General features: G+C 38.9%; 15 protein-coding genes, 2 long non-coding RNA genes and 2 pseudogenes across 23 annotated transcripts; 6 read left to right on the top strand and 13 right to left on the bottom strand.

Annotated features, from left to right (window-relative positions):
- Positions 1–673: 673 nt before the first annotated feature.
- LOC144639404 (uncharacterized) lies at positions 674–2,023 on the bottom strand. The gene is made up of 2 exons (XM_078498722.1): positions 1,960–2,023; positions 674–1,321 (listed from the first exon to the last, which is right to left on the bottom strand). Exon 2 carries the CDS (start codon positions 1,302–1,304, stop codon positions 801–803), a length of 504 nt encoding a protein of 167 aa, XP_078354848.1. The 5' UTR covers positions 1,305–1,321; positions 1,960–2,023; the 3' UTR covers positions 674–800.
- Positions 2,024–4,087: 2,064 nt separating this feature from the next.
- On the bottom strand, positions 4,088–5,483 carry LOC144639421 (uncharacterized). The gene is made up of 2 exons (XM_078498746.1): positions 5,366–5,483; positions 4,088–4,731 (listed from the first exon to the last, which is right to left on the bottom strand). The coding sequence occupies exon 2, from the start codon at positions 4,712–4,714 to the stop codon at positions 4,211–4,213; it is 504 nt and encodes a 167-aa protein (XP_078354872.1). The 5' UTR covers positions 4,715–4,731; positions 5,366–5,483; the 3' UTR covers positions 4,088–4,210.
- Positions 5,484–21,478: 15,995 nt separating this feature from the next.
- Positions 21,479–22,837, bottom strand: LOC144639428 (uncharacterized). The gene is made up of 2 exons (XM_078498756.1): positions 22,775–22,837; positions 21,479–22,137 (listed from the first exon to the last, which is right to left on the bottom strand). Exon 2 carries the CDS (start codon positions 22,118–22,120, stop codon positions 21,617–21,619), a length of 504 nt encoding a protein of 167 aa, XP_078354882.1. The 5' UTR covers positions 22,121–22,137; positions 22,775–22,837; the 3' UTR covers positions 21,479–21,616.
- A 1,655-nt stretch (positions 22,838–24,492) lies between these two features.
- On the bottom strand, positions 24,493–25,833 carry LOC144639396 (uncharacterized). Its single transcript, XM_078498710.1, has 2 exons — positions 25,774–25,833; positions 24,493–25,137 (listed from the first exon to the last, which is right to left on the bottom strand). Exon 2 carries the CDS (start codon positions 25,118–25,120, stop codon positions 24,617–24,619), a length of 504 nt encoding a protein of 167 aa, XP_078354836.1. The 5' UTR covers positions 25,121–25,137; positions 25,774–25,833; the 3' UTR covers positions 24,493–24,616.
- A 3,641-nt stretch (positions 25,834–29,474) lies between these two features.
- LOC144639425 (uncharacterized) lies at positions 29,475–31,100 on the bottom strand. Its single transcript, XM_078498752.1, has 2 exons — positions 30,748–31,100; positions 29,475–30,111 (listed from the first exon to the last, which is right to left on the bottom strand). The coding sequence occupies exon 2, from the start codon at positions 30,092–30,094 to the stop codon at positions 29,591–29,593; it is 504 nt and encodes a 167-aa protein (XP_078354878.1). The 5' UTR covers positions 30,095–30,111; positions 30,748–31,100; the 3' UTR covers positions 29,475–29,590.
- A 1,639-nt stretch (positions 31,101–32,739) lies between these two features.
- Positions 32,740–34,772, bottom strand: LOC144638583 (uncharacterized). The gene is made up of 2 exons (XM_078497774.1): positions 34,700–34,772; positions 32,740–33,356 (listed from the first exon to the last, which is right to left on the bottom strand). Exon 2 carries the CDS (start codon positions 33,337–33,339, stop codon positions 32,824–32,826), a length of 516 nt encoding a protein of 171 aa, XP_078353900.1. The 5' UTR covers positions 33,340–33,356; positions 34,700–34,772; the 3' UTR covers positions 32,740–32,823.
- Positions 34,773–36,653: 1,881 nt separating this feature from the next.
- LOC144638584 (uncharacterized) lies at positions 36,654–38,054 on the bottom strand. Its single transcript, XM_078497775.1, has 2 exons — positions 37,954–38,054; positions 36,654–37,312 (listed from the first exon to the last, which is right to left on the bottom strand). The coding sequence occupies exon 2, from the start codon at positions 37,293–37,295 to the stop codon at positions 36,792–36,794; it is 504 nt and encodes a 167-aa protein (XP_078353901.1). The 5' UTR covers positions 37,296–37,312; positions 37,954–38,054; the 3' UTR covers positions 36,654–36,791.
- Positions 38,055–63,339: 25,285 nt separating this feature from the next.
- Positions 63,340–67,017, bottom strand: LOC144639127 (uncharacterized; annotated as a pseudogene). The gene is made up of 2 exons (XR_013568063.1): positions 65,582–67,017; positions 63,340–64,383 (listed from the first exon to the last, which is right to left on the bottom strand). The product of XR_013568063.1 is annotated as an uncharacterized LOC144639127 (transcript).
- LOC144637967 (intraflagellar transport protein 25 homolog) lies at positions 66,992–72,790 on the top strand. The gene is made up of 5 exons (XM_078497054.1): positions 66,992–67,168; positions 68,263–68,369; positions 69,469–69,537; positions 70,645–70,688; positions 72,503–72,790. The coding sequence occupies exons 1-5, from the start codon at positions 67,077–67,079 to the stop codon at positions 72,605–72,607; spliced, it is 417 nt and encodes a 138-aa protein (XP_078353180.1). The 5' UTR covers positions 66,992–67,076; the 3' UTR covers positions 72,608–72,790.
- Positions 72,791–77,681: 4,891 nt separating this feature from the next.
- On the bottom strand, positions 77,682–285,333 carry LOC144637645 (HEAT repeat-containing protein 1-like). 3 transcript variants are annotated; one of them, XR_013567745.1, is made up of 46 exons: positions 284,470–285,333; positions 283,743–283,828; positions 282,113–282,349; positions 280,113–280,223; positions 279,549–279,702; positions 279,031–279,138; positions 278,205–278,303; positions 277,711–277,787; positions 277,290–277,510; positions 276,622–276,740; positions 275,414–275,611; positions 274,627–274,804; positions 274,298–274,350; positions 273,525–273,620; positions 272,478–272,661; positions 271,678–271,861; positions 270,737–270,917; positions 269,717–269,959; positions 268,677–268,808; positions 268,310–268,398; positions 267,925–268,071; positions 266,984–267,099; positions 266,253–266,374; positions 264,884–265,012; positions 264,008–264,250; positions 262,251–262,322; positions 261,291–261,351; positions 260,641–260,804; positions 260,349–260,389; positions 259,890–260,013; positions 252,674–252,817; positions 252,072–252,227; positions 251,259–251,309; positions 250,519–250,643; positions 248,825–248,924; positions 247,965–248,080; positions 246,602–246,686; positions 245,892–246,029; positions 245,294–245,398; positions 245,035–245,105; positions 244,450–244,547; positions 242,880–243,043; positions 242,238–242,396; positions 241,665–241,773; positions 240,703–241,556; positions 77,682–77,699 (listed from the first exon to the last, which is right to left on the bottom strand). XR_013567745.1 is itself a non-coding variant. In XM_078496704.1 (45 exons), exons 1-45 carry the CDS (start codon positions 285,325–285,327, stop codon positions 241,468–241,470), a joined length of 6,531 nt encoding a protein of 2,176 aa, XP_078352830.1. In that variant the 5' UTR covers positions 285,328–285,333; the 3' UTR covers positions 240,103–241,467. The 3 variants fall into 3 exon arrangements, 2 of the variants coding, with proteins under 2 accessions (XP_078352830.1, XP_078352829.1); XM_078496704.1 differs by lacking the exon at positions 77,682–77,699 and having other exon boundaries at positions 240,103–241,556; positions 252,072–252,221; XM_078496703.1 differs by lacking the exon at positions 77,682–77,699 and having other exon boundaries at positions 240,104–241,556.
- On the top strand, positions 87,454–88,851 carry LOC144639126 (adenosine receptor A1-like). The gene is made up of 2 exons (XM_078498375.1): positions 87,454–87,462; positions 87,712–88,851. The coding sequence occupies exons 1-2, from the start codon at positions 87,454–87,456 to the stop codon at positions 88,849–88,851; spliced, it is 1,149 nt and encodes a 382-aa protein (XP_078354501.1).
- LOC144637646 (endoplasmic reticulum metallopeptidase 1-like) lies at positions 93,691–107,396 on the bottom strand. 2 transcript variants are annotated; one of them, XM_078496705.1, is made up of 10 exons: positions 106,634–107,396; positions 104,858–105,031; positions 102,148–102,468; positions 101,474–101,715; positions 100,463–100,891; positions 99,599–99,745; positions 98,711–98,904; positions 97,718–97,833; positions 95,796–95,971; positions 93,691–94,788 (listed from the first exon to the last, which is right to left on the bottom strand). In XM_078496705.1, exons 1-10 carry the CDS (start codon positions 107,394–107,396, stop codon positions 94,612–94,614), a joined length of 2,739 nt encoding a protein of 912 aa, XP_078352831.1. In that variant the 3' UTR covers positions 93,691–94,611. The 2 variants fall into 2 exon arrangements, with proteins under 2 accessions (XP_078352831.1, XP_078352832.1); XM_078496706.1 differs by having other exon boundaries at positions 101,477–101,715.
- LOC144637644 (ubiquitin carboxyl-terminal hydrolase 24-like) lies at positions 107,496–174,329 on the top strand. The gene is made up of 64 exons (XM_078496702.1): positions 107,496–108,093; positions 111,101–111,168; positions 113,351–113,494; positions 113,728–113,871; positions 114,356–114,391; positions 115,085–115,153; positions 115,285–115,350; positions 119,364–119,438; positions 119,998–120,156; positions 120,272–120,386; positions 120,538–120,641; positions 121,206–121,313; positions 131,530–131,625; positions 132,765–133,010; positions 134,600–134,881; positions 136,000–136,111; positions 136,649–136,866; positions 137,543–137,596; positions 138,081–138,193; positions 139,484–139,550; positions 140,193–140,303; positions 140,624–140,722; positions 141,738–141,857; positions 142,965–142,991; positions 143,549–143,593; positions 144,666–144,751; positions 145,146–145,230; positions 146,197–146,319; positions 146,769–146,863; positions 147,441–147,536; positions 148,184–148,406; positions 148,874–149,098; positions 149,594–149,663; positions 149,802–149,872; positions 150,190–150,244; positions 150,589–150,691; positions 150,843–150,904; positions 151,717–151,809; positions 152,055–152,138; positions 152,477–152,588; positions 153,312–153,456; positions 154,924–155,043; positions 155,482–155,522; positions 156,033–156,159; positions 156,516–156,569; positions 156,863–156,945; positions 157,500–157,638; positions 158,028–158,147; positions 158,821–159,077; positions 160,305–160,444; positions 162,067–162,214; positions 162,916–163,075; positions 163,476–163,568; positions 164,428–164,531; positions 165,579–165,692; positions 166,482–166,581; positions 167,316–167,435; positions 168,041–168,124; positions 168,589–168,697; positions 170,466–170,584; positions 171,367–171,480; positions 171,625–171,690; positions 171,935–172,004; positions 172,959–174,329. Exons 1-64 carry the CDS (start codon positions 107,577–107,579, stop codon positions 173,336–173,338), a joined length of 7,785 nt encoding a protein of 2,594 aa, XP_078352828.1. The 5' UTR covers positions 107,496–107,576; the 3' UTR covers positions 173,339–174,329.
- On the bottom strand, positions 125,089–127,696 carry LOC144638964 (uncharacterized). Its single transcript, XM_078498240.1, has 4 exons — positions 127,477–127,696; positions 126,968–127,392; positions 126,035–126,151; positions 125,089–125,707 (listed from the first exon to the last, which is right to left on the bottom strand). The coding sequence occupies exons 1-4, from the start codon at positions 127,694–127,696 to the stop codon at positions 125,129–125,131; spliced, it is 1,341 nt and encodes a 446-aa protein (XP_078354366.1). The 3' UTR covers positions 125,089–125,128.
- On the bottom strand, positions 128,459–130,962 carry LOC144637923 (uncharacterized; annotated as a pseudogene).
- LOC144638590 (uncharacterized) lies at positions 177,038–185,170 on the top strand. 3 transcript variants are annotated; one of them, XR_013567971.1, is made up of 6 exons: positions 177,038–177,376; positions 177,463–177,524; positions 178,714–178,869; positions 179,456–179,566; positions 181,937–182,000; positions 185,040–185,170. It is a non-coding gene; the product is annotated as an uncharacterized LOC144638590 (long non-coding RNA). The 3 variants fall into 3 exon arrangements; XR_013567970.1 differs by having other exon boundaries at positions 177,463–177,540; XR_013567972.1 differs by having other exon boundaries at positions 177,293–177,353.
- Positions 186,642–203,833, bottom strand: LOC144637439 (FGGY carbohydrate kinase domain-containing protein-like). The gene is given in 18 exon segments (XM_078496500.1): positions 186,642–186,844; positions 187,430–187,554; positions 187,704–187,843; positions 189,300–190,410; positions 191,843–191,904; positions 192,791–192,885; positions 193,449–193,569; positions 194,097–194,171; positions 195,247–195,260; positions 195,263–195,402; positions 195,717–195,778; positions 196,675–196,782; positions 197,573–197,670; positions 198,760–198,888; positions 200,066–200,146; positions 201,243–201,304; positions 201,642–202,006; positions 203,288–203,833. Coding segments are annotated over 15 exon segments (1,674 nt in total). The 5' UTR covers positions 203,471–203,833; the 3' UTR covers positions 186,642–186,844; positions 187,430–187,554; positions 187,704–187,843; positions 189,300–190,331.
- LOC144637763 (cyclic GMP-AMP phosphodiesterase SMPDL3A-like) lies at positions 207,430–215,686 on the top strand. Its single transcript, XM_078496840.1, has 7 exons — positions 207,430–207,588; positions 209,063–209,545; positions 210,095–210,409; positions 211,257–211,428; positions 212,240–212,334; positions 212,850–213,059; positions 214,041–215,686. The coding sequence occupies exons 2-7, from the start codon at positions 209,068–209,070 to the stop codon at positions 214,310–214,312; spliced, it is 1,542 nt and encodes a 513-aa protein (XP_078352966.1). The 5' UTR covers positions 207,430–207,588; positions 209,063–209,067; the 3' UTR covers positions 214,313–215,686.
- LOC144637662 (uncharacterized) lies at positions 253,103–259,360 on the top strand. Its single transcript, XR_013567749.1, has 3 exons — positions 253,103–253,700; positions 257,351–257,398; positions 258,475–259,360. It is a non-coding gene; the product is annotated as an uncharacterized LOC144637662 (long non-coding RNA).
- Positions 285,334–286,857: the final 1,524 nt, after the last annotated feature.

Raw genomic sequence — 286,857 nt, 5'->3', positions numbered from 1 at the left:
TCATTCTCAAGCATATACACAGCCCAAAATTAGGACACATTTTTACGACTTTTTCACTTCTTCTATTTTCTTTTTTTGTTTATTTCTTAGTAATTTTTGTTGATTCTTTACCCTCTTTCTTTCAGCTGGAAAATAAATGTGTTTTTTTTATACCTAACCAATGGAATTTAAATTGAAACTCTATGATCAATGCATGTTAGAGTAATTTTTGTCACGAACGCTTGAGAGAAATTCCTGCATATTTCGACGTCATCTCTGGCAAAGTTTGATCGATAGTTTAATTTCAATATTTTAGGAATATTTAGAAAGAATTGTACTTCTATGCATCAGGTGCTGTTCAATTGCTTTCAAAATGGCTTTACTTTGTACGTTCGCCTTCAAACGCATCCAAACGACAGATTGCGGAGCTTTCGCTGCATGCGAGTGCTTAAATAGAGAAGCAAGCTTAAGTTTTTTGTGAAGGGAAAAAACTGCCTCGTACCCAGACGCGTCTCTCTTGTTTTGTGGGACATGGGCGCGCAAGGGAGTAGGGGAAGGTCTCGTCACCAGTAACTCGCGCTTCGCGCTCGCTTTGTTCTCGCTTTGTTGCAGCGAAAATCGAGGCGCCTGAGGAGGAGGCTGGGAAAAAAAATGCATTCGGAGACGACACTGAACTAACACAACTTTTTTCACCTCGAGTTCCTTTATTAATGCCTTCAAACAAGTAACTACAAAACTGTCCCCTCTACTGAAAATCACCATTTTATTTTACTGTTCGAGGTTTGCCGCTGCATCGGGTCAGCGTAGTGTTGGCTGCTGGTTTAAGCCACAAGACCATACACGTCTGCGCACGATGTACCAGCGTTGTTGCTCTCGGTGGATCCACGTAAATCCTCTCCATACCACAGACGCAGCTCGTCGCTAGCGGAGAAAGTGAACGATTGACAGAACTCGAGGACTGGCGAGTTGGAGGTGTAACCTGGCAGAAGGTACCATCCTTCATTGTCGATTGAAGGTGGAGCCAGTATGCTGTTTTGATGGTCTGTTAGGACGACACCAATGCTAGTACGATTACATCCCCAGTTGCTGTCACGGGCTTTAGTGGTATGTTGACAATTTACCGCACCTAAGCGGTGCACGAGCATCAGGGAGCTCACGGCGATGTTTGTCTTGACGGTAAACTTACCGAACTGGCTATCTCGGGTTCCGAAGCAAACTGGATACTCGTTGAGTTTCACCCAGTGTTTAGGACAGGTATTTGCTGAAGCTTCGTCGGACATCAGCACGGTGGCCATCAAGGACATCAAAAGGAATTTGAACAACATGATCACTTCGTTTTGATCTGAGACAGAAGAAAAATGAGAAGATTATAAGATATGATGTTATGGGGCTCCTCTTCGCTATTGCGCCTCAGAAATCGCGACGAACTTTGTCCTGCTGATGTTTAGCAATTGAATAGTCGAACATTAGTAGAAGGGCTTGTTTATACGAATATTTCTTTCTTTTTTTCCTCGCATTATGTATCTAGCTTACAGAAGGCGTCAAAGTTTTACACCGTTCCCTGTCCTACCCTTTTCTTAGTCCAACAAGCGGTTGTTAAATACACAGGCTGTGTCATCAAGATGAAACGAGTTCACAAAACGAATTGTATCACAAAACGAGGAGTCAGAGATTGCACGCAAAGGAGTACACGAAATTGCGCATCTTGACTACAGTAATGATTTATGATGTTTGACGCCTGTGGAATTTACGATCTTCAATAAGAGTCTCTATAAGGATTTCAATGTCGTTCATATGGACCGTCTTGAAGGAAAAAAATTGCAAAACAAAAATAAAAAATCAGTAGGAATTTTTGCCAGAAAAACGGACGGCTTTCAGTACTTACCCGGCTCGTGTATTTGCTTCGCATTATCCACGAAAAAGCGAGCTACTTTATAACTCTGCTGTTAACAATGCAAACTAGCTTCAAAAATGACTCACCGTAATGTGGGTTTCTTGTTTCTTGATCTTCAAGTCTAAGACTTCGTTACTGGTTAGCTCTCTGTGAAGAACTGAATGTAATCGGTGGCTTTTTGTGCTTTACTAAGGTTGTAATTAGAAACGCTAAGATATCAAATTGACATCTATCAAGTTGGAAAAATGACAGAAGAACCTGCAGACAGACCATGCCCCGTTGCGTTCATCTTGGGTGACGTGGCTTCTAAACATTAACGTTAATGTGAATTTTCGCCTAGTTAAAACACGGCAAACTTTCACTCGTTATGCCGTGAACTTTAACAAAAGTAAAAACAGTCAGAGAGAGTGTAATACTAACAATGAGTCTTCCGTTTTAGAACTCGTATCAGTAGGGCTAATGCTGAATACCAAAATAACGCTCAATTCTATGCCAATTGACAAAAGACGACAGAGGCTACGAAAAGGGATGACGAAACAGATTTGTTTTTTGTTAGGTAGGAAGGTGTTTGTTAAAGATCAGAATGCCTTTGTTAGCATTTGAGTTTAAAGAGTACAAAACGTGTCCATCGGGTGGGGTTCTATTAGCCAGCTATTGTGATTCAAGACAAATATTGATCCCCCAGGCTGCGTGGTCTTTCCACAGTCAGACTGTAAAGTGGATCGGATGACGACATTTCAGTCAAAGCAGAAGTTAGCTAACTGTTCAACGGCTTCTATGAGTTGGAAAACAGCTGCTTAAAGCCCTGCAAGTTTTGAAAAAAGATCACAATAGCTTTGTTGACATTTGAGTTAAAAGAGTACAAAACGTGACCGTCGGGTCGGGTTTTCTATTAGCCACTATTGTGTGATTCAGGACAAATATTGATCCCCCGCGTGCTCTTTTCACAGTCAGACTGTAAGTGGATCGGATGATGACATTTCAGCCAAAGCAGAAGTTAGCTAACTGTTCAACGGTTCTTTGAGTTGGAAAACAGCTGCTTAAAGCCAGTTTCAGGTTTCGACAAGTTGGCACTTCTAAGTATCTGTCGCCCAAAGACGTGCACGCTTAGCAATACATGTGTCTCTTTATGGGTACACGTAAACTTTGTTTTCGTCGCTGTTTTTTTTGCAAATCTTTTATTTTTTTAAGCATATCTTCGTTTTATGATTGAAACTGCGTTATAGTGTAGTCAGTGTAATGTTCAACAAAATATATATAAAACATGTCTTATAGCCAGTGAAGGATAAAAACTCAGGAGTCTTGCGATTCTGGATTTTGTAATTTTGATTACGTCACGTGAAAACCAAGAATTTTAAGGGGTACCTCAAGTAAAAAGTTTAGAATAGGGCAGAGGGGCCTGAAAGAGTAAACGGGAACTGGGATTTGGGCAGATTTTGACTGGAAAAATGCAGGAGGCCATGACTCGTGACAAAAGGAATTTATATATAAACTGAATTGCTAAAAATGCGGACTATCTGGCAGTTGCGAGTTAACTATCATTCTCAAGCATATACACAGCCCAAAATTAGGACACATTTTTACGACTTTTTCACTTCTTCTATTTTCTTATTTTGTTTATTTCTTAGTAATTTTTGTTGATTCTTTACCCTCTTTCTTTCAGCTGGAAAATAAATGTGTTTTTTTTATACCTAACCAATGGAATTTAAATCGAAACTCTATGATCAATGCATGTTAGAGTAATTTTTGTCACGAACGCTTGAGAGAAATTCCTGCATATTTCGACGTCATCTCTGGCAAAGTTTGATCGATAGTTTAATTTCAATATTTTAAGAATATTTAGAAAGAATTGTACTTCTATGCATCAGGTGCTGTTCAATTGCTTTCAAAATGGCTTTACTTTGTACGTTCGCCTTCAAACGCATCCAAACGACAGATTGCGGAGCTTTCGCTGCATGCGAGTGCTTAAATAGAGAAGCAAGCTTAAGTTTTTTGTGAAGGGAAAAAACTGCCTCGTACCCAGACGCGTCTCTCTTGTTTTGTGGGACATGGGCGCGCAAGGGAGTAGGGGAAGGTCTCGTCACCAGTAACTCGCGCTTCGCGCTCGCTTTGTTCTCGCTTTGTTGCAGCGAAAATCGAGGCGCCTGAGAAGGAGGCTGGGAAAAAAATGCATTCGGAGACGACACTGAACTAACACAGCTTTTTTCACCTCGAGTACCTTTATTAATGCCTTCAAACAAGTAACTACAAAACTGTCCCCTCTACTGAAAATCACCATTTTATTTTACTGTTCGAGGTTTGCCGCTGCATCGGGTCAGCGTAGTGTTGGCTGCGGGTTTAAGCCACAAGACCATACACGTCTGCGCACGATGTACCAGCGTTGTTGCTCTCGGTGGATCCACGTAAATCCTCTCCATACCACAGACGCAGCTCGTCGCTAGCGGAGAAAGTGAACGATTGACAGAACTCGAGGACTGGCGAGTTGGAGGTGTAACCTGGCAGAAGGTACCATCCTTCATTGTCGATTGAAGGTGGAGCCAGTATGCTGTTTTGATGGTCTGTTAGGACGGCACCAATGCTAGTACGATTACATCCCCAGTTGCTGTCACGGGCTTTAGTGGTATGTTGACAATTTACCGCACCTAAGCGGTGCACGAGCATCAGGGAGCTCACGGCGATGTTTGTCTTGACGGTAAACTTACCGAACTGGCTATCTCGGGTTCCGAAGCAAACTGGATACTCGTTGAGTTTCACCCAGTGTTTAGGACAGGTATTTGCTGAAGCTTCGTCGGACATCAGCACGGTGGCCATCAAGGACATCAAAAGGAATTTGAACAACATGATCACTTCGTTTTGATCTGAGACAGAAGAAAAATGAGAAGATTATAAGACACGATGTTATGGGGCTCCTCTTCGCTAATGCGCCTCAGAAATCGCGACGAACTTTGTCCTGCTGATGTTTAGCAATTGAATAGTCGAACATTAGTAGAAGGGCTTGTTTATACGAATATTTCTTTCTTTTTTCTCGCATTATGTATCTAGCTTACAGAAGGCGTCAAAGTTTTTTACCGTTGCCTGTCCTAGCCTTTTCTTAGTCCAACAAGCGGTTGTTAAATACACAGGCTGTGTCATCAAGATGAAACGAGTTCACAAAACGAATTGTATCACAAAACGAGGAGTCAGAGATTGCACACAAAGGAGTACACGAAATTGCGCATCTTGACTACAGTAATGATTTATGATTTATGAAGCCTGGGTAATTTACGATCTTCCTATTAGGATTTCAATTCCGTTTACTAATATGGACCGTCTTGAAGGAATAAAATTGCAAAAAAAAAAAAATAGAAAATCAGTACGGATTTTTGCCAGAAAAAACGGACGGCTTTCAGTACTTTCCCGGCTCATGTATTCGCTTCTCCTTATCCACGAAAAACGCGAGCAACTTTATTACTCTGCTGTTAAAAAGGCAAACTAGCTATAAGAATGACTCACCGTAATGTGGGTTTCTTGTCTCTTGATCTTCAAGTCTAAGACTTCGTTACTGGTTAGCTCTCTGTGAAGAACTGAATGTGATCAGTGGCTTTCTGTGCTTTGCTAAGGTTGTAATTCGAAACGCTAAGATATCAAATTGAGATCTATCAAGTTGGAAAAATGTCAAAAGAACTTGCAGACAGAGCATATCCCGTTGCATTCATCTTGGGTGACGTGGCTTCTAAACATTAACATTAATGTGAATTTTCGCCGAGTTAAAATAGGGCAAACTTTCACTTGTTGTGCCGTGAACTTCAACAAAAGTAAAAACAGTCAGAGAGAGTGTAATACTAACAATGAGTCGTCCGTTTTAGAACTCGTATAGGGCTAATGCTGAATACCAAAATAACGCTCAATTTTATGCCAATTTTAAAAACGAAGACGACAGAGGCTGCGAAAAGGGATGACGAAACAGATTTGTTATTTGTTACGTAGGAAGGTGTTTGTTAAAGATCAGAATGCCTTTGTTAGCATTTGAGTTTAAGAGTACAGAAGGTGTCCATCGGGTGGGGTTTTATTAGCCAGCTATTGTGATTCAAGACAAATATTGATCCCTCAGGCTGCGTGGTCTTTTCACAGTTAGACTGTAAAGTGGATCGGATGACGATATTTTAGTCAAAGCAAAAGTTAGCTAACTGTTCAACGGCTTCTATGAGTTGGAAAACAGCTGCTAAAAGCCAGTTTCAAGTTTCGACAAGTTGGCACTTCTAAGTATCTGTCGCCCAAAGACGTGCACGCTTAACAATACATGTGGCTCTCTATGGGTACACGTAAACTTTGTTTTCGTCGCATTTTTTGTGCAAATCTTCTATTTTTTTAAGCAGATCTTTGTTTTATGATTGAAACTGCGTGACAGTGTAGTCAGTGTAATTCACAGCCGAATAAATATCTCACCTCAGCAACAAAATACATAAATAACTGAAATTCATAACAAGCAAACAGTTGCTGAAACAATAAATAGGAAAATTATTGTTGCCGGCGTTGTTCTGTTTGTTCAGTGTTTATCTTTTACCTATAACATTTGTTTGCTTTTCAAGTTTACTCTTATACGACCCCACAGGCTTGAAGCTTTAAAAATCTTCGCTTCGATCTTGAGATCTGCCTTTTTTCGCGGTAATCGTTGCGTCTTTGTTCGGAAATACCCATAGAGGGGGATTCTACCATGCAAACACAGTTCGTAAGTTAGGACGATAAAACTAGTGAAAGTCGATAAAGGGACCTTGTTTAAAAGTCAGGTTGACGTGATGATCTACACACACAATTGACATCACAATCTTGCAAGTTTACATAAGAAGTCCTTAGCAGGCAGTCTGCTTGAATAGTTTTGTTTGTCGTTAAATTGAACAATACCCAGCAAGCAAAACCTTCTCCTAATTTATTGTGAATAAGTTTTTTTTTTATTTCGCCTCAAATCGATTGATAGGAAACAACAGAGATGGCTATTCACTTGGTAGAAAAAATGCGTCTGAACTGAAGGGTTTTTCTGTACTAAAAGCCGTGCTTCTGTAACTCGACTGAAAGACAGGACAAACACGACGTGTACATGTTGACGTAATGATGGCGCGAACAAACAGAATTTACATTTTGATAATCGAAATAAACGATTAATTTCTTTTTATTCTCACAGTGTTTTCTGAAAGATTTAGAGAACATTTTCTCCGTGTTTCTATGGAGTTGTAGAAACAATCTTCTGAAACTTATTAATAATTCATCAAGTTAAAACAAGGAAAATCATAACCGTGAAAGAGGTTTGGATACAATTAACTCAGCCTAGTCCCTTGGCGTTCTCGGCTCGGTCAACCCTGGACCCTATTGTGAGCCATGATGTCACCGAGAAAGACTCGTCGAGAACAGCGTTCTCTCGTGCGTCCCAGTCCCAGACTTCGCGCGGATTACAGGACAAAAGAGGGAACGCCTAAGGACTAGGCTGGGTCCAACTGAAATAAAAAGTTTAGAAAAGGGAAGAGGGGCCTGAAGGGGGTAAATGGGAACTGGGATTTGAGGAAATTTTGACTGAGAAAATGCAGGAGCCCATGACTCCTGACAAAAGACATTTAAAGATAAACTGAATTGCTAAAAATGCGGATTATCTGGCAGTTGCGAGTTTACTATCATTCTCAAGCATATACACAGCCCAAAATTAGGACACATTTTTACAACTTTTGACATGTTCTATTTTCTTTTTTTGTTTATTTCTTAGTAATTTTTGTTGATTCTTTACCCTCTTTCTTTCAGCTGGAAAATAAATGTTTTTTTTACCTAACCAATGGAATTTAAATTGAAACTCTATGATCAATGCATGTTAGAGTAATTTTTGTCACGAACGCTTGAGAGAAATTCTTGCATATTTTTACATCATCTCTGGCAAAATTTGATCGATAGTTTAATTTCAATATTTTAGGAATATTTAGAAAGAATTGTACTTCTATGCATCAGGTGCTGTTTAATTGCTTTCAAAATGGCTTTTCTTTGTAATTCACCTCCAAACGCATCCAAACGACAGATTGCAGAATTTTGCTGCATGCGAGTGCTTAAATAGAGAAGCAAGCTTAAGTTTTTGTGAAGGGAAAAATGTATTCAGAGACGACACTGAACTAACACAACTTTTTCACCTCGAGTACATTTATTAATGCCTTCAACAATCAAGTAACTACAAAACTGTCCCATCTACTGAAAATTACTATTTTATTGTACTGTGCGAGGTTTGCGGCTGCATCCGGTGAGCTTAGTGTTGGCTGCTGGTTTAAGCCACAAGACCATACACGTCTGTGCACGATGTACCAGCGTTGTCGAACTCGGTTTTGTTAGTTAAATCCTCTCCATACCACAGACGCAGCTCGTCGCTAGCGGAGAAAGAGAGAGATTCACAGAACTCGAGGACTGGCGAGTTGGAGGTGTAACCTGGCATATGGTAATACCCGTAACTGTCTATCGGGACTGAAGCTGCTGGAACCAGTCGCCCGTTTTTATGGTCTGTTAGGTGGACACTAATTCTGCCATCACCGCATCCTCAGTTGCTTTGAGCGGATAAAACAAAAGAACATCTTACCCACCCAGAGCGGTGCACCAGCATCAAGGAGCTCACGGTGATCCTGCTACTGATGGTAAAGGAACCGTATTGGTTACCTTTGGCTTCAAAGCAAACTGGATCATCGTTGAGCTTCACCCAGTGTTTAGGACAGGTATTTGCTGAAGCTTCGTCGAACAACAGCACGGTGGCCATCAAGGAAATGAGAAGGAACTTGAACAACATAATCACTTCGTTTTGATCTGAGACAGAAGAAAAATGAGAAGACTATAAGACATGATGTTATGGGGCTCCTCTCGCCGCGCCGAACGGGAGCTCCGCTATTGTGCCTCAGAAATCGTGACGAGGAACTTTGTCCTGCTGATGTTTGACAATTGAATAGTCGAACATTAGTAGAAGGCCTTGTATATAAGAATATTTCTTTCTTGTTCTCGCATTATTCGTTTTGTATTTTTATAGCTTATAGTTTAAGTATTTTGATAACATTGTAAAACCATTTGTAGCATGTTTCGTTATATAATGTTTTAAAAAGCGGTAAGTGTAAATTTGAAAATTGAAATTACAACCCATCAGCTGGACTCAAAAATCAAAATAAAAAAAAAATTGGTGGTACATGTATGAATATTTACTGAGTTTTTTCATGGGGAGGTTGCAATTCATAGCAACGTAACACCTTGAGTTTCCTATGCAAAATGTGTCAATCCGCAACCTTCCCCACGAAAACAAGAAATCCTTCGAGAACTGGTACCAGTTTAAAAGAAATTGGGATCAAAAAGCGGGATTAAAACTTGTTATTTATTGAACAAATATTTTATCAATGCTCTTGCTTTAGACCTTAACGATGGATGATCTGCGGCAAAAGCACCGTCAGAAACTTCACTTTCTCTTTTTAAACACATTAATTAACTATCAACAGTAACAATTGTAACCCTTAACTATCGACACTTGAGCCAACGCATTTTTTTTTTCCGATACCTGTGATAAAACTTTCTGTTTTTATCCACGTACGTGTGAAAAACGAGTAAACATTCATACTTAGAAAATCATAGAAAAACGGCCAAAGGGTAGGTAACTTCCCTGTTTCTCCCTTATCAAAGCATTATCCACTTTCTAAAAAGAATACAAAGAACTAAGGCTTTCAACAAACATTTCAGGTATTGTGATACAAAAGCTATTATCGACTCGGTATTTTTGGTATTTTATACTTTTGTAAAAATTTGTTGTGAAGAATGCGTCCACTTCCTCGTGTTTGGCATTGGTTTATACTTCGAGAGGTACTACATCAGGCAGCCGTTATATCCCCAGGCCCCGTGCGCTTATTTTCACCTCTCCCCATTGCCCCTTTTCCCAGCCCGTACGAAAAAAAGAGAGGCCTCTGCGGAGGAGAGAATCTTATAAACATGATAAAAGACGTTACTTACTGCACTGCACTTTTTCTTCACTTATGAACCTCTTCTGCGACAAGTCAGATATCCGTTAATAGTTGGTTCTCTGTTGAGAATGGGATACGATCTTAGACGTTCTCTCTTTTAAGGGGTCCTAATAAGCCAGTTAGAAAAACAAAAATGACAGCTGACAGTTAACAGTTGACAAATGAGCCATTTAGGTAAACTCAATCATTGAGCAGAGCTTTCTGGCGCCAGATTGTTGCCTAGAAACACCATATTTTAAGCGGCGTTTTTCCAGGGAAGGTAGATTTTTCTACATTTAAAAAGCCTAAAAACTATTTCTTGTCAGATAAATTATAGTTCACGATGCTTTAGATCAGTCTTAAGTTACAAAGAATAAAAAACGTGACGGAATGAAATATTTTAATGAGAAAAAAGAAAATTACTGACAGTTGACAGTCGTCAAATGAGTTATTAAGGTACGTGCGATCACTGAGCAGAAGTTGCTTGCGCCAGATCGTTGCCAAGAAACAGCGCATGCCTTGTGGCGTTTTTCTATCACTGAGCAGAAATGCCTAGAAAACTCACATGCCAAGCGGAGAGTTTTCTACATTAAAAAGCCTAAACATTATTACTTTAAGCAATAGACTGCTCTTTCTAAGAGTTTACTGGCGTAATTAAACCACGCGGGAAGATGGAAGAGAATTCAGGGACTGGACTAGGAGAAGAGAAGAAAAGCTTATAAATGACTAGCCGTTATGCGAGTGATTTGCATGCTTTAAGAGTGTTTTCCCAACATGCCAAATGGTTTTATTAAATAAATAAATACAGTCGAGTCCTTCGCTAACTCGAACCTCGCGCTAACTCGAACCTAGCCTGCGAACAGGCTCCCGAGTGGGGTTTTTACACGAGCGAAGCGAGCGGCGTACGCGAGCGAAGTGAGCGGAAGAGCGGGGCCTGAGGGGAAGTACGGGGGCGCCGCTCAGGCCCCGCTCTTCCGCTCGCTTCGCTCGCGTAAAACCCCGCTCTTCCGCTCGCTTCGCTCGCGTAAAAACCCCACTCGGGAGCCTGTTCGCAGGCTAACTCGAACCAAAATCTATTTTCCTGGATTTCCGTTCTACATGTACTGTAATTTTACCTCTGTAACTCGAATCTCCCGCTAACTCGAACCAACTTTCGTTTCCCTTCAGGTCATTTTCTATATAATTTTACCCTCAATAACTCCAACCATGTCGGTCAATACATGACAAGTCAAAACAAACAGCGTGCTGTAGTCCAAAACGTTGAAATTATTTGAAATAAAAACTTACACTAGTTAGAACGCCCCTCAAAACACGAACTGTGCCCCGCTTTTGACGTGCTATAGACGTTCAGTTCGTTTGTGGAGGCCCGGGTGTGGAGGTTGATATCGATTCTTCCAAATCCGACCTTAGAAAACTTTAAAGGGTTATCGCCAGCGCGAATTAACTGACTATTTCTCGAAAAGTCAGTCGCATAATCTATGAATCAGTAGCCTATAGCATTAGCGTTGTTCTCTTTGAAACCTGCAAAGTTCGCAGCTATTAAATTTGCTGTTTTACGTTACGTTCTGATGTATACCTGACAGTGATTTGGAAATATGTTGTTCCTTTCTCTTTCGGCTTATCTATTTACCAATTAAATTTGTTTATTTAAAATGCACACTGATCTACACTGTTCTATGAATAGAAAATCCATTTAAATCAGTAAACACCCTTTTCCCCCTTATTTCTGGTAATTTATTTTCAATTCCCGATAACTCGAACCATTTTCAATTTCCCTTGAAGGTTCGAGTTATCGGGAGTCAACTGTAAATCGACTTTGTTTAACGAGGGTTGCTCGTAACAGTTTTGCAACTGACAAACCTGTGGCCCTCGGATTCCCGATCGAATTGGAATTTAGAAGTGTTGGTTTTTGTGGAGGGAGGAAAACCGGACATCCAGGAGAAAAACCCTCGGAGCAAGGACGAGAACCAACAACAAACTCAACCCACATATAACACCATGTCCGGGAATCGAACCCGGGTCACATTGGTGGGAAGCGAGCGTTCTCACCACTGCGCTATCCCTGCTCCCCCTTACGCCAATAAAACTCCACTGAGTGGACAGTGCAGTCTATTGGTTTTTATAAAGAAATCTTGTTTAAATTTCAAGATCAACTACTTGCTTATTCTCAACACACTCATCGAATGACTCGGTCAGCCAATAAAAGTGGCTGAAAGAATAAGACACAGGTTCTGAGCTCCACGCTTAGTATTTTACTGATCAACACGACGAAAAGTTTTAAAAGGTAATAAGCTATAAAGGTCTTTTAGTGAGAAAACAGAATATACAAAATTGAAAATTTGAAAGCAAATGAAAGCAAAGGAAAATGGCAATCGATTAAAAGCAGAAAATTTGTTCAATGATTTAAAAGTACGTTCACGAAATCGGCCGGAGTCATACATCACGAGAGTAAATATGGACTGCACGGAAAGTTTGCAAGTTTACAAATTTCAAAGACTGGCGAAATTTGGAATAGAGGTTTATTCTAGAAATTCTGCTTTCGAAATTTATTCCGAATTTATAAACATAATGCCTGTATTTCTTCGTGGGTTATTTGCCGAATAACAGACTTAACATGTACAGAATTCAAGTGCGTGCGAGGACTCGGCGTTTATATAGAGTCTATAAAGTTTCTATTAAGCTTTTATCGCGTCCTGTTTGTAGTAGTTTTTCTCCTTACAAATAAGGTGTTCGAGTAGTAGAATGTTGAATGAGAACATATCAACGCTATCAATATCATGCCAGGCCAGTGAAAGCGAAAACTGTTTCTTGTGTTTGTTTTCGTTTTTTCCCCTCGAGGTCCTTTGCTCTATTTTAATTAACTACGGCGGGCGGGAAAATTCGTTGTAGTGACCTTATTTAGTTTGCATTTCGATCGTTTATGAGAACCATATCTTCTGTTTTCATCAACTGATAGGGCAAAATAAAACATTAAACTAATGCTAAGCAATTCTTCGTCCTTACGCGAAGTCGAGCGTAGTTACATATTAGGTTTTTGACCAGTCAGCACGCGCTCCGTATCTAAGTTATATTCAGATAAATTTTTGTTCACGATGCTTTACTGTAAGTCTTAAGTTACAAAGAAGAAAAAAACGTGAAGGTACGAAATATTTTAGTAAGGAAAGAGGATATTAAAAATTGAAAATTAGGAGCAACGCGGAATGAGCACGAAATTACTGACAGCTGACAGTCGTCAAATGAGATATTCAAGAACACTTCTTTGAGAAAGTGAATCAAACTTGGAAATAAATTATTGAAACACCCATTCATTTTTGGTGTGTAGGTAGGTTACCTTGGGGTATGAACAAAAACAAGCATATTTTGATTGATAGATCGATGCTTTAGATAAGTCTTAAGTTACAAAGAATAAAAAACGTGACGGAATGAAATATTTTAATGAGAAAATAGAAAATTACTGAGCAGAACTTGCTAGCGCCAGATCGTTGCCAAGAAACAGCGCATGCCTTGTGGCGTTTTTCTATCACTGAACAGAGCTTACTAGCGCTAGAAAAGAAATGCCTAGAAAACTCACATGCCAAGCAGAGAGTTTCTATATTAAAAAGCCTAAATATTATTACTTTAAGCAATAGACTGCACTTTCTAAGGGTTTACTGGCGTAATTAAACCACGCGGGAAGATGGAAGAGAATTCAGGGACTGGACTAGGAGAAGAGAAGAAAAGCTTATAAATGACTAGCCGTTATGCGAGTGATTTGCATGTTTTAAGAGTGTTTTCCCAACATCCCAAGTGGTTTTATTAAATAAATAAATACAGTCGACTCCTTCGCTAACTCGAATCTCGCGCTAACTCGAACCAAAATCTATTTTCCTGGATTTCCGTTCTACATTTACTGTAATTTTACCTCGGTAACTCGAATCTCCCGCTAACTCGAACCAACTTTCGTTTCCCTTCAGGTCATTTTCTATATAATTTTACCCTCAATAACTCGAACCATGTCGGTCAATACATGACAAGTCAAAACAAACAGTATCACTCACTCACTCATCCTCATCGAGCCCATGAGGACTCTTGAGGAAAACAAACAGTGTGCTGTAGTCCAAAACGTTGAAATTATTTGAAATAAAAACTTACACTAGTTAGAACGCCCCTCAAAACACGAACTGTGTCCCGCTTTTGACGTGCTACAGACGTTCAGTTCGTTTGTGGAGGCCCGGGTGTGGAGGTTGATACCGATTCTTCCAAATCCGACCTTAGAAAACTGAAAAGGGTTATCGCCAGCGCGAATTAACTGACTATTTCTCGAAAAGTAAGTCGCATAAACTATGAATCAGTAGCCTATAGCATTAGCGTTATTCTCTTTGAAACCTGCAAAGTTCGCATGGAAATGATTCTCAAATAGCGTGCGCCAATTGTTTGCTCATTACAAGTCACGAAATGAAACTGGTGATCAATATTCTTTGTTTGACGAAACTGAATACTAACTAAAAACAATAAATTGGTTGTTTAAAGAAATTCTTTTGAGAAAATGTGAAGATTCTGTTCATGATGGAAATCAGACTGAATATTCGGTCACTACAGATACAAATACATACAAACATCACCTTTATTTAAACCTCGGATTTCAAGATTAGCTACAAGAAGAAACTACATGACAAAGCTAATTTCTCGGAGAAAGAGCAGGAAAATAAATAAATAAACAAAATAATAATAATTTAAACAGATATTGGTTTAAGTCCAAGCTCACGTTTGCGGACACCCATAGGATGTTAAAAAATGTCCGTAGCCGACAAAGCCAGTGAAAATTTTTTAATCAAGTGATTTTATCAAACAGCAAAACATAACCTGCGAAGCAAATTGTAATATTCCCATGTACACGTGTAAAATTAAAGCGTCCCATTGATCAAGGGCTACCTTTGCTTGTAGTTGTCCTAATGTTTAATGAAATAATATGAAATCGGCAGCTAAAAATGGCATTAAAAGTGATGTGGAAGGCTGGTTACAAATATTTAGATTTGCTGGCTTCTGTAGAGCTTGCTTCTTCATACAGTCGAAGCTCTCGTAAGCGGACACCCTCGGGAAGCGAAAAAACTGTCCGTAACTAAAGCTTGCCGCTTACGAGAATGATTATTGTAAACCACAAGAGGCGAAGGGGATAGATTGCCGCTTACGGAAGATTGCCTAGCTAACAAGTGGTGTTTCAGTAACCGAACGTGGATGACGACAAAACAAACACTGGAATATGGTACTTTAACGACTGTAAAATCACTGTGACGAACGATGTAACGGCGATGTAAACTTGATTGGTTTTTGTGGAGGGAGGAAAACCGGAGATCCAGGAGAAAAACCTTCGGAGCAAGGACGAGAACCAACAACAAACTCAACCCACATATAACACCATGTCCGGGAATCGAACCCGGGCCACATTGGTGGGAAGTGAGCGTTCTCACCACTGCGCTATCCCTGCTCCCCCTTATGCCAATAAAACTCCACTGTGAGGAAAGTGCAGTCTATTTCTTTTATAAAGAAATTTTGTTTAAATTTCAAGATCAACTACTTGCTTATTCTCAACACACTCATCGAATGACTCGGTCAGCCAATAAAAGTGGCTGAAAGAATAAGACACAGGTTCAGCTCCCGCTTAGAATTTTACTGATCAACACGACGAAAATTTTTAAAAAGTAATAAGCTATAAAGGTCTTTTAGTGAGAAAACAGAATATACGAAATTGAAAATGTGAAAGCAAATGAAAGCAAACGAAAATGGCAATTGGTTAAAAGCAGAAAATTTGCGGTTCAATGATTTAAAAGTACGTTTCACGAAAAAATCGGCTGGAGTCATATATCACGAGAGTAAATATGGACTGCACGGAAAGTTTGCAAGTTTACAAATTTCAAAGACTGGCGAAATTTGGAATAGAGGTTTATTCTAGAAATTCTGCTTTCGAAATTTATTCCGAATTTATTAACTTAATGCCTGTATTTCTTCGTCGGTTATTTGCCGAATAACAGACTTAACATGTACAGAATTCAAGTGCGTGCGACTGGACTCGGCGTTTATATAGAGTCTATAAAGTTTCTATTAAGCTTTTATCGCGTCCTGTTTGTAGTAGTTTTTCTCCTTACAAATAAGGTTTTCGAGTAGTAGAATGTTGAATGAGAACATATCAACGCTATCAATATCATGCCAGGCCAGTGAAAGCGAAAACTGTTTCTTGTGTTTGTTTTCGTTTTTTCCCCTCAAGGTCCTTTGTTCTATTTTAATTAACGGCGGGCGGGAAAATTCGTTGTAATGACCTTATTTAGTTTGCATTTCGATCGTTTATGAGAACCATATCTTCTGTTTTCATCAACTGATAGGGCAAAATAAAACATTAAACTAATGCTAAGCAATTCTTCGTCCTTACGCGAAGTCGAGCGTAGTTACATATTAGGTTTTTGACCAGTCAGCACGCGCTCCGTATCGAAGTTATATTCAGATAAATATGTTTTTGTTCACGATGCTTTACTGTAAGTCTTAAGTTACAAAGAAGAAAAAACGTGAAGGTACGAAATATTTGAGTGAGAAAAGAGGATATTAGAAATTGAAAATTAGGAGCAACGCGGAATGAGCACGAAATCACTGACAGCTGACAGTCGTCAAATGAGCTATTAAGAACACTTCTTTGAGAAAGTGAATCAAACTTGGAAATAAATTATTGAAACACCCCTTCATTTTTGGTGTGTAGGTAGGTTACCTTGGGGGATGAACAAAAACAAGCATATTTTGATTGTAAGATCGATGCTTTAGATAAGTCTTAAGTTACAAAGAGTATAAAAACGTGACGGAATGAAATATTTTAATGAGAAAATAGAAAATTACTGAGCAGAACTTGCTAGCGCCAGATCGTTGCCAAGAAACAGCGCATGCCTTGTGGCGTTTTTCTATCACTGAGCAGAGCTTACTAGCGCTAGAAAAGAAGTGCCTAGAAAACTTACATGCCAAGCGGAGAGTTTTCTTACTTTACTTTAAGCCATAGACTGCACTTTCTAACGGGTTTACTGGCGTAATTAAACCACGCGGGAAGATGGAAGAGAATTCAGGGACTGGACTAGGAGAAGAGAAGAAAAGCTTATAAATGACTAGCCGTTATGCGAGTGATTTGCATGCTTTAAGAGTGTTTTCCCAACATCCCAAGTGGTTTTATTAAATAAATAAATAAATAAATAAATAAATAAATAAATAAATAAATAAATAAATAAATACAGTCGACTCCTTCGCTAACTCGAACCTCGCGCTAACTCGAACCAAAATCTATTTTCCTGGATTTCCGTTCTACATTTACTGTAATTTTACCTCGGTAACTCGAATCTCCCGCTAACTCGAACCAACTTTCGTTTCCCTTCAGGTCATTTTCTATATAATTTTACCTCAATAACTCGAACCATGTCGGTCAATACATGACAAGTCAAAACAAACAGTGTGCTGTAGTCCAAAACGTTGAAATTATTTGAAATAAAAACTTACGCTAGTTAGAACGCCCCTCAAAACACGAACTGTGTCCCGCTTTTGACGTGCTACAGACGTTCAGTTCGTTTGTGGAAGCCCGGGTGTGGAGGTTGATACCGATTCTTCCAAATCCGACCTTAGAAAACTTTAAAGGGTTATCGCCAGCGCGAATTAACTGACTATTTCTCGAAAAGTAAGTCGCATAAACTATGAATCAGTAGCCTATAGCATTAGCGTTGTTCTCTTTGAAACCTGCAAAGTTCGCAGCTATTAAATTTGCTGTTTTACGTTACGTTCTGATGTATACCTGACAGTGATTTGGAAATATGTTGTTCCTTTCTCTTTCGGCTTATCTATTCTCCAATTAAATTTGTTTATTTAAAATGTACACTGATCTACACTGTTCTATGAATAGAAAATCCATTTAAATCAGTAAACACCTTTTTTTGCCCTTATTTCCGGTAATTTATTTTCAATTCACGATAACTCGAACTCCCGATAACTCGAACCATTTTCAATTTCCCTTGAAGGTTCGAGTTATCGGGAGTCAACTGTAAATCGACTTTGTTTAACGAGGGTTGCTCGTAACAGTTTTGCAACTGACAAACCTGTGGCCCTCGGATTCCCGATCGAATTGGAATTTAGAAGTGTTGGTTTTTGTGGAGGGAGGAAAACCGGACATCCAGGAGAAAAACCCTCGGAGCAAGGACGAGAACCAACAACAAACTCAACCCACATATAACACCATGTCCGGGAATCGAACCCGGGCCACATTGGTGGGAAGTGAGCGTTCTCACCACTGCGCTATCCCTGCTCCCCCTTATGCCAATAAAACTCCACTGTGAGGACAGTGCAGTCTATTGCTTTTATAAAGAAATCTTGTTTAAATTTCAAGATCAACTACTTGCTTATTCTCAACACACTCATCGAATGACTCGGTCAGCCAATAAAAGTGGCTGAAAAAATAAGACACAGGTTCAGCTCCACGCTTAGAATTTTACTGATCAACACGACGAACATTTTTAAAAGGTAATAAGCTATAAAGGTCTTTTAGTGAGAAAACAGAATATACGAAATTGAAAATTTGAAAGCAAATGAAAGCAAATGAAAATGGCAATCGGTTAAAGGCAGAAAATTTGTTCAATGATTTAAAAGTACGTTCACGAAATCGGCCGGAGTCATTCATCACGAGAGTAAATATGGACTGCACGGAAAGTTTGCAAGTTTACAAATTTCAAAGACTGGCGAAATTTGGAATAGAGGTTTATTCTAGAAATTCTGCTTTCGAAATTTATTCCGAATTTATTAACTTAATGCCTGTATTTCTTCGTCGGTTATTTGCCGAATAACAGACTTAACATGTACAGAATTCAAGTCGGCGTGCGAGGACTCGGCGTTTATATAGAGTCTATAAAGTTTCTTCTCAGCTTTTATCGCGTCCTGTTTGTAGTAGTTTTTCTCCTTACAAATAAGGTTTTCGAGTAGTAGAATGTTGAATGAGAACATATCAACGCTATCAATATCATGCCAGGCCAGTGAAAGCGAAAACTGTTTCTTGTGTTTGTTTTCGTTTTTTCCCCTCGAGGTCCTTTGCTCTATTTTAATTAACTACGGCGGGCGGGAAAATTCGTTGTAATGACCTTATTTAGTTTGCATTTCGAACGTTTATGAGAACCATATCTTCTGTTTTCATCAACTGATAGGGCAAAATAAAACATTAAACTAATGCTAAGCAATTCTTCGTCCTTACGCGAAGTCGAGCGTAGTTACATATTAGGTTTTTGACCAGTTAGCACGTGCTCCGTATCGAAGTTATATTCAGATAAATTTTTGTTCACGATGCTTTACTGTAAGTCTTAAGTTACAAAGAAGAAAAAACGTGAAGGTACGAAATATTTGAGTGAGAAAAGAGGATATTAGAAACTGAAAATTAGGAGCAACGCGGAATGAGCACGAAATTACTGACAGCTGACAGTCGTCAAATGAGCTATTAAGAACACTTCTTTGAGAAAGTGAATCAAACTTGGAAATAAATTATTGAAACACCCCTTCATTTTTGGTGTGTAGGTAGGTTACCTTGGGGGATGAACAAAAACAAGCATATTTTGATTGATAGATCTATTGTTGCCATGGCAACCGCAGTTGGTCACGCACGCCTCAGGTTTATGTTTTGAGCTAAGAAATCACTCTCAAAATATAAAAATATACGAGTCTAGTTCTCTAATATGTGTAAACCAAATCAAACGAAATCCCAGCACAAAGTAGAGTCATTCTTCTAGTTTATAAAAATTACCGTAAAATTATTTTGCGATTTATGTACAAGGAAAAAACTGTCGCTTTATCATAGTGTCTGTCGGCCATTTTGACAAGTGGGAAAATCAAGCACAACCAATTTCGCAATTTCTCGCAAAGTGCTCAGTTTGTTGAAACCAAATTAGAACTGAGCAGAATTAAAACGGTTATTGTAGTTTCTAAATGTTATAAAATATTTTTTGGGAAAGTTATATTTTCGCGATGGGCGTTCAATACATACAAGGTAAATTACAAAAATTTGCAAGATATGCCATTTTGAGGGCCGCACTATTTGGCCTAAAATGGCGTAATAAAGATGAAGTCAACATTAAAGTATTTTCTTTCACCTGGTATTTTACTTAAATGTGATTAATACGGCTTTGGGCTCGCGAATTTGGTGAAATCTAAATTAATACAAAAGCCTACCTGGCAAGTTTAGGCAATTTCTTCAGGACGACTTGTCTCGAATTGTCGTGTGGGTTTCGCCTCCGCTCCCTCCATGTTCTTGACATCACAATCTTGCAAGTTTACATAGGAAGTCCTTAGCAGGCAGTCTGCTTGAATAGTTATGTTTGTCGTTAAATTGCACAATACCCAGCAAGCAAAACCTTCTCCTAATTAATTGTGAATAAGTGTTTTTTTAAATTTCGCCACAAATCGATTGATAGGAAACAACAGAGATGGCTATTCACTTGGTAGAAAAAATTCGTCTCAACTGAAGGGCTGTTCAGTGTACTAAAAGCCGTGCTTCTGTAACTCGACTGAAAGACAGGACAAACACCACGTGTGCATGTTGACGTATAAATGATGGCGCGAACAAACAGAATTTACATTTTGATAATCAAAATAAACGATTGATTTATTTTTGTTCTCACAGTGTTTTCTGAAAGATTTAGAGAACATTTTCTCCGTGTTTCTATGGAGTTGTAGAAACAATCTTCTGAAACTTATTAATAATTCATCAAGTTAAAACAAGAAAAATCATAACCGTGAAGGAGGTTTGGATACCCGGGTCTAATTAACTCAGCCTAGTCCCTTGGCGTTCTCGGCTCGGTCAACCCTGGACCCTATTGTGAGCCATGACGTCACCGAGAGAGACTCGTCGAGAACGGCGTTCTCTCGTGCGTTCTAGTCCCAGACTTCGCGCGGATTACAGGAAAAAAGAGAGAACGCCTAGGGACTAGGCTGGGTCCAACTGAAATAAAAAGTTTAGAAAAGGGAAGAGGGGCCTGAAGGGGGTAAATGGGAACTGGGATTTGAGGAAATTTTGACTGGGAAAATGCAGGAGCCCATGACTCCTGACAAAAGGCATATAAAGATAAACTGAATTGCTAAAAATGCGGATTATCTGGCAGTTGCGAGTTAACTATCATTCTCAAGCATATACACAGCCAAAAGTCAGGACACATTTTTACGACTCTTTCACATCTTCTATTTTCTTTCTTTGTTTATTTCTTAATTTTCGTTGATTCTTTACCCTCTTTCTCTTAGTTGCAAATGCTTTCTTTTTTACCTAACCAGTGCAATTTGAATTGAAACTCTATGATCAATGCATGTTAGAGTAATTTTTGTCACGAACGCTTGAGAGAAATTCCTGCATATTTCGACGTCATCTCTGGCAAAGTTTGATCGATAGTTTAATTTCAATATTTTGGGAATATTTACAAAGAATTGTACTTCTATGCATCAGGTGCTGTTGAATTGCTTTCAAAATGGCTTTACTTTGTAATTCGCCTCCAAACGCATCCAAACGACAGATTGCAGAGTTTTGCTGCATGCGAGTGCTTAAATAGAGAAGCAAGCTTAAGTTTTTGTGAAGGGAAAAATGTATTCGGAGACGACACTGAACTAACACAACTTTTTTTCACCTCGAGTACCTTTATTAATGCCTTCAAACAAGTAACTACAAAACTGTCCCCTCTACTGAAAATCACCATTTTATTTTACTGTTCGAGGTTTGCCGCTGCATCGGGTCAGCGTAGTGTTGGCTGCGGGTTTAAGCCACAAGACCATACACGTCTGCGCACGATGTACCAGCGTTGTTGCTCTCGGTGGATCCACGTAAATCCTCTCCATACCACAGACGCAGCTCGTCGCTAGCGGAGAAAGTGAACGATTGACAGAGCTCGAGGACTGGCGAGTTGGAGGTGTAACCTGGCAGAAGGTACCATCCTTCATTGTCGATTGAAGGTGGAGCCAGTATGCTGTTTTGATGGTCTGTTAGGACGACACCAATGCTAGTACGATTACATCCCCAGTTGCTGTCACGGGCTTTAGTGGTATGTTGACAATTTACCGCACCTAAGCGGTGCACGAGCATCAGGGAGCTCACGGCGATGTTTGTCTTGACGGTAAACTTACCGAACTGGCTATCTCGGGTTCCGAAGCAAACTGGATACTCGTTGAGTTTCACCCAGTGTTTAGGACAGGTATTTGCTGAAGCTTCGTCGGACATCAGCACGGTGGCCATCATGGAGATCAAAAGGAATTTGAACAACATGATCACTTCGTTTTGATCTGAGACAGAAGAAAAATGAGAAGATTATAAGACATGATGTTATGGGGCTCCTCTTCGCTATTACGCCTCAGAAATCGCGACGAACTTTGTCCTTCTGATGTTTAGCAATTGAATAGTCGAACATTAGTAGAAGGGCTTGTTTATACGAATATTTCTTTCTTTTTTCTCGCATTATGTATCTAGCTTACAGAAGGCGTCAAAGTTTTACACCGTTCCCTGTCCTTTCCTTTTTTTCAGTCCAACAAGCGGTTGTTAAATACACAGGCTGTGATATCAAGATGAAACAAGTTAAAAAAAACGAATTGTATCCCAGAACGAGGAGTAAGAGACGCACGCAAAGGAGTACACGAAATTGCGCATCTTGACTACAGTAATGATTTATGATGTTTGACGCCTGTGGAATTTACGATCTTCAATAAGAGTCTCTATAAGGATTTCTATGTCGTTTATATGGACCGTCTTGAAGGAATAAAATTGCGAAACAAAAATAGAAAATCAGTAGGAATTTTTGCCAGAAAAACGGACGGCTTTCAGTACTTACCCGGCTCGTGTATTCGCTTCGCATTATCCACGAAAAAGCGAGCTACTTTATTACTCTGCTGTTAAAAATGCAAACTAGCTTCAAAAATGACTCACCGTAATGTGGGTTTCTTGTTTCTTGATCTTCAAGTATAAGACTTCGTTACTGGTTAGCTCTCTGTGAAGAACTGAATGTGATCGGTGGCTTTTTGTGCTTTACTAAGGTTGTAATTAGAAACGCTAAGATATCAAATTGACATCTATCAAGTTGAAAAAATGACAGAAGAACCTGCAGACAGAGCATGCCCCGTTGCATTCATCTTGGGTAACGTGGCTTCTAAACATTAACGTTCATGTGAATTTTCGCCTAGTTAAAACAGAGCAAACTTTCACTTGTTATGCCGTGAACTTTAACAAAAGTAAAAACATTCAGAGAGAGTGTAATACTAACAATGAGTCGTCTGTTTTAGAACTCGTATAGGGCTAATGCTGAATACCAAAATAACGCTCAATTCTATGCCAATTTAAAACAAAAGACGACAGAGGCTACGAAAAGGGATGACGAAACAGATTTGTTTTTTGTTACGTAGGAAGGTGTTTGTTAAAGATCAGAATGCCTTTGTTAGCATTTGAGTTTAAAGAGTACAAAACGTGTCCATCGGGTGGGGTTTTATTAGCCAGCTATTGTGATTCAAGACAAATATTGATCCCTCAGGCTGCGTGGTCTTTTCACAGTCAGACTGTAAAGTGGATCGGATGACGACATTTCAGTCAAAGCAGAAGTTAGCTAACTGTTCAACGGCTTCTTTGAGTTAGAAAACAGCTGCTTAAAGCCAGTTTCAAGTTTCGAGAAGTTGGCACTTCTAAGTATCTGTCGCCCAAAGACGTGCACGCTTAACAATACATGTGTCTCTCTATGGGTACACGTAAACTTTGTTTTCGTCGCTGTTTTTTTGCAAATCTTTAATTTTTTTAAGCATATCTTCGTTTTATGATTGAAACTGCGTTACAGTGTAGTCAGTGTAATGTTCAACAAAATATATATCATCAAAAAAAATGTCTAATATCCAGTGAAGGATAAAAACTCAGGGTTCTTGCGATTTTGTAATTTTGATTACGTCACGTGAAAACCAAGAATTTTAAGGGGTACCTCAAGTAAAAAGTTTAGAATAGGGCAGAGGGGCCTGAAAGAGTAAACGGGAACTGGGATTTGGGCAGATTTTGACTGGGAAAATGCAGGAGGCCATGACTCCTGACAAAAGACATTTATATATAAACTGAATTGCTAAAAATGCGGACTATCTGGCAGTTGCGAGTTAACTATCATTCTCAGGCATATACACAGCCCAAAATTAGGACACATTTTTACGACTTTTACACACCTTCTATTTTCTTTTTTTGTTTATTTCTTAGTAATTTTTGTTGATTCCTTTCCCTCTTTCTTTCAGCTGGAAAATAAATGTGTTTTTTTTATACCAAACCAATGGAATTTAAATTGAAACTCTATGATCAATGCATGTTAGAGTAATTTTTGTCACGAACGCTTGAGAGAAATTCCTGCATATTTCGACGTCATCTCTGGCAAAGTTTGATCGATAGTTTAATTTCAATATTTTAGGAATATTTACAAAGAATTGTACTTCTATGCATCAGGTGCTGTTGAATTGCTTTCAAAATGGCTTTACTTTGTAATTCGCCTCCAAACGCATCCAAACGACAGATTGCAGAGTTTTGCTGCATGCGAGTGCTTAAATAGAGAAGCAAGCTTAAGTTTGTGTGAAGGGAAAAATGTATTCGGAGACGACACTGAACTAACACAACTTTTTTTCACCTCGAGTTCCTTTATTAATGCCTTCAAACAAGTAACTACAAAACTGTCCCCTCTACTGAAAATCACCATTTTATTTTACTGTTCGAGGTTTGCCGCTGCATCGGGTCAGCGTAGTGTTGGCTGCTGGTTTAAGCCACAAGACCATACACGTCTGCGCACGATGTACCAGCGTTGTTGCTCTCGGTGGATCCACGTAAATCCTCTCCATACCACAGACGCAGCTCGTCGCTAGCGGAGAAAGAGAACGATTGACAGAACTCGAGGACTGGCGAGTTGGAGGTGTAACCTGGCAGAAGGTACCATCCTTCATTGTCGATTGAAGGTGGAGCCAGTATGCTGTTTTGATGGTCTGTTAGGACGGCACCAATGCTAGTACGATTACATCCCCAGTTGCTGTCACGGGCTTTAGTGGTATGTTGACAATTTACCGCACCTAAGCGGTGCACGAGCATCAGGGAGCTCACGGCGATGTTTGTCTTGACGGTAAACTTACCGAACTGGCTATCTCGGGTTCCGAAGCAAACTGGATACTCGTTGAGTTTCACCCAGTGTTTAGGACAGGTATTTGCTGAAGCTTCGTCGGACATCAGCACGGTGGCCATCAAGGACATCAAAAGGAATTTGAACAACATGATCACTTCGTTTTGATCTGAGACAGAAGAAAAATGAGAAGATTATAAGACATGATGTTATGGGGCTCCTCTTCGCTATTGCGCCTCAGAAATCGCGACGAACTTTGTCCTGCTGATGTTTAGCAATTGAATAGTCGAACATTAGTAGAAGGGCTTGTTTATACGAATATTTCTTTCTTTTTTCTCGCATTATGTATCTAGCTTACAGAAGGCGTCAAAGTTTTACACCGTTCCCTGTCCTTTCCTTTTTTCAGTCCAACAAGCGGTTGTTAAATACACAGGCTGTGATATCAAGATGAAACAAGTTAAAAAAAACGAATTGTATCCCAGAACGAGGAGTAAGAGACGCACGCAAAGGAGTACACGAAATTGCGCATCTTGACTACAGTAATGATTTATGATGTTTGACGCCTGTGGAATTTACGATCTTCAATAAGAGTCTCTATAAGGATTTCTATGTCGTTTATATGGACCGTCTTGAAGGAATAAAATTGCGAAACAAAAATAGAAAATCAGTAGGAATTTTTGCCAGAAAAACGGACGGCTTTCAGTACTTACCCGGCTCGTGTATTCGCTTCGCATTATCCACGAAAAAGCGAGCTACTTTATTACTCTGCTGTTAAAAATGCAAACTAGCTTCAAAAATGACTCACCGTAATGTGGGTTTCTTGTTTCTTGATCTTCAAGTATAAGACTTCGTTACTGGTAAGCTCTCTGTGAAGAACTGAATGTGATCGGTGGCTTTTTGTGCTTTACTAAGGTTGTAATTAGAAACGCTAAGATATCAAATTGACATCTATCAAGTTGGAAAAATGACAGAAGAACCTGCAGACAGAGCATATCCCGTTGCATTCATCTTGGGTAACGTGGCTTCTAAACATTAACGTTCATGTGAATTTTCGCCTAGTTAAAACAGAGCAAACTTTCACTTGTTATGCCGTGAACTTTAACAAAAGTAAAAACAGTCAGAGAGAGTGTAATACTAACAATGAGTCTTCTGTTTTAGAACTCGTATAGGGTTAATGCTGAATACTAAAATAACGCTCAATTCTATGCCAATTTAAAACAAAAGACGACAGAGGCTGCGAAAAGGGATGACGAAACAGATTTGTTTTTTGTTACGTAGGAAGGTGTTTGTTAAAGATCAGAATGCCTTTGTTAGCATTTGAGTTTAAGAGTACAGAACGTGTTCATCGGGTGGGGTTTTATTAGCCAGCTATTGTGATTCAAGACAAATATTGATCCCTCAGGCTGCGTGGTCTTTTCACAGTCAGACTGTAAAGTGGATACGGTTACGATCGACATTTCTGTCAAAGCAGAAGTTAGCTAACTGTTCAACGGCTTCTGTGAGTTGGAAAACAGCTGCTTAATGCCGTGCAAGTTTTGAGAAAAAATCACAATGGATTTGTTCAGTGACATTTGAGTTTAAAGAGTACAAAACGTGACCGTCGGGTCGGGTTTTCTATTAGCCAGCTATTGTGATTCAAGACAAATATTGATCCCCCGCGTGGTCTTTTCACAGTCAGACTGTAAAGTGGATCGGATGACGACATTTTAGTTAAAGCAGAAATTAGCTAACTTTTCAACGGCTTCTATGAGTTGGAAAATAGCTGCTTAAAGCCAGTTTCAAGTTTCGAGAAGTTGGCACTTCTAAGTATCTGTCGCCCAAAGACGTGCACGCTTAACAATACATGTGGCTCTCTATGGGTACACGTAAACTTTGTTTTCGTCGCTTTTTTTGCAAATCTTTTATTTTTTTAAGCATATCTTCGTTTTATGATTTAAACTGCTTTACAGTGTAGTCAGTGTAATGTTCAACAAAATATATATTAAAAACATCTAATAGCCAGTGAAGGATAAAAGCTCAGGGGTCTTGCGATTCTGGATTTTGTAATTTTGATTACGTCACGTGAAAACCAAGAATTTTAAGGGGTACCTCAAGTAAAAAGTTTAGAATAGGGAAGAGGGGCCTGAAAGAGTAAACTGGAACTGGGATTTGGGCAGATTTTGACTGGGAAAATGTAGGAGGCCATGACTCCTGACAAAAGGCATTTATATAGAAACTGAATTGCTAAAAATGCGGAATATCTAGCAGTTGCGAGTTAACTATCATTCTCAAGCATATGCACAGTCCAAAATTAGGACACATTTTTACGACTTTTACACACCTTCCATTTTCTTTCTTTGTTTATTTCTTAATTTTGTTGATTCTTTACCCTCTTTCTTTCAGCTGAAAAATAAATGTGATTTTTTTATACTTAACCAATGGAATTTAAATTGAAACTCTATGATCAACGCATGTTAGAGTAATTGTTGTCACGAACGCTTGAGAGAAATTCCTGCATATTTCGACGTCATCTCTGGCAAAGTTTGATCGATAGTTTAATTTCAATATTTTGGGAATATTTAGAAAGAATTGTACTTCTATGCATCAGGTGCTGTTCAATTGCTTTCAAAATGGCTTTACTTTGTAATTCGCCTCCAAACGCATCCAAACGACAGATTGCAGAGTTTTGCTGCATGCGAGTGCTTAAATAGAGAAGCAAGCTTAAGTTTGTGTGAAGGGAAAAATGTATTCGGAGACGACACTGAACTAACACAACTTTTTTTCACCTCGAGTACCTTTTTTAATGCCTTCAAACAAGTAACTACAAAACTGTCCCCTCTACTGAAAATCACCATTTTATTTTACTGTTCGAGGTTTGCCGCTGCATCGGGTCAGCGTAGTGTTGGCTGCGGGTTTAAGCCACAAGACCATACACGTCTGCGCACGATGTGCCAGCGTTGTTGCTCTCGGTGGATCCACGTAAATCCTCTCCATACCACAGACGCAGCTCGTCGCTAGCGGAGAAAGAGAACGATTGACAGAACTCGAGGACTGGCGAGTTGGAGGTGTAACCTGGCAGAAGGTACCATCCTTCATTGTCGATTGAAGGTGGAGCCAGTATGCTGTTTTGATGGTCTGTTAGGACGGCACCAATGCTAGTACGATTACATCCCCAGTTGGTCGGGTGGGGTTTTATTAGCCAGCTATTGTGATTCAAGACAAATATTGATCCCTCAGGCTGCGTGGTCTTTTCACAGTCAGACTGTAAAGGGGATCGGATGACGACATTTCAGTCAAAGCAGAAGTTAGCTAACTGTTCAACGGCTTCTTTGAGTTGGAAAACAGCTGCTTAAAGCCAGTTTCAAGTTTCGAGAAGTTGGCTCTTCTAAGTATCTGTCGCCCAAAGACGTGCACGCTTAACAATACATGTGTCTCTCTATGGGTACACGTAAACTTTGTTTTCGTCGCTGTTTTTTTGCAAATCTTTTATTTTTTTAAGCATATCTTCGTTTTATGATTGAAACTGCTTTACAGTGTAGTCAGTGTAATGTTCAACAAAATATATATCATCAAAAGAAATGTCTAATATCCAGTGAAGGATAAAAACTCAGGGTTCTTGCGATTTTGTAATTTTGATTACGTCACGTGAAAACCAAGAATTTTAAGGGGTACCTCAAGTAAAAAGTTTAGAATAGGGCAGAGGGGCCTGAAAGAGTAAACGGGAACTGGGATTTGGGCAGATTTTGACTGGGAAAATGCAGGAGGCCATGACTCCTGACAAAAGACATTTACATATAAACTGAATTGCTAAAAATGCAGACTATCTGGCAGTTGCGAGTTAACTGTCATTCTCAAGCATATACACAGCCCAAAATTAGGACACATTTTTACGACTTTTTCACTTCTTCTATTTTTTTTTTGTTTATTTCTTAGTAATTTTTGTTGATTCTTTTCCCTCTTTCTTTCAGCTGGAAAATAAATGTGTTTTTTTTATACCTAACCATGGAATTTAAATTGAAACTCTATGATCAATGCATGTTAGAGTAATTTTTGTCACGAACGCTTGAGAGAAATTCCTGCATATTTCGACGTCATCTCTGGCAAAGTTTGATCGATAGTTTAATTTCAATATTTTAGGAATATTTAGAAAGAATTGTACTTCTATGCATCAGGTGCTGTTCAATTGCTTTCAAAATGGCTTTACTTTGTACGTTCGCCTTCAAACGCATCCAAACGACAGATTGCGGAGCTTTCGCTGCATGCGAGTGCTTAAATAGAGAAGCAAGCTTAAGTTTTTTGTGAAGGGAAAAAACTGCCTCGTACCCAGACGCGTCTCTCTTGTTTTGTGGGACATGGGCGCGCAAGGGAGTAGGGGAAGGTCTCGTCACCAGTAACTCGCGCTTCGCGTTCGCTTTGTTCTCGCTTTGTTGCAGCGAAAATCGAGGCGCCTGAGGGGGAGGCTGGTAAAAAAAAATGCATTCGGACACGACACTGAACTAACACAACTTTTTTCACCTCGAGTTCCTTTATTAATGCCTTCAAACAAGTAACTACAAAACTGTCCCCTCTACTGAAAATCACCATTTTATTTTACTGTTCGAGGTTTGCCGCTGCATCGGGTCGGCGTAGTGTTGGCTGCTGGTTTAAGCCACAAGACCATACACGTCTGCGCACGATGTACCAGCGTTGTTGCTCTCGGTGGATCCACGTAAATCCTCTCCATACCACAGACGCAGCTCGTCGCTAGCGGAGAAAGAGAACGATTGACAGAACTCGAGGACTGGCGAGTTGGAGGTGTAACCTGGCAGAAGGTACCATCCTTCATTGTCGATTGAAGGTGGAGCCAGTATGCTGTTTTGATGGTCTGTTAGGACGGCACCAATGCTAGTACGATTACATCCCCAGTTGCTGTCACGGGCTTTAGTGGTATGTTGACAATTTACCGCACCTAAGCGGTGCACGAGCATCAGGGAGCTCACGGCGATGTTTGTCTTGACGGTAAACTTACCGAACTGGCTATCTCGGGTTCCGAAGCAAACTGGATACTCGTTGAGTTTCACCCAGTGTTTAGGACAGGTATTTGCTGAAGCTTCGTCGGACATCAGCACGGTGGCCATCAAGGACATCAAAAGGAATTTGAACAACATGATCACTTCGTTTTGATCTGAGACAGAAGAAAAATGAGAAGATTATAAGACATGATGTTATGGGGCTCCTCTTCGCTATTGCGCCTCAGAAATCGCGACGAACTTTGTCCTTCTGATGTTTAGCAATTGAATAGTCGAACATTAGTAGAAGGGCTTGTTTATACGAATATTTCTTTCTTTTTTCTCGCATTATGTATCTAGCTTACAGAAGGCGTCAAAGTTTTACACCGTTCCCTGTCCTTTCCTTTTTTCAGTCCAACAAGCGGTTGTTAAATACACAGGCTGTGATATCAAGATGAAACAAGTTAAAAAAAACGAATTGTATCCCAGAACGAGGAGTAAGAGACGCACGCAAAGGAGTACACGAAATTGCGCATCTTGACTACGGTAATGATTTATGATGTTTGACGCCTGTGGAATTTACGATCTTCAATAAGAGTCTCTATAAGGATTTCTATGTCGTTTATATGGACCGTCTTGAAGGAATTAAATTGCGAAACAAAAATAGAAAATCAGTAGGAATTTTTGCCAGAAAAACGGACGGCTTTCATTACTTACCCGGCTCGTGTATTCGCTTCGCATAATCCACGAAAAAGCGAGCTACTTTGTTACTCTGCTGTTAAAAATGCAAAGTAGCTTCAAAAATGACTCACCGTAATGTGGGTTTCTTGTTTCTTGATCTTCAAGTCTAAGACTTCGTTACTGGTTAGCTCTCTGTGAAGAACTGAATGTGATCGGTGGCTTTTTGTGCTTTACTAAGGTTGTAATTAGAAACGCTAAGATATCAAATTGACATCTATCAAGTTGGAAAAATGTCAGAAGAACCTGCAGACAGAGCATATCCCGTTGCATTCATCTTGGGTGACGTGGCTTCTAAACATTAACGTTAATGTGAATTTTCGCCTAGTTAAAACAGGGCAAACTTTCACTTGTTGTGCCGTGAACTTCAACAAAAGTAAAAACAGTCAGAGAGAGTGTAATACTAACAATGAGTCTTCCGTTTTAGAACTCGTATAGGGCTAATGCTGAATACCAAAATAACGCTCAATTCTATGCCAATTTTAAAACAGAAGACGACAGAGGCTGCGAAAAGGGATGACGGAACAGATTTGTTTTTTGTTACGTAGGAAGGTGTTTGTTAAAGATCAGAATGCCTTTGTTAGCATTTGAGTTTAAGAGTACAGAACGTGTTCATCGGGTGGGGTTTTATTAGCCAGCTATTGTGATTCAAGACAAATATTGATCCCTCAGGCTGCGTGGTCTTTTCACAGTCAGACTGTAAAGTGGATACGGTTACGATCGACATTTCCGTCAAAGCAGAAGTTAGCTAACTGTTCAACGGCTTCTATGAGTTGGAAAACAGCTGCTTAATGCCGTGCAAGTTTTGAGAAAAAATCACAATGGATTTTTTCAGTGACATTTGAGTTTAAAGAGTACAAAACGTGACCGTCGGGTCGGGTTTTCTATTAGCCAGCTATTGTGATTCAAGACAAATATTGATCCCCCGCGTGGTCTTTTCACAGTCAGACTGTAAAGTGGATCGGATGACGACATTTTAGTCAAAGCAGAAATTAGCTAACTTTTCAACGGCTTCTATGAGTTGGAAAACAGCTGCTAAAAGCCAGTTTCAAGTTTCGAGAAGTTGGCACTTCTAAGTATCTGTCGCCCAAAGACGTGCACGCTTAACAATACATGTGGCTCTCTATGGGTACACGTAAACTTTGTTTTCGTCGCGTTTTTTTTGCAAATCTTTTATTTTTTTAAGCATATCTTCGTTTTATGATTGAAACTGCGTTACAGTGTAGTTAGTGTAATGTTCAACAAAATATATATCATCAAAAAAAATGTCTAATATCCAGTGAAGGATAAAAACTCAAAGTTCTTGCGATTTTGTAATTTTGATTACGTCACGTGAAATCCAAGAATTTTAAGGGGTACCTCAAGTAAAAAGTTTAGAATAGGGCAGAGGGGCCTGAAAGAGTAAACGGGAACTGGGATTTGGGCAGATTTTGACTGGGAAAATGCAGGAGGCCATGACTCCTGACAAAAGACATTTATATAGAAACTGAATTGCTAAAAATGCGGACTATCTGGCAGTTGCGAGTTAACTGTCATTCTCAAGCATATACACAGCCCAAAATTAGGACACATTTTTACGACTTTTTCACTTCTTCTATTTTCTTTTTTTGTTTATTTCTTAGTAATTTTTGTTGATTCTTTTCCCTCTTTCTTTCAGCTGGAAAATAAATGTGTTTTTTTATACCTAACCAATGGAATTTAAATTGAAACTGTATGATCAATGCGTGTTAGAGTAATTGTTCGTCACGAACGCTTGAGAGAAATTCCTGCATATTTCTACATCATCTCTGGCAAAATTTGATCGATAGTTTAATTTCAATATTTAGGCATATTTCCAAAGAATTGTACTTCTATGCATCAGGAGCTGTTCAATTGCTTTCAAAATGGCTTTACTTTGTACGTTCGCCTTCAAACGCATCCAAACGACAGATTGCGGAGCTTTCGCTGCATGCGAGTGCTTAAATAGAGAAGCAAGCTTAAGTTTGTGTGAAGGGAAAAATGTACTCTGAGACGACACTGAACTAACACAACTTTTTTCACCTCGAGTACTTTTATTAATGCCTTCAATCAAGTAACTACAAAACTGTCCCCTCTACTGAAAATCACCATTTTATTTTACTTTTCGAGGTTTGCGGCTGCATCGGATCAGCTTAGTATTTTTTAAGACCATACACGTCTGCGCACGATGTACCATAGTTGTCGTACTCGCCATTGTCAATTAAATCCTCTCCATACCACAGACGCAGCTCGTCGCTAGCGGAGAAAGAGAGAGATTGACAGAAGACGAGGACCGGTGAGTTGGAGGTGTAACCTTGCATAGTGTAAAAATATGTGTACTCGTCCTTCGGGACTGAAGTTGCTGGAACCAGTTGCATGTTGTTATGGTCTGTTAGGTGGACATTAATTCTGTCATCACCGCATCCCCACCTGCTATCATGGGATGGTGAAGCATCACACCTTATCGCAGCACCTAACCGGTGCACGAGCATCAAGGAGCTCACGGCGATGTTTGTACTGACTCTAAAGCTACCGTACCGGTTATCTTTGGCTCCAAAGCAAACTGGATCCTGGTTAAGCTTCACCCATTGAGAAACCCAGTCAGCCGAAGCTTCTTCGAACAATAGCACGGTGGCCATCATGGAGATGAAAAGGAACTTGAACAACATGATCACTTGGTTTTGATCTGAGACGGAAGAAAATTTACAGAACTATAAGACATGATGTCATGGGGCTCCTCTCGCGCGCGTTGAATGGGAGCTCCGCTATTATGTATTGTAGCACACCACCAAATTTTTTCCGATTCTGATTGGTTTTAATTGATCACGTGACGCGATAATGTTCATCTGCAAAGGGCGCTATCAGCCCTTATTAAAAACTTGCAATGGTATATTGCAATTCCTGCGTTTTGATTGGTTAACAGGCAATAATATATGAACTCATATACCATTGACCACAAGTATGGTAACCGAAACGCGTCAACGAAAACAGCTGAAGAGTTTAAATATTGCAATTCTTTGGGCGTTTTTAATAAAACAATTATTCCACTCGCGCTTGTTGGATATGAGATCGTTATATGCCCGCCCGTGAAATGTTTGGTAAAAAAGCGTGCCTGCAGACCAAAAAACCCAACCAAATTCACTGCATTTAGTGGGTTTCTTGTCTGGTTTTGTTTCGATTGTTAAATTTCGGTTTACAATTGAGTTTTTTATCCTGAAAAGTAAAAAATATTTCAAATGCTCGTTTTTGAATGGGCGCGCGGAAGAAAATTTAGTCAGGTGAACAATAAAAACGATAGAGTGTTTCTGACTTGGAACTATCGGTCTGATAGTTGCCCCTTGAAAATTTGATGTTCTTAAAACTAGCATAATAGGCCTCGAAGCTTCGCTTCTCGGGCTAATATTTGTTTTAAGAACATCAGTTTTCCGCGGGGCAACTATCAGCCGATAGTTCCTCGACAGAATAGTGCCCAGAAATCGTGACGAACTTTGTCCTGCTGATGTTTGGCAATTGAATATTCGAACATTAATAGAGGGCCTTTTTTATACGAATATTTCATCTTTTCTCGCATTATGTATCTAGCTTACAGAAGGCGTTCCCTGTCCTTTCCTTTTTTCAGTCCAACAAGCGGTTGTTAAATACACAGGCTGTGATATCAAGATGAAACAAGTTAAACAAAAAACGAATTGTAAAAACGAGGAGTAAGAGACTGCACGCAAAGGAGTACACAAAATTGCGCATCTTGACTACAGTAATGATTTATGATTTATGAAGCCTGAAAGCTAGCCTGAGGAATTTACGATCTTCAATAACAGTCTCTATAAGGATTTCTATGTCGTTTATATGGACCGTCTTGAAGGAATAAAATTGCGAAACAAAAATAGAAATTCAGTAGAAATTTTTACCAGAAAAACGGACGGATTTTAGTACTTTCCCGGCTCATGTATTCGCTTCGCATTATTCACGAAAAAGCGAGCTACTTTATTACTCTGCTGTTAAAAATGCAAAGTAGCTTCAAAAATGACTCACCGTAATGTGGGTTTCTTGTTTCTTGATCTTCAAGTCTAAGACTTCGTTACTGGTTAGCTCTCTGTGAAGAACTGAATGTGATCGGTGGCTTTTTGTGCTTTACTAAGGTTGTAATTAGAAACGCTAAGATATCAAATTGACATCTATCAAGTTGGAAAAATGTCAGAAGAACCTGCAGACAGAGCATGCCACGTTGCATTCATCTTGGGTGACGTGGCTTCTAAACATTAACGTTAATGTAAATTTTCGCCTAGCTAAAACAGAGCAAACTTCCACTTGTACGTTGTGCCGTGAACTTCAACAAAAGTAAAAACAGTCAGAGAGAGTGTAATACTAAAAATGAGTCTTCCGTTTTAGAACTCGTATAGGGCTAATGCTGAATACCAAAATAACGCTCAACTTTATGCCAATTTAAAACAAAAGACGACAGAGGCTACGAAAAGGGATGACGAAACAGATTTGTTTTTTGTTACGTAGGAAGGTATTTGTTAAAGATCAAAATGCCTTTGTTAGCATTTGAATTTAAAGAGTACAAAACGTGTCCATCGGGTGGGGTTTTATTAGCCAGCTATTGTGATTCAAGACAAATATTGATCCCTCAGGCTGCGTCGTCTTTTCACAGTCAGACTGTAAAGTGGATCGGATGACGACATTTCAGTCAAAGCAGAAGTTAGCTAACTGTTCAACGGCTTCTATGAGTTGGAAAACAGCTGCTTAATGCCGTGCAAGTTTTGAGAAAAAAATCACAATGGATTTGTTCAGTGACATTTGAGTTTAAAGAGTACAAAACGTGACCGTCGGGTCGGGTTTTCTATTAGCCAGCTATTGTGATTCAAGACAAATATTGATCCCCCGCGTGGTCTTTTCACAGTCAGACTGTAAAGTGGATCGGATGACGACATTTTAGTCAAAGCAGAAATTAGCTAACTTTTCAACGGCTTCCATGAGTTGGAAAACAGCTGCTTAAAGCCAGTTTCAAGTTTCGAGAAGTTGGCACTTCTAAGTATCTGTCGCCCAAAGACGTGCACGCTTAACAATACATGTGGCTCTCTATGGGTACACGTAAACTTTGTTTTCGTCGCTTTTTTTTGCAAATCTTTTATTGTTTTAAGCATATCTTCGTTTTATGATTTAAACTGCTTTACAGTGTAGTCAGTGTAATGTTCAACAAAATATATATCATCAAAAAAAATGTCTAATATCCAGTGAAGGATAAAAACTCAGGGTTCTTGCGATTTTGTAATTTTGATTACGTCACGTGAAAACCAAGAATTTTAAGGGGTACCTCAAGTAAAAAGTTTAGAATAGGGCAGAGGGGCCTGAAAGAGTAAACGGGAACTGGGATTTGGGCAGATTTTGACTGGGAAAATGCAGGAGGCCATGACTCCTGACAAAAGACATTTATATAGAAACTGAATTGCTAAAAATGCAGACTATCTGGCAGTTGCGAGTTAACTATCATTCTCAAGCATATACACAGTCCAAAATTAGGACACATTTTTACGACTTTTACACACCTTCCATTTTCTTTCTTTGTTTATTTCTTAATTTTTGTTGATTCTTTACCCTCTTTCTTTCAGCTGGAAAATAAATGTGTTTTTTTTATACTTAACCAATGGAATTTAAATTGAAACTCTATGATCAATGCATGTTAGAGTAATTTTTGTCACGAACGCTTGAGAGAAATTCCTGCATATTTCGACGTCATCTCTGGCAAAGTTTGATCGATAGTTTAATTTCAATATTTTGGGAATATTTAGAAAGAATTGTACTTCTATGCATCAGGTGCTGTTGAATTGCTTTCAAAATGGCTTTACTTTGTACGTTCGCCTCCAAACGCATCCAAACGACAGATTGCAGAGTTTTGCTGCATGCGAGTGCTTAAATAGAGAAGCAAGCTTAAGTTTGTGTGAAGGGAAAAATGTATTCGGAGACGACACTGAACTAACACAACTTTTTTTCACCTCGAGTACCTTTATTAATGCCTTCAAACAAGTAACTACAGAACTGTCCCCTCTACTGAAAATCACCGTTTTATTTTACTGTTCGAGGTTTGCCGCTGCATCGGGTCAGCGTAGTGTTGGCTGCTGGTTTAAGCCACAAGACCATACACGTCTGCGCACGATGTACCAGCGTTGTTGCTCTCGGTGGATCCACGTAAATCCTCTCCATACCACAGACGCAGCTCGTCGCTAGCGGAGAAAGAGAACGATTGACAGAACTCGAGGACTGGCGAGTTGGAGGTGTAACCTGGCAGAAGGTACCATCCTTCATTGTCGATTGAAGGTGGAGCCAGTATGCTGTTTTGATGGTCTGTTAGGACGACACCAATGCTAGTACGATTACATCCCCAGTTGCTGTCACGGGCTTTAGTGGTATGTTGACAATTTACCGCACCTAAGCGGTGCACGAGCATCAGGGAGCTCACGGCGATGTTTGTCTTGACGGTAAACTTACCGAACTGGCTATCTCGGGTTCCGAAGCAAACTGGATACTCGTTGAGTTTCACCCATTGATTAGGACAGGTATTTGCTGAAGCTTCGTCGGACATCAGCACGGTGGCCATCAAGGACATCAAAAGGAATTTGAACAACATGATCACTTCGTTTTGATCTGAGACAGAAGAAAAATGAGAAGATTATAAGACATGATGTTATGGGGCTCCTCTTCGCTATTGCGCCTCAGAAATCGCGACGAACTTTGTCCTGCTTATGTTTAGCAATTGAATAGTCGAACATTAGTAGAAGGGCTTGTTTATACGAATATTTCTTTCTTTTTTCTCGCATTTTGTATCTAGCTTACAGAAGGCGTCAAAGTTTTAGACCGTTGCCTGTCCTAGCCTTTTCTTAGTCCAACAAGCGGTTGTTAAATACACAGGCTGTGTCATCAAGATGAAACGAGTTCACAAAACGAATTGTATCACAAAACGAGGAGTCAGAGATTGCACACAAAGGAGTACACGAAATTGCGCATCTTGACTACAGTAATGATTTATGATTTATGAAGCCTGGGTAATTTACGATCTTCTATTAGGATTTCAATTCCGTTTACTAATATGGACCGTCTTGAAGGAATAAAATTGCCAAAAAAAAAATTGAAAATCAGTACGGATTTTTGCCAGAAAAAACGGACGGCTTTCAGTATTTTCCCGGCTCATGTATTCGCTTCTCATTATCCACGAAAAACACGAGCAACTTTATTACTCTGCTGTTAAAAAGGCAAACTTGCTAAAACTAGCTATAAGAATGACTCACCGTAATGTGGGTTTCTTGTCTCTTGATCTTCAAGTCTAAGACTTCGTTACTGGTTAGCTCTCTGTGAAGAACTGAATGTGATCAGTGGCTTTCTGTGCTTTTCTAAGGTTGTAATTCGAAACGTTAAGATATCAAATTGAGATCTATCAAGTTGGAAAAATGTCAGAAGAACCTGCAGACGGAGCATATCCCGTTGCATTCATCTTGGGTGACGTGGCTTCTAAACATTAACATTAATGTGAATTTTCGCCGAGTTAAAATAGGGCAAACTTTCACTTGTTGTGCCGTGAACTTCAACAAAAGTAAAAACAGTCAGAGAGAGTGTAATACTAAAAATGAGTCTTCTGTTTTAGAACTCGTATAGGGCTAATGCTGAATACCAAAATAACGCTCAATTTTATGCCAATTTTAAAAACGAAGACGACAGAGGCTGCGAAAAGGGATGACGAAACAGATTTGTTATTTGTTACGTAGGAAGGTGTTTGTTAAAGATCAGAATGCCTTTGTTAGCATTTGAGTTTAAGAGTACAGAACGTGTTCATCGGGTGGGATTTTATTAGCCAGCTATTGTGATTCAAGACAAATATTGATCCCTCAGGCTGCGTCGTCTTTTCACAGTCAGACTGTAAAGTGGATACGGTTACTATCGACATTTCCTTCAAAGCAGAAGTTAGCTAACTGTTCAACGTCTTCTGTGAGTTGGAAAACAGCTGCTTAATGCCGTGCAAGTTTTGAAAAAAGATCGCAATGGATTTGTTGACATTTGAGTTTAAAGAGTACAAAACGTGACCGTCGGGTCGGGTTTTCTATTAGCCAGCTATTGTGATTCGACAAATATTGATCCCCCGCGTGGTCTTTTCACAGTCAGACTGTAAAGTGGATCGGATGACGACATTTCAGTCAAAGCAAAAGTTAGCTAACTGTTCAACGACTTCTATGAGTTGAAAAACAGCTGCTAAAAGCCAGTTTCAAGTTTCGACAAGTTGGCACTTCTAAGTATCTGTCGCCCAAAGACGTTCACGTTTAACAATACATGTGGCTCTCTATGGGTACACGTAAACTTTGTTTTCGTCGCATTTGTTTTTGCAAATCTTCTATTTTTTAAGCAGATCTTCGTTTTATGATTGAAACTGCGTGACAGTGTAGTCAGTGTAATTCACAGCCGAATAAATATCTCACCTCAGCAACAAAATACATAAATAACTGAAATTCATAACAAGCAAACAGTTTCGGAATCAATAACAAGGAAAATTATTGTGGCCAGCGTTGTTCTGTTTGTTCAGTGTTTAACTTTTACCTATGACATTTTTTTGCTTTTCAAGTTTACTCTTATACGATCCCACAGGCTCGAAGCTTTAAAAATCCTCGCTTCGATCTTTTTTCGCGGTAATCGTCGCGTCTTTTTTCAGAAATACCCATACAGGGGGCTTCTAACATGTAAACACAGTTCGTAAGTTAGGACGATAAAACTAGCGGAAGTCGATAAAAAGGACCTTGTTTAAAAGCTATTAAGTTAGAATGACGTGATGTTCTACACACACAATTGACATCACAATCTTGCAAGTTTACATAAGAAGTCCTTAGCAGGCAGTCTGCTTGAATAGGAGGCAAGCGTGGCCGAGTGGTTTAGGGCGCTGGTGTTGTAATCCGGAGGTCACCGGTTCGAGGCCTGCCACTAGCTGGATTTGTTTCTCGGTTGTCCTGACTTCAAATCCTCGACCACGCTTTGTATATAGCCAACTGGTCTGCCTCCTGCCAGTTGGGATTTTTAACCCTGTTATGTTCATTTATAAATTCTTTGTTTCCTCTGTTTCAGTGGCATGCCTGTAAACTAGCTATCTCGTTGAGATATGAAGCTAAGTGCATGACCACTATAAACACATATTTATTATTATTTTATTTATTTGTTATGTTTGTCGTTAAATTGAACAATACCCAGCAAGCAAAACCTTCTCCTAATTTATTGTGAATAAGTTTTTTTTTTATTTCGCCTCAAATCGATTGATAGGAAACAACAGAGATGGCTATTCACTTGGTAGAAAAAATGCGTCTGAACTGAAGGGTTTTTCTGTACTAAAAGCCGTGCTTCTGAAACTCGACTGAAAGACATGACAAACACGACGTGTACATGTTGACGTAATGATGGCGCGAACAAACAGAATTTACATTTTGATAATCGAAATAAACGATTGATTTCTTTTTATTCTCACAGTGTTTTCTGAAAGATTTAGAGAACATTTTCTCCGTGTTTCTTTGGAGTTGTAGAAACAATCTTCTGAAACTTATTAATAATTCATCAAGTTAAAACAAGGAAAATCATAACCGTGAAAGAGGTTTGGATACCCGGGTCTAATTAACTCAGCCTAGTCCCTTGGCGTTCTCGGCTCGGTCAACCCTGGACCCTATTGTGAGCCATGACGTCACCGAGAAAGACTCGTCGAGAACAGCGTTCTCTTGAGCGTCCCAGTCCCAGACTTCGCGCGGATTACAGGACAAAAGAGAGAACGCCTAGGGACTAGGCTGGGTCCAACTGAAATAAAAAGTTTAGAAAAGGGAAGAGGGGCCTGAAGGGGGTAAATGGGAACTGGGATTTGAGCAAATTTTGACTGGGAAAATGCAGGAGCCCATGACTCCTGACAAAAGACATTTAAAGATAAACTGAATTGCTAAAAATGCGGATTATCTGGCAGTTGCGAGTTAACTATCATTCTCAAGCATATACACAGCCCAAAATTAGGACACATTTTTACAACTTTTTCACAGTTCTATTTTCTTTTTTTGTTTATTTCTTAGTAATTTTTGTTGATTCTTTTCCCTCTTTCTTTCAGCTGGAAAATAAATGTTTTTTTTTACCTAACCAATGGAATTTAAATTGAAACTCTATGATCAATGCATGTTAGAGTAATTTTTGTCACGAACGCTTGAGAGAAATTCTTGCATATTTTTACATCATCTCTGGCAAAATTTGATCGATAGTTTAATTTCAATATTTTAGGAATATTTACAAAGAATTGTACTTCTATGCATCAGGTGCTGTTCAATTTCTTTCAAAATGGCTTTACTTTGTACGTTCGCCTTGAAACGCATCCAAACGACAGATTGCAGAGTTTTTGCTGCATGCGAGTGCTTAAATAGAGAAGCAAGCTTAAGTTTTTGTGAATGGAAAAAATGTATTCGGAGACGACGCTGAACAAACACAACTTTTTCACCTCGAGTACCTTTATTAATGCCTTCAATCAAGTAACTACAAAACTGTCCCATCTACTGAAAATTACTATTTTATTGTACTGTGCGAGGTTTGCGGCTGCATCGGGTCAGCTTAGTGTTGGCTGCTGATTTAAGCCGTAAGATCATACAGGTCTGCGCACGATGTACCATAGTTGTCGTACTCGCCAGTGTCCATTAAATCCTCTCCATACCACAGACGCAGCTCGTCGCTAGCGGAGAAAGAGAGAGATTGACAGAACTCGAGGACCGGTGAGTTGAAGGTGTAACCTGGCAGAAGGTACCATCCGTCACTGTTGACTGAAAGTGGAGCCAATATGCTGTTTTGATGGTCTGTTAGGACGATTCCAATCTCATCACCCTGACTACATCCCCAGTTGCTATCATGGGATCTACTAGTACACGTCGTACTGGTTGTAAAGTTTTTAATGAAAACCTGTAGTTGTAAATTTTTAAATGAAAACTTGTAAATTTTTAAATTAAATGAACTTTTAAGTTTTAATTAAGGTTTTTTTTCAATTAGTTTTAATGTCGTTTTAAATTTTATCCTTATTGTAATGTAATAATGTAACTAACTCTATAATTGACCACTATGTTGTTTTTGCTGTTTTTGAAATTGTTTTGGCACATGCATTCATGCGAGGATCTGTTCATGCGCCTTAGAGGTATCCGCTGACCACCACCTAAATGATTGCATCCTTCAGATTTTATTTAAAAGAATGTACGGGATGTTGGTTTCCCCCCCCTTCCTTCATGGCAGCACGGTTCATGTTATTATTATTAAACGCTCTGTTCTTCATGAGCATAAAGTAATTTAAAAAACGCGTCACCTGTCAGCTAACATTTAAACTTTTGAAAGATTTAAACCATATCCAGACCCTTGTATTATTACAGGAGGGGGGTGGTGTAGAGAAAGTCGACACTTTTCTTTAAAGACATAGCAGTGCCGGGCAACGGTGCAAGTCTGTGTCAATCAAGCCATTGCTAAGAAAGACATCACCCAGAGTTTTGTTTTGAACTAAACAGTGAACTTTGTCAAGTTATCCACTATGCCCTTAGCAACTATTCGATAGCTACTGCGCAGTCTCGGTTTTCCGGCACCGCTATGACCAATTTTATAGTCGTGTAACAAAAGAAGTTTCTTCTCCCCCCCCCCCCCCCCACCCCCTCCCTTCCCCGCCTCCCTAATGGCCTAATCGCCTATTGGTTAGCGCGCTCGACTCCGAGTCGAACGACACAAAGACACTTTACTCTCACAGCGCCTCTCTCCACCCAGGTGTATAAATGGGTACCGACGAATTTACTGCTGGGGGTAACCCTGCGATGGACTGGCATCCCATCCAGGGGAAATAGCAATACTCCTAGCAGCTTGATGCTACGGAAACCGGGATAAGCTCCGGATGTATGGGCCACTTGGCTCGGACGCAGACTTTACCCTACCTTAAGTATAACACCTTTTATAATTCCACTATTGTGCATTTTACCACATTAGGGCAAAAGAACGCCCAAAATATGCCACGTTATAACACCGTAGAACAGGGCAAAAGTAGGACGGACAAACTTATGGAATACGGACCCTAACTTACTGGATGGTTTATCATATAATACGCGCAGACATTTCGCTAGGCCAAATATCCGCGCGTATTATATGTTAAACCATTGAATAAGGTGTATTTGTTTGGGTGGAGTCCGGAATTGACACTGACGTCACAGTTTGTTTTTCACAGTCACACCCAAAAAATCAATTGAATCGGTGTACAGTGAACCTAGGTACTTCTTCACAGATACTCGAAAACATAAAAGCATTGTTCGAGAAAACTTTAATCGGGCCGACGATGGTTGTTATTCAAAACAACGCGAGTATAAAAGTAGCCTTGCACAAGGAGTTTTTGTGATGATTACGAGTAATCGTCCCCATATTGAGGTCGGTAAAGCTGAGAGGACAAATTAAGGTATGAATAGTACAGTTTATGTTGCGTTGATGTAGTGTTTGTATTCCCCTGTGTTTTTCAAATGGCCCTTAAAACACACTTGGCTCAACCCCAGTGTTTTCTGAGCTTTAGTAATTTTTCGAATAACAGTCTGCTTCGTTTGACATGCTGAAGCGGTTTTTTAGCTTGGTTGGGTTCTTTATTCGCAGTTTCTTTTATGTGTATTTTTGCTGTATGTGACTGCTTAACCGAAGTAGGTACTTTTTCTCTGCCTGACCAAACTGCTATTCTTTGCCCCACCAAAAGCTTAATCATAATAAATATACTGTGTAGTACAGTGGAACCTCGATTTAACGAACCTCTATATAACGAAGTCCTCCATATAACGAACGATATTTTTCGTCCCAGTAATAGCAAAATATATGGAAAGAACCTCGATATAGCGAACACATTTTGCCAGGCTTGAGGAGAGAGGAAAAAAAGCGTCCCCGGGGAGTGGGAGTGAGGCGAAGGCGAATCTACTCGATCGCAACATGCAAGCTAATTTTGATAACTCGCGCGCACACGGAAAACGCTTGCACTACAGGCTAGCACAAAGCGGGGGAAAACATGCGCGTCCGATTCGTGATTGGTTTTGGTTTTACTTATGATTGGTGAATAAAGTGGCAGTAGATTTTTAAAAACACGAATTGTTCTCGACACCCAAAGTGGAAACCGCTCTATTACGCAATCAACGTATTGCACAATCCTGCCATGCCCAAAACCAGAGCTAAGACGAATTATTTTTGACACTCAAGTAAAAACCACTATATTGCGCAATCAACGTACAATCTGCCCAATTTCGTCAGTTTCACCCCAGCTCGATTCACTTGCCGACTGTTCTATTGCACTGTTTCCTTCGGAAAGTCTGTCACAGGCTTTTGCTGTTGTTGCTAGTTACAACTAGGTAGACTAAAATATATATTTTTTTGTAGACAGTAAAAAGATCAAACAGTAATTTGTCTCCCGGAAGTGGGTAACCATGGTAACAGGGTGTGGTGAGAATTGAATGCCTGAAAGAAGACTTACGTATATTCCTATTTATAATGGAGAGATTTGACGTTTTGAGGCAGTACATAACATTGTAATATCAGCAATCGTAGAAGTATTTTGCTAACACTCGAACATGTTGAGGATGAAGCGTCCAAGCCACACCACTCACCATACTGATACATCAACGGAGCAGTCAGAACAGAAAAGATCACAATTTGAAAACGCTGTTTTAAAAGCCTATGAAATCATCCCGGCGCATAGATGTTGTCTTCAAGTCCCCATGGAGAGTCAGATGTTGATTTGAAACGAACCCAGACCAGATGGAAAGGAAGTGATTCTTCCTTTACCCTGACGAATGAAACAGCAAGCTCCAAAAGCGAAGAAAATGACTTGATAAACAACAAACTGATACAGAATCCGTTTGCAACGGGACAGCCTTGGCAGAGTGCTCGGACTGCGACACAAGTCATTGAGACAGTAGTAGAAGAATATGAAAAAGAAGTGCTGAAAGCCTATGGATTATTTTTTTGATGACAAATTTTTCAGTCCCAAAAGAATAAATTATCCTGATACTAATCATTGTGACGAGAGATCTTTTGCGTAAAATATAACTGTTATAATAGTGTTACGATTTTCATGATATTAAAAAGAAAAGGCATAATATATTAAATAGATTTAGCCAAGCCTAAAAGCGGAGCTCCCGGGTAATTTACTTTGCCCTTTATTTAAATATATGAATTCACTGACCTTAAACAGGGAAATGATTAGGACTTGAGCCCGCGATCAACTAGAAAAACCATTTTCCCGTCAGAAACGCCGATTTATCGAACCTCTTAGAGAAACGAAAATTGGCTCGAGAAATGCCTGGGAGTTCGAGAGATCGGGGGTGATTTTTAGTTAAAAATTGGTAGACGTACAACAAACAGTACTTTGACAACCACCTGATAACACGAACCAAAAGTTGTTTTCCTTTGGATTTGGATTACTTCACTCAGTTGAACACACCCCCGATTTCTTGAGCCCAAGGCCATTTCTTCGAGGTTAGAGAAATTGGCATTTCACTGTATTGTATTATGCCTTTTATTTTTAAATGCTATAAAAATGTCACTGTAAATTGGGTTTTTTTCGTTAACACTCGGTCTAAACGGACACTCGTGCCCTTTAAATCAAATAATAGGAAAAGATACGTTGAATCTAATACTTTACATTAACATAACCAGTCCAGGTTCGTAAACCAAATTCGACCAAATACTAACTTCACGTGCCTGCGCTCGCTAGCGTTTTATAGTTTATGACACATTTTGTCGACGGTCAAATACCCGACCATCCGAGCTTCTGTTCGATCAAATTCCCCACTATCAGGACCACAGTAGTGGTCAAATGCCCGGGAATTGACTGATACATTAGGGGTTAGACAAATAGGCATTCCACTGTATTGTAATACGCCTTTTTCTTTTTAATATCATAAAAATCATAATGCTATCAAAGCAGTTAAGTTTTACGCAAAAGACCTTTCGTCACAATGGTTAGTATCGAGTTAATTTATTATTTTTGGACCTTAAAAAATTTCTCGTCAAAAAAATAATCCATAGGCTTTCAGCACTTCTTTTTCATATTCTTCTAGTACTGTCTCAATGACTTCGACCGCAGTCTGAGCACTCTGCCAAGGCTGTCCCGTTGCAAACGGATTCTGTATCACTTTGTCGTTAATTAGGTCATTTTCTTCGCTTTTGGAGCTTGCTGTTTCATTCTTCAGGGCGAAAGAATAATCACTTTCCTTCCTTCTGGTCTGGCTTGGTTTCAAATCAACATCTGACATTCCCTGAGGACTTGAAGAACACCCATACGCAGGGACAATTCCGTAGGCTTTTAAAACAGCATTTTCAAATTGTGATCTTTTCTGTTCTGACTGTTCCGTTGATGCATCAGTATGGTGAGTGGTGTGGCTTGGACGCTTCATCCTCAACATTTTCGACTATTAGCAAAATATTTCTACGATTGCTGGTATTACAATGTTATGTACTGTCTCCAAAAGTCGATTCTGTCCATACACGTACGTTTTCTTTCAGGCATTTAATTCTCACCACACCTTTTACACGAGAGTCTTCTTTCAGGCATTCAATTCTCACCACACCTTTTACACGAGAGTCTTCTTTCAAGCATTCAATTCTCACCACACCTTTTACACGAGAGTCTTCTTTCAGGCATTCAATTCTCACCACACCTTTTACACGAGAGTCTTCTTTCAGGCATTCAATTCTCATCACACCTTTTACACGAGAGTCTTCTTTCGGGCATTCAATTCTCACCACACCCTGTTACCATGGTTACACACATCCGGGAGACAAATTACTGTTTAATCTGTTTTCTGTCTTCGAGAAAATATATCTTTTAGTATACCTTGTTGTAACAACGGCAATAGCCTGTAACAGGCTTTCTGATCGGGAGGTGTAATAGGGGAGAAGCCAACCTTGTTCGCAGGGGGAGAGAGACCCTGGGAACGAGGTTGGTGAGAAAATGACGAAATTACGCAGGATTGTGCAATAGTGTGTGCAATAGATCAGGTTTCAACTTGGGTGTCGAGAACAATTCGTTTTTGCTTTGGGTTTGCATAATTAAATACGTTAAGTGATTGGTTTAGATATCTACCGCCACGTTTTTAGCCAAACATAAGTAAAAACCAAAACCAATCATGCATCGCATGCGCATGTTTTCCGACGCTTTGTGCTAGCCTGTACTGTACTATCCATACCTCAATTTGTCCTCTCAGTTATACTGGCCTCAATATGGGGACGATTACTTTATCACGGAAACGCCTTGTGCATGGCTACTTATATACTCGCGTTATTTTGAATAACAACCTTAGTCGGCCCAATTGAAGTTCTCTCAAACAATGCTTCTATGTTTTCAAGCATTGCCGTAGAAGAACCTAGTAGGGTCACTGTGCCATGATTCAATTGATGGCTGGGTGTGACTCTGAAAACAAACTGTGACGTCAGTGTCAATTGCGGACCCCACCCAAATAAATACACCTTATTTGCGCGGATATAATATAATACGCGCGGATACTTTGCGAAGCAAAATGTCTGCACGTATTATATGTTAAACCATCGGATAAGGCTATATCTAGGCTCACTGTGCCAAGATTCAATTGATTTGTTGGGTGTGACTGTGATAAACAAACTGTGACGTCAGTGTCAATTCCGGACTCCGCCCAAATAAAAGGTGTTATACTTAAGTCCGAACTTTAATACGCCCAAAAAAACGAGGGATAATCCTCCACAAGGATTTTTTGTGAGGTCTGGAGGGGAGTGTTTGTCAAGTAAATAATAATAATACGAGGGTCTGAATGGGGTTTAAATTTTTCAAAAGTTTAAATGACAAGTGACGCGTTTTTTAGTTATAGCTGAGATATGAGATATTTAAAATTTACTGATTTCGAAATTATTAAATGTAAAGTTTATTTTATGCCCCATATGTGGGCACCCATGTTAACAGGGCGTGTTGAGAATTTAATGACCGAAAGAGACTTACGTAGATTCTCTCGTTGTCAGGAAACGGGTTAAATAGTAACATAATTGCTTTATGCTGGTAACCATGGTAACAGGGTGTGGCGAGGATTGAATGAGCGAGAGAAGACTTACTTATTTGCTGTCGTTGCTAGGAAACGGGTTAAACAGTAACAAAATTGCTGTTTATGTGTAACCATGGTAATAGGGTGTGACCGAAAGAAGATTCTCATATATGCTAATATATAACAAACAGATTTGACTTTTGAGACATCAGATAATATTCTACTGCCAGCAGTCACAGCAGTGTTTTCCTAACGCTCGAAAATGTTGATGATAAAGCGTCCAATCCACACCACTCACCGTTACGATAACATATCAACGGAGCACTCAGAACAGAAAAAAACACAATTTGAAAACGCTGTTTTAAAAGCCTATGGAATCATCCCTGCGAATAGATGTTTTTCAAGTCCCCAAAAAATGTCAGATGTTGATTTGAAACCAAGCGAGAGCAGATCGACGGGAAGTGACTGTTCATTCACCCTGAAGAATGAAAGAGCAAGCTCCAAAAGCGAAGAAAATAACTTGATGCAGGATCCGTTTGCAATGGGACAGCCTTGGCAGAGTGCGCGGACTGCGGTCGAAGTCATTACGAAAGAATATGAAGAAGATGTACTGAAAGCCTTTGGCTTATTTTTTTGACGAGATATTTTTTAGGAATGAACTATCCCGAATTTCTTCGTGATATTAGAACGCCGAGAGCTCGAGAAATCGAGGGTAAAAATGCAGTGTTCGACTAAATGAAGCAAGCCCAAGGGAAACGTTTTTTTGTTGGAGTTATTGGTAGGATCGAAAAATCCAGGGAATGGGAAATTGGAATTCCAACTGTAAGAACAAAACATAAGGAAGAAATTTTCCCGAAGGATATAGCGAGGTAGCTTTCCTTTAATGTGAAATATTGTACAAAATGTTTTGCGATTAAATAAAGACATTGGTTGTAATAACGTACGAAAAATGTGAGTGAATAAAATTTACTTTGACGAAGACGAATTTAGTTGATGTACTTTTTTGAATCTTCCTTAATTCGGATAATACCAAGGAATAACAAATTATGAAAACTAGTCATGAAAAGTTACTTAATGCCAACTTTAAAAGCCATTTTGATTAAATTTCAGTTCCTTTCTGTTTCAAAACATGTTATGAACTGGTTGGTTCATTATCCTTTCTTACTGTTGCCGTTGCCATAGAAACATATTGTTGCCGTATAAACATATTGTTGCATACAAACATTCTGTTGCCATACAAACATATTTTGAAATTTTCCAATGGCGTATCGATTATTTCACGCTGTCAAAGCATACCCGTTTTAAAGTGTTTCAGAGTAATAGCTGAAGCACGTTCGCACTTTCTTCGGCCATTTCGCTAACATGCCTTAAAAAAAAACGGACGCCCGATCGCAGGTTAACATCTCGCAGACTATGCCATTTCGAAGCTAATTGCTAATTAGGACTTCTTAATTAACGCTAATTACTAATAGGGAAAACCTAATCTCGACGCTAATTATTAATTAGGACTATTAAATCTCGACGCTAATTATTAATTATCGTATTTAGAGAAATTTTCACATGAGCGTTGAAAGTAATTTGCGTTTGGTTTGATTTTGCATTACTGCGTTTAGTGATTGGCTAATTAACCTTGCGCCACTTTCTCAACCTATCAGAAATAAACCAAATCTAGTCGTGACTCGCTCACTCACTTTTTCACGCGGTTCATGCCGGCTGCAAGTATTTACTTCTAGTTTTGATTGGTTCACTGGATTGTTTGCGTCCTTTGTGATTGGCCAGAGTGATTACTTTGGTTTTTGTTTGAAGACACTCAACTTAATTGAAACTGCTGTAATCTCGACGCTAATTATTAATTAGGAAATTTCGAGCAAGTGTTAATTGAGTGGGTAAAACCAAAATCAAAGTAATCACTCTAACCAATCACAAAGGAAACAGACAATCCAATTAGCCAATCAAAAGTCGAATTCGTCATTTTCATTCTGTATCAATGCCGATTGGAGTGTGCAGTCGAAGTATCCTCACAACTTTCTCGGCTATCTACGGACTACTTTTAATTTCGACGCTTATTATTCATTTCGAATTTTCAATTTTGTCGCTTATTACTAACATTCATTTCGATACTTGCAGGTAATTATTAAGACAAGTTGGGGCGTATTTACTTGCAAATCCACCCTTAATTTCGACGCTAATTAGCAATACAGTATTCTGTATTCTATTCTACTTGGGTGGTGTGTTCCTTATGGAACTGACTATATCTCGGGGCAGCATGTTGACTTCATGCAAGATTTTCCTGTCTTACTTGTGTGGTGAGTTCCTTAGAGAACTCATATTTATAACATTATTGACCTCGTGCTAAATTATTCTATCTTATGACGATTTTGGGCCCTTGTGTTAAAATACTATCACGTAGATTAAAGCTTATTTTCACTCCAGATCCAGCAAACCCGGCCTGTTTGTGACTGAAAATGTACACTTTGGGTCTTTTTGGAACAATGCCAACACGTAGATTCATCCTTATTTTTACTCCAGGTACAAAAGAATCGAATAAGAAAATGCTACATGAGCCACTGAAAATGACGATTTTGGGCCATTGTGTTAAAGTACCACAACGTCCATGAAAGCTTATTTTCATTCCACATCCAGCAAATCCGGCAAATTTGAGACTAGAAATGTACATTTTGGGTCTTTTTTCAAATCCCCCATCACGTGGATTCATCCTTATTTTCATACCAGGTCCAAAAGAATCGAATAACAAAGTGTTACATGAGTCCCTGAAAATGACGATTTTTGGCCATTATGTTAAAATACCACCCGGTAGGTTAACTCTTATTTGCACCCCAGATCCAGCAAAACTGACCAGTTTGAGACTTCAAATGTACAGTTTGAATCTTTTTAGAAATCCGCCATCACGTGGACTCATCCTTATTTAAAAGTATCACATAAGGCAATGAAAATGTGTTATTCGGGTGTTGAGTTCCTTATGGAACTCGCGTTATCTTAGGGCAGCATATTGACGTTGTTCTAGACTATTCTGTCTTAGTTGGGTGATGTGTTCCTTAAGGACGGACCATTATTTTTTTGGAGGGGGGGATGAAAAATATTGAAAAAAATTGTTTGCAATTTTGTGTCTGAAAATGTACAGTTTGGGTCTTTTTGGAACAATGCCAACACGTAGATTCATCCTTATTTTCACTCCAACTACAAAAGAATCGAATAAGAAAATGCTACATCAGCCACTGAAAATGACGATTTTGGGCCCTTTTGTAATAGTACCACCACGTAGATGAAAGCTTATTTTGATTCCACATCCAGCAAAAGCGGCAAGTTTGAGACTAGAAATGTACTTTTTTGGTCTTTTTTCAAATTCGCCATCACGTGGATTCATCCTTATTTTCATTCCAGATCCAAAAGAATCGAATAAGAAGGTGCAGCATGAGTCACTGAAAATGACGATTTTTGGCCCCTGTGATAAATACCACCCCATAGGTTAACTCTAATTTTTACTCCAGAGCCAGCAAAACTGGCCAGTTTGAGACTTGAAGTGTACAGTTTGGGTCTTTTTAGAAATCCGCCATCATGTGGACTCATCCTTATTTAAAAGTATCACATAAGGCAACGAAAATGCCTTACTCGGGTGATGAGTTCCTAATGGAACTCACGTTATCATAGGGCAGCATATTGACGTTGTTCTAGATTATTCTTTTTTTCTTGGGCGGTGTTCTCCTGTTTTTATGGAACTGACTTTATCTCAGGGCAGCATGTTGACTTCATGCAAGAGTTTTCTGTCTTACTGGTGTGGTGAGTTCCTTAGGGAACTCATGTTTACAAAATTATTGACCTCGTGACAAATGATTCTGTCTTATGACGATTTTGGGTCCTTGTGATAAAATACCAGCACGTAGATTAAAGCTTATTTTCACTTCAGATCCAGCAAACACGGCCTGTTTGTGACTGAAAATGTACCGTTTGGGTCTTTTGGAGCAATGCCAACACGTAGATTCATTCTCATTTTTACTCAAGGTACAAAAGAATCAAATAAGAAAATGTTACATGCGCCACTGAAAATGACAATTTTGTTCCCTTGTGTTAAAGTACCACCACGTAGATGAAAGCTTATTTTCCATTTCACATCCAGCAAAACGAGCAACTTTGAGACTAGAAATGTACATTTTGGGTCTTTTTGCAAATCCGCCTCCACGTGGACTCATCCTTATTTTCATTCCACGTCCAAAAGAATCGAATAAGAAAGTGCTACATGAGTCACTGAAAATGACGATTTTTTGGCCCTTGTGTTAAAATACCACCCCGTAGGTTAACTCTTATTTTTATTCCAGATCCAGCAAAACCGGCTAGTTTGGGACTTGAAATGTACAGTTTGGGTCTTTTTAGAAATACGCCATCACGTGGACTCATCCTTATTTAAAAGTATCACATAAGGTAATGAAAATGTCTTACTCGGGTGGTGAGTTCCTTATGGAAGCACGAACATTTCATTTTTGATATTAATAAAACGCTAAAAACGCACGTTATCTTAGGGCAACATATTGACGTTGTTCTAGATTATTCTGTCTTAATTGCATTGGGTGGTGTGTTCCTTATGTAACTGACTTAATCTCAGGGCAGCATGTTAACTTCATGCAAGAGTTTTCTGTCTTACTCGTCTGGTGAGTTCCTTAGGGAACCCATGTTTATAAAATTATTGACCTCATGCTAAATTATTCTGTCTTATGACGACTTATGGGCCCTTGTGTTAAAATACCATCACGTAGATTAAAGCTTATTTTCACTCCAGATCCAGCAAACACGGCCTGTTTGTGTCTCAAATGTACAGTTTGGGTCTTTCGGAGCAATGCCAACACGTAGATTCATTCTCATTTTTACTCAAGGTACAAAAGAATCGAGGTCCATAACTTCGTTTCTGTTCATCCTGAAAGCAGCAAACTTGGTCAGACAAATCTCATTGCGATCTTTCATGTGGTGATGTTACCAAAATCGATTGAATCACTTTCGTTACCATGTCCCTTTTCAAGTACTATTTCAAAAACGAGTGCGAGGGTTTCATCAGGTTTCCAAACGCGAGAAAAATTTTGAAACCACGAGGCCGCAGGCCGAGTGGTTTTATTGTTTTCGAGCGTTTGGAAACCTGGTGAAACCCGTAGAACGAGTTTTTGAAATTACTTCTCCAACAAAGAAAATTAGATAATTTTTCTATGTAATTAGCAGTGCCTATTCGGACAGGTTTGTTTTCGTTTGTTATATTTTTACAATGGAACTCGATCATGTCACATACTTGCTAGGTTATTCAATTGTTGGCTTTGTCAAGGCTATCTGACACCCACTTGTTAGATTTTCACAACTTTCTGTAATGATTATTGATTGTATATCTCCCGCTTCGTTGGTTGTTTGATCGAAACGAACGCTCTGCTTAGTACTTTGCTCAGCCGTGGCGAATAGATTTAGACAAGGAGAGTTTTGCACAGAAAGGGCCCGGTTCCAAAGTGTAGCCTCTGCAAAAACAAATGGGCGGCTTCATTTTTTGGAACGGCATAGACGGGTGGACGTTGAAAGTGCTAACGTTGGAACCACGTGGCTTCTTCAAAGAAAGTAAACCTAAAGTAGAGATAGCATCGAACAAGAAAGCAGTCAATTCTCAGTAAGCCCTTTTTATTTTGTGGACTTGAATAACTGTTCGATTCACTAACAAATAAGAAATGTGTGTAAGTTTTGTCTGCATCGGAAAAGCGATTTTTTAAACGTTGTTGTTGTGTTGCTTTATGAATATGCAGATTAAGAAACATTTTACACACGGGTTTAAAATCGTTTCCAAACACGTGTGGTTTTCAACTCGTTTTTCATGGGTTTCTTAACTCATCCACCTGACCAGAATGGGGCGTTCTGGTAGGCTAATAACAATATGAATAATTAATGAGTTTGAGAATGCTGAATAAACTGTGTAACCGAAGTTCCTTCACATTCTTCTCAGCCATCTCACGGACTATTTAAATGCGACACTTATTATTCAAGTTCTTTTTAAATTTTGCTTATTTTCTACTAGGATCATGTTTAATTTTGACCCTAATTAGTAATTAGGCAATCATATTTCCGGATTTTAACGGCGAGCTCTATATCAAAATTGCCAGATAAATGCCGGAAATGTCATGGAAAATATTTCAGGGATATCATCCAGACTCGTTGAATTTTAGTCAGCCACTTTTCATATGCGTATCTCAATAGAAGGAATATGGGGGCAACGTTTGTCCAGGTGGATACAAAAAAAAACACAATCTTTATTTAACGTGGTCTGCACGCTTAGCTAAAAAGCTAGTTTTCAGATGCGCCACGAAATAAAAATACAAAATAGAGAAATAAAAACTTCTTGGAAGTGTATAAAAATAGATTAAGCTATAATTTAGAATAACTACAAATTACAATATTGTCTAACTAAGATTATCCCCCCCCCCCCCCCCCCCCCCGCCCCGCCCCCCCCCAAATATAAAAATTTAAAAGCTTGGAGGCATATTTCATTGGCGGGTTCGGGCCATTCGTTAGTGCCTTTCAAACGCACTTTTCATATGCGTATCTCAATAGAAGGAATATGGGGGTAACGTAGATAATGATTTGTTTTTTCGAGATGGATAAGCACTTTTGAAGGCAGCTGGAAGGCTCATACTTACGCAGCAGATAGCTAACACTATTCTCATTCATAATTATGACGAGGAATTCAGAAGTGCGTGGATTACATAACCCCATTTGTTTATAGATAGTTGCGTTAGGTATTGCACAATCAACACGTGCACAATCGCCGTATTTAAAGATCCCTTTTCTTAGTTTCGGGGCATTTCGACAGAGATACGCAAGCCGGGAAAAACGGGCGAATTTTCGACCCTCCGTACCTCCCGTTCGGCGACGTAATACACAGCTATAGTGCTTTCTCACCCAGTCGCTCATTGCCTCGGCCACAATTTTTTCCTTTATCTTATCCACGCCGGACAATGAGCGGCATAATTTATGAGTGAGAATGGAAAACGATGCCAATTATTCGGTTTTGTGGATTTGATTGACGGGTTTGGGACATTCGTTAGTGCTCCGAAACGCAGTTTTCAATGAAAGGAATATGGGATAACGTAGATAGTGAGACAGTGAGACACTGTAGGTAATGATACATTCCTTTATTTTCTCTCTACTACCAACAATTCAATAAATACCACATAACCAACCTTGTTCCCAGACCCTCTCTCCTTTTCCTCGGAAAGGCCTGGGAACGAGGTTGCTGCTTAACCACAGTTTTTTTCGCTGTAAAATGCGTTTCGTCGACAATTTGTTTTCCAATAAAACAATTATCCTGCTCAATCTTGTGCAATATCGTCGGATTTTAGCCCACTCTGCCTAAGGCGTTGTCCGCTAAGTATTATTCGTTATTTCGGAGTCGAACCTGTACTTTGAACGAGTATAAGTCCAAGGTCTTAAGTCGTGATTGTACGGTACGAATACAGTAATATTTATAACGTTAATGTTTTTACTTTCCGTTTTTCCTCCCTGCAGCCTGGAAGGTCATTTTTCTAGCAGGAAGTGTTCCATAAACTCTGAAAGCGGCTTCTTCATACTGCTTTCGATACAGGTCTGACTCTTCACTTATTCGGTGATATTTTTCTAGCATTTCATCCGTCAGATAACGAAATCGAGGTTTTCTCTCCACCTTCTTTTCTTGCTTGCTCTCATTCTTTTCTCCCGCCAGTTGCTTGGAAAGGACTGTTGTTTTCTGCTCACTCGAAACCATTGCATCCATGTTTGTTCTGATAAAATAAATATATAGCAAAGATGTAGCAATGCAACTGAATATGAAACAACACATCAATAGTTCTTGCTCTTGGACTTATTTCAAACATTTCTGAGGATTAACAAACATCACTTAAAGCGTCGCGTTCGATCATTTTAACCTTCATTTCGTTTTACTTCACTTCCTTGACCAGATCCAAGATTTCTTCACTTTTGAAAGGGAGTCAAGTCAAAAGAAGCCCATGTAACTCTGACTACGTATATTTTTGCAAGAAGCAATGATTCTCGATCATGATTTTGATAAGATTGTCCCAAGCTCTTTAAATATCTATCGTGATTAAGCTCTTGGTGAGACAAAAAATAGCTATTTGGTTAGGCAGAGAAAACGTGCTTCGGTTAAGCAGACACATGTAGTAACAATCCCAGAACAGAGACTACGAATTAAGAACCCAAGCTGAAATTTGACCAATTTAAAATCACTTCGTATATAAAAACTGCTTCAGACTTCAGCCTGGCATACGAAGCAGGCTGTTATTCAAAAAAATTACTAAAGCTCAGAAAACACTGGAGCAGACCCAAGTGTGCTTTGGGGCCTTTCATTTGAAACACACAGGAGAATACAAAAACTAAATCAACGCAACATAAACTGTTCTATCCATACCTTTATTTGTCCTCTCAGCTTTAACGACCTCAATATATGGGGACGATTACTTGTAATCATCAATGAAAAGCCTTGTGCAAGGCTACTTATATACTCGCGTTGTTTTGAATAACAACCATCGTCGGTTCAATTGAAGTTCTCTAACAAAGTTGTTTTCATATTTTCATGTTTTCTTGTTTTCATGTTACCTAGGTGATGTGCTCAAACAAACATCGGATAACTTCCAAGAGAGTCGAGATACAATTGATGAAAACAAGTTATGACGTCAGTGTACGGTCAATTAAAGAACGAAGAAATTTCTCCGAAGTATATAGCTTTCTCTTTTCCCTTCTTGAATTGTGTATTTCTTGTTTCACTGTTTGATGTGTTTTCATAATAGCACTGAGTGGATAGAATTGACGTTGTTCGAAGCCTCTAGACCTTCGGTGCTAATTTCCTCAATTTTGATAGTATCGAAGAATGTTAAGTAAATGAAAGACAGACAAAAATGACTGAATACCAACTTCAACAGCCATTTTGATCAAATTTCAGCAGCTCTCTCAATTTATGTTATACCTTTTCCTATCGTAATGAACATCAATGTTGATAAAAAATATTGTCATCATCTCGCAGACTATGTAACTTGGACACTAATTAATAATTAGGACTTTTTATTTTCCAAATAATTATCAATTAGGACTATTTAATTCAAACACTAATTATCAATTAGGACTATTTAATTCAAACACTAATTATCAATTAAGACTATTTAATTCAAACAAGTATTATTAATTAAGACTATTTAATTTTGACACTAATTATTAATTAGTACTGTTTAATTCCGACGCTAATTAGAAATTAGGACTTTTAAATTTCAATGCTATTTATTAATTAGGACTTTTTGATTTCGACACTAATTAGTAATATGTGCTGTTTAATTTCGTTATTTTTTAGTAATAAGGACTTTTCAATTTTGTCATAATAACCAGGGTGTTCGAGAAAAATATTACCATATTTGGAGACACTTCTTCAAAACCTTGTACGTCACTAGCTTATTTACGCAAGTAAAACATCCATATTTGGAGATAAAGTTAAGAACTTAATAGCGTCATCAACAACACTTTTTACGTCATTAGCTTAATGATTCGCGAAAAACATAGCCATATTTGAAGACAGTACTCTAATCTCATCATTATACCGACCTTAATAGATCGAAAGAAAAATAACCATATTTGGGTTGGAGACAAAGTTGTCAAAACCTTTTACGTCATAAGCCTATTAGTTCGATATTTTAAGGAAAACGTAACCATATTTGGAGATATGTTTCTCAAAACTCATGCCATCATTAGCTAAACAGTTCAATAAAAAACATAACCATATTAGGTATTGTAAGTTGTATATAAACATCAGTGAAATACCAGGAAATCTTTCGCGCGAAAAAATCATATCTTCACACGTGAAAATAACATGTTATCTTCACGTGTGAAGATATCGATTTCGAAACATTTTCTAACAAGTTTGCCCTGTTTCAATGCTGAATGAGCCAAAGTAAATCGATAAAAAAAATGGTCAGAAATCTTCGGAAAATCTTAAAAAACACCGTCATTAGTAGGTTTATATAAACCTTATATTATATATTTATATATTATCTCGTGTTCAAATCGATATCCCACTCGTTCGCTGCGCTCACTCGTGAGATATCGATTTGAACACTCGAAGATAAATTTCATATCTCCGCGCAACCATGCAATATCCTCTATTTATCTGATGATTTGACCGTGTTTTTAAATAAAGATTATCCATCCATCCATCCACAAATTTCTGTTAAACAAGCAAGTGAATTACTCCACAAACATGTTCCAATGTAAAGAATGTGAAAGGGTCTTTACGCCAAAAGGAACATAGCCATATTTTGATACAAAATTTTCGTTGACAACAGGTTTCACGATGTAAACAGCAGTGGTTACAAGGATTTCTAAAATTCCAATACAAGGCAAATCAAGCCTCAAGACAAGTAAAATTACGATAATTCACCAAAATCAATAAAATCAGTTTCGTTACCATGTCCCTTTTCAATGCCGAATGAAGTGTATAGTTGAAGTCACGGCCATCTCGCCAACTATTTTATTTCAACGCTTATTATTCATTAGGACTTTTTAATTTCGACGCTAATTAGTAATTGGGACTATTTAATTTCGATGCTAATTAGTAATTGGGACTATTTAATTTCGACGCTAATTAGTAATTGGGACTATTTAATTTCGATGCTAATTAGTAATTGGGACTATTTAATTTCGACGCTAATTAGTAATTGGGACTATTTAATTTCGATGCTAATTAGTAATTGGGACTATTTAATTTCGATGCTAATTAGTAATTGGGACTATTTAATTTCGACGCTAATTAGTAATTGGGACTATTTAATTTCGATGCTAATTAGTAATTGGGACTATTTAATTTCGACGCTAATTAGTAATTGGGACTATTTAATTTCGACGCTAATTAGTAATTGGGACTATTTAATTTCGACGCTAATTAGTAGTTGGGACTATTTAATTTCGATGCTAATTAGTAATTGGGACTATTTAATTTCGACGCTAATTAGTAATTGGGACTATTTAATTTCGATGCTAATTAGTAATTAGGACATTTTAATTTCGACCGACGCTTATTTTTCATTAGGACTATTTAAATTCGACACTAAATGTTAATAAGGACTATTTAATTTCCACGGTAATTGGTAATTTGGACTATTTAATTTCCACAATAATTGGTAATTAGGACTATTTAAATTTCGTCACTAATCATTAATTAGGACTATTTAATTTAAACGCTAATTAGTAATTAGGACTCTTCATTTTGCACAGTAATTGGTAATAAGGACTATTTAATTTCGACGCGTGTTTTTCATTAGGACTATTTAAATTCGACACTAAATGTTAATTAGGAGTTTTGAATTCCGACGCTAATTAGTAATTGGGAAGTCAGAAGTTCGGATTTTAACACTGAGCTCTTCCCAAATTGAGAGAATTTCCAGTTGAGTTTTCTGTTACAATGAGATTTTGTTTCTTCCAATATGTTTACTGTTTTAACATCTTTCTATTAGCAGTGCTCTATTCATTTATGATTTCATATAATCAACACGTAAACACTTGAAACTGATTATTTTTTGAAATCTTAACACGCCACAGATAATCGGTGACAAAAGAAACATGGAACATATTGATAAAAACATGTTATTAACCAAGCGCGAGGGCCATACGGGAAGCATATTGGTCCTAGGTCCTGACATTAGTGACCGAGCAAAGGGCCGTTATTTCTCCCAGTGCGGTACCAAGCAAGCTTGGTTAAAAAATATTTATTAAACGACTGAAAAAGAATGATAAAATGAACGGAATTTTGACCAAGGACCAATAAAAAGTACGAGAGGGTTTCTCATGCAAGTCAAGCTTATTTTTTTTAACTTGATTGAAAGTACTGCCTTCCCGTTCGTTTCCGTTTAGTGTCCTGTTCGTGTTAAGTCTTGTTCAGTGTTTAATTTTTAGGAGGCAGGGTTCGATTCCCCGGCGAAGTTGGCGATATGGTTGTCCCTCAGTTTAGGTGGTCCCTCCTCTTCGGGGGAGGATTAGGCTTTTTGGTCGGCAGGCATTGCACCGCCCGCAAGAGAGCCTGAGCCGTCCACCTTAAACATAAAAAAAGATTGTATTGGAGTTTCCACTGTATTTTGAACGAATATTAGTCCAGGGCTTTTAATCGCGATTGTATGATATAAGGTATAAGGTATAAGGTATTTTATTTAAAGTCGACACGTGGGGAGTGGTTGCCCAATCTCCCGAGCCAGGGGCTCATGTAAAAAACGCACGACTATTTACAATAAAATTAATTACCGATATTACTATTACATTAAAATCATTAAAAATATAATTTAAAAAGAGATGCTAATATATACAAAAAAAAAATAATAATAATAATAAAAAAAAAAAATAAAAAAAAAATAAATAAAAAATCAAGGTAAAACTATATACAGTTCATACACTGGCACCCAGCAAACTTCATGCCATTTAAACTAGCTCGAAAATGTGCCAAGGTGGTACTGATACGTACACAGTAATTTTTATATGTTAATGTTTTTGCTCTCCTTTCTTTTTCGCTGCAGCCTGAAAGGACGTTTTTCTAGCAGGAAGTGTTCCATAAACTTTGAAAGCGGCCTCTTCATATTGCTTTCGATACAGGTCTGACTCTTCACTCATTCGGCGATATTTTTCCAGCATTTCATCCGTCAGATATCGTAATCGAGGTTTTCTTTCCGCCTTCTTTTCTTGCTTGCTCTTGTTCTGTTCTCCCGCCAGTTGGTTAGGCAGGTCTGCTGTCACCTGCTCACTCGAAGATAACGCATCCATGTTGCTTCTAATAAGACAAAATATATAGCAAATATAAAGGAAAGGTGCAGGCAGGGTTAACACAAAAAACTCACTGGAATATGTAGTAATGCAGTTGAATATGAAACAACTCATTTCTTGAATCAGATCCCAGCTCAGATGGACTTATTTCAAACATGTCTGCGATTAACAAACATCACCTGAAAGCGTTGCGTCCGATAATTTAACGTTCTGTTCGTTTTACTACACTCCCCTAGCAAGATTTATTTTTGTTTTTTAATACATGCGGCACGGAAATCACACTCGGCTTTAGTTTTTTTCGAATCAAATAAATGCCTCGCAATGACTACAAGATCTGACTAAGTCAACCAATTCCGAAGTACCTTTTTCCCTCGATAGAGGAGGAACGCTATTTAGAACTAAAAAGTCATCGATCTTTTCCATGAAGAAAAAGAGAACTTTCAGGGGTGGGAGGGGCGGATCTCTTACGATTATGAGTAAAGTATATACTACGCAGAATATCTATCGTGATTAAGCCATTTGGTGAGACAAAAAATAGCGATTTGCCTTGGTTGGACTGAGAAATGTACTTCGGTTAGGCAGATACATACAGTAAAGATCTACATAAAAGAAACTACAAATTAAGAACCACAAAGCTAACATTTTACCATTTAAGCCCCTCGTATATAAGAACCGCTTCAGCACGACAAATAGAGCAGGTTGTTGTTCGAAAAATTACTAAAAATGGTGGCAAACGAGGACACAATGTTGCGGACACAAATGTCTCTCTTTTTGCCCCCGCGCGCAACATTTGTTGCGCACACAAAATGGTGTTCGAGACACAAAAAAATGTTTCTGATTTCTTTCTAAAACATTTTGCGTACTCAACATATGTTTCCTCGTTTGCTCGCCCAAGAAAACACCACGAGCCGCAATTTTTCCTCGTTTGACATCGCCTTAAAGCTCAGAAAACACTGAGGCAATACAAAGTGTACTTCAATGGCCATTGGAAACACACGCCGTAGAGTAAAATAAATTTATAACATCAAAAATAAAATAAATTTATAACACCAAAATAAATTTATAACATCAGTCCCTAGCTGTTTGATCAGCCCTGCATTTAAAGTTTGTTTAAAAAAACTTAATCTGTTCTACATAAATTGTACTATCCATACCTTAATTTTTCCTCTCAGTTATACTGAACTCACTATGGGGACGATTACTCGTAATCATGGCGGAAACATCTTGTGCAAGGCTACTTATATACTCGCGTTGTTTTGAATAACAACCATCGTCGGCCCAATTGAAGCTCTCGAACAATGCTTCCATATTTTCGACTATCTCCGTAGAATCAGGTAGTTAGCCTTGGCACCCCCTTCTTTCGTAGTCCTCTAACAAACATCGGACCCGGCTTCAGAGCGAGCCGTGATTCAATTGATTTGTTGGGTGTGGCTGTGAAAAATAACGAATGACGTCACTGTCAATTCAGGACCCCGCCCAATATTAAAAGGTGTTACATTTACCTCCGAACATACGTCCGAAGAAGGAAGCCATAATCTCCGCTAGAGGTTTGAAGTTTGGAGAGGAGTGATTTACTTTTAAATACTTACATGAGGGTATGGACGGGGTGCAAAGTTGTTCAAAGTTTAATTTTACAATAACAAAAAGCCAAACTGATTTTAAAACGAAGGAAAGAAATGCAAGAGTCAAAGTATGGAAGATTCGATTGCCGCATAATTTAAATTTCATCGCTTCAGAGACGGAGAATCACAGGCTCGTAAATTAAACGTTTAGTAAGAATACGGCCAGAAATACAAGGTAAAATTCGAATTGCTCAACTAACCTTTAATCCAGTGAAAACTGTTTACAAAATTATTCGCTTAAACGCAGTTTAGCTTCTTCATTTTATTGACAGCACAAATTTCCCGCTCGCCGCCGAGTTTCTCCTCTACTAACTATGGTTTCAATAAACATCCTCATCTTTTCGCTCTTATGCTGCAATGTTTCTTAAGTTTTAACCCATAAATTTAAGGTGATTTTCGACTACTAGATTTGTGGTATGATTCTCAAGAATCCAGCGTTGAATGAGTGCTGAAAAGTTTGACAAACTTTTAAATTACAACATTACAGTAATGTACATCATCCGACCGGTTTGCGGAAGGTTATGAGTTCGATTCCCGTCGGGGACTCAGGTTTTTTCTTTCAGATAGTTAAAATAATTATTGTCGTGGTACGTTAGTTAATTTAAATATATAAAACTCTTCAAACATCAAACGACAAAACAGAGTAGTCTAGAATATTCTTGCAAGGCTTTTGAATAGGAGTCGCGTGATTTTTCCATGGAGATTTCAAACTAACATGACTAAGCAACACTTTAACCGGCTGCACTGTATTCCAGTCGAAGGGACAAGCATATTTTACGGTCTCCGCGACCTCACGGCCACGGAGCCAGCGATTTTTTATCCAACCTTGACTCTCTCTTCTTTGCCTTCCAAAACGACAAGGGAGGAAACAAACTCATTTTTAGGGTGTTCTCTGTTTTTCAAGAAATCGCCGCGGAGAAGACCCTGGGGACGAGATTGGGAAGGGAAAGGAGAGAGAGTCTGGGATTAAGTTTGTTTCTTCCCAACTCGTTCCATTCTCGTCCCCATAGCCCTTTCGTTTCTCTTAGCCGGCTTGGAACGAGAAAACGGTGGGCTCTGTGTCCCCAGAGCCCTTCGTTTCCTTGTGCCAAGGCCCAGCCGGCTAAGAGAAACGAAAGGGCTATGGGGACGAGAATGAACTCGTACGAACTCCAGGCATGCATTTCTCAAAAGTCCCGAAAACTGTTTGGGTCCGAAAAGTGACCCACAAGGCTACCAAAAACACTTTCTCGTGTTTCTCAAAATGTCCGAGAATTTCGGGCCCGTAAAAATCACTCTACGAACGCCAGGAGCCTTCCAGGACAGAAAAAGATCACAGGTGAGGTTTTTAGTTCTTTTATTCACTTCATTTACAACATTTCGAAGAATAAGTAAATTTTTCTCCGAACGAATTTCAGATCCATACAAATTTTTATATAGTACACAACTCTTTTTGTAAGCGATGACGTCATGACGGCATCGCTTTATGTCACGAGGCGGTCGACCAGTTCTGTCCTTCTGTTGCGCGCGATCGACCGATCAATAGAACCGAATAGGACTTGGAACTAACTACAGGAATAAATGTTACGTCAACAGAGATCAAAAAGAAATCGAAATTGCTTTAACTAAAAATGGACTAACATATCTATTACCTACCATTCCGTTTTCCAAAACGTTTTATAAAAAAAGGTTTTGACTACCAAAAAATACTTTTTTAAAACACTTCCCATTTTATTGCAGCCGATAAATAGAGACCTATACTCAACTAAGACTTGCAGTCTTTTAAGAGGGTTTGAGATCATACATGTAAATACACAAAGATACACCATATACATGTAGCTTAGTTTAAATCAAAGTTCACAAGTTTGATCTCGCTGCTTGTGCCAAGCTTGTAGACCTCAACTATTGGAATGTCCTTTTCAACGAAACGATATTCATCAATGATTACCAACAGATTGTACCATTGGGTTGAAACACAGTCATTGTTTGAAGCTGAGGACTCCTGCTCTACCCTGAATTCATCACTAGACAGTGTTCCTAAAAATTTAAGGAGTTTTTCTTGTACTTGCCAATCAAGAGTCACTCCAAGAGCAGGAGAGGTAAGTAACCAAGCAACAGGGCAGTGCTCCTTTAAAATTTTTCCACTATCATCAGTTGGGGCTGACAAGGCTGTCATGGTGTGGTGAAATTGAGACAGGAAAGCCTCAAGGTCCAAAGCTACTGAACTTGACGAAAAGGGGAACTTCATATCCTAAAAAGTAAAAGAAGGATTAACAGGGTGACTCCTTGAGGGGGAAGCCTCGAGCCAGTGGCCCATACTCCAGAGCTTTTCCCAGTTTCAATAGCATTAAGGCGGTTCTACTCCCCCCTGGTGGGTGCTGTCCTCACGGGTGCCTCGTGCTGGCGGGGTCAGTGTGGTGCTTGCTTCGGCGGGTGAAGCCTGCATCAACCCGCCGGCTACGCAGCTATCACAGGGTACGCCCCAGCATTATTTCGCTGGTACCCATTTATAAAGCTGGGTGGGAGGGCATTATGTGTGCCCAGCAACACAGTGCCGGGCGGGGTCACCCGGAATGCTTGCTCCGGTCTGGCGTGCCCGCCTGGTCCTTTCTGTGACTTCTGGAACTGGGCCATAAAGGAAAATTGACTATAAAATGTTATTGAGAAGTCGTAAGTAAAATTGTAGAGAACATTTAAGAATAAATTTCATTTTTAATCTTCGCATAAAACCATTTTAGGCTAAAATTCTAAAACAGGTTCTTATTTTCAAAAAAGAAAAAAATAATCTTCTCAAAAATATAGAATTAAAAAATAAGTAAAGTTTTATTTTAAAGAAAGAAAAAGTAATTAAAATAAATTAATTATTTTGAAGAACAAATATACTATAAAAAATAGTAAGAAAAACCAGGTTCTTAGACGCGGGTTTTTACTGATGGCCACCTGATCCATAAATAAACTATTATAAAATGCATTGAAGCATTTACAATAAGCTAAACTAAAAAATCAACTTAAAACTTTGAGGCTGCCTGCAGAACTTCATCAAAAGTGAAGATTTGGCAAACGTCTATGTAGTGAAAATTAGTCGCTGAAGGGTCATGCTTGATCTCTTTCTTCAATTTTCCAGCTGGACTTTGGTTAATTTCGGCAGCTCCAAAATTTTAGTCCCTGGCTAAGTCTTATTGAGGGTTGAGCTGGTGGGAGAGTTCAGTTTTTTTAAAAGCTTTACATGTAAAGATTTCTCAGTTGTCTGAACGCGGGAAAATCCCAGAAAGGTTCTTGTTTCAGTGTGTGTTGTGAAATACTGATGGAAATGGTAGAACATGGTGATCAAATACCATGCTGGTTGGAGCTACCTGTCAGGGAAATTTGAACAAGTGACAAAGATAGTTCTGACCCTAAATATAAATCTACAGCATCCTTCAATAGAAACTGCAAGGTATTCTTTTCACCTGAGATTCAGATTCCTCGTGATAGCATTCTTTTTGTAATCCACACATAGTCCCTACAATGTAGTCATACAAGCCAACTATCTCAGTTTGAAGCACTGATACTGTTGCATTCTGCTGGAAGCCATACAAAATAGCAACCTTTCCACAAACATTATGATCCCCATCCTTATGTTCAGCATTCTTTCCATTTTTCCGCTTACTATGAAGAACTGACAACAGAGCCTCTAAGTTAAGATCTACTGTCAGAGATGTTGAAATTGGTGTGCTGTTATGATTTCCTTGCTTATACAAAGGTAAGGGTGTTATGGGATGCTCCTTGTAAAGTGATTCTTTCAAACTCTTCTGTTTTTCAATAGTTAAACCATCACAAAGCTGTCGGCCATTTGAAATATCTTTATACTCTATGTCATTGCCATATAAAGGCTTGGAAGCCAATGATTCTTCAGATTTTGCATTTTTCTCATCCTTCAAACACTGACCATCACCAGGAAACAAACTGTTGTCTTTGCTTTCTAAACCACCACCAATGCAGGCCTTGTTTTCAAAGCCATGCTGTAAATGGCAATCCGTGCTCAGCTTTGCACTGCTTTCAAAATTAGCTAGTTCATGCCCATGTGATTCTGAAAATGAGGTAACTTTGCGTTGCCATCAGAGTTGTATACTGCTTCAGTACTGTTAACTTCGCACAGTTCTTCAAAACTTGATTGCCGATCTAAACAGTCTGGGAAATGGTAACCTTCATTTTGCGGGGTTGAAACCTTGGAGACAACAGTGTTTTGATTTTTATCAGTTTCATAAGAGGTTGCTTTTATGTTTGGGGATTCGTGAAACGTGGCAGTGTCAGTGGAATCATTCTTTAAAGGCTCAGTATTTTCTAACTCTCGTTGCTCGTTTAAAACGGGTATTTTGTCTTCCCTGCAAGAATTCGCCGTGAGTGTTGTAATTGGTTCGTTCTTCGACGCGAAATTCGGAAGTAAAGACGACCTTGAAAGTTCATCCACTCCTGACGAAGCAACTTTCAAATCTTCTTCCGAACTCAAACGGCAATTAGCCGGATTCAAGCCGGTTCTTTCTGTTCTTGACGGGCACTGCACTGCCGTGCACTCCTTTGCTAAAGTCCACATTGCGTTCCCAAAACGATGACTTTGTGGAATAGATACCTCTACTTTGGGAAGAAAAGGGCTTAGAAGCCTCTTAGCTGCATCTAGGTCTGCAGAATCGACTTCCTTCTCATAGCCGCGACTATTACGCTGAAAATCAAGGAACGTAGCAGAGAACTGGCTTGTAGTTAAAGGAAAATCGAACCTTCGCCGCTCATCCGCCATCTTGAAAATGAGCTCACAGACTGTCAGCGTTGTTTTCAGTTGCGCATATTCAGTGGTACTCGCCCCAGTGCCATTCCGCCGTCCCAAGATTTTGACATGTTTTGGAAACATTCTCTAGATTTGTAAACACTTTAAAGCGAGTTTTCACGGCAGAAAACAGCCCTACAAATATGTTTGACGTTGCTTTGAAAAGTGCTGGAGCAACTATCGCCCTTGCAACATCATTTGATGAAAATTATCCACCAGAAAACATAATAGATGGGTAGGTACATGTAGATGTATTTTACGTTAGACGAAGAAGAGTTTTGAGCTTATAATTTCGACATACAACACGTAAGTTTTCGACAAAAAAAATTAAGCTCTTCATTTTTTTTCGACTGGGATATAAAGTAATAATGGAGTATGGATTTAACAAAGTCGTTATGTGATAACCTTCCAGAGATAATACTTTGTATTGTTGTCATAGTAACCATGGCAATTCCTTCTGTCCAATAAATTTAGGAAAAAATTTAGAAGATTGCCAAATTGAATGAGACTGGTAGGCCAAGTCCAGTTTTTGTGGCTCTTTGTATTTTTTATTATTAAGTACAATTGAACTTGAGGTAAGGGACACCTTGTACCTACACCTGTAGCCTAGTTGGGACGAGAGGACGGCTGACTTTTTAGACTACTCTCATATCCCAAATGATCGAATTAGCCCCGGGGCCACTTATTTAATTTTCTAAGGTAAAAAGGGGGCTCTAATTTGAGGGGAAGGGGGGGGGGTGCTTATTTGAAGGGGGCACTTATTTCATTTATCAACTTTCAGCCTTAAAATGACATGTCTTTATTTCTACTGAGCCCACACTGTAACATTCATAACATTCTTAATAAGGTGGCAAATTTAAAAATGGCCTCGTTATTCCAGGACCCTTCAAGGCAACAACAAGAGTTACATTCATTATAAATACCGTAACATCTTGTATATCATAGGTTCCGTAACTTGTTCCTTTTGGGGGAAGTTGGGGGGAGGGGGTGCTAATTCCAAGGGAGGCACTTATTCAATATTTTTAGTCTAAGGAGGAGCGCTAATTCAAGCAGGGTGCTTATTTGAAACTGGGCACTAATTCCAGCATTTACGGTAAGTGTAGTCTTCATCATGGTCCCAGTTGCGTACAAATACTGTATTTTTAACCTCCCATAGGAAGATGCCTCTCCAGCAGACACTCTTTTAGGTTCCAAATGTGTCTTCTGTACTTCCCATAAGTCATTAGAAAGAAATGTGAGTTTGTGATAAAGCTGTTATACCCTCAGCCACAAACTAAGCTATTACATGTAAAGTAATATCTTGATAATGGCTCTGTTTTTGCTTTGCAGAAGTCTTGATACATTCTGGCCAACTACAGGGATGTTTCCACAAGAATTTGTCATCAGTTTCAGTGCATTAATGAGCATAGGAAATATTAAACTCTTAAGTTCAAATGGTAAGGGGGCTTCATTCACTGCTAATAATATTACTATCTAGTTGCACACATTTTTATTTGTTTAATTTAGTTAGTCAAACAAGTGTTTCAAATTTTATACGGTTATAAAAATAAAGACCTGTCAAGCTACCGTAAAGTTCCGTGTATAACCCGCACCTTTTCCCTCTAAATTCAAGGCAAAAATCGGGGGTGCGGCTTATCTACGGAAACATCTCTGGTTGGAGTTTTCAAGGGCCTAATTAATATTCATAAAAAACTTCTCAAGATGTCATTGAATAAATAACAACCTGAAAACTTTGTTGTTCACTGCCTTTTAGTTCCTCTGCAAAACTGTTTGCAGTGAAGCCTGACCGTCACTTCGAATCATGTCTTTCCGCCGCGTGCGAGAAAGCACCAAGATAAACGCAAGTACTCACAAGGCAAATGGCCGACCGCTTCGCTTTTTTATTGACCTTCCCAACAAATGCATCTGCTGGATTAACAAACTCTTATTCTGCATGAAGTTTTGATCCTGTTGCGGGTAGCAGTTTCCAAGAATCTTGAAATAAAAACGTGGTTTCTTCGTTTCTTCCGAAGAAAGTGCCGCCATGTTTGATTTTATTGCCCAGACTCCTCTCTACATTTCAAAGCATTCATCATTCGCATACGATTCGAACGAATTACAAGTGTTTCAGGAGTGTTTAGAAGTGATAATCTCGAAAAAATGATATCAAGAGAGCATCCAAGTTTAAGATATTGTGAACTCAAACTAAAAAGGAGGTATGACAAGTGAAATTTCGCTTTTGTAAGACTTAATTTATATTAAACATTGCAACAACCGCCGTGTCAGTGTTTCGAAACCGTGCTTGTTTGCCCTTGTTTGTTTACCAATAGAACTTCACTTAAACTTCAAACTTTATGGACCGTATATTTTTTTCCAAAATTTGAGCTTCCAAATCGGGGGTGCGGCTTATCTATGGGTGCGGCTTATACACGGAACTTTACGGTAAAACAACAAAAGCCAGATTAAAAAACATATGAACAAGTGCTAGGCTATTACTTGTTTAAGTACTGCATTGTTGGAATAATAATTGTTAATAAGCAACATTTTCTTTGGCAGTTAAAGGCCTTTGCATAGAGAAAAGCACGAAAACAGAGCCAGTAGACTTTGAACCACTTGTGGATAAAGGTACTATTAATAAATGAAATACATTTTAATGTACATTTTTTTTATTAAAAACAATTCTCATAATTCATGGTATCAAAGTTAATTTTCCTGGCCATTTTGATGGTTTGTTCCCAGGGGGGTACTCTGGCTTGTAAATGATGGGGATGATCGAATGGAGGCAAAACTCAGGACCCCAAAAAATCCCTTAGTTTTCCGACATTACCCAAAAAAATCCCTGGACCAAAAATAACCCCCAAAAAAATCCCTTGTCAAATTACCCCTAAATTGCCAGGAGGGGCAAAAATATAACACAAAAAAGTCTTTAAAAATTGAACGCTGTGTTTGAATATTCATCATACCAAAAATAAGCCAAAAAAATCCCCTATTTAAATCAAGTCACCCTAAAAAATACTTGCCAAATTTTCCAACCCCAAAAAATCCTTCAATCATCCCCGTCATTTTCAAGCCGGAGTACCCCGCCTGGGGGTTTGTTGGGGCTGTCATCCACTAACCCACTAACACACTTACCCACTAAGGTGTAAACTTTAATAGTCAATTAATTAATTAATATCAAATAATTAATTATTCCTGCAGAGGGGGTAGAGGGTGGGGAGCACCTGACCATATGCCCTGGGTAAAACGTGGAGCATATCCATGTTACATATGAAGAACACAAACATTACTAGGGGTGGTGAATGGTCCTTCAAAAAAAGTGGGTCTCGCAAAATTTTAGCCAAATTTCAGGGGTCTCGTCGTCTCGAATTTTTCTGTGACGCCTTCTCGCAGTCTCGATTTCTTTTGCAAGGCTAAAAAGGTCTCGGGCTCGCAGAAAAGATATCAGTCTCGCCGCCTCGCAAAGTCTTGCATTTACTATTCGACACCCCTATTACTATATTTGTTTCAAAAAACCCTTTTCTCTCCTTGTGGTAGTATTCTTCCTAGAACAGGGAACTTTGCACTAAACGCATCCACAGAATATGAGTCTATGATACGTACTAGAACTCTCACAAACTTTGCGTGCTTTTTCGCTACAGTATGATTCTTGCTTATTATGTAGCCAGTGGACACATGCACAACTTGCATTGTATACATGTACTAAAAAACAATTGATATTATCACCTGTTTCAGAGTACGAACATACAGAAGGTCAAATGCAGAGGGATGAGATACAGGTACGTCTTTACAATGTTGTGTGAAAATATTCTAAAAATAATTGGGGATCACAACTTCCATTAAGGACGGTGCCTACTAATAACAAATTATTTTTGCCCGGCCGATGACTATACAAGAAATGTAGATGTCACCAAGGGCTACTAAAATTCAAAAAGAAAAAATTTTGGGGGTAGCCACGCAAATTTTCGAGATAATTAGGTTTGAAATCTGGAAAAAAGTGCTGACGTGGCATTTTAAAATAAAGTAAAACTGAATACAATTTCCTTGCAAATTCCATTTGAAATTGGTTTTTCATGAACAAAATCAACATTAAATATAACAATCTTTACCATAACTAACAAATAATGTCTTTGGAACTGCGTGATCCACGTTTTTGTTAACAAAATAATTGCGTTTGAGCCATTTTTGACTCTAGCAGCTCTCACTTACACGGCCAGAAAATCGGCCTAAATGTTTTTTTCACTTAATGAAAAATTAAACATGTGCTCTATAGACTTACCACTTACATTTTTTAAAATAAAAAGTAGGGGTCACCACGCGTTTTTTAAAAGTTATATCAGTTGTTTTCAGGTTCTATGAAATCGCTTTTGGGGTCTGTTACATTTTTCCTATCCCCTCCCTAGCGAGTTGAATATTTGAATCTCGCGCGTGCACTACGCCATTTGTCATGTTTAGCAGTTTGCGGGTAGCGTTTTAGCGCTTAGCAATTTGTTTTTAACTGTTAATGTGAGCCATTTTCAGTGGTTACTGATATGTTGCTTTTCCACTGTTCCTGGCTTAAGATATGTCCGTAAACTGGATTTCGTCACAGAGAAAACTTTCTTGATTTTTAGTCGCGTGCTTGTTCGCGTAGTTAAATTCGTCATTTTGAGCGAGCAAATTAATTAAAAGCGCGCGCGCCCAGTGTGATCGATGCATTGCGTGATGCGCAGAACAAGTGCGCAGTAACAACAGGAGGCACCGTCCTTAAGGGACAAAAAAAGGTAAATTCTGTGTCAATCCAAGTGGCCTATTCCACTGGAGCTTATGCTGGAACTTTCTGTAGCATTAAGCAACTAGAAGTATTTCTATTGATTTCAATGATAAATCAGTGGACTTTAGCAGGGTCTACGGGTACACATGTATGCATTTGTTTAATTCATGGACAAAGCCTTTAAGAACCCTACAGGCAATTTACACTTCCTGTGGTCTAACGGAAACCTTTAAAATTTTAGGTGGTTTTACTACACTGTTGTTCCTTATTATCACAGGACTTAATATTGCAATTTTTCTGACAAAAATCTGAAGTTAAAGACCAGTCAATAAAATTATTATTACAAAAATTTATGATAGGAAGTTTAATGCCCTGTTATGAACTGCTTTTATTAACTGTAATGTCAGTTTTACCATATAGTACATGGTTATTTGTGTTCAGGCTCCTTTTCTCCAAATCACCCAACAGAGAGAAGACATTGCAAATGCTGTCCTGTGTATATAATGTTGAGCTCTGTACCAAATGAACATGTTAACCTGTTTTATAAATTTATCTTTTGTTTTATGAAATATGGCTATTTATTCCGAGACTACCTCTTTGTTACATGTAAATGCAGATCAACATTTGAATAAATGAAAAATTTTTGAGAATGTTATTTTCTTTCTACTTAATTTGTTTGTAAGATCTTGAAATTTACCATTATTGGTATACTTACTTAATGTTTGGTCACCACATTGTCACTGGTTATAACAGAAGCTTTTGATCTAATCCCTGTCGACAATTTGTATGTCTGTTTGAGATGAGATGAGATGACAGTTTTTCAATGTCTTTTCTCTTCAGATTCCTGTTACTTCAGCTTCTCATCTGCGATTTCTGATCAAGAGTGGATTTGATCATTTTATTTCAATTCATAACGTCAGTGTTGATGGCACAGCGGTTCATTAGACACAAAAACACAGTCACGCAAACCAGTGTTAAATATTATTTATTCAAAGTAATTTATGTGTAGGAGAAGATTGTCCTATATTTTATTGACTTTTTTGTAGTTAGAGTTTCAATAGAAAAACCAAAAGTGATGGAATACTTGTACATGAAAGAAAAATTAATATTAGAATCAGTTAGCCTGAACTACTGGCATTTCTTGTGCTGTGGGGGGGGGGGGGGGAATGGTATGGGGGAGGGAGGGAGGGAGGCAGGATTCCCAAGGTAGCAGGAACCCCAGGGGTACTCAAAAAAGGTTTTATACGGGGAGGCTCTGCCCCGAGCTCTAACCCCTCATCCTTTTATATACCATTTTGACAGGAATAAGCAAATAGTACCCCTTTTGTATACCTTTCTCTGAAAAAAGGTACCCCTTTCACATACCTGAAAGGCATGGCATATACTTAGAACATGACGTTGTCATTTTCATGTAGCGCTTAATAAATTTAAATAATACAGCCATAAATTCCATCTATTCAAAATATTTTAATTAAGAGCCCTTTTAACAACCTAAATGACAGATTTCTATACTATTTTGTTTACCTAAACTTGTAAAATCCCTACCCTTTTACCCTTTTGTATATACCCAGAAACCCACAAGGGTTGAAACGTGTAACTCCGTATGATTCACATTGTACAAAGCGTCTGCACATTCGTTTACACTAAGTACCATATTTGGAAAATTACGAGAACATTTAACCAATCAAAATTACTATATTTGGATTAAATTCACAGCGCACGCTAGCTCGCGCTCGATGGCGTAATCTTGTTTTTTAAACAAGCTTGGTTGAATAAAGTTAAATTTGGTTAAATTCTCCTGTTTCATCATCTTGAAGTAGTCTGGAGAACTTCGCTTCGATACATTAGATTAAATACAGTTAATGTATTTCTTTAGTTTCTGTAAGAAATTTAAGGCATTTAGGTCGAAATTCAAGCAACTTACCGCAAAACCAAAAATTATGTTGCGTGTGTCATTACGTGTATAAAGCATTCGCGTACAAATTCTTTGTGTTTCAAATATGGTACTTAGCAAAATGAATATTCAAACGCTGTGCGCGCGCGTTACAGGTTTTAACCCTTATGGGTTTCTGATATACCTGAAGCCTGAAAAAGGTACCCCTTTCGGGCGGAGCCTCCTTGTATAGGCAATTATATGGAGTACTCCCCCCCCCCCCCCCCGGGGTCGGGAACCCAGGAGAAATTGGGTAAAATTTTGCAACATTATTAATATCTTGTAGAAGAATGAGCTATCCGCTCGGAAGGTGTAGTGTTTAAAATTATTTGTGACAACTAAGATGGTCACCTCTATTTAGCAGATGCGGTCACCGTTTAGATTTCCCAACTGGGTGATTTTTTTTGTACATTTTTACCTCCATCAAATGGTCACCACCTAGTTAAATGTGACACGACAATAGGCATAGCATATCATGTTTCAAAGAACTAAACTTAAAGCAGCCCTAATTCAAAGATCATTATAATAGTTATTATAGTTGATGTTTTCGTTTTCCCTCGCTTCCCCACCCCCTCCCCCCTCCTTTCCCTTTTTTGCTCTCGCCCTAAAATTCGCGCGGCCAGAATCTATCTTCGCTCGCGCGCGACACACAGCACTTTGCTCGAACGGGAACGCTTGCTACGCAGGCTATGTTTTATGTGACATGATGTGCTACTGCCATCGAATTTCATCAGATATTTGAGCTTTTGGTCGGAAAGTCAAAAACGCGAGGTTTCCATTGGGTTTCTTTGATATTCTTTTCTTTCATGTTTTCGTACATATTCCCTTCTTCGTTGATTAAGTAGGTCTGGGATCTTTCAACGTGTTTAAATGCAGAGATGAAAAATGGCACGAAAGAAGTGTAAAGAGGATGAGAAAGAATTTGTCACCGCCGAAGAAGAAAGGAAATTCTAAAGATGCTAATTAATAATTGCAAGAATTATTGTAATTATTGAGGTTGCTAATTAAAATTCAAGTGCCTTGACCAGTGTTTTGATCAGTTTTTGAACTAATCGGTGACTCTCGTCTAAATTCACTCAATATAATCCACCCGTGCGCAATAGTACAAAACAAAAACCATAAACACAACTTAATTGCTATTGTGTGCTCACTGGAGGCCGCACGGTTTATTATTGACTGCAGACGTACAAGGAGTCAAATATCTTGAAAATAACGAAAAAACCTGATTGACATAAAGAACCTAGAAAAACAAACTAGGAAAGTACCAACGAGCATCCATAGGATGAAAAAACCTCACCGCGCTCGTAGCGGAAACGTAGAGGAAAAACCCCAGCCCTATGGATAGTACTCTCCGACCTGCTGGGCTCGGTCTTATTAAATTCCTAATGATTTCGAAACAGAGAGCAAAGATTCAAAATTATCTTTAACGTATCCATATTAAGCATTTTCACTTTGCTAACGACCGCGTCTCTTAAAGAGTCTATCAACAATCCCTGCATTGGCGGCAGTAGTGGCTCCTCCGGCCCTAAGACTGTGAAGACTTATGCAGGAAACGTCAGTGATGTCCTTGAAAGCGTCCTTAATGATCTCCCTGGCTCTAGTGTAGCTTAAGGACCTTGAGTCTTTCGAAGTGGACTGAGGAGACGAGAGGGCTCTGAACAAGGGTAATTCCTCACAAAGATCAATTTTTGCGGCAACGATGTATTTCTCTAGGGCCTTCACAGGACAAGTTTCCCGGTCTGATCTCGCGATTGTAATCCAAGCCCCATCACGGAATTCGTCTGTCTTGGACGATTCTAGAAATATGGACACAAAAGTTGAACGAAACGAAAAAATTCAGTTGTCAGCATAACCTATAAGACTTAGAGCTACTGTTCTCGGATCCCACAAAGAAGGACACTTATCTGAAATCTTGGAATTAACAAGCGCCTTTATCATTTTCGGAGCGATGGGTTCCTTCTTCGTTTTCGGTTTCCACAGGATCCTTTGGGAAGCGCTGACCAAAGAAGCAACCATGGGATGTACTGAGACGTCCGGCAAACCGGCCAACTGTAAACTGCATCAGTGAGAACTGGTGAAGGATAATTCGCATCGAGGATAAGGCATTGAAGGTAGACCGCAACATGGAAAGAGTTGGCTGGCATGTGGATAAAACAATTGGACGAAGCCCAATGTTTCCATCGTTTGAAACCGGCCAAGTAACTGCTGATAGTACCATCTGCTTTAGACGCCAGAACGGTTTCCTGGACGCGGCTAGCCAACGGCTGCAGATGATCAGGAATTGAGAAATAGAATTCACGCCACATCTTCGACTTGAACACATCTAAAAGGATAAAAGAACTAACAACCAACCAAAAAAAAAGAAACTAATGAATGATCCGCAAACACCACGCAAAAAGTAACCAGAATAACAACAAACTAGGTTACAAAAGAACAAAAAACATAAACAGGCAAAATAACCCAACTTTCTGGGCGCAAAAAATAGCCAAAAAATTTCATGCACAAATGGTCCAAAACTCATCAGACGCAGATATGACTTACGTCCCGGACGTACACAGAAGGTCCTATACCTCTGACCTCTTGGGCGCTAGAGGCCTCTTACCTTCAGGAAACATGATCATGGTCTTGAACTTCTTAGGCCCACCCCTTAGGGCACAGAAGGCCCCATTCTCCTCGCGGCAGAAAAAAAAGTCCGCTCATTTTTCTAAACATTTGAACAAAGATAGTTCCAAAATCCTCAGGCGCACAAAAAAGGCCCTAAAATATTTGGGCAAAGATGGTCCCATTCTTCACGGGCGCAAAAAGGCCCTTGAAAGATTAAGGCACAGATGGTCCCATAATCCTCGGGCGCACAAAAAAGCCCCTGCAATATTTGGGCACAGATGGTCCCATTCTTCTCGGGCGCAAAAAAGGCCCCTAACATATTCAGGCACAGATGGTCCCATAATCCTCAGGCGCACAAAAAAGGCCCTAAAATATTTGGGCACAGATGGTCCCATTCTACTTCGGGCGCAAAAAAGCCCCTAACATATTCGGGCACAGATGGTCCCACACTTCGCGGGCGCACAAAAAGGCCCCTAAAATATTTGGGCACAGATGGTCCCAATCTTTACGGGCGCAAAAATGCCCCGAAAATAAATAAATAATTGGTCACAGACGAACATAACCTCCTAAAAACCAAAAAACAAAGGCACATCGTCCTAATATCATAAATTATCGCATCTGAAAAGGAAAGAAACAATTCAAATCATAAGAAGATAAAAATAAAATTCAGTCGCCTCCAGAGAAGAACACCAAGATGAAGAAATTAGCATACAACTACTCCTTTAATACTCTACCAAATCCCTAGATAGTTCATACCGACGAGAGAATATTTTTCCGCTAATTTTTCAAAAACGCGGAAAAATTCGACTATCGTCTAAATTCACTCAATATAATCCACCCGTGCGCAATAGTACAAAACAAAAACCATAAACACAACTTAATTGCTATTGTGTGCTCACTGGAGGCCGCACGGCCCAAGAGTACAAAGAAAGAAATGGATGGCAAAAAACCTGCCAAAAAACAAAATACTAAATGGAAAAGAACCTAGCAGGCAAAATGAATTCTCAAAGCAAGCATTCTGAAATTCAAATTCTCATTACCAAACATACAATACATCTGCCAGGAATCAAGGCTTCTTTAGCAGTTGGTAGGTCCATCCAGACAACAACAAAATCAGAAAAATTATCCCCACCGGCACTAATCATCGGCCAGAATGGAGCAGAATGCCACAAAGGAACAATAAGTGTCCCAGACGCTTGGCAGTTACGCATATAGAGCAACACTCGCGGAATAAGGCAAATAGGGGGACACGCAGAATTGTTCTCCCCCGCCGAGATCATTACAAATGGATCACTACCTTCTGAACCCGTATTCCAAAACCTAGAGTTAAATCTAGAAAGCGTAGCATTTAAATAATTAGCAAAACGATCGATAGAATGCGGGCCCAAAACAAAGTCAATGTTTTGAAATGTATTCCACGAAAAAATCCCAGTCATCGGAATCATAAATGCGGCTGAGAAAATCGGCTTTGTCATTCTGAGATCTTGGGATCCATTCCATCTCGATCGAGATAGCGCGAGAACAGCAAATGTTAAAAATAGACAAAGCTTCGGACTGCAAATGACCTTTGCTGCTGCCAGATCAGGGGCGGATCCAGGATTTTTCAAAGGGGGGTGGCTGTTTACCAATATTTTTGTTTACTATATTGTTCAAGCCCTGTTTGTTTTTTATGGGGTAGGGGGGTTGGGGTTTCGGGCTTTCAGGCAGTTTTTTGAAAGTGGGAGTGCATATGAGGTTGGTCTGAGGCCCACATGTAATAGAGTCGAAGGCTCCATCCCCCTACGGGGGTCTGGGGGCATGCCCCCTCAGAAAATTTTGAAAAGTTGAAGCCTCTTAGACGTGATTTCCGCGATTCTGAGCCGCTTTAAACAGCTGTCAATTAAGTTATTAAACCACTGTTTTTACTTGATAATTTGGCAGATTATACTTTCTTTAACTTGGAGAAAAAGTCTTGTTCTTATGAAATGAACAGTGATTGAAATTCAAACTTGATAGACCAGGAACTTACAGGAAAGAACAGATATGCGTTTTTTTGCTCACCCACGTGCGTGAAATTTTTTAGCCCTTGGCAAAGTGGCCTAGGGACAACTTTGGCGACTTTGCTTGCTTGTGAAATCGCTTCGATGCGAAAAAAACGATACGAAAACTCATTAAAAAAAGATGTAAATGGAGAAAAAAATCATTCCAGCAAGGCTAAAACAACTCTTGAAAGTTTAAAGGAATCTAACTTTTTAAAATTATACACACATGCTTTGTTACAATAAGCCAGAAGTTCGTAAAACAGGCTGTCGAAAATCTCCTATTTTGGAAAAATGGCATTTCTTAACTTTGAACGGCCGCCTGACTATGAAAGGTGGATGGACATTGTCCTTATTTTCTATTTTAATATGTTTATTTTCATTTTTCTGGTGGATCAAGGGGGGTGGCTAGCCACCCAATCCACCCCCCCTGGATCCGCCCCTGCCAGATGAAATGATCCTAGGAACGTTCTGATTGTCCGTGAACCATTTTACAGTCAAGCCCGACAACTGGTCCGAAACTAAATCCTGACCGCATTGAACGAAATAGCCACCAAAACCAGTGTCACTTGCATCAGAATAAACAACGCCAACAGCGCTAGACTTAGGTGACATACGCTTTCCATTAATAAAGTCGATATTTTTTTGCCAAAATAAAAGTTCATTGCGAATCTCAGGAGACACGTACAAAGGTTGATCCCAGGAGGTTCTTTGCTCAATGGCGGCATAACAATTTCTGGTAAACAATCTCGTAATCTTACCAACAGCACACGACATCGATAGAATTTGCCCTATTATAGAAGCAAGACCTCTGGCTGAAATATTACAACTTTGAAGGCAAACATAAATGGAAGATTTCAGTTTGTGTATTCGCTCTTCAGGAATAAGAATCAAACCCGTTTCAAATTTTAGCACCGACTGACCCAGAAAAAACTAACTTCTGAACGGGCTCCCGATTCGATTTATCATCATTAGGTGTAAAACCAGCCGAAGAAGGATCGTTGCGGACTTGAACACTGATGTTTTTGGCACTTTGAAAAGACAAATTTCCCCCGATGCCATCATCGAGATACATCAAGGCCAAATGGCCGCGACCCCTCCAAAACTAAACTAACTTGAACTGGTGCATCACTTTGGAAAAAATATAAGAAACTGAAGTTAGGCCAAAAGGCAACACCTAAACTCGTTGAATGTCATCACGCCGTCTATCGAAGGCCATCTGAACGACAGAAACTTCATATGCTCTTCACAAATGTCAATGTGATGATAAGCAGATTTAAACTCGAAAGAGGAGACAAACATTCCAGGCGAAAACATTTGAAGAACAGTTCTTAAGTCTATATATTTGCTGGACTTCTTAACAATAAACTTATTTAGATGAGACAAATCTAAAATAAGACGCAGTTTCCCAGATGATTGAACAGCAACATGAAGCGGATTACAAAATTGCGGGTATTATCTGACTTCTCTTATACAACCACGTTCCAGAAGTTCTGAAATTGCTTCTCGAACAAAGGTGTCCCGACGAAGGGCTGATGATCTGTTTTCAATCGAATATGGCAAAGGAGATTCCTTGAAAATAATCTAGAACAAAGTCAGAGGCCTTGACTGAATCACACCAAAATGAAAAGTTAGCATGCAACTTTCCCTGTGAAAAGCTGGATCCTTCGACGCCCTGTTCAAATTCTGACAGCTCCAATAAATCAAGATTTTGCTCCTGAAGACGAAGGTTTATCTTTAGTGTTGCACATATTGCATCAATACCAACGTTTACCGCATCGATAACACAAATGAGTTAAAGGAGTATCGACCTTGGGGACGAAAATAACTAGAAGCTGAAGGAAAAGAGCCAGACGAACCGCCAAATCTGGGAGCGCTCAAAGTTGAAGGCGCAGTAGAGGAAACTTTTGGGCTGATTTATCTCTTCTTTTCTTGCAATGATTTAATCGTAACACCAGGTCTTTTTTCCCTTTTTTAATCTCTGAGGCGTCGGCCTCGTCGTCAGCCAAATCATCCGTCGTTGTCATGTTCTTGGACTGTCGCCCAACCGAATTCAGATTTATTTGCCAATTTAATTATCTTCTGTCTATTATTAATCAAAGAAATACCTCTATTCAGCTCTTCCTTGGTATTAGGAACATTTCCACTTTCAAGGGCTTTCAAGGCTGAATTGCTTGTCTTGACAACTTTCCCTTTCTTCTTAAAGACGTAGTTGTCCGGTTGCAGATCCGACGCAATCTGGGCCGCTAAATCTGACTGAGCCTGAAGCAAATTGCTCTGAAGACCTTGAATTTGAGTGTTAACTGCCGTTAATATCGCATTTCTCTGTGCATCTAAAATGGCATTTAGTTTTGGCGAAATAGAGGCACTAGCTCCTTCTTGTTCTCCCATACGATCAACGATGACTAAAGCTAACTAACAACACGAATAAAATTCAGTCGCCTCCAGAGAAGAACACCAAGATGAAGAAATTAGCATACAACTACTCCTTTAATACTCTACCAAATCCCTAGATAGTTCATACCGACGAGAGAATATTTTTCCGCTAATTTTTCAAAAACGCGGAAAAATTCGATTTCTTGATCCGTATGATTGGGTATCAGGATACATGCACCTGACCGAAGTGGGATGCTCCGATTGGCTTATAACCTTTCGAATAATTAATGAGTTTGAGAATTGCTTTTGAAAGCGATTTTAGCGAGTTGGGCGAAAATCCCTAAATGTCTCGGTCAAATTTAATACGCGTTACGTTATACGTACCCCACCCACCAAAGAAAAACAACAATAAAATATAGTGGCCCTGTACAACTATATGACAACATCAAAAGGCCGGGCAACAATTAAGCAGGGTTGGGAGAAAGCTGAGATTGCTGCCATCGTAGAGGGCAAGACTGCTTTTCCTGACAAGAACCAATTTTCTGATATTTTCAATTAACTTTGTTCTTTATGACAATGATAGCGTTCGTTCAGTTTCAAATGATTTTGTTCTTTTGTTGAACATTTCAGTCTATCTTACCTTTTTTTCAATTTTCGAAAATTCGCTAAATTTGATAGTCGCTAATTCTTGCTCAGAAAAAAATCGCTTAAGTAGGTAGCCGCTAACAATAGTAACCTTAAGGTATACGAAAATGACTTTAGCGTTGAAACTGTTTATATTAAGGCGGGACTTAACATAAAGGTTCTTTTTCTGTCACTTTTCATGCGTTTATTGGAAATATCTCGTTCGCTTTTTAACCCTTTGACTCCTGGAGATTTTCCCAAAAAACTGTAATAAAAACTTGAACTGACATTCTAGTTGAATGATTCTTTGTTGGTTTTGCCATAAGGCATTTTATTTTCACCGAACTTTGCCTTTTGGTTGTTTATTGTAAATCTTGAAATAATTTTTTTTATTTTATTTTTTATTTTATTTTTTTTTTATTGCAACACACACACACACAAAAAATACATCACAAAAAAGTAAACAATACAGCTACTTACAGACCAATTGCATACAAAACTTAAGATAAAATAACTTACACTTATTTTACACTTGTCATGTAATATATACAAAGTAATACAAAGACAAATAACGGGAAATATACGCAGGAAATAAAGTAATATGAGGGCTATGCATTAGATTAATATTTAAACATATTACAACTATGTTATCATTCTTTTTTTTTCTTTTTTTTTTAGTGCGAGCAAAGTTATCTATTTTTATTAATTGTGTAAAAAGTTACCCGGAGAAAATTATTCAGTCATTGTTTGAAAATGAGAGCAGTTTTCTAATTTCCATTGAACAGTGACTTTATTCACGAATTCATTGACAGAGAGTTTTTTCTCAAGACATTTAGAAGCATAGATATATTGTTTGGCCAAGATGATGAGCAAGTCTAATCTGCGCTTTATGGGACTGGAAAGCCCTTCAGACAGATGCGATATGTCATGAAGAGCAATTTGTTTATTGGATAAAATGATCGCAGTATCTTGACAATGATTAAACCAAGTTATTATATGTCTACAATAGTACGCGCGCTCTGATTGGCTGCTGAGCGGGCATTATTTTCTTGTAATGACTGGGCATTATGAAAATTTTTCTCGGCTCGACGGTTTTTTGAGTTGTGAGTAAAAGTTACTAGCCAGGGGGCAAAAACAACAAAAAATGCCGACAAAATAACTATCTTTTCAATAACTGAAGGAAAAAATATAAGCATACCGATACTTCTTTAGTATGTGCGACGAAGAGAGCCACAGAGAGCGAGTTTTACCTCCAGTGTTTTTTTTCCCTTGATTATACTCTTTTTTGAATAGTGCTTAAAGGCCATATAATAAATAACTTATTAACCTCGTCCGTTCGGCCATTACAGGGGAATCTCAGACCTCGACCTTGATGTATTGACCTCGCTGTCGCTCGGTCAATACATCACGGCCTCGGTCTGAGATTCCCCTGTAATGACCTCACTCTCGGTTAATAAGTAGTATATAAAATTTGTGAATAAAAGATTGCAGAGTCATTACAGTCAATAAAGGTATGTTCAATTGAGTCCGAACTAGAACAAAAAATACATTTGTCGTCGTTGGCTAGATGGTAACGTTTGAGTTCTTTCTTCGTAACAGTTATTCTATGCAAGAAACGAAAACCGAATTGACGCAGTTTGTTATCTTTAGTTGATCGGTATATTGCTTGGAACTTTTCACTCCAGTTAGTAAAATTTTCAGGAAATCTTTCCTGCCACTTTTGTACACCACTTGGAATAATAAAACTGTGATTGGTTACTAGTTGGTAACAATTTTTGCAGCGTGCTACAGCTAGGTTAATCGAGGTTTCAGTTGAAGAGATAAAAGCGGAGTTTGATGAGAGATCGCGTGAAGGTATTAAAGTTTGTGCAGCTTTCCTTTTAAGATGAGATGAGATGGCTGCAATAAGCTGGAAATAATACATGTAATTTGTTGTAATGTTGAATTTATTACTAAACTCTTCGTAAGATAAGAAATTTCCATTAGAATTTAACACATCCTGCACAAAAACAACTCCACGTTCAAGCCATGATTTCCAAAATAAAGTAGCATTTTCTATAGTTATCGACTTGTTGTTCCAGATAATAAATTCACCATTTGGGAAAATGTTGGTTATGTTCTTGAGTTCTTGAAAGTATTGAGGAAGTTCTCGATAGAAGAGGGGCAGACTTTTATCTAACAGTGCCACATTATAATTGCATTTGAGGAGAAGCGGAAGGCCACCATAATTTCGGAAGTAGTAGTTCGGTATTGCCTTCCATTTATCACAAGAATTTCCTAGGAGCCTACCAATCCAGGCCAGGCGCAAAGATTTAACTAACATATTGAAGTTGACGAAGTTAATTCCCCCTTCTACAACTGGTTGGTACATTACAAGTCTTTTTATTTTATCCTTCCTATTTTTCCACAGAAAAGCGAAAAGATTCTCCTGAACAGTTTTAATGACCGCTTCTGGAACAGTCAGCATAGATGCTGCATACACCAACTGTGACACACCTAAAGCTTTCGCCAGCAAAGATTTGCCATAAAATTGTGAGATCTCTTGAGAGCCATAAATTTAATTTCATTTTCATTTTATTCACCTTTCGCTCTCTTAACGCCTCCCTCCCCCCGCGCGCTCGCTTCGTTTGCTTTTTTGCGTTAAAAAATCGAGAGGCTGTGAACAGTCTACATTGGGCAGGGAGCTGCATCTGTAGATATTAAGCACAACAGTTGTTTTCGTGGGGTGTCGGTAAAACGCCGACTCGGGGTCGGGGTCGGGGTCAATTTTTTTATTTTTGTTTTAAAAAAATTCACTGATTCAGAAAAAAAAATACAAAATTTATATTAGCGTGTGGGGCATTTCGAGTCGAAAAAAAGCATTTCTTTCACAGAATATCCGGGAATTTTGATCCTTATAAGTTTAAAAGTATAAAAGAAAAATTCGTGGTCTAGCAGGCGACAGGTGAAATTGTTTATCTTGGGGGATAGAATTTGCTGCCGACTTCTTTCTGAGCGCTAGCTCCTCGCCAACATAGCATGAACTTTTTCAGGTTTAAATTAAATTGAGAAAATTAATTCAGATTTATATCGTTAAAATAAAGCGGCCTTTCGTATCCAAAGAAATAAGGAAGCAGAATTGTTTTGTTTAGACCGCGAAGCTCGCATTAACAAGTCTCGCAATCTTTAAGTTTCTACATTCTGTAATTGTTTAAAATATAAGTGAAGGTATCGAGCAATCTCTTCAATTTGCGTGACCGAAATGCGGAAAGACGTTTTAATTGACTCTTTTCGTTATTTTGCATCTAAGGCCTGGAACTCCTTACCTAATAATGTAAGATCTGAACCTACTTTAACTGGTTTTAAAAGACCACAGGTAGCCCAAGCTCCTAAAGGAGCCGTCAACACATAGACCACATATGACATTGCGTAATAACGTTATTATAAGGGTTTGTATGGGAATATAACGATCGTAAAAAATAATTCAAAATAAAGGGAAAATATCCGATAAAATCGACTTACCTATCCTCTTCTATACACATCTTGTGTTTCTATGCCGTTTGGGGGCGTTTTGAAGTGATTCCAGTGGGTTTTAGGTTCGCTGGTTTCCTCTCTATATATAATTTATATTATTTATATTATATATAGAGAGGAAACCAGCGAACCTGAAACCCACTGGAATCACTTCAAAACGCCCCCAAACGGCATAGAAACACAAGATGTGTATAGAAGAGGATAGGTAAGTCGATTTTATCGGATATTTTCCCTTTATTTTGAATTATTTTTTTACGATCGTTATATTCCCATACAAACCCTTATAATAACGTTATTACGCAATGTCATATGTGGTCTATATGTTGACGGCTCCTTTAGGAGCTTGGGCTACCTGCATGTGAAAAGACTCCTAAAAGGAATCTCCTTTCAGGCATAATGGTATATCTTAACATTTTTTTTTTTTCATGTAAATAGATGTAAATAGATTTTAAATGTAAATTTTCCTTTTATACAATTTACAAGATATTAGCCTTTTTCAGGCTACTCTAAAATTCGAGTTTAAATAAAGTTCATGTTATGTTATGTTATGTTATGCTGACGAGGAAGTATTACATCCGCTCTTATGTGCATAGCGGTTTGTTGTAACAAACAACACGGATCGAAATCCGCCAATCACAGCCCACCAGCATGACCTTTTGACCTTGTGGGTGAAACCAACAAGGGTATCCATCGGTTTTGATTCGAAAGATAATGTGGAAAGATGGACGTAGAAAGATAGCTATGCGCGTAACATTGAAAGCGGGTTTAAATTATTCGATAACAGAGAAGTAGACAAAGTAGGCTAAACTGTATGTACAGTATACGTAAAAGTTAAATTTCATCTTTCGCCTGTTATACCTTAACTGAAATTCTTCTGTTATACTTTTGAACTTATAAGGATCAAGATTTGTGGCGAATTTGTGAAGTAAATGCTTTTTTTCGACTCGAAATACCCCAGACGCTAATATAAACTTTGTATTTTTTTTTTTTTGAATCAGTGAATTTAAAAAAAAAAATCCAAAAAATTGACCCCGACCCCGACCCTGACCCCGACCCCGGCCCCGGCCCCGACCCCGGCCCCGGCCCCGAGTCGGCGTTTTACCGACACCCGTTTTCGTGGGGAGGGGATCAGATATAATAAGGTTAAACAGTTGGTTCACGTGAATAAATTCCTCCGACCAACCCCGACCATACACGATAAATAATTACCGGTTCCTATAATATCCAGTTTTTAATGGCAATTTTTAGAAAGAGAACGACAAATTTGATTTGGAAAAAAGACATGCTTCGGTCGCTCAACGATCAAAACAGACAATAGACTTGGAAACAATCTTGGCATTAAGTTAGTGTTGTCGTCCGTTTAAGATTCTCAAATGTTCCGCCAAATGCTTCGAAATTCAAGGACATGCGACCACAAAATTCCAGAACAAAGCCGTCTGCTCTCACAGGCTAAGATAAATGAATTCATAAAACTGGGGCATGATTATTTAACTATTTCGCTCTTATTGGCGTATTTGTTTCTTTCGCTATTTTTCTTAATTTTTAAATTTGAATATTTAGTAGTTATTGCCATTGTTGCATTAGAATATTATAAATTCAAATATAACTTGTAAAATTTACTCAAAACTGAAGATGGTCGTTGAATGACCGAAACATGTTTTGTTTAATTTTAAAATCAAATGTGTCGATCACTATCTAAAAATTATAGCCAGACTGCTTCTATCAGACCAGATCTTTTAAAAATCGCAGTTATAGAAAACGCTCGCCTTAAAAATAACATGAAATGACAGATGTTTTCTAGGTATATGTTTTTATATAAATATACATGGAAAAGGAATACTGCATAACTGCAGTCCTGTTAGGAATCAAGGTCACAGATTAGAAAACGTTTTATTACATACTATTACTCGTCATTATGCCCAAATCGAGTTTTATTTGTTTTGTTTTTTTTTACACATTTCGATTTTTTCTAAGATATAAAAACAGATTAATTATTTTTAGCCAAAGCAAATGCTGTCGAATTAGTAAGGGCTTGCGTGTCTCAGTTCTTCTACATTTTGCTTTGTCAACAGAAGCGTGTTTCCTAAACATAATAGATCAATTTATGGCAGTTTCCTCAGTCTTCCGCTTGAAAATGGCTGAAAAAATTCGATAATGGACAAATTATAATGTGCCCTTGAATTTTGAGGAGCCCTTGAATCGTACGATGATAGTCGAAAGTACTATGCATTATGAGTCGGTGCAAATACACCTTCCATTAAATACACCTTCCATTACATTAACCCTGCCTATGTTTATTTATTTAAAGCCACTGACAATAGTTTGAAACACGGTTACAATTTTAAGGTTTGTAAACTAATTTATGAAAACGTCGAGTCTTTACCATAGATTATACATGTGATTATGAATGCATTTTCTGAAATTCACAGTTTCTCGCGCGTTTAGTCCTCATATTTCATTCCGTGTCCATTGAAGTCAAATCATAACAGCCAATTTACATGGAAACTCTGTGTTAATAACTGTGCTTATATCCGAAGTGTTGTACTTCTTAAAGGACGCTCCGATTTGCCAACAACCTAAGGGATTAAAGCAGTATTAAATCCGTAACTCCGTGTACAATTTTCCAGGAATAGGTTGTATCTTTTGGGCATTTGTAGTCTTAGTTCAAAGCGTTTCACTTTGATAATTTTTATTAATTTTTTGCACCGTTGGAAGAAAAGAGCATGAATCAAGTAAATTCATAAAAATTATAGGAAAACACGAACCAAAATCATAAAACTGTAAACCAACATTGTCATGTAAATACTGAAGAAATCTGAAAAAAGAACGGCAAAGAAAAAGTCCTTTCAAGTTCCTGCATTGACGTTTTTTTTTTAGACGAACACAATTACCTTTGTGGCAGTGCTATTCTCTTACAAACAGGTGCAGTTGTTTGGCTGCAGTCTATTAAACACAGAACATAGCACAGAGGCGGCCAGTAGGCAGATACAGATTACAGACAGAAGAAGTTCGATCGCAACAGAGAAGACATGAATTTGAGCGCCGCCTCCACAAGCGGGACGATACCCCATGAATGTGAAATCTATGAGTACATTGGAGGAAACCTTGATCGCACTACAACAGGGGCTAACGTCGTGCTTGTCTTCTTAACAGTCGTGAGCATAATAACTTGCCCTTTCACCATTATTTTGAACTCGCTGCTGATAATCGCTGTTAAAACCAAAGCGCGACTGAAAACCAACTCTAACATTGCACTCGGCTGTTTGGCCGTCACTGATGTGTTGATGGGAGTTATTGGTCAACCTATTTTTACCGCCCTCTTAATATTAATCCTGCAAGGTCAAACGTCCAACGAACATTGCACACTGCAACGACTATCGCTACTTTTTACTAGGACATTGATTGGAGCGTCAATTCGTCACCTGGTCTTGATTAGTGTGGAGCGGTATATAGCGATTAAACACTCGTTTGCGTACATAACCATGGTCACTAAAGCTCGAATACTTGGTTCCTCCGCTGTGGCGTGGATCACTGTAGTTCTAATCATTGTGCCTGTACTCGTGACAGGTACTAACTTTTTCTTGTTCAATACTGGTATTTTCTTAGCTATTTTCATTTCGATTATAGCCTTTTGCCAGATTGCAGTTTATTTTGAGACTCGTCGCCACGAAAAACAAATCGCTGCCCAACAAGTCTCAGTGGAAGCCAGACAGAAATTCTTAAAGGAGAAGAAAGCTTTTAAGTTAACAACAACTGTACTATTTATGCTATTATTGTGTTATTTGCCAATAATTGTTGTTAGAATACTTCTTAAATTGACTTTTACCATCACTAGTTTAAATTTGGCTTACATTGCTTTTTTCACTGCAACCTTTGTAACAATGCTCAATTCTTTGATAAACCCTGTTATTTACTGTATCAGAATAAGACAATTTCGCGTAGCGTTTATTGAAATATTGCTTAGAAAAAACTTTACACAAGCAGAACAGTTTGAAAGGCGAATGTTTGAAAGATCGAACATTGTGGCACCGCTTGAAGTAGGGCAGAAAAGAGAAGAAACTCAACACAACGAACAGGCGGGAAATCCAAACAACAACGGCAACAACAACAACAGTGGCTAGGACAGCATGGACAACAAAAATGGAACTCAAATAAACGATGGAACTATCGAGTAAAATACGAGATCTTTGTATTTAAGGAGGTAACTGGAAAATAAATGTAAACTTGTTTCTATGCGCAATGTCAGTTGTACAGAATACTAATTTCCATACATTTGTGTCAAATACTTCTCACAATACCCAATCTTGTTACATTGGCATTTATATTTTTAAAATACAGTCATAGAAATAGAGCTGTAAATAGATTTTCGTTCAACCTTTGCCTATTAGTTGTTCATCTTAAGGGAACCTACACTTTGCAATAAAAATGAGTCGTTTAGATGTGCAGGAAGACCTTGTATACACCCTCTGATTTCTTACAATATCAGCTTTCGGAAACGTTGTTATTTGAACCGTTCACTTCGGGTTTCGTGGGTGCAGAAACAGAGAAATATAGTCCATCGACTTCATGGAACAATTTAATATAAGTTTATGATAAAGGCACTCATTTTCAATTGCGCGACACTGATTCAACCTGTTTCTTGCGCATGCATCGATCTCGGGGCTACAGTTATATTTTCACGGGTACTGGCTAAGTTCACGTTTCTCTTGATTGTTTTTTTTTTTTTACAATAGAATTTTTTTGTATTCATATGATCGAAAAAAGGTGTTTGCAAGACTCAGAAAAGAGCTCAATTTGATAGATCACCATACCAGTTCCCCGGGGGGGGGGGGGGGTAATTGGGTAAATTTTTGTTGGGTATGTGCCGCTGGCCTCTCAGAACCCCTACCCCATTATAGTCATATTCTATGGCCAATTATAGACCCCATCTTAGTCACTTTTGGGTAAATTTAATTTTTACGACCCCAACTTAGTCACTTTCTGGGAGCTTTTTGTCAAATATTGAACAACAGCAATAAATACGGTAACGTTTTTTTCGGCGAATATTTCCGTTCATAAATCACAACTTGGCAGAATTTTCGTACTCTCAAAATCCCGGAAAAGTGTGACCCCATTCTAGTCACCCTTTAAAAAATGCTTGAAATGGCGACCCCATTATAGTCAGTCCAGTCGCGAAAATGCGACCCCATCCAGCGGCACATCCCCATAAGCCCATTTATAGGAAGTGCCCCCCCCCCCCCCCCCGGACCAGTTCACGGGAAAACGGTGATTAATCTCTTTCTCTCAAAAGCCAAACCACCATTTTCCAAATTATGTGTGGAATTATGCGCAGTAAGGATGCTCGATGCAGAACTAATGTGATCCTACGTCACGGCGGTACCTCTGAAAGAAATTGGTCAATTTCTCATAATCCATCTTAATCCTCTGCAGTCGTAGCCATGCCTGATTATTTTCAGTTTGTTATTACTAATTCGGTGTTCTTCTATCTTCGATAACTACAGTAGAACCCCGGTAACTCGAACTCGGATAACTCGAACAACCCCACTAACTCGAACGAACTTCCATTTCCCTTGGATTTGACCCCACTTTTCAGTCATTTTTACTCGGTTAACTCGAACTCGGATAACTCGAAAACCCCGCTAACTCGAACTAAATTTCGTTTCCCTTGAACAAAATTTGGGTCAAATTTACCCCGATAACTCGAATTCCGGTTCTTGCAACTTGGCACGGTTTCCCATTGATTTGAGCAACGAACAGACAATAATTCTAATAATAAAATACTATAATATTAATAAATATGCAATCGACCCCGATAACTCGAAACCCCGCTAACTCGAACTGTTTTTCGTTTCCCTTCATGATCAGAGTTCGAGTCACCGGGGTTCTACTGTAGTTCCACGCTACGAATGCTCAATGTTAAAGAGCACTTGCCAGGCCCGTAGCTAGACTAAATTCTGAAAACCGAAGCAGTTTTTATGCGAAGTTCCGAAGGTGCCAGCCGCTAGCAAGGATATGGAAACATAGAATTCGAAGGCCCGGAAATGTTTTAATATTAGACTGTTCACAGTAACTCACAGTCCCTTATTTTTTTATTTTTTCGTGAAGTCGTAGAGATCGATCGTTGAGTTCGACGGGAAGCCATCTTTGTTTTCTTGTTACTTGCTACGGCTCTCGGCATGGCTACTGGCAAAAAGTCAAGACATGTTAAGATGGATTCCGCTGAACATTCGAGCAATAAAGGCAAAAATAAAGTTACCAAAAAGACCTCATAGCATGGTCACAGTTTTAATCCCGGGGGGGGGGGGGGTACTCAAAAAAGTTTTATACGGGGAGGCTCCGCCCCAAGTTCTAACCCCTTACCCTTTTATATACCGTTTTTGACAGAAATTGTACCCCTTTCGTATACCTTTAATCGAAAAAGGTACCCCTTTCATATACCTAAGAGACATGGCGTGTACTTAAAATAGGACGTTTTCTTGTCATTTTTATGTAGCGCTTAATAAATTAAAATAATACAGCCATAAATTGCGTCTGTTCGAAATATTTTAATAAAAGGCCCCTTTAAATAGCCAGATGACAGATTTCCATACCCTTTCATATACTTAAACTCGTGAAATCCCTACCCTTTTATATACCTGAAGCCTGAAAAAGGTACCCCTTTCGGGCGGAGCCTCCCCGTATAGGCCATTATAGGGAGTACCCCCCCCCCCCCCCCCGGGGTTTTGAAACAGTTAAGACGAACCTATCAAAATTTGAGCTCTCAAGCTGACCCCGCGAGAGAAAAACGAATTTGAAGTTCGCCGTATTTTAGTTAAAATGGACGTTTCACGTCGGTTCATCCCCCCCCCCCCCCCCCAACAAAATAACACACGTTTTAAGCTTTTCTTACGAGGTTTGACATTAAATTTCACAAGAATGGTTTAGAATTTAATAGCGGAGTCAGCTTCGAGGCGGAGTTAGCTTCGAGGCGTTATCCACGCAGACTGTCAGACTGAACGATGATGTTTTTAAATTTTATTGAATTTTTAAATTGTTATTATAATAGTGAATTTTTTCTATCTTCTCAATATTAGGATGTCTTTTTATATGTCTTTTTAAATTTTTAATTTGTACACGGCCCCACAAGCTTTTAGCTTTAAACTTTTTTACCGTGTTTAAATAAATTAAAGTTGTTGTATTGTATTGTATTGTATTTGAGAAATGAATTACAGTGAGATGTTTCAAATAGTATACAAAATGTTACTATGCTATGAGTAGATTTTTGGTAGTTAATTTTTGCACTCATTGCTCGAACCTTGAGCGGAATCCGTCTTAAGGTGAATGTAAAGGATTTTGCATGTTTTATGCAACTACCAAAAAAGGTGTGTATATTTTGTAACTGCGAAACCACTGTCTACAAGGCAGCTGTAAATGTATGTATTACAAAAGCAATTCAACGTGTTGTAAAACACACTTATAACAGACATAATGAAGGGGCAAGCTTAAAGCCGCAAGTGATTTCCATTTTTTGTTGTTACGGTCAAGACAAGGTCTTCCGAGTTTAGTTGGTGTTAAAATTCGTCCAATTTTCAAGCCAGAAGTGTGCCCCCCCCCCCCTCCTCCTCCCCCCGCCTCGGGAAGGGATGGAAGAAATGACTACCGCGCGCCTCAGTCCATTCACAATCATCATCTCATCCCATCCCATTCATCCAAAGTTTTCTCATCTCAACAACACATTAAAGATGGTTTCCGCCGAACATTCGAGCAGTACAGGCAAAAATAAAGTTACCACAGAAATCTCATAGCACGGTAACGGTTTGGTAGCTTCGGAACCTACCAAAACTTTAACTAAACTCCCTATAAGACGGACACCTCTCCAAGACGGACAACGGACATTTCAAGTGTTTTTTTTAGCGAACACTTCAAAACTTCGCATCAACATAAACCAAAGTTAGCTAGCCCCTTAAGGACATTACACTTGTCTTACTTTGTAGGTGTATGGGCACCGAAGAGGTCGTTTTCTACTAAGAGTGTACCAGTTAGAAGTTGTCAACATTTGCTCGAACGAACTACAGTCAACTCTCTCTTAACGGACACCTCTATAAGACGGACACCTGGTGATGGTCCCTGCCGTTTTTCAGTCATTTTACTGTAACCAAACTCCCTACAAGACGGACAGCTTTCTTAGACGGAAAACGGACACTTTGAAATCATCAACAGACACTTAACAAGTGTTTTTTTATCATGTTTTATTAGTGAAAATACTTCCAAACTTCCTCATGAACGCTAAAGCAAAGTTAGTCAGTGCCCTAAGGATACGGGTATATACCAACCTTACTAACCAAAAACAATGAAGCTTCTCTGCTTACTATACGTGAAGCAGTGAATTATCGATTGTAATGAAAAAACGAGTCAAATTTCTGATATTATTGATGTCCCAGTTTGTAGGTTTTGTTAATGGAAGCGACTTTAAACAAACTTTAAACAGACGTGTAGTCATTGTGCATAGGTTTAGCTTTATTATCACAAAATTACTGGTGTCATGAATCCTCGACTCTCTACAAGACGGACACCTCTCTAAGACGGACAGTTGCGGTCGGTCCCGAAGGTGTCCGTCTTAGAGAGAGTTGACTGAATACGGTTTTTTACAAGACTTCAAGCAGACATACATTCATGGTGCATAGCCGTTGAGCTTTATTATCTCAGATTTTCTGGTTTCACGTTACCTCGACTCTCTATAAGGCGGACACCTCTCTAAGACGAACAGTTGGGCCGGTCCCGACGGTGTTCTGAGAGAGAGTTGACTGTATACTCAAACCCTATTATGTTCTTTTACTCTGTGCTCTCAAGGGTCTGGGATAGACAACATGACCTATAATGAAGTCTTCTAAGTTATAACTGACCAGACGTTTAACCCCAGCTGTGTTAGCTGTTGGTAAAGCGACCCAGATTTATTAACAATGAAATTCATTTCAAAAGAATGCGTTCAAAAATACACCTCCTTTATTAGTTTGGGTGAACTTTTAATAATGCCATTTCAAAAAAATCAAAATATTCTTGTTAAAAAAAATATATTATACCTAAGTTACTTTTATAAGATCACCAAAAAAGACATCCGATGTCTTGTTCAAACTGATTTTACCTTTCACATAATAAACAATTAATCACATTCTATTTCTTCATAAATAAGCCCCATGTCAATAAAATAGAACGTCAGATTTATGTGAATAAAAGCGTTTAGAATTGATAGGGTTTGCATTGAAGTAGTTTTATAATCACAATAAATTATTGAATAGTCATTTTCATTAAATGGCCAAGGAGTAAATTTCACTTGAGTGTCGAAGGTAATTCACATTTGCTTTGGTTTTTTCAAGCTGCAATTAGTTATTGGTTTAAAAAACTCGTGTTACTTTCTCGACCAATCAAAAGTAAAACAAAAACCAATCGTGACTCACTCGCGCACGTTTTCCCGCGCTTCTCATGAGCTACATGTATTTACTTCGAGTTTTGATTGGTTCACTGGATTGTCTGTGTTCTTTGTGATTAGCCAGAGTGATTACTTTCGTTTTGGTTTTCAACACTCAATTGAAAACCACTCTAATGGAGTCAGTAGAGCTATTATCATTTGAGTGTCGTTAAACCAAAACCAAAGTTAGTAATCACTCAGGCCAATCACAAAGGACGCAGACAATGCAGTGAACCAATCAAAACTCGAAGCAATTACATGTGTGGTCGACACGAAGCGCGGGAAAACACGTGCGAGCTAGTAATGATTGGTTTTGGTTTTACTTCTCAGTGATTGGATGAGAAAGTGGCGCAAGATTTTTAAACCAATCACTAAGCACAGTAATGCAAAACCAAAGCAAATGCAAATTAGTCTCGACACTGACGCAAAAACTGCTCTATGTGGTGAAAGACCAGCTCTTGTATGTGTCAACCCAGTCATTAGCAAAAACCCAGTCTGGGGTGAAACGCATGACTTCTTCTAGGAAAGGTGAAGAAGACTCCTTGCCATGAATGTACTGGGCTGCCACAGCAAAGTCTAACAGACTGCTCTTGGCTGGGAGTTTTCTGTGTGCCTGAAATAAATCATAATTACAAATTTGACCATGTTTCACAAAGTTGCAAACTTCACAGTGTATCAATCAATCAATCAATCAAACAATCAATCAATCAATCAATCAATCAATCAATCAAATTAACCTTAGTAAATCAATCAATCAATCAATCAATCAATCAATCAATCAAATTAACCTTAGTAAATAAAAGGCTTTGAAAGTTTAAGTTTTTTTGTGGAAACTTTGGTAAGTGTTTCATTTGAATGGTAACACAAGAGGGTTTCACTCAATAAAAGACTTAGAAGTTAGATCCACCTTGTTCAGCATAATAAACAGTACCGTAAAGTACTGCTCAATAGCTTTCATTTAAAAGGTCACATACTAGGGTTTCACCCACAGACTCAAAAGTGAGAGCCACTTTGAACAGCATAATAAACAGTAGCACAGGAAAGTACTGCTTAAGAGCTTTCATTTAAAGTGTATATGACATGAAAATTTTTTTCTGCTTATTTGAAAGTCCTTTCGAAATACAGAAGAATGGCGTTTTTCTTTTCGAAATATCTTTTTTAGTTTCAGAGATATTGACGTTTTAGTATTATGCAAATTAGATCAGTGATGACGTCATAAGATTTGACTCTAAAAAATGGTAAAATACTGAATAAACAAAATCTCTAAAACTATTAAAGCACTGTTCTTGGAAATTGGCACCACAAATGTGCATCACAAAAGAAACAAAATGACAACAGTTTTGCCGCTGGTGCTGTCTCAATAAAAACTGAAATTTAAGAACCATCTAGCGCAGCCAAACCGACGGTGGGAATTAAGACAATATGGGAACTATGTCTGTTCTAAGCAGGACCCTTTGTCTCACTTTAGAGGTCGGATATGGGGATATTTGTCTTTTCAAATAAGCAGAAAATATTTTTCATGTCATATACACTTTAAATGGTCACACACAATGGTTTTGTCCACAGACTTAATGGCAAGGAATCGCGTTATTTTAATCACTTTGAGATTTGGCAACTCACCACTAAGTCAAGCGATAGTTCCCATGGCCCAACATCAGTACCATGTGAATAGTAAATAAAGTATGTGACTCTGTCACCGCCATTGTGGTCTTCAATTGGGTACAATGAGCCAAGAGATGATGTTAGCAAATCCACTCCACTTGCAGGTGATAAATACACGGTCATGTGATCAGGACCTTGGTTATAAAAAAGTTTATAAATGAATGCTTAAGTTTCTAATTTTTATACCTAATCGTACCTTTTGGTACGCTTCGGCGGCATATCAGGTGAGTTTGGTCGAGCCATGGTTCGTATTTTGGCGAGACGCAGTCGAGCCAAAATACCTATGGCGAGACCAAACGAGCCTGATATGCAGCCGAAGCGTACCAGAGAGGTATGATTAGGTATTTACCGTACCCAAATTCAGCCAAAACTCCGGTTATATTTATCGCTCTGTTGAAGCCATGCTTGCTAGGTACATATTGCAAATTGTGTTGACCTGGTCTTCAACACTTTTACCAAGTTCTTCTTCTGCCTTTTTTCCACTCGTTTGTTTAGAGTTTCATTCTCTAAATTTTCAAAATCAAAATAAAGCGAAACATTTTGAAATTCCGACTCCTTTTTTTCAGTCTGAATGTCTCAGTACTCGTCGGCAAACAACGCACAATTGGCGAACGCGCTCAAGTTTAGTTTTGGTGGGAAAGTTTTTCTCTTTTTACGACTGCTAAACACCGCTAAATTTAAATTACGAAGTTCTGTTTTATTGGTAAAACCTCTTTTCAATTCATCGTACAGTAACACTACTTTACTTCAAAGTGACCGTGATATGGTGGCATATCAGGTCAGTGACTTGATATCGTAGGATATCAGGACAGTAAATCGCGCTTCTGATTGGCTACTTGCGAATTTGGGTACGGTAAGTCATGATAGCAGACCACAGGCGACCAAAGCATACTATAAGGATTTGTATGGATTTAAAATCGAGCGTTCTACCGTATTTAATCGAATAAACGCCGCAGCGTTTATTAAATTTTTCCTGATTTGAATACAGCATTTATCCGAGGGCCACCTTTATACGAGGGCGGCGTTTATTTAAATTCAATTTATTTCCTGTAAACAATAGCATGGCAACTGAATATTTCAACTTTGAAAAACAGAAACATGCTGTAGTGCTCGTCTCAAAAGTCATTTTCATTTTTGTCTTTCTAGTGCTTTGGAAAGCCATATGTGCGAAATTCACTTTAACAGTCTATCACACACTTTTTGTAGCTTTTAAAAAGAAAAAGTAAATAATTATTTTCAAATCCATACATACTCTCATATTACACTCAATTTTAAATCCATACAAACTCTTATAGTGCACTTTGGTTACTGGTGAGCATAGATGTATAACTTCTTGGGTCTGTGAATGCTGCTAAAAATTGCCTTTTTAACAAATGAAACATTTTTTTTGGACAGCTAGGAGTAAAACCAAAGCTGTGCTCTTAGAATAATATTATTGCAGGGTTCCTAAAGGCTCTTATGTAAGAACTCTTGGGTGCCCTGCTCTTAAAAGCTTTTACAGTTGCCCAAACATAAAAGTAAGTCACCTGTGGCACCTGGGCTCTGCTAGAGCACAGCTCTGAAAACAATCTTTTAATCAACTCTCCCAAAGTGATTACATCACATTACACCAAATTCAGTTATTCAGAGGCCCTGCCAGGGGGGGGGGTTCCTGTGTCGCTTGTCTAAATTTAAAAATGTGCCGTGTCGTTGTTTTATCGCTTTTCATGTCGCTGTCGGTAATTTAATTGAAGAAAAATTGCTTGTCCTGGTCGGAATTTAAGTTTTTCCATAAAGGTTGTCGTTTGTCGCGATTTTATTAGCATGTTGTCGCTACTTTTTGGGCCATGTCGCTTGTCGGAATTTACCCTGGCAGGGCCTCTATTCAGTTTCACACTGACCTGATAGCTGGAATTTAAATGTGTAGACTTGATCATGCTGTTTTCTTGCTATTAGTTTAACTTCCATCTGTGATGTTGTGGGTTGAGGTGGAGGACCAGGAAGATACCAAGAATTTCTGATTAAAAAGAATATTATTTATTGTAAGTGAGAGCATAGCACACTCTGTTTTATGGAGTCAACAGAATAGGTAGGTACGTAAAGACTGCCTTCGAGCTTGTCGCCCATCAGGCCAGGACTAATCGCCTGTTTTTGAAGTATGAAGCAACTAAAAATATTGTTATGTCGCTAGTGTAGTTTGATCAGGTTTAAGCAATTGAGGCATTCCTTTGAAAACCTTTTACGAGAGGCGCGGTGGCCTAATGGTTAGTGCGCTCGACTCTGAGTCGAATGGCCCGGGTTCGAGGTCTGGCCGGGGCGCTGCGTTGTGTTCTTGGGCAAGACACTTTACTCTCACAGTGCCTCTCTCCACTCAGGTGTACAAATGGGAATTTACTGCTGGGGGGTAACCCTGCGATGGACTAGTATCCCATCCAGGGGGGAGAAGCAATACTCCTAGTCGCTTAATGCTACAGAAACCGGGATAAGCCCCGGCTGTATGAGTCTCATGGCTCGGACACAGACTTTACCTTACCTTACCTTTGAAACCTTTGATTTAGGTCTTAACTTTCAACGTCGACTTGGTTTTCAAGTTCTAAGGGTGCTTTCCACTGGCCGGCTAGACCAGTATATTCAGGAAAAGAAATCCGTTGTTAGTCAGATTTGTCCTGACAAAGTGAGCCAAGGCATAAATAGTATACACTGTTGTGCACAGTAAATCTGTGGGAAAATCTTGTGGAAAAGGCCCATTTCACATTCAAGAAATCCAGACCGGCCGACCAGTTCTGACTAATGTAAAGCACCCTTAGATTTCAGGATTTTTGATTTGGGGTTTAAGCCGACCAGCATTCCACTGACATTCAGTCGCCAGGATTTTACAATGAAGTACAGCATACCTTACATAATCTCTCAATGGTAGGTAATATGGAAATCCTCCATAAACTCCTTCTTGTGGTGCAGGTAAAGCCTTTTTAAATATGGGAATGTCACTGAATGGCTGAATTCCCAGGTAATCTAGTGGGGTAATCCAAACACCTGAGTCCTCTAGAATCACGTTTTCTTCATTGTTGTAAAACGTTCTTGACGTATGCTAGAAGAAAGAAAAACATAACACAGTTGAATATCTCAACAACCCTTTACCTCCTGGGAAGAATTAACTGGCCATTGTAGTCAGGTGGCCTGCTTTCCATAAAATTGTATAGATTGGTTGTCAGGATGTTGCCCCAACTCTCATATAGTATACACCTTTTTAAGCCCACAAACAGCTAAATAAACAGCTAGTGTTTATCTCTTTTCACTCCTAAGTACCCTCCTCCTTTTATATGCAAGAACCCTCTTCTTAGTGCAGTCCCACAAACAGTCTTAATCAGGCTCTGCCACTCTTGCCTACTGTTGATGGAAGACTGCCATCTGTAAAGGACATCCCCATCCATTAAGGACATCTTAGCTTCATAGATATTCAACCTTTTTGCATAATTTTGAAATAGCTGTCAGCATCTATACCAACTCCCCACCCAGGTCATCCTAGGGCCTCCCAGATACAGACTGAATCTTGCAGCCCCTGTACAAGTCACTTGTAATAAATGTTTTCATGCTTAATTTCACTGATCTTGGGGGATGATTTTTAGATATTTAAGGCTTTTTTTGTAGATGAATAGGCAGAGCTCTACTCCTAACTCCATTTTTTGGGTTTGACTTCTAAGAGGTACCCTAACACAAAATTGGTGATCTCCTAGAAATTCAACTTTTTAGGTTGGCATCTCCATGTTAGTAATACTTCTTACCTGAAAGAAAACTCTTTTAGGGCACTGATTGGCAGCAGAATAAGGAAATGAAAGCCCTGAGAGGGACGTCAAAAGTGCAAGGGCAGATACCAATACCAGAAACGTTGCTGGAAGCTTGAGGTTGCCCATCACATACACTGTACTAACCTGAAACAAAAAAACCCATGTATACTTGATAAACTTTAAGGGTTGATCTCAGTAACTCAACTCCTTACCATTTTTCATACATCTTCTATAAATCTTGTTGGGAGAATTTTGCCCTAGAGCAAGTCATATAACCTTCTTTCCAGAATTTGAGGTCATTGACAGACTCTTACAGTAGGTATTAAAATTTGTTTCAGGTTGCTTCGAAATAAAAAAGAAAATAATTATTATTGCAGAAATCTTGTTGCAATTTGGAAATTCCTTGCTTTCTTAATTTTAGTTGGATTTCTTAAATTTTCTTGTATTTACTATATATCATGGTACTGAGAACTGGCTGCAGTAAGAATAACCCATTTTTAGGTTAATGTGCAATGTATGCAGCAACTAGTAATTTAAAATAATTGTTTTTTATTTTATTTTGTAAAATTAACAAAAACATCCAAATAAAAGGAAAACAGTGCAATTTAGTTGTCCATACCTGATTAATTCACACTGCTTACACATTTGCTTGTAATTTGATTACTGATTCAGTGATACATGTGTAATACTGAATTTTCAAGTCCTCTAATGTTGCAATACTGAATGGTTTAAACTTCACTGTTAGAATTTCGACAACAGTCTGTCATTTAATCAGCCTCCATGTCCCTGTTTCAGTGTTATGTTGCTTGTCACAATTTTAAGTTGAAAAAAAATTGTCATAAAATTGAAACACATACTCACCGCATAAGAGGTCAACATTACAACAGCAAAGGAACACAGGACAGCTATAAAGACATCTGGAGGTGTTTGGGTTCCAGCTCGACCCATGATCGGGACAAAAACATCAAACACGCTGATTGTCACGTACGTACAGAATTGAATGGGTATTAGTGTTGCTAGGAGATACATGAACACAAATGCACCAAGCTTTTGATGAGATGTCTTTGTTAAGAAAAAATTCTCCCATATAAATACTCGCACGATTAGAGGAAATATGACCAAAAGCCATGGGAGATGAGCTGAAGCCAGGCGATAATAAGTCAATATTGAAAGAATTATTGTCCAAACTAGTAAAGATGCATAAAATGTTTCTGTTTCTCTTGCTGCAAGACAACTAGCTGTCCTGTCTTCAGGAGATGTTGTCTGTTTGTCCTTTTCTATCACACCTCTCTGAAAAATCAAATAAAAAAATAATAATTAACACCAAACAGGGAAAGAGGACTGAAAAAAAGCCCCGGGCTTATATTTACTCAGTGTCTCCCCTTCAGGTTAGCCTCCTATACAGAAATTCATAAAAAAAAAATTGGCTAGGATTGTGTGATGAGCCAAAACAACATCAGGGGCTACTTTCAGGTGGGCTTTTATGTATTTCTGGGGAGGGCTTATACAGTGGTGGGGGCAGGGACGTATTTTTTTAAACGGAAAATTTGCATTTTAGAAATCTTGGGTTTGATGGACACCACGACTTTCAGTGATATATTTTCTCGCTGACACGCCCACTCAGTCAATCCAGCCGCATAAAATTACTGTTAAAAGCATGTGACATTCTGTGACTAATCAACGACATTGTTTGGACTAGGTAACACTCAATGCCTGATTCCCTCTATGGTGCGAGCCTGCAGGGCATCATAGTAATTGTATTCATCAAACCATGCGCGAGTCTTGGCAACGATGAATACAACTACCATGATTCCCTGCAGGCGTGCACCATAGGGAGAATCAGGCATTAGTACATGTTTAAGGCTTGTAAACTACCTTTGATAAAAGGGACCTCCTTGCAAGGAAGTGCACAAAACCAACACCAAACAGAGATGGGGCAGCATACAATACCAGAAGCAGGTAGGGTCGGCAATACCAAGTGAGTGAGTGTCCTGTGTACGTCAGTAGTAGACCAATAGTCACAGGCACAGCAATACCAACCACCCATGATAATAACAGGACCAGCAGCGAGGTGAAAAGATCAGATAGGGATGAACCTTGTATTGCTGTCTCACCTGGGGAAAAAAATATCTACTGTTAGATGTTATAACTTTGAAGTTGGTTGACAAGTATAAATTACAAAGGAAGACTGTCAATGAAGTCACAATTCAGTATAAGTTTTAAATATTAAACTTGTCCCCTGGATGAGATGCTAGTCCACTGCAGCGTTGCCATTAAATTTGCCAAATATTCAATTATACAGCTGGGTGGAGAAAGGCACTTTGCGAGTGTCTTGCCCAAGAGAAGATCACAATACAGTGACCCCTGCTAGGGCTTGAATCCAGACCACTTGATCTGGAGTCCAGGTAGGCTCGATTTCCAGCCACTTTTTCAGGAAAATAAGCCCGCCGTCATCCCCCCAAAAGCAGGACCGGACCCGAGTGGTTTATGTACAGTGCAGAACGTTGAAGAACAAGACTACAATTTCCCCCCCCTGGACATCTTACCTTCTGTGGTATTTTTCTTTGCTGGAAAACCAATAAACTTTTTAATGAGGCAAAGAACAGCCACAGCAGCAGTGACAATATTTAGAACAAAGCCAATTCTTTCTGGATAATGAACCATGGCCACCCCAAGGAAGTCAAAAAACACCATAGCACCGTGCCGATACTCTCCAGGGTCGGCTAGAAATGGTGAGTTGATGATGCTCTTCACAAGGGCCAGTATGTTGTCACCAGCACGCTGAATGGAACCAGACGTTACCGCCGCTGGAGAGTCATAGTTTGTGTGGTATACATAGCCATTTGCAGTATAGGCAAGGTCCATTCCTATATATCACAAAATGATCAAATTGATACCTTGAAACCTGTAGATTAGTTGATTCCATCATCTTAACAGAAGTACAATGTAAAATTTACAGTATATCATTTTATGTTGTTTCAGAAAATATCCATAGCCCTCCCACAGAAGGATTTTTGGTTTAAACACCCCCACCCCCTCGGAATTTCCAATGATCTTCCATGCGGTGGGTATGGATATATTCTGGAACTGCGCAATACATTTACCTTAACAATACCTCTCAAGGGCCTCGGAAGAAAGCAGACTGCTATATGAAAAGGACAAGGATGTTTCCCATTTTGCCTAGGGGTGTAAATTATGGATTTTGGTCTAGTAGGGTGTTTTAGGACAGAATGTCAATATTTTTAGCAGTTGAGGTCTTGTTAAAAATAACATGCTAGGAAATAAAAAAAAATACCCATACTGTCTTAGCATTCTAGAACAATCAGGCATGAAAAATGGTATCTTTCAAGGTCAAAAAAGCTTGAGTCACACCTAGATTAGTCTCCTATTAGGGTTTAATTTAAATTTTCTGATGAGCTTCCTTGCCCTTTGTTATAGGTGACCCCTCCATGGGATTTTTCAAATGTTGCAAAATGCCATCAGGGCTCGACACTAACTTTTTACGCGACTTTCCATGTTGGAAAGTAGACTTCAAATTTTGCTTTCCATCTCAAAATTTTACTTTCCAAAATGGATGACAGTTCAAAAGTTGCTAACCATGTTTAATTAATATTAAAAAAATCTTACTATGTGTCTCATGGCATTGTTTTAGTCGTTAAAGTGCCTATGAAGTAAAAATTAATTAATGCTAATTTGAAAGGCTTTTACAAATAAAGAAGAATGGTGTTTACCGTTTTGAAAAATCTTATTTTGTTCAGGAGATATTCAAGTTTTTGTGTTATGCAAATGAGGAAAGTGATGACGTCATAAATTGTTCCACTAGAAGATAGCTCACAAAATCAAGGATATCTTTGAAAATATAAGAGTGATATTTTTGAAACTTGGCATCGGTAGTGACCTTCCTCTAAGGTTCAAGATGGCTCATACTATGATGTACCCATGGCAACACCCTTGGTTCCAGTTTCTTTCTGTCATAAACCAAATATCTCCATTTGCACCCTTAAAAGTGGGACAGAGGGTCCGGCCTGGAACACACATGATGCCCATATTACCCTAACTCTCCTCATTAGCTTGTTGGGAGTGGATCATCTTTGGTTGAGCAAAAACTGGGGATGTGAGTATTAATTAAATAGGTATTTGCAGCAAAACTGTTGCCATGGCAACGGCACGACAGGTGTCATTTTGTGTCTTTTGTAGTGTTCATTAATGGTGCCATGTTTAAAGAACACAGCTTGAATATTCCTAGAGATATTCTTGATTCAGTGTTTCATCTTTTTGTGGAACAATTAATGACGTCATCACTTTCCTCATTTGCATAATACAAAAACGTAAATATCTCTAAAACGAAAGAAGATATTGCAAAAAGGAAAACGCCATCCTTCTTTATTTTGAAAACCCTTTGAAATAAACAGCAATTATGTTTTACTTCATAGGCACTTTAAAAGTTGGACGTCTCATTCTCGTTCCACTATCCCACCAAAACTGCACTCCAGGTTGAGGGTTAAACTCAGCAACACTAGTCCCTTCAATACGAATCCTCATGAGACAGTCTAATACTTCAACTGACAAGCATGATTTCCAGTCTGACTTTATTTTTCCCATTACTGAAAAACCTCGCTCACAAAATGCTGTTGACAGCGGTAGAATCAGTGTAATTTCAACCAACATAAGGACATTGGAAAGCAACGCGTACATCTGAAGTGCTTTTGCCCGTTTGTCCTTCGTCAACTTTTTCTTTTTCGCCTTCTTTTTCTCCAACATCACCATTACGTCGAGAAAAATCAAACTAAAACAGACTCATTTCCCTGGAAAGATTTTGTTACCTACATACCTTCGCGATAGAAGAGGAATCCAAAATGTCGTACTTCAATATTGCACCATACCACATGTGTTTATAGTACCCAGACCTCCTCGGGAGTTCTCTTGATCCAATATGGCGGAGAATGCGAGAATAGCGTAAAATTTGTCTTTTTAAGGCGAGTTGTCATTGTCATTTGGCTATTTTTTATCATTATCATAATTTTTACACACTTTTTTCCATTTAAGCCTTTTAAGCATAAAATTTGCTTTCCAGTAAAGCCTAAAATTTACTTTCCAGATCGGGTAAGTATTTTGGTTCATTTTCGTTTTTTTACTTTCCAAGAAGAAAATTTACTTTCCAGTGGAAATCGGGAGAGTGTTAGTGTCGAGCCCTGGCCATTGTTATAGGAAAAGATTAAAAAAGAGAAAAAAAAAGAAAAATGTTTTTCGATTTACCTGGTATTTTGCCAAAGTCTCTGTAGATCCTGAAGTCAGTATCACTGGGTATAAGCCCGCTCTGGAAGAGATCCTGACCCAGAGCCTGTGCACAAGGATGTGGTGCTACCTCAGCATAGGTCTTGATCAACCAAGGATGGTCAGGACCTGCCTGGAACACTATTTCTTTTCCACCTAAATTTGAAGCGCCATATATAGATCATTTATACAGGTAAAGATATGTCTGCATCCATTACAGTGCTGGAAATAATTTTTCTTACTTAAAAGGACATAATTTATTATTATGTGTCCTTCCAAACTTTTATTTTGAACGGACATAATATTAGAAAATTGGTCGGACATCATTTCACATTTTAAATCAAACTCATTAAATTTTCCAAGACACAGTCACGTAAGTTCTCAGACATCATGTCCGAACATATTGCAAAATTGGCCGGACATTTTGGCATTATTTGATCGCACAATGTCCGATGACTGGCAGTAATTTCCAGCACTGCATCAGGCTGTAGCTTATCCCAGTTTCTACTCCCCCCTGGATGGGATGCTAGTCCATCACAGGGTTACCACCCAGTATTAAATTTTCCAGTACCCATTTATACTCCTGGGTGGAGAGAGGTACTGTGAGAGTAAACTATTTTGCCTAAGAACACAACACATTTGATGCAAGTCAAGGCTTGAAACCTGACTGCTTGGTCCAGAGTCCAGCAGGTTAACCATTAGGTTACTGTACCTCCCATGTGGTAGAATAGCAGGAAAGGAAAATTCATTATGGCTCTTCCTTTCTATCCCCCTTACCTAGGGTAACAACCTTATGGTATGATCTCAAGCACTCAGGCAAATCCTGGGTTACACCCTTTATTGGAAATGAGGAAGCCCTGCCTGAAAGGGGGGTACCTTTCTCAGGCTGGAGGAAAATATAAGGGTAGAGATTTCATGAGTATATATACTAGTTATGCAACGCTTTCGAGTGGTATACTATGGAATATCCCACGAGTCACTTGTATTTTCTCGGTATACACACGAGCCTTTAGGCGAGTGTGTATACGAAGAAAATACAAGTGACAAGTGGGATATTCCATAGTATAACACGAGAAAGTGTTGTTAACTATTTTATACCATGCCATAGAAAATACGCTTACTAAATTTCATCGAGAATAAGATCGCAGCGCACGATGGGAAGGTTGGGTTGAATACCGTCGAATATACAACGGCTTTCCTGTATTCTGATTGGCTGTATTTTCTATGGCATGGTATAAAAAAGGGTATGGAGGTAGGGAAAAATGTCATTAAGTACCTTAAAGGGCATTTCAATAGTGCCCCTAACAGCTGATTTATTTATGTTACTGAAGTATTGTCAGTATTGTATTGTAAGTGAAAAGTTTGGAAATGGGTTGCAGCATTTTAATGTAGGTATATAAAGGATAGTACTCTTTTTGTCAAAAATGGTATATGCTGTTAAAAGGATATGGGTTTGGACCTTGGGGAAAGGCTTACCTGTATAAAACTTTGTTGTGTACCCTCTCCCCCCCCCCCCCTTTCTCCACACCCTCCCCAGAAGTACAGTGAGGGGCCTGAGGGGGTAAAATGGAAACTGGCATTTGCCTACGTTTTCACTGGAAAATAAAGGAATTTGGGTCACAAGGACTGGGAATCACAAACCAAAAAACTGGGAATGGGACTGGGATTTGGGCAAAATTGAGGCTAAGGAAATGGGTTCGACGGTCCCCCCCCAGTCCCTTTAGGACCCTCTACAGTGCATATACAGCTGTACAGTACCTGCTCCAGCTGCTTCAAGATTCACAAAAGCTCTGATTGTGTCCACCCATCTATGCTGTGTGATAAACCCATGACTAGCTTGTAAAATATTTTCCTCAGCTCCATTAAAATTGAACACAACTCCGTGAGTGAAACGAAAGTTTCGTGTCTGTGCAATACATCTGAGTAATTCCAACATCACCGCACAACTGACAGCATCATCACTGGCGCCCGGGCTCCCGGGAACACTGTCAAAGTGCCCATTTAAAAGAACCGTGTTCTTTGGAGGGTAGCTATCTTTGGGCGTTATTCTGACCAAGATATTTGTCACGTTGCGATAAAAACTTGTAAATCCAGCGAAGAATCCTAAATCGAAGCTTCCAGTTGGCCTCTGGATGTCGATTTCAATTATCACATCTTCTCGAGCAGTGTCCTTGATCGTTTGCAAAGCTCCAACGATGTAGTTCACGGCTTGAATTTCGTTCGCATAGCTTCCAGCGGGTCGTGGGCCAAAGGAGGTAATCGCATCAAGGTGTTTGCGAGCTCTTTCTTCCACAAACTCGCTCACGGAACTCCCCAGTTTTGTTTTGGGCGCGGGAACCGTGCGCGAGGCTTTGAAGCTCACATACAAGGATAAAATGTAGAAAAGAAGAATAGAAAAGAACATCCAGCTTAGTGACGCACTTTTCTTTGAGTAAGACCTCACTGGAGGTGAATCAGGAGTTTCTTTACAGTCTTGAACAACGGACGAAAAGCCGGCACCACGCTTCCTTAGCTCCGCCATCTTGAAATTTAACTCGGTAGAAGTCTGGAACTGAGATTCATAAACTCGTTTCCAAGCTTACAGCAGGTTTACCTCGCGCATCCGGGATAGCCAAGAAATTCAACATGGCGACGGACTACCACTCCATAACCTGAGAACATCAACATTTATTAATCTTTAGCTGTCTGCATTCTTATCAAAATGGTAGAACCAAACGAAGCCTACGTTAGCACCCTACTAAATATGGGATTCGTCGACAGCGCTCAAATCCGCAAAGCGCTCAGTTTGGCCAAGAACGACTTGAATGATGCGGTAGCTTTGCTCACTGGTGAAGACACAGGAACAAGTTTTGATTTCGAAGAAACGGAAGTGAAAGATACGGAGACACAACATGGCTCGGATGATGGAGGAATGGACGTCATTGTTCCTCCTTTAGTCGACCCCAGAGACGGCGAAGAAGGAGAAGTATTTGAAACTCCGACCGGCGAGCCGCCACCGTCCTACGACGAAGCGATGAATCCTGCTACAAGCATGTCCCTGAACGGGGCTGGTCACAGCCGAGATGATACTGAAAACATGGACATACCACTGGAATTTCCCACAACAAATCTGTATGAATTAGAGGACAGGGTTTTTGTGGACAACTGGTCAATTCCTTACAAGAGGGAAGAATCTTTGGGGAAATGTCTTCAGAGTGCAGCTCGCTTTGCTCAAGATGGTAGGTAGTGGGTTGGGCTCAGTTTAAATGGTCGAAAACAACATTATTTACATTCTTTTTATTTTCATTTCTCTTATCTTGTGCCAATTTTCCACTGTGTCTGTGATACAATTTCAAGTGTCAAATTTCTGCACTTTATACGTAGCTGGCTGATTTTAATTTTATTGCTGTAACAGTATTTTATAATTAAGTTTTCATATAACGCGCGCTCTGATTGGCTGAAACAGTGTACTTTATCAGAGTCCAGATGTACGGAGGAAATGTCACGCCATCAACCCAATATGGCCTAACAGCACAAATTGCACGGCGATAGAAAGTGAAATTTCGGTACAAGTTACGGAAAAAAAAAACACCGAGCTGGAAAGTAAGCTTAATAACAAAACATCCAACCAAAGATTTGTAAACAACTAAAGGCCGAAATTGAAAACATTATAACGAAAGCAGAAACGAAAAACACGAAAGATTGTACAAAATGGGCTATCTGAGTTTTTGAATATGAGTTTCACATTATTTAAGTACGGAATTTTAGATAAAACACGCACAGCTACATTTTCGTGTAAAAAACAAAACAAACAAACAGCAATTCAAAAAACAGAAAACTAAATTAGCTAGCGAATACACACACAACTCAGACTTATCACATACTGAATAATTTTTTATGGCGTTTTCAAAACAGCTTGGTGTCGTGAAAGAAAAATTGCCAAAAGCCTTCACAAAATGACCAACAAAGAAGCTAGACAACAACTTCGGTAAATTCTACGCCGAAGCTCGAAAAACTGAAGACGGTGAACTTTACTCGAGGTCATCGCTTCTTGGATTTCGCAACGCTATTGAGAGACACCTAAACAATTCACCCCTAAACCTAGGAATTTTTATTGCAAAAAGGGTTGAATTTCAAGCTTCAATCAAGCTGCTGCAAAGTTAGAAAAAATTGAACAAGCGCTAAAACAAAGAAAACATCGAACACAAGTTTACCTGTTGAATTCCAGAAGCAGACGTCCAGAAATTAAAAACCTCCAATGCAATTCAGGAAGACAATCCTGTTCCTATATCCTTAACAGTGCAATGAATGGAAGGCCACAGCAACCACAGCAGCCAACTGTAATTTTTCCCTTGAATCCGATGGTTGTAAATGATTCGCGAAACACGCCGCACGGCCGCATTTTGTGAAGTACCAGCCACAAGCTTCGAGCAGTTTGTTTTCTAGTTGTCAAGTTAACAACGTGCAAGTTTTCATGGGCCAGAATTCAGCCGGTTTTCACTGAACAGTCTACTTTTCTATCCTGTGTTGTACTAAAAGTCCTAAGAACTTCAAGGACTCGTGTTTAAAATTCGGATTCCACTTGACGTTTTCAGCTTGTGGATTTCTCAACTTTGATGGTTTCAAACTTGATGGTTTGACAGCTGTTGACAGCTGATGTCTTATTCAACCAATCAAATTCTTTTAACCATTCTAACAAGTTTTGTGATTGGCTAATTGTTGCGTACTTTATCAGAGTACAGATGTACGCTGACGCCACTGCTATTCGCTTGAAAAAAGTTTGTTTTGAAAATAATTGCGCGAATTCGTGGGGAAATTAATGAATTTCTTAATTACTGTATAAAACAAATAAAGAAGCCTCGACTGTGCTCTGTTCTGTTCTGTTGTAAAGCACTTAGGAAGCGACTAGAGCACTCAAGAAGTAGGGAGAAACACTCGCCTACGGAACTGATTAATCTGTTCTTAGAAGTAATCCACAGTTGACAAAATCAAAGAAGTTTCATTTGTAGACTTAATTTAATCTTGAAAATTCTTGAAATCTTGGAAAGTTGCTGTAACACTTCCAAGAGAAATCTGAATATCATCAGATAGCTCAATCCTTAACCCTTTTACCTTGACCAAGAATTTTGAGGTTCCAAAAAAAAAAACTGACAGGAGCTTTTACTATATAAACCTGTAATGCTGGACAAGCTCAATCAATTTTTCAGTAGAAACTGAAAGAGTGAAAGAAAAAATATAATATTTTGGTTTCTTTTTCATAAAGAGCAATTCATCTAAAAATATAACTATTACCAGTTTAATACATTTCTGACCTTGTATGTTTTTTCAGTTTGCTCTTTATTTTCATTTCCCAAAGTTCTAAATCATTGGGAGTGATATTTCACCTGTCACTGATATTTACATGTACAATGTACAGTCATTTAATTTTGCTATTAACTGCACACAAATAAAAGGTTATACTACAGAAAACAAGAAAATGTTGATGTTGTAGTTAAAATGATTTCTGGTCAAAATTTAATTTAAACTAGTTTGATTTTTATTTTTCATTGTTTATGGTTACAAATCTGGAACAAAGGAAAATATTAATCAAACTAGTTTAAAAACATTTTGATCTGAAATTCAAACTACAACATTTGTATGAACATGGAACAAACACAGAGATTGAATATGTAATAAGATAATTGTAATGCTGCTATGAGTTTATTGCATGTTTGGACTTAAGGATTTTTTTTTTTTTTCTGTTATGACATCAAACGAGTTATCATACATTTCTTGTGTAATAAATTTGGCAGTAGTTTTAGGGGGTAAGGACAACAAACTGATTTTAATTATCTTAGTTATTTCAAAAAAGAAAACATTTTCTGTAGTTGTCAGGAGTTATAGAAACATGAGGCGAAATTTGAGAGCATAGGAATACTTTGAGGAGTGTTTTTGACTTGATAGAGACATGGAAAAATGTTTTCTTTTTCTTTTAAAAATAATCAAATTTATAAAGAGGAAATTGTCTGCTTCTTTGTGATCATCAATCTGCAGTTTCGCCTTAATTAGCTTGTGCAATCATCAAGTCAACAGTTTGCACTAAAAGAACATGGCTTTTAGTGCACACTTTCTAAAAGGCTACTGTAAAATTCCAGTTATTTTATTCCGCTTATAAGCCCTCACAGATATAAGCCCCTCGGCTAATAAGCCCACCTTAAACCCCTTATATTCATCAACTAAACACTGTTATAAACTTGTATTTGTTAGGTCTTGCTGAGGCAGACGAAAACTGTAAAAGATTTATGGACAGAGCATTACCTGAATGTTTTAAAAAGGTATGTAGTACATGTAATCAGTAAAGGGGGGGGGGGGGGGTGGAAGCCTCGAGCCATGCGGCCCGTACTGCCAGAGCTTATCCCGGTTTCTGTAGCATTACTTAAGCAGCTAGGAATATTTCTACTCCCCCCTGAATGGGATTCTAGTCGATCGCAGGGTATCCCCCCAGCATTATGTCGCCGGTACCCATTTATATACCTGGGTGGAGAGAGGCACTATGAGAGTAAAGTGTCTTGCCCAAGAACACAACACAGTGACCCCGGCCAGGCCTCGAACCCGGACCACTCGATCCGAAGTCCGGCGCACTAACCATTAGGCCACCGCGCCTCCCAACACGTAATCAGTTAATGTTCACCAAATGGTTTTCAATTGAGTGTTGTAAAACCAAAACCAAAGTAACCAGTCAGGCCAATCACAAAGTACATACATGTACACAGATAATCCAGTGAACCAAGCAAAACTCGAAGTAAATACATGAAGCTAGCGTGATCCGGGAGAAAATGTGTGTGAGCAAGTCACGATTGGTTTTGGTTTTACTTCTGATTGGTTGAGAAAGTGGCATGGGTTTTTTAAACTAATCATCAATGTAGTAATGCAAAACCAATTGAAAGTAAATTTGAATTACATATACTTTTAAAGTGCTACTGTGATGAAATTCGCATATTTCCTTTCGTAGCCGTTTTAAAATATTATAAAGTAATCCATATGAGAAGAAAAATGCCGTTTACAGTTTTCAAATATCTCTTTTCGTTCCAGAGATATTCAAGTTTTTAAAATATGCAAATTAGCAAAGTTGTGACGTCATAGACTCAACCAAATTTTGATCAAATATGAAGAAAGTGATAACTTAGCCAATTTGTATCGCAACTCTCTGATTTTTTGCAGTAATACTCTGCTAGTTGAGTTGCACAATAATACTTAAGATAATACTTACCATGCGTGATGTGGCAAGCATGTGAATAGATTAGACAGGCGTCTTGGCCGTGTTACATTTTTCCGAACTGAAAAATTCTTAAATATTAAAAACAAATTCATGGGGACTGGAAAAGAGTTAGTTGCCATGGTAACATAATGTTATTATACGTGTAAGTGTGTTAGCTGCAGAACTATTAGTCTGCCAAGTTTCATTGGTCTCCGCAGAAAAATGACTGAGATAACTCAATTTTTGTACTTGCGATAAAACTGGGTTGAGTAGATGACGTCATCAATCCCCTAATTTGCATATTTAACGATTTTTTTGAGCTTAAATATCTCTGGAACTAAAAAAGATATTTGAAAACGGAAAACGCCATTTTGAATCTTTCGTTAAATACTCTATGAAACCCCTAAAATTTCAAGGGGTGAAAATTTGATCATAGTAGCACTTTAACACTCACAGCTGGTAGATGGTATTCTATTGTGTGAAATTGATGTACTGGTACATGTATATTTGAAACCTTTTTTATATGGACATCAAAGGTACAGAAAAGAGAGTGTCCATATTATGAAGGTTTCTGTATTACAGAGGCAGGGTTCAAAATAGAAGCCGGCTGTCGGCGGTCACCGACATTTTAACGACACTTGCGGGCTACGATCGGCTACTTTTCACGAAAGAAATAGGAAATATCTTGCCTTGATCGGCCAACTGAAATCAAAGTTGCTGTAATGTTGAAGTAAACATTTCGTTTCAGAAAATAAAGCAGCTACAGGGCTAGAAAGTGCGATATAAACTTCTGGCGACTAAAACTTCTGGTTTTACGGTTTAGTTCATTTTTGTGTTAAGATGAATAACGGGCTGCCCTTCTCAGGTATTGTGTCCCTCCAGAAAATTATATTGGAATATCTTATTTGCTTCTCAAACATTCAAAATAAGAAAAAAGTTACATTGCGTTTTGCCGTAAAACTTGCAACTGATGGCCGACTCTGTTTAAAATCGCCCCAGAATGCATTGCAAACCTGGTACGTAATATATGCATATGGATTGTGTCCCTTAAAAATGCATGGCTCTTTAACAGCCGGGAAAAAATGACCCTTGACAAATAAGGCCGACAAATTCAGGCTAAAAACGAAATTTTATTTTGAACCCTGCAGAGGTAATAAAAGTTTATATGAATTTTAGTCCTTTTCAGATGAAGTGAGCTGTCTGTGACATAGAGGTGTCTGTAAGGAGAGGTTAATTATTTAAAGTCTTTTTTCTTGTAGCTATTGACCACACAAGCAGTCCACAGATGGGGCCCTGAAATCCACGAGGGAATCTATGACATGCTGCACCTGCTGTTGAATTTGATAGCTTCTAGACTCAAGTACAAGCCAGTCCCATTTGGTTTACTTGACTTGTTGTCTCAGGTAATTGTACCATATTAATTTTTCTTGATTAAATGCCACGTCTGAGACACACCTGAAGGTATATGTTGTGGTTCAATTTTACCCTTGATACAATTTGGAATTTTCCTTTGTTTTATATTCATTGTCATATATTACCATACACCAGATCAAAGGAATATACCCAAAATTGTACCAAAGGTAACACTGAACTACAACATAACGGCAACCTTAATATCACTGTGTTGTGTTTTCAGGCCTTTAATCCTGAAACCGAGTTCCAGTTCAAGAACAGAGCAAAGCAGTGGGACAAGAAGTATTATGAAGGGGTGTTTGGAGCAGATGATTGCTATGCCTTGTGTCCACCAAGTTCAGTGTATTACACTAGCCCCTCTTATAAGGTACCAAGCCACATCTAGTTTCCTAGTTAATGTAAAAGGTAAAGTCGTGCTTGGGCCATTTGACCCACACTGCTGGAGCTTACACTGGTTGTCCCTAGCATGAAGCAACTAGGAGTATTTCCACTCCCTCTGGATGGGACACTAACCAGTACCCATTATTATTAGCCAACTCTGCTTTGCTTCATACTCGTCATTTGTATTTTGATTCCCCTTATGGGCTCACCAAAAATATTGCTAAACACTTGTTAAAATATACAGGAATACTTCCCACTAAAATGTCGAACAAGATGTATGCACCCAGTACTTCTGGTTAAAGAGAGTTACTGTGAGGGCAAAATGTCTTGCCTAAGAACAAACAGCGAACTGTGATATGGCTGAAACCCAGGTCCTTTTTGATCTGGAGTCCAATGTACATGTACCATAAGGCTACCATGCCTCTTATAAGTATATATAGATGTTTATTTTATTTCTGTTTCCATTTCAGGATCCATATGGTTGGCTTGTTAACTTGATCAACAAGGTATATTATACACCTAATGTGATTGACTGATCCCGAGGGAAACAGTAAATTTTGTTTCCCTAGGGCCGCGGGGCCAAGGGAAACATTGAGATTCAAGGGAAACAAAATTAACTGGTTTCCCAAGGGACCAGTCATAAAGTAATTAATTTTGTTACATAGCACAAAGAAGACTTATAAAAATGGTGGTCGCGGTCAACATTTGCGGAAAAGAGTGCCCTGTTACCCTCTGACGTCATAGATATTGCAATGTTGCCCTCTCAGAGACTTTTGGTGGGAAACAGTTTAATTGTTAGAAGTCATGTCACCTCAATGTAGCCAATGAGAGCACACGCTGTTGTGAAAAAAACTCCAGCTATATAACAATACAGGTTATTCTTTACAAATTGTATTTTCCTACATGCAGTTTGAAAAAAGAATTTTGTGTGTACAGTGGAAGCTTTCCTTGTGGACAACTCCAATATCACTATCTAGTGGTTATCATTGCTTGTTCTGTTCACACTTATCCACCGGATACAGATTTATCCTGACCAGTGGATTGTATTATCCACCCTTTCTTCAACTGGGCCCTGTAGATCTGAGATTCTCATCAACTGTTTGGTTGCAGTGTATTGATGGTTAGGGAGAAGTGACCTGTTGATATCTCTTAGGAAGTAGGGTAAACATTAATTTAAGAGATCTTTTTTGTCCATGCAGTTTGCAGAGCTTGGAGGTTTTGAAGAAATCAAGAAACAAATTGAAACAGCTGATAAAGTTGATGCTCCGGTAAGATCTGCATGTCAAATAAAATATTTAAAGAAAAAAACTAGCACAGTGGACACAAAAAAGTACTCCAAGCTACTGGCTGTTTATAGGTTCTTTTTGCCCTTTGCATTGATGATTTTTTTTTATTTCAGATGCTTGCAGCACTTTTAAAACCTTTGGGAATTTGTGCAAGTTATCTGAATGCCAAGGTTTTGCCGGTAAGATCTAACAAATGCTGACTCAATAATATTTGTATTTTATTTTTTTGACAAGTGCAACTGGAGCTCTTGTCAGCATAAACCACTCTTGACTACATTATTTTTTTTGCGACTTTTTTGCTTGTTTACAAGCAAAATGAAGGAGAATAGCAGTTAAGTGGGGGTAAATGTGGAACCACATTCTTGTTAACTCTCAAGGGACTGTTTTAATTTCTCAAGTGAGAAATTAAAATTTCAAACGGGAGTCAGAAGGCGGAAGGTCTTTCACAGTATCGACTACACGCCTCTGGAATACTATACCCAGCATCATAAGGAACAAGCCTAGTTTAGTAAGTTTTAAGAAGGCTACGTTTGAATTTTTTAAAGATACATACAAACATTTAGATCATTTTACTTTTTAGTTAATTCTTTTATATCAATTTCGTCATTTTAGAGTAATTTTTACCTAGTTTTTATATTATAGTGTATTTTTAACTAAGTTTTGTAATTTTAGATTGTTAGATTTTTAGCATTATTTTAAGTTCTTGATTGTATTTTCTATTAGAGGGCCACTGGTTTGTCAGTTTTTTACTGTTATGTGTTAACCCTCTATAAATAAAGTTGATTATTATTATTATTATATAAGTGAATATTTTAATTTCTCAAGAGATTACTTTCCACGTTATATAACAATTTTAAAAGTGACATGTCAGCTTTCTTATCTCAACGCACGTGTGTCTGAAAGGCGATCTATAAAAAGCGTTGCACAAACAATGGATTGCGTAACTAACGCTAAAACATGAATAAATAATCACTAGCACTTTAATACATTGTTTAAAAATTACAAACTTCAAAAATAAACCATACCAAAAAAACTAGCTCTTTTCAAAGATATTATTGAAGTTAAAACAAATGCAAGAGATGGGGGCTTCTTTTAGCTTAGGAGCGGTTAAAAATTAGGCCAAATTTGGTTGCTACAAGCGCCATTCTATTTCGTCATCAGCCTAGGTCGTTAGGGACGTGACCTCGCGTTGACAGCAATGTTGCATGAATCAGCTTTACAACATGCGATCGTATCTACGCAGTTCGAGTGGAATTTCAGTCAAAGCAGCAAAATTCTTTCGTATTTCATCTTCAAATATAATTCGAAAGCATTCACTGTATATATGGCTTTTGTTTAATCTTTCTTAAGCCCACGAAGAAGCTGTCTTGATATCCGACCCTCGCAGAGCCCAGACAAAACGCAGCTTGAGTGTATCGATTTGTTTACGCCGCAATTATATGCGCAATGTTTTCTCCGACAGTAGTCGGAAATATTCGTATTTTTTCGTGCTTTTTCGTGGAGCAATCATAACGATACGGCCTTTAACACATTGAACAGTGGTCTACCTACCGTATTTATTCGGGTATAAGCCGACCCCGGCTATAAGCCGAGACCCTAAACTTTCGGTTTTCAGAACCAGTTCGACTCTGACAAAAAATAAACCCAAAACACTCGGCTATAAGCCGAGACCCAGTTTTTCCTTCAACTACATGTATGCAATTGAAAAAACAACAAAAGAAATTACTAATAATAGATGAATTTATTTAGAACCGTACATACGCGTGACAAAAAATTCACCTGAGTTTAGAATCCCATCTCAAACAATCACGCATTCTTCTGAAGAATTAAGTGGTTATCGATCATCATACCAAAAGCTACTAGTTTTCAAACAAATAAACCTTCCGATGAAAGTTGTTGCTGAGGTAGAGACCGTTCAAAACAACTGCAAAATCGCCAGAGAATACAGGATGAATACTGTTCAGTTTGTTGCAAAATATTTTGCAAGTCGCCAGCGAGCAGATCAAGCTGATGAACTTTAGATGTTGTCAACACGAAACGCTGTGCTGTTGCCGGTATTTGTCGAGTATTCTGAATCCAATCAAACTCTTTTGAAGTGGTTTCTTTTAGCAGAAAAGTCGTGGTATTAAAAGTTTATAGTTTTGAACAAAAATATTACACCAGCCAGCCGCTTTCTGATAGATGGTGTTACAATGTTTGCCAAGCGCGTGGGAACAGCAGCTTCTGATTGGTCAGTTTCTGACATCGCCAAAGCAAGTCAAAACAATATTGATTCTTTCTTTCTTCGCTTGAAGTGTCACGTTAGCTGTGATTCTGCATAAAACTTTTAAAAAGCTGAAGGAAAAGAAACAGTCTCAGGCAGAAATTTACTTGTGGAATAGATTGCGAGGAAATTGTTTAATACATACGAGATTTCGAACGATCTCGACTGTTCAAAAGACGATCACGTACGCCGACAAAATAATATTCCAGAGCGAGCCGATGGACGACCGCAGTTCCAACCTACTAGGTAAATAGCGAAGAAAAGACAAATAAAAACTTCATTGATTCCTTAACGTTTCTTCACTAAACAAAATGGCTTTTTAGGAGCCGCCACTTAAATAAAAGGTAATGAACAAGAATTAATTACAAGTGCTTGTTAATTTTCTTTATCGATGATCGCTCGGCTTATAAATGAATACCGTAAAAACCTGCAGATAAGCCGCACCTTTTTTCGAAAAATTTTCGCTCGAAAGCGGGGGTGCGGCTTATCTGCGGGAACATTCGGAAAAGGTGCCGTAAATTTTCGTTAACTGATGCTAATTTATGGAAAATTATGTAAATAAATATAACATAAAACTACAAGAGAGTACCGGTCATTGCTTTGCAAGTTTGACAGCTCCTATACTGTTTGCAGTGTCGACAATGACCTATAACTTCAACAGTAATATTGATACTTTTACGAGCGAGAAAATACTACGAGTATTCACGAGTAAGATAGCCAATTGTTTCTTTCTCATTTTGCACTTTGATGGAAAATTTGTCGAACTGATTACGAAACTCTTTTTATGCAACAAGTTTATCTCCAATAGAGGGCTCCCAAATCTCTTTAATTTGTCGATATGATAGCCACGAAACCCGAACACCTCCATCGCCATCTTGTTTTGCTTTACGTTCTCGCCCTAGTCCCATATTTCGCGTCCGATCAAATGCCTGGTTACTAAGCTACAAACGTTCGGCAAACGCAAGTTCTTGTTGTTGTGACACAAAAATCCATGGAAAAACTGCATTGAATGAAGAAATACCTGTCAACAAATGCCAGAAAAAGATCACCCATAATATGTCAAAGTTGGTTTTCATTATATTAAAGAGCTCAAATTGTGGGTAAGACTGAAGTATTTTCTGTTTCAATGTTCATTGAGTTTACGTTCGATGAAGAAGACTTCCTAAAGACTCAACTTTGGATTTTTGACTCGACTTTGGATTTTCTTTGATTTACTTTCAAAAAACTTTTTTCCAACATTTGAGTTGTTTAACTCGGGGTGCGGCTTATCTGCGGGTGCGGCTTATACGCGGGTGTTTACGGTAATTTATTCAAATTCAACTCTTTTCTAGTACAATGGAATTTTTTTTCGGCCGAAATACTCGGCTATAAGCCGAACCCCCAATTTGGTTTAGTTTTGACCAGTTTTCTGAAAGATTTGGTGAAAAAATCGCTCGGCTTATAGCCGAATAAATACGGTATAACAATTCAAATATGGCGTCGCAAAAACAAAGCGTCGAACGCATATTTTGCTGTTTCATTTGCTAATTTCGCTGCCGTAATCGACTGCCTCGAAAGGTCCTTGCAATTTTAAAGTATAGAATTGTCAGATCTCGGTAAAATTTGCACTGTTTTTTTGTGTAATGTTGAGGAATATTTGTATAAATACCTGGCGCGGACGAGCCATTTTTGACAAAATTATATGGCTGCATTTCCTCCGCGAAGATAGGAAATTGTTAATCTAAACTACAAAGCGTTCTGTAATGATAAGTTCGAAGAACAATGAACAGGATAAACCTTCGACTCATACTTCATGCAAAAAAGTCGGTATCTCGAAGAGACTTTGATTTATTTTTAAAAAAATAAAATAATATTTTCTTATTTTTATTGTTTTCTTTTTTCAGTCTGTAATTTTAGAATCTTAACCAGCAGTTCTTGTTTTCCCTTTAGAAAGTATTCAGTGATGTTTTTGAGAAGACGTTGGGCTATATCCAAGAACTAACTAATGAAGATATGAAACAGAAGGTAAGTTGGTGAAGTACTGTTGGCTATGTTGAAGTTTAAAATGAATTTCAGGTCAAAATGATTTTAAACTTAGTTTGTTTGTATTTTTCGTTTAAGGTTAATGGAAATAAATCTGAACAAAGGAAAACACAAATCAAACTAGTTTGAAATCATTTTGACTAGAAATTCCATTTTAAACTACAACAGGTACATGAGGTAGGGGAGGGGGGTGGTCTCAGGTGAAGCCCACATCTATCAAGCTGTTGCGATTACAAATTTCATACTTTAAGATACAGACAAAGGGATATGTGCATCTTACAGTATGGAAAGGAAAACTGAGGTTAAAAAAATAAGATGTTTTTATGCAAAGTATATCTTGTGCTGGAGTAACGAAAACATTTCAAGTCAAAGCACAGGCAGCAAGCCAGACTCAAAAGCGTGTCCTGTAAAACTGACCAATCACAGGGTGCATACCATCTGGCAGATATATATTAAAATAAATTAATTAATGAGTAGTATACAGTTAAGTGTATAGAACACATGTAAACAAGATAATTATATTGTGCTTTTTTCTTAACAGACAGTTGGTGATGTATTTGATCTTTTAACAACTCTTAAACTTCTGTGCATGAGACTATGGCAGAACATGGTGTCAGGTGTTGATGAACTGAGATTGGAAGTTGCCCTGAAAATGCTCAAAAGTCCACATTTTAATGCAAAGATGAACTCTCTCAAAGAGGTATGTATGGAAGGGGTTTTATATTTACTCACCAATCAGAGTGACATAGTATCGTGACAGTAAAATAACAGATCAACAAACCTGTACAGTACTTATCATATTGTTTTTATTCCAGGTCTGCAAGTTGATTGAGGACTCAGAGAAGAACAAGAATACCAAAGTAAACATGTCTCAGGATGCTATTACAGAATGGCTGCTACAGAACAAAGTGCTTTCAATTGCATTTGAAAGTAAGTCCTTACTGGTAATATGAATTGTTTTAAGTCAAGTCTGCTGGCACCTGTGTTGTGACTCTTTCATGTTTGCAAGTTCCTTCAGCAATCAATCTTCAGAAATTACATTCAGAATTAAGGCATTAATAGTTTCTTTTTTTACCATTAGGTAACCTTCATCAGTCTCAGTATTGTGACCGAATTAAAGTCCTTGTGGAGTTTCTTGGTACAAAGCTTTCACTGGATGAATTGACCACCATTTGGAAAATGCAGGTATACTGTATTGCAACACTTAAGATGAATTCTGCTCAAGGTTCGAGCAATAAGTGCAGAATTCATTACAAAAAATCTACACATCATAGCACAGTGACATTTTGTATACTGTTTGAAACATCTCACTGTAATTCATTTCTCAAATTGACCCTGCTATTGAATTCTAAACCATTCTTGAGAAACCTCGTAAGAAAAGCTTAAAAGGCTTGTTGTTTTGTTTCAAACTGATGTGAAACGTCCATTTTAACTAAAATATGGAGAACTTTAAATACTTTTTTGTCTCGCGGGGTCAGCTTGAGCACTAAAATTTCGATAAATTCTACTTAACCGTATTAAAACGATGCCCATGCTATGGGCTCTTTTTGGTAACTTCATTTTTGCCTTTATTGTTCGAATATTAGTGGAAACTGTCTTAATTTTTTAAACAAATAATTATAATGAGGGAAATTCATACTGTAGAAAGTACATCATGTATTGTACGGAATAATGATGGCTCAAATCTTAAACTGAGGAAATTTAAGTGAAAGTTCAAAACCCAATGTAATTGTTGGTTTTTATTTGAAGGTTGGAAAACACCCAACAGAAGTGGACAACATTCATAACATTCTGGCCACTGCTGCAGTACGATTTAATTCCAACCAGCTTGATCATCTATTTGTACTTATACAGCAGGTAAAATGTTAACTGTTAAAACTGTTATTGTTTCCTTTATTGTAAAGATTTTGTCGTAATTTACAGTATTGTCACTCAGGGTTGGTAAGGGTATGAAAAACCTGGAAAGTCATGAAATTTTAAAATGTCATTTTCCAGGCCTGGAAAGTCATGGAATTAAAGTGTGAGTCATGGAAAGTCATGAAAAATAATTTATTGATTGTACAAAATAAATTAGGAACTCATAAGGTTATTTTTTTGTGAAGAAAAAGGTGAAAAAATGTACCCGCGAAATCAAGATAATTTTGGAAAATTTCCATGAAAAATAGGCAAATTTAGGTCATGGAAAACATTGAAAAGTCATGGAAAAGGTCATGGAAAGTCATAGAATTTCACAAGCTCATTGACAAAAGAGTACCAACCCTGTCACTTTAGTCGTATGTATTTTTGGTTTAGTTAGCTACATGTACTATTGTAATCTGTACTTTTACTTGCTATGTTATATAGAAAATTTAATTTAAAACATTACAGACATAGGCATGACCACAAACACTGAAACCTTCACCATTTGTTGTGCTGTCTCATGACTCATTCACTCCATAAGTTATCTTCTAGGTGGTTTATGTAAGGCTTTGTTTCAATTTCTGTGAATTAAAATATATTTTTCTTTTATCACAAAGTGACACTGTTGATCCTTTTCTCAATTTCCTATATGTGACCTCACTTGGGAAAACGTACACTAACGAAAATCCGCGAAACGGATAAAAACGGACAGATAGTAAACGGATAGTAAACGGCTTCTTAACCATTTAAACGGACAAGCATAATAATTAAACGGTTACCATAAGCGTTTAAACAGTAACGCAAATCGTTTAAACGAAAGCCGAAAGCATTTAAACGAAAATGAAACATTCAAAGAGAAGCCGAAAGCGCTTAAACGGCAATGCAAAACATTCAGACTCAAGCCGAAAGAGTTTAAATGGCAACGCAAAACATTTAAATGGCAGCCATTTTTTCAAAGCGACAGGTAGAACACAGAGAACAGGAAAGAAGGAGGTCCAAAAGCTTGAATGGCCGAACACGACAACGCAGTCTTAAATAAATAATTAGTCGCGTGTCAGGCGGTAATTTGGCGACGGAAAAAATTTTGTCTAAAAGCAGAGCGGTCGAGGAAAAGTCTATTCGATCAGTCGATCACGCATGCTATTCCAAGTTAAAATTTTTAAACTGTTACCTTCATCTCAAAGAACAAGCGAACTGCGAGCGAACTCCGTATTTCGGTATTCACATGTATAAACAAAAACTAAACATTGACAGCTGTATGTATCAACACGAGAGCGCGATAACCGGAGTAATTGCGGTCTGAAGTTGTCATAAAAAAGCAAACGCATCAAAAGTTTCTTTTTAAACTTGGCGAGAGTTTATTAAGATCGAATAAAAGTTCCACAGAAGATTGAGATTTCAAGGACATGAATTCGGGAATGTGTTATCTTTCAGGCGGCATTCTTTAACCAGGACAACTCGGATTAATATTAATCGGATTAATATTAATCCTAATGATTATTATAATCCAGTAATAGATTATTATAATCCAGTTATAGATTATTATAATCCAGTAATAGATTATTATAATCTATTACTGAGGTTTGAGCCGTGCCTTAATCCATTAGGATTAATATTAATCTTTTGTAAGATTAATATTAATCGGATTAATATTAATCTTAATAATAAATCTCAACAACTCAATCCTAGTCCAAAGCTTCCGAACTGAACCATATACTGGCATATACAAAACGCAAAATAGTCAACAGACTTGCGCGTGAAAGATTTAAAATCTATATTTGAATCATGTGGTGCCAACGCAACGCAACGAACAAGGGAGGTAAAAAATCCTAAACATCGAGCTAAAAAGACGGAGCGCTCGATCGAAATAATGCAAGAAGCATAGCCTTTACAACACAGAGTGTCTCTCTGAAACCAACTTTCAGCTTTTTCATAGTAAAGCTGAAACAGTCTCTGCCAAAGCCGGACCAAGATAATCCGTGATAAGACAATACATCTTGCAACAATATTGATTAAAAAACCGGGCCCTTCGTCAATAAAATGCAAGTAGTTTACATTTTCACGTAACATTTCATATCTTGTCCTTCAAGGGCGAACATTTTGAGAGCCTAAAGCATATGTTGCAAATAGAATTGAGCCAAAACAAACTGAACTAGCACAACATGTGGCAGAGTTCAGATTTAGAGGTGTCATTCAACTCTACTTTGTAAACGGAAACCACGCAGCGCGGACTAATGTCCTCTAGACACTTCCTTGGCCACAATCTTATGGCTCTATTCAATACATAATGCCTCCAAATAAAAACAGTACCCTCAGAAAGAAGTCAAAAGCAAATAAAGTTGAAAGACCGAACTTAACATAGAACGGCAAAGGTTACAAATGTCACGAACGTAAAAGTCGTGTAGGCCCGTCACCTTTATTTACAATTGACGGATGTGATTAGTGACTTATGTTCTGTCAGTCCTGTGTTGTAAGTCTGCAGTGTGTTTGTCATATACATATATAACTGTCAGATAGTCAAATAGACATATCTGTTTTCCGAACATTCAAGGAATTTTATCGGGATTATAATAGAGATTAATATTAATCCGGATTATAATATTAATAATAATCTAATCCTTCCAATTTTTGCCGTGCCTTAATCTATTACTGAATTATAATAATATATTACTGGATTATAATAATCCTATTATAATCTATTATTATTATAATCCGCGGATTAATATTAATCCGAGTTGTCCTGTTTAACACGCCGACAAACTTGTGATTATGCAAATGTCGGCTTCTAATTTTAGAAGTTCATTTGCTGTTCAGCCAGAATTTTGCCGATCGGAATAACTTTTATTTTGGTTATTTAGAAATTGACGTTGGGTTTGCGATCAGTGCTACGACTCTTACCGCTCGATAAAAGTCTAGAAACGACGAACCAAGTGTGTCCTGTCCTGCCGCCGTCACAGACAGGCGAATGACTTGTTTTTGATTTCTGAACCACTTGGTGTGGAAAAGTTGAAAGAAAAAATAAAGACCAAGACGTTTGCTGAGTAATAATTAATACCACTCAATTGCCTAAACGGAAATTTTTAGGTTACATTCTCGGACTTCTCTGCCACAAACAGTAATTTAGCGGTATTGAAGCGTGATGAAAGGTCAACAAGCATGTCAAAAGCTTGATTCCCGCCGCCCTCTCGATTTACATTTTCCTTGAAATGTAAAACATCGTCGTGACCAGTTACACACGAGCGTAAATTCACCGCCAGATAATCAGAAAATAAGGAAACCATGACGGAAGAAATATTACGCTTCCTTTGTTTTTCAAGTGTCCGACTGTGTTTGCGTTGTATAAATTCAGGCTCCAGTCATTGCTACGGGTAATATGATAACCTGGCGTGACAGCGAACGCAGACGTATTTCCGGCTGTCGTTTCTCTTTGCCGAAGAATTATTTTTCGGCCAACCTCATTCCCACCGCTGGGAACAAGGTTGTTTTTCGGCAAAGAGAAACGACAGCCGGAAATACGGCTACGTTCGCAGGCTAGGCGTGACATAATAAATGTAGTTAGGCAGAATTTTGAAAACGTTTTCTTTTTGCCCACTATTGACATAAAACATAATTATCTATGTGTGCAATTTCAAGTTTCTTCCATTAGACTTCTATTTTCCGGAACAAACAAGGCAATTACTATTTGACAAATAATGTTTTACACTGTATCTTTATTCGTATCATGACATTTATCTTCAAAACCACTAGTACTTATCGATACTTAATTGCAAAGCTTACAAACAACGTGCGGCAAAATACTTAGTTGTGCGACACTTAGAATTTATTCTCCCTTTGATGTCTCTCCAAATACCTTCCATATCTGAAGGCGAGTTGGCGGGAAATTTCGTAAAAACTAGAACTTTCAAGGCATTTAGTTTAGTTCCATCGAGACACAATTTTCCGTGTGTTCCATCTGTGTTACTACTTGATAGTTCTTCTTTATTGAAGAAGGATGGCAGCAACTTCAAAGCGCACCTGTGACGTTCGCTCGCACTGGAAAGCATCTGCTGAACTTTACTGACTTTGCTCGGCGTGACGCACGTACGGATGAGTTCTGCGCTGACCAAAGAGTTTGCCGGGCTGGATGGGGAAGCTGAGACTGTTACTGGAAGGCACTGTGGGGGAGGTGTTCCTGGATTTACTATGGAACTGATTTCGGTTTCTGGAAAGGTAGTGTCACCACAAAGTGTAGCTAACGCTTCCGAATCGATGGTTGGCAGGTCATCGGAGTCTGACTGTGGTTGCTCAGAGGCTGCGAGACATGCCAGGGTATCTTCGATGTTAGGAGTGCTATAGTTGACACCGCTATCAAACTGTGAAGAAAAACAAAACAAAAATAGTGTGATTTAGTTATACTTTCTAAATAATTTTTTAAGCTATTTATCATGAACACTGACCGCCTAAACAGTATACCTTATTATTACACGACTAAGGCATTATAGAAATAGTAACGAGGCATTTTAACAACGCGAACAAAATTGATGCGTAATAAAATTAACGCGAATTTAAGAAAAGTTCTGGTTAAATGCTTATAGTAAACGTGTTTATATTAATTAACATAAATAAAATTAACGCGAATTTCAATAATCTATATTAAAGTTATATTCCGCATCGTGTATAAACTTAAACGTTGAGCTTACCAAGGTGCAAGAATTAGCTTTTGTCTCTAAGGAATCCAGTCGATCTTCAATTTTGGTAAGGGCGACCGACACTTTTTCTTCCATCACCGTCATAGATTTCTGCATTGACTCCATCATCTGTATAGAAAGGAAATAAATTATCGTTAATTACTGATACAAAAAATTGAAGTAAGAGTTTTTCGTTATTTACGAATTTGATAAGAATGGAATGATACTCCCATAGCTGGCGGTTCAGTCTAATAGCGCGCGAGCGAGCGAGTGGCACGAGCAGCAGTCTTACGCTTTTTTAACGGTTAATTAGTCATCGAAACGTCGGGGAAATATTATGACAATGGCGAAGTATTTATGCATTTTATATGTAATATGTATGCAGATAGAAACAATCAGGTTTAAAAGCTAAGTTCAGGATTGAATGCGGTCAGATCTCTCCCAACTTAAGTCAAATCGCTCGAAAAGTTTGAAGTAACAAGAAAGCCACAAGTTTAAATAACTTTGTTATAATTTGTTTTCGTCCACTTGTCACGAGCAAGCAACAATGGGAAAAATTTATTTCAACACTACCATGTTTGACAGTTTTTTAACGTGCCGTCGTACTCAACAATCGACTGATTTTGCGCGCGCTTGAATGACAAACATAAATTTTGCTGGATTATCTATGGTTCTAAGAAAATGTTGACAATTTTGTTTACGACGATACGCAGGGACAAAACTCGATCATCGTGGTACATCTTTATAAACAATCTCTAGCAAGTAATAAACACCACAGGTTAAAACATAGAGCGATCGAAAGTAACGAGCAAAAATAAGTATTTGAATCATCTTGATAAAAACTTTTTTAACATGGAGCAAAGTCACTTTACTTTGGATCGATTTGACCATGAAGCGATCTTACCGGCGACCGAATATACAAAGGTAACTTTTAAATAACTTTACCTTGAACAATCTCTCTTGGGTTTCAATTTGCTTTCTTGCAGTCTCGGCAGTGTCCTCATGAAGCTTCTCTAGTTTGCTCCTCAGGCGGCAGCATTCGTCAGTCTTGGCATCTAGTTGTTTTTGCAAGGGACTTGGTTGATCCGACGTGGGCCCACTATCTCCATCCGGTATCTCGACAACCGTCTTTTGAACGCTGGTATCTACTTTAGGTTTCTTGACTGCTCGATTGGCCTTCCACTCTTGTTCTCGTTTCTTCTGATCTGCCACGAACTGCTCATAGTTCAGCACTGGTGTAGTACATGTAGCTGGAGGTTCTGTTGTTACGGAGGCCTCGCTAACAGGAGCGGCTGTTTCTTTAATTGCTGGCGGAGTCTCGGTTGCTTCGGTAGCGGTCGGGGTCGCGGTTTTCGTTCTTTTTCCTGCTGCTGAGAAAAAAAATCATCCTTAGAATGAAAACATCACACAAAACTATTCTAGTAAAAAAGTTTGTAATGATTGAAGATACTAACCTTTCTTTTCTTTCGGGTTCCAGGGCTCGGCGACTTCTGCAGCGTACCAGCGGGAACCAAATTTAATTTTCACCAAGTCGCCGTCTTTCAGAAGTGGAAATAATTCTTCATTAGAATCATTTCCCTGGAGCTTAATTTCTCGCCTTTTTGGCCAGTGAGGGCGATCTCTCCACTGGCAGTTAGTTTTCCAAAACACTTTCACTTTATCGTTGATCGACATACTCAGTGCTGGACGGGAATTCTGCTTACAGTGCTTACACGTGTAGTTTGTTTAGATTGAGAACATTGTTGCTATAGTACTTCATATATATACGGACAAAAGACGAGCTGTCATTGGTCTATTGTGACAAGTTGCGAAAACAACCAAAAGCACAGCAACAGTTCATTAACATAATTATGGTTACTAATTTGAATTTTTAACTCAAAAGGGAAAACAAACAGGAGCACTTGAGTTGTAGATTTCGCTTGTTAAGGAACTTGATTTTTTGACATTTGTAGCTTATAATACAGGAGGGAAAATAAGCGCCACGGTATTGTTTTGATTGAGTATGACGGAATTTTGCGGCGGGAAGAAAGAGAAAAGGGAAAATAAGCGCCGCGGTATTATTTTGATTGAGTACGACGGGATTTTGCGGCGGGAAGAAATAGAAAAGGAAAAAAGAAGCCCTGATTGCAGGTTATACTTAAGCGCTAGTAAATTATGACGAAGCCTTTGAGTAGGCTCCTTTTAGGGATCAGCGCGAGCGGCAGAGATGTGAACCTTCCCTCTAAAAACTAGCGCTTCGCGCGAATCCTAAACAAAACAGCATTCTCGCAAGTCCATTTGTCTTGTTTATCAGAAATAACTAATGCGAGCAACTATTTAACCGGCTGAGACTTAACTACTTCAAGATAGAATGAAGGGAATCAACGTTAATTGTGGAAGGCTGTCAAAGACCCCAAGATTCGACACAAACAATAATATACAATGACATACGTTTAATTATGGAGCTGGAGCAACGAGATCTTTCGTCTCAGGTTTACAATATTGCCTGATTTCACGGTACAAGTACCTCTTTCGATCCTCAGATAAACCATCTGGTACAATTTTCCCGGGAAGGACACCACGACGTGGCACGACTACTGGATCTTTTAATAGCATGAAGGGTTTTTCCGCAGAAGATCGATTCTCTTTACAGTACACCATTCCTGGTTCGTCCTTTGAAAAACGAAAGTGTTGGTATTTTTTAATGTTAGGAATTTTCTGAAAGTAACGTCCAAGAAATGTCGACCAGTCATAAACAGGCACGATGATTCTTTGGTCATGAGTTCCCACTAATTGGGACTTGTTCACTCCGATGGAACTTGAAGACTTGACCATTTGCGCAAGTTCGTAAATTGAAGAAATAAATGTGACCTTGTAAGACTTTTTAATCATGCCAAAACAACGATCAGGGGCAAATTTGGTATGACCAGCGATGAGGAAAGAGTAGGTGATATAGTGGTGAAGTCCAGTTAATATTCTTCAGGCAAAGTACCATAGAAAGTAGTTGTTTTTATTTTGCCCTGAACAGTTATCAGCGTGAAGGTGAACATTCGTTTCACCCAGTCCGTGGTTCACTAAGAAGTGATGGACATAACTTATTGTAGAATTTCCACCTTTTCCAGCTGAAACAGCCTCGTCAATCAAGTAGTTCACTTGCCTTGGAATTGCTTCATTTGTGACGCCGAAAATCCCGCATTTTCGAGGCGTTTTAAAATATATCGGACCAGGTTGCATCGGGTTGCTGGGAATATGCACTTGTTGAGCATAGTCAAATGAATAGTGCATCGTGGCAGTCAGAGAACATGGTTCGTGGTTCTCGCTCAAATCAATGTTGTCTTCGATGCCTTGAAAAGTTGTAGTTGCCTGCCGACAAACGTCCTTGTACAAATCTCGTTCACCAAGCGCCAAGTTCAAATGTTCCTGTTGAGCTTGAACACACTGTGACTTCTCTCGATCAGGGAGATTGGCAGCTCTAAGCAATTTTGAAGTGTTTCCTTGGCAAGTTTCACATAGATCCGTCATGGGTTTCGCTACAATGAGGCTTGGGTGAAATTGTTGCCACAAGTCAATGAACTTTGAATAACTGACTGCTTGCTTTCCAGCGGCATCACATGCTGTTTCAAAAGCACGCCAAACTCCAATCTTCGTCTCGTGTGATGACAGCAGTCTGATATCGTCATCTTTGTAGCCGGGTATCCTGCCAGGAAGTGAAATGGCGTTTTCCTCTGCATAATTTTCAAGAAAAACTTTAACGTCTTCCACAACAGCATAAGGAAGTGTATTCTGTGGTAGTCTTTTGCAGTTCCCATGCGTTCTTGTTGTCAGGCCATTATTCTCGTAGTGCTCTTTCAGTCTCCGAAAGCGCGAGTAGCTTAGCCCATACAAGTTCAGGAACATTTCTCTGCAAATCGATTTCGATTGAAACAGGAAGCTGCATCGAGGACTTCTATTTCTCTTTTCGCCAACTTGATCAATGTGGGTGGAAGCCTGAATATTTGCCAAAATCACGAGGTCAAGTTCTTTTGCAGACAGTTCGAGGCAGTTGTTTAAATTGGACATAACAGTTTCCTCGGTAAACTGCGATGAGCATGGGCTGTCTTTTGGACCGCGGGAACATTTACAGCCATCTTGTAGAAATGTTTTGACATTAGAAATTATCTGACTCTCGCATTCGGATCGCTCAAAACTATTTTCTTCTTCTCCTTCCATCATATTCTGCGTATTTCGTCTAGAGTTCGAGTATTGTTTTTTCGAAAACGCCGCGCTGTCTTGAAAACAAATGTTTGTTGCTATGACGATACCACGCGGATTGTCCTGGGCACTAGAATGCTTCCCATGTGAGGACCGAAGAGTGGCTTTCGCTTTCGATCTTTCGAATGATGAAACCTTGCGTAAATTCTCGATTTGTTACGATTATTTCGAATCACTTCGCTGTTTAGAATCAAGGCCTTCAACTGGAGATATCACGAGAATGTATTTTACCGAAAAAAGGTTGTTTTCTTGCGCTTTACTGGTAAGTGAAAGGTGAATAAAATTAATGTTTATCACAAGCTGCGGTAAATGGTACAGTGTATTTTCACTGCATGCGTTTCGAAATAAGCTTGAACGATATAAATAATTTTAAAACGAAGTCGATTTATTAAGAAATAGTTGTATCCCATTTTATTTGTGCTTGTTCATACCGTAGTTTGCCGTTTATGAACATTGATAAACGGTGAATTAAAGTAAACGCAGCGTTTACCGTTTAAATGGTTTAGGAAACAGAAAACGGATGGCCTTGTCATTTAAACGGTAAGTCAAAGATATTGTCTACCGTTTAAACAGTTTAGAAAACCAGATAAACGGACGGCCTTACCGTTAAAACGAATTTTATGAATCGTTTAAACGGACGATAAACGGATATTAAACGTTTTTAGCGGCTAAACGGAATATCGTTAGTGTACGTTTTCCCGTGTGAGGTCACATATTTGGGAATTGCAATACCAGCAAGGTTGGCCCATGTACATGTAAAAGTCAGCCAGGTCATAGTTTAAAGAGGAGATCAGAATTGTAATTATGTTTACTTCTGTCTGGAGTGAGCAACTAACTAACAGAAACATTTTGGTTGTGAAATTCATACATAGTGTATGAATGCAGAACAAAAAGATTGTCCACGTTTGTGGACCTCCCAACATAAATCTTTGCATCTTTATTTGCTCCTTTGAAGTTTGCTTAGCCTGCGTAGCAGGCGCCGTAGTTTCAAGCATGCGTATAAAATGTGAAAGGAGTGAGGGGGCCACACGGGGAAAAAAAATTGTTTTTTCCTTGTGTGGCCTTCTCGCGATTGCGCACTCTTTCAACGCATTAAAAAAAGTGCACAGACGCCTGCTACGCAGGCTAAAGTTAACTAGGCTTCAAAACAATTCCCCTTTATTACCTGTGGCCAGGTGGTGGTTCTGTCTGGATCTGTACAATGTACATGAAGCTACAGTTATACTAACTTGATGAACTTAGAGGGATGTAATCATTTATTACTTGATTTGTTTAAGAGCTGGAGTTCAGAGAGTGACCGAATGAAGGAGAAGCTGCTTGTACTAATAGGACGAATCGGGAAAGAAGCTCGAGTGGGAAAAATCACAACTAAGGTACATTAATACATGGGTACAGATACATTGAGGTCATTGCCCCGTATTGCATTGCGCATCCTTACTGTGCAGAATTTTACACGTAATTAGCGTGCGTACATAGACAAAATGGCGGCTTTTTTCTATGTGGCTTAGTCGACAAGAAAAATGAATCATCTTTCTCTCGTAAACAAGTATGGTGCCCTATCAATGTTTTCTCCGATTTTGGGTGTAGCAATCAAGTTCTTTCAGTAAAACAAAAACATTTCAATTCCTATGTTTTGAAAAATAAATTAACAAAAAATTAATGTGTACTTTGTCAGTACTGTCAAAGGAATTATTAAGGAATTATGTGGTAGATACAAGGTCTTCCTGCTCCTAAACAAATATTATAGACTCCACTTTTTTATTTTAAAATTTAAGTCCTCTTAAGGTAATCGACCAGTAGGCAAAATTTCTATGTTCAGTTCTATTTCGGGGGAATGACCTTTAGGTACATTATTTCAATGGGACCTGTTTCTTAAACCTTTGATTTGTGAACCTCCTGATTACTTGAACCGAAAGTCATATCCTTGGCTTAGTCAAACACTGCAATTTCAACCCTGATTTCTATAACTCCCCGACTTTTTGAACCAATTTTCATCTTCATTGGAGGTTTGACCTCTCACATTTACATACAGTAGAACCCTGGTAACTCGAACTCTGAAGGGAAACAAAAAACAGTTCGAGTTAGTGGGGTTTCTTGTATTGAATTTTCAATTTGCCGAGTTAATAATTGATAAGAGTGGAATATGACTGTCAGATTTGTGATCTGTTGGTTGCTCTAATTAAAAGCAAATTGCTGTAGTGTTCATTTTAGTGTTAAAATTCGATTACATGACAAGAATAGCTAATGGGATACGGTATTTCAATGGGCATCTGTGGCGAGATGCAAGAACCAGAATTCAAGTTATCGGGGTAAATTTGACCCACATTTTGATCAAGGGAAACAAAATTTAGTCGAGTTAGCAGGATTTTCGAGTTATCCGAGTTCGAGAAAACCAAGTAAAAATGACTGAAATGTTGGGTCAAATCAAAGGGAAATGGAAGTTTGTTTGAGTTAGCGGGTTCTTCTGTATACCCTGCACTGACATGTACTTCTTATTACTCTATTTTTTCAGGTTCTTGATCTTTTGTGGAGCTTGTCTCACTTGCCATCACTCACAACAGAGATGGTGGATCAGGCCCTCAAATCTCATATTGATATCCTGAGTGACTCGTATGCTGTCAAGGAGCAGATCAAGAAGAACTATGCAGTTAAATGCATGGAGGATATCAGGAAAGGTGTTTTGATTGTGCCAGCTATCCGGCAACTTCTGCTGATCACAAAAGGAATGGTGAAACAACAGTTCAACAAGCATGACAAGGTTTGGCTAATTAATGGCTCATTGTAAAGGAGCGTTGTCATGGGGATTTTGCAGATTTTTGGTCTAAACTGTTCTGAAATAAGGGGTAGGCAACTTTACCCATAAAAAACAATATCTTCGAACATCTAAAGGAAGATATTACCTTATTTGCGAAAAGAAATCAGCCTTTGGTCAAAAATATCAAATTTTTGATGAGGGGCGAAAACAACTTGAAAATGTTAGCCTAATTATTTCAAGTTGCAATTTGTTTCCATTTGAGCCATTGACAGTCAAAGATGCTCAGTGCTCTAATATAGCAATTTTAATAAAAATGGTCTATAAATGTTACTTTTAGGTTTCCTGTGACACAAATATAAATTTTGGCTGTCCAAAATCTGGTCAAATCCGTGACATAGTCCCTTTAAATCTAGCTCTTTGTAGACATTGCATACCTATGCCTATGCCTATGTCTTTTGAGCCTCTCTTTGTGGCTAAAAAGTTGTCTCACAGTAGACTGTTTACAGTCCCCTATTTTTCCGTGAAGTCGTCGAGATCTATCAATCAATCCGACGGCCGCCATCTTGGTTTACAAACGCGAGCGAAAACTGGAGAGACTGCAAAAATCCCGTGGGAGGCGGGGCGGGGTGCTCATAGCATGGGGGTGGGAGAGCGGAAAAAATAGGGGGACTGTAACAGCTTCACTCCGTCTCGTGTTCATGGAGTCAGTTGCTCCAGCAACGGCAATACCTGATTGGTCGAATAGACAATAGAGTTCATCAAAGCGTAGCAGAGTGTTGACAACTTGAGTGACGGAATGTGACATTTTTCACTTATCGGCTCAAGCGAAAATGGCATCGATTACTGAAGCTGTTACAGTCTCCCTATTTTTTCCGCCCCTCCCCCCGCCTCCCACGGGACTTTTTGCACTCTCCCCAGTTTCCGCTCGCGTTTGTAAACCAAGATGGTGGCCCGTCGGACTGAACGAGCGATCTGGACGACTTCACGGAAAAATAGGGGACTGTGAACAGTCTAGTCTCACAGTGGCTTTGGCCTTCCCATCTGTGGCATTCTACTACAGCTAGCCCAATGATGTGGTGAAAGAATGTTTAGTGTAAACCAGTAACCTTTTTATCAGTAAACACTGTCAAATCCTAACGACGTCCAAATGACATCAAAATTCATTGCCATGGCTACAACAAAAGGTCAAAGATACCCTATTTTTGACCATTTAAGGCTAACTTGACTGTGTGAGGCTAACTTAAAAACTATTTGGTGGAAATCTTTGTTTGTGACATAATTATATAAATTATACATTTTTTATTAAAAATCTGTTGGTGTGGTCCAGAGGTACCTTAAACCATTACAAACCACTTTAAAATGTAAAGGCAAAACACTTCATGAAATTAAAGTGGCAGGCTACCTCAGTTATTGTGAAAACAGGCAACATTCAGTGCAATTCTCAAAGTAGCCTGGGTTCACAAGGCACACAAGGAGTCTTGTTTTCAAAGAAAACATATTGCATAGAGGCAACTTGTAAATGAATGGCTCAATGATAGACAGGAATTACGTGACTTGTGTTTTGATAAATAATACATTTAATATGTCTACAGGGCATCCTCCCAGAGCTGCATAAAAACCATGACATCATCAAGCTGACTGTCAGCAGCCTTGTGAACAGTCACCAGCAGGCTGTTGCCGCTGCGTCACCTGGTGCACTGGAAGAGGACACCCTTGTAGATGGACGGTACACACACAAGAAATTTGTGAATACCCATCTTAAGTTTCTGGCTTTCGTCTTGCAAGAGGGTGTTCTTTATCTACCTTGGCACAGGGCAAGAGATATCTGGGATTGTCTGGTAGCTAATACTGATGCTTGCGAATTTGATCGTGAGGTAAGCTGGTTTTTTAACTAGCGGGGTGGGGGGGGGGGGGTATTAAGGTGGCTCAACTGGATTTTTTAGGGGTAACACCGCTCAAGTTTGAGAATTAAAACAAAAAACGATAACCACAGTTGTATTAGCTATGTTGTATTAGCTATGTGTGGTACAAGCTCCTTCGAGCGATTTTCGTAAAAATTTCCTGGTGCCGAGGAAAACGAGCGAAAGTAAAAACGTAATGACGTCATTTCGTCCCTATGGCAACTCCAATGTCATTATAATACTGGTCATAAAAAAATTTCATCTTATCTAATGCAGCTGTGGTGATCGTTTTTCGATAGCATTGTTAATGGCGATGCAGTTAATTCTCAAACCTGAGCGGTGTTGCCCCTTGAAAATCCAGTTGAGCCAACTTAACCAAGGTTTCATACATTGGAACTGTTACCCTTTTATATACCACTTTCGACAGAGAAGGAACCCTTTGGTAGACCTTCTGTAGAAAATGTTGTTCCTTTCACATACTTACAAGTATGCGCTCTTTTCTCTAACTATTACTAAAGTGACCCTTAAAATACTAAGCTGAATCAGCCAGTAGGTTTGTCTTTAAGACATAATTATTTTGAAAGGCCCTTTTAATACCTAAATGACAGTTTTCCCTACCTCTATCTATACTTCAAATTGTTAAATCCCGACTCTTTTATATGCCTCCAACATGAAAAGGTACCCCCTTTGGGCAGAGCCTTCCTGTATAGTCTACAATCTTGGACACTGTTGAAACACTTAACAATTTTCCACTAATTTAGGTAACAGAGTTCAGTTTGCAACCCCTTCTCTTATTTCAATGTTGTAAATTCTGTAGTGTTTTCAAAACAAAGTCTGTTGAACTGCAAACCCCATGAAACAACATTGAGTACGAGGAGAGGGGGATAAAATATTTTTTACCCACTTGCAGCTCAGCTGGACATTTGCGAAAAATGGGTTTGTTTCAACTTGTTTTGTCCAAGATTGTAGAGCATTAAAGCTAATTCAATGACCAGTTGATCAGTGCTGAAATTATTTAAATTTGCGTGAACTACTGTAGCCCCTTTAATGTTTGTGGATGGTTGACTGTATTTTTCTTTTTGTTTCTCTAGGTTTGCTTTGATTGGTTCTACAAAGGACAGTGTGACTTGGAGGCAGACACTCAATCTGAGATGTTTAGAGGGAAAGTTCTTAAGCTGGATCCCAGTAGGCTGACTATGAAAGGTACAGAGAATGAAAAACGATACATAAATAATACTAACTAGCAAGGAGATGTTTGGTGTTCATCTACAATTTTGGACAAAGCTTATTTTTAAATTATTGTTTTTTGATTATTTTTTTCCTTCCACTTCCTCTAATCATTGTTGTAGGGAGTGGGTATAGCACAGTGGTGAGAGCACTAGCCTCACATCAATGTGACCTAGGTTAGATTCCGGCCTAATGCCATATGTGGGTTGAGTTTGTTGTTGGTTATTCCCTCACTTTGAGGATTTTGCTCTGGGCGCAACTGTTTTAATTAATTTCCTCCCTCCTGAAAACAAGCCTTTTGAAATTCCAATTTCACCTGGATAGCAAACCTGCTGCATGAAAACCTTCTAGGGCTGATGTGGCTTCCTCTCCAAATATAGTAAATCTGCTTGTGTCCAAAGCTGGATGCTATTTGAGACAATCACCTCAGCAATGTGGTGATATTAAATACAGAAAACATCAGGATGCTTACAGAGTCTAACCATAAACCTACTGGCCTTATCTTTCATTTAGGCTTTGCTTGCTTCAGAGCATTTCTGGAGAATGTTAACCAGAATGACCATCGCATAAAAAAGACAGGGAACACTTACACAGTTGAGAAGATGGACCTTGTAGGCCTTGATTACCTGTGGAGAGTAGTACTTGAGGTGCCATCTGAGGAAATAGCCATGTTAGCTGTTAAACAACTCATGGAACTCAGTTACACCTGGCTGTCTTCTAAGTTAAAGAAGGTGAGTGTAAATGAAGCTTATTGCTATCTTTAAAACAACTTTTTCAACCTACCTACTTACCTGCCTGCCTGCTGAGGCTGCCTGTGGTTGTCTACCTACCTACCTACCTACCTACCTACCTACCTACCTACCTACCTACCTACCTACCTACCTACCTACCTACCTACAACCTACCTACCTACCTACCTACCTACCTACCTACCTACCTACCTACCTACCTACCTACCTACCTACCTACAACCTACCTACCTACCTACCTACCTACCTACCTACAACCTACCTACCTACCTACCTACCTACCTACCTACCTACCTACCTACAACCTACCTACCTACCTACCTACCTACCTACCTACCTACCTACCTACCTATCTACCTACCTACAACCTACCTACCTACCTACCTGCCTGCCTGCTTGCCTGCCTGCCCACCCGCCTGCCAGCCCGCCCACTCACTCACCCACCCACCTACCTTTGCCTATCTACTTACCTACCTACCTACCTACCTAAAACCTACCTACCTACCTACCTGCCTGCCTGCCTGCCTGCCCACCCGCCTAACCGCCAGCCCGCCCACTCACTCACCCACCCACCTACCTTTGCCTACCTACCTACCTGCCAAAACTGAAAGTTGTAGGAAGTCAGCTTGATCTTATAAGTAATGTGTTTTACTTTCAGGACCCTGTTAACAGTCACAAGAAGTTCATTTTGGAGTGTTACAAACGTCTTGAAGTAGGTTGTTTTCCTCAGACAGTTTACTTGGTTTTATTTTAGTTCTTGTTTCTTCACAACTATTCTGTCAATGAACAAATACTTGAATTTTGAGATCCAAATAAAGAAGCCAAAAGTGGTTCATCAGGTAGCCTTTCCAGAAGGCCAGATCTACGTGATTGTGTATTCTGGTTCTGGAGGGGGACTCCTGTATGAAAGGGGCCAGATGCTTGTTGGAAAATTTGAATTTTTAAAAGCCCTACAGGAGACGAATCTGGGCATGGCTTCAGCTGTTTTTAACCCCTGAATGATACCATTTTTTGTACCTGATCAGTCAACATCACCAACACAAAATGATAGCATTATTGAAATGAGATGTCAGCAGCTAAAGTGAAGGGAGATTAAAGGTGCATCAGTCTCTTTCTGTAACTTAAAAATATGAGTTACCGGTAGATGCTACAAAATAGTCATAACAATTTTTTGTGTTGTACTTTAATTTCAACAGACAATGATGTCTAGCCTTGGACACACACCCCTGAGCCATGCAGCCTGCATTGCAACTACTGCTGCTACTGCTCCACTAACACCAGATGTACCCATCTCTCCTGTACCAGTCAGGTAAAACAATAAGAAAGAAAAATTAGTCTCAGGCAACAAGAGGTGTACCTACCAATGATCCATCTGGCTTTCCTTGTCCCTTGGGTTTTGAATTAGCCTGCGTAGCTGGCAGTATTGTTCGGTTTTAACGCGTGCACAAGCAAGCTGGGAAGCCGCGAACATTGAGCAGCGCAGCCGTGAGTGGCTTGGGGAGGAGGAGTTGAAATACCGCCTACCCGGACGGGCTGCTTTTTTGGGAAGTCCGTATGCTGGCACATGGACTGTTCCGATTGCATCAGCATGCTAAGCACATCAATCAAATGTTTTGGTTATCTCCCTAGGGAGCGCTCCAAAGGACCAACAGTTCTTTGCCGCGAAAAAAGCAAATCAAACATGGCATATAGGTGTTATCGTGGGCCTTATCAAGTTTCAATATTTTTCGCGAAGATGGAGAAATTGTTTGAAGCAAGAGCATGAAGCGGCTGCAAACGATTTGCTTTGTGGGAAAGATGCGATGGCCATTTTGCTAACCGCGTTACAGGTTATTTAATTTGGTGCGACTCCTGGTGTGACTCAGAGTAAAGTTTAAGCATTACGTTACGGCATTACGCCTTGGTCGTATTGTACTGTTAAGGAAATCTACGACATACCATTTCTCGGTTAGATATAATTTATTTTAGAAAACAATATTCAACCAGATAAACTGTTTATTTTTTCATAAATGTGACTAGATTGGAAGTGGTTGATTTCAGCCGGACTTGTTGCGTGACATACAAGTTTTGCAAAGCGAATTTCTCACCGATATAATTATTGGAGTGCTCTTGTCGAAGCCTAGTCAGTTTCGAAAGATGATCTATTTTCTCTGCTAGATTTTTACTGAATAAAGAGTCTGATATGTAGATCTTTGTCGACTGCCCTCGGCTGCATAATACAAAGCCACAGAACCTGTCCACAGGTTGTCAAAATGCAAATAAGGGGGCGAAAGCCAAAAAAGAAGCCCGTCCAGGCAGGGGGTGTTTCAACTCCTCCTCCCCAAGGCCACTTGTGGCTGCGCCGGTCTATGTCGCAGCTTCGCATCTTGCTTGTGCCCCAATAAAAACCCAACAATACTGCCAGCAACGCAGGCTAGTTTTGAATCAAATTTCAACTGTTGAACACTGCAAAACATTATGCATAATTATTTGAATGGTGTAAAACCGGCTCGGTAAATGGTAATTGATTAATTCTTCACCTTATTTTAATATCACTGGCAGTTTTGTGTCCATCATTTAACATAGTTTTCATGATTATTATTATTATTCTTTTGTTCAGGGCAAATTGCATGCAAAGTATCGAAAGACTCCTGGTGTTAGTAGAACATTACATCACAACAGTTGAGGTGAGTTTCAAACTTTAATTAAAAAATTAGTTTTGCCTTCTAGTTTTTAGAATTTGGTGATAAGATTATCTTTTTAAAGGTGTGAGCTACAGCTGTTTGGTCCCTTGTAAAATTCATTAACTATTCATGAGGGTGCAAACCAATCCCAGCACTGTATTCAGATCACATGTACACAACTATAACCCCAATACAAATCAAACAATAGAATTAACTTTTGATACAGACTCCTGCTCAGCTAATTAGTATTCATTAACTTTTGATACAGATCTCTACTGATTCGCATAACAAAACTTTGCATTCAATTTATTGTTTTCATTTCACAAGTAGAATAAAATATTCGCGTCCGATCTGTATGGCCGTTTACAATGGCTCGCCTATCGGCTCGCCATTGTAAACGCCCATACAGATCGGCCGCGAATATTTTATCTACTACATAAAGTTTGTCACAGTCTTTATAAACCTCTTGGGAGGCACAGTGGCCTAGTGGTTAGTGTGCTGGACTACAGATAAAGCAAAGAAATTAAAAATGATCTGATGTTTCGAGCTTGGGCCTTCTTCAGTGTTCTGGAAATGCAGATTGGCATTTCAGACCAGAGTTAGAATTGTGTAGACGTGAATGTTATTTATTTTTTTTTTTTTCAGGATCTTCATGCTGGTCCTCGCACCCTTCTACCTCACGGAGCATCATTTCATGGATACCCAATCACCATCAATGTATCTTGTGATTTACCCAAACAAGAGATAACTCTACAGGTTTGTACATTATTGTTGTGCTCCTAATGGTGCAGACATCCCCCTTTTTTGTCATTCTGTCACAGCTATGCCAATAATGTTGAGGGAAAAAATTTAGTAACTTTTGTACAAGGTTTATCAATGAACAAATTGAGTTCATTGTGACATTAAAATTGTGCGTACAACTGTTATTATACTGGAGTTAACCACTAACCTGATGAGCTTCTAGGATTGAGAATGATCTTAAGTTGTTTTGATTCACATTCTTGGAGCAAATTGGACAGTCACATTATTTTGTCTTAGTTTTTTGTAACAGTGACAAACTGTTTCTTGTGTTTCAGTGTCATTCCAATGAAAGTCTGAAGTCTCTCCGCCATAGGATAGCAAACAGACTTAACACCAATCCTGAACAGATCCAGATATCAACTAGTGAAAAACTGGTAGGTGTCTGACTCTTGCTTGTCTGCCTGTCAAGGAAATAATTACAATATATAATATATCAATAAATGTATCTATCACTGAATGAAATCTGAGCCTACAGAAGTTATTGTACTTTAAGTGGTACTAGTGAATAAAACCCTGGGAGATAAACCCTGTGATGGACTAGCATCCTATCCAGGGGGGGGGGGGGGGGGTAGAAATATGCTTACAGTCAAAGCTCTCGTAAGCGGACACCCTCGGGACGTGAAAAAAGTGTTCGCAACTGGAGCTAGCCGCTTACGAGAATGGTTCTTGTAAGCGGGCACTAGAGGTGTAGGGGATAGATGGCCGCTTACGGGAGCTTGCCCAGCTAACATAATGGTAATATGCATGTTAGTGGTGTTTCGAAATGTAACCGGACGTGGATGATGACAAATCAAACACTGAAGTATGGTACTGTAATTACAGTAAAATCATTGTGACGAACGGCGATGTGAAGTTGATTGATTAATACAAGATACAGAGGTTTTTTTATATGATTTTCTTTGCGGTGTCCGCTTAAGAGAGCTTAAAAACAAAGAAAAAGTCTAAGTCGTAATCTCGGAAAGTGTCCGCGGCTGCTTACGGGAATGTCCGCTTACGAGAATGTAAAAATACAGAGTTTGTATGGGAGTAAAAACGGGGTTTCTAACAAGGTGGCCGTAAGTAGAGCTGTCCGCTTACGAGAGTGTCCGTTAAGAGAGCTTCGACTGTAGTCACTATGTGCTACAGAATCGGAGATAAGCTCCAAATTGATGGGCCATTAGGCTAGAATGCTGACTTAAGCTGTACCTTAATTAGGGTGTTCAGTCCAACAGAAGGCTAATATTTTAGCCATCATTAAAATTAAAAAAAATGCTTGAGCCATGCCCCAATTGGTCATCTTTAGAGGTTCAATTCAAATTTTCGCAGGAGCATCCCTTTCCGTTTCATGTGTTTTCTAGTTTTCTAAATTAGGTTGTAGCTGTAGCTGTATGAACTTTATTTGAATTGCAGCTGTTGCCATCCAAAGATCAGAAACTTCTTTACCAGTTAGACTTTGAAGATGAACAACTGCTATTTGCAAAAGTATCTGTCTCTGGAGTCACCACTGTGCCGACCAAGGAGGAGGCAGAGGTACATTGATTACAAATGAATGTGCTTTCATGTTGCTCTGGATAGTTTGAGTTATCAAACTTGAGGCAAAACTCATTCTGTCACAAACAGAGCCCTCACTATGATGTAAAATTATACTGTTTAATAGTAATTTTTAGCTACAGCATGGTCGGTAGTAATTCAGTTATGGTTAGTCACATTCAGTAAAAAAGAAACCCAGTGTTTTGTGTTCATTCTGCAATCGGCACTGTTAAAAATCAGTTTTTATTACTCTGCAGATATCCCAATTATTTGTGTGTGCTATTGCAAGAATTGTGGCTCCACTATGTTTGTATTGTTGACTACTGTAGATTATCAAAACTTTTTGTATAAACTAATTAACAATTGAAGGGCTTGCGGCAAAAAGGGCAGTAGTGATTTTTGTTTAAAATGAACATTGCCAAAATAACTCGAAAATTCGCTTGCGGGTTTGTTTACATAAGTAAAACATTGTAATGAATTTATTTTCGCCGGCATTTGCTCCGTTTCCGAGAAATAACATATGCAAAAAACTATGTTTTTTCCAGTCGGCATCTTAAGTAGCGTCTTTGTTTGAATGGAACAAAGAAACTTCTAAAAATGCCGACTTGAAAACTTGAGCGTTTTGCATATGTTATTTCTTGAAAACGAAGCAAAAACCAGGAGAAATAAATACAGTACAATGTTTCACATATGTAAACAGCCCAAAATGTTGAGTTGTTTTGTCAATGTTCATTTTGAGCCAAAATCACTTCCGCCCTTTTTCGCAGCGAGCCCTTCAATTGGTTTTATGCTTTAGAGTGCACTTATGAGTTATGGTGCACACAGGAAGTTTAGAGAGTATGAAAGAAATTGTGAGTGAGCACTCTCCAAAGTTCCCATGTGCACTATAACTTGAAAGTGCACAGCTAAAAGCATGGACCAATCGTTTTATAACATTGCTAGTGGAAATGTACCTCAAAACCTCGGGCCACTTGCTCACACTATTGGCGTGCACTTCTTGATTTTGGTGCAGTCTACTGAATACTGAATTTGATTGTGCAGTACTAGTTCTGCTAGCTATGTTATAAAAAAGCTCAGCGAAACTGATTTTTTTTGTCTATTTTACAGATTCAAGAGTCCATGAGAATTGATGAGGTATGATATAATTTAGAAATTAAAAACTACATATACCACTGATTCACAGCACATACTGTATAATACACTGCAAAAGAGCTGACTTATATGCAGTTCTCCTAACATCATTATGAAAACATTGTCAGTCAATCCAATAATCAGAATTAATAACATATTTATGGAATGTCATGCCATTGTTTCAAATAACCATCAAATTCTTAAAATGTACTTTAGAACAAATGACTATGTGGAAAAAGGAAATTTTGAATTTGGGACTTCCCAGTTCAAGAAAAGGTTTGCAATGATGATGATAACAGATTGTAAACAGAACACTCTTCTAGCTGTTTAACCCTATTCTGCTTGGAAAGAGGCAGATAGTGTCTGTGCCGATTAAAACTTAGTGATAAACCTTGGTAACTCAGCACCTTTTATTGTGGTACAAGAAACAAGAAGTTATGGGTGTCTTCACATACATGTAACAGCTGGACTTTTGATGTTTTTTTTTTTTAAATTCTAAAAACACAACACCCTATTATTGGTTAGTTGAAGATATCATGGCTTCTTTATTTGCTTTGTAGTCCAGTGCCAGTGGATCAAATCGTCAAACTTATGCTCTGGAACAGGTGAGTCAGTAAGTGTATTAGTGATGTTGCATTTGAGAATCACTTGCTTGTGCTTGCTCCCCAATTCAACCCTTACCAACCTACTGTCAGGTTATGGTCTGGATAAATTAGCAAACAAACAAATAAAAAAATAAATAAACTTTGTTCACCAAAGGAGCACATAACAGTCTTTTGATTGACAAACCTGTGGTTTTTTTCTTCTCTGAGGGAAGAAAACTGGAGTGCCCGGAGAAAAACCCTTGGAGTCAACAAGAAGATCCTGGTTTTAACAACTTTTCTTGTGTCCCTTAAATCGCAGTTTCATATAGAGTCCAACAACCTAGATACTACCTCTAAGAAATGGAATCTTTTACTTCCACTTCTCGACATTACGTAGTCTCTTGTGCCAAAAAAAAAAAAAAAAAAAAAAAACTCTCTCGTATATTAACCCTCTTTAAGCGAACCAAGGCCAAAGTGCATTTAAGAGATTGATACACATTTTTTTTGTTTTATATTACTTATCTAGGATATCTTTCTGCACCAATTATTATCAATTATTATCAACTATTAACTATAAATAACATTTAGGATTAAATATTTATTATTAGTAACTGCTGTTAATCAAACTGAACTATATGAAGTAGCTATCGTGTATAATATTTGTTAAAAAATAATAATAATGAACTGAGGTAACAATAGGAAAAAGGAAATCTTTTTAGGCAGAGGAGTCGCCCTTTTATTTATTTATTTAATTTTTCTTTCTTGTATGTTGTTAATGTAAGTAATATTTTACGTAGTTTCTTTTCGTGTAATAAGTGTTATTGTGTTTGTAAATGAATTAAAAAAAAAAAAAAAAAAAAAAAAGACAAAAACCGACAACAAACTTAACCTGCATATGATGCCAGGTCTATGATTCAAACCCAGAATGTGAGGCAAGTGCTCACCACTGCAACGTCCCTGCATCTACCAAATTCAGGGCAACATCAAGTGCCAGTAGAACCCTCTCAGATCCCTGGGATTGCTACAGGGGCTTGACTGATTAAAATAGTGGTGCAAGTTTTGAATTTAATAATTAAGTGTTCATTTCTTACAGGAGCGAATGATGCCTGGTGTTATCATGGCAACTGAGTGTAAAGCTTTTGACAAGCTGTATCAGCTGGCAGAGCTAGAAGAACCTAGGTTGGTGGAATGATGGCATTTTGTTGTTTCACTTCTGTCAGTGTTAAACAATGTAGCCTGTATTCAGTAATAGAAATCCCAGTAATAGACTTTCTCAGCTTTTCTTGTTTGTTGTCCCATTTCAGACTGTGTGATGTTACCCTTCAGAATTATTTCTTTCAAACTAAAAAAAAAACGTGGAAATGAATGAATAACTTTTAAACTGATAAAGGAAAAATTCTCTAGAGAACAACACATGTTCTGAAATGGGCAATTTACATAATATTATATGTATCTTGTAAGGTCCATTGATTTTGGCAGTTGGTTATACAGTAATACCTGCATGTTCCTGTCATGGAACCTTTTAGCAGTGTGTAGAGAGAATTCAATTCATTGTTTTCTTTACTGTTTTCAGTATCACTGTACGTGTGCAGAAATTGTTGATGTTGTTGCCAACTGATCCAGATGTACAAGAAGCTCTGGATTCCATTGGACAACAGGTGATACAGAACTTTGCATGGATACAGAACTTTGCATGGGCTTTACCTGGAAACCCCACTCTTGTGAACAAATAACATAGATTGATCACTTATATTCATTTGCATAGAAAGACAGATCATAATGTTGTGTAGCAAAATTCAGTGCCTTCATTAACAAGCATCGAAACCCATAAGGGTTGAACGTGTAACACGCGTGCACAGCGTTGTTCATTTGCTAGTACCATAGGACACGATGTACGCGAATGCTTCAGACACACGCACAATTGTGCGTGGCTAACGCCTCCCGTAATCTACAAACATACATAAGCGTTCGTCTCAACTACTCATGAACAGAATCATACTTCAACCAAGCTTCAAACAAGACGCGCGACCCCCTCTGCCATATGATTGGTAAGGTTCTCGTATCCAATGTACTGAGACAAACGCTGTACATCGAATCAGGAGTACACGTCAACCCTTAGGGTCTGCAAGCATCTAATCTACATGTACATAGCTGTATCATTTTTTGACTGCTATCACTCTTAGCGATGGTTTCTTTTGAAGAGGCACAAAATATTATTGTGACTTAAAGTCTTCTTTAATTGTTTGTGAGTTGTACCTATGGTGGGGGAGAATCGTCGCTAAAAAGGACTCATGAAAAAAATTGTGATAGATTGATGTTTGAAAAGTATTAATATTACATCAAAACAAAGTAATATATTTCCTCTGGAAAAAGAATGATCTGAGACAATTAATCAGATCATTTTGGTGCAGTTTGTTGTGCATGTTATTCCATTGTTTCTCATAACGGGTCAAGTTACATGTGTTCGTTACTTTCAGAGGTTGTTACTCTTGAACGATTATCACTTTTGAAACTTTGTGGTAACTTACGGCTTCCTTGAGAGTGTTGTGCACTTACAGATCTTTTAAGAGTGTTTTCTGGTTAAAATAATGTTAAATTATATATCACTGCTGTCCAATTCACAGTATGCCATAAGCTGTTCACCTGGTGGTACTGATGACAGAATGCAGTCAGCAGCAAATCTACACAACATGTTCAAGTGCATCACACCAGGCATGTCACCATTCAGGATACTCTACAACCTTGAGGTATTGTATAGAAAAGGGAAATATGTTACTTATTTTGTGCATCTTCTGTAACTTCAAAAAAATGGCTATTTTTCCAGTGGCTTCTATCTGAACATTGTCCCTTTTGTGGCTTCCAAAAACTACTACTTCCTTAACTTAGATTGTTGTATAGCTTGTATTTTCCTAAACAACATGCTCTCATTGGCTACCTTGAGGTCACATGGCATCTAACAATAAAACTGTTTCCTGCCAAAAGTCTCTGAGCGGGCAACAATGCAAAATCACTGATGTCACAGGGTAACCGTACACTGTTACCCAGAAATGTTGACTGATGACTGCTGTTCTTCTAATGTCATCATTGTGCCATGTAGCAAATCACCTCAGGAAACCAGTTTACTTTGTTTCCCTCAAATCATCATCAACTACTCAATTTTTAATTTTTTCGTCAATCTGTTGCTTGACTTTTTCAGGTTCTAAGTAGTAAGTTGATGCCAACACATCACAGAGATGGAGGAGCCAATGCAAGAATGTTTAAAGAGAACTTTTTAGCAAGTGGAGGGCTAAGGTAATCTTTCTTCCATCTGTTGATAAGCAAGATGTGCACAGTAGCCAAACCTAGGCACAAAATACATGGACATGGACAGGAGAGACCAAAGGGGCAATAATTTTTCAAACCTTCCATAAGCAGATGTTTAATTTATTGGGCGGAGGGGGGGGGGGGGGGTACCTGCTTGTAGTAGGATAAAATGCAGTCTTTTCAAGTTACAGTGCTATCTTGATTTCTCAAACCTCTAAGGGAAACAAAAATTGTTTTGAGAAATCATAGGCTCAAGAAATCAAGGGTAAAATTGAGTGTTCGACTGAGTGAAGAGTATCCAAGGGAGATGACTTTTGGTTTGAGTTATTTGGAGGGTAATAATCAAGGTTTCAAGAATGGAGATTCAACTGTAAATTCATTTTGGCTCAAAAGTTACTATCTCTTAGACATTGAGAAGGCTGTACTTTATTTTTAGGAATTCTCGTTTGTAGCACCAAACTGCAGTTAATGTACATGTATTAAAATACTGTTGTTCACAGCAATTCAGTAATGAAATCACAGCTACCCATACATACTGTTTAAAACAGTTTTTTTCTTTTGGCAGTGTTGTGGTGAATATCCTCCAGAAAGACATGTTTCCTCAGGATGTAGACACTGAGATTCGCAGAGGCTGCTATGCAATTTGCCTTCAGTTAGCAAGGTTTGTAAACTTATAGAAACTGAAAGCTCAAAATCAGTTTCATAATACATGTATATTGTGGTTAAATTTGTTTTTGTTTTTTTGCTGAAAAATTTTTGAAGCCACTCTTTATCTTTATTCACAATCTTGGAAAGTTCTTCAATCTGCTTAAGTCCTTGAATTTTTGAACAAGTCTTAAAAAGTCTTTGAAATTTGATACAACATTCTCAGTGTTTGCAAAAGAAACTGGACAATGTACAGAGATAAAAATCTTAAACTGAAAGACATAGAAGAAAGGCTAACTGCAACGTTTGATGCTCTGAAAGACTGTTTAAACACTAGAGTGTGTATTGCCTGTAACATTGGTATCCAAAAGAGTTAGTTTTAGTCAGACTGTCAGATGTCTCGACATTCTGAGCAACTAGGTTGTGCTTGAAATTTAATTTTGTGTTGGAAAAGTTCTTGATTGCTGTCTGTCTAAAACTTTATAAACCATGTATTTGTTACTGTTGTCTGAAACAGTCTTGTACAATATAGTACTTTTGAAATTTATTGTTAATTTCTATGTATATGAAAATGATAGACCCTTATGAACATACAGTTATTCTGAAGTTGTACTGATTACCTTCATTAGTGCTAAAAACCTGTTTTGTATATCTGGTTTCAAGGTTCTTGTTGTGTGGTCAGTCCTCAGAAAATTCCTTTACAGCCCCACCTTCTCCACCACACCGTGAACATGCCACTATTGCGGCATCTCCAGTTGCTATGGCAACAGGTACCATGGAAACCGACTTAAATGATTCTCTTAACAACTCGGCAATTGAAGCAAAAAGAGCACGCTCTAGCAGTATGATCGATGATGTGCACCCTTCTGTAAGAGTAGCTATTGAGGTATGTGATTAAGCTTACGTATTGAACTGTAGTCTAAAAATAATACGGTGGAACAAGGGGTGATGCCAAAGGGTCTGTATCATCGGGGTGTCTGTATTAAGCAGGTTCTCTGACAAAAAGTCACGGACACATGTTTTATCAACACAAAGACGACGGCAAACGTTTTTACAGCAACAAAATGTTCAATTCTACTGCAACTGTCAAGTTTACTATGGAAACCTCATGGTTATTTTATTTACTCCGAATAAAACTAATTTTATAGTACTGAAGTTGAAAAAGACCGTGACTTTTCTTTATACAAGGAATGAAGCATTTTAACAGCAACAAAGCGTTGTTTAGATTCTTCTGTGCAAAAACTCTGTTTTCCAGGCAGTGTCTTAAGGATTTTTTTGTTGAACAAAAAGCAATAGAAACCTAAGTTTATCTAAGTTCCCTTAGTGGAACACTAACCTTGCTTCCATTTTCAGACCATGGGCCGTGATGACTTTGCAGAAACCATTGCATGTTTTATGCGTGTGGCCTGGGCAGCAGCTGCTGGGAGAATCAACCTCGCCGGGGGTAGACAGAGGCTGTCTAGTCAGAGTTCTGATGATGAGGGAAGCACCCATGGAGGAGCGGGTAGTGACTCAGAGTCTGTAAAGTCCTTTAGATCGAGTGTATCCAGCGGAAACCCATCTGAAGTTACTAACAAGGTGGGGAAATAAATGACTGTTGATGGTACTGTGAACTGTGTCTATAGGTGCTGGGGAGCGGGGGGGAGGGGGGTTGTGGCTGAGTGGTTAGAGTGCTAGACATGGGAATCTGGTCATATTAGATTTATTATCTGTACTTTTACCACAACCTTTTTTCTTGGTAGTCAAAATTCAATTCGTCAGCCCTGCTTGGTTTTCCCTTCTAACAGTTGGGAGTCTAAAAACCTTCTGTTCAGCTGCAACATTTGTTTCAGCATTTGATTTCCCTGAAAAAGCATCACTGAGGAGTGGTCAATTAGAGTGTTTTGTACCCTGATATACAGACTGTACTTTGTCACCCAGAAAGTGTTTGTTTGCTGTGTTTGCAGAAGGCAGCAAGGTTTTGGAGAAGTCAGAACATGTTTATGGACTATTTTTGACTTCTTGCAGTAACTCAATCATTCTGACAATAAGTTTTCCTGATGGCATCCTCTTGCTGTTTGTTTTCATCTTCAGGATGTTGTTATAGTTGGCGAGGCCCTTCAGCTTCTCGTTCTTTGTTTGCAACTTAGAACACAACTTATGGGTAAGACAGTCTTACTTGGTACAATTTCTGGGACATCTGTGCACACTTTGTGGCTGACTTTTACAACTAATACATGTGTCTGAACAAACTGGACACTAGTTAAGTCTCTAAAGTTGTCTTGTGTCCTTGTTTTTGCAGGTGTATTTTATTATCTTCCGAATGTAAATGACTTCATTGGGGAAATTCTTATAGGTTCCATCAATTCACAGGTAATTTCTCAGCTTATTTCGTCGCATTAAACCAATTATGTTGTCATATTGATTCAAACGTTTGATCAGAGTGGTTTTCTTACAGTGTATCCCTCATGAGAGTCTTGCAGTCGTTTATTTTCAGCTCATTTCTAAACAGTTTCTTTTCTGCTGTTTATACACTACTACAGATGCAAGCTCCCCCTGTTATAAGCCTGCTCAAAAGTCTTCACAAAGTTGTGTAAACCCAGTGCTTAAAGCCAGCATTTTTACGGTACTTGATTGTTTCCACCGATTAACTGGCTTTACCTTATCTCGTTGCGATTTCCTACTTTTAGGTGCGGTCTACAGCACTAGAACAACTTTTGATTCTGAGTCAAACTCCTGTAGGAGGTATGTGTACTATTGTATGACCATGTGTATAATTTACAAATCCACGTAATTATTCCCTGTAACTTGCATAGTGAAATCACTTGTAATTAGCTGGTTTTGAAAAATGTAAATTGTTCTCGTTCTTAATCATTTTTTTTTTCTGTAATTTCCTTCAACACAAGTTAAAGTGTAGGATTTCCCTTCAAGTTCAATTTCTTTTGAATGTGTAAAAAAGTTCTGACTTTGAAATGCTTATCCATTTTTTGTCAATTGTCAATTTTTACCCATAGCCACCCAATTTTCAGAATTAGTTTGCATTACATGTTTTTCACAATTACAAGATATGTTTTTATCTTCTATTTCAGAACCCAAACTTCAGACACCCAATCATTTTCTACTGAGTGTGATGCTTAATGCGCCACTGCCTTTGTGGACTCCTACAGTTCATGTCAGAGGAAAAAATTACAGGTACACAAATATATTCAATTTTTACTCTTTCTTTGAGTTCTGAGTTATTTGTAACTAAAGAGGCTGCAAGTTCAAAATCTAAAAGAAGTTCCTACGTGTATTATTGATACTGATATTTGATATTGTATTACATTCCGGCTTTGAATTTTAGATTGCAGCGTCACTGTAGCCAGTTCTTTGATCTCCTCTGTCGACTCCTAGACTACTTGACAGGTAAAAGATTTATGAGAGCGTTGGTCATTATATACTACTTATTAACCGAGAGTGAGGTCACGGTCTCAGCCGGGCCTTGATGTGCGGCGACGCGGGTCCTCGTCGGGTCTCTCCTGTGCGCGGCGGGTTTAAAAGGCCTTTGCACTATCAGAATCAAGGGAAAAACAATGGAGGTACTCGCCTCGCTCTCTGTGGCTCTCTTCGTCGCTCACTGAAGTTCGGTATGCTTATCTTTCAGGGAAGTAATTTGTCGGCTGCTGTTTTTCCCCCTCGCTGTGCTTTTCTCCCTCACCGTCGGCCGAGAAATTTTTTTGCCCGGTCATTCTGCCCGCTCAGTGCCTCGGCGCGCCTATGTAGCCGTATAAAAATTACAGTAGAACCTCCAGTAATGGACTCCACCTGTAGGTGGACACTTAGTCATGGTCTCAGCCACATAGAAACACTTCGTTTTTAACTTCCCATAAGCAGACACGTTTTCGAAGTGGACACTCTTTCTTGTTCCAAGGGTGTCTGCTTATGAGAGGTTCAACAGTAGTTTAACACATGACTCTTGTGAATGGACAGAGGGCTAGGTGTACATGCTCAATCTGACAATACAGGTCCAATTAAACAAATGTACTTGAACAAGTTTCTACTTTTCAAATTAGCATGCATGCAAGCCATCAATAATTAGGAATGTTTTTAAATATTGGTTATAACAAAACATTTGTCTGGCCGTTTTCTAGTGATTTACAGTAGTGCAAGAGTTTTTCCTTATTGTAGTGTAGAAGTCATTACTTAGAATTTTAATTAGAATAAATCACTTCTTTCAGTGACAGAGCAGCGACTGATGAAGATTGACCCTACCAAGATGATCGAAAATGAAATACAATGGCTCCTAAACTTTGAATGTGGAACCAATTTAGGTAAAATGCAAGCCTTTTCGCATTTTGCATTCAATAGTGTGATACAGTTTTATTTCCCTTATCAGATGTTAAGTTGTTTCAAGGCCGTGTTGAATTAGGCAGTGTTCATCCAGGCCTTTCTCCCTCTGAGTCCCATAAACAGACACCTTCCCGATGCAAGTGATCGAATCTTGCAATAATATTGTGAAACCAATGATGCCCACTTATGAGAAGGCAGACTAATTGGCAATATTTCTACTTTACAGAAAATGAATTTCCGCTGCTGGCAGGACATTTAAAGTTAATCAAAACTCTCTTTACTTGTGAAGGAGTCGACAAAAAAGGTTTAGGTAAGTGAAATCAAATTGATGAAGGTGAAGTGTTCAACATGACTCGAGCATGGGACAAAGAAAAAATTCTGAGTCCCCGACGGGAATCGAACCTATGGCCTCCCAGATACCGGTTGGGTGCTCTAACCAACTGAGCTACGAGAGACTTGTTGAGCTGGGCCATTTTACTAGGTTGATAAGAAAGAAAAATTACCATCTTTATTATTTACTGAAATCAAATTGTATACCGTAAAATTCCGAGAAGAAGGCCTGGGCTTATTGGTAACTGTTGCGTAACTCTATAACCGTTTGAAATTCTAATCCTTTTTTGTTGTTGTTCCTACTGTTGTAAATTGTAGGAGAGAAGTTAACGAAAGACCTATTAGAAGATTTTCTCTTTCCCGCTTCTAAACTCATCTTTGATACCAGAAGTACGCCATCTAAAGAAGCTATTATCGATGTACACCCCAAGTAAGTTGAATGTTATTTTAAGCCCTACACCGTGTGACATTCACTACATAATGAGTTTCCTTGCTTTAGGCAGAGTCACTATAATTTGACCCTGTAGTCAGTAGCTTTATTGAGTTGTGTTAGCGATTAAAGAGTTTCTATTGTGTATACTCAATTGTGTTTACTCAATGTTCTTATGTTTACTCAACTTTTAGAAGAAGCCTCCTTGATTGTGTCTTGTTTTTAGATTGGCAAATTAAAGAAACCAGTTTGACAATGCATATTCGATTAAAAATTCATATCCCTCCACAAGGCCTTCCCCAAATGGTTTTTGTTCCTTCGAGGTTTTTTGTTTTTAACCGTAAGGTACAGCTGTAAGGACTGTGTTCGGACATAGTGGCCTGTATGGCCAAAGCTTATCCCCATTTCTGTAGCATTGAGAGTCTAGAAGTATTTTTTCTCCTTCCTGAATGGATGCCAGTCCACCACAGGGTCACTCTTAGTATAAATCTTGCTGGTATCTATTTTAACTTCACCTAGGAGGATAAAGGCACTATGAGAGTAAATTATTTTGTCCAAAAACACAACGCAGTGACCATGCCAGGACTTGAACCCAGACCACTCGATCCAGAGTCCAGCATGCTAACCACAAGGCCTTTATGCCTCCCATTTGTATGTTTATTTGTTTGGGTGATTTTTCTTTGATCAAATCTCTCCTCATGTGAATCGTATTGTGTATTACAGGTGCGTTGGTAGAGAGAGCCAAGTAGCTGCTTATGATCTTCTGGTAGAACTGGCTGATGGCTGTGCTGAAAACCTTGTCTACATTGTAGCACAGTTGATTAGTTTGCACCATATTGGAGATCCTGGTACACTTAAAGAATGGGAGGTACAGCACAACTTTCATTGTATTCATTAAACTTTAATCCTCAGCCGTTGATGAAAACTCACTGGTCTTAGCCTTTCAACGCAAACTGTTGAAGCAGGCAGAGGACTATGTAACTACAGTCCTTTGCACACATTGCGATCCTACTTTAATACTAGTCTTTAGCGAGGTGAGTAAATTCAACTGGCTTTCCACTTCAGTGTTCCAGATAAGAGACGGGTCTCGGGTCAAAAACCCGATAGAGACGGCTACCTGACCCGACAAATGAAATGGAAAAAATAATATTTCACTTATAAGTAACAATAAAAAGCAAGGAAGCAAGTTTCCAAGACAAAGAAATTAGAAAAAAATCAAATTCAGGGAAAGAAAGAAATCACAAAAATTCTTCCACCATAGTTCTGAAGGCAACTTTACTTGACCAAGGCTGTGCTCTTGTTACATTTCGTTGTCATCTGCTTTCGAGCGACAAGAAAAGCAATAATTTTACCGAAACGCCCGGCCTGGTAACCTCCTTATTCAGCGTAAACTTTGGTCTGAAAACAGGCACACAACAAACTTCTTTTCACTCCTCGCTATCTTAAGTAGCTTTGCATTTCACAAGGCAGAATTCTTCGAAATAGAATGTTTAAATCCATTTGTGAAGTCACAACATTCTCTATTTTTCGATCGTGTCCTGCACGTACGATAAAACTTGTGCCTGCATTACTACAGACAGTAGTTTTCTTTTACTTCGTATAGTGTTAACGAAAAGTCTTCTCGGTTCTTCTACCTTATGTATTTATACACGAAAAGTCTCTTATAAAATTAGATTGCCAAGCAAATTTTTGTAAAGATATAGGGAAAAAAGACATTTATAAAAACTAACTTTTATTCTAAATTTTAAATTAATTTTTTAAATTTTGTGGAAATTTTGTCATTCTATGTGGACTATTGACTAAGAAAATTGAGACCAAAGTACATGTACTCATTACAACATAATTTTGAGATTCAAAACAGGGTCATATGTACTCAGAATTGAGAAAACCAGTCTAAAAAAATGCTTCAATTTTTTTTCAAAATTGACTGGGAGAGCATACCCCCAAGCCTCCTTAGGAAAGACGCAGTGGGTTGTTTACCATACTATCTCTTTGGGGAAACATATGTATGAGCTTGAGAGCTCTCTGATAGGTTAATTATTTTATAATTTAAGTAGATAATTTTAATAACTCAGTTAGCTTTATTTTCATTTTTTAGCCCAAATGCTACGAGATAGCACCCTGAAGCATAACACTTTAAAATTTTTTCTCGTGAAGTGCCGGCATACACCTCCCTACAGAAAGGGAAACTTTTTACCCAACCTTTCCCCTAACAAGGTGTTACATACACCGGGCTGGTTGACCCGTCTGATAAATTCTGTGACCCCTTGCTTCAAAAACTTAACTGGAACACTGCACTTTGGGCTCACTAAAGTTTTTGGATTTGTTTTTTTAGTTTCAGCCCCCAGTCTCCCCAAGAGCTCAGTGTGGATTTGTGGGCCTTAGGAATGCAGGAGCAACGTGTTACATGAATTCTGTTTTGCAGCAATTATACATGCAACCAGGACTCAGAGAGGTGATATATTTTGACAACTTCATCTGAATGCAAAAAAAATGTTAATGTTTTTTTAAAGAGGTCATGCACTTAGCTTCATATCTCTTTGAGATAGCTAGTTTACAGGCATGCCACTGAAACAGAGGAATAACATATTTTTAACTGAACATAACATGGTTTAAAATCCCAACTGGCAGGTGGCAGACCAGTTGGCTATATACAACACTTTCCATTCTTTTGCAAAACTGAGCCAGCAAGTGATTTCCGTGTCATCAGAACTTTTGTTGTCGCAGAGACCAATAAAAAGATGGTATTTTTGGTGGCGTGAAACAGCCAGAAATCCATCTGCATTTGCAGGCTCTCACAGCCCATGACAAAAATATTTCTTAAATTCCAATTTATAACCACAACTACGCCAGTTCATGAGATGTGTTTTTTTTTTCTTTCTTTGTTTGGTAGGCAATTTTATCATTTGATGATTCTCATCCAGATAAAGAAAGGTATGATTTTTGTTGTAAGCAAACAGAGTATTCTCCTCATTGTACAGTACCGCAGGGAAGGCCTTTTTAATTTAGCATAGATTCTTGAGGAGTTTTATCCTAGTCTTGTAAGGCATTTGTTGCTGGTCGTGTATAATGTTGTCAAACGTTCCCTATACATTGTTTTAGATCGATTTCCACTTGAGTATGGAAAGTCACTCGCATTTGCTTTGGCTTTACCTTACTACGCTTGGTGATTGGTTTATTAAACGCAGGCCACTTTCTCGACCAATCAGAAGTGGAACCAAAACCAATCAGGACTCGCCACTCACGTTTTCCTGTGCTTCATGCCTGCTACATGTAATTACTTTGAGCTTTGATTGGTTCACTGGATTTTCTGTGTCCTTTGTGATTGGTCTGAGTGATTTCAGTCGAAAATCACTCAGCCTGTGTTCAAAGTGTTCTACCTGAATTGTTATCATAAGCTGTCATCTTAAATCGTCTCATCGTTTGACCAATCTTTCTCCACAGTATATTTTTTCAAGTCCAGTCTGTCTTTGGCCACTTGATGGAGAGCAAATTACAGTATTTTGCTCCTGAGCAATTTTGGAAATATTTTAAACTGTGGGGTCAGCCAGTCAATGTTCGAGAACAACAGGTGAGAGTACAAAAACAAACAAACAAACAACTGGAGGTTTGTAATACTTGTCATGCAGTATGGTGTCATTTTGCCCCTTCGTATTAAAACCGATGGGTGGTATGTTTTAAACATAGCTTTAATGGGACGGGTACTTAAGTAGGAATGGGCTCTCCCTGTTTTTCACACAATCTAACGTGCATTTTTGTTTTTCAAGTGGAAGCTAAAAATCTATAGAATTCCTGTAACCTCCCTTTTATAGTTTAAGACAAAAGTTGTGCGTTACCTGTATACTAAACATGATTTGTTTGTCTTGTTGGGCAAGCAAGTTGCTGTATTTGTTGCTTGTTAAGAGACCACGTTTGTTTGCCTTGCAGGATGCTTTTGAATTCTTTAGCAACCTTACAGATCAACTTGATGAAATTCTTAAGGTACGTGACACCTTTTTAAACTTACTTTACCGAGATTCTGAAAAACTCACACTGCGCCACTGCTCTGAGACTGGGAACCTTTCATGACGCAGTGGCTTGTTGTGCACTAGCCCTGGGCTATCAGACAGGACTTTACAATAGAAAAACGTTTCTCGTGACCAGTAACCAGCATTAGATTAACTCTCCAGGTTCATTTAAAAGCTGTATACACGTGAAAAATACCTGAGTGTAAAGCAATGCTCTACTTAGAACTTTTCGAAGCTACATGCATTGTTTTTTTTTTCTTTTTACAGAAAACCGGACAGGAGCAGTTATTTAAAAAGACATTTTGTGGCATGTTTGCTGATCAGAAGATTTGCAAAGAGTGTAACCATAGGTGAGCTATAATAAAAATATTTACTGTTTTGAGCATAACACCATGAGAGAGAAACCCTACAACTGCAACCCTGGTCCAACAAAGTAGGGTATGGATTTTGAGGTTCTCGGTCCTTAAATAGGGTATCATTTTTGCTCATTTTGGCAATTTGTTCCCGGTGTGATCCTTAGATAGGGTACCTATATTCTATTAGCTAAACTTGAATAAACGCCCAGCTAAACGAAAAAAAGGTATGTTAAAACTGAATTTTCTGTTCAGGTATTAGTAAAGCGATTTTATAAAGATTTGTGTCTTGCCGTGCGCGGTTAGCCGTTATTTGTGTCGTCACGGAAAGCTTCTCCCCTTGAATAGGGTGTCATTTTTTGGTTTTGGGCCTTAAAAAGGGTATCAATTTTCGCTTTCTTTATCCTTAAATAGGGTCAGGGTTTAAGAACCTTGGCGGCACACCCCTATCCGAAATTTATGGGAGTACCCCCCCCGGGATTACAAGGGTCAAGCTTTGATATTTTTATCAGTTAAGCGCATTGTTACTCACCATCTTCTGTTGTCACTAGGTACGAGAGGGAAGAGGCTTTCCATTCTTTACAAGTGACCGTAAAGAACTTAAAACTAGAAGACTCTCTAGAACAGTTTGTTAATGGCGAGATACTTGAAGGGGACAATGCATACTTCTGTGAAAAGTGCAACGAGAGGGTGAGTATGGTTTGTTAATAACAATGAATGTGCAAGTCCTAGGTATAGCTGGTGTTTGATGGCTCATCAGGGCTGGCACTGGTTTCTTTTGCAGAAAGGAACGGAATGCCACAGCTTCCTTCAGACATCTTAATTTTTCTTTATTAAACAGTGTAACTCGATTTTTTTAAAACCTCCAAAGAATACCAAAAATTGGCTTGAGAAATCAGGAGTTTGACTATTTGGGGGGTAAAAATGCAGAGTTCGATTTAGTGAAGCAAATCCAAGGGTAACGACATCATTTGTATAAAATGTCACTCTTTTTGTTACCACTACAGGGTCAGCTTTGCCTACAAGCAGATACGATGTGTTTTTTTTAACAAAATCTTCTTTTAATAATAATATTTCAGCGGACTACAGTGAAGCGCATGTGCATCAAGACCCTTCCTCCAGTACTTGTGATTCAACTCAAGAGGTTTGGATATGACTGGGAGGCTGGAAGAGCACTCAAGTTTGATGATCATTTTGAGGTAATCTGGAAGAAATATTAAATATTTCCAGGGCCTGATCGGTCATAATAATAGACGTTACAACTTTGTCACACACGACAAGCTACATGTACGACACCCCAATATTTTTGTGTAAGTCACATCTCCAACATGCTTGTGATTGTCCTAGCCTATGACCAGGGTCTCCAAATTTTTACGCAAACTAAAACAGTGCCTTTGTAGGGTCTGGTTTGAAATGGGGTATCATTTCTTGGGACAGGTCTGAAATAGGTAAGGGTTTCAGGAGGCCTGTCACAAAACCTCACCCAAGGGGCAGTGCCACCAAGATTTAGTGTTACTTGAAAATCCAATGAACGCTTTTGTATTTATTGAAAATCCACTAATAATGGCCTGCCCTTGCTAAATCATACTGTACTAGTCATGAAAATTGTTAAAAGGTGGTGTGGCTATGGATGGGAAGGAAGAAAGTGGCCTCAAACTTGAAAAAGACGGGCCGATGTTTTTCAGTTTGACAGTGTTTCTTGGACGAGAATCACATAAAAACCATTGATTACGGTTTATTCACATCTTAGAGAATAAATTTATGCCTTTCTTTTATTTTTCAACGGTTATTACAGTTCTAGCATAGTTTACACAAAAAACTTTGAAGACTTCTCGTGACACTGTTTCTTTTATTCTTCCTTTACTTTGCCAGTTTCCATGGGTACTGAACATGGAGCCATACACCACAGATGGAGTAGCAAGACGAGAATCCACAACCAATCTACAGGCGCTTGACACAGACAGTGAGAGTGGCAGTACAACCGATCTACACATGTCTGCCTCGTGTTCGTCCCTTCAGTCGAATGTCTCTATTACTGCGCCAGAGATTCAGTATGAGCTTGTAGGAGTCATTGTACACAGTGGACAAGCAAATGCAGGACATTATTACTCATTCATCAAGGACAGAAGGTTTCTGTCTACATTACTTTATTAGCACTTTCTTATCTTTTTCTTGCATGACATTGAACAATTAGACTACAAACCCAAGTTTTGTATGAGCGAATAGTCAGTGAGGTGCAGCCAATAGACTATCGCTCATAGGAAATGAGGGTGAGTATTCTTATTGTTTTGGTAAAAACTAAAAGATTACAAAATCTACAATTTTATGTACTTTTGAGCTAAAAATCAAGAATAATTACCCCTTTTAAGAGCAACGTGCACGCGATCGTGTTCTATCGGACAAGAAAACAATGGGAGAACCAATCAGATTCGCGGATTTCTAATAGAACACGACTGAGTTTCTACTAATTTAAAAATAGAGTGTTTCTGTCGAGGAACTATCGGCTGATAATTGCCCCGCGGAAATTTGATGTTCTTAAAACAAATATTAGCCCGAGAAGCGAAGCTTCGAGGGCAAATATGCTAGTTTTAAGAACATCAAATTTCCAAGGGGCAACTATCAGACCGATAGTTCCGAGACAGAAACACTCTATTGTCTTTATTGTTCACCACTAAATTTTCTTCCGCGTGCACATACAAAAACAAGCATCGTGATTTATTTTTACTTTTCAGAATAAAAAACTAAATTGAAAGCCGAAATTTAACAAACGAAACAAAACCAGACGAGAAACCCACTAAATGCAGTGAATTTGGTTGGGTTTTTTTGTCTGCAGACAGCTTGTTTACAAAAAACAGTCACGGGCGAGCACTATCGATCCAGGCATTTTTTTTACGGGAGGGCACTATGGGCTGATAGTGCCCTCCGGCGGACGGGCACTATCGCGTCACGTGTTCAATTTAAACCAATCAGAATCGGAGAAAATTAAGTGGTGAACTATAATCGCATATAGGACACATTGGCGCGCCGGTTTCTCTTTAAAGGGAAACTTATTCGTAATTTTTGGCTTAAAAATGCATAAAATTGTAGCTTACGAGTTCAAACCTTTAGAGTGTCTACTGTCTACTAAATAAATTAGACTACTCACCCTTATTTTCTATGAGCGATAGACAACTCGGCTGCTCCTTGTTATCTATTCACTCATAAAAAACTCGGGCTCGTTATGTAGTCTAATTGTCAGATGTTGCTTGTTGGTTGTTTTTCTCCTTTAAAGCAATCAAACGCGTTTAATTGAAAAGTTAGCATAGGGAAGCTTAAACGAAATTATATTTAGTGTATGTCTGTTCTTGTACAAATAGAAATGGTACAAATGGCCTTGAGGCTAAGGAAAAGTGGTACAAGTTTAACGACACTATTGTGGAAGAATTTGACATGAACGAGGACACGCTGGAAGCAGAATGTTTTGGTGGAACATACAAAGCTACAGTGTATGATACTGGTGAGTTGTGAACATTCATTTAAACCTGGTTTTTACCAGCCGCGCAGTCATAAGCAGAACGGGAACAGTCAATATACTTGCTGTTTATTCTGATTTCGATTCCGCCCCATTCTTGTCCCCAAAGCCCTTATCGCTTCTCTTAGCCGGCAAAGCCTTGGCACGAGAAATGAAGTGCTCTGGTGACATAGGATTTTTGAATTAATTCGAAATTTTTTGATTGGCTGTTTGAGGAGGCACTCGAGAAACGTGTCAGGCAGAGCGAAGAAAGGATCCCTCTCGTACTAACCTATCACCCGCTAAGTTCACTCATTAAGCACATTTTGCTTAACAACTTTAACATCCTGATGAGTGACCCAACGACTGCAGCAATATTTCCAGCACCACCTATTGTTGCATATCGACGCGATTGCAGCCTAAGAGATCTCCTGGTACATACCCCCGACCGCTGTGCGACAGACCAACCAGGAACATTCGCGTGTGAACACCCGCGCTGCCGCACATGCCAGTACACCACATCCGATGTACATGTACGCGGACCGAAATGCTCAACTACCATCCGCGAGCACTTCAACTGCAAATCGGAGAACATTGTCTACTGCATCTCATGCCGTCGATGTTCAAGGCTTTACATTGGGGAAACTGGACGTTCACTCCGCGAGCGTCTCGGAGAACACCTACGAAGCGTTGAAAAGAACACACCCGGTTTCCCTGTAGCGGAACATTTCAACTCCCCCGGCCACACTCTATCAGACATTGAAGTTAGAGGACTAAGAATGTGTTCTGGTTCCGGAGCGCGACGGAAGCAAATTGAAATGGAAAGCATTTTTAAGCTCGGTTCAATGCAACCGCTGGGCTTGAACAATGCTTTTCATTTCATTTAAACTGGGCGCGCGCGCTCAGGTTTCCGCGCGCTCTTGGGACTTTTAAATCCAACATGCGATCGCGTACACACATTGGAAAACGGTTTTCACACTGATGAAGGGCTATGCCCGAAACGTTTGTGTTTATTACACAAAATGACACTGTTGGCAACATTTTTTTAGTTTTTTTGTTTATAGTACTAATTTGAAAGTGTCACGCATCTACTGGGAATTTTTTAACCCGCATTTGTTTGAAACAAAGTATACTTAAAAGGAAGTAAAAACGCAACGACTCTCTTATACATTCTTTTGAAACATCATGACTGCATACATGAAGACCGGAAGTCTTAGAATCTAAGACTGGAAGTCCTGTGTCTCCAGAGCCCTCTGTTTCACATGCCAAGGCTCTGCTGGCTAGGAGAAACGAAAGGGCTATGGGGACGAGAATGGTTCCGCCCGTATTCAAATGCTGGGGAAGCCATTTCCTAAGAATATGTCAATACAAAGAAAATACTTTTGTTTTCATTTTTTAACTTAATCGTGAACCTAACATTGATTTGCTCTCAAGAACGGTTACATACTCAGAAACAAAACAAGAACTGCAGTGAATTTGATTATAAAGTTGGTTACCAGACTTGAGAATTCTACGAAAAATTTCGCTTGAAAAACCGATTTTCGCGTACAATTTACCCGTTAAGTTAGAAATTTTCATCTGCTATAGACTCCACTGCTGTACTTTTGAAACACACTTTGTTCTTGCAGTCAACAGCTACCCTGAAACTCGCCATCGCTACTGGAATGGCTACATGCTGTTCTACGAGTCCACAGACAAGCTAAAGTCCCAGTACGGCACTGGCAATGATAGCCGAGGAAACCTGGTACGACAAGATGCTGTTATGGAGGGTCAGAGGTATGAATGAACTTAACATACGCAGTATGTCGTACATTGTTTGGCGGACGATATTTTTGCCCATGTTAACTCTCCTTTGAATCAAGATGGCAGCAAAATCATCAGAGAAACGAAAAGAAACACTGAACAGATTTAAACGGTTGGTAGAATATTTGTGTGGCTGAATTCATCTTGGCTCACTTACTTTTAGTGGTATCTTTGTCGTCCGAGATAAGTAGGGGTAATCCTGTAATGACATCAGTTCTCCAGGTTTTGAGGACTGAATGGAGTCCAGTTCGGTCTTTAAACATTCGTATGATAAAAAAAAAAATCGGACGACCGCGTAGCGGGAGACTGAATTGTTAATGACGAGTATGATTGCAGACAGAACTGAACGACACAGAGTAAAGTTACAATCGTAACTATAAAAAAATCGAGGAGAAAATATAGACAAAGCCAAGCTTGCCAAGCCTTAGGGACGCTGTGGATCAAGCCACTTCTGAAAGTTTTCTAGGTATCTGATGATTTAAAGGAGTATTCAGTCACTAGAAGGAACCATACAAGTCTTGCACGCCGCTCTCGATTTTTGTTATTGGACACTGTCATTGTACACCTTCGTTACTCACCCTCCAATTTGGTGAAATATAGGGAATACCGAGAACCAATCAGATTTGAGACTTGCTAAAGTTATGATTAATATGACTTCTGACTTTCGTTTCCAGGTCCTGCCCACCTTCTCCGTCGTCATCGTCGATATCCTCGAGCTCAGGCCCCCCATCACCCACTCGGACGGATGGTCTGAGTCAGCTGACAGCTCTACTTCAGAAAGGAGAACGGAAAGGCATTTTTAAGGACAAAATGCCGGCCACCATTCAAAGAGTGGTTAGTAACTGGAGAAATGTCTTCTGGAAGCATCAAAAATCATATATTCTTTCCTTTGTTGATGAACTTTTTATTGTCGTAAAGGGAAGACCCGCGGTTTTTGTGTTGCACTAGTTTTTTGAATGGATATTACATAAAAGTCATGAGAGTAACGGGACTTAAACAAAACAAATACTTTAAGAACCGCTTGGATTTCCGAAAGGAAAATTTGTATATTGATAAATGGACTTAAAAGGGTTAGAAGATCATGAAATTCTTCTAGCTGTTGCTATAAAATGTATGGCTAACATAAGGCAATCTTTATCCTCAAGCATCATAAGGCAAAAGTTACGGTGACAAGTCATTCAGAAGATTAGTAAGTAATTCATGACACTCCTTTGTTTGTTTTCTTGCTCTCTAGGTTCATACTGAAAACCTTCAGTTTATGCAGAACAGGGATGTCTATAATGTTGATTATTTTAAATTCGTCCTCAATCTTGCGTCCTGCAATGCGGTAAGTCACACAATTTTCATAGAGTAGTTTTCAATTGTGTGTCGAAAGTAATCCTGAACTGCATTGGTTTGCTTTACTTTGTTTTGTGATTGGTCTAAAAATCTCGCGCCACTTTTTAACCAATCAGGAGTGAAACCAAAACCAGTCGTGAGTCACTCACACACATTTTCTCGCCCTTTATGTTTAAACACTTCTACATGTATTTGTTTCGAGATTTGATTGGTTCACTGGAATGTCTGTTTCCTCTGTGATTGGCCAGTGACTACTTTGGCTTTGTTTTTTCGCCACTTTAATTAATAAAGGGTCAATCAAGCAAGCCTTCATAACCGCATCTCGATAGGTTGCAAATAACTGAGAAAATCAGTTAATATCTAACACTGTATGAGAGGGTTTGCGAAAGCCCTTTTTATCAACAAGTTCACAAATAGTTCAAAGCCAGCGTTGGTTTTGAGATTCAAAATAAACTTGCTTTGTTTTTTGTAGCTTTCTAAAGGGACCATGTCACGGATTTTACCAGATTTTTGTACAGCCAAAATTATATTTGTGTCGTAGGAAACCAAAACATAATGGTCCATTCTTATTAACTATTGCTATATCAGAGAAATGAAACTGTTTACAAGCGTGTTTGGCTGCGGATGGCTTGGATGGGAATGGATTGCAAAAAGTAAAAAAGTGAGGCTGACGTTTTCAAGTTGTTTCCACGCGCCCACATTAAGGTTATAGCTTCCTTTAGAGGTTTAAAGATAATGTTTTTCATGGATAAAGTTGCCTAGCACTAATTTCAGAACAGTTTAGACCAAAAAATCTGCGCATCCCCGTGACATAGTCCCTTTAACTTTACTCTATTTGAATTTTATAGAGAAACACATCATCTGGTAAGCATACGATCCTGTCAGTATGCAGTCTCCAGCTGGCTGTACAGTTCCTCTTTAACACTTACTTTAGAACCACCAGGAAACTCAGGTTAGTTGTGTTAACTGCCACTTATCAATTAATTAATGCTAAAGCATGCATTATCGAGTTTTAATATACAATCTTCGTTCGCTGTCCAAAATCCACGCGCGCCATTGGTTAAAATCGATCACGTGATTTTCCTTTACCTGTCGTCAGCAAACTCCGACAGTGCAGTATTGACAATAATGCACAAAAATCGTGCATTATTGAAAATGTCTTCAGCTTCAAGGCTTGCAAAAGTGGAAGAAAAAGATATTCCTCAAATTATCAACGATTCAATATCAAAAAATACCAAGAAGAAAACAACCTGGAGTGTTTTCATTTTCAAAGGTAAACTGAAGCTGAATTTTTTGTGTGCGATTGACTTGCTGGCTTGCAATTGTAAAAGCGATCGGCTCACCTTGAACAAGCTTCTCGCTGACTGTATTTATGAACGACTCCAGCTAAAGAACAATTTAATAGACCATTTTGAGCTTTATTTATTTTTCAGCTTATTTTGGATTTCTGTATTATTGATCTTTACAGCCCGCATGTATAATTATGTACTACTCAAATTCTTCTTATTATTATTCATTAAAAGTCTAGTTCAAAGTTCGGCGAATCGTGTTTTTCTTGCAGTGTACTTAGATTGTATATTAAAAGGGTTAGAGACTGTTAGTTCGTGTTTTGTTGACAAATACACGCACTTGCTGGCCGCACAATGAACGAGAAATTTTCAATACTGCACGAGGCGTAGCCGAGTGCAGTATTGAAAATTTCTCGTTCATTGTGCGGCCAGCAAGTGCGTGTATTTGTCAACAAAACACGAACTAACAGTCTCTAACCCATAAATGATGCACGCGGGAAGTTTGGAGAGTTTCTCCAATTTTTCCACGTGCACCGTAAGTCTATAGTGCACAGCTAAAACCATGAGCCAATTGTTTGAAGACATTCCCCAGAAAAAATTCTCGCGCGAGAAAAAATTTGCCCATGCTGTCAGCGTGCACTATTGGATCGTCGTAGTTTATATCCACACAGTCACAGTAATTTTTTTACTCTGATTGTTATGATATTTAGAATCCATACAGAAGAATGGTGCAGCTGTATTGGTACCATAGTCAAGAACAACAGTGACGCATGCGCATGGTTTCTCAAATTCTTATCTGGAGATAGAGGCAGAGGCTATGTCAGGTACGTTTCCTTCCTGCTATAAACTGGTCACTCAACTTTTCTTCCTTTGGGAGAAAATACAATGACATCCTCTTGCAACAAGTAGGTCAGTGTATGTATTCTCACAAGACCAACATCCTTACTACAAAGATTTTGTAACAAATTCCTTCGAAACAACCAATTTCACGCCTACAATATTAGATTTTCTCACGCCTTACATCTATTGTAGAACATATTAAGAAATTTTCTGTGTTTTTCCAAGGACCTAAATTTTATAACTCCCTTGACAGGGAAATCGCCGACCCTATTCAATTTTGCTCGTTTAAGAAAGCCTTTAATTAAGAATAGAATTATTACAAACTATAAATAACATTTCATTTTCTAGCTTACTATTTTTATTTATTTAGCGACTTAACGCCATGTAACCAATTAACTTAGTTGTTTGCAGTCAACTGGATTAATTGAGGCCAAACCACGCGTAAGGTGTCAAGTTTCTTTTTGGTCTCCCCGCCACTTTTTCTTTGTAACTAATTATTACTTAATTTTTTTTATTGTATCCTATTTTTAGAATTTCCCTTGTGTAGCAAATGAATAAAAGATAAAAATACTTACATACTTAATCCAGTATGAGCCTCACGCTTATGGGAGACGCCCTGGCCTAATGGTTAGCGCGCTTGACTCCGGGTTGAGTAGTCCGGACTCAAGCCCTGGCCGGGTCATTGTGTTATGTTCTTGGACAAGACACTTTGCTCTTATAGCCCTTGCGCTTGGTTAATAACAGATATTTAGCTCTTTTTTTTCTTATTGCAGACCGTTCCTACTGGAATGTCCTTCTCAAGAAGTTCGCTTTGCGTTCGCCAAGATTCTTGGTCTTACATTTGAAAGTGTCATACATCATGGAGGAACTGTGGTAAAGTCATCGTTAATGTTCTTGTCAAATTTAAGTACTGTATTGTGCTAAGTTTAAAAGGAGACGGTTTAAGTTCTGCTGTAAAAGATGTATTCAACGGTGCAACGTCTGTATTGTTGTGTTGCAGTTCTTTTCACTTAGCTGTACAAGTCTGTAAATTTAAATGAAATATCTCGTTCAATAGTAAATTATCTGTCCGCCTCCTAAAAGCTAAAAAAGCTATAGGACCCTCCTTTGTGTTTAAAATTCAGACTGAGTTCTCATTCTCTTTTTTGTCATTAACTACAGTATCGACTGGGACTCTGCTAAGTGCTTAACCTTCAGTACAAACTATTTTCAACGACTGACTCTAGAAAGCTGGTACACAAACTTAGAACAGACGCCTATCAACAGTTGCCAACAACAACTGACACCTTACAAACGACTTATTCACGACGTAAACAAAATCGACGAGCGCACCTCAAACAGAACGACTTAATTTGACTAACAATAGACGGATCGAAACTGACGAATTACTGTTGAAGAACTTTACACGAGTCTTACAGCCAATAACGGGACCAGACTTATAACATCATCGACTGGCAACAACTTTTCAATGGACTCTGAAGATGACTTCCGCTCAGGTTGTCCAAATGTCAGTCACCAACAACAGTTCTTTTCAGAACTACTCTCACCCGTACGATCACACTATACGACCTACTGATACTTCATTTACTATGCGTGTCATTTTATAGGAATCTGGGCAACTTAGCATGTTGGTGGAAGCTCTGCTACAGATGTGTGACAGGGATGTAGTGGATAACCACAAGAGCTGCTCTGAGTACTTCTGGCTGATGAACAGATACGCCACTATGGTAAGTCGTTCAAATTGCTCTCTTCCTCCCTTGCATACTCTTCTCTCCGAACAGACAACCGCCTTTCTTCTTTGCGAGACGTTATCTTCTCCATTTAATGTTAGCTAAATGGCAATTTCAAGGAAATAACTTGAAACAACATTATAAAGAAAAATCTAGAGAAACGTGATGCTCGACCTTTTCCAACACATACAGTACTTGAATGGTTTTAACTCCTTTTTGTTTGAAACACTATCTAGATTTATACCATGCCAAAAAAACAGCCATCAGAATACAGGAAGCCGTGTATTTCGCGGTCCCCCCTTCCCATGTGCGCTGCGCTGTTTCTCGCGTTGTGCGTATTTTCTTGGCATGGTTTGTACCACTTCTCGTGGTTCTTGGGTTCCCACTCGTCACTTGTTTTCTCGTTCACCTCCCTAAGGCTCGGTGTATCCGATCAGTACTCGGGTTCCATAGTTCCACTCAGCGTTGCATAACTAGTATATATTTGTTCTTTTGCTGCCTGCCTACATCGTAACAAAACTCGTAGTGTTCTGTATTGGCATCACTGCGTACTAGATAAGAAAAATATTACTTGCTTTTGACTTTTGTTCCTTCTCTTACAGAATCGAATGACTTGTAAGCATCTTATCGCTCAGGGAGCCTTTTCAAAGTTCTTACACTTCTTGGTCGGACCTAATGCTGAGAACGTAAGTATGAAACTGTTATGATTATTATTGTTGTTTTTGTTGTTGTTTAGTGTCTAGATACCAACAACGGGGAAGCGCGCTGACTCCGGATCGAGCAGTCCGGGTTCGAGCCCTGGCGGGTGCAATGTGTTGTGTTCTTGGGCAAGACATTTAACTCTCATTGTCCCTCCCGCTAGATGTATAAATGGGTACCGGCAAATCTAATGCCTGGGGGTAACCCTGCGATGAACTAGCGTCACATGCAGGAAGGTGGCGGGGAGAGAGAGATTAAGTAGTAGAAATACCCCTAGTCGCTTAATGCTACGGAAATCGGGTTAAGCTCCGGCCTGATGGGCCACTAGGCTCGAACACCAACTCTACCTTTACTTTCGCCAAAAAAAACCCGTCAACTACACAGAGGAGTATGTTGTAAACATTCAAACCCTGGGCTGATGTTTAATGTTATTTTTGCGTCTTGTGTTCAGGGATCTAATCGCAGATGGAGCTCCATCCAAGCACAAGAGTTCACTCATCTTTACAGTGTGTTGGCCACTTTAGTGTGTTCTTGTGATGTGTCGTCACAACTTACAGTTGGTAAGGGCACTACTCTAGTAGATGCAAAGATTTGTCGCCTTGTTTTCTTACATAACTGATTGAAGTCTTATACGTTCATTGTTCGAGGGCTGTTGTCTATAGGAGTATTTATGTGAAATGACGCGATTTTTCACTCTGTCACGTACGCTCGCGTGTCACGCACGCTCGTCGAACGTGCTCTGTCACGTACGCTCGCTTTTACTAATTCGTCTGTAAAGTTTATGAGTCAAGACCATGAAAAGTGAGGCCGATTTGTTAAACAAATATTACATGACCTCTGAGAACAAAACAAAGAGAGCAAGTAATAAGTTCAAGGGTGTAAGCAATGAGTACAGGGCTGAGTGATGTAAAATTTGAGCAGTCATTTGAAGAATAGTTTTCAAATAGACCTTGTACCGATAATAATAATAATAATAATAATAATAATAATAATAATAATAATAAAAATAATAATAATAATAAAACTTTATTTAAACTCGAATTTAGAGTAGCTTAACAAGCTAATATTTCCGAGAACGAGATAGATAACAACAAATTAAAATAAAAATTACTATTTACATATTTAAAATTGACTTATATTAACTAATTGAATTGGCTTTGCAGATGTGCCTTTTAAAGTCAGATAAGTTACATAGCCTTATAAAGTTAGGTAGAGAGTTCCATTCTTTTGTTGCCATATAAGTAAAGGAGTGGAGACCAAAAGTTGTAGTTCTAGGTTTGGGCATTTCCAGTATATAGTTTCCACGCAGGTTGTATGAAGTAGAACGGAACGAGAACATGTTTCCCATATAGGCTGGATAGTCATTGAAAAATAGACTTTTGTACAAGATAGTAAGGAATTTGCAGATGCGTTGATCATGAAGTTGGAGACAGTTTATCCTGTCTAGCAGCACACTATAAGGCGATTCAAAATCACTTAAAATGAATCTCAGAATCCTTTTGTTAAGAGCTTCTATTTTGTCCCTGTTGTTTGCACTGCAAAAGTGCCAGACTGTTGAGCATTATAGTTCACCACTAAATTTTCTCCGTTCTGATTGGTTTAAATGAACACGTGCCGTGTCCCGCCGCCGGGGGCACTTCACCCATGTCCCTCCCGTGATGCCCGATCGTGTGCCCCCCGCGCCCCGTGCCATTTTTGTCGCGTGCCTGCGCACCCACCATCACTCTTTGGTGGGTTTCTCGTCTGGTTTTGTTTCGTTTGTCATGTCGGCTTTCTGGTTCCCCTCCGTGCTGTGTGTGCGCGCGGGATAGTGGGAACAACAATCTCCTTCGTCTGTTCCCCTGTTCCTATACCCTCGACTTCCTTCTCGGCTAATTTTGTGAACATCAATTCCCATCACGATTCCTCGACAAACACTCTATTGTTAAAATAATCAAAATGAGGGAGTATGTACGCCTTATATAGTTTTACTAAAATGTCTCTGGAAATAAGGTTTCTGAACCTAAGCAATACATTAAACTGGTTGGTTGATACGGCGGTCAATTTGATTTCTATTGTTTTGAAGACATAATGGGATGCTCAGTGGGCAAATTAATATGTTTAACCACTTATGCATCCCATAATAGCTATTTGAAACAGCAGAATTCAAAAATGGCCGCCGTATCGGTAAAAAGGGTCTATTGGCAAAGCGCTTTGCGAAAGGCCGTTTTGATGTCCATAGAGACTTTTTCTCTAAACAGCTAGTGACAGCTCCTTTCAATTATCTTTTAGATGACTTTATATTACTCACATCTTTCTATTTTTTGTTTGATTTGTTTTAATTTATAGAGCCCAGGTCCTTGCGCCCCACGTTCCTGGAAACAGTCCGTGCAGACTCGCTCATTCCCATGCCCCCTCAAATGGAAGACGCGATCTTTGGCGTCAATAGTGACTTTTACATCAGAGAGGTTAGTGGGACTTTTGTATAGGTGGAAAACAAACGTACTGGCTTTTTAACCAATCAGTAGCAAAACCAGTTGTAGCTTAGCTTACGCCTGTTTTCCCCTCCCTTGGCGCCAGTTGCATGTTTTCCCGCGCTTGGTTCCTGTTGCATGTTTCTGCGAAGTGTTCTGATTGGTTCTTTGCGTTATGTATGTTTGTTGTGATTGGCCAGGTTGGATTACTTTGGCTTTAGATTTCACGGCAGTAGTTTGAAAACCGTTCTATCGTTCTACACGCCTTCTTTTTATAATAGTTTGGCTAGTTTTTCGGTAATACATCAGGAAAGAAATATTGTTAATCGCAATGGGAGCGAGCTTTGAGAAAGCCCTTTACATTTTCGTTTTACATGAATTCCTAGATTTATGCGAATACGCCGTTGTTAGTAAGTGAGTGAAGCTTGACAGATCTTTGAGCAAACTGAGCTGTTGTTATAACGGCGTTCCAGTGTCGACTAATTCTTTGTGAGTTAAAGTTAAAAAGTGGTGAAAAAAAAAATGTTATGGCTTTGTGATGTACGAGTCGGGTTATGTTATATCTACCCTTCGAATGATGCTTTTTTATCCGCCTGTTATTCCACGCCATATTGTAAAACAACAGGCGAAAAAAAGTAGATTCTTTCGCAGGTTAATAGAAAGTGTTAATGTTATCTGACATAAAATGGAGGGTAGCGACATGCCAGGAGATGTGTATGGCAACCATGTTAATGTCGTATTCAGTATGAATCAATCTGTGTGCCTATTCCCTTTAGGTTTCTACAGCCATTTGTGACGTGATGGGCACATCACAACAAATCGTCAACATGTTTATCCACTGCAGTTGGTGTAACGAACACTTCAGCATCAAAGTATTACAGCATATACGGGTACGTCTTTATCAGTTCAATTTTTACTGACAGTAGCTGGAGCGGTTTGAACGGAAATTAAATGCAAGGTTCTTTTCGTGTGAACTGACTTTATAATGATTATTGTTAATTATATTGTTAATTAGTTTTTTTGTTATTTTTCAGGCTCTTCTTGCTACTGTTTCCGCCAATGACATGAAAAATCTGTTTTGTGCTCTTCTTGATTTACTGGTAATTGGACTATTTTGTTGTCGTTACGTCTTGTATCTTATGCTCCATATGCGCCATTTTGGCTGGTGTATGGTTTCTTTAAAAAAAAAAAAAAAAAAACCCCCCCAAAACCCCAAAACCTTTCATATGAGAGGGTTAAGCAACCTTTCAACTAGTTTAATTCTTGTATGCTCCACGACTTACCAACTGGTTCTCTAAGTCTGTTTCGTTTTTTTTTTTTTTTTGTTTTTGTTTTTTTAATCAGATGGTTGAGGATCCTTTGCAGTTGTTACGAATAAAATGTGTGGCGGATGAACAAGGAGATGGAGTGTTAGGTGAGTTGCTGTGAATCGTAATCTGTCATTACAACATCAGTTTAGAGTAACTTTTAATTGAATGTCGAAAATAATCCAGAATTACTTTGGCCTGCTTTACTGCGCTCTGTATTTGTTTTAAAAAACTGGTGCCACCCAGTCAACCAGTCTGATTCAAAACCAAACGCGATTACGTCACTCGAGTTTTCCCGCGTTTGGCGCCGGTAACATTTGTTTGATTGGTCATTGTAATAGCTTTGGTTTTGGTTTTAATTGCAAACCTCTTATTTAGCCAATCCCAAAACAACTTAGTTCTTGAAGCTCCAAGACGGATAAAAAAAAAGATTATTTTTCTTCCATGAGAAGAAAGAATGTCACTTATTGGGAGGTTTTGTATTTGTGTTCCTCGTAATATATTAAACACGAGCGACAGTGTTTCATCGGGATATCCAAACACCGAGAAGAGATTTACAAAATACGACGCGCAGCGGCGTATTTTTTGATGAAATTCGAGGTGTTTGGATAGGCGACGAAACACTGTCTCGAGCGTTTGATAAATCTTCCCCTTCGATACAAAAACTACGGAGTAAACGGTAAAATAAAATCATAAAAATCTATGCTAATTTAGAAAGGGTATCCAAACCTCCTTCACGATTACGATTTCTTTGTATTAACTTAGCGGGCTTACAACAGGGGCAGCTTACATCTGTAGTGGCGTATAAACAGCAGGAAAAAACCTGTTTAGAAAAGAGCGGAATAGAAATGACTGCAAGACTCTCACGAGGGATACACTGTAAGAAAACTACTCTGATCAAATGTTTTAATTCCATTTTACGGACGCTGGCTCGGTATTTGGTGTAATTTTTTTTTTTTTGAAATCCTGTTTTAGCTCTGCTTCACTGTATTACTTGACTGTAAATGTGAGAAGTTCAATTTTTCTCCTCTCTTACTTTGTTTTCAATTATTCGTTTTCAGCTGTTATCAAGACAAGTAACACGGGTGACAGTCGCCGGGCGTACCAGTGCATCAAGTTCTTAGTTCAACTCGCAAACAAGTGTCCACAAGCGAAGGATTACTTACTACAGAACTCATCACGCTGGCAATGGGCTGTGCAGTGGCTCAAGAGAAAAATGAGCGAGCACTACTGGGCACCACACACGTCATCCTCCAATGAATACTCGTCAAGCCGAACATTTCAACGAACGTCCAGCGCTGCCGACACGCTGGCCGAAGCTACAGCGTTGCTTACCGAGCTCGAGGCGAAGGATGGCGAAGTTAACACGAGTGATGACGTCGACGAAACGTCGGGCACGTTAGGTGTAGGCGAAGACTGGGAAAAGGAAATGACAAATTAAATAGCAATGAAAAAATAACATCAAATCAGTGACACAGCGCTTTTTATGGACAATACAATGTGTCGGAGACACCAAGGGCCGAACTGCTTCAATCGAATACGAGTCAATGCCCTCAAAGAGGAAGCCTGCGAAAATTAAAGCCAACAGATTCGTTCACTAAAGAACTGTTACGGGCGTTTTTTTCATGAACATTTCAAAACGGAGTCAAAGTCAAAAATCACATTTACTTCTTCGCAAGCCGATAACGTGGTCAGTAAACAGTTAAAAGAAACGTATTTTACCAAATGCGATTAATGTATTTTCATTTTACGTCTACAAGGTTATCATTTGGTATTAACACTTTTATGCCCAAGACAGCAAAAAAAGATAATTTCTCCCTACAACCTCATTATGTTTTAGCAGACAGGTGAAGAGAAAATCGAAAATCATCAACTGTGTTTTGATACTCCAAATTTTCATATCTTACATTAGTAGAGTTTTATTACTATCAGTATGGAGACATTTTAGTTTAATCTTGGGACTGTCAAGTTTATTACAAAGAATCATTATTCATAATTGGAATTGTCTGAGAGCATTTGCTGAGCCCACGGTTGTTATTGCCAGAGACATTGCTAAGCAACATGACGTGTATGCGCCATGCGCATGCCAGAGTCGCGCCAGTCCTCCCACTACCTTTTTCAATGATGTGAAATTTCGTACAAAATTTAGCTCTTCCTGGAATTTTCTGTATTTTTTACACAGAATTGTTTATTGTGCTCTAGTAACGTAAATGTTAAATGGGGTGAAATATAGAATACAAGATATTGTTTTCTTCGCAAAACGTAGTAAAGAGTGCAGATGTGCCCTTTTAATTGTAACAATTTAAAATACCGAAAAGCATTTCGTGAAATCTTATTATAGAGGATCAGTTATATTGTAAGAGTGCCTTCGGAATTATTATTCTGTGAACCTACTGAATTGTGAATTTGAATAAAGCTGTATTATGACTTTCCGAATGGGGTGCTTACTTTCTTAGATTTCTTAAGATCTCTCCCTGGGTTTATTTTCTAGGGAGGACGTAAATGAACACGGGTTGTATTGAAGGAAATCCATTAGTAATCGAACAGGTACGCACGCGCCAACGCACGGAAAACGCAGGATGTACAGTAAAAACCCGCGTATAAGAACACCTATTTTGGCGGTTCAGGCTGATTTGGTTTTTATATAAAGGGTTATAATCTGCAAAATCAGCCTGTAAGTGTTCTTAAGTGTTCTTAAAAAAAGTTTCTTAAAATAAGGAACATACTAGGCTACCAATAGATGAAATCAATATATATGCACACAATTGTATTTTAATTTTAATAAAATTGATAAATCAAGGCAATACTGTACTGTAATTGGGGTGGAACTATTATGTGTGCAATGAAAAGTAGTGTTGATCTTTGATATTTTTCCATAATAAGAACAACTTTTATTTTTTAGGGCTGAATGTGTTCTTATATAAATGGTACTTTATTTCCTAAAATCAGGCCTGGGTGTTCTTAATCCACTTGTACTGTAGTGCATTTACTGTAGTGCATGAAAAACACGCAATTATCCTGCAGAACAGGCGGTTTTTTTTTGCGCTTCACGCTCGCCTTCGCACTTCGCGCTCACTGTGTTGCGCTTCACGCGAACCGCAAAATAAACCGCCTGTTCTGCAGGCTACGTTGTAACGGACGAGTAAACGTATAGAGGCAACCAACAGAGAACGCACGTGCAACACAGGGGAGAACCCCAAGGGACCCCATGGGGAACCTACAAGTTGCAAAAAGCGAAGAGAACGGGGGAACACATGGCGTATTGCACGGGAACGCACCAAAAAAGCACGAGCGGGGCGGGGGGGGGGGGGGTGGGGGGAGACCCACAACACATACACGGGAAGCGTTAGAGGGGCCCCTATGGAGAAAGCACGGGGTTTCATAAAGCGGAAAGCCCAGCGCACATCGCACAGCGGAAGGCACGGGAAGTGCAAAGGAGAATGGCAAGAGGAAATTCACGGGGAAACGCATGGTGTAAGGAAAAAGCAAACACAGGAGAGCCCCCAGAAAAGCCAGACCCACGGAAAATGTGTAGGAATTGCACCCAAACGTATGGCGAAACGTGCGTGAGAACACACGATGTAACCACACACCGGGGAACACAAGGGGACGGCGCATATTGAGTAACGAACTGGTAATGCACGGTGTAACGGAAGAACATGGGGGAACCCACATCCGGTAAACGCAGGAGAAAACCCATAGGGAATCCATCGGGGGTTGCGTGTAGAGGAACGCACGGGGAATCGCATGCAGAACACTGTTCTCTGGCCCGCGACAAAAGGTCACTGTCTTTAATCAGTACCACAACGGAAAATACCCACCTCGTACGTGCAACAACTTCACTAGCTCATACTTTCTATAAAACCACGCACATCTGCTTGATGAAAAGAGCCTGGTGCCCTGCTGGCGTAACTTCTCTGCGACTTCTTCATAAAGCGAGTTAAGTACTCTTCTTCTACCAACAGAGTACGTACAAATGGTATTTATGGTCCAAAAATAATACGACTTTTTTTAATTTTCACAAACATGTTTCGACGGTACATCCGTCATCGTCAGTGTGACGGTTATGAAAGTTTACAGTGATTTAAAACGTGCCTGTTACAAATCATACGTTACATTGCGTTGAAAAGCAATACGCTAGATAAATTTCGAAGTTAACGGAATTAAAAAGAAGCGCGCGCGCGTGCAGCTATAGGGAAAGCGTCAAATTGATGTGTTTGACCTGTTGATTAAGGTTCGGCTTTTCCCACTTGATGTACATAGACTCCTTAAGCTTAACCTGGTACTTAGTAGGCGCAGACGTGTGTCTCTATGCCGAGCATGTATTAGACATGTTACTCCACCGTTATGTCACGAGAGCAGTAGTAGGGAACGACACACGACCTTCAACAGGTGTCGAGCAACAGGAGTTGCCCAAGCACTATTTCAAGATCCCCTACATCGGGCATTTTTCGGGTGCTGCACAACAAAGGGTGTGCAAGCTAATCGATCGATTCTGTAAACCCATCGACATCAAATTTGTTTTTTCTACTTTTAAAATTAAGAACTTGTTCAACGTGAAAGATCCTCTCCCTGACAGGCTCCGTACGCGCATCGTGTACAAATTTTCTTGTGCAAGCTGTAATGCTTGTTACGTTGGCGAAACAAGCCGACATTTCTCCACGCGCGTGCACGAGCACTTGTCATCGGACAGAACCTCTCACGTTTATAAGCATTTGCAGGCTTCAGAGTCATGCCGTACCTCTTGTAACTTAGACTGCTTCAAAATCTTAGACTCTGCGCCTACTAAGTACCAGGTTAAGCTTAAGGAGTCTATGTCCATCAAGTGGGAAAAGCCGAACCTTAATCAACAGGTCAAACACATCAATTTGACGCTTTCCCTATAGCTGCACGCGCGCGCGCTTCTTTTTAATTCCGTTAACTTCGAAATTTATCTAACGTATTGCTTTTCAACGCAATGTAATGTATGATTTGTAACAGGCACGTTTTAAATCACTGTAAACTTTCATAACCGTCACACTGACGATGACGGATGTACCGTCGAAACATGTTTGTGAAAATTAAAAAAGTCGTATTATTTTTGAAAATTTCTACATTTTTGCTGCTGTCTCGACCATTTGGATTAATAAAACTCCTTTGCAGCCCTTTTTTGGATGTCACGTTGCGTGACATCTACTCCCCCGTTGCGTGACATCCAAACAATGGCTGCGAAGGAGACTTAAATTAGCTTAAATTATCATCCGGCTCACCGTTTTTAACAGGCAAAGACTCAATAATGTTTTTTGCCCTCTTTACCCTGTGTACAGGCACTCAAACATTAAACTCTTGGGACGAGGATGGCGTTCCCTCCCCTCCCCTCTTCCCATGATATTTCCCACTGGTCTTTGCGAGTGCAGTTCGTTCCGCCATGTTGACATGTCCGACATGTTTCACGTGTTCAAGAAAATTTCGGAAAAGTGAGTTTACTGTACTGTCCAAGGTTTGTTATTTGTTTTCAAACTGCTTGAAACAGTGATATTTAATTACTGTAAAACATTAGCCATTTTTTTTTTGCTTTGTTTGCAGGTCGAAGCTATAAGGCGGAATGAGGAGGCGTTTTGTTGACCTCTGAAGACCTCTTGACGAAGGTAAACCCGCTGGGAGGTAAACTAAGCTCATAGAATGGTTTACGGTTTAATTTAACAATCACTAGACTATATGTGCATCTTTTGAAGTTCCTTCTTCCTTTGTAGAGGCACAACTACCTGACAAAATCTAACACGTAGAGTGACCTACTCAAAAATGTGTTTGTAATGGGGAATCTTCATTACAAAATTGTTACTTATTTTAATTTTACCATTTCAATGGATTTGCTACAGGTCACGTAAGTCTGATGTAGTATGGACCCTTAGTTCTCATTTAACTTAGCAAAAGGAAGTTAAAAAATAAAGGCTGGTATATACTGCATGTTAAAGCTGATTTCCAGTCCGTACTGCGCAGACTCGGGGTTTGTTTTCGTTTTTGTTTTGAATTCGTTGAAACGTTACACTTCGGTGACAGCATACATGAAGTTTTTTAGTCCGCCATTACGGTTCGTTTCGTTCAAGAATTCCCGATGAGCTGAAACGTCGGTTTGAAATAGCGTCAAGGTTCTTCTACTCATTATTATTTGTTCTGCAAGGATATCTGGCGTTAATAATGAAGAAAAAGGTAAGTTTGTCGCGGAATTTTTAGTTTTGCTTGTAAACATTCCTCCGTGTGGGCTCACATAAACATTGCAGCTGAGATTGCGCAGTACGGACTGGAATTCATCTTTAATGGTAGCACAGGCTTACCATACAATGTTTGTGAGGTCACAGTATGACCATATGAATATTCAAATTTCTTCACTAATTGCTATTGTAAATATTTAAGCTTTCTAAAATTTGCTTTTACGACTTTCATTTGTAATAAAATAAAATAGAAACATTTTCGCATTGTTTAGGTTTGTTTTAATGCCGTTTTCCTGGCGATTTATAGCACGCGAGAGCAGTTCTGGGAGTTTAGGTTTTCGACTCGTGTACTGAATACAAATATTTACACAAGGCGTGTAACTTGGACATCGAAGAATCCGGTACCGCCTCTGGGGGTACCCCAAAGAAATATTGCTTGGAAATCATCCATTATTTTGCATAAAAAATGTTTTTGTCAGTGAACGCGATGTTCCATGTGTATAGGTGATCTGGAATTATTGCGAGGTGGTGGGCTGGCTCTGAGTTATGGGTCTTTTCTCGTGCTCTGCTTCTCGCACTGTGAAATTACGTTTTCTAATTTAGAAATATTTCTCTTTTTTGACAGGAAAGAAACTTAACCCACAAAATTCCCTATCTGTGGATTCACCTATGGTCTACTATGGCCAGCAAGGACATACAAAATGCACCAACAAATTATCTCAGATAACCATGAAGGGGGATTTTTCACCTGAGACAAAACAATGAATGAAATGAATTGAAGGTGAGATATTCTAAATGTAACACACCAATGATAGGGGTGCTCTCCAGTGGCCTGAAAGGGCTGCAGAGCAGAGTCCCATAACCATAATGCAGGCATAGAAAGGAAAACCATGCATTTCAGTTTTCATGGCTAGTGGCATGGTTTGCGGGTGCATGCGCCCTCCATGCAAAGACGATGTCGCTTAACATGGCGGCCATACTCCATTAATAGGTTAACCTCAGCTTAGGTTTATATATGATATACAAATGCCAGCTTACATCTTTGTTATTGGACATCCATGTTATGGTCAATTGTTAGCTGTCAAAACAAGGTATCTGCTGACCAGTATCACATGACCATATCACAGGCTCAAGTGTAGAACACATTGAGGTCGTGTGTTGTTTTTGAAGTTGACTGCTGACCAGGTAATGGGTTTTCTATTGGATTGTGGGCTCAAGTCCTATTTTTTTTTCTGAAAACGGTCAGTTAACTTCAGATTTACAAAAAGGGAAAAGTAAATAACCAGGGAGTTTGGCTTTTAGGCTTGGCAAAATCTATTTAATGTGCTTAGTGTACTATTAAAGACGCTTTTCTGGAATACAACCAGGTAATCCAAACTACAACAGCCCCACCCATGAGGTCTTCTGAGGTGCAGCCCAACACAACATGGGATTCACTTCAAACAGCTGGAGCTGAGTGCTGTGTTCCTTTAGGTCTTGTGAGTACTATCATTTATATTAGACCGAGGGAAAGATATTAAGATATTCAGTTTTTGGAATTATTATGCAAATTATAAGACTACTGACGTCAAACCATGTCAAGAGCAAGGAGACAAATCACAAAAGTGAGTCTTTCTGAAGAAATACAGCATGATAAATTTGTGATCTAGTTGGATGCTGTAACCACTGAGCTACTGGAGACTCCATGGTGAGCAAAGGTGAAATGTGGGTCTTGACTAGAACCACATCATGCAGTCACAAAGTCATAATTGATTTGAAGTACATTGGATTTTTCCACATGTATAATAAAAGTAGGGTGCAAAATTATATATTCGAGTGCATTGCCTTGGTAACAACCTAAGCTCTAGATCTTCTTTATACATGAATGAAATGTTTTATTTTTGTTTCTTGGCAAAGATTACAACCTCAGTTGCCACGGTGCTAGAATTGACTTATGCATTATCTCGAAACCCCAGCTATCTCAAACAAAAAGAGATTTCTTAGCGGTCCTTATTTTTCCTTTAATTTCCTGTTAAAATATATTACCCCAGATTCTTGATCTGTGCAGCAAAGACTGGTCATTTATCAAAATTTCTTCACAGAGAAAATTGTTTTGGATCTGGGACTGTCTGCATACGCTGAATGGATCTTGAGCTTTGTACAAGAGATGGGTGTAAGAACTGACCTAATAAGGAGCTGGTTCCACCCAGTAAATCTCTTCCTGAGTTTCTTGATTTGTGAAGCAAAGACTGGTCTTTTATCAAAATTGTTTCAGGAAGAAAATTGTTTTGGACCTGGGACTGTCTGCATGCGCTGAATGGATCTTGAGCTTTGTGCAGGAGATGGGTGTAAGAACTGGCCTGATAATGGGCTGGTTCCACCCAGTAAATCTCTTCCTGAGTTTCTTGATCTGTGAAGCAAAAACTGGTCCTTCATCAAAATTGTTTCAGGAAGAAAATTGTTTTGGACCTGGGACTGTCTGCATGTGCTGAATGGATCTTGAGCTTTGTACAAGAGATGGGTGTAAGAACTGGCCTGATAAGGGGCTAGTTCCACCCAGTAAATCTCTTTCTGAGTTTCTTGATCTGTGAAGCAAAGACTGGTCCTACACCAAAATTGCTTTAGATAGAAAATTGTTTTGGCCTAGGGACTGTCTGCATGCGCTGAATGGATCTTGAGCTTTGTACAGGAGATGGGTGTAAGAACTGACCTGCAAAGGAGTTGGTTCCACTCAGTTAATCTATTTCTGAGTTTCTTGATCTGTGAAGCAAAGACTGGTCCTACACCAAAATTGCTTTAGATAGAAAATTGTTTTGGACATGGGACTGTCTGCATGCGCTGAATGGATCTTGAGCTTTGTAAAGGAGATGGGTGTAAGAACTGACCTGCAAAGGAGTTGGTGCCACTCAGTAAATCTCTTCCGGAGTTTCTTGATCTGTGAAGCAAAGACTGGTCCTTCATCAAAATTATTTCAGATAGAAAACTGTTTTGGGAGCTGGGACTGTCTGCTCAGTTGCGCTGAATGACTCTTGACCTCTGTACAAGAGATGGGTGTAAGAACTGACCTGTAAAGGAGTTGGTTCCACCCAGTAGATCTTTTCCTGAGTTTCTTGATCTGTGAAGCAAAGACTGGTCCTACACCAAAATTGCTTTAGATAGAAAATTGTTTTGGCCCTTGGACAGTCTGCATGCACGGAATGGATCTTGAGCTTTGTACAGGAGATGGGTGTAAGAACTGACCTGCAAAGGAGTTGGTTCCAACCAATAAATCTCTTCCTGAGTTTCTTGATCTGTGAAGCAAAGACTGGTCCTTCAATCAAAATTGCATATACCGAATGATCTGTCTTTACATTCTTTACAACATGTATAGAATTTGGCATATACCATAATCTTAGACCATATTTTTTCCATTGTTAGTCTCCATAATTGAACCAGCTTTATTTTTATACAGTGTTTTTTTGAAGAAGCATGTGGCAGTCGGATTGCCTTCTCTTAACTTTTACGCTTAATCCAAATTATTTTTAAGGATACTTGGGTGGCTGGGTTTTACTCTCAATTTCTTGGCTATGTAGGGGTACTTAGTAGAGGAGGGGCTCGATGGACACCTAATAAAAGAATTAGTCTACAAAATGTTGTTTTCCCAAAGACTGCTAATTTCAGGTGACGTTGAAAATTTTTGGTCATTTCTTAGTTCAGTATTATAACCCTCCACTGGTGTTCGCCATGTCAGCCTTAGTGCTGGGATTATGAATAGCTTATGCCGTTTCGTTTTAGACTCGAGACATTTTGTTATAGTCCTCACCATTTTTGCTGTATGTAATACTCTGGAAACAGTGCCATGAAACATTCTTATCTTTCCTGTTTGACAGGCATCAGTTAATGCATCTTGTGGACATTTAAGGGCGGGGTTGAAAGCATGGTACACACTGAAAGGTAGGACTGATTTGTTTCTGTATTTTTGAGTGTATTATGTGGGAAAACATGGGTTTTGATTGTCATATCAAGTGATGACGTCATGATGGCATCGCCGAATAGGAATGGAAAATAACTACAGGAATAAATGTTTCTTGAACAGATGCGAAGCAAGAACAACAAAAAATAACCGCCGCATAGAACACAAAGCAAAATACTCACCGTCAGTTAGAAAGGACTAATACAAATTAGTATAATTTCCAAAGGTGAATTCAAGACTGGGAGATTCTGATTGGTCGAGAAGCTCGATTTATGATGCTATATTCACCATGCTAGGCGGTGAATATAGAATCTCAAGGCTTTGCTACTAAGCCATGCCACCATTGCCATCCAGGCAAGTAAACGTGGCGACATTTGCTAAATGAAATTTTGCCTCGTTCGAAAATTTAAAGCATTGGGAATTTTTCAAATTGACTACCAAGGCTTTTGGACCGAAAATATTTTTAAAAGGTAGTTTTCAAGGCATTAGAATTGATCTTTAACATGGTGGTTTTGGAGATCGCACACGGCCATGAGAAACTCATGGCCTCTTGTTTCGAGAGGATTCACACAATTACTCAGAAGGCACCAACGATAAAACAAGGGTAAAAGATATCCATCTCTTTCGTAGCGTTTTTGTTTCGTTTTATTGCCAAAACGTAAGTGTAAATTCCGATTTCAAGCAATGAATTAAACTGCCTTACACGTATACAAGCGAACACTTGTGTTTGTTCTTCATGTTTAACTTTTCTATTGTCATTTTGCAGTTCTTGATATTCACCTCTGAAAATTATACTAAAACAGTTATTCGCCTCAGGCTCAGTAAATATTGTTGAATAATCACTGAGCCTGAGGCGAATAATTGTTAAGTAAAAACAAAAGAGACGAGTTATATTTGATGAGTTCAATTAGATTCAGTAAACAGAGATTTCTTTAAACAATTACGATACAGCATTAGACCTTGCCTGCTCACAAGAAGTATTGTCCATCGTTTATCGGATGTCACGCTACAAGATGACACATCTTTTGTTGGACAATCATTCAACACAGAAGTTGTCAGCTACTTTTATTTACGTTAACTTTTTGACACATTTCCTGAAAATTATTAAAGATCCCCTTTTGAAACGTCATCGCTTCTGCATGCATTGTGTTCCAATTAATTGCAAAGCCAAAATAATCTACGAGCCAAACAAAAATCTTAACATGTTAGTTTAATAACGTAAAAAATACATAAACGAGAAGATAATACATTGGATAGAAACGAGGATGGTGAAGACTGGGAAAAACAAGAAGGATTAAGAAAAAACGGAAATTTTAAATTTACGCAAAAGTTTCAAGATTCACCATCAGTAAATTTGCGTTTTTGTTTTTATTTCCCTTGGGCGTTTGAGATAACGGAGTCCTACTGTATTCATTTTGTGATTTGCCTCCACAATGTGTTCCCATTTTAACATCATAAGTCTTCTAATTTTTAAAGTTCAAAATTTTTAAATATCTCTGGAATCAGACAAGATATCACAAAAACGTTAAACTATCATACCTCAATTAAAAGGAATTTTCAGACAAGTTTGATTTATTTTTTGCGTCATAGGCAATTCAAATAACTTCTGTAAAATGTGATTTCTGAAATATTTGCAGTCAGCAAACTTAGGAAGTTTTAATACTGATCTGTTTTGAGGGGTGTAGTTAGAATAGAAAGCATATAGCCGTGTTTTAAGGTTTACTTGCATTACTAGGGAGACAAAGTGAAATTCAGACGCATTTTATGTAACAAAACACGTTTTTATTTTTTGTGCCAGCTATTTCTCCAGTTATTTCGAATCCAAAAGCTCGTCGTTGGTCCCATTAAGAAGGTTGTGGGATGTAAAGGAGTTTTCAGATAGGAAATTGGCAGAACTTTTGTCCAGGGCAAAAAGATGGCCGTTATAACAAATGGGGCGGCCGTATTAACCATCGGACGTACAAGGGGAGGGGATGTATGCCACCCCCCTGGAGGGTTTTTCACACTGAAACTTTATGTAGCTGTTCATTCTTCCCTCGTGGAAATTTTGATGTCAACTGTGGCTCCTTGATTTTTGACATTGCCATGACAACATCGTAATTACACATAGGTTTAGCCAAATAACGACTTTTTGACAAAAATTCTTAAACTTTTCCAGTTTTCTCAACAATATTGTAAAATTCGTATAATTTTACATTCCATTAGTATTTTGGCTTGATTTATATTTTTGTATTTCCGTAATTTTCTGACTTTCTAAGAAAATAGTAAAATCCAACATGGTGGATCCAAGATGGCGGACCTCATAACTTCATATGACGTCATAACCAACAAAAATTGTGTCATCTTGTAGAGAAAGCTAAGGGCTTCTACTCCATGTAAATTAATTTTGCTCTGCCGCAATAGAACGAAATCTTTTTGGAAGGGTTTCCATCAACCCTCCCCCCTTTATGACCAAGGGTTAAAAGGGTATTCGATAGCCTCCTACGTAGACGTCACGCAATTCTTCCTTGGAAATGAAAGATTTTGTTGATGTTACAACAACTGAATCCGAAATGCTCCGAAGATCGCTTAACATTGTGATTGAATAAAATTTGGTAATAACGCGTGTTGTTTTTGTGGTTCTTCAAACTGTTTTCATTGCCAAATTGAAACGAGGAACATTTTTATCTGTAGGGTGGGGATTTAACTCAGTGAACGCTCGGTTTTGCTGCAATCAGGTTTTTTGGCTTGACTTTTTTTTCAAAAAAGGAATTGCGTGATTTGAATTTGAGAAGAAAACGCGCGCGGAAGACGAGATAATTATACTTCTTATTCCATTGGAGAGATAAAATGAAAGGTCATGTTGTGTTAAATAGCGTGAGTTTTGATACATGTACAGCAGGATTAAGGTTTGATAAGCAGTAGCAAAGAATAGTCTTTATCCTTATCGTACACCTTCTACCTATCTATCATTCTATCGTACACTTGTCCACCTGAAAGCTATTTTACTAACAATAATTCTTATATTTACTTTTTGATAGGCCTTACAGCTCCTTTAGGCATGAGAAGTCTTCCGAGTGGAAACTTTTATTTGTTTTTTACTGTTTGTCCATTTGACGTTTTTCATCAGATATTTTATGTCAAAAAATATGAATAAAGAAGTGTTAAATAAGCTTCGTGTTACTTTTTGAACCCCAAGCAAGCACGCCACATTTGAAAAAGACCCACTACAAACTAACAGAACTGTAATATCAAGTTTTGCCATACTCCACACATTTATGGTACAACGTAAACAGATGCGCAGGTGCACTACAAACTTCCTTAAAATTTCAATTCCTTTTTGTACCCAAAAGCTTTTTGTTTCAATTCCTTTTGGTACCCACGCTTTTTGTTTCAATTCCTTTTGGTACCCAATAAAATTTCCCAACCTTGCCATACGCTACATGCACGACGTACACTTGGAGGACAGTGTATACGGAAGATGTAATGCGCATGCGTATTTGCAAAGACTGCACCACAATGATAAGGAACTTAAGTAAGCATAAGAGTAAATGGTTTTCCTGGACGCGGTGGTGGGGGATGCTGCTACCCAACATCTTTAATCACTCTTAACAAAACACTGTTGATATACTTTCATTACAACAACTACAATTACTTACACTACAACATCTGAAGACAATTTTTTTTAGTACCATCCCAAACCCCCACCACCTCCCTTTCAAAACAAATTCTTTAATAACCGAGAAAGCTTCCTATCCTTGTGGTAGAAGGTGGACCGACTAGTACGCATGCGCAATACGTTCACTCTTTTCAAGATTAAAACTTTTAAAATTTGGCAATTTCAAAATGAAAAAGTTCAATCCTGGAAAGAGTGAAAATTTGTCATGGGTACCATCCACCATCCCCCACCCACCACGCTTAAAAGAAAATACTTTCCTTTATAATTAATAACTTTCACATCCCTGTGGTACTTCCTTTGCAGATACGCATGCGCATTAGTCATACACTGTCCACAAAACATGTGAAATTGAAACTACTTACGTTTGTTATTAGTGCATCTACAAAACAGTCTTGCAATAGCTCTTTTAATAAAATACTTTATTCTGTTATGCACACAGGATAAAATCTGTTTAACTGCTTTCTCAAAAGCAAGACAAGAAATTCGTAAATAAAGCAGGAAATGTTTTCATGGACTTTATTATTAAATCACACTGTATCTTTAGAAGTACAAGCTTAAAGACAGCTGAATCACAAAGCAGCGTCAAAACGAACACATGAACAAAACAAGCACAATCAATCCAGCAATAGTCTAGTCTGTATTACTTTACATCCTACACAAATTTCCTAAAAACATGATATGTTCCAGAAAGTATGATTAGACTGATTGCCATTTGGTTGCTCATAATCTCGAGCAAATTCTAAACCAGCTTTATTCGCAGAACTGTCTTTCACTTGTAAATGCAAAGACGGAATTCGAGTTAAAAAAAACACGAATTGCTGTTGTCGTTCACAATCTCCAAATTCCGCGAAATTTGCATATTGTCAAGTTGTTTGGAAGAGAAGGACTACGAAATGTACCAGAATTTTTAACGCACGTGCAATGTGCACTTTTCATTAGACCTTTTGTTTGGCAGCGTTGCTGAGGCTGCCATTTTGGTTTTATTAAATCGACTTTAAAAAATCTAGCAACGACAACAAAAGGAGTCTGATGAAAATCGCCTACGTATTTTTCAACTATGATTTGATGAACTCTTTTGGTATTTAAATAGTGCTTTGTGATTCAAGCACATTGATCTCCTTTTTAGTGTTATCTCTTCATTTCTTCAAATCCTGATGAAGCACGTCACTGAAATTAAAATTAACGCATAAATTAGTGTAAAATTAAATTCCCCTTATTAATCGAATCCGAGATCTGTACTGTAAGATATGCCATAAATCGACGAGGCAATTAAACTTCAAGAGAAGGGCTTATTAGAGACGGGGCTTTTACAAACAATGAGAGCGCGTTATTGAAAAAAGAAACCATTTCCATAAACTATCACTAATATTAGTCAGAAAAAAAAGGATTACAGTGCGCAAGATGACTGATGTCGGAGAACCAGATACCATAAGTAGCGGATCCATATTTGTTCAGGATGGCCGGGGGGGGGGGGGGGGGAGGGCTTGCATAAAAATGGGCCCCTGCCCCAAATCCGCCACCATTGGGAATGGCCGTATATGCCTTTTTAAACCTCACCGCAAAATGCCACTATTAATTCCCACTGTGATATTCATTCTAAAAGACGAAACGTACATCACATTATAAGACACAATAACACAACAGCACAGACAGCAGAATGCCCTTAGAAAATTGTGTAGACCATATTGTACACAACATTTCAATACCACTGCACGAGAAAGCATTTTTGAGCATGTTCCACAAACATTTTACCTCTAAAAATCCAAGGTGTACTGCAAACGCATCAGGAACTCGTATAAAGGAATGACCACAGAAGCTCCACATCTCAGAGGTATAAACTTATAGCAAGGCTATATACCTCTTGAGTTAAGTGATACCTAGGAAAAACGGCAGTGTGAGAGAATTATTTACGAAGAAAAAACTTTAACATATATATTTTAAGAGGAGTTAATTGGCGTGCAATGTTGATTCTGTTCATCGCAGAACCATTCGTACAAATATTTTAAAGATATACCGTTTAAATTACCTGAGAATTTATTTTACTGCTCTTGTGTTTCCCGTGGCCTTGGACGCTTGACGCATTTACCTCAAGAGTTCATCCAGGGGGTGGACTCCACCAAGATTTTCATGTCCGTTTCAAGTTAAACGTCTTCGGCAGGCAGGTTTCTGAAAAGACAAGACAACAGAAGAGCCGGACTGATTAACTGATTGATTGTCCGACTGACTGGCCAACTAATCAACTGACAGTTTGCAAATTGACCGACTGACTGACTGACTGACTGACTGACTGACTGACTGACTGACTGACTGACTGACTGACTGACTGACTGACTGACTGGCCACCCAATTGACTGACTTACTTTACGGCAGACTTTTTTTTTAACTGACTGAATGTCCGACCTACTGAAAGGAAACCGTGCCCTGATCTACTACGAAAGCTCATAAAACCTTTTTTTTAACCCAAAAATTAACTAGCAAGCCTTTAGGCCCACAAGACAAGCAAAGAACCACAGCTCTCGGAACGTTTATACTGGGAGGCTTTTTTTACGCACTGAGGTCTTTCACATACCATTTTCGACGGGAAGGGTAACCCTTTCGCATACCTTCGATAGGAAAATGGTACAGTCAACTCTCGCCAAAGCCGAACACCCCTGCTATTGCGGACACTCGCTAATACGAACAAAATCCAGATCCCCGGCGAACAAGGTTTGACTGGAAATGACTCCCGCTATAACGGACACAAAACGACGCCCCGAGCGTGTCCGCTATAACGAGAGTTAACTGTACCCCTTTCACATACCTTCAGAAGGGATAATGCACATTTGTTCAAAATTTTTCACTTGAATAACCCCTTAAAGAAGAAGTTCACTCCAGAATGGCCATTTATTATCTTTACGCCAATAAAAAGTTTACACAAAGATATGTTATTCACCAAAATTTCCGCCTCCAACGTTCGCTATAACTCTACGAAAACTTTCCTAAAACTTGACAACTGAACGCCGCCATCTTGGAGCTTGTAATGTATGCGTGACGTCAAAGAGCTCAGCCTGAAGTTTGGCGGGAAAATTTAAATACTCGAAACTCCTTGTTTTTTGTATTTTTTGGAGCTCTGTTTCAGCAAAATGGAGCTGCACAAACAGGCATTTTAACAGAAAAAAGCTACTACGAAAAAAAAGGACTTTCGAGTATTTAAATTATTCCTCCAAACTTCAGGCTGAGCTCTTTGACGTCACGCATACATTACCAGCTCCAAGATGGCGGCATTCAGTTGACGAGTTTTGAGAAAGATTTCGTAGGGTTATAGCACACGTTGGAGGCTGAAATTTTGGTGAATAACATATCTTTGCATAAACGTTTGATTGGCGTAAAGGAAATAAATGGCCATTCTGGAGTAAACTTCTCCTTTAAAATGCTCAAACGAATCGACTGTTCAGTGGGTCCGTTAGAAATATTTTGAAAGGTCCTTTAAATATCTAAATGACGGTTTTCTCTACCCCTTTCCTTTTATATACCTGCAGCATGAAAAAGGTACCCGTTTTATTTTTCCCATATAGTTCAATATTGGGAGCCGCCTTCCCCACTCTCGGCTACAGCTATATAGCACTCTACACGCTTTGCATACCTACGGCTTGGTGCTACTGGTGGTCTGTTTAGACAGCGGCAGCAGTTATTCGAAATAGCAGGAACGGTGTGGACAGCCAGAGGGCTTGTTAAAATTGAAGCAGGCCAGAGCTTCCGATCAGGGGCTTTCTGCTCAGGTCCTGCTGTAAGGCACAGCCAGGATGGACTACGATCATAACCAGCATTTAGGAAGTGAAAAGCGTCGAGCCACCTCTGGAAGGAGTCCATGACCGACTTCCTCCGTTAAACCAAAGTGAGTGTGGAGCCCTGAGAGCCAGGGAACGATTCCTCGTCCTGCAAGGGGCGATAAATAGGGTTGGGGAGAAGCAAAGCAAAATCAATATACTCACCACGGAGTATTCTGTCTTCCAGACCCTTGTCCAGAGGACAGCTCAGGTCCAGAGGAGCCACTACGTTTGAAAAACAAGGGCTTAATGTTCGTAGATTGTCACAGCGACGTGACTGGGCCACATGGTCTTCATCGACACCCATAGCTTCGTGCATAGATTATGACACGGTCTCTCGAATGACAAATATCTGCACTGGTGTAAACACCATGTCAGTTGGCAGATTGGGCTCGATGTCTGTCAACAGTTCCTCCATCTCCAAGCCGCATCCAAGAGGGAGTTTTGCTCTTTGTCCAAACTATGTATCTCCCCGTTTTGACTTTTATCTTTTGGTCTCGTCCAGTTGTAGGGCATGTACCAAATAGATAAATCATTTGTCAAATTTACCATTCAAGTAAATAAATCGCTTGTCTTGAAGGAACTTTAATAATATATTTTCTTCATCTTTTATATTTTACAAATAATTTGGCTTTTGTTTTGATCATCATAATTGTCTGTCCTCGTGTTTACGGCTACATTGACGTTCATTCTAATTAAAAAAGTTTTTATACTATACTATAGCTTATCATAAATAATTTGTTGTTTACTATCACAGATAGTATTTCGAGATACTGTCTAGCTCATTAATCTTTCTGTTAGTCAAAGCGGCGTATAAGGTGTTGTGAAAATGAATCTTGGACAAAGAGTCAGTCTTTCATTATTTCACGGTACTCCACTTGGTTCTTCAACATTTGCAAGAACACTTGGTGCTTTTTATCATAAAACCTAGGAAAGAAATTAATATTCAAATTATTCTTGGTAAGTTAGATAAATCTGGTTTAAATGTTAGGAATTGGGGGAGACACAGATCATTCATGGGTGCCGGCGTTTAGCTCTGATCTGTAGCATTGAGCGATTAGGAGTATTGCTATTCCTCCTGAATGAGATACTTCCCCAACGCATGTTTCACAATTGAATCCTCGCACGCTCATTGGTCGAACGCTATGGTTGACTTACAAATTGACCACACTTCAGTTTCCATGGTCTACACTTAATAGACCATAGAAATGACGTCATAAAATGTTCAACACTCAAGGGGAACCACGAGCCGCAAGGGAGTGGTTTCACTGCAAAGTTTTTGACATTTATTGCGCCATTTCTATGGTCTATTTAACAATTATTCCACAAGCGCGCGTTGGATATGAGTTGGCTATAACGATCTCATTGTACACAAGCGCGAGTGGAATAATTGTTTTATTGAAAACGCCCAAAGAATTGCAAAATTTGAGCTCCCCAGCTGTTTTCGTTGACGCGTATCGGCTACCATTTTTGTGGTCAATGGTATATGAGCTCATATACCATTGCCTGTGAACCAATCAAAATGCAGGAATTGCAATATACCATTGCTAGTTCTTAATAATAGAGTGTAGACCATAGAAGAATGCAGTCGATTTGTTTTGTACAATAACTCTGAAAATTTTATGGAAGACCAAGGTCGCGCGCTTGTGTGACTCTGTGAAATATCACTTTTTCTGCTTAAAACTGACGAGTTCATCAGCAATTTTGCCCAAAATACTACCAATTGACATTTCAGAACTCACCTGTTTCTTTTTTTTTAGAAAAGTTGCGACAATTTCTCATGTCTTCTGAAAGTTCCCTTGCGTTGCGTTACAGGTTACGTCATTTTTACGGTCTATTTGTCAATTAAACCCTAGCATGAGGTCAGATTGCCCTAACAATTGCCAGTACCCATTTAGAGCGGTTTTCACTTGAGTGTCGAAAGTAAATTGCGTTTGCTTTGGTTTTGCATTACTACGCTTAGTGATTGGTTTAAAAGTTTCGCGCCACTTTCTCGGCAATCAGAACTAAAACCAAAACCAATCGTGACTCGCTCGCGCAAGTTTTCCCGCGCTTCGTGCCAGCTACATGTATTTGCTTCGAGTTTTGATTGGTTCACTGGATTGTCTGTGTCCTTTGTGATTGGCCAGAGTAATAAATTTGGTTTTGGTTTTACGACACTCGATTGAAAACTGCGCTATACATCTAAGCGGAGAGAGGCATTGTTAAAGTAAATTGTCTTGCCCAAGAACACGACCCGATGATCCCGGTCAGGACTTGAACCCAGACCGCTTGATCCAGAGTCCAGTGCGCTAACCATTAGACCACTGCATCTTTCTGACAGAATGTTTACAGCATGTTCAATTTCATCGAATCTTACCCTTTGAGATTTTCCTGTGGCTTTACGACCTTTCCTGCTGCATTCATGTTTTTCATGGCTTCCTTTCAAGGCAACATAACATAACAAATTAAATTAACAACAGCGTAGTAAATGCAGATTAATGCTAACTCAAGAGGCGAGGTCAAGCCAGGATTTGCTGTCTCTTGTATAAGTGTGTTTTGCTATTTAAGTTCAAAACATGAAAGTAAAGTTCATTCTTCATATCTAATTCTCGAGTGGGGAGGCGGGTGAAGTAGAAGGAAGTTGAATTAATGTCCATAAACCGGAACAAAAACAGCTGACAAGAAGAATAAAACTTGATTTGATCCTGTATTTGCATAAATAAATTTCGATCAACGGGGCGGGCCCCCGATCACATTATCTCAGAATTTGATAACTGAAGACAGTTTCTCTTTAGTGAAAGTGCCTTTTTCTTTTGACCCACCCGCCTGACTTTGTATCGATGTTTCAAGTAGAAAGTAGATCTGAACATACCGTCGCTTGCATCTAAAACATCCGAAACATGATCAAATTGGGTATCAAACATGGCATGTTTCGTCATGAAACATTGAAGTTTAGCAGACCGTAACGACAACTTTCACGCTCAAAATGCTCACAATAAACAATGAGAACAGGGGAAACTTTGCACCAGAAGTGATTCAAGTGAACCTGCAAATGCATATCGACACAGATCAGGATCAATTTGTCGAAGGAAGTCTTGATATCCAATCTTTTCTCGCCATTTCGAAACCGGAATGTGTTGAAGTTTCGGCGTGAAAGTTGCCGTTACGGTCTGCTAAACTTCAAACGTTTGATGACCAATCATGCCATGTTTGATACCCAATGAGATCATGTTTCGGCGGCACGTGTTCACGCTTAGATGCAAGCGACGGTAGTTAGTCCACTGTACAAACTATGATCTCAATCAACACTGTTGAGAGTACAAACCTGGATAGAAGAAAAGTCGCCTGACGCGCATGCTCCCAAAATTGCTGAGCCCACGAGCACTGACTCACTTTCCCGCGGTAAAACACACGGAAATCCTACAAAAAAAATCTGGTGTTTTTTTCTTACATTGCCAGCATATTTAGAAATTTCAGAAATGTAAAAAAGTAGCAAATGATTGCAGATTTTTGGAACTCCAAAGTAAGGTATATTCTTTGCTTCAGTTATCACACGCAGCCTCCAGAGCAAAAAGTCTCAAAGACGAAAAGTCAAGTTTCTGTTTCAGTTAGTAAAGCGAGTTAAGCTCTAGAAAAGGAGCCGAAGATGATTGACATCCACCAAAACACAACTATCCATTTAGGCAATTTGCTCTGAAGGTCGCATGTGATTGATAGTCGCAGTAAATAGAAAACAAACCCAAAAGCCACAGACCTGCTCTAAGCCAATCGTTTCTATTCAGTATAAAAGGGCATTTTTGAGTAGTACACACGAAGACCACGCGTCAGAGGTTGCTTAGCAACATGACGTCATCCTGATTTTCAATTGGATAATATAGATCGGAAACCCTTCATGTGCTTTGACATTGATTTGCCAAAAACGACTTCTCTTCACCTTTCCTCCGACTGCACGAACAGTCAGCAATACAAAAGAATGCACAAACCTGTCACATCTGCGTGAATTTGAATAAACAATTTATTCTTTGTAAGTCCGCCACAAAGGAACAGAGTGTCGATTGAGTGTCCAGCTTTATTCATGCTCTCTAAAATGTGACGAGTTCCATGCTGGAGGAGAATTAAACAACAAACAACACAGAAGAAGCACGATCACAAATTTCAATCAAAAATTTGAAAAGCTCTGAAATACACCTGGATCGCTTGAAACCCAGCAAAAATTGGTTTGATGTTATAGAATAGTAACCAACAAATGCACAGCCTATTACATAGAAACTGGGACTGATGACTAATGATGTCGAGGACATACGAGTATGCTGGGACAAAGTTTAAACGTTTCCCAATTTCGACAAAACTATTACAGACTTTTCAAAACTGACTACCCTGTTCCAGACGTTGGGTTAATTAGGCTAGGGACTAGCGTGGAAAATGGGATTTAAGACTGAAGAATGGCAAAGGGGCGTTTTTTGTCCTGCCTGGAACAGTCTATAAGCTGACTGACTATTCACAATTTTCGTAAAGTCATCTGTGATCTTCAACTGAACGCACGCACATCAAAATGGAATCTATTTGTTAATTGAGAATAACTGTTCAGTCGTGACAAGGTTATTCAGTTAATATCAAATGCTATTACTTACTGCAAGAGCTTGAAGTGTAGCTAAATATAGAACTGCCAGGCCATCAAGGTCAGCTGTAAGAGTTAATCCACAAATCTGAAAGAAAGAATGGCACAACTTGGTTAGATAATAAATGGTTTGAGCCCAGGAGTATCAGAAGTTCGTATAGCGTGATCGTCTGGGTGAGAGTATTAACAGTCACCAACAACAGTTCTTTTCAGAACTACTCTCACCCGGACGATCGCAATATACGGACTACCAATTTGGTTAGACTAACTAAGGGACTCTGCTTCGAATGGGGTCACCACCTTATCGTGGTGGAGCGGTTTGTGCGTCTCAATGACCCCTAGAGCTATGTCGGCTGGAGTCTTGTACTCCTGGTAGGGCCACCCACGCCGAACAGGTCGAAGGGTAGAGACCAGACAAAGAGTGACCCCCTGGTCCTCCAGGTTGGGGGTTGGGCGTAGGGTTAACAACCCTACCCCATAAAAAAAAAAACAGAAGTGTTACAGAAACCAGAAACGTGGACAATGATACAACACTAGCTGGGGTATCACTGCTGGGGCTGCAATGACGCTCTTGGGTCAAAGCCAGCAGGAAGCCCAAGGGCTGATGGGCCCATGGTAGCCCCCAAGCCACAGACGACCATCGGTTGCTGGAATGTGAGGACCATGGCAGAATCAACACGGGCAGGGCAGGTAGCCAAGGAGAAGGACAGTGGAGAAGGAAAGAAACAAGACAGGGTGGACAAGCTGGGAAGTAGCCAAAGCGGTGGCACGAAACAGGGAGTGTTGGACAGAAAACGTGATGGCCTTATGCGCCTACTGGCGTGAGGAGAAGTGATGAACTAAGGGACTTAAAATAATGTAGGATTGTGGAATCCTTGCAGTTTTGAAATAAATAGCACAGTGAATTTTTGGTCGGAGAGGAACTTCCAAGAACTTCCAAGAAGTTTTTATTTTTCTGTTTTGTATTTTTATTTTGTGGCGCACCTGAAAACTAGCTTTTTAGCAAAGTGTTGCGGACCACGTTAAATAAAGATTGTATTGTATTGTATTATTGTCAAAAAGGGGGATTTCAAGTTTAAATGCAATAAAGCAATCACAATTCAAAGTAAAAGCATACACCAGTGACAATGAAAACAGAAATACGAGAAACATCTGAACCTTACCATTCCGGTCATGTTGGATCAGCGATCGGTGACCTGTTGCCATGGAAATCTGGAATCATGTGAAAGTCACGTGAAAGCAATGCTAGGTTACTAAGCTGCCGCTTCTCAGCCAGGGCAGTTACGTGCTTGTTCAGTTCCACATACACGGAACAGTCACTGAAAGTTTTTGCAGAAAGTGAATGTTATTGGTTGATAAAATTTCTGAAAACGCCTACAGAATGACGTGAATGTCGTTTCCCTTTCATTTGCTACACTAAGTTGGACACTACAATTTCCCCCCCCCCCCCCCATTTCTCGAACCTATTTTCGTTTCCCTTAGAGATTCGAGAAATAAAGAATTTACTCTAATAGTTTAATTTGAATCAAGCTTCCTGGCAGCACACCCACCTCCATCGAGCATAGACCCTAACTAGCTTCCAGCTTTCAACGTATGAACCCAGACCGTACGATAACAACAAAATAAGGCACACCTCTTTTCAGCTTTTTCTTTTAGTTCCTTATATGCCATGTGCGTCTCTATGACGTGGTCAATCTAAGACAACAGTGCGTTTTATTAGCGCACGGAATACCAAGACGCCCATCTTGGGTCAATTGATCCAGGTTTGCACTAATACATTTGTGTTTAAAAACACACACTTTTTAAAGCTTCACCCATTATTCACAGTCTAAAATGGGGTTGGCAGGCCTGTGCGACTCCAGGAGTTTTAGCCTTTTTTCTATAGTTTGGCTTGTAAGGGTATATCTTTGAGCAAACCCCCTTTTGCAAGATATGAGAGGCTGGTCTTTAAAGATTTCTTTCAGTAATGGTTATTGCACTATTAGATGCCAGTTTTTCTTGAGGATTTCCTATAGATTAGCCAATGATGGTTGATAGTGTGTTACAAAAAGCAAGATCCATTAATACGTTCCATTTCTTTTTGTTGGAGGGCTAGCTAAAATTGCTGTCATTAAAATCCACTTCTGAATGAGATTCTCTGAGTAATCTCCCTAAAGCTGGCATGGTTTGAAGTTTTGAATTTTCTGTTGATCACAGAAAAGCCACCACATTATTACTAACCACGGTGAACAATACCAATTTTATTGAATACCCTTTTCGTTTCTCTTAATGGGCAAGGCCTACAAGGAACAAGAAATGAAGGGCTATGGGGACACAGGATTTCCAGTCCTGCATTCCAGGACTTCCGGTCTTCATGTAAGCAGTCATGATGTTTCATTGCGTTTTTGACTCCCGTTCAAGAATTCTTTGTTTCAAACAGCCAATCAAAAAAATTTGAATTAATTCAAAAACTCTTTGTCCCCAGAGCCCTTTGTTTCTTGTGCAAATGCTTCACCAGCTAGGATAAGCCATAAGGGCTATGGGGACGAGAATGATTGAATACATGTAGCTTTACAATAGGACAAATTAAAAAAAGGTTTTAAGGCTCTCACCAGTTTCCCAGTAACACTTTGACCTCCTTCACTCAACCACAGGCTTGGCACCATAGCAGAGAAGTATGGGCCCCAGACTCCTGGAACAAACACTAGATTTTGGTTTATCTGAAGCCAAAAAGTATACAATAAAGTCCAGCGGAACAATCTTTAATTAAGGTACTGCAGTTACAACTGCCAAAAGGTTATTGAATTAGACTCTTTGTTAAAAGATCTGGGTCCAGTTTTGAGCATGGCCAAGGTCATTGTGCTGTGTTCTTAGACAAAACACTTTACTCTCACATGACTCTCTCCACCTACGGGTGTAAATGGGCACTGGGAAATTGTCAGAGAACTTGAGGAGATGATTGAATGTAGCCTGTAAAAGACTACTTGTAGCATCCTATTCAAGGGGAGTAGTAATTCTCCTTAAGTCGTTGCACGCTACCAAAAACCATAGTGAAGTACCAATTAAAAGCTTAGTTAAATCTTTGACTCTTAGCGATAGTGCATGGGGGGGGGGGGGTATAAGGAATGGGAGCCTCTGAGTAAAGGGGGTAGGAACTCCATGAGAGGCAGGAAAAGGGAGGGCAGGAAAGGTGGGATTCCCAAGGTGGTAAAAACCAGGAGAAATAGGGGAAAGTTTTGCAACATTGCAAAATATTTTGCATTAGAGAAGTATTGATGGCAGGAACCACTAAGGAAGGGGTGGAAACCTGGTCGAGCCTGGAGTGAAAGGAACAGGAAGTAGGAAGTTCAGACCTGGCCTCTGTTCCCCCCCCCCCCTTCCCCCCTTACATGTTCATGAATCTTGAGAAGGTTTAGCTAAAGCACAGGAGAAGACAAAGAGATTCGCAAACTATAAGTTGAAATCATGCTAAACAGTGGAAAACAGGGTGGAGCAAAGCTCAAAACTTACAGCCATGTGGCAGGATGATGTTCCACAGATGATTGCCAGACGTGAAGTTAAAGGCTTGTTTTCACTAGGAAGGAGACTCAAATCTGCTCCAATGACACCTAAATTGTAACAAAACCCAGAGTTATGTTAACAAGAACCCTTTTGAAGTATTTTGTGTGGATTTACATGAAGTAGCCCCTAGGTGACATTCCATGCTAATCTCCTCGACCTCAGTAAAATGCATGGAAGACAAGTTTCATTAACCTGTACAGTTATTCCTTCCTAGTGTTCATTACTATCACCTACATATTATCCATGCCACCCACACAACAACTTCATTTTATAATCTTGTACTGTAGAATATTTTCTTATTCTGTGATGATGCCGTAGATCGGCAAAAGCCCAGAATACCTCACTTGACCTATTTACTTATTGTACAGCTGTGTTAGTGGCTGAATTTGCATTCAGTCTGTCTTTTCTATTTTGCAGATAATGTACATTTCAGGCCTTTTTGAAGAAATGTCACCACGAGAAATTAACCTAAGTTTCATTCCAGATCCACCAAAAAATACCCAATTGTGACTCAAAATGTACATTTATTTTTTTGGCCTCTCTGTCAATATGCCACCACCTAGAGTAAGCCTAATTTGCACTTCAGATCACCAAAATAGCCCTAGTTTGTAACTCAAAAATGTACATTTCAGGCATTTTTCAAGAAATGCCACCACATGGATTTAGCCTAACTTACATTCCAGATCCACAAAAAAAATGCCAGATTGTGACTCAAAATGAACATTGCGTAGCCACAACCTGGAGTAAGCCTAAGTTTCACTTCAGATTCCCAAAATAGTGCCAGTTTGTAACTCAAAATGTACATTTCAGGCAGTTTTAAGGAAATGCCACGACATGGATTTAGCCTAAGTTTCATTCCAGATCCCCCCAAAAAATGCCAGATTGTGGCTAACAAACTTCACTTGAAAAAAGGACATAATGTCTTTGGTTAGCCTATCGTCTTATGTGTCTTATGGTATGTCTTAATTGTATGTAAAAAAAATGCGACACTCAGGATCAATTGCCTGCCACAGTGTCCAGGATAACAAGCCTGTAGTTTATTTTCAACCTCAATCCCAAGCTCTTTCCAACTAGAAAGAAAAAGGAGAGAGCCTGGGATCAAGATTGAGTTATTCTGACAATGGTAGCACTCTTACCCAGACCCCCAGCATGTGCATCAATAAGTGAAGTACCAACTGGCATGCCTTCCCATAATCCTAGGTCAGCAGCAGCTGTTTTGCTCAATCCTTTACCAACTGGCTCTCCAGGACTACCAACTTTTGACCCTGATAAATCAAAGGAAAAGTACCTGTCAGCACTTGTACTAATGAAGCAAATGTTTCAATTTCATGCAGGAATTAACCTGTTAAAAACATGGAAAGCAGAAAGAGGGGAGTTTGAATAGAAGGGGGGAGGGGGCAAAAAGAATGGCAGCATTTAAAATATAAATTACTTTAACCCTATCCAGACCGGGGGGGGCGGAAAGTGCCCGCGCCGACTTTGAACGCTTATAACTTTTTTAATATTCAACCAAACGCTGCCGAACTTTGCGACTTTATCTAAAATTTATCTGGGAATAATTTGGTAGGGTAGGTTGTTGTGTCAGGAACTTGACGTCACCATGGCAACGGCATTTTGACAGGCATGTTTTCCCAAATTTGTAATTATCGTGTTTCTATTAATGAAAAATAACTTTAAAGCAATTATTTTCACCTGTTTACGGGTTTTAAGCACATTTTTATTGGTTTTGAGTATTTTCCAGTAATTTTGGGCGGTTTTCTGACGTTTTGAAAAAATTTTGAAATCCAAGATGGCGGATCCAAGATGGCGGCTGTTTTGACATTATGATGTAATTGTCACGTGATGTGACGTCATCATCCCACGTGACATATACCAAAAGATAGATTTTGGGACATACTATATATCCTGTAAGTTTCATTGTGATTGCTTAAATATTCTGGAAGTTACGGAGGGGGGCGGAATCCCCCCCCCCCCCCCCGGTCTGAAAAGACCAAAAAAAGCCCGGTCTGAATAGGGTTAAGATGGGTCAACACAAAGTGCAAGGCAGGGAGGCATGCGATCCATTCCAGCTAGCCTAAATAGCACTTTGGTTAGCCTAAATGACACTCCAGTAAGCCTAAATAGCACTCCGGTTAGCCTACTGTTAGCGTAGGTGGCTTGCAATTAGCCTTTTTATTTGGAGTAGGGATTTATGCCTCGCATACCTCACATGTCTCGCTGCCTTGCCTTGCATGCCTCACTGCCTTGCCTTGCAGGCTTGCATGCCTCGCTCCCTCGCACGCTCCATTGCCTCGCACATTTGGAAGACTCCTTTAAGCTCAACTGACCATTCATACATATTTTGTAAAGTACAGAATAGTTTCAGTGCAGTAAAATTCCATCAAAGCAAATATAAACTTTATTGAAAGTTAAAACAAAGAGAAAAGAGCCATCCTGCCTTACCCAACTTGGAATAGTTTGTGTTTATAAGATCCTCAAGACCAACAGCTTCCAAGAAAGAGTCTACCCAACCACTCCTTGAACCTGAGTAACAGTTAAATAGAGCATAAAGAGTCATACAGTGTAAACTGATGCAGAATGCAGAATAGCGCTAAAATGCCAATGACTCTAAATAAAATACGATTCCATCTAACCCTATTTATTTACTATGATCTCAATACCAACCCTAGAAAAAAATCGTAAAGATAAAGTCTGTATCAAGCCTAGCGGCCCATACAGGCTGGAGCTTATCACGGTTTCAGTAGCATGAAGCGACTAGGAGTATTTCTACTTCCCCCTGCCAGCCAGGGGAGAGCACATTTATTTTCATGGATGGGATGGTAGTCCATCACAGGGTTACCCCCAAGCATTATTTAGCCAGTACCCATTTATACACCTGGGTGGAGGGAGGCACTATGAGGGCAAAGTGATTGCCCAAGAACACAACAAACCACAATGACCCGGCCAGGCTCAAACCCGGACCGCTCGATCCAGAGTCCAGCACCCTAACCATGAGGCTACTGCGCCTCCTACAACCATTAAGTTTGTGAGTAACTTCAATCTACCATCTACATTTTACACTGCAGACTAAAATAATGAAGATGAAGTATTCAACATGACACGAGCATGGGACAAAGAAATATTCTGAGTTCCCGACAGGAATCGAACCCATGGCCTCCCAGATGCAGATACCGGTTGGGCGCTCTAACCAACTGAGCTACGAGAGACTCGTTGTGAGCTGGGCCATTTTACTAGGTAGATAAGTGACACGCATCCTGCATACTGCTAGGATGCGTGTCACCAGACTCTGGATCGAGTGGTCCAGGTTCAAGCCCTGGTCGGGGCACTGCGTTGTGTCCTTAGACAAGACACTTTACTCTCATAGTGCTCCTCTCCATCCAGGTGTATAAATGGGTACCGGCGAATTTACTGCTGCCGGGGGAGTAACCCTGCGATGGACTAGCATCCCATCCAGGGGGGAACAGAAATACTCCTAACCGCTTAATGCTACAAAACCAGGATAAGCTCCGGCCCAATGAGCCACTTGGCTCGCCAGCAGGCTTTACCTTTTACCTTTGATTATTATGTATGAGGAGAAAAACCACAAATTATAAATTTTTAAAGATTGCAAGCAACATACCTTCTGGTATTTGTGATTCATGCCCCATATAATTAAATTTACAAACAAGAGAACACATGGACCTAAGGAAAAAAGACACCAAATTATAGCATGGCTGCGCCTGTCACTACCCAGGCATAGGCAGTGGAGCAGGGGGGTAGGGGGTGGGGCTGTAGCCCGCACAAACAAAAATTTTGAGGGTACCTGTACCTGACAGCATTTCCCTACATATCTGACAACAAGATAGGTATTTATCGTTTTGATCTCTTAAATAATTGCAGATAATTGCTTTATTAATTGTTGGGACTTGGATTTCACTAGAATTAAATTCTCCGAATAAGTGCTTGCCATTAAGCATTCAATGGGTTGATCATTCTTCTGATTTTTGCATTAAAAAGCTTCTACTCATCCAGTACTTACCTTGTTTTGTCACCGGTCGCTCTATAAGTAAGAAACTCAGGTAACTCCAGAAAGAGAGCACATTTTTCCCAGCATTCATCAGGTAACATCTCTTTCAACCAAAGCATTTTTGGTATCTCCATTTCTGGCGAAACCCCACCACCCACATAAGACAGCACCTTATGCCTTGTATTGTTGATTCTTTGGGCCTGGTCTAAAGCACGGTGATCCAGCCACATGATAACATTTTTATGAGGTTCCTTGGAGGGACTGACGGTCACCGACCCTCCAGCAGAGTCTAAGGCTACTAGTGAACATGTGGCATCAAAACCAATCCCCTTAATTCTCTGGATGGAATCCTTGTCTGTAAGAAGTGCTGAAACTTCCTGAAAATTTACAGATAATATCTAATAACATAACATAACTAATAATATTTTATATCACTCATTACTCATCAGCAGAGGTCAGTCTCAATTGGACAACTTAGGGTCAAAACAAACTTAAGCCTAGTCTTCCCCCTCCCACAAATTGAAACATCATGTTTCAACAAGGGGATTCCCATCCCTGGGGGGTACTCAGGATTTCAAGTGACGGGGATGATCAAAGCATTTAAGGATTTTTGGGGGTTTGAAACTTTTCATTTCAAAATTTGTTTGGGTAGAAAAATTTGGCAAGTATTTTTTTGGGTGGCTTGATTTAAGTAGGGATTTTTTGGGGTGTTAAAAGCAATCTCAAGATTCGTGGTAGTGCCTTGACCGCATAGTTCTGCATATTAAATAAAACACAGAACGTGTTTCTAGTGTTTTTCTTTGTGTTATATCTTCAGATCATTACCCCTTTCTGAAAAATTTAAAGGGTCAGAAATTTGGCATGGGATATTTTTGTGGGTTGATTTTTGGTCCAGGGATTTTTTTGGGTTTTGTTGGAAGCCCTAGGGACTTTTTTGGGTCTTGTTTTTTGCCTCCATTCGATCATCCCCGTCACTTGAAATCCCGAGTACCCCCCTGGGATTCCCATTCATGAGGGGGGAATCCCCAGGCTCCCATGTAACAGTGGGCATGTACTAAAACCCGAAACAACGAAACGAAACCACCGAAACGAAACCACCGAAAACCGCCGAAACCACCGAAACGAAACCACCGAAACAACCGAAACGGCCGAAACGAGCGAAACGAAACAAAATTACCGAAACAAGCACAACTTTAATATTTTCGCCGCTTACCGTACTATGCACTCAGTTTAGCCTAGTATACACTCCGGTTAGTCTACCATTCGCCCCGGTTAGCCTACTATACACTCCTGTTAGCCTACTACACACTCCGGTTAGCCTACTTTTCACTTAGGTTAGCCTACTATGCACTCCGGTTAGCCTGTTTACGGTTAGCTCTCAATTATTGTAATTGGTTTTGTTTGTTTCGGTGATTTAGTTTCGTTTCGCTCGTTTCGGCCGTTTCGGTTGTTTCGGCGGTTTCGTTTCGCTCGTTTCGGTGGTTTCGCTCGTTTCGGTGGTTTCGTTTCGGTGGTTTCGTTTCGTTGTTTCGGGTTTTAGTACATGCCGTAACAGTGACGTGAATGCAAACCCGCCTCCCTCCCGCCCCCCTCGCCCCATCTTCCCTGGGATTTGGACCCTAAAAGAGTCCAAAACATTGCCCAAATGGGTTTGTTACCTTGACAACTGAGCAGACATTGCTCCATATATCCTCAGATGACTGTTCGTAATAGTCGGGTAGTGGCTGCCATATTTGTAATGGTCGGGTAGCGCACGACACAATTTTTCCATCACTGCTCACTAGAGCCGCACGGACGCTCGCTGTACCGACATCAACACCAATATAATAAGCTTCTACCATTCGTGCTTCGTATAAAGCTAAGATTTCATGACCATCTGTAGGTACAGGACAGAAACTGCCTGCACGAAACTGCCTGCACGAATTCTAGCGTCAACAACCCGCGCGGGCCGCCATATTGGCCGGGAAATGAGAGAAAGAAAGAGTCTGGTACGAAGTTCTCAACCTCGTCCCCAGAGCCTTCCATTCTGAAAACTCGTCGCCGAGAAAGCCCTGGCGACGTGCCTGCGTAGCAGGCGTCGAAAGCGGAGGGAGGAGGAGTTGGGAAGCTCCCTTTTTTACGCCTGCCACGCAGGCTATGGCGACGAGGTTGCGAAGTTCTGTGTCGTTCTGTATCATTCTGGCTGGGCAGTTATGTTGGGGGAGAGGGGGAGGGGGAGGCGGCGGGATCTACTGAACATGTTCCAGAGGGAACCTTATTAGAGAGGGGGGGGGGGGGGCTTAAAAAGGAGTCGAGGAGAAGGCTTTGGAGTTTTATAGTAAATTTCAATAGGCTAGATACGCCAAGCGGCCGACTACAAACTCTTGACGCCTTTTCCAAAATGTTCGCTTTAGGTTAAGGTATCTATTTACAAGAATACAAGGCTAAAAGTTAGGTTAAGCAGTCATGGGCTCCTGGGTTAAGTCATAATCATGGTGATTTGAATAAAAACGTCTCCACGCACGTTTTTTCCTTGACGCCTTATTTATCAGTTTAGACGCATTCATGTTTCTGCCACACTTGAGTATTTCCAGTACGCGTTTGCACTTTTTCACAAGGACATCGCACTGAAAATAACAATATACAATATATAGGGTTTATAATGAATTATAAAGAATGCAACCAGACTAAAAATAGCCGGCCTCGTCTTAAGAAGCACCCGAAAGCGCAATATTAAGAATGTCTCTAAAGAGTGTAGTCAAGCGAAAGAAAAAGACTGGATTAGTAGAACCCTTTTAGAACGGATTAGTTTAAATTCAGTTCAAGCAAAATTTTTTTAATTCGTTGCTTTCTCTTCTCTTCTATGGAAAACTGCGATATGTACTTGTAAGTATTTGGCTTTTCTGGCTCTTCTTTGCCGGGATTTTACAGGTTGCAATTGACTTCGAGACAGAGGTCAAAAATAACATTTACTGCTAATGTGTTTTGGTGCACCTCCCGGGGGGGGGGGGGGTACTCCCTATAATGGCCTATACGGGGAAGCTCCGCCCGAAAGGGGTACCTTTTTCAGGCTTCGGGTATATAAAAGGGTAGGGATTTCACAAGTTTAGGTATACGAAAGGGTATGGAAATCAGTCATTTAGGTTTTTCAAAGGGCCTTTAATTGAAATATTTCGAACAGAAGCAATTTATGGTTGTATTATTTAATTTATTAATCGCTACCTGAACGCTACAAGAAAACGTCATGTTTTAAGTCTATACCATATACCATGTCTTTCAGGTATATGAAAGGGGTACCTTTTTTCATATAAAAGTATACAAAAGGGGTACAATTTCTGTCAAAATGGTATATAAAAGGGAAAGGGGTAAGACCTCGGAGCGGAGCCTCCCCGTACAAAACTTTTTTGGGTACCTCCCCCTCTTCCGAATCCAAGCTGTGTGAAACGGGGGGAAACGAGCAACTTGTAGATAACTTACTTAGTTATCTCGTGGGCCCTGGTCGTTGTATCCCTTGACCAACAATAAGCTGGTTCCTCAGGTTCTGCAACACAATGAATTGAAAATACATGGATCACTGCCTTAATGGTTTACCTGTAGTGATCATGAGTTGGCATTTTTAGGGGTCGACATTAGAGATGGTTTCCGCCAACTTTCCCGGCGCCGACCTCTGGCACCGCGCTCCCGCCCCTCCCCCCGGGTTCTTCGTCCCGCCGCGCGCGTCTCGGGTCCTCGGGCTCTCACTGACGTTCTGTCCGTTCGTCCGGCGTGTCACCCCACTCGATCCGTCAATATAATGACCTGTTAGTGTCTTACATGTATTTCCGGAAATAGATTTCTAGTTGCTCGTTGTTATTATTGATGTCCTGACTACAGGCTTGTTAAAGAACACAGCGTTTGGTAAGCCTGTACACAAGTGCATTGTTCTTTTTTAGCACATTTTACTGAGAAGCACGCTCATGGGCATCTAACGGAGGTTTTCCGAAGGAAACTTGGGTGTTGCGTGAGAGGTTATTCGAGGAAGATGCTGGCTCATTGTCTAGCTGACGAAGATGTCGTCATTCGTGGGAAAGTATTGCTATAAAAGATATAGGAACCACCTAAAAACTTGACGTGGAACATAAATGTTTGCTTCGAGAAATTCCTTGCTATATAGTAATTCTTATCTCATATCATATTTTTCGCCGTGGGGGTAAATTAAGTTGAATGGTTCTGCCATTTTAAAAGGGTAAACATTATGTGCAAATATTACAATGTTATCGTTAGAACCAAGTAAGGTCCTTAAATTTGGATTTCTGTAGTAAGGACGCGCTTACAAACCACGAAGTTGTTGTTAACATTAGGCCCAAAAAATATTCCCCAGAAGTCAATCGCGCACTAGGACCCCCTGTGGCCCTGTAAAGTATAACTTCGAACAATGTTCGTTCTCAACAACGGAAAGTAAAGGTTCTAACTTATTGCGTACCGGCAGCTAAAACGGCTTAAGCACGTGACAAATTCAGATTGTTGGCAAATAGCATGTAACCTGAGCAACAAGGAAACATTATGCTCACTATGTATTAAATCATATTTTACGTCAAATTTAAGGAACCCAAAAAAGTAGTTCTGTTAAGATGGAAAGACAAAAGAAATGAAAATAAAGAAAATAAACAAGGATGGTTAGAATGTGAAAGATCAAGAAGGGCAAATGTGACAAAATTAGGTTAACTTTTTATTTGCGCCAACAACTCTGTCGACGACATTTCAACATCCGTTTCGGCTTTTGGGGTCACGTGACGCGGATGAAAAAGTGAGTTCCGATGACGTCACCGAAACGAATTCTTGATATAATGTCTGGGAAAAAAGCCAAACAGCTGGCAAACTAGCCTTTAACTTAAATTAATCTTTCAGGTTTCTCCTAAAGTTTAGTAAACTTTTACTTATACTTGTTTTAACAATAGCTACACACGTCAATTAGCCACTTAGCCAAACCCCTCCTGGCCAACATCGATAAGAGATATTTAATTTTCATGTGACGTCACCAAAACCCAAATTTAGTATAAAACAGCAGTTTCTGTACAAGAAAATCTTAATACATACATGTATTTATTTTCATGCTGATACAGTGTTTTGCCTAAAAGCCTTTCAAATGCCTGTGATACTTGTGATGGCCTTGCGTGTTTGCTCAGATTTTACAAACATTAAAACTAAACAATATATTTGAGCTATTTTAAAATTTCAACTATGAAAACAATTTAAAAAGGATATTTTAAGAGTTCGGAAGTGAAAGCTACCGATATTGAATACAAAATTGGCTTTATTAATTTATTGATTGTACCCTTTCTGACGGCAATATTGGTGAACCAAACTCTTTATCAATTTTTATCTAAGGAGCGCATGTTTCTTGCCGAAGGAGCAAATGTTTCTCACCATTAAAAATTTTTGACTTTAATTTAATTTCGTGCGAATGGTTTTCATCCATAGCTTTTAAATCTGTGAATTATTTGTTGTCACGATCAAGCAAACAAATTTGGGGATATTGGTTGCGTGACTGACGAATCTATTTCTGTCACGCGCCCACGAGGTCCACAAAGTTCTGACAATTCAACAGTCAAATAAACGTCTATATATCGGGGTTAAATCTATGTACAACTGCAGATCTCGTTGATATAAAATGGCATATTAAATGTTTATGTATGTTGTGGTCGTAGAAGTCCATAGATTCGCGTACGTGATTCGGCGAATGCGAAGTGCGAATGCCCCACCCCTCCCTACTGTTCAGTCACCAATGCGGAAAAATAATTCGCGCCACTCAGGGGGTCATGTTACATGTTTCTGGTCATGATTGATATCGAGCCACAACAGTTCGAGGGGTCGTGGAAAATGTAATCAAATATATAAGTGTTGTGCAATCGGAAGTCTCCCAGTGCTGCTAGAATCTGTCTATTCCTGATCGCTAGGCAGTTTACTACGAGGAAAGGTTGACTCGTCCATCCTTCAAGAGGTATGTTAACAAACATTGTTTGTATCGTTTGTATATAGTAATCTTATAGAATTAAGACAGCAAAGAATCGTACGTGACAGCACTAAAGCAAACAACCGCGAAGGTCGTTCTCGAGTATACAAAAGATCGGCATCAAGGAAGTTTAAAGTCAGATCACTGTCGATTTATCTTCTGATGCACGCTTTTGTAAATGTTCAAAGACTTTTGTAATGTCTGATCACTGATCTCAGAGGGAAGTGTTTTAGAAGTCGTAGTCGTAGTTATTCGCCGAAAGCTCACGTGCATGCCGTTCCATAATATGTTCATTTCCACGCTGAAGATGCGCCAAGTTTTTTCAAAGTTCTACGCCAGACATCCTGCTTTGATCACACGCCAGTATGACCGGTTAATGCCAGTTATTACTATGTGTAGTATGGAAAGCCAGTAAATAACTCAAGATCGTCTTCAAATTACAATGTAAATTACATCCCGCTGAACTCGTGAAATTGATGTCATCAATTGTTCTGACAGTCGATCGTAGAGATTAGAACATAAGAACATTAGAAAATTAAATCCGATCCTGTTAACTAAAGGCTGTTGTGGCTTTAAAAATGTACAGTTTAAAGGTTTCTCTAGTTAAAAGTCTATGGCAATTTTCTTATAGATCAAGTTCTGAGCCATATTTGGTAAAATTTTTTATCCTGTTTGGTATTTAGTAAGACCGCAAATGTTAACGTTGCCATTAAAAGTTGTTCTAATAAAAATTAAAAATTCGAGATTAATTTCCACTTTTCTCAAATTGCAGGAGAAAAGTTTGGCAGCCATTAATTGACAAAATCCGGGCTACCGAATTAAAACCTCACATATGCGGAAATAAAAAAAGTGTTTTGTAGACTACATGTACGTAGTAAGCTGTAATCAAGATTTATACGTGCACAATACGTGCACAATTTGTCCTTCAACTTTGCCTCTGTCTCTGTCTCTCTCGTGGTCCATCATTGTGGCGTGCGTGTCGGGGGTCTCCTGTGCTTCTTCTGCCATCTTGGGTGCTGGTTGCTGTTTGGCCGTCTCCCTCTCTGCTGTGCTTGCAAATGTAAATATTTTTCTTCATAGATTCAAGGAATTCAATTTTAGGGAAGTATAACTTTTTACTCCATAAGTCTCAAGAGTGACCAACATCAAATTTCTCCCCACAATAACAATACTCCAACAAGAGAAAAGGTTGTGAGAATTAACAAAATGATCACCAAGTGGCAATCGCTTTATCTTTTAACAAATTCTCCTAACTAAAATATTTATAAGAAAATTTATGGAGATCAGTTAGGAGAATTTGGATGTGGGTATTAGGGCTTAAAGGGAATAAAAAGTATAAACTGGATATTTGTGAACAGATGTCCCAGGAGAAGGGGGGGTAGGGAGGAGGGGAAGGGGTAATCCCTGATGTAAATCTTTGACTTATATATTAACCACCACTATTAATAACATTTAATTTCAGATATCATGTCTGTGAGTTACACCCGAAACCTGTCAGATGCCGACTTCAGCAATTATTCAGAGCCTGAGGATTTGAGCGCCGCTGTTCTTGAACGCAGAAGATGGCAGAAGAAAACCACGAAAGCAAGAATTTTGCTTGGAGTGCTGACAGCTATTTGCTGTATACTAATTGTGATCTTGATCATAACTTATGAAAGTGGTCGTAAACACAACAAGTGCCCCGTTCACACTGCTGCCACCACAGCTAGCAATAATATTATGAAGTTCATACACCTTTCAGATATTCATTACGATCCCTTTTATGACAAGACTATTGCAAAAACTTCTTTTTGCCGACCTCAAGGAGCAGGCAATAATACGGCAAAATATGTTGCAGAGTATGGAAGGATTCACTGTGACTCACCACCATCTCTTTTTGAAAATTCCTTGGATGCCATAAAAAATGTTAGTCGTACGGAAGATGTTAGCTTTATCTTGTTAACTGGTGAGTGGAAACAAATAGGGAGTTGTAACCTGGGTCAGGGAGGAGGGAGAGGGGAGAGGGAAGAAGGGGTAAGGTGGGAGAGAGGTTGGAAGTAGAAAGACGGTACCCAAGAGACAAGACAAGGAGGTGCAAATGGAAGTGGGCGGGTGGGGGTGCTACTTAAAAATATTTTTCGTTTGGAGGCTCCACCGACCAACCTCCAAACCCTTACTCTTTTATATGCCATTTTTGACAGAAAAGGTTAGCCTTTTATATACCTTCAGTAGAAAATGGTAACCCCTTCCTTTACCTACATCTGGACCCTAAAAAATGACCCCTTTCAGGCGGGGCCTATCTGTATGGGCCACTAACAGGAGTACCTCCTGGGGGGAGGAGCAATACTCCTATGTCATTCATGCTGTTAAAATGTGAGGATCATATTTGTAGGCAATGTGTGGCACTTTGGCTAAGCTGCAGACTTTTTAATTTTTGACTTAAATTTTGAGGAAAAAGGTGCAGCTTACATGTATGCATTGACTTTGACAGTATCTTATAACCTTGTTTTAACAGGGGACTTGTCAGGACACAAAATGTGGACAAATTATGCCGGCCCACAGAGAGTGTTGGATAACATTGCTGAAGTCAGCAACCAAACACGTTCAAGATTTTCAGACATTCCTGTCTTTCCAATGATTGGGAATAATGACTTACCAGGACACTATGTTCTGCCGAACTCCAGTAGCGATTGGTACAAGAAGGTCTTGTCCTACTGGGCCCCCCTGATTCTGTGCTCTGGGTGTCCAAGTGATGTAAAGAAGCCAACAACCCAGGCTGTGTTAGAAAAGAGTTTTTTGGAAGGTGGATACTACAATGCCAGCATTGCAGGTAATTGTCTCACCTGGCTTTAAGCCCAGGGAGGGAGGGGGGAACTCCCATATATGTGCCATATATAGGTAATGTGTTTCTGTGTTTCTGTCTTAGGAGAAACAGATAGGAGGGGTTTCTTAGGAGGTGTGAATAATTTATGGGACTACACAATTTCAATTTAGCCCAAATACAATTTAGCACTCCAGTTAGCCTACCATGAACTTAGATAGCTTGCAGTTAGCCTTTATCTTGAGATGATGGACTTCTGGCTCACATGTTTCTCTTGAAGGTTTAAGCCTTAATAGCACTCTGGTTTGCCTAAGAATGGTAAGGTTTCATTTGTAGGTAGGGATAATACTATTTAGTATATACCACACAAGTGAATAGTGCTTAAATTCGCACGTGCTGATTGGTTAACTCTGAGGTGATTAGCAAAGTACTATTCACCTCTGAGCAGCTAAGGAGAAACAAAGTGCCTTTACGCGTCGCTTTGTTTACCGAAACTGATGTTTTGGTCCGCTAGTTATTCCACTTGTGTGGTTTTACTAAAACAATTATTCACCTCAGTGTTGGTGAATGTAGTGGATATTTACTGAGCCGCAAAGCGGCAAGGTAAATATCCACCACTATTCACCTCCACTTCGGTACAAATATGTTAAATATTTATGTTACATTATATAAAGTTGCTTACTGGCTCATATGGCTCACTGGCTTGCACTTTTCACAAACTCTTCCCAAGCTCATCTTGTTAAGATTGTTGTGTTAGGTCCCAGTAGCATGTTGTAAGGGCTGGTTAATAGTTCCATAAGGTGTGGTTTATGTCCAGAACTGATGCTACGTAACTGATTTGTCATTATTTTTGAAGGTGGCAGAATGGTTCTATTAGTGTTAAACAGTCTGTACTGGTCTGTATCAGTTGAGAGTAGTGAAGAAATTATCCAAAAGGCCTCCAGGCAATTAGCATGGCTAAAAAACCAGTTAGAACTTGCCAGAAGCCGAGGACAAAGGGTGATGTTGGCCAGCCATATCCCTGCAGGGTATGTTAATAACAATTGTCTCTGACAAATTCTGCTACCAGTAAATTAATGAGGTGGTTCCAGAAATTATCAACACCCACCCCAAGAAAGTTCATTGGAAATTTTAAGGGGAGGGGGGGGGGGTTAAAAGCCAAAGTTTTAAAAGGAAAGTTTGAAGCCAGAGGGGTGAGGGCGGGGGATCAAAACATTAGCCAGGGGCAGATCCAGAATATTCAGAATGAGGGGGCTGAAGACTTTGTGGCATGATCACAAGCCCAACCACCACCCCAATGAAAAATTCACGTTTGTGGAGATGCTTCTTACAGCATTCTAGTAGCATTTGTGACCAAAATTGTAAGGCTTCGAGAAGAAAAGGGGTGTTGTGGCACCCAATTTCCTCCCTCACTAAATCTGTCCAGTAATTTTTTTTTCCCCCCGAAAATTTAAAAAAAAAAAAAAAAAAATTTGGAAAAAATAAAAAATTTTTGGCCAATTCATTAACTGTAAACCCCATTAGCACCCTCAGTAACCCCTCCCCACTTTATAAACCCCCCTCCCCCAGTTATAGGCCCATCTGTCTGTTACTGTGGCTATTTAAGCCCACCCACCAATGTTTAAATATTAACTTACTAACTAACAAGAGATTGCCATATAATGAACCCCTTCATAACAAAATCCTCATTGAAACGAATAACATTCTTCAGGGCAGCCAAGGTTACTTACATTTAAATGTACTGGAACAGAACCTGTGTATAACAAAGCCCTGGCATTTTTTAACATCATCAGGATTTCATTGCGTATGCCTTATTGTTTGTCTTAATTTTTTTGGTAGAGTCGACAGCTATGACAGCCAACCCTACTGGTTCAGTAACTATACAAATACCTATGTGAGTCTTGTGGCAAACAAGTACAGTGACTTAGTGGCTGGTAGGTTGCTTAATTAATTTATTTTTCTCAGTAATTTATGCTTCAAATAATCAATGGCATTGATTTAGCGTAGAACATATTTTGGAGGAGTAAAATGTGACATGCATTATATATCACAAACATACATGGAGTCAGAACTGTACAAAAACCAAGATCCAGGAGAAAGTACCAGCTGTGTATCTTCTATTGTGTTTTTGGCATTTTTATCGATAAAGTGTTTTAAAACAATCAAAGAAATATGTTACTGTAATTCTGAATTTCTTAAGCACGGCAACTTTCTTCTTTTCCGACCTTCCGTCTCTCTCTCTCGAATGAAACCGAACGTTTCCAATCATTCTCTGAGAATCTGCAAAAAAATCACTCAACGAAGACTTACAAGACCCAAAAATTTTGATGATCCCGAAGACCCAGAGGAAGATACGAAATATTTCAATTATGTGTCTTTTTTTTATTAATTAAAATGGATTGTACTCTCACAACTCACTTGAACCCAATTTTCTTTCTCTTTCTTTCAGCTCAATTCTTCGCCCATTCACACAAAGATGATTTCCGCCTCCAAACAAGCAATACCCAACAAGACAGTGCAAAGTCATTTGTACTTCTTGCACCCGCCATATCACCAGTTTACAATAACAATCCAGCATTCAGGTTAATGTCGCTGGACATTGAACAGCTGTCCCTGGTGGACTATAGTCAATACTACATGGATCTAGTGATGGCTACAGGTGAGACATAACCATTACAATACTGTGCAAAAGTAATGCAAACGAAATATCGGCTATTGTCGGCGAAAATCTGCGGACTTTCGCCGAAAGTTCACCGATTTTTCGCACAGCTATTGTTTATATTGCGGCGACGTTTCGCTGAGCTGGACGAAAAATTTTGCTACCGTTCGCTGCGCTCGGAGAATTTTCGTTTGGCTAAACGCGAACTTTTGTTCTCGTTTGGTTTGAACGTTCGTTGTATAAAACGGAAGTTCGCCTTCCTTAAGGAAAGGTCTTTCCAAATTACGCCGAACGAAAATTCGTCTATGCTAAAGAAAATTTCTCTCCACCGAATATGCTTTCGATTTCATTCCTGTGTAACCTTCAGTGGCCAAACTGTCTTTCTAATCCAGGATTATATTGCTTTCAAGCAGATTAGTATGGCTGAAAGTGAAAAACCTTAAATAAATTGAATTACAAATAGTGATACAGTTTCTAGGAAATAGCTACAGGTAGTTTCGGATAGGGTAGGTATTTTTGGTTTCTAGTCTAGAAAAGAATTGTAAATGCGACCCGATCTAGAGTCCAGCACTCTAACCATTAGGCCACGGCGCCGCCCCCATTTTGGCTGGAAAAGTTGCTTTAAAACTTCTGCTCATACATATCTTAGAAAACTTAAAAAAAAAATTAAAAAGTTGTTTATAGTGGTCATGTACTTAGCTTCGAGATAGCTAGTTTACAGCATGCCACAGAAAGAGAGGAAACAAATATTCTAAAAGAACATAACATTATTAAAAATCCCAACTGGCAGGAGGCAGACCAGTTGGGTATATACAAAGCATGATCAAGGATTTGAACTCGAGACGACCGAGAACAAATCCAGCTAGTTGCAGGGTGAAGGTTTTGAACCCTTATGCCTGTTCTCCTCTTTTGTAATAATATGCACTTTTTGCTGTTTTACGTTAAACTCAATTATGTTGAATTCATCTTATTTTGTTGCAGAATTCTCCAACCCTGTATGGCAGTTGGATTACACTTTCAGCCAAAAGTACCCATCGAACAACAAATTTCTCAAATCAGACAGAATAGACGAACTCAGCCAACAGCTTATCAACCAAACAAGCAACAAAATCTGGAAAGGATATGTGTTTTCACGGGAGACAAATTATCAGCCCATGGCGTATTCACGGTTCACCCTTTACTGTGCGATGAGATTCGTCCAACTTGACGATTTCCAAAAATGTGTCCAAAAGTATAATGTTCCCGGTGGTTAACTTGCAGTGATTTATTTTTAGCTTTTATAAATAGCGAATGGAAGATGATAACTCTTAGATAAAACTTAGACTGTTCACAGCCCTCTATTTTTTCGAATTTTTTCTTTGATCGTCGAACCTCGGAGAGAAAATCGCGAGAGAAATGGACGCCAGCGCAAAACGCCACCTTCGCGCTCGATTCGCTCGTTTCTTTCGCTTTTTTCCACTTAAAAATAGAGAAGCGAAACGGTCTCGATAAAACGGCTCCATGACTTGCAACAAATCTTGCAAAATGAATTGTACAAAATTTTCAAAAAAAAGTGAGAAAATTTCAAGCTGATGGTTTTGTTACTATTCTCTACGAGCCAATATACACAAAGCGAATACAAGAGGCATTTTACTGAAAATAAGAAACATTTTTTCCCTATTCATCTCATCACCGTATAAACAGTGTACATTTGTAGAAAAAATAGCGTTGGTCGAGAGACGTCAAAATTGGTGATAGGATTAACGTTTTCAAACTGAAATTGACCGAGCTTTTGTTGGGGCTAGTGGAAAGTAGACTGCAAAACAATCCTAACGATATACGCTATCAGCGCTTCTAGCCTTCCGTGAAGATACTTAAGAGAAAAAAACGGACTGTTTTGCAGTCTAGTGGAAGTGTGGCCGTAAAACAAGGTGACAATATTATTCAGTGTGGGAGGGTAGGCGGAATTGTAAGTAGAATCTATTCAAAATTTATCCAGTGGCTGCTTTTGGAGCAATTTTTCCAGAAACCTGCTGGAAACATGTTTCCTTAATTGTTTTTTATGCTTCCATGCCGTGCGGAAACACGGAATGTTTCTGCCATGTATCAGAAGCAACTTTTGCTTCTTGGAAACAAAAATTGACGCTGGAAACAGTGCTTGCAGTGTGGCAAACCTAGGAAATATTGGGGGAACATGCGCGCGCTGTGAGTGTTTTTGGAAACAAGTTTTCTCGCTCTGCAAGGCTTTAAGAGAGATAATAGATCCGCAGAGCGTAGTAATGGCTACTGCTCCTCGTATTCTGACTGCAAGCAAGTTCTTCTGTTAGAAAATGGAACGATTGTGCAGAGGAAGCTAGCAAAACAAGGTGTTTAGTTAGTCTCAGGAAAAAGGTGATTTTCAACAGAGTGCAGCACTTTGCCGAATAAGCGTTATTTTACTATTGCAACTTGTAATGTTAGTAAGGCTTGTATTTCTTAGCCTGTATCAGCTACTTTTGATTTATAAAACACGCCAGTTAATTTGTTGACTCCCAGAGTATACGTACCTTAAAATATCGAAATATAGAATATATTTTTTTACTGTTAATGTTAAATACATTTAATTTTTATTTTTTTTAAAAAGAAATAAATTTACTATAAACAATTTGTTTTATTCTCCCTCTTTATTTCTTTCCTGCCCTTGTAATCTTGTGATCGAAAACGGTACTTTTCAAAAACGCCGCTCTTCAAAGAGGGTATCGTTTTCAAATTTACCCGGGTTAGTGCCATAACATTTTACGCGGCGTTTTCAAATTTCTCCGTTTTCAAATTACCCGGGTCAGTGTGGACGGGTGCTTATTAGGACGGAAAAGAGCAGTCCAGGCTGTCAAGTGCTTTGGGAATCAAATTTTATAGGATTATAGGACATTTCTCTTCAAAAATATAGGACAAATGTAACCAGAATATTAAAAAATAAAGGACAAAAAATCAGCTCACTTGACCAGTTTGTTTTAATTTTCAATACCGGTAGTAGCTCGCATGGAAAAAGGGGAAAACCGAAAACGTCACCTAAAATAAAGACAGTCAGATAGACCTTGATATAACAAAAACCAAAACTGTTCATTTCAAGTCAAACATGCCGGTTTTGCTGGATCTGGAGTTAAAATAAGATTTAATGTACGTGGTGATATTTAAACACAAGGGCCCAAAATCGTCATTTTTAGTGGCTCATGTAGCATTTTCTTATTCGATTCTTTTGTACCTGGAGTGAAAATAAGGATGAATCTACGTGTTGGCATTAGTCCAAGAAAACCCAAACTGTACATTTACAGTCACAAACTGGCCAGTTTTGCTGGATCTGGAGTGAAAATAAGCTTTAATCTACGTGCTGCTATTTTAACACAAGGGCCCAAAATCGTCATTTTCACTGCACCATGTAGCACTTTCTTATTCGATTCTTTTGTACCTGGAGTAAAAGTAAGGATGAATCTATGTGATGGCATTGTTCCAAAAACACCCAAACTGTACATTTTCAGTCACAAACAGGCCGGATTCGCTGGTTTTTTTTTCATATATATATATATTTTAAGTAAGACAAAATAATCTAGAACAACATCAATATGCTGGCCTAAGATAACGTGAGTTCCAAAGGGAACTCACCACCCGAGTAAGACATTTTCATTTCCTTATGTGATACTTTTAAACAAGGATGAGTCCACGTGATGGCGGATTTCTAAAGAGACCCAAACTGTAGATTCCCCGTCGAATGGAGTAAAAATAAGAGGAACCTACGGGGTGGTATTTTAACACAAAGGCCAAAAATCGTCATTTTCAGTGACTCATGTAGCACTTTCTTATTCGATTCTTTTGGACCTGGAATGAAAAAAACGATGAATCCACGTGATGGCGGATTGCTAAAAAGACCCAAACGGTACATTTTCAGTCACAAACCGGCGCGTTTTGCTGGATCTGGAGTTAAAATAAGAGTTTACCTACGGGGTGGTATTTCAACACAAGGGCCAAAAATCGTCATTTTCAGTGACTCATGTAGCACTTTCTTATTCGATTATTTTGGACCTGGAATGAAAATAAGGATGAATCCACGTGATGTCATTATTCCAGAAAGACCCAAACTGTACATTTTCAGTCTCAAACAGGCCGGGTTTGCTTGTTCTGGAGTGAAAATAAGCTTTAATCTTCGTGGTGGTATTTTATCACAAGGGCCCAAAATCGTCATAAGACAGAATCATTTGTCACGAGGTCAATAATTTTATAAACATTAGTTCCCTAAGGAACTCACCACACAAGTAAGACGGAAACATTTTGCATGAAGCCAACATGCTGCCCTGAGATAAAGTCAGTTACATAAGGAACACACCACCCAAGTAATAAAGAAAAATCTAGAACAACGTCAATGTGCTGGCCTAAGATAACGTGAGTTACATTAGGAACTCACCACCCGAAAAAAACATTTTCATTTCCTTATGTGATACTTTTAAACAAGGATGAGTCCACTTGATGTCGGATTTCTAAAGAGACCCAAACGGTACATTTTCAGTCACAAACTGGCCAGTTTTGCTGGATCTGGAGTTAAAATAAGAGTTTACCTACGGGGTGGTATTTTAACATTAGGGCCAAAAATCGTCATTTTCAGTGACTCATGTAGCACTTTCTTATTCGATTATTTTGGACCTGGAATGAAAATAAGGATGAATCCACGTGATGTCATTGTTCCAGAACGACTCAAACTGTACATTTTCAGTCACAAACAGGTCGGGTTTGCTGGTTCTGGAGTGAAAATAAGCTTTAATCTTCGTGGTGGTATTTTATCACAAGGGCCCAAAATCGTTTTAAGACAGATACATTTGTCTCGAAGTCATTTATTTTATAAACATTAGTTCCCTTAGGAACTCACCACACAAGTGAGACAGAAACATCTTGCATGAAGGCAACATGCTGCCCTGAGATAAAGTCAGTTACTTAAGTCTCAATCTGGGCAGCTTTGCTGTACCTGCATTAAAAATAAGAGTTAACCAACGGGGTGATATTTTAACACAAGGGCCAAACATCGTCATTTTCAGTGACAAATGTAGCACTTTCTTATTCGATTCGTTTGGATCTGGAATGAAAATAACGATGAATCCAGGTGATGGCGGATTTCTAAAGAGACCCAAACTGTAGATTTTAAGTCTCAAACTGGGCAGTTTAGCTGAATCTGGATTAAAAATAAGAGTTAACCTACGGGGTGGTATATTAACATAAGGGCCAAAAATCGTCATTTTCAGTGACTCATGTAGCACTTTCTTATTCGATTATTTTGGACCTGGAATAAAAAGAACGATGGATCCACGTGATGTCATTGTTCCGGAAAGACCCCAACTGTACAGTTTCAGTCACAAACAGGTCGGGTTTTCTGGTTCTGGAGTGAAAATAAGCTTTAATCCTCGTGGTGGTATTTTATCACAAGGGCCCAAAATCGTTTTAAGACAGATACATTTGTCTCGAAGTCATTTATTTTATAAACATTAGTTCCCTTAGGAACTCACCACACAAGTGAGACAGAAACATCTTGCATGAAGGCAACATGCTGCCCTGAGATAAAGTCAGTTACATAAGGAACACACCACCCAAGTAATAAAGAAAAATCTAGAACAACGTCAATATGCTGGCCTAAGATAACGTGAGTTACATTAGGAACTCACCACCCGAAAAAGACATTTTCATTTCCTTATGTGATACTTTTAAACAAGGATGAGTCCACGTGATGGCGGATTTCTAAAGAGACCCAAACTGTAGATTTCAAGTCTCAAACTGGGCAGTTTTGCTGAATCTGGATTTAAAATAAGAGTTAACCTACGGGGTGGTATTTTAACACAAGGGCCAAAAATCGTCATTTTCAGTGACTCATGTAGCACTTTCTTATTCGATTCGTTTGGATCTGGAACGAAAATAACGATGAATCCACGTGATGGCGGATTTCTAAAGACACCCAAACTGTAGATTTTAAGTATCAAATTGGGCAGTTTAGCTGAATCTGGATTAAAAATAAGAGTTAACCTACGGGGTGGTATATTAACATAAGGGCCAAAAATCGTCATTTTCAGTGACTAATGTAGCACTTTCTTATTCGATTCTTTTGGACCTGGAATGAAAATAACGATGAATCCACGTGATGGCGGATTGCTAAAAAGACCCAAACGGTACATTTTCAGTCACAAACCGGCCAGTTTTGCTGGATCTGGAGTTAAAATAAGAGTTTACCTACGTGGTGGTATTTCAACACAAGGGCCAAAAAACGTCATTTTCAGTGACTCATGTAGCACTTTCTTATTCGATTATTTTGGACCTGGAATGAAAAGAAGGATGAATCCACGTGATGTCATTGTTCCAGAAAGACCCCAACTGTACATTTTCAGTCACAAACAGGCCGGGTTTGCTGGTTCTGGAGTGAAAATAAGCTTTAATCTTCGTGGTGGTGTTTTATCACAAGGGCCCAAAATCGTCATAAGACAGATACATTTGTCTCGAGTTCTTTTATTTTATAAACATTAGTTCCCTTAGGAACTCACCAGACAAGTGAGACAGAAACATCTTGCATGAAGGCAACATGCTGCCCTGAGATAAAGTCAGTTACTTAAGTCTCAATCTGGGCAGCTTTGCTGTACCTGCATTAAAAATAAGAGTTAACCAACGGGGTGATATTTTAACACAAGGGCCAAACATACGTCATTTTCAGTGACCCCAAATGTAGCACTTTCTTATTCGATTCGTTTGGATCTAGAATGAAAATAACGATGAATCCACGTGATGGCGGATTTCTAAAGAGACCCAAACTGTAGATTTTAAGTCTCAAACTGGGCAGTTTTGCTGAATCTGGATTAAAAATAAGAGTTAACCTACGGGGTGGTATATTAACATAAGGGCCAAAAATCGTCATTTTCAGTGACTAATGTAGAACTTTCTTATTCGATTCTTTTGGACCTGGAATGAAAAAAACGATGAATCCACGTGATGGCGGATTGCTAAAAAGACCCAAACGGTACATTTTCAGTCACAAACCGGCGAGTTTTGCTGGATCTGGAGTTAAAATAAGAGTTTACCTACGGGGTGGTATTTCAACACAAGGGCCAAAAATCGTCATTTTCAGTGACTCGTGTAGCACTTTCTTATTCGATTATTTTGGACCTGGAATGAAAATAAGGATGAATCCACGTGATGTCATTGTTCCAGAAAGACCCAAACTGTACATTTTCAGTCACAAACAGGTCGGGTTTGCTGGTTCTGGAGTGAAAATAAGCTTTAATCTTCGTGGTGGTATTTTATCACAAGGGCCCAAAATCGTTATAAGACAGATACATTTGTCTCGAAGTCATTTATTTTATAAACATTAGTTCCCTTAGGAACTCACCACACAAGTGAGACAGAAACATCTTGCATGAAGGCAACATGCTGCCCTGAGATAAAGTCAGTTACTTAAGTCTCAATCTGGGCAGCTTTCTGTACCTCATTAAAAATAAAAGTTAACCAACGGGGTGATATTTTAATACAAGGGCCAAACATCGTCATTTTCAGTGACCCCAAATGTAGCACTTTCTTATTCGATTCGTTTGGATCTAGAATGAAAATAACGATGAATCCACGTGATGGCGGATTTCTAAAGAGACCCAAACTGTAGATTTTAAGTCTCAAACTGGGCAGTTTAGCTGAATCTGGATTAAAAATAAGAGTTAACCTACGGGGTGGTATATTAACATAAGGGCCAAAAATCGTCATTTTCAGTGACTCATGTAGCACTTTCTTATTCGATTCTTTTGGACCTGGAATGAAAAAAACGATGAATCCACGTGATGGCGGATTGCGAAAAAGACCCAAACGGTACATTTTCAGTCACAAACCGGCCAGTTTTGCTGGATCTGGAGTTAAAATAAGAGTTTACCTACGGGGTGGTATTTCAACACAAGGGCCAAAAATCGTCATTTTCAGTGACTCATGTAGCACTTTCTTATTCGATTATTTTGGACCTGGAATGAAAATAAGGATGAATCCACGTGATGTCATTATTCCAAAAAGACCCAAACTGTACATTTTCAGTCACAAACAGGTCGGGTTTGCTTGTTCTGGAGTGAAAATAAGCTTTAATCTTCGTGGTGGTATTTTATCACAAGGGCCCAAAATCGTCATAAGACAGAATCATTTGTCACGAGGTCAATAATTTTATAAACATTAGTTCCCTAAGGAACTCAACACACAAGTAAGACGGAAACATCTTGCATGAAGGCAACATGCTGCCCTGAGATAAAGTCAGTTACATAAGGAACACACCACCCAAGTAATAAAGAAAAATCTAGAACAACGTCAATGTGCTGGCCTAAGATAACGTGAGTTACATTAGGAACTCACCACCCGAAAAAAACATTTTCATTTCCTTATGTGATACTTTTAAACAAGGATGAGTCCACTTGATGGCGGATTTCTAAAGAGACCCAAACGGTACATTTTCAGTCACAAACTGGCCAGTTTTGCTGGATCTGGAGTTAAAATAAGAGTTTACCTACGGGGTGGTATTTTAACATAAGGGCCAAAAATCGTCATTTTCAGTGACTCATGTAGCACTTTCTTATTCGATTATTTTGGACCTGGAATGAAAATAAGGATGAATCCACGTGATGTCATTGTTCCAAAAAGACCCAAACTGTACATTTTCAGTCACAAACAGGTCGGGTTTGCTGGTTCTGGAGTGAAAATAAGCTTTAATCTTCGTGGTGGTATTTTATCACAAGGGCCCAAAATCGTTTTAAGACAGATACATTTGTCTCGAAGTCATTTATTTTATAAACATTAGTTCCCTTAGGAACTCACCACACAAGTGAGACAGAAACATCTTGCATGAAGGCAACATGCTGCCCTGAGATAAAGTCAGTTACAAAAAAAAAAAAAAAAAAAAAAAAAAAAAAAAAAAAAAAAAAAAAAAACAAACTAAAGAGACCAAAACTGTAGATTTAAGTCTCAATCTGGGCAGCTTTGCTGTATCTGCATTAAAAATAATAGTTAACCAACGGGGTGGTATTTTAACACAAGGGCCAAACATCGTCATTTTCAGTGACAAATGTAGCACTTTCTTATTCGATTCTTTTGGATCTGGAATGAAAATAACGATGAATCCACGTGATGGCGGATTTCTAAAGAGACCCAAACTGTAGATTTTAAGTCTCAAACTGGGCAGTTTTGCTGAATCTGGATTAAAAATAAGAGTTAACCTACGGGGTGGTATATTAACATAAGGGCCAAAAATCGTCATTTTCAGTGACTCATGTAGCACTTTCTTATTCGATTATTTTGGACCTGGAATGAAAAGAACGATGAATCCACGTGATGTCATTGTTCCGGAAAGACCCCAACTGTACATTTTCAGTCACAAACAGGTCGGGTTTTCTGGTTCTGGAGTGAAAATAAGCTTTAATCCTCGTGGTGGTATTTTATCACAAGGGCCCAAAATCGTCATAAGACAGATACATTTGTCTCGAAGTCATTTATTTTATAAACATTAGTTCCCTTAGGAACTCACCACACAAGTGAGACAGAAACATCTTGCATAAGGCAAACCCTGGAAATAAAAATACATTTTCTCTCATTTATTTTATAAACATTAGTTCCCTTAGGAACTCACCACACAAGTGAGACAGAAACATCTTGCATGAAGGCAACATGCTGCCCTGAGATAAAGTCAGTTACATAAGGAACACACCACCCAAGTAATAAAGAAAAATCTAGAACAACTTCAATATGATGGCCTAAGATAACGTGAGTTACATTAGGAACTCACCACCCGAAAAAGACATTTTCATTTCCTTATGTGATACTTTTAAACAAGGATGAGTCCACGTGATGGCGGATTTCTAAAGAGACCCAAACTGTAGATTTCAAGTCTCAAACTGGTCAGTTTTGCTGAATCTGGATTTAAAATAAGAGTTAACCTACGGGGTGGTATTTTAACACAAGGGCCAAACATCGTCATTTTCAGTGACTCATGTAGCACTTTCTTATTCGATTCGTTTGGATCTGGAATGAAAATAACGATGAATCCAGGTGATGGCGGATTTCTAAAGAGACCCAAACTGTAGATTTTAAGTCTCAAACTGGGCAGTTTAGCTGAATCTGGATTAAAAATAAGAGTTAACCTACGGGGTGGTATATTAACATAAGGGCCAAAAATCGTCATTTTCAGTGACTAATGTAGCACTTTCTTATTCGATTCTTTTGGACCTGGAATGAAAATAACGATGAATCCACGTGATGGCGGATTGCTAAAAAGACCCAAACGGTACATTTTCAGTCACAAACCGGCCAATTTTACTGGATCTGGAGTTAAAATAAGAGTTTACCTACGTGGTGGTATTTCAACACAAGGGCCAAAAATCGTCATTTTCAGTGACTCATGTAGCACTTTCTTATTCGATTATTTTGGACCTGGAATAAAAAGAACGATGGATCCACGTGATGTCATTGTTCCGGAAAGACCCCAACTGTACAGTTTCAGTCACAAACAGGTCGGGTTTTCTGGTTCTGGAGTGAAAATAAGCTTTAATCCTCGTGGTGGTATTTTATCACAAGGGCCCAAAATCGTTTTAAGACAGATACATTTGTCTCGAAGTCATTTATTTTATAAACATTAGTTCCCTTAGGAACTCACCACACAAGTGAGACAGAAACATCTTGCATGAAGGCAACATGCTGCCCTGAGATAAAGTCAGTTACATAAGGAACACACCACCCAAGTAATAAAGAAAAATCTAGAACAACTTCAATATGCTGGCCTAAGATAACGTGAGTTACATTAGGAACTCACCACCCGAAAAAGACATTTTCATTTCCTTATGTGATACTTTTAAACAAGGATGAGTCCACGTGATGGCGGATTTCTAAAGAGACCCAAACTGTAGATTTCAAGTCTCAAACTGGTCAGTTTTGCTGAATCTGGATTTAAAATAAGAGTTAACCTACGGGGTGGTATTTTAACACAAGGGCCAAAAATCGTCATTTTCAGTGACTCATGTAGCACTTTCTTATTCGATTCTTTTGGACCTGGAATGAAAATAACGATGAATCCACGTGATGGCGGATTTCTAAAAAGACCCAAACGGTACATTTTAAGTCTCAAACCGGCCAGTTTTGCTGGATCTGGAGTAAAAATAAGAGTTAACCTACGGGGTGGTATATTAACATAAGGGCCAAAAATCGTCATTTTCAGTGACTCATGTAGCACTTTCTTATTCGATTCTTTTGGACCTGGAATGAAAATAACGATGAATCCACGTGATGGCGGATTGCTAAAAAGACCCAAACGGTACATTTTCAGTCACAAACCGGCCAGTTTTGCTGGATCTGGAGTTAAAATAAGAGTTTACCTACGGGGTGGTATTTCAACACAAGGGCCAAAAATCGTCATTTTCAGTGACTCATGTAGCACTTTCTTATTCGATTATTTTGGACCTGGAATGAAAATAACGATGAATCCACGTGATGTCATTGTTCCAAAAAGACCCAAACTGTACATTTTCAGTCACAAACAGGCCGGGTTTGCTGGTTCTGGAGTGAAAATAAGCTTTAATCTTCGTGGTGGTGTTTTATCACAAGGGCCCAAAATCGTCATAAGACAGATACATTTGTCTCGAGTTCTTTTATTTTATAAACATTAGTTCCCTTAGGAACTCACCAGACAAGTGAGACAGAAACATCTTGCATGAAGGCAACATGCTGCCCTGAGATAAAGTCAGTTACATAAGGAACACACCACCCAAGTAATAAAGAAAAATCTAGAACGACTTCAATATGATGGCCTAAAAAAGTGAGTTAAAATAGGAACTCACCACCCGAAAAAAACATTTTCATTTCCTTATGTGATACTTTTAAACAAGGATGAGTCCACGTGATGGCGGATTTCTAAAGAGACCCAAACTGTAGATTTCAAGTCTCAAACTGGTCAGTTTTGCTGAATCTGGATTAAAAATAAGAGTTAACCTACGGGGTGGTATTTTAACACAAGGGCCAAAAATCGTCATTTTCAGTGACTCATGTAGCACTTTCTTATTCGATTCTTTTGGACCTGGAATGAAAATAACGATGAATCCACGTGATGGCGGATTGCTAAAAAGACCCAAACGGTACATTTTCAGTCAGAAACCGGCCAGTTTTGCTGGATCTGGAGTTAAAATAAGAGTTTACCTACGGGGTGGTATTTCAACACAAGGGCCAAAAATCGTCATTTTCAGTGACTCATGTAGCACTTTCTTATTCGATTCTTTTGGACCTGGAATGAAAATAAGGATGAATCCACGTGATGTCATTGTTCCAGAAAGACCCAAACTGTACATTTTCAGTCACAAACAGGTCGGGTTTGCTGGTTCTGGAGTGAAAATAAGCTTTAATCTTCGTGGTGGTATTTTATCACAAGGGCCCAAAATCGTTTTAAGACAGATACATTTGTCTCGAAGTCATTTATTTTATAAACATTAGTTCCCTTAGGAACTCACCACACAAGTGAGACAGAAACATCTTGCATGAAGGCAACATGCTGCCCTGAGATAAAGTCAGTTACATAAGGAACACACCACCCAAGTAATAAAGAAAAATCTAGAACAACGTCAATGTGCTGGCCTAAGATAACGTGAGTTACATTAGGAACTCACCACCCGAAAAAGACATTTTCATTTCCTTATGTGATACTTATAAACAAGGATGAGTCCACGTGATGGCGGATTTCTAAAGAGACCCAAACTGTAGATTTCAAGTCTCAAACTGGGCAGTTTTGCTGAATCTGGATTAAAAATAAGAGTTAACCTACGGGGTGGTATTTTAACACAAGGGCCAAAAATCGTCATTTTCAGTGACTCATGTAGCACTTTCTTATTCGATTCTTTTGGACCTGGAATGAAAATAACGATGAATCCACGTGATGGCGGATTGCTAAAAAGACCCAAACGGTACATTTTCAGTCAGAAACCGGCCAGTTTTGCTGGATCTGGAGTTAAAATAAGAGTTTACCCACGGGGTGGTATTTCAACACAAGGGCCAAAAATCGTCATTTTCAGTGACTCATGTAGCACTTTCTTATTCGATTCTTTTGGACCTGGAATGAAAATAACGATGAATCCACGTGATGGCGGATTGCTAAAAAAACCCAAACGGTACATTTTCAGTCACAAACAGGCCGTGTTTGCTTGTTCTGGAGTGAAAATAAGCTTTAATCTTCGCGGTGGTATTTTATCACAAGGGCCCAAAATCGTTTTAAGACAGATACATTTGTCTCGAAGTCATTTATTTTATAAACATTAGTTCCCTTAGGAACTCACCACACAAGTGAGACAGAAACATCTTGCATGAAGGCAACATGCTGCCCTGAGATAAAGTCAGTTACTTAAGGAACACACCTCCCAAGTAATAAAGAAAAATCTAGAACAACGTCAATATGCTGGCCTAAGATAACGTGAGTTACATTAGGAACTCACCACCCGAAAAAAACATTTTCATTTTCTTATGTGATACCTTTAAACAAGGATGAGTCCACGTGATGGCGGATTTCTAAAAAGACCCAAACGGTACATTTTCAGTCATAAACCGGCCAGTTTTGCTGGATCTGGAGTTAAAATAAGAGTCTAAAAAAAAAAAAAAAAGGTTTATCACAAGGGCCCAAAATCGTTATAAGATAGATACATTTGTCTCGAAGTCATTTATTTTATAAACATTAGTTCCCTTAGGAACTCACCACACAAGTGAGACAGAAACATATTGCATGAAGGCAACATGCTGCCCTGAGATAAAGTCAGTTACATAAGGAACACACCACCCAAGTAATAAAGAAAAATCTAGAACAACGTCAATATGCTGGCCTAAGATAACGTGAGTTACATTAGGAACTCACCACCCGAAAAAAACATTTTCATTTCCTTATGTGATACTTTTAAACAAGGATGAGTCCACGTGATGACGGATTTCTAAAGAGACCCAAACTGTAGATTTTAAGTCACAAACTGGCCAGTTTTGCTGGATCTGGAGTTAAAATAAGAGTTAACCTACGGGGTGGTATTTTAACACAAGGGCCAAAAATCGTCATTTTCAGTGACTCATGTAGCACTTTCTTATTCGATTCTTTTGGACCTGGAATGAAAATAACGATGAATCCACGTGATGGCGGATTGCTAAAAAGACCCAAACGGTACATTTTCAGTCAAAAACCGGCCAGTTTTGCTGGATCTGGAGTTAAAATAAGAGTTTACCTACGGGGTAGTATTTCAACACAAGGGCCAAAAATCGTCATTTTCAGTGACTCATGTAGCACTTTCTTATTCGATTCTTTTGGACCTGGAATGAAAATAACGATGAATCCACGTGATGGCGGATTGCTAAAAAGACCCAAACGGTACATTTTCAGTCATAAACCGGCCAGTTTTGCTGGATCTGGAGTTAAAATAAGAGTCTACCTACGGGGTGGTATTTTAACACAAGGGCCAAAAATCGTCATTTTCAGTGACTCATGTAGCACTTTCTTATTCGATTCTTTTGGACCTGGAATGAAAATAACGATGAATCCACGTGATGGCGGATTGCTAAAAAGACCCAAACGGTACATTTTCAGTCAGAAACCGGCCAGTTTTGCTGGATCTGGAGTTAAAATAAGAGTTTACCCACGGGGTGGTATTTCAACACAAGGGCCAAAAATCGTCATTTTCAGTGACTCATGTAGCACTTTCTTATTCGATTCTTTTGGACCTGGAATGAAAATAACGATGAATCCACGTGATGGCGGATTGCTAAAAAGACCCAAACGGTACATTTTCAGTCACAAACAGGTCGGGTTTGCTGGTTCTGGAGTGAAAATAAGCTTTAATCTTCGTGGTGGTATTTTATCACAAGGGCCCAAAATCGTTTTAAGACAGATACATTTGTCTCGAATTCATTTATTTTATAAACATTAGTTCCCTTAGGAACTCACCACACAAGTGAGACAGAAACATCTTGCATGAAGGCAACATGCTGCCCTGAGATAAAGTCAGTTACTTAAGGAACACACCACCCAAGTAATAAAGAAAAATCTAGAACAACTTCAATATGATGGCCTAAGATAACGTGAGTTACATTAGGAACTCACCACCCGAAAAAAACATTTTCATTTTCTTATGTGATACTTTTAAACAAGGATGAGTCCACGTGATGGCGGATTTCTAAAGAGACCCAAACTGTAGATTTCAAGTCTCAAACTGGTCAGTTTTGCTGAATCTGGATTAAAAATAACAGCTAACCTACGGGGTGGTATTTTAACACAAGGGCCAAAAATCGTCATTTTCAGTGACTCATGTAGCACTTTCTTATTCGATTCTTTTGGACCTGGAATGAAAAAAACGATGAATCCACGTGATGGCGGATTGCTAAAAAAGACCCAAACGGTACATTTTCAGTCACAAACCGGCCAGTTTTGCTGGATCTGGAGTTAAAATAAGAGTCTACCTACGGGGTAGTATTTCAACACAAGGTCCAAAAATCGTCATTTTCAGTGACTCATGTAGCACTTTCTTATTCGATTATTTTGGACCTGGAATGAAAATAAGGATGAATCCACGTGATGTCATTGTTCCAAAAAGACCCAAACTGTACATTTTCAGTCACAAACAGGCCGGGTTTGCTGGTTCTGGAGTGAAAATAAGCTTTAATCTTCGTGGTGGTGTTTTATCACAAGGGCCCAAAATCGTTATAAGACAGATACATTTGTCTCGAAGTCATTTATTTTATAAACATTAGTTCCCTTAGGAACTCACCACACAAGTGAGACAGAAACATCTTGCATGAAGGCAACATGCTGCCCTGAGATAAAGTCAGTTACATAAGGAACACACCACCCAAGTAATAAAGAAAAATCTAGAACAACTTCAATATGATGGCCTAAGATAACGTGAGTTACATTAGGAACTCACCACCCGAAAAAGACATTTTCATTTCCTTATGTGATACTTTTAAACAAGGATGAGTCCACGTGATGGCGGATTTCTAAAGAGACCCAAACTGTAGATTTCAAGTCTCAAACTGGGCAGTTTTGCTGAATCTGGATTAAAAATAAGAGTTAACCTACGGGGTGGTATTTTAACACAAGGGCCAAAAATCGTCATTTTCAGTGACTCATGTAGCACTTTCTTATTCGATTCTTTTGGACCTGGAATGAAAATAAGGATGAATCCACGTGATGTCATTGTTCCAAAAAGACCCCAACTGTACATTTTCAGTCACAAACAGGTCGGGTTTGCTGGTTCTGGAGTGAAAATAAGCTTTAATCTTCGTGGTGGTATTTTATCACAAGGGCCCAAAATCGTTTTAAGACAGATACATTTGTCTCGAAGTCATTTATTTTATAAACATTAGTTCCCTTAGGAACTCACCACACAAGTGAGACAGAAACATCTTGCATGAAGGCAACACGCTGCCCTGAGATAAAGTCAGTTACATAAGGAACACACCACCCAAGTAATAAAGAAAAATCTAGAACAACGTCAATATGCTGGCCTAAGATAACGTGAGTTACATTAGGAACTCACCACCCGAAAAAGACATTTTCATTTCCTTATGTGATACTTTTAAACAAGGATGAGTCCACGTGATGGCGGATTTCTAAAGAGACCCAAACTGTAGATTTCAAGTCTCAAACTGGGCAGTTTTGCTGAATCTGGATTAAAAATAAGAGTTAACCTACGGGGTGGTATTTTAACACAAGGGCCAAAAATCGTCATTTTCAGTGACTCATGTAGCACTTTCTTATTCGATTCTTTTGGACCTGGAATGAAAATAACGATGAATCCACGTGATGGCGGATTGCTAAAAAGACCCAAACGGTACATTTTCAGTCAGAAACCGGCCAGTTTTGCTGGATCTGGAGTTAAAATTAGAGTTTACCCACGGGGTGGTATTTCAACACAAGGGCCAAAAATCGTCATTTTCAGTGACTCATGTAGCACTTTCTTATTCGATTCTTTTGGACCTCGAATGAAAATAAGGATGAATCCACGTAATGTCGGATTGTTCCAAAAAGACCCAAACTGTACATTTTCAGTCACAAACAGGTCGGGTTTGCTGGTTCTGGAGTGAAAATAAGCTTTAATCTTCGTGGTGGTATTTTATCACAAGGGCCCAAAATCGTCATAATACTTCACCCATTTGTCCGTATAATAATCAGTCCTTTCTTTCGGAAATTTCAATCTTTTCTTTTTATTCTCTCTATAAACTTCAATGGGTTTTAAGACAGATACATTTGTCTCGAAGTCATTTATTTTATAAACATTAGTTCCCTTAGGAACTCACCACACAAGTGAGACAGAAACATCTTGCATTAAGGCAACATGCTGCCCTGAGATAAAGTCAGTTACATAAGGAACACACCACCCAAGTAATAAAGAAAAATCTAGAACAACTTCAATATGATGGCCTAAGATAACGTGAGTTACATTAGGAACTCACCACCCGAAAAAGACATTTTCATTTCCTTATGTGATACTTTTAAACAAGGATGAGTCCACGTGATGGCGGATTTCTAAAGAGACCCAAACTGTAGATTTCAAGTCTCAAACTGGTCAGTTTTGCTGAATCTGGATTAAAAATAAGAGCTAACCTACGGGGTGGTATTTTAACACAAGGGCCAAAAATCGTCATTTTCAGGGACTCATGTAGCACTTTCTTATTCGATTCTTTTGGACCTGGAATGAAAATAACGATGAATCCACGTGATGGCGGATTGCTAAAAAGCCCCAAACGGTACATTTTCAGTCAGAAACCGGCCAGTTTTGCTGGATCTGGAGTTAAAATAAGAGTTTACCCACGGGGTGGTATTTCAACACAAGGGCCAAAAATCGTCATTTTCAGTGACTCATGTAGCACTTTCTAATTCGATTCTTTTGGACCTGGAATGAAAATAAGGATGAATCCACGTCATGTCATTGTTCCAGAAAGACCCCAACTGTACATTTTCAGTCACAAACAGGTCGGGTTTGCTGGTTCTGGAGTGAAAATAAGCTTTAATCTTCGTGGTGGTATTTTATCACAAGGGCCCAAAATCGTTTTAAGACAGATACGTTTGTCTCGAAGTCATTTATTTTATAAACATTAGTTCCCTTAGGAACTCACCACACAAGTGAGACAGAAACATCTTGCATGAAGGCAACACGCTGCCCTGAGATAAAGTCAGTTACATAAGGAACACACCACCCAAGTAATAAAGAAAAATCTAGAACAACTTCAATATGATGGCCTAAGATAACGTGAGTTACATTAGGAACTCACCACCCGAAAAAGACATTTTCATTTCCTTATGTGATACTTTTAAACAAGGATGAGTCCACGTGATGGCGGATTTCTAAAGAGACCCAAACTGTAGATTTCAAGTCTCAAACTGGACAGTTTTGCTGTACCTGGATTAAAAATAAGAGTTAACCAACAGGGTGATATTTTAACACAAGGGCCAAATATCGTCCTTTTCAGTGACTCATGTAGCACTTTCATATTCGATTTTTTTGGATCTGGAATGAAAATAAGGATGAATCCACGTGCTGGCGGATTTCTAAAGAGGCCCAAACTGTAGATTTTAAGTCTTAAACTGGGCAGTTTAGCTGAATCTGGATTAAAAATAAGAGTTAACCTACGGGGTGGTATATTAACACAAGGGCCAAAAATCGTCATTTTCAGTGACTCATGTAGCACTTTCTTATTCGATTCTTTTGGACCTGAAATGAAAATAACGACGAATCCACGTGATGGCGGATTTCTAAAAAGACCCAACCGGTACATTTTCAGTCACAAACTGGCCAGTTTTGCTGGATCTGGAGTTAAAATAAGAGTTAACCTACGGGGTGGTATTTTAACACAAGGGCCAAAAATCGTCATTTTCAGTGACTCATGTAGCACTTTCTTATTCGATTCTTTTGGACCTGGAATGAAAATAACGATGAATCCACGTGATGGCGGATTGCTAAAAAGACCCAAACGGTACATTTTCAGTCACAAACTGGCCAGTTTTGCTGGATCTGGAGTTAAAATAAGAGTTTACCAACGGGGTGGTATTTCAACACAAGGGCCAAAAATCGTCATTTTCAGTGACTCATGTAGCACTTTCTTATTCGATTATTTTGGACCTGGAATGAAAATAAGGATGAATCCACGTGATGTCATTGTTCCAGAACGACTCAAACTGTACATTTTCAGTCACAAACAGGTCAGGTTTGCTGGTTCTGGAGTGAAAATAAGCTTTAATCTTCGTGGTGGTATTTTATCACAAGGGCCCAAAATCGTTTTAAGACAGATACGTTTGTCTCGAAGTCATTTATTTTATAAACATTAGTTCCCTTAGGAACTCACCACACAAGTGAGACAGAAACATCTTGCATGAAGGCAACACGCTGCCCTGAGATAAAGTCAGTTACATAAGGAACACACCACCCAAGTAAGACAGAAAAATCTAGAACAACGTCAATATGCTGCCCTAAGATAAAGGTGAGTTTCATAAGGAACTGACCACCCGAGTAAGACATTTTCGTTTCGTTATGTGATACTTTTAAATTAGGACGAGTCTACGTGATGCCGGATTTCCAAAAAGACCCAAACTGTACATTAAAAGTCTCAAACTGGTCAGTTTTGCTGGATCTGGAGTGAAAATAAGTTTTAATCTACGTGGTTGTAATTTAACACAATGGCCAAAAATCGCCATTCTCAGTGCTTTTTGTCACACTTCTTTTTGGATTCTTTTTGACCTGGAGTAAAAATAAAGATACGTTTACGTGTTGGCATTGTTCCAAAAACGCCTTAACTGTAGATTTCCATTAACAAACTGGTCGGTTTTGCTGGATCTGGAGTGGAAGTAAGCTTTAATCTACCGGGTGGTCTTTAACACAAGGGCTCAACATCGTCATTTTCAGTGCCTCATATAGCTCTTTCGTATTCGATTCTTTCAACCTGGAGTGAAAATTAGGATTAATCCACGTGATGGTGGTTTTCAATTAAGACCCAAACTGTACATTTCAAGTCTCAAATTGGTCGCTTTTGTTGTTAAAATACCTAGTGGTATTTTAACACAAGGGCCCTAAAATCTTCATTTTCAGTACCTCATGTAACACTTTGTTTTTCGATTCTTTTAACCTGGAGTGAAAATTAGGATGAATCTACGTGTTGGCATTGTTCCAAAAAGACCCAAACTGTACATTCCAAGTCTCAAACTGGCCGCTTTTGCTAGATCTGGAGTGAGAAAAAGCTTTAATCTAAGTGGTGGTATTTTAAATCAAGGGCCCAAAATCGTCATTCTCAGTGCCTCATGTCACAGTTTTGTTATCGATTCTTTTGTACCTGGAGTAAAACTAAGGATGAATCTACGTGTTAGCATTGTTCCAAAAAGACCTAAACTGTACATTTCCAATCACAAATTGTTGGTTTTGCTGGATCTGGAGTGAAAATAAGCTTTAATCTAAGTGGTGGTATTTTAAATCAAGGGCCCAAAATCGTCATTCTCAGTGCCTCATGTCACAGTTTTGTATTCGATTCTTTTGTACCTGGAGTAAAACTAAGGATGAATCTACGTGTTAGCATTGTTCCAAAAAGATCCAAACTGTACATTGCCAGTCACAGACTGGCCGGTTTTGCTGGATCTGGAGTGAAAATATGCCTTAATCTACCTAGTGGTATTTTAACACAAGGGCCCCAAAATCGTCATTTTCAGAGCCTCATATAGCTCTTTCGTATTCGATTCTTTCAACCTGGAGTGAAAAAAGTGAAAATAAGCTAATCACGTGGTGTTATTTAACACAAGGGCCCATAATCGTCATTCTCAGTGCCTCATGTAACACTTTTTTATTCGATTCTTTTGTACCTGGAGTAAAAATAAGGATTAATCTACGTGTTGGCATCGTTCCAAAAAGACCTAAACTGTACATTTCCAATCACAAATTGTTGGTTTTGCGGGATCTGGAGTGAAACTAAGCTTTAATCTACGTGGTGGTATTTTAAGGTCGCGGGGGATACCTACAGCATGAATAAATTCATGAAGGGAAATTTTGCTTGACCTGCATCTTTTAAAACGCTTATTTCTCAGCTGTTATGGGTGCGATTAAGCTCAAATTTTACAGAGACATAAAGAATTGATGAAAGATTGTGAATGTCGTCTTTTATCTGGTAGATTGCATTTAACGTCGATGTTATAGCCTCGTGAGTGCCAAATTGGGAAAAACATGATTTTGTGGCAGAGTTTGCGGAACGAGTAGAAGACAGCACACTGGGATCTTGTCAAAAACTAATCAGTCAATACCTCTAGAGTGTCATAACAGAAGCGGATTTTTAAATTTAAAGTTTGCCAGCAAATTACGGCGGTTTAAGTGCGCAAATTTGAATTTAATGTCTTCTACCTCTTTCTAAAAGCGCTCTTTTAAAATTCCGCTTCTGTTATGACACACTACAGTATTCATAGTTTACCTATCTGCAGTGGCAAGTCATGAAGTTCTGTATCCGTGCTGTATTCTCTGCCACAAAATTGTCGGAAAAGTCAAAACTTTGAGATTTCCGAAGGTGTCCCGACCTAAATACGATCATTTTGCCAAGGAGAGATGTAATTATGGTAATGATATTCCACGCTTTTACGGCGAGAACAATGCGTTTTTTAATAGGACACGATTGTTTATGCCGAATATTTTTGTGATTACTCTGAGTTGCAGAAATATTCAAATTTAAATGAAAATAAGCTCAAAGACTTCCTACAATCTATATGAACGTATATCGCTAAGTGTTGTTTAAATTGGTTAAAATATCAAAGGAACAGGATTTTTTTACAAATCACGCGCACGCGTCCATATTTTTATCCAGTCATAAATATCTCGTAAAGTTGTCGATGTCAGTCGTTGTACTTCGTGCATACGCTTTAAATAAATGCATAATGATGAGCCTAAGGTGTCCCCCGCGACCTTAACACAAGGGTCCTAACATCGTCATTTTCAGTGCCTCATATAGTACTTTCTTATTCGATTGTTTGGAACTGGAGTGAAAATTAGGATGAATCAACGTGATGGCAGATTTCCAAAAAGACCCAAACTGTAATTCCAAGTCTCAAACTGGCCGGTTTTGCTAGATCTGGAGTAAAGGTAATCTCTAATCTACGTTGTGTTATTTTAACACAAGGGCCCCAAATCGTCATACTCAGTGCCTCATGTAAGACTTTCCTATTCGATTCTTTTGTACCTGGAGTGAAAATAAGGATGAATCAACGTGTTGGCACTGTTCCAAAAAGACCCAAACTGTACATTTCTAGTCACAAACTGGCCGGTTTTTCTGGATCTAGAGTGAAAATAAGCTTTATTCTAAGTGGTGGTATTTTAACACAAGGGTCAAACATGGTCATTTCAGTGGCTCATGTAGCAATTTGTGTTGGAATTTTTTGGACCTGGAGTGAAAATTAGGATAATCTACGTGTTGGCAGTATCCCCAAAATACCCAAACTGTACATTTTAAGTCTCAAAATGAACGGTTTTCCTGGATCTGGAATGAAAATAAGATTTAATCTTCGTGGCCGTGGTGGTATTTTAACACAAAGGCCAAAAATCGTCTTTTTCAGTGGCTAATGCAACATTTTCTTAGTCGATTCTTTTGGACTTATAGGGAAAATAAAGATGAATTTACGTGTCTGCATTAGTCCAAAAAGACCCAAACTGTACATTTCCATTCACAAAGTGGCCGGTTTTTGCTGGATATAGAGTGAAAGTATAAGCTTTAATCTACGTGGTGGTGTTTTAACGCAAGGGCCATAAATCGTCATTTTTAACACCGGGGCCCAAAATCGTCATTTTAAGTGGATCGTGTGGCACTTTGATATTTGATTCTTTTCTACCTGGAGTAAAAGTAAGGATGAATCCACGTGTTGCCATTATTCCAAAGAGACCCAAACTGTACATTTCAAGTCTCAAACTGGCCGGTTTTGCTGGTTCTGGTATGAAATTTTTTTTAATCTTTGTGGTGGTTTTTCAACTCAAGGGGCCCAAAATTGTCATTTTCAGTGGTTCGTGTAACACATCTCAATTTGTTATTTTGTTCTTTTGCACCTAGAGTGAAAATTAGGATAAATCTACGTGATGGCGGTTTTCCAAAAAAAAACTAAAAAATCTCAAACTGGCCGGTTTTGTTGGATCTGGTGTAAAAATAAGCCTTAATCTACGTGGTGGTACTTTAACACAGGGGCCCAAAATCGTCACTTTCAGTGTCTCATGTAGCACTATCTTGTATATTCGATTCTTTTCTACTTGGGATATAAATAAGGATGAATCCACATGTTTGCATTATCCTAAAATTACCTGGTCGGTATCACCGCTAAATGTAATAACAACGCTAACTGTAATACCAACCGCAAATGTAATAAAAATTAACTCTAAATGTAATACTAACCGCAAATGTAATAAAAATCAACCCTAAATGTAATAACTTACCCCACCGTAAATGTAATACAATTTAACGCTAACTGTAATAAGCTGACCAACCGTAAATGTAATACAAGTTAAGCTTACACGTTACTAAGCGTGGCAAAGGCGTAAATTGCATCAATATCATCAGTGATATGATATCACTTCAATAGATTATCGGATCACACAATCACGGTCAAACCCCTTTACTAACTAAACCGTTAGGCGCAGATTACCCCCGGGGGGTTAGTCCCATACAATACTTATACGGGTATTTGCCGCCCAACGGGATCGTGATTTTGGAGCTCCTGAGTTAGAGCGGGGTATCCATTTTAGAGACGTTTCCTAAAACGGGGTACACTATTTTAAACGCACGAAAGCAGGTTTCTTACTGTTTTCTACTGACAAACAAGTTGAGTAATCGCACTAAATGGCGAGAATGCGTTTTTCTAAAACGTTTATTTAATACGAATATATGATTATATATGAATGAGTATCGTTGCTATTAAAGTTGTCTTTATATAATCTGTACCATCTGTATATTTTTATCTGTTTTGTCATACTACCCTCTCACCAAAATCTTTTGAATACATCCAGAAGGACTTCTAATAATAGCCCACTTTCAAAAAGAGTGTAAACCTGGGGACCAATTATGGGATCGTTAGGGGGAGCTCGCGCATTTATTTTCAACTATTTTATTTTGTGCGCCCCAAAACGATCCCACAACTGAGCGCACGCCTTTTCCCGCCCAGGCTTCCACTATTTTCGAAAGTGGGCTATGTAATGGCGCGATCCGCTGCAAAGAATGTCGGAAATGATGTTTGCAAATGCTTGACATCAGAAGGGCTATTTTCTTCGGAAATCTTAAGAAGTTCCCAGTTAAGCTTTGACCGGAACTACACAGAACCTTGGCAATGTTCACAAAAAAAAACCGAGAATCAAGTGATGCCCAGTAACTGTAAGGGAGCTTTTAACACTATGTTATTTATACATTTGAGGTTAAATTGTATTACATTTTCGGTTGGTCAGCTTATTACAGTTAGCGTTAAATTGTATTACATTTACGGTGGGGTAAGTTACTACATTTAGGGTTGATTTTTATTACATTTGCGGTTAGTATTACATTTAGAGTTAATTTTTATTACATTTGCGGTTGGTATTACATTTAGCGTTGTTTATTACATTTAGCGGTGATACACCTGTCGGTTTTGCTCGTTTTGGTGTGAAAAAAGTTTTAATCTAGGGGCAAAATTGTCATTTTCAGTGGGTCATAAAGCACTTTTTCTTAAAGTGAAAATTAGGATGAATCTTCGTGGTTGCATTTTTCCAAAAGCACCCAAACTGTACAATTCAAGTCACAAACTGGCCGGTTTGCTGGATTTGGGGTGAAAATAAGCCTTAAAGGAGAAGTTCACTCCAGAATGGCCATTTATTTTCTTTACGCCAATAAAAAGTTTATACAAAAATATGTTATTCACCAAAATTTCAGCTTCCAACGAGCGCTAAAACCCTACGAAATCTTTCTCTAAAGTAGCCCAAAATTCGACAACTAAACGCCGCCATCTTGGAGCTAGTAATGTATGCGTGACGTCAAAGAGCTCAGCCTGAAGTTTGAATACTTAAAACTCCTTGTTTTGTTTTGTTTGTCAAAATGCCTGTTTGTGCAGCTCCATGTTTCTCAAACAGAGCTCCAAGAGATACCAAAAACCTTTCACCGTCTTTCAATATCTAAAAGAAAAAATTCTCACGAATGGATTATAAGAATGGGCAAAAACGAAAAATTCCTGGCAAAGCGGACATAAATATTTGTGTGTTCCGAAAACTATACGGAAGACTGCTTCGAAGAAGATCACAGATACAGTCTCCTGAGTGAGAATACCCACAAAAAAAAGGGCAGACGCAATACCAACCAATGTTACGATTATGCTATTTCACTTTTTTACTTTATTTCAGGGAGGATTTTTAATCAACCAGAGAAACTCTCTGTTGTTGTTGTTGACTTCGTCGTATTTTCTCGATTAAACGCGGGTCCCCGATTAAACGGCGGCTTCGTATAAACGCCGGGTCAAAACTGCTAACTTTTAAATAAACCCTGGGGCGTTTGATCGAGGTCCCGGCGATTATTTGTGGTCAAGCAAACAAGTAAATATATGATTTTCAGTAGCACTGCTACGACAAACTGGTACGGTCTGCTACTTTGGTAATTTTTAATAATGTTCAAGGAAACGTCCGGTGTAAAATAAATAGGATGGATGCTGTAAACAAAACGAAACAGCAATGTTCGCGTTCATGTCGTCATGACTGACGCGAACAGTGGAGGAGGACGTTTATTACCGCGAAGGACATTGGCGACATTGCCGTTTATGGACTTATTGGTTGTTTATGTTCTGTTTGTCACAAATCTTGACTGCAACATGCACGTACATGCAATACTGCAACATTGGTAACATGATCATCCCCGGAGACCAAGAGACAGATTGTCGAACGAGACGACGAGAAAAATCGAGGGTCTCGAAGGATAGGTAATAATAGATCAACCTGAAAAAGTTGCAGAAAATTGCACTTCGATAATGAACTCGATCGGACCCCGATTTAACGCCAGAACACACAAATATTTGTGTCCGCTTTTGAGCAATTGTTCTTTAAATATTGAAAGATGGTGAATACGGAAATACCTCTTTTTGTATTTCTGGAGCTCTGTTTAAGCAAAATGGAGCTGCACAAACAAGCATTTTGACAAACAAAAGTCACTACAAAGAAACAGGTAGTTTGAAGTAATTAAAATTTTTCCCGCTCAACTTCAGGCTGAGCTCTTTGACGTCACGCATACATTAACAGCTCCAAGATGGCGGCGTTCAGTTGTCGAGTTTTGGGCTACTTCAGAAAATGATTTCGTAGGGTTTAAGCGCTCGTTAGAAGCTGAAATTTTGGTGAATAACATATCTTTGCATAAACTTTTTATTGGCGTAAAAAAAATTAATGGCAATTCTGGAGTGAACTTCTCCTTTAATCGACGTGGTGGTATTTTAACACAGGGGCCCAAAATCGTCATTTTCAGTGGCTCATGTAGCATTTTTTTTGTTTGATTTTTTTGGACCTGCAGTAAAAATTAGGATGAATTCACGCGTTGGAATGAACGCAAGGGTCCAAAAACGTCATTTCAGTGGCTCATTTAGCTCTTTCTTATTAGCTTCGTTTGGACCTGGAGTGAAAATTAGGATGAATCCACAAACTAAAGAACAAGTCTCAAACTGGCAGGTTTTACTAAATCTGGAGTGAATATAGGCTTTCATTTACGTTGTGGTATTTTAACACAGGGGCCCAAAATCGTCATTTTCAGTGGCTCATGTAGCACTTAAAATAGTATTGCGCTGTTATAAGTATTACATTGTAAGTAACTGCAAGCAATGTAAGTATTGTATTGTAAGGAACTTTCGTGTTGTCGGTAGCGTAGGTATTGTACTACTAGTAGCGTAAGCTTTTAGTATTTGGTAGTGAACATTTCGCTTTGTGAGAATCGTTGTGTGTGTGTTGCAATAAAAAAAATCCTTGTAGTGACATATTCGATTACCCAAAGCGGCAAATTGTTCCCTTGCAAACAAATTGTTTTCCAGGAACTAACAAAAAAAAAATCCCCCACTAAATAACTATAAATGTGTTAATGGCTTTATGAAAAACATTTTCCGAGTTAAAAATGGCACCATATACAAAATCAACCTCTACTTCGCCACATATTTGAAGAACCACCATTAATTTCTGATAAGAAAGGAAATTATAAAAGATTTATGCAAGGTTTCCGCCGGTAGAGATTGTACGGTCTGTCGCCCTTTGCAGTTTCACAAAAGGGGGACAAGAGAAGACCCTGGAAACAACCCTGTCTAAAGGATAATTTCTATTTATTTCCCAGATACCAAAAGGGTTCATTTTCGTCTGTTTTAAAGGCTTAAACAAGAACTAATATTTCGTCAAATGATTTCTTTCTTCAGCTTTAAGTGCTAATGCTTAAAATATAGGATTTTATAGGACATTTTGCAGATTATAGGATTTTAAAGGACAATGCCAAAAAAGGCATTTATTGGATTATAGGACAGATACTCTGGCAGTCTCAACAAAAACAGCCGATTGAAGCAGATTGTTAACGATTAAGACGTTAAAAGATACCAGGAGTAAGCTAATAAACCAGCAACTTGAGAAATTAGCCTGCGCAATTGATAGTACATCCATTTTACTGACACACAAAGGTACCAGTACGCTTGTTATGTGTTTGAAATCTTTGATCTGCGCAATAAAATTGCCAAAACTGAGGGCATTTGATTTCAAAATGTATCGCGAAATTTTCTTAAATCGCGCAATTACGGTAAGCTGCGAAGACATTCTTTAGCTCAATACTTTATGCTACCTGGGGCGCGGAGTTTGGTGGGTGACTGGGTGGGTGTGTGTGCTGAGTTGGGGTGGGGGTGCATGGATTTCAAGTGACAGGTGCATTGACTTATTTTGCTTATATATAGATTTTTTCGCTATTTGTTTGTAGATTCTCGTTTCTTCAATGTGTGTAATGTAATTTTGTAACGTATTTTAGTGTATTTAATTGTATTTCTCGAATACATTAGCTAGTGGTAGTAATAATATTATAAGCTACTGTAAAATTAGAGAGAAAATATAAGTCTACGTTATTGACAAATTACGACAAATATTTTGCATGTTTTTAAATTTTGTTCTGATTCTGTTGGGGTCAATTGTAACTCGGGCGCTTTTTGCTTGCTCCCTCCGCACTTTTCGTTTCATTTCAGTGACATGACCTATTATCATGATGACGTGACAGTTTTCGAAGAATTCGTGAGTGCTCGGGCAACGTTCCGATTGGATAATTAAAATCGGAAAATCTTCGGGAACTTCAACGACGATTTGTCGAACACAACACTTCTTTTCCGGACTGTATAAGAGCAAAACTTTGTATCCCTAGAGAGACGGACAGCAACGGGACGCAATTATTATCAAAAGTATTTCTGAAGTGGCTCTCCTAAGACTTGTTCAATCTCCGAGATAACGTGCTGGCACTGCTGTTCAACCTCAAAGCATTCATCTGAAACAAACAAACAAAAACCTTTTAATAAATGTTTGTTGTGCCTTTGCTGCAAGTAACATAAACTCGAGCGTGTCACGCGTGTCACGCAATACCCTCGTTACTTACCCTCCATAAGCTCTGCTAAGAAAGGGATTGTCTCTGGTAGAAGCACCATGAAATCTTCCCCAAGTCGAGCGTGGAAGCCCTCTAACACCTTTAGCGCCGCTAGGCGAACCTTGAACAACAAAGAGACACTAGTAAATAACCGTTTGGGATAATGACAGACAGAAAAGAAATAGATTAAGAAAAAAAAAAAAAAAAACCCTAAACACCTAACTGCCAACAATTGAGAATGTCCCCCCTAAAGTTCGTACAACGAGTGCACCAAACTTGAGATTTCACGGTATCTTGCTAACCAACGGTTGCTATTTCTTACTACTGCTTGTTTGTTTTGTTGTTTACATATATGGGAAATTAGATAATTAACTCTGTTGTAATCTCAAGGGCTAAAATTCAGCCATGAATTCGGATCGAAGAAAATAAGTTTGATCTCGGTCAGACTCGAACTCACGAAGTTCAACCGACTGAGCTACGAGGTCAGATTGGGGCAAGAAATGGGTTATCTACTGCCCACACAATCAGGGAACTAAACATGGAATAACCTTCTTCAAATGCCAATCTAGCAGACGTAAGACTTACCATTGCTGAGCCATGACGTGTTTTCAGCAGCACTTGATAGTTCAGAGGCTTCCATTGAGCATCACTCCCAGAAGCTACAGCAAACTGCGCAAGGCATGGGGCCAAGTGGTTAGAAAGGCGCTCTTTGAATGTCTCTTCTCCTCCTAGCGAGTTCTCAATCTGATCACCAAGAAACGATTTGATAAGCAAGAGCACAGTTAAAGGTTAGTTGCTATAAATTAAAACTAAATATATGAACTCTAAAATTTTAGGATAATTGATTTCTGCAGTTCTCCTCAAAAATGGACACCGTCAGAACCAACACCAACTCTCCATCTTAATGAGGTGTCTAATGCAGGCGAATATAAATTCAAATCGCTTCATAACATTTGAATTTTTTGAATTTCAGAATTCCCTGAGCTAGTCCCAATTCAACAAATGTTTTTTGTGTTCACGTTTGCAGATTTTGAGTTTGCTCGCTTGTAGCAACCAATTACCATTAAGATCCGGAAGTAGCAGCCCCCCTCCCCCCTGAAAGTAGCGATAAAATTCCATGGTTACCCATTACGTGACAGTCTGAAAAACTTAAAGGAATACCACTGTCGCCCCTATAAGTAAATATAGTGTCACGCAATGCCGTCACGCATGGACTGGTTACCATACCTGATCTACAAGAGGCTGCATCAAGCACTGAAAGCGATCATTATCCAGGAATCCGTGTGTGTCATACATGAAGCATTTGTGCAGACAATCCAAGACATAGTTCAGCAGTGAACACGTTTTCTGTATCCCTCGCTCTTTCGACGCATCTGGAAAAATGCTTTCATCTAAGGAGGCAAGACGTTCAAACTTTAAAAAAACCTTTAATTCTTCAGAGTGATCAAAACCTAATTTTTCTCAAGGTGTTTCAGTTAAGATACGTAAGAGAGGCCTGGGGGATCAATTTTTACGCGGTGTTTATGATGCAATTGTGTACACTTTTTTGGACTTTTTGCCCACAGCAAACATTGAAAATGTTACTTAAAGTGTATATGACACAGTTTTTTTTGTTTGCCTGATCGAATGTACGTGAAATGCTGATGGGAACATCGAAAAAAGCAATTCGAAATATCTTTTTTTCACCGCGTTTACGCGCTCTAAAATCGTGAAATTTCACTTCCGGTTGGGTCCAAAACCGCGCACGTTGGGGAGCTGGGTCTATTCTGCTTTTGACGTCATGGCCGATCTAGACCCAGCTCCCCACTGTGCGCCGTGACGTCAAACAAGAATGCGCTCAGTGATACACTCAATAACCAAACAAACCGAACCTGGAATTTTAAAGCTGCGACGGCATAGATTTAAAATCGCTAAAATCACAACAACACGTGCGCTACTTCTAAATTCGTTTTGAGCCTAATACGTCAAGATTAAAAACCGCCTTTTCATTTTACTTACCTGTATATTTGCTGATATGATATATGATAGCGTTTTTTTTCACACGCTGTTTCCATCGGCTTTTCTAAAAAAAAACTATTATTACACTAGACTTCAGATCATTTATAAACTTCCCAAGACTTTATCTTTTTTTTCGGTTTTCCGGCAACCAAGCCGCAATCTTCCTTTGAAATTCTCTGTTCAGTTTGTTTGGTTCTTGAGTGTATCACTTGTTTGACGTCACGGCGCCCAGTGGGGAGCTGGATCTAGACCGGCCATAACGTCAAAAGCAGAATAGACCCAGCTCCCCACTGTGCGCGGTTTTGGACCCAACCGGAAGTGAAAATATTGCGTGTTTTAGGTCGAAAACGCAGTGAAAAAAACGAGATTTCGAATTTCTTTTTTCGATGTTTGCATCAGCATACCACGTAGATTTGATCAGGCAAATAAAAAAAAATTATGTCATATACACTTTAACAGAAGCAACTGCAAAGATCAAACAAGATTGTCAGCAAAGCTTAAAGTCTCTATCTACCCCTGCCTCAAAAGATACAACCCACCCTAACTTCTGCGAGACAACATAGTTTATAGTACTACATAGTTACTAACTATGAAGACACATACTTGTTATTTTCGTTCGTAATTAAGAAGTATTCTGCGAGGATAGGGGGCAAATATGAAGGCCTTAAGAAAAACTCAAGGGTGCTTACAATTTTCTGTGTGATAATGTAGGACAAGCAGCCACATGGAGCAACCAAAATGAGTATACAAGACACTTTAAAACAAAATGATTTAGCATCAGATTTAAGTGGGACCTTACCTGTTTTGGAGACGTTAGTGGCATCTAACAAAGAAGCACAGTTCTTCACAAGATAACCAGCGAATAACACAAACAAACCTTTCAGCTTCTCAGCCACGCTAAATAAAGACGAGAAAAAACTGAATGTCAACTCTGAGAAAGGCATGCTCATGCTTTTCATCCTTCAAAAAAAACATTTCAAACATGATGAGAAAAGAGTGCATGACGAGCATGGGAAAAATATTTTGTGACGGGGAAAGGAAGAAACAATGCGTGACAAACAGAAGACTGCATGACGAGCATGAATGAAAATATTTTGTGACGAGGAGAGGAGAAAAGAATGCGTGACAGACAGAAGAACGAAAGAGTGCATGACGAGCATGAATGAAAATATTTAGTGACGAGGAGAGGAGAAAAGAATGCGTGACGAACAGGAGAGAATACGCGTGGCAAACGGGGGGGGGGGGGGGGATCGCGCGACAAAAAGGAGAAAAGAATGCGTGACAAGTTAAAAGAAAGTCTTCCGCAGTAGAATTTTTCAGAAGCTCTTTTTTACAAGTAGATCATAGCAAATAAAACTTCAAAGAAACTGAAGTATTTTCTAACCTGTCACAGAGACGATAGAAGACAAGCAGCCGTTCTTTACTGGATGAAGCTCTGGTCGCCCAATCTATCAACTGTAACAATGAAAAAGTTGGTTTAAAAGCGGTGAAAATGGTCTTCGATTTCATTTTTCTATATCATATTTTTAACAGAGGAGGTGACATCTGATAGGACTGACAGTTTAGTTTCTTAAAATAAAGCAGGCAGTTATCTTTTAGTTTTCAAAAAAATACTTCTTCAAACCAGCAAAAGCTAACCTCACCCGTAGAAATACTGGTCTAAAGGAAGCTTCTGACAGCTTGACCACAAGACACAGGAAGGCTTCGATCACACTGCCTTCTGTTTTGTTTACAAGATCATCATCTTCCTGAAAAACAGACAAAGTTAATAAAAGGTACGGAATACATAACAATGAAGACAGACAGACAGACAGACAGACACACAGACAGACGGACAGACACACAGACAGACAGACCGACCGGCAAGCTGGCAGGCAGACTAACAGACTGAACCATTTAGAAGTAAGAATTTCATGTACGACTCCACTTTTGATACTATGAAATCAACAGCTACCAAACAATAAATATTGTTGTTTTGTTGAACAATGTGACGTCATAAAAAACAAAATGGCGCAGCATAGACAATTCAAAACACAAGTAGGTAAAGTAAGTAAAATCTTTATTAACGCGTCAATGGATTTAGTCTTTGACATCGGGACAAGATGGCTGACGTCTGCACCAAACGTTTTCGTTAACACTAAAGTTGTTTGCTTTGATGCAATAAATATTGTGCTTTGATTTGCAAAAATTTATGACACTTTGTTGTAATAGTGGTGAACTCTTTTTGAGGACATAACTTACTTCCTGGTCGTGATGGGCTCTAAAATCCAATGCTTCCAAGAACAGGTTAAACAAGCTTGAATGGTAGGTCTTAATATCTTCTTTTTTCATGGCGTTCACACATTCTGCAAGCAAGCTCATCAATGTAGCCACACACTCCTGGAACACAAAACAACAGGGGTTTAGTTTAACAAAAGCTGAGCAGATCCAGGGTTCATACACGTTTTCAGGCCAAAAATTCAAGGACTTTAAAGGACTTTCCAGGACCCTTTTTGGAAATTTCAAGGACTTTTTTCATGAAATTTACCGCAAATCAACGATTTCCAGTCTGTTGTACAATTGATGTGCTTGCTAAAACCGATTTAAAGTACTTTCAAGGCCTACTTTACGTACTTTCAATCGAACTTTTGAAATTCAAGGGTATTTAAGACACGTATGAACCCTGCAGATCGCAACCAAAATTCTTCCATGTACAAAATGGGACAAACGAAGTGCCAAGTACAATAAAACTGACTTAAAGTTCGGTGAAGTCTGCGTTCGAGTCTAGTGGACAAAAAAACGCTTCTCATCTTTTGCCAGTTCAACATTGTTTACTAGTCAGTTCAGTTGTCTACATGGCATATCGAAAGATGGTCGCTATGCATGAAACACTGAAAACGTCTATTACAAAGAGTGAGCGATGGCTGAAAGTTTGGCTAAAACGAATTTCTATTATTTACTGCCTCTTTTACCTTCTGTTCGATGACAACATTGTTGTAACATTGAGACACTGCAGATATCAATACCCGGGGTGAAATCTTACAAGCCAGCTCTTTCCTGCATGTAAAAGAACAAGCGTTAGTTACAACATTCAAAAGAAATACATGGATAGTGCACATCCCTCCGCACGAGTTTTCCTTTAAACAATCCAGACAAACATGCAAAGTGAGCCTTGGGTTTTCAAGTTTGTTTACATTGTTATTCGACTATCTCCTCTATCTCCTTTAGAGCGGTTTTCACTTGAGTGTCGAAAGTGAATTGCGTTTGCTTTGGTTTTGCATTACTACGCTTACTGATTGGCTAAAAAATCTCGCGCCACTTTCTCAGCCAATCAGAACTAAAACCAAAACCAATCGTGATTCACTCGCGCACGTTTTCCCGCGCTTCGCGCCAGCTACATGTATTTGCTTTGAGTTTTGATTGGTTCACTGGATTGTCAGTGTCCTTTGTGAATGGCCAGAGTGATAACTTTGGTTTTGGTTTTACGATCCTCAATTGAAAACTGCTCTATAGCCATATTCACTTTCGAGTACAAAGTACATTTATTGATAATCACAAGTACAATTTTATTTTTATCACTTGATTTTTGCCAGTGAGACTAAAAATATAAGCTTATTTATGATTATATAAATAATACATACATACCATCTAGGAAAAGAAGGAAAGAGAAATTACAAAGAATGTTTTACAACGAATTATTTCAATACTAGAATTCAACATTACAAACACGAAATTACATATTATGTTTTTCTTGTCTTAAATTTCACTTGAGATGATTTCAGATATACCGTTACGGAAAATGTCGCGTAAATTCGAGTTTTTTCAATCAAATTCTTTTACGAGTGTTGGACGAAAAAATAAACAATGTTTTCTCAACTGTTTTAGCTTGTCCAAGAAGGTGCAGTGAACACCATGTGATGGAAAACTCTCAAGATAATTTTCCTCTAATAATAATAATAATAATAATAATAATAATAATAATAATAATAATAATAATTAATACTTATATTGCGCTTTTTCTATAAAAATATTCAAAAGCGCATTACAATAATTATTATTAAACTAAATTAAAAAAGTTACACAATAAAAATGAATTTAAAATTACAATATTTACATATTAAAATTTCCAGAGTAATAGTGAAAGGTAGTAAAAAGTAAAATTTAAGAATCACAATATTAAATCAAATGAATAACAAATCTAACTAAAAGCCTTTCTAAATAAATATGTTTTAACAGAACGTTTAAAAGACTCGATGGATGTTTCCTGTCTTATTGGCAGAGGAAGACTGTTCCATAAGAATGGGGCAGCTCTCTAACTATGAAACAAATTCTTACCTGAGCGAAGTTAGCCGATCCCTCAACTGTGCTTCAACTGACGAGTGCTTTGTAGCTTCGCCTTGTTCTTTATGGCCCTCGCTAACCTCTCCTCCAACAAGCGATGGCCTTGAAACCTGCAACGAAATATCATTAGTTGTCAAATAGACCAATTCGGCTAACGTGTTTACATCGTTGTTGCCACCCAATTCAGACCATGTGATGATTCCTTTGGGAGGTTACAATTGTGCAATTTGTCACACGTAACTGAGCGCATGGGAGTATGAACGAACAGAACAATTGTAACCTCCCAAAGGAATCATCACATGATCTGAATTGGGTGGCAACAACGATGTAAACACGTTAGCCGAATTGGTCTATGGATCGGGGAATTAGTCTTAAAAAGGACGGCTGTGCTGCATCAATGCACAAGTGATAACCATAGTAAATTATCCACTCAAAGTGAAAATTGTATTAACTGGATAGAATCTGGTGATGTTCTGAGTGAAACCATTCGGTGGAGCAACGTATTTACACTTGTCATTGCTTGCCACTGCAATACAGATCTTCGGCCTGGAAAGCTTCAAGACGTGATACTGATGACTCAATCTTTAAATGCTGTAACCATGGCCTGTTAAAAACCGTTAGGGTGAATTTCCTACTTCTCAAACCCCCCAGGGAAACGAAATTTGTTTTGAGAAGTCCAGGGTAAAATTGCAAAGCAATTCCAAGCGAAACGAATTTTAGTTGGAGTTATCAGGAGGTTTCAATTCACCAGAGAAACATATGTTTACTCTGGCTGCTGCAAAGCTCTGATAATTTCTCAGGCTAAGAGAAGGAACAAAAAAGGATTATTTTAGCGTGTAGCAAGAAGAACCTACCTGTATTAATATATCTACCAAGTAAGGACTAAGAAAGTGAGGTAGCGCTTCTGTGGCCTTACACAGAGCTGTCACACCGCACAGTGCCAGGAGATTATTGCTGAAAAGAAACGAACACTTCAAGTCAAGAATCAATTAGCCATGTTCAAAACGAGCAGGGGACTGGGTACGAATATTCAATATCGATTACACTGAAAACTGGGCCCGTCATCTGAAAGAGCATCCAAAAATTAGTAGCTCAACCAAATTTGAGAGTTATTGGTTTAAACGCATAGGTATGGTTCACTTTTAGAAATTGCTAAAATAAGAGAGCTTAGTATGGATTGGAGGGACAGCTGTCCATCCAGCCATACAAAGCTCTCTTATTTTAACGATTTTTAAAAGAGTTCCATGCCTTTGCGTTTAAACAATAACTCTCAAATTTGGTTGAGTTACTAATTTTTGGATGCTCTTCGATATTGAATATTCGTACCCAGTCCCCTGCTCGTTTTGAACATGGCTAATTGATGAACAAATTCCTCTCTTGCACAATCAGAGCCAAACGGGCAGCATGCAATTCGTTACTGGTTTGGTGCAGGGTATTAACCTACAGTCAACTCTCGCCTTGCGGACACCCCGCTATTGTGGACACTCGCTATTACGGACAAAATCCAGATCCCCGGCGAAAGAGGTTTGACTGGAAATGACTCCCGCTATTACGGACTCTTGCTATAACGGACACTAAACGACGCCCCGAGCGTGTCCGCTATAATGAGAGTTGACTGTACCATGTAGGGAAGATAAAACCTACTACCGGTATATATGAATATTGAAGGCGCCGGCACATCAGGGGTCATGTAGACTTGCTAAAAGCTTCGCGCTCTGTGAGCTCGACTTGTAAGCAAGTCTAGAGGTCATGTTACAGCAACATCTAGTAGCAATGTAGTGTTCAAATGACATGTAGTAGGGACAAAATCACAGGAACATATTCCTTTGTGCTTAATGACACTGAAACGGATAATGAGAATTATACTAGGGCCGTCAAGCGGCCTGAAGTAATAATTCGGATTATATAAACAGATGAAGTCATTCTCGCCCCCATAGCCCTTTCGTTTCTCTAAGCCGGCTGAGCCTTGGCACGAGAAAACGAAGGGCTCTGGGGACAGAGAATTTCCAGTCCTAGATTCTAGGACTTCCGGTCTTCATGTATGCAGTCATGACGTTTTAAAAGAATGTATGAGAGCGTCGTTATGTTTTTGACTTCCGTTTAGGAATTCTTTGTTCCAAACAGCCAATCAAAAAAATTCAAATTAATTCAAAAATCCTATGTCCCCAGAGCCCTCCGTTTTCTCGTGCCAAGCCGGCTAAGAGAAACGAAAGGGCTATGGGGACGAGAATGAGATGAAGTGAGAAATATATGAGGTTCCCACCCTTCACCCTTCCCTGGTGTATTTATAGGGTGTTGCTTTGCCTGTCTATTCCATGGCGTCAAAAAGCCAGCGAAGGATCATGGGTCCGCGGGACCTAGGCACCAGGGCCTTATGGGTAGACCCAGGCCCTTGTTTTGCTTTTAAGGGGGTACCCCTTATATTTTTAGCGTTAAAAAGTGGTTTGAAGCACTAACTGGGAAATTCCTACCATTTGTTTTCTCATATATTTCGAACAGAGTCTGTGAAATATAATTAACCATGAACTTTTCATAGATGCGTCTGTACCTTTCTTTACCAGTCCTTTTAAGAAGCTTGAGGACGGACGGCATCAACTGTGGTAAGAATGGAATGCAGTGTGCCTTAAGTCCGCTGACCACTTCTGCTGCACAAAGCAGGGCACTGGAAGCAACCTGCGAGCCAAGAACAAAATATTAATATCACTTACCCAGTAGCTGTGAAGCATCTCTCCAGATAACCATTTTCCATTACAAGGAATACGTTGAAAAGGTTTGCTGGAGAAAAAAGGTTTGTAGTGTGGAACCTGTACGACAAACCACTAGAAACGTCCAACGTTTCTCCAACGAGAACTATAAGAAGTGTATGGAGACCATAAGGCAGAACTTGTGTGCAGACATTACAGTTTAAATGCTAAAAAAAATCAATTCTCCCAGCTAGTAGTATACGAATTGTATAAGGGCCATAAGGGAGAGTTTTTATACTGACATCAGGGCTTCAATGGTTAGCGTACCATTAAATTCTCCCAACAAGTACTGTAAGAAATGTAAGGAGACGGTCCTGACCAGTAGGCAACCTGCATAGCTGGCGGGATTCGTAACCAAGTGCGAGTGCTTTGTTTATGGCAAGCAGTAGAGGCGGACTGGGGAGGAGTTGAGTTCACAGATCGCGGCCTCTCCGCGATTTCTCGCCCCGCACGTTCATCTCACTCCGCGCTAGTCCCGCCAGCTACGCAGGCTAACCAGTAGGGAGAATTTTATAGGTTGACCTTAGGTGCAGAGGATATTTACCTGTGCATTAGCATCCTTGGAAGAGAACACATCAATTGCTGTAGACATCACCTGAACATACAAATTGATACCAATAATTATTGGATATAACTGTGACAAAGCATCTAAAAAAAAAATGATATGATGCATATCCAAGATAATTTAGGAAAAACAGGAATTCTAGGGGAAGAAAGAACACTACATCTGGGAAAGGGATGCTCCGTTGAGAGCTGGTTTGCCATATCCTAATGCCCACTGTGCTGGGACATTCAGACTATTAACTGTAAGTCTTGTTATATCAACACATCTGCTGCAATGGGATGCTTTTGCATGAAAAAGTATGCTTCAGCCTGAGTTAATCCAGTTGTTTCAAATTACGATGTACCATTCAGCATCAGTTCACGAAGACTCTTATTTTAACACATTTGGGTATTTGTTTGTTGGTTGGTGGTTTCTTTTGCGTGGGAGAATATTCATTGGTGGTATGGTATACATATCACTGTTCAACATTAATGACATTCTCGTCCCCATAGCCCTTTTGTTTCTCTTAACTGGCGGGGCCTTGGCACGAGAAAACGAAGGGCTCTGGGGACACAGGATTTCCAGTCCTAGATTCTAGTACTTCCGGTCTTCATGTATGCAGTCATGGTGTTTCAAAAGAATGTATGAGAGAGTCGTAACGTTTTGGACTTCTGTTTAGGAATTCTTTGTTCCAAACAGTCAATCAAAAAAATTCGAATTAATTCAAAAATCCTATGTCATCCTAGGGCATTAATAACTTTCCTTTCACTTTGATAAACAACAAACACAATTCCTAGAAACAAATCCGTGTACCTCCTTAAACTCGCTGGGGTAATCCTTGGACAGCAATCGAGAGAGAAGCTTCAAACTGTACAGGGCTGTTTGTTTGTTAATAATAGACTCCTCACTATCTCCAGTGCCTCTCGATATAACCAATAGCTCGGTTACAAGGCTTAGCAGTGCCTTGACCTGCAAATTGCAATTCTTGTCAATAATTTTTACCTGTGTCTCACTAGAATGATCAACATCAAAGGAAATTAAGAAGATTCATACATAGCATATACTGTAATACTGGGGATATGGGGACAGTCGAACTGTAACGTCAAAACAAAAACACTTTTTGCAGCGTTTCCTTGTTATTTTTTGTTATGGACTTACAAACTTTCACGTTCGAGGGCGGTGGATAACGTCAGAACTGGAACCACAATTACAGGCCTGTTATGTTTGTTTGGTTCCCAGGGACCTTCCTTATTAATTTTACGTCATGGCTTGACTAGCCCCTGCCCAGGTCCCCACTTTGTGCTGTTCTTGACCCAACCAATGTTTTTTGATCCCAGCGAGATTCAAATCAAGCAAATAAAGAATATAAAATACTACGTCATATACACTTAAATGACTACAATAAATCCCAATACCTGATCAGCAGGATAATTTCCAGTATAGTTACTCAGTTTACTGTTAAGAAGTTCCATTGCCTTACGTCTCACTGTACTGTTACTGCTGTGAAGAAGCTTCTTAATGACGTCGAAAAACACTGATGCAGGTAAAAGGAGATTGACCTTGAGGGAAAAAAAATATTCCTTGTCAGATGTAGCTTCATAGTTAACTTATGGGAAAACTTAACATTAATTTTTGTACACACATATAATTATCATGCAAAACCATTGTTAGATTATGCATAAATTGAACTTATCAAACATTCATCAATAGGCTAGTTTCAAATAACGCTCTAATGATCCTAAACAAAGGAGTGAGGTCGAGGTTGAGGGGAATACAACAAATTAAATATCATAGCGGAGCTCCACACGCCGAAGGCGCGTAGCGTAGCTCCATTGGTAACATGCGGGTACAAGGGAACAGACAGGGCAAATGGTATCCTATCGAACCGAGAAATTTTGGTTGTCGCGTACGTACGTCCGTACGCACGGATTAGGCCTGGGAACGAGCTAGGCTCCGGTGGCAACCCGCGTCTTTTGGCGGGAAAAATCATTACTATCAAGGCCTTAGCAAAAAAGTTTTTTAAAAACGATTTCTACTCAGCTAAGCTTTATATAGTAGGAAGTTTTAAACGCGAGGAAAAAAAATCATTCTTAGCTCTTGTTGACAATGTTAGAATTACATGAAGGGGAGACTAACTTGAGGAAGTCCGCTGTGTGAAAAGTCAGGAAACAATCTCACAGCATGCCGATTTACCAAGCGTACGCATGAGTTCACTACTAAGCATGAAGACTCCTCGATTAAAAAGCACACGAAGAACTCAGTTTTAAAGACAGTTTATTACAGATATATTATTTCTGGATATATTCCTCGTTTCACCCGCGATGACAACCATAGTTAGTAGAGGAGTAAAGATTGTGGCCGATCGAAATGGAAAATCTTCCAAGCTTCTTGGTGAGTTTGAAGCAAAGACGGTCAAAGACAACATTCCTTTACGAAAACAAGGTGAGCTATTGATGTTCATTTTTTAACAGATTAGAAAAGTCTTTAGATTAACCAGCATTCAACCTAATACACTGTACATCATTTTTAAACGAAGCTGGGTTCTAGCTCTCAGTCGTGTACCGGTATGTCAAACAAGGACATAGACTTAATGAACTGAAATTCGTTTTGTCTTAAACACGAGTTGTATTCAAAGCATACCTTACTTCTGGTTTTTCCTATCCGCGTTAATTTGTTTATTCTGTAGTTAAATCACCGAAGTAGGAAGAACACACCACTTTTAAACGTTGGAAAGAGTACAGAACAAGTAGAGAACAAAATTTACATGAAAATTTCTAAGAATGTGGTCGAGTCAGATGCAATACAGAATGGGGCCCAGTTCTCGGCCACTATAGACGTAAACTAGTATTTCTTTTCTCAGAATAACCAAAGAAACTTGAAATTTCTCCCAGAGCTTTCTACATTATTCAGCTTTTTGGTGTAAAGCTATCGACCGGTTAATAATTAATTATCCCGAACAATAATAAAAATAAAATCTCCTTTTGTGGGCCCAGTTCTCGGCCACGCGGCCCAGTTCTCGGCCACCAAAAAGCTTTTGCGTAATTTCCGTATAAAAAGGCTCAATTAATTTTCACAGTCATAAAATCACTCTGTAAACTTATTTATGTTATATCGATCGCAAATTATTTTTATGAGGCTTTTTGCAGGTTCTTGCAAAACCGCAGAATTGTGTTGTGTGACCAATGCATTTAGATGGTTAATACTTTGCAGTGGAAGGGTCTTGAAAGAGTTAGGTGTTGTAGAAATAATAAACAAGACAAGAGTTAGCTCAAAACTTAGAGATTTAAGGTGGCTGAATACAGTTTTTACATGCATCAAAGGCGCGCGCTACGATTTTCTGCTTGACGTCATTATTGCTCGCGCGGCCTAAAATGGCGCGAGCAACTCTAAACAGAAACGAAAAAGAGTTCCATCTGTTTTGCCGCGTTTTACCAAATTTGTATACAAAAGAAAATTTCAAAATACTTTCAGATAGGTATCGAAACCTGGGACGGAAAGCAATACGACAAAAAGTGTGGATAAACAACCGACAGAGAAGTTCTAATTCTGTCTTTCATTATCGCTCGCGACGCATGGCGTCATATTAGCGCGCGCTCGCACGCCCAATTTGATTCGCTTCGGAGGTCGTAAAAGTCAGATTTTGATCCAGATTTTCTCGAAAACCTACCGTACAACCTATTATGAAACTTTCACAATTAAATTTAGTGGCGAACCACGTCCACGGCCAAAATTTTAAAAAAATCTGTAAGACAGATTTTGAGCTATTTTAAAAATCAGCAAAATATCACATTTTCCTATTTTGCGAAAAATCTGTCTTACAGATTTTTATATTATTTTGCATGAATGATAAATCAAAGCCAATTTCTTATTTCTGAAATTTTGAGGTAGGGTCGTACGGGTAGATTTTGAGAAAAACGCCGTTTAAACTACTAGTCCCAGTCCCCTCATAAGCACTTGGCCGTTCATTTAAGCTGTTTATTAGCATTTTTATTTTCCAAATATCACATTAGATGGTTTTAGGATGTGACAAACAGTGATAAGAGAAAGACAAAACTTTTTTGGAGATTGTACAAGAGAGTTAAAGGTTGGACTGATTTGCCCTCTCAAACTGTATTAAGCCACCTTAATTGAACTTTATTTTTAAAACATTTCTTTCTTTTATTCTGGCTGCAGTAGATGAAATTATATTAAAAACCAAGCGCTAAGCCGTGATAGCGAGCAGGGTGGCCGAGAACTGGCAAATACGCAAAAGTCGCACGGAAAAATTCCGAAGTAAATTAAGACCAACAAAATACAAAGAATCAACGAAAAGTTAACTTAAGCAGAAAGCTGAATTATTTTACGTTTCACATGCAAAAAAATTAGCTCTTTTGGTTGGGGCTTTCGGATAAAATACGAATTTAACTGCATCCAAGAATTTCAAGGAGCCGTAAACAAACAAGATTTCGGGAAAACAAATTAACCTACCTCCGCGTAAACTCGACGTGTGAGCTTTCTATAGCGTGTTGAAGGATCAAACTAACGATACTTAGAGCACAAGAATCAGTCTATCGCAAATGTAAATCTATCGCTGGATGTAAATAACTTTTTGTTTTAATTCAACTGAGGCGTGAAAAAACGTGTTGAACACAAAGTGGCCGAGAACTGGACCCGGCCGAGAACTGGGCCCCATACTGTATAGGGGACATTGCTAGCTGAGAGTCTTAGCGAAATATAGTTTCTCCATGACCTCTGTTATTTTTCACTGAGAACTTTGCGTAGTCTTCCTTATTTTAGTTTTTATATTTTTATCATATGAATGTTATGAGTGAAAACGTTTTGTGAAAGTTTTGTATTTCTTATCTGATTTTACAGCCTTTCTCAGAATAAATTGATTAGTTTTTTCACATTTTTATAACTTACCGTATTTAATCGATTAAACGCCTCCCTCGAATGAGCGCTACATATTAGAACAGAAATATTAATAAACGTCGCCCTCAAATAAACGCTGCATCATGATGATGCAGCATTCATTGGAATAACAGACTCAGAAAGCAAATGCAGTAATAATCAAGCTTGAGCAGGCCAAAAAAAATATTTTTCTTGATTGAAACAAGGTTTTAAGGTATTGAAATTGACTTTTCAGGCATGCACTAAACATGTTTCTGTTTTTTTTTTTAAATTTAAATGTTCAGTTACCATACTATTGTTTACAAGAAATAAATTGAATTTTAAATGAACGCCGCCCTCGTATAAACGCTTTCCTCTAATAAACGCCGCACTCGAATCACGAAAAATTAAATAAACGCCGTGTCGTTTAATCGAATAAATATGGTACATAAAAGAATATAGCTGCACAGATTCTAAAATGTTATGCGAAAGATCATGAAATTTTCTTAAGTTATAACAACCAAGCTGATCCTGAAGTTATAATGTAGGATAAGGGCTTGGAAAAAAATAAATTCCAGATTGCCCTGTGGTTAACAAGCAGCTCTCAAATTTTGCTTGCCTAGGACTGTGCATGATTATGTTTCTTAGTAAACTTGTGACTGTATAATTTACATGTAGACGACTTGCCTGGGCCTTTTAACCTAAATTACGCAAACAGGCACGAAAAATTAATTGCTTGACAGAAAAATCTACTTGCCCCAGATAATCAGAGGGTACTTTTTTAGCCCTGTGGCTATGAGCATTGCTTTCTGGAAGGTTGCACATGACTCGTACAATTCTTTAAGCCTTTCAAAGTTTTCCAACTTAAAGCAGTGACTAAATCAAATATTTTTGCCAATTTTTTTTCTACAAGAGAAGTAGGATTAGTTTTTGATCGTGAAAAAAATAAGTTCAAAATGGGCCTGTCTGCAATGACTCGAGGATTATATAATTAAAAGTAAATAATACATATATGTATTATTTATTTACATGTACAACAAGTTTTTTGAGGTCAATTTCAGTGAGAAGTATTTATGGAGGGTGTAAGATGCAATTTGAAGTTATCATTTATTTTGGTAAATCTGTTGTCTTTCTAGAACTTGCTGTTAGGATTTCCATACTTTTTGCCAGGATGCAAGTTAAGAATTTTACAGGTTTTTGATATGTATAAATTTTGTTTTCAGTGCAGGGAAAACAGTCAAGGGGTGCAGTTAGTGAAATTGGTGATGCAGGTAATCATTACATAAGTGTCAGCTTATACCTTTCTTTAGCTAGATATTAAAGAAGCTCCATGACACATTAGTGCATGAAACTTGTTTTTCAAGTGTAAAACTTTTGGGTGTGAAAAATGGTATGCGTTTTAACCCCTTGGTAAGTTTACATTGTATATTTCCCTAAAATCCTCGTTCAATTGAGGAATTTAATATACACAATTTATATGTAACAGCACATGTACATAAAATGTTTTTATTGTTCAAGTAAAATGTTTTCGTTGTTCATACAATGCACCCCTCCCCCACCGTGGAGGAGGGGTATGAGGGCAAAGGACCAACAAGATCTGCTACCTGACCCGACAAAATACCGGAATACTTGGTAATGATTTTGTGGGAGAAGTGCAAATTGACCTGCTGTGTTTGAATTCCTTTTGTTAATACCTTAATTAAACCTTAATAGCTAATAAGCTCAAGCCCTAACTTAACATAAATTGTCTTGTTGTGGTACCAGGCAAATGTAGAAATAGAACTTAAACTCAGCTGAAATTTTACGTGAACACAAAGACTTAGTAAAATTTTAGAGCTGTTTAGGCCAGAAAAGCCAGCTGGGCTTGTTGATGAACCGGTTAAGTGTTTTCTTAGCTACATCCCTGATAAAAGTTTTAGGGAGAATATGTAAGCTTTCCTGGACTTAATCACAGTACTTTCAACAGCACCTGTCAGAGATAAATAATTATAAGAGTCTCAAAAGACACATCATTTTGTAGGGAACTCTTGAATTAAGCCGGTGTTTCACACCCCAAAACATTCATCAAAGCCTTGCCATGTGCCAGGTCTTTTTGATAGCACTATTAGTGTCTTCAGTAGGTAAAAAAAGGTTTTGCTGACACACTCACTCTGAAAGGACTTTTTGGTTCTAAACATACATGTATCCCCCAGCACATTCCCTGGCCCATGCAAAAATTGGAAAAATAACTCTCTTTTTTATGTATCTGTATAATGTTCTGAATAAATTCAATTAAAATTATAAATATTCATAAATTTGATGTCAATGATCATCAACAAAATGGTATCTGTTATTTTCCCTTTTTCAGGGTTAACACGAGTAGCAGAATTTCCACAGAGAGTTGCAGACACAGAGAGAGAGAGATAAATGAACAATCAGAATATATTATTTCTTCATTGCATGTACAACTAATACTTATGTACTCTGTGTGAAATACAATTTATGTGGTCAGGTGTAATTTTAAAGTTAATGAAATAGAGCCAGATAAGGTTCATCCATGTACGTATTTCTTAAGGGATCTCTGACAACACAATATAAAAATCATCCGGCTACCCAAACATTTGTGGGAGGTTTGGCGACCTAATGGTTATTGTGCTGGACTCCGGATCGAGCGGTCCGGGTTCGAGACCTGGCCCGGGCACTACGTTGCGTTCTTAGGCAAGACACTTTACTCTCATAGTTCTTCTCTTCACCCAGGTGTATAAATGGGTACCGGCTTATTTACTGCTGGGGGAGGGGGGGGGGTTAACCCTGCGATGGACTAGCATCCCATCCAGGGGGAGTAGAAATACTCCTAGCCGCTTAATAATGCTGCAGAAACCTGGTTACGCTCCAGCCTGATGAGCCACTTGGCTCAACAGCAGGCTTTACCTACCCAAACATTTAATTCCCAGTGCCCACACTGTGAAGAACAGTAATCATGATAATGAGATACACAGTTCATCAATCTCTAAATTAATCTCACATGTTGCAATAAAATAATAACTGATAAAATATATGTTGTTCATAGGCAAATTTTTACTTCACCAAAACCGAACTCAGTCATTAAATAATAAAACATTAAACACAGCTGTTTTGTTTTGTGGGTGTGTCTCACAGATTAGTTATTTGTTGTTATTTATAGTATCGGGAAATAATACTGTCACTGTTCCAATAGGGCCCCCGTTTGAGGGGGGGGGGGGGGGGTGGGACAAGCTACATGCAAAACTTTCCAGTTGTATGCTATGTACAGCTATAACATACCAGTTATGGTGGGTGTATGGATATTTTCTAGAGCAGCGCTTTCTTTGTTCTAGTTTCTCTTTGAGAGTTTATATATCTTTGGGAGGTTATGCACAAACTGCTAGATGATCATCCTCTTTTGATTGATGAACTATTTTTACTTTTATTTGGTGCTGTTGTTCATGGTGAAAAACAATACATAATATATATAAAGAAAATAACACTAATAAAAAATCATTCTAAAAAAAATGTAAAGGGCATATAACCGGGGAGCTCCGCTTTTAGGCTTGCCTAAATCTATATATTATTATTCCCCTGAACCTCAACTTAATTCCTTAGTCTGTGATCAGTGGAGCGTAATTCAAAACTAGCCTATTACAGTCAATCAACTGGATTGTGATAATTGTTAGTGCACTGCACTCCGTATCAAGTGGCCACCTTTCGAGCCCTGGCACATTTACCACGAAGTACCTAACAGACAGTTTTGCATGATTTTGATACCTTGTCAACAATTTCATAGGTTTTATGCAGCAAGGCTTTCCAGAATTTCCCAGCAGCATCATGAAGTGCATGCTCACTATGTTGTGCCGTTTTAGTCATGAAGTTCAACGTATCCTCCAGCAGCCTGCAGAAATACAAGTTAATAACTGAATTTTCAGCACTTCAGTATACAGTACAGTGCAAATTATGCATTCTTATGATAAGAGTGGAAAATGACTGTCAAATACGCTTTATGTTTGTTGCTCTAATTAAAATCAAATTGCTTTAGTGTTAGTTTTAGTGTTTAAATCCGATTACATGAAACGAAAAGCTAATGGGATATTTCAATGGGCATCCGTGGTAAGTTGCAAGAACCGCAGTGTTTCAGTTATCCAAGTTTGAGTTACCGGGTTCTACTGTAGATTCACCTTCTGCAAGAATTTACAACAAGGGAAACAAAATACGAACAAAAACAATTACCTGAGGAAGAGAGAATTTAACATTTCTCCTTCAACATGAACCTGTAAAATAAGGGACAATCATGAAAACACAGTTTAGACAGAATAGACAAAACAAAAAATTAGAAATCTGGTCCCAGGATGCTATTTTATGAATTTGTGCAAAAAAAAAATATAAAAAAAGTATCTCTATCGCAATATGTAATATTTTAGAACTACTTAAAATTTCATTTGGATTTTCCTTATCAAGCTTTTGTCCCAGATTTTTCGGCTTTTGTACTGGATAAAAAATTAACATATTACTTATTACTGACCCTGCTGATAAACTCCTCACTGTCCAGAAGGGATGGGATGAGGTTAAGGGAAGTGTATTTGAACTGCCTGAGGTGTTTAGCTGAGTGGGTGTCCACATCAAATAGAGGTGTTACTGCCAGAAAACTACTTGCAGCCTTCCTAGACATTCTGGGCTTGTGACGACCTGAAAAGAGTAGATTGAGGTATAGGAATAAAAAGCCTTAATAATCTACTAAATGAAAGTAATTGGTTAATAGAAACTGTCTAAAGGATAAGATACATTTATAACCCATAAAAAAACACATGATAGGACGAAAAAGCAATGAATTAACAAACAATTAAATCAGGAGAAGTGGATGGCCAAAAGAAGAGATGAAGCAGTGAGTGTCCGTCTGTCTGTCTGTCTGTCTGTCTGTCTGTCTGTCTGTTTGAATGGATGGAAGAATTAAAGAACGGATACAGTGGGTCTTTTACCACTCAAAAATAAATAAATAAATAAACAGTGTTGTCCAGTATCAGAAAGGTACTCAACTCATGTGATTTGTTTTTCTCAAAAGGATCTTTCCTTCAAACACGGGGAATACACATTTCATCACACACCGGACTAATTTCAACAATATCGCTTTCACAGTTTGAACATACAGTAAACACCTTTAGTTTATACATGTACCTTCTGGTTTTTCAAGTGGCAGCTGGTCAATGTATTGCAACAGTTTTAGCATAGCCTCCACCTAGAAACAATAGAAACGACAACTCTTTTACAACACATGGTAACAATCAATGCATAAAAGTGATAAGTTTCTAAATCCTGATTTTCAAACCTTAGAAAACCTCAAGGTGATCATACATTTGTGGTTCCCAACCACTTCAAGCGATCCAGTTGTACCTTATTACATGAAATTTTCGCGACACGTTAATTTCGCGATTTTGAGGTGTGCATATTTCGCCACACTTAAATTTCGCGATTTTGCGAAAATTTTGTATTTCGAATCACTTTAATTTCGCGTTTTTGAGTAAGACACAATTTAGATTTCCTTGGCAATATTATTTTACATGCCCTTGAATTAAAAAACGACTTTATCAAAAGAACAATGACGTCAAAATTAACAAAAACGCAAGGGCGGGACTAAATCTTGGCAAAGTAGGTCAAGCTTGTACGTGCATGAATAATTGTTCTTGAGTCAATTGACGACAAAATCAATTCACATTGAAAATTCCTTCCTTTACTAAACTTATTCTTTCTTGATTATTGAGCTATGCGAGTCACTTAATTTTCGCGTCATGTTATGTTCGCGACACTTATTGTTTGCGTCACTTTAATTTCGCGATTTTTTTAGAATCGCGAAAATCGCGAAATTAACGTGTCGCGAAAATTTCATGTAATAAGGTATTGCATTTTTTAGCTGCTCGGTTAGATGTAGCTTCCTTTGCAGACATTCTTTTGGCACATCACGCAATCTTTTCTACCCAAAAGATTGCGTGACAGGCCAAAGAACGTCTGCATAGGGAGCTACTGTACATCACATGTGGGTATTTATTTTTTAAACATACTTATTCCAAGAATTAATTTCTACTTCTTCTACATCATTTTTATGATTATTTCTATGTTGACGGCTTTCAAATACTTTACCTGAACATTTGCATCAAAGTTGTGACAAAGACTTAGACAGAAGTCTGTTCCAAGAGGGTTTTTGACAGTTGTCTGTAAAACAAAAAAATAGAGTTAGCTTTATTAATAAGTCTAAGATTAATTAGAATGGTTGTCACTCTTGGGGGTTTGTTACTGTATTTTAGGGATCAGGTGCTTTCAGGGGAGCAGAGATAGCGCAGTGGCGCGATTGCTCGCTTCCCAACAATGTTGTTGGTTCTCATCCTTGCTCTGAGGGTATTTCTCTGGGTTTTTCAGTTTTCCTCCCTCCACAAAAACCAACACTTCTAAATTCAGGAATCGATCAGGAATTACAGGTTTGTAAGTCACAGGTTTGTTACGTGCTTGCAACCCTTATTAAACAAAGACAATTAATTAATTTAGGACCATTAGAGGGGTACCAAAACTTTTGGATGGCCGTTTCTTACAGGGTGTGGCTTAACGTTAGTTGCAGTAATTGATTGCTTTCATTAATTGGCTAAAACAGTGGAAAGGCTATTTTAATGGCAATATCCTCATATGTGACAGACAAATAAATATGGGTTATTGACCAAGAGTGAGGTCAAGATGGCAGGATATTGGCCAAGTTCTTTTTTGCGTGTTTATGGCCCGAGACGAAGTCGAGGTCCATAAACACGCAAAAAAGGAACGAGGCCAATATCCTGCCTTCTTGAACGAACAAGCTTGGTCAATAAAGGATTTATTATATGACTTTTTTCGAGTACTGAAAAGGAAGCCAGTTGCATGCACAATCAATGGCGCACGCTAAAATCATTTCATTGGTTTAAAAGTTTAACGAGTGACTGTCAAATTCTTGAATGAATCGAGACGAAATAAAACGACGCTACAACAGCGAAATTTACCTCTTTTTAACTGTCAAAAGGATATTGAAATGGCTAAAATTGCAAATCAACGTTGAGTTTGAAGCCTTAAAACAAGAATGTCCATTCCATCTGGCCGCCAGCTTTTGATTATTGGACGTTTTGCAGAGTATTTGCTCGCTTCAGGCGCTTTAGTGGTGCAAGCCTGCCGTCACGGTGACACGAGCTGAATATTGCAATTGTGATTGTTGAAAGCGTTTGGGACTTATAAATTCACGGGAAGAGCTTGAACTTTCCTACATCATTGATTTAAATGTTCGACCCGACCTTATTCGACGTGAGCGTTAGAGGCTTTGGTGAAAAGATGTTTTAAAAGCTTACATTGCCTGGTTCGCCGTGCCGACCGCTTTCTCTATCAAGATTTACACAAACGACAAGTTTGCCAAATTCTTTATTCTTCAGGTATGTCACTGTCAGACTTCTTTCCCTTTTCCGCCGAACAAAACCGATATTATGTCTTCAAGTCGCTTTGCGTTTTAATTTTTGTATTTATAGCTGGTTGTTGTGGCAAATATAATTCACGAAATTCGTTAACATTTGTTGTTTTTAAAATTAGTTTGTTCTCGTTCGCTTCAAGACCTATTTCTTTGTAATAGGACTCTCTTTCGCTAGAAACAGGCAGAAAATATTTGTGTTGTTTCGGTAAATGGTTTCATAGCTCAAGTTTACGACGGAAAAGCTTTTTGTAGTAGCGTCGATGGAACAGAAAAGTTTTTTTTTGCTTGCGGGAACACAGCGGGCGATCCCGAGCGGTCAAGATGGCTCCATCTTGACTGCTCGGGTAGCCAATCAGAGCACGCAATTCGTTTCATCTTGACCGCTCACGGAGCTAGTCATATAATAATGTCAAAAACTGACCTGTTTCTCATCAGGAGTAGTTGGACCTTGAGCAACATGTTTCTCCAACAACAGAATAACAGCTGTATGAAGGAACTGCGTTGACCCAACAGTGCTTATGAGATGAGTGAACAGTGGAAGCTGGCGGTGCTCTGGGATGTGTGGTGATGCATCCACAAACACTCTTATCAACATAGCCACAATTTCATTGAGTGAAACCGAGTCCTTTTTAGTCACCTGTGGTAACTGTTGCCTCTCGCCTGCCTAAAATGTAACATTGATGTGAGATTAGGAGGTAAAGTTAAGTCATTATTTGAGCCTAGTGGCCCATCCGGCCAGAGCTTATCCCAGTTTCAGTAGCCAGGGATGTAGCTAAGAAATCACTTCGCTGGCTAAGCAACAAGATTCTGTTGGCAGCTCTAAAAGTTTGCCAAGTCTTTGTTTTCACGTGACATTTCAGCCGGATGTTAGTTCTCTTTCAGCCAGTGAAATTAGCCGGCCCTTAGCGGGATCCCTGAGTAGCAAGAAATGACTGGGAGTATTTCTACTCCCCCCTAGATGGGATGCTACTCCATCACAGGGTTACCCCCCCACAGTAATTTACCGCTACCCATTGACACACCTGGGTGGAGAGAGGCACTGTGAGAGTAAAGTGTGACCTAGACCAGGGCTTGAACCCAGTCTGCTTAATCTGGAGTTCAGTGCACTAACCATTAACTAGGCCACTGCACCTCCTACTCTGAGCACACATGGTTCAAAGGAAAAAGGTAGTGTTTACAAGTCACTTAGCTCATGCAGGTACAGAAGCCTAATGGTTAAAGAGTTGGACTTCAGATTGACAGATCCTGGATGAACCTGGTCATTGTCATTATGTTGTGTCGTTTCCCATACACATACTTGAATCAGTGCTGGAATGACTGTATCCAGTGTTTTAGTAATGACTTCAAAACTGTAACTGTCATCTTGACGTACGGCGCTTGCTCCCATGAAAGTGAAAATTGACATCACATTATGTAACACCTTTTCCTGGAATGGGAATAACAAACTTATGATAAGGAAGTGAACAGTTAAAATTAAGCAGCTGAAGGGTGGTCAGGGGGGGGGGGGGGGTACTCGACATAATTCTGGGTAGGGAGGTGCGGCCCGGCCTCCTAAACCCTGGCCCTGTTTAAGACACAAACCTCTGATTTTCCTACCCTGTTTAAGACAGAATGTCAATTTTTGATACCCCGTCTAAGACATAAAGAAGTACCTCACTGGCTTTGTTGTGGTTGTGAATTAAGCTAAGTATCAATGCCGAAATCAACGTAAGTCAGCAATACGAAAAAAAATTTGTAAAAATTGGGTTTGTTACACCTCTGCAGGCATATAAGCCTATCCTGTTTGACTTTGGTCAATGTAAAGATACCCCCTTTAAGACAAAAATGAGTGAAATATATACCCCATTCAAGACGAAAAAGCCTGAAAACCATACCCTATTGGGCCGCACATCCCCGTTAAGCCCTAATAAGGGAGTGCCCCCCCCCCCCCCACCGGGTGAAAGCCCCAAATGTTCATAAACCCAGAGTGTTGTGCACAATAAGGGGACACCAGATCAAAGTGCAGGAAGTTCAAAACTAACACATGTTTCAAAAGGGGATTTAGATAAGGGACCCTCCATGGGAAAGCGGGAAAAAGGTGTTGACATGGGCACAACATTTTCTTTTGTTACCTATCACAAAATTAAAAGAAAAGAACATGTTCACTCTAACAAAAAAGTGTGTCAGGTTTGGAAAACAAAAGCACAGAGCAAAGAGGGGTCACTTTCAGAAGTGTATGTGGTGTGGCATTTACAGATTTACAAACCCAGGGGGGGGGGGGTACTCCGGCTTGTAAATGACGGGGATGATCGAATGGAGGCAAAACTCAGGACCCAAAAAAATCCCTAAGTCTTCCGACATTACCCAAAAAAATCCCTGGACCAAAAATAACCCTGAAAAAAATCCCTTGTCAAATTACCCCTAAATTGCCAGGAGGGGCAAAAACGCTCGAGTTTGATTATTCATCATACTATAATTACGCCAAGGCACTTAAGTTCGTTCTTAATATCTAAAAAAAATCCCCTATTTGAATCAAGTCACCCAAAAAAATGCTTGCCAAATTTTCCAACCCAAAAAAATCCCGGAATCGAAAATTTCAAACCCAAAAAAATCCTTCGAGCATCCCCGTCATTTACAAGCCGGAGTACCCCCCCCCCCCCTGGGTTTACAAATTGCACTGCACTTACTGGGAAGAGCTTAGCTGCTGTGGCAAGCAGAAGGAGAGCTTGGTTGTGTGTCTGCGGGCTTTCTGATGACCTAATACACTGAACTATCAACTCAACATCAAACTGATCCTCGGCAACAAGATCTGTTGAGAAAGCCAACAAGTGTTACAGTAAAAACCTGCGTGTAAGAACCTAGGGATTTAAGAACCTTCTGGCAGATATTTGCTTTTTTAATGCCCGAAAATATAAGAACCTGTTTAGCCAAACAAATTCCAACAGGTTCTTATATGTGGGGTTTAACTATTTAATTTATATATTTTTTTACCAAAAACCAAAAAGGTGATCAAGAGTTTTTGATCAATTACTGTTGTTGGACTTTTGGCAACATGGGTACATTAATAAATATTTATAATGAAGAACAGACCAGATTTTTTACTATTTTCTGATAATAAACAACAATGTCTACTCTGTAAAAATTAAGAACCTAATTAAGAACCTACTTAGCCTTAACTGTCAATAAGTACCCCATAATACAAGAACCTGTTTTGCCAAACTCTGAAAAAAGTAGGTTCTTACACACAGGTTTTTACTGTACCGTAAGTGAATCCATCTAGGTAGTGGTATTGCTGTACATGCTTTCCAGTGTTGTATCAATGTTGGATTTCAAGGGTATTACAGCATTAACTAACAAAACAAAAAGTTTCCTGCAAGCATTTCCCTATACATGTCTAATTAGTGACATTGAAACCAACCTGAAGGAGCAGAGCTGTTGTTTGGAGAAAGTTTGTGACAAATATTGTTGACAAGAGAAAACACAAGCTGCATGATGTACTCTGAAGCTGTCTGACTGTGATCAAGTTCCACACACCTGGGAAAAATACAGTCATTAATCTTTTGGGTCAAAATTCTCCTTTCTCATTTTGTCACCTGTCTCCTTGATATTTTATCATTACTTGGATTATAATAAAAGGGAGAAATTAACAGTACAATCCTGATCATTCTCGTCCCCATAGCCCTTTCGTTTCTCTTAGCCGGCTGGGCCTTGGCACGAGGAAACAAAGGGCTCTGGGGACACAGGATTTCCAGTCCTAGATTCTAGGACTTCCGGTCTTCATGTATGCAGTCACGACGTTTCAAAAGAATGTATGAGAGAGTCGTTACGTTTTCGACTTCCGTTTAGGAATTCTTTGTTCCAAACAGCCAATCAAAAAAATTCGAATTAATTCAAAAATCCTATGTCCCCAGAGCCCTCCGTTTTCTCGTGCCAAGCCGGCTAAGAGAAACGAAAGGGCTATGGGGACGAGAATGAATCCTGATTTCTTAAAACACCAAGGAAAATGAGGAGTTTAAAAAAAGAGAAATTGGAGGGTAAAATTGCAGTGTTCACAGGGTTTGAAATAATGGCCGGTGACTGGTAATTACAGATCAAATTTACCAGTCAAAAATTAAATAAATTTTAAAAATGTATATTTAAGTGGTCAAGTCTTAATTATTTACACCTTCACAAAAAGTAACCTATCAATCTCTTTTTCCTTATTTCAAACCCTGGTTCAACTGAGTGAAGCAAATAGAGGTGGCTGCTAAATAAGGGTTTTATTTCCATTATTATACTGGCAATGCTTTCATGACTTAGATAGCTGTCCACTTTATAGAGAGTGGCCACTTGATAGGGGTCCAGCTGTATGTTATGTACCTTGCAAGAGTGGCAAACAAGGATGGTAATAGTCTGTGTGGTTCTTCAATGTTGATCTTGTGTTGTAACAGCTCAAGAATGACTGTCAATCTGTGCAGGTGATGTGTAACTTCAGTATCAAGGTCATCTTCATGCACTTGCTGTCCCCTTTGATAAAGAAACAACCACTGTTAAAATTCACAAACTGAAGTCAAGAATAAAGTACTAGAGAAAAACCATTTAAGCTCAGTGACACACCCTATCATGGCACAGATCTAGCTAATTTGAATTGATTTCACTGCATGTACATCAATAATTGATTATTGTTCAGAGTTTGTCAACAATCAGTAATCAGCTAGTACATATAATAGTTTTCAAATGAATATAGACTGAGTGAGTTACTAACCTTTTCACTTTCTTCTTCTTTGGCTCATTATCTTTTTTCGCAATTAACTTGCAGACCTCCTCAGTTATCAGGTCTGCTGTTAAGGTAAGCTACAAAGAAAAATAAATAATTCTGATATAAATGAACACTCTAAAGTGTGGCACAAGGTTTTATTTTTTTGTCCTTGATGCATTTACACTATAAACATAAACTAAATTTCTTTGATTGAAATGTCAAGTAAGCAGAACGAAGCCTTTCAGATCATCCAAAACCACACTACAAGTACATGAAATTGCTTCAATTAGCCATGACTGGAGTGCAAGTTCTTTTGACCTTTCTTTGCGACTCAGTTTACAGTCACACCATAACAAACCTAAAACCCTCTCACCTTCAATAAAGAACTCTTGACTGCATTCCCTATAACAACATCTTTTGTTTCAAGCAGTGTGTCAACAAGGATCTTGAACAGATGCTGCTTCACCTCCTCTGCTGGGATTGCTTGGAAGAATCTATTTGAAATCTGAGAGATCACAAACATGCATGATTACCGTAAACACCCGCGGATAAGCCGAACCCGCAGATAAGCCGCACCTTGAGTTTAACAACTCAAATGTTGGAAAAAAGGTTTTTTGAAAGTATATCAAAGAAAATCCAAAGTCGAGGCAAAAATCCAAAGTTGAGTCTTTAGGAAGTCTTCTTCATGGAACGTAAACTCAATGAACATTGAAACAGAAAATATTTCAGTCTTACCCACAATTTGAGCTCTTTAATATAATGAAAATTTAATTTTTGGAAAAAAGGTGCGGCTTATCTGCGGGTTTTTACGGTATATTATAATCGCTATGTGCATGCAGCATACACTTGCAGTGAACAAAAATGTGGATTTTAAAAGTTTTCTTTGAGAGATGTGGAAATGATTAACATGCCCTTATTTTCCCCATGAGCACTGTAAAAAGCATTACTCTCGACACAGTGGTACTCAGGGATTCTATTTGTGGGATTTGGAGTTGTAATTTCTCATGCAGAATTGGAAGTCATGTCAAGCCAAACCATGCAGCCTAACCTTTAATATCACTACACTAGTACATTACAACAGTGTCGAAGCCGGCTTAAAGAAACTGAGACCAGAAAAACTAGTGGATCTTAGTTACAATTTCAAAAAACTACAAATGACTCAAAAAAACTTGAAGGGTAGGTGGGTGGGGAAAGTCAAGCAATGATGAATAACATCAAACTGAACCTTAAACCTACACTGTAGCCATGTAACCTGAAGACCGCCTCCTCCTCCCTCCTTCCCCCTACTAACCCCCCCCCCCACACACACACACACACACACTGGAAACCAGACTTCCAGCAATGTGCGGAAAAACATTTTTAGCTTCATTGATTCCATAACCAGCCGAAAACCAAACTTCTTAGTTTTCTCACCTGACCAAGAGCTGTCATGATCGGTGCTGAGTGTCCAGGACAGACAGCTGTTCTCAGTGACAATACTCTCAACAGCAATTTCCAACATGCAGAATCTGTTTGTAGCAGAGCAACAGTAGCTGGGCTGTACTTTTGTACTATCAGCTGCAACAGGATACTCTCATCTTCATTTAAGCCAGTCATGCTATCTTCACACTTGTCTAAAAGCTGTTCAAGCACTGGTAAAATGGTCTGTAGCATATCCTGGGGGAGAGAAAAAGACACTTTTAAGTTGAAAAGACCTGACCTGCACCCTGGGATCAGCTACGTACATGATAATGTGTAGCCAATGCATCTCTCTGTGTGCTCAATTATCCCACTACTTGAGACATTTGATGTGACTGACCCAAGAAATCCCATACTAATGACAAAAAAAATTATAGCTGTAGTATGTACATGTACATGTATACATGTAAGCAAGCGGCGCTATCTCTGGTTTACTGTTGCTTGCACACAGACATTCAACAAATTTTAATGGACATCAGTATTCAACATCTTCAAATTATGCATGTTTGAAGAGACAAGCTTCTACTACCAACAGTCTACATGTAACTCTGCAACTAAGTTACATAATTAATTTTTATAGCTTCTGACTATTTCAAGTAGCAATGTTAAACATGTAAAAAGAAATCAATACATTTAGCTCTGCATTCATCTGGTATACATGATTACATTAAATTTTATTCTAGAAATTTAAAGAGCACTCAAAGCACCAAACTGGTCTTTTACTTCTCCCAATGTCCCAAAATTAATGCATCTGTTGTGGTTCAATTTTATCCTTGGTTCAAATTTTATTTTCCTTTGTTTTTGGGTATGGAAATGCATGAGAATGAGTTTAAAACAAAGGAAAATAAAACTTAAACCAAGGATAAAATTGAACCACAACACATCCATAACCTGAGTACTGTATGCTAAGCATAGACCACTAAATTTACATTAAGCAACACTTCTGGCGGCATGTAATCCTACACACATACATACCTGTGTAACAATACTCCTTAGTGATGACAGTATAATTCTTCGAACAAACGATGGTGTTTCACTGGATACTATATGTTGCAATAGGAAGTTCATTGCGTTCTTCACAGTCTTCACTTGTGCAGATGGCTTGGAGGGGGGCTTGCAATGTGACACCAGAGGTGCAAAAAAATCACCTAGCACTCTGTAACAGAGACCCAAACAAAACAAGTTAAAGGATTTAGCATATCTATTCCTGGGATTGTTGTCTAGTGATCAGTTTGCTGGACTTGGGTTGTGTTTGTGGGTGGGTGGGAACTAAGGGGGTGGCTAGCAGCTCTTGGAAAGCCTCACATCAATGGCTCGCTACCCTTTGAGAGAACAATAAATCAAACAACAGGAACAATGCCCCTAACCCCCAAACAATAGTAACTGCTACACTAAAGGACCAGTAGTATTACATGTACAAGCTTACAAGAGCTGCTACATTACTTAACATAAGCATGACATCCAGGGAAAAAAAAGTAAGAAGACTTAACCCATCCTTGTTATGCAGATATCTAAATGGCCAGAAACATGTGCACAAGCTTGCAGCAATTTGACATTTAAATTTTCACTTTAAATTCATAACTTTAAGTAAAAAAGATATCATATTTTATGCATTTTAACCTTTAGACACATCCAAAATCGTATCATCAACACTGAACAATGGTCCACTAGACCAGGGCTGCAAATAATTAATCTTTCACTTGAAAGGACATAAATTATGTCCTACTAAGACACCATTATAGTCAGACAGATTTGTATTCATTGTTGCCATAAAATGATTTACGATCAAAAAATTGTCCAGACATCATGGCCGACCACACTTAGGATTTCGTCGGACATGAGCAAATTTTGGTCGGGCAATGTCTGATGACCGACTGTTATTTGCAGCCCTGCTAGACTAATACAGTATTACAGACCTGTGCAACTGTTCAGGATCAGCAGACAGTTCCTCAGCATTGTCAATCAATGCATCAAGTACAGCAGTTACAGGGCAGGTTTTGACAGATGACAGCTGAGATTTGACAATCTTCAGACAAGCAATGGCTGACTTCCTTACTGCAGAGATTGGACTACACAACGGCACCAGGAGGGAAGGAACAACTGTAAACAAATAAAAGGCTTGTCATGGTGCTGCGGCTGTACTGTTGCCACTAAATAAGGTTTTTGACAAATTTTTGGCATCTTTTTGACAATTTTCTTGTGGCTTTCATTTGAACCAGACAGAGAAGAGCTAAAACTGCAAGAGGTGTTGTTGTCAAAGTTGCATGTTCGCTCTTTGACAATAATTATTGTCAACCGCCCTCTCTTTCATGTTGATTGGCCAAATAAAACAGAGGTGGCCAAAATGATGTCAGAAAGTTGCTAAAATTAGTAAGCCAAATTTGTATAAGTGGGCTGAAATTTACTATCTGAGCTGCTTTCAATGAGAAACATGGAATTTAAGCAGGTTTGATATTGGCTATTACTTCATGTGCAACCATTGCTTTTTCACATAAGAAAGTATTTATTTAACCATTACCATTCAAGAGAAGTTAATTTGGGGAACCCACAATAAAAATTATAATGTTCGTTTATTTACTGCACATTGCTTAGTTATTTAACCTGTATGCTGGCTAACAATATTATATTGATGATGATGATGATGATGATGATGATACAGCTAACATTATAAAGCGCTATTTCTTATAGTTCAATAGCACTTTTCAGTATTACCAACCTGTACATGTTGACTTGGAGAGTTCCTTTACTGCTTTTCCAGACATGGAACCAAGACAAGCATTTGCAATGTGAAGACACTGAACCTGGAGTAAAGCAGACACCCCTTCTCCTCCCCTCTGGGGATTTTTACACCATAGGTGTCCTAGAAACTTCAACAAGACCAGCTTGTCCGCTAGATGACACTGAAAACAATGAAGGGAAATAAGAAAGCTGAAAAACAGTGCTGCTGTCTTAAACAAAAGTATGGTTTATGACGTTGACCATCCACAAGACTGTAAGCAGAGTAGAGTAGAGTAGAGTAGCGTAGCATAGGGTAGGGTAGGGTAGAATAGGGTAGGGTAGAGTAGGGTTGGGTAGAGTAGGGTAGGGTAGGATAGGGTAGAGTAGGGTAGGGTAGGGTTAGGTAGGGTAGGGTAGGATAGGATAGGATAGCAGGGCTCGAAAAAAACTTGAATTCCAATTTGCCCATAGGGCAAGTAACCCTCAAACTTTGCTTGCCCGGGCACTTTCCCCCCTTGCCCAGGATCTCAAACTTATTAATAATTCATGAAATTAAGTTACTTGATGGTTTGCAAGGGCCCTTGCCCATCGGGCAAGTGAGCATGAAAAGTCACTTGCCCGGCAGGAAAATCTACTTGTCCCGGATGACCGGACGGGGGTTTTGGTGAGCCCTGGATAGGATAGGATAGGATAGGATAGGATAGGATAGGATAGGATAGGATAGGATAGGATAGGATAGGATAGGATAGGATAGGATAGGATGGGATGGGATGGGATAGGATAGGATAGGATAGGATATGATAGGGTAGGGTAGGGTAGGGTAGGGTAGGGTAGGGTAGGGTACGGAATCATACATTGGAGTATGGTATGGTAGTGTAGGGTGCAATATGTATGGTAGGTATGCTATGGTATGGTACAGTATGAAAGGGTACAATAGGGTAAGGAAGGGGAGAGAACAGAATGGAATGGCGTGACATGGTGTAGGGTAGGGTAAGGAAAACAGAGTGTACACTACAGCCAGTAAATGTACCAAATTCAAACATACCTCAAATAAGCCTTGAAGCAATTTTTTAAACAACACTTGGTCTGATGTTGAAGTACCACTTCCAAATGCCACTACCTCAAACAGTGACATCAATAGCTAAAACAAGAACCAAGCTAACACTGTGAGGATCGCAGTTAGTTAAAACTAAATCATCAGCTACTGTAAACAAATTTGTTAGGCTTTCAGAATTTTCCAATACTCATTTATTAATACCCAATGGTCAAGTGCGGCAAATCAGAGTAAAGCAACTTTTTGTTTAAAGCTAAAAGACAGGAGAAAGATACATTGGCTACTGCATTTAAAAACATGTTGGAGTTAAAGTCAACACTGAACACAAATTAATCCAGCTTGTGGTAGTAAAAGGATTCAAACCCTGAGGTATTTTGAAGAATGCAGCACCAAAACCTTGACCTGGCTTGAAATGAAGTCCAACACACAACCATTTGGCTGCAAACATTTTTCATATAAATGAACAGTCATGTACTCTAAACGTGAAGTGGCAAATAACAACAGGGCGTTCATCTATTTATTATGCCAAACTTTCAAAGAAAAAAGAAATTTGATCACCAAAATGTTTCCAAAACAGACTACCTGTGTATTTCCTAAGGACAACGTACATGTTCATGTAATTAGCCAAGAGTCTGATGTACAAATCACTAGTAGGGCACTGCTCTGACCCTTCATGAAATGTACATGTACAGTGGAAGAGCTAATGGTATAACACATACACATGCACATACACCACTTTGTTTTATGAAATAATTATAGCATACCTTAGTGTAAACGCCGTCTGGGCTACTGCTATCCTTGGAAGACCACCAGTGTCCTGGAAGAGACAAAATCACAAAAAATTATTAAACATACATGTACAGGTACAATCAAACCAGCTCTGCTAATGGACACCCCCTATAGGCAGACGTCTCCTGTAAGCAGACACTTAGTCATAGTCCCAGCCACATGCAAACACAAAAATTTTTAACCTCCCATAAGCGGATGCCTCTCCTAAGCAAAAAATCCTCAGGTACCAACATGTCTGTTTACAAGTGATTAGACTGTACACAAATTTGTTTAGGTAAATGAAAATGGAAAGTACAATTCTTACCACTTGAGGCAGGTGACTCAGCAGGAATGTTCTTTATCAGGATCTCACACAGCCAAAGTGTGATGGCTCCTTTGGCATGATTCAAACGCTTGGTACTGTGTTTACCAAGACATTTAAGCAAGCTTGTAAGAAGGGGAAGTGGAACCATTCCAGCTGGCTCATTCTCTGAGTCTTCAGTCTAAATTATAAATAAAAAAATCAATATTTTTTCATAACAATCTTTAGAGCGCATTGTCGTACCCTTGAACAGCCTAAACAGCAGGATTTTCAAAACAAGCCGGGGAGTGCCAGAGTTCAGCTGCCTACTTGATCATAATATGTCGAGGGTTACTCTGGTCATAGCAAACAGCTAGTGACAAACAAGCTGAGCGTCACAGCCACCTACTCTTCCTGTTAGTGACACCTACTTCAAAACATTTTGAAACCCCGAAACAGAATGCTTAATTTGGCCTCTAAAGTGTGGAAAAGCTCTAGACTATCTTACAGTTGTTGATTCGCTTTATCTGTGGACAACTAACTATCTGGTCTGTCACAGCCCTTAGATGTGTTTTCTGTAGTCAGTAGGATGGACATGAGATCAAAAACCATTGGCTTGGTTTTTGTTTCACACACAAGTTTTCTTCTGTTCTTCCAACACACTGTGTGCACGTTTCATGAAACTCACACAAATACATGTAGATTTGAAACCCTTAAGACTTAACATGAATCTCAGAAGATGCCAAAATGAACTACAGAAATGAGTAGCCTGTTACCTCATATTATTGTTTATAGACTGACATGTAAATACCTTAGGTGTCTCATAGTTTCCTGGAAGTCTTGTAACCTTCCATAGATCAGGCAAAATATATTCTGTAACAACCTGGCACAGAGTCCTTTTACACTGGCCTGTTGCCATGGAAACTACCCTGCCAAGTAGGCACTTCAAGAGTGGGTGAAAAAGACTTTCATCTGCAAGGCTCTCGGCATACTTTATCATGCTTAGCACCTGATAAAAGAATATCATGGGATAGATCATTACCAGTATACAGTGTTGCCATAACCATTTATTCATTATATGTAATTAATTTCATCAGCTTATGACCAAAGACAATAACAAAACTCATTTACAACTCATGAATGGAAAATAAAGGAAAATTATTTATGTTAAATGAACGTTTGTAAATTAGGGAAAGAATTTGTCCTGATTTACTGGTTAAACCTGTATAAACCCTCAGCTTTAGCAAAGTCTGTAAATCTCAAATAATTATATATAAATGCCCGCTCATTCTTTAGAATTACATGTAGATGTACACGTACATTGAACATTGTAAAGAATTGATGTTTCAATACATGATTGAGCAGTATGCATGTTTGGTGACATTCTCTTTTAAATAAAGAATGAGGAAAGAGGGGAAAGAGCTACAGTAAAAACCTGCGTATAAGAACCTGACATTTAAGAACCTGTTAGGCTAAAATTTCATTTTTAAGCACCCTTCACATAAGAACCATTTTAGGCTAAAATTCTAAAACAGGTTCTTATTTTCAAAAAAAGAAAAAATAATCTCAAAAATATAGAATTAAAAAATCTTCTCAAAAATATATTTATAACACAGTCTGTACACATTATAGTTACAGCATAGTCCTTGAAACTTGCCCTCCTTGAATATAATTATTAACTGGGATGAACAGATGAACCTTATGAAATCACAGTACATGAATTCAAAAATAATTTATTGGGAATTATAGTGAAAGTTACAGTATAGGTTTGATTTTCACAGAATCAGATTAAAATAGTATAGTATTTTGCTTACCAAAGCCTCCAAGAATACTGTTATTGGACATTAAAGACCAGATCATTTAAAAATTCTACTTTATTTCTTGAACAAAAGTTAAGAACGTAATTAAGAATCTAGTTAGCCTAATTTTACACTAAATACCATTTATATAAGAACCTGTTTAGGCTAACTTGAAAAAACCTAGGTTCTTATACGCGGGTTTTTACTGTATGGCACTCACCATTTCTATCAGTTGCTTTTCATTCAACTTCATCAGGTTCTCTCCAAGCCAACTGATCAATAAACTGTCTGCCATGGCAAGCTTATCAAGATCAGAACTGTTTCCACAACTCTCCCACACTGTCAAAAGTTTTCAATACAATGTAACTATTTATCACAGCAAAATACCATCACTTGCATTTTCGTGTAAGCACGAACATGTGGCGCCAAAACATACATCTAATTGGGTATTAACCTTGGCAGGATTGGTCATCAGACATTAATTTTTTAAGTCTAGCAGACCATAACGAGAACTTTCCCCAGGAACTTTCGCACTCAAAATGTTCACCACAAACAAGTACAGGCGAAAGTCATTAAACCTTGAGTGCCACTTTCTCAAAAGGCATATGCATTTGATAAAGACCAGAATCAATTTCTCTGAAGAAGTCTCCTACTGACAGAATATCCAATCTTTCTGCCATTTCAAATCGGACATGTGTTTGTCTTTTGGCGGAAAAGTTGTTGTTAAGGTCTGCCAAACTTTAAACATTTGACGACCAACCAAGCCACATTTAATACCCAGTTAGATCATGTTTCCGCATCAGGTGTTCATGCTTAGATGCAAGTAGCGATAATTATAAAAAAAACACTGTAAGACACAAAATGTAGTCCATTTATGTACATGTATACCTTTCCTTTGGACATCCCTCATTCCAGACAATAGGGCATGTTGTGCAGGCAGCACAGATTTGCTAACAATATATGACAGTTGCATTCCTGTTTTCTGGGACTGACGATGAAGAAGGAGGCGAGGCAGTAAACCAAACAGAATTTCATCTACAAGTGATGGCAGAGCACTGGTCACCCAGTCACCAGCCAGCAAGAGTGACGCTTCCTTGTGGACTTCCTCCCTTTATAACAAATAACAAAAACAGGTGACCACTTATGGTTTAAAAAATGTAGTTTGTATTTGGCTTGGACTATGCAGGGAAGTAGCTCAGAAAATATTAATTAATATTTAATTAATAATAATATATTAAGCTGACTCATCAAAACGAGATTTAAGTCCCTTTTCAGCCGGTCCCTGACATACTGCAAATTCATTACTAACCACTCTGAAGATTTTTTGTCCAGCAGTTTAAACATCTCATCCACAAACTGATTGCCAGGAAGATTATCAACAAGAACCTGATAACATTAAAAAACATTACTTAGTTGATATCCTTAGTTGAACTCAACAACAACATTTTCATACAAAAAGTCTATTTCTTGCCATGAGCAAAGTTACTAGTTTCAAATACTGTTGCGCTGTGTCGATGGCAAGTGAAAGACTAAGATGATTATCGACTAAAAGTTGATAAAAGTATTACACTGCTGTCAGTAATAAATTTGGAAAAGCTGACGTTTTAAACATTAGCACTTCATCATTAATATTTGCCATGACGAAGAGCTAACACTTTAAATGTCAGCCGTTTATTTAATACCTTTCTCAACTTTCAGGTGGTAATCTGCTATTATATCTTTCGTGTCTGCCCTACTTTGAAAATGATGACCAAAACTGGGAAATCTTTACTAAAAACAACAAATGAACACATGCATCTGTACCTGTCCTAGTCTCAGCACACAAGCCACGACAGCCGGGTCGTCATCTTGTAGACGTGAGAGTAAGGACTCGCCAATAAACTGTTTATCTTCTGATAATCCCTGCATTACGAAAAAAAGGCAGCAAATTTATGCATTGTTTCAGAAAACATCTGTACCCTGTCCATGTAAGAATTTCTTTATCCTTCTACCAGGGTTGTAAAGCATCTTGTTACCACGTTGAAGTTGGATCATGTGAGGCGCTGGTCACTCACCAGAGGTTAAACTCATCAACAATAGATGAGCTTGGGGAATGGTGCCTATAAGGAGGGTGGAGCCGAAAGCCGAAAGCTTAGGGTATCCATGACAACCCTGTGAGCGGCAACCACCCACCCAGCACCGTCACACTGAAAAGACAGTGGAAACACAAATACTTACCATGACAAGAGGGAGGGATGGGCTGGGAATAAAAGCACCGTAAGGACTATGCAAAGCGAAAGCAAACGCCGAATGACTTGACATCTGAAGCCACACTGTAAGCCATGTGGGGCCCCTGCATGAAACCCCTGGCCACCCCGCACCAAAACCCTGAGGAAAACTGCTGACCATCATTGTTTCGCGTTTAACCTAGCCTAAATTACATTTAGCCACATTTAAAAACAATAGGAAACTTCAAACCATCAGCCCTAAAAGTGGCCCCGGATGCCAACGAGAATTGGTAATTTCTGAGAGGTTTTGATTCTAGTGAGTTGATAAGCAAAATTTTGCTATTTGGAAAAGTGATCACTCAGGGAAGTGGTTGAATGGGGAGGTTTGACTGAATTATCCAGTGATGACCGATAAACTCTACCTCTTTTCCTGTCAAGAGTTCCCCCAATCGTTTTACAGCCATTTCACGCACATGAGCTTGAGGATGATGAAGACTCAAAACCAGAGTTGTATTAGAGTCTGGGATGACCTGTAACACAAATATTATTTGGAACATTGTAAATTCAGTTATTATGAGATGTTCAACAACTTTGACAAAAAAATATGTCAAAATGTAGTAACACATTAAACTAAGTGGCTGTTTGACCTTACATGCACTATACAAAGATTTGATGAAATGATACCATTGCTGCCGCATGGTATCATTTACAAATACAAACTTCTAAACAGATACAAACTTTTAAACTGCACCTTTGACAAACGTTGATTTTGTCGAACAGTTTGTTTAAAAATCCCCTGTTTCAGTAACAATTTTAAAGCAATTCTTTTTATTTTTGTTTATTACGAGCTCTAAACAGTAAAACTACAAATTGGCATAACAACAGTCAGTTACATGTACTTGCACCATTTTTGAACAGGATACATGTACTGGTATTGTACCTGAGATTTGGCTCCTGCAAGTGCCATAGACACCAGGTCCATGGTCCAAAGGGAGCCTTCTGCTGGTGTATCTTCTGCACCTTCAGTTATATCTTGTGTACCTCGAAGTGACCCAAGATGTCCCTCAATGGCCTTCTCCAGTTCCACTGGGTATCTTTCAAAAATACAGATTGGAATAACAACATTTATGAAAATTATGCTGTTGTTTTATTGTGGTTTTCAGTGAAATGCAAACTCTGCAATTCAATCCTCAACCAATGGGTTACGATTTTTGCTGCCGTCAATCATCTTAGCGGACCTTTCGGGAAACAGAAGTTCACTTCAATCGGGTCAAAAGGTCTAAATATGTCAGTTGTGATTGGTAGATTTTGATCCATTTTGTTTGTTTCTGTTTTTCATGGTTCGTTGGCAATCGTTAGTTGTATTTTGAATTTCAGAGTTTGCATTTCACTGAAAACCGCAATAATTTAATCCAGTTAATCCAAAACTAGCTGTTACTCTAGAGTAGTATTTATAGTTGTAACTCAAGTCTACATGTACATGCACAGCATTTCATACACAAACCTCTTCTCCAAAGCCTGCACCAGATCTTTGACTTTTTCATTTAAGTTTCCAATTTTACTCTCTCCTTCGCCCAGTGTTTTTCGTGCATTGCAATACTCCTCAAACAGTGTCCTGGAAGAAAAGACATTATTTCATTTAAAAAGCTGATTAACATAACACTATTTTAGAAGACTGATAAAAATGGAAAAATACATCTTGTCTGCAATTATTTCTGTCTGCAACAAGAGACATTACTAACTGTTATTTGGAGATTTGACTCCAAAAATTCCATACTGATGAGGTAGCCCTATAGAGATCCATATAGAATCTCTGATTGGTTACTACTTACATGTGACAAATCATAAGTATAAATTTTTTTTAGCAAAATCTAAGGTGTCTCCCACAGGAATGGACTGTGAGGACAAAGAAAAACATCTGTTTCTCAGGTTAGTTTTCCAGTGCAAGTGTCTATGTCATTTCTTTTGCATAACTATCATTATCCTTTATACCCGTGGCACACAACTGGCCCATTTCTCCCATCAGGGTAAAGGCCAAAAGTGAACTTGTAGGACCGTACCACAAGTCAAGAGTGGTTTTGTGTCTTTACATGGCAATTATTCCCCTTGTAAAATTCATTAATTATTCATGAGGGTGCAAACCAATCCCATCACGGTATTCAGATCACATGTACAAAACTGTAAACCCCAATACAAATCATACAATAGAATTAACTTTTGATACAAACTCCTGCTCAGCTAATTAGTATTCATTAACTTTTGATACAGATCTCTACTGATTCGCATAACAATACTTTGCATTCAATTTATTGTTTTCATTTCACAAGTAGAATAAAATATTTGCGTCCGATCTGTATGGCCATTTACAATGGCTCGCCTAACGGCTCGCCATTGTAACCGCCCATACAGATCTCCCGCTCATACTGTAAAATTCCAGTTATAAGCCCTGGGCTTATACAACTTTGTAAGGGGTTTTGTGTGGCCTTATAAGTGGAGGGGCTTATATCCGGGAGGGCTTATAAGCGGAACAAAAAAACCTTTCGAAACGAACCATGGGAGAGTTGGTTGAAATACGTTTTTAAGTTAAAAAACGCATAATAAAGCAATATTTAGCCCGTTTAGTACTGTCTGTAAGTCCGGAGGGGCTAATAATCGGATGTATTTTTTTGTTTCCAGGTAGATGGACCTATAACCAGGGGGGCTTATAAGCGGGGGGCTTATAACCGGAATTTTACGGTATTTTATCTACTACTTACAAAGTTTTAATAAGTTACATTGTACAAGTATTTGTGCAATTCCTGAAAATGAAATGTGTCCAGTGTCAGAAAGGTACTCAACTCATGTGATTTGTTTTTCTCAGAAGGATCTTTCCTTCAAACACGGGGAATACACGATCATCACACACTGGACTTCACAATAAAATAATAGCTAAACTTACTTTTTTGATTTTTTTTTTCCCACCAAAACAGCTTTATTTTTTTTGTTTTTATTTTTTTATAGATGAAACACACAAACAAACAACAACAACACTTTGAGTTTATCAGTATTTATTTAACATTATATCAGTGACAAATCTTTGTCATTTAGGGGAACACTCCCAGGGGGGGGGGGGTACTCCGGCTTGTAAATGGCGGAGTTGATCGAAGGATTTTTTTGGGTTTGAAATTTTCGATTCTGGGATTTTTTTGGGTTGGAAAATTTGGCAAGTATTTTTTTGGGTGACTTGATTTAAATAGGGGATTTTTTGGGTATTAAAAACGAACTAAAGTGCCTTGGAGCGGCCTTGGCGTATTTATAGTATGATGAATAAACAAACACGAGCGCTATTGCCCTGGCAAATTAGGGGTAATTGGACAAGGAATTTTTTGGGGGGTTATTTTTGGTCCAGGGATTTTTTTGGGTAATGTCGGAAGACTTAGGGATTTTTTTGGGTCCTGAGTTTCGCCTCCATTCGATCATCCGCGTCATTTACAAGCTGGAGTACCCCCCTGGGGGAACACTGACCTGCCAATAGTTATGACCATGCTATGCTCAAAATCGATCTCCTTGAGTAAGTCCAGGGCAATTTCTAACAAGGGTTTCACATTGAAATCACTTTGTTCCTCTGCTAAGATGTTTTTCACTCCAGCAGATACAAGCTGTGGTACAAAGACTTCTAGCAATGGAGTAATGCCATGAGTAAAAGAAAGCTGTTGCAAGGTCCTTACCAAGCTTGGTAGCTTGAGGAGAGCTTTGAATGACCTGTGATGAGCAAACACAGTGACATGAATCAACTTGATAGGAGGTTTTATATTCCAAAAAAATAAGCATGGACATAACAGGGAGGTAGCTAAGAAAACACTTAGCCGGCTCATCAATAAGCCCAGCTGGTTTTTTTCTGGCCTTGCTAGCTCTAAAAGCTCTAAAAGTTTACCAAAAACTTTGTTTTGTGTGAAATTTCAGTTGGATTTAGGTTCTCTTTCAGCCAGTGAAATCAGCTGGTAGCTGGCCCTTAGCGACATCCCTGCATAAATGATTAAAACAATAATCAAAGGGCTTGAGGAAAGAATTGCAGACAAGATTTTTATAGTTAATTTACTCTTTGCTCAGAAGTGCTGCTATTAATTTTATTATATTTATATTTTTATTTTTTTTTTTTTTATTTTATTATTTTTTTTTTTTTTTCTTTTTTTAATTCTTTTAAAAAAAATAAAAAAAAAAAAAAATATATTAAAAAAAAAAAAAAAAAAAAACCAAACGGGGGGAGAGAGAAAAAAAAAAAAAAAAAAAAAAAAAAAAAAAAAAAAAAAAAAAAAAAAAAAAAAAAAAAAAAAAAAAAAAAAAAAACAAATTTTTTTACTTTTTTTTTATATATATATTTATTTTTTTTTTTTATTCTGAGTTTTATTTTTTTTTTTCTTTTTTTTTCTTTTTTTCCCCCCACCACACCAAAAAAAATTTTTTATAGGGGAAAAAAAAAAAAAAAAAAAAAAAAAAAAAAAAAAAAATAAATTATAAAAAAAAATAAAAAATTAAAAAGAGAAAAAAAAAATATTATTATACAAAAAAATGTTAAAATATGGAAAACAAAAAATTTGATTGTAGTAGCACTTCAATGGCCGTGTTAAAGGAAAATCCAGATTTGAACCATTTGGAGTAAGTCTTGTAAGTTCTCATGTTCTCAATATTCCCATTTGAAGTTATGAATTTTTTCCCTTATTATTTCTAATATTATTTAAGTCCAGTATCAGAAAGGTACTCAACTCATGTGATTTGTTTTTTCTCAGAAGGATCTTTCCTTCAAACACGGGGAATACACATTTCATCACCCACTGGACTCACATTCAAAAACTCATTTAATAATTCATAAAGAAAATACAAAGGAAATTGATGTTAAATGAGTGTCTTTATAATTATCTGCTAAAGACACGATAAATTTTATGTCCAATTTTCTTGGCCAAGATAACCCAAAATCTAAATATCAGTGCCAGATTAAAAAGATGTACATCAGAGGTTTTGAAGCTGTTCAATAAACTCGCTGTTCATGCTTTATCAAGTCTAAAACACTCAGCTGTGCCTCGTGTTTTAAACTTGATAAAGCACTCCTGCTCATTAATTAATAAACATTACATAAAATACATGTTACTTAACTTACCTTCTTGATAATTTTTTTACACCTTGTGTTTGACAAACGTAAGTGAGACAAGATAGACCCTCTACAGCAATTCTTGGTTTGAGATTCTGTGATAAAAATGACAAAGCAAAATAACAATTGGTAAGTTATCTCCAAGGGGGAGGGGGAGGGGTGTATTTCGGTACAGGAAGAAAAATTAATAATCTCTATCGACAAGGTGTGGGAGAGGTTTGGAGAGGTTTCTTTAGGAGGTAAAGACCAGCTTTGAAGGGCTCGATTTAGGTTTCTGGGCTGCTCCCTCCCTCCCCCCTCTTTTCCCGGTGGAGGGTTTGTTGGTGGGGGGGGGTGGTGTCCCTGAAGGCCTCACAAGAATGGTTCATTGTATGACTACGGCAAAATGGGACTTCAAAAATCTGTTGCTTGCGACATTGATAAATTATGCCCACATTAGCTGAAGGGTTGGGGAATAACGGTTTAAAATATTGGGTCCAGTTGTTCAAAGGGTGGACACTGCTATGTACTGGATAAATCTCTTTCCACTGGATGGTAATCCAGTGGATAGCATTATCCATCCTTTTAACAACTCGAGCCTGATGTAGAGAGTTGAACCTCTGATAACAGACACCTGTAGGTGGACACTTCTCCTAAGCAGACACTTTTTCAGGTCCCAATGGTGTCCACTTAAAGGAGAGGTTTGACTGTAAATGTTCTAACTGTAGTTGTTTTTATTATCAAAAATGCAATTTACCTTGCAAATGCTGTCAGTTAGAGATTTCACCAAGTTTTCTTCCATATTACACCTGGAACAAAGCTGAGCTGTAATCATATAAGACGAAGCAACCATTTCAGGGAGGTCAGACTTGAGTCCTTCCAGTAAATGGGGCAATAAGTGAGTTATTAACTTCTCTGTAACCTTTGGCATCATATCCAATACACCAACAACAGTTGACGTGTAAAATGTGAACAGAACTCGCAAGCTTGATGGAGGGACTTCAAGTTTTACGCCTTCCTTCGCCATTTCACAGATTAGAGCGAAAGAACCAGGATCCGAAATACAATGTTGCAAGAAAGCTGTCTTGGAAAGTGGCACACCAGCTTTCTGAATCGGACGTAGCCAGTTCCATTTCGACGATGGGTCTCTTATCGACAACAGCTGTAACACTCGAGCAAACAAGTTTGTTTCGTGGTATGGTAGAACACAAGTGACCAAGCTATCAACATTGTACACGTGAATTTGAAAGCGTCGTATTAACCACTCCAACACCTTTTGAGCTGGTTTCAGTAAGAAATATGGAGATAAATACTGCAGGAACTTTGAGATGTGTTTATCTAGCTTCTCATTCACGTCTTTAGACTGCAGTGCTCTCTCTAGTGACTTCGAGGTATCGCCGAAAAGTGAATTATCAAATGTAGAGAACGCAGGTTCGATAACTTTCAACTCTTCCAGGCCATTTAAACCGATAGAAAATACCGTTTCATTGTCGATATCCGCTGCTTCTTTAGATTCAAAGAGTAAAGATACTTTTTTGCTGGCTTTTGCTGTAGCAGTTGAAGGCACACTGCCCGGAATTTGAAGCTGTTTTAGCTGCTTCGCCAAGGACGACATGTTGGATTTTGCACGTGCATGAAGAAAAAGGGCTAGGTTACCAAGCAATGATTTGTCTGAGGGTGGGGAGGGAGAGTATGCTAAGGAGAACAACTGATGCAATCCGATTGGTTAGTTTTGTATTTCTATCCAATCAGATTTATCCGTGAAAAAGCGCGCGAAATTTGCGGCGTACCGCGGCGAACAACTACAAGGACAGAAAGTCGATAAATATTAAAAGCCCAAGATACAAACAGAAAATAAACAATAAACAAAGGAAACAAGGCTAGCCGCTATAATTCTCGTAGAAAGTATCAAAAGTTCAGAAACAGGAAGAAAAGGAAATCAGCTCCCGATACAACGACAGAAAATGCCACGTTACCTTGGAATAGACTACCTCGCGGATGTAAGTTCTTTTGCTATATAAGCTTATTTTTTACCCCCAAAATAAAAAAAAAAAAAAAACAAAAAGTTTGAAAACACGTTAGGATAAGATTAAGCTGGATTATAAAGATTATCTTCATCGGATTATATCATTTTAATCTTATAAATCTCTGAAATGTTTGATAAAAGTCCCCCTTTTAAAGCTATTCTCTATTCTCGAAAGTAGTTTGTTTTGGTGCTTTCTAGACTATTTCTAAAACACATAAGCTTAAGCTATTTGTGTCAATTGCTACAAATATGCCGATTTTATAGCTGTAAATCCCACTTTAATTTCTTTTGTAGGCGTTGCAACAACGAAAAAACATGCTTTCCCAAATGCTTCTCACAATACCAAGCCATCTGGAGTATGTAGATGCCTATGCACATAACGGAACAGTTAAAGAGAAGATTCGCCATACTCCCTGGCAAAAGGGTAAGTAAATTATGGGTAAAATGATACATTTGTGAAAATTTTAATTTAAAACACGAGTTGAGCTCTGAAATTGCTCCGTACAATTGCTTCACTTTACAGAAAGTTTTATCTACGGGGGTCACAAATCTGCCTTGTTTAAATTTTCGAAGTCACCCCAACCCCAAATAAATTCGCGATTATGGTAAGTTTTTCGGAAGAACAGCGGTTTTACTGTTGCTATGGTAATCGTATCAGGAATGTCATCAGGAATAGAAAGCCCGAAAACGTATTTACCAATCATTGGGAACTACAAATTGAATCGTCAAAACAGTGTCTGTAAGGCCAACCAATTAAGAAATACCACAGTCAACAGTCGAGTTAAATCCAAGGTAACTCATTTGTTTGCTTTAAATAATGGTCTGCCTTTGCTATCAGAGGTATATGAAACTGGCAGTTTTTAAGTCAGAAGAGTGTAAAGAAGATATCAAAATGTGTTGCTATAACAACCACGTCGAGACACTAAGAGAAAAGGATGGTAACCATGAACTTTATACTACATTGGATATAGACTGTGATAGGGAGACCATCAAGTCCCCCAATTGTCGCTTTGGCTACAAGGTTGAATAACATCGTAGGACAAACAATGGAAATAAAATACGATGTTCGTCTTTATTGCAGAAATGAACTCTTTTGTCCCGGGTCTTTTGCACAATAAA

This window comes from Oculina patagonica, chromosome 14 (genome assembly GCF_052425735.1).
Source record: "Oculina patagonica isolate OP01 chromosome 14, crgOcupat, whole genome shotgun sequence".
Classification (NCBI taxonomy): Eukaryota; Metazoa; Cnidaria; class Anthozoa; order Scleractinia; family Oculinidae; genus Oculina; species Oculina patagonica.
This window is presented reverse-complemented; position numbering and strand designations above follow the sequence as displayed.

Coding starts and splice junctions, on each gene's coding strand:
- LOC144637645 (XM_078496703.1), bottom strand. CDS start 285,327: ATGTCGTCCTTGGCGAAGCAGCTAAAACAGCTTCAAATTCCGGGCAGT. Junction 245,399..245,891: donor GAGCCCATCACGACCAGGAA/GTAAGTTATGTC, acceptor TCTGTTTTTCAG/GAAGATGATGATCTTGTAAA. Junction 241,557..241,664: donor CTTAGCAGAGCTTATGGAGG/GTAAGTAACGAG, acceptor TGTTTGTTTCAG/ATGAATGCTTTGAGGTTGAA.
- LOC144638583 (XM_078497774.1), bottom strand. CDS start 33,339: ATGTTGTTCAAGTTCCTTTTCATCTCCATGATGGCCACCGTGCTATTG.
- LOC144637644 (XM_078496702.1), top strand. CDS start 107,577: ATGGTAGAACCAAACGAAGCCTACGTTAGCACCCTACTAAATATGGGA. Junction 115,351..119,363: donor TGAATGCCAAGGTTTTGCCG/GTAAGATCTAAC, acceptor TTTTCCCTTTAG/AAAGTATTCAGTGATGTTTT. Junction 147,537..148,183: donor ATTTGCCTTCAGTTAGCAAG/GTTTGTAAACTT, acceptor TCTGGTTTCAAG/GTTCTTGTTGTGTGGTCAGT.
- LOC144637763 (XM_078496840.1), top strand. CDS start 209,068: ATGTCTGTGAGTTACACCCGAAACCTGTCAGATGCCGACTTCAGCAAT. Junction 209,546..210,094: donor TAGCTTTATCTTGTTAACTG/GTGAGTGGAAAC, acceptor TTGTTTTAACAG/GGGACTTGTCAGGACACAAA. Junction 211,429..212,239: donor GCCAGCCATATCCCTGCAGG/GTATGTTAATAA, acceptor TTTTTTTGGTAG/AGTCGACAGCTATGACAGCC.
- LOC144639396 (XM_078498710.1), bottom strand. CDS start 25,120: ATGTTGTTCAAATTCCTTTTGATGTCCTTGATGGCCACCGTGCTGATG.
- LOC144637646 (XM_078496705.1), bottom strand. CDS start 107,396: ATGGCGGAGCTAAGGAAGCGTGGTGCCGGCTTTTCGTCCGTTGTTCAA. Junction 99,746..100,462: donor TAATGTTGACCTCTTATGCG/GTGAGTATGTGT, acceptor TTTTTGTTTCAG/GTTAGTACAGTGTATGTGAT. Junction 98,905..99,598: donor CTAAAAGAGTTTTCTTTCAG/GTAAGAAGTATT, acceptor TCTTTCTTCTAG/CATACGTCAAGAACGTTTTA.
- LOC144639404 (XM_078498722.1), bottom strand. CDS start 1,304: ATGTTGTTCAAATTCCTTTTGATGTCCTTGATGGCCACCGTGCTGATG.
- LOC144638584 (XM_078497775.1), bottom strand. CDS start 37,295: ATGTTGTTCAAATTCCTTTTGATGTCCTTGATGGCCACCGTGCTGATG.
- LOC144637967 (XM_078497054.1), top strand. CDS start 67,077: ATGTTTGACGTTGCTTTGAAAAGTGCTGGAGCAACTATCGCCCTTGCA. Junction 67,169..68,262: donor CCAGAAAACATAATAGATGG/GTAGGTACATGT, acceptor TTTGCTTTGCAG/AAGTCTTGATACATTCTGGC. Junction 70,689..72,502: donor TGCAGAGGGATGAGATACAG/GTACGTCTTTAC, acceptor TTTTCTCTTCAG/ATTCCTGTTACTTCAGCTTC.
- LOC144639428 (XM_078498756.1), bottom strand. CDS start 22,120: ATGTTGTTCAAATTCCTTTTGATCTCCATGATGGCCACCGTGCTGATG.
- LOC144639421 (XM_078498746.1), bottom strand. CDS start 4,714: ATGTTGTTCAAATTCCTTTTGATGTCCTTGATGGCCACCGTGCTGATG.
- LOC144638964 (XM_078498240.1), bottom strand. CDS start 127,696: ATGTCGATCAACGATAAAGTGAAAGTGTTTTGGAAAACTAACTGCCAG. Junction 126,152..126,967: donor CCCAAGAGAGATTGTTCAAG/GTAAAGTTATTT, acceptor CTTTCTATACAG/ATGATGGAGTCAATGCAGAA. Junction 125,708..126,034: donor AAGCTAATTCTTGCACCTTG/GTAAGCTCAACG, acceptor TTTTCTTCACAG/TTTGATAGCGGTGTCAACTA.
- LOC144639425 (XM_078498752.1), bottom strand. CDS start 30,094: ATGTTGTTCAAATTCCTTTTGATGTCCTTGATGGCCACCGTGCTGATG.